The sequence below is a fragment of the Apteryx mantelli genome, chromosome 19 (genome assembly GCF_036417845.1).
Source record: "Apteryx mantelli isolate bAptMan1 chromosome 19, bAptMan1.hap1, whole genome shotgun sequence".
In the NCBI taxonomy this organism is placed as follows: domain Eukaryota; kingdom Metazoa; phylum Chordata; class Aves; order Apterygiformes; family Apterygidae; genus Apteryx; species Apteryx mantelli.
In genome coordinates, this window is record NC_089996.1 from 10,708,740 (window position 1) to 10,997,097 (window position 288,358).

General features: G+C 40.8%; 6 protein-coding genes across 24 annotated transcripts; 3 read left to right on the top strand and 3 right to left on the bottom strand.

Moving 5' to 3' along the window:
• Positions 1 to 14,919: 14,919 nt before the first annotated feature.
• TOB1 (transducer of ERBB2, 1) lies at positions 14,920 to 19,478 on the bottom strand. Of its 2 annotated transcripts, none has more exons than XM_067308421.1 (2): positions 19,284 to 19,478; positions 14,920 to 16,851 (listed from the first exon to the last, which is right to left on the bottom strand). In XM_067308421.1, the coding sequence occupies exon 2, from the start codon at positions 16,712 to 16,714 to the stop codon at positions 15,734 to 15,736; it is 981 nt and encodes a 326-aa protein (XP_067164522.1). In that variant the 5' UTR covers positions 16,715 to 16,851; positions 19,284 to 19,478; the 3' UTR covers positions 14,920 to 15,733. The 2 variants fall into 2 exon arrangements, with proteins under 2 accessions (XP_067164522.1, XP_067164523.1); XM_067308422.1 differs by lacking the exon at positions 19,284 to 19,478 and adding an exon at positions 17,921 to 18,535.
• Positions 19,479 to 89,096: 69,618 nt separating this feature from the next.
• SPAG9 (sperm associated antigen 9) lies at positions 89,097 to 162,414 on the bottom strand. Of its 10 annotated transcripts, none has more exons than XM_067308535.1 (30): positions 162,068 to 162,413; positions 154,092 to 154,212; positions 139,073 to 139,143; positions 129,459 to 129,553; positions 124,427 to 124,580; positions 120,924 to 121,134; positions 120,123 to 120,222; positions 118,888 to 119,009; positions 115,084 to 115,141; positions 113,951 to 114,103; positions 113,814 to 113,865; positions 113,233 to 113,363; positions 111,889 to 111,945; positions 110,833 to 111,006; positions 109,985 to 110,114; positions 109,631 to 109,723; positions 109,133 to 109,300; positions 108,167 to 108,338; positions 106,594 to 106,821; positions 105,858 to 106,053; positions 104,819 to 104,938; positions 104,184 to 104,264; positions 103,648 to 103,715; positions 100,872 to 101,020; positions 99,534 to 99,705; positions 98,364 to 98,477; positions 96,560 to 96,598; positions 95,521 to 95,697; positions 94,564 to 94,701; positions 89,097 to 92,777 (listed from the first exon to the last, which is right to left on the bottom strand). In XM_067308535.1, exons 1-30 carry the CDS (start codon positions 162,371 to 162,373, stop codon positions 92,662 to 92,664), a joined length of 3,966 nt encoding a protein of 1,321 aa, XP_067164636.1. In that variant the 5' UTR covers positions 162,374 to 162,413; the 3' UTR covers positions 89,097 to 92,661. The 10 variants fall into 10 exon arrangements, with proteins under 10 accessions (XP_067164636.1, XP_067164635.1, XP_067164638.1 ...); XM_067308534.1 differs by having other exon boundaries at positions 104,819 to 104,941; XM_067308537.1 differs by lacking the exon at positions 113,951 to 114,103 and having other exon boundaries at positions 104,819 to 104,941.
• A 5,146-nt stretch (positions 162,415 to 167,560) lies between these two features.
• LOC106493142 (nucleoside diphosphate kinase A) lies at positions 167,561 to 171,641 on the top strand. The gene is made up of 4 exons (XM_067308226.1): positions 167,561 to 167,634; positions 168,972 to 169,073; positions 169,804 to 169,916; positions 170,258 to 171,641. The coding sequence occupies exons 1-4, from the start codon at positions 167,569 to 167,571 to the stop codon at positions 170,289 to 170,291; spliced, it is 315 nt and encodes a 104-aa protein (XP_067164327.1). The 5' UTR covers positions 167,561 to 167,568; the 3' UTR covers positions 170,292 to 171,641.
• A 1,035-nt stretch (positions 171,642 to 172,676) lies between these two features.
• LOC106493141 (nucleoside diphosphate kinase) lies at positions 172,677 to 175,820 on the top strand. Its single transcript, XM_067308225.1, has 5 exons — positions 172,677 to 172,757; positions 173,009 to 173,141; positions 173,820 to 173,921; positions 175,030 to 175,142; positions 175,566 to 175,820. The coding sequence occupies exons 2-5, from the start codon at positions 173,013 to 173,015 to the stop codon at positions 175,681 to 175,683; spliced, it is 462 nt and encodes a 153-aa protein (XP_067164326.1). The 5' UTR covers positions 172,677 to 172,757; positions 173,009 to 173,012; the 3' UTR covers positions 175,684 to 175,820.
• A 934-nt stretch (positions 175,821 to 176,754) lies between these two features.
• MBTD1 (mbt domain containing 1) lies at positions 176,755 to 213,180 on the bottom strand. Of its 8 annotated transcripts, XM_067308559.1 has the most exons (18): positions 213,133 to 213,150; positions 212,254 to 212,306; positions 207,247 to 207,448; positions 206,020 to 206,159; positions 204,938 to 205,052; positions 204,759 to 204,844; positions 198,872 to 198,989; positions 198,057 to 198,191; positions 197,501 to 197,589; positions 195,952 to 196,186; positions 194,646 to 194,701; positions 194,272 to 194,376; positions 193,270 to 193,417; positions 190,707 to 190,789; positions 190,137 to 190,371; positions 189,387 to 189,464; positions 184,689 to 184,880; positions 184,007 to 184,532 (listed from the first exon to the last, which is right to left on the bottom strand). In XM_067308559.1, the coding sequence occupies exons 3-18, from the start codon at positions 207,398 to 207,400 to the stop codon at positions 184,435 to 184,437; spliced, it is 2,067 nt and encodes a 688-aa protein (XP_067164660.1). In that variant the 5' UTR covers positions 207,401 to 207,448; positions 212,254 to 212,306; positions 213,133 to 213,150; the 3' UTR covers positions 184,007 to 184,434. The 8 variants fall into 8 exon arrangements, with proteins under 8 accessions (XP_013808589.2, XP_067164664.1, XP_067164660.1 ...); XM_067308562.1 differs by lacking the exon at positions 212,254 to 212,306 and having other exon boundaries at positions 204,759 to 204,841; positions 206,026 to 206,159; positions 213,133 to 213,180; XM_067308561.1 differs by lacking the exon at positions 212,254 to 212,306 and having other exon boundaries at positions 206,026 to 206,159; positions 213,133 to 213,180.
• A 2,767-nt stretch (positions 213,181 to 215,947) lies between these two features.
• On the top strand, positions 215,948 to 225,756 carry UTP18 (UTP18 small subunit processome component). Of its 2 annotated transcripts, XM_067308294.1 has the most exons (14): positions 215,948 to 216,250; positions 216,389 to 216,519; positions 216,623 to 216,718; positions 217,377 to 217,456; positions 217,702 to 217,787; positions 218,339 to 218,464; positions 219,354 to 219,528; positions 219,855 to 219,955; positions 221,388 to 221,478; positions 221,787 to 221,910; positions 222,865 to 223,039; positions 223,665 to 223,807; positions 224,786 to 224,845; positions 225,612 to 225,756. In XM_067308294.1, exons 1-13 carry the CDS (start codon positions 215,966 to 215,968, stop codon positions 224,808 to 224,810), a joined length of 1,638 nt encoding a protein of 545 aa, XP_067164395.1. In that variant the 5' UTR covers positions 215,948 to 215,965; the 3' UTR covers positions 224,811 to 224,845; positions 225,612 to 225,756. The 2 variants fall into 2 exon arrangements, with proteins under 2 accessions (XP_067164395.1, XP_067164394.1); XM_067308293.1 differs by having other exon boundaries at positions 224,786 to 225,756.
• The last annotated feature ends 62,602 nt before the right edge of the window (positions 225,757 to 288,358 follow it).

A 288,358-nucleotide genomic window follows, 5' to 3' on the forward strand; every position in this document is an offset into this window, starting at 1 on the left:
GAAGCAGGAGCTTTAGGAGAACTATGGCAAGACTCACAATAATATAACAGGGTCAGGAAGAGCAGTGTTGCCATCTAGGGACTTTCTGCAAGCTTTAAAAGGGATTTTTTTTTCAAGATGAGATGCTATGATGCATTTATTTGAGTAATGATTGTTTGCTTGTTCATTCTTAGGTGTTCTGGGGAGGGAAGCCATTTTTGGAGATGGTCTTTGCAAGCTGGCTTTTATTTTCCTGCAAAATTATTAGCCTTTGCAGAAGGCCAGGCAAAAATCATGCATGTAGCTAGCAGCTGCCTCGTAAACACCATCGCACAGTCACTCATTCAGGGCTCCGGGAATTTATTCATCCCAGGATGCACCTGTACACCTGTTACTTATTGATTCAATTTTTCATGTTTAGTTTTAGAAGTTTTTAAGCAGACAAAAATTGAAGGAGGATTTGCTGCTTCTACCTTGGCAGGAAGATTTACACCTGAGCAAATGATTTGTAACAAATACAGTATAAGATAAATGGAGCTGCTTCTCCTGTTCACAAATTATTCAGACTATAGGCTAGAGGAGAAAGAGAATTTTTCCATGCTTCGTAAAATACACACACATGCATTTTTTTATCATTTATGACTACATTCACTGTAAAAACACTCCTGAGAGCATCTTTTGCAGAAGGTTGTTCGGTTTTTTCACAGGTTGTTCGGTTTGCAATCTGGGGAGAGGACAGGTTTTGGTCTGGGTTTTTTTTCTTCTCCTTTTTTAGTAATTGCCCTGACCAGCAAGACTTTTGTCATGGGTTTGAGCCTTTGGGCATTGCAAGGTCATAAGTTTTAAGTTTCTGGTCTTTACGTTTCTCACTGGCTTGCTCGCGGGAGCGTATCATACCATCAGCTCCTGGATTTTGCCTGGAAGAGCGCAGCTCCTTAAATCAAGTTCCAAGGCAAACGCTCATGACTGACCATCTGAGATTCAATTTCTGCAAACAATCCCAAGCATGACAAAAATAATTTAAAAAAAGTACTGTTTCTGCAAACATTTCTCCCAAGAAGAGAGGTTTCTAGAACGTCAGGTTTCACCACAGGAGGACGTGGCGGGAGATAAACACATAGACAGACACAAGGACCCCAGGTGCTCTGAAGTGCGCAGGGGGCTCAACGCCTGCCAGTACCGGCAGTGAGCCTCTGTCACGTCGATGGGAGCCCACCTGCGCAACTACTGCTACAGCCCTCAGCTTCATCCCGAGGAGCGCTAGGTCTTAGTTCTCGGCGAGAAGCTCTGAGTGTGGTTTCCCCCAACACAGCGCTTTGTGGACTCAGGTCCAAAGGTTTTCCTAGGAAGGAAGTTTGGGGTTTCTCTTATATACCTTCTCTCTCGTACAAGGAACTAAGTCGTTTTCTTTTTCTGGATTAAGTTTCCTTTTCCCCTGCTTCCATAGCTAGAAATAAAAGGCATCTCTATGTACTCAGCAATGCAGTGTGCGTGAAGGGGCTAGGTCCTAGATCCAGCTGACCTACATTCATATATAATTTGGAGTTTTCTTTCCTGGCCAGCTAGGTAAGTGAAGTAGCCCCAAGTCTAGAAATGGGGTAGCTGCATTCTGCAGGAGTCATGCAGCCTTCTTAAATGTGCATTGCTACAGTTTTATTGTTTGCCTACTAAAATGTAACAGCTCATTTAAAAAAACTTTATATTTTTGCTCTGAAGATCCAGACGCTGTTAGATGCTAACTAGGTCACTATTCAAATCCCTGTCTTCATGGCTTGTGCAATCCAGATGTGAGCATGTGTGTGTACATTACACATCAATTTGTGCAAATCATGTAACATATGCAAAACTCATTGGCCTGTGAGTTGAGCAAATACACAATCGGTCTGTGAATCCATTATTGGTAGTAGCAGATGGGGTGCTCGCTTAGATAAATGCATTTGCAAACTCCTCTAGGTCTGCTTTCAAAAACACCAGTTTGTTTATATAACATATTGTAGCCAGCTCCTACACTTTCTGCTCACCAAGCCTTCCCCGGCCTGGAGCTCAGGTGCTTTCATTTTCACACAAAGAAAATCTGAACACGAATGCATTTTTGCAAACACATAACAAAAAAAATCTCTTTTGACTTGTAATATATGAGTGAAGCATTGTTTATGGTCATGTACTGTTAATTGGAAACATCCATAATGTGTCAATCTGAGAGCAAAATAGACACACAGTAAAACTATCTACAAATTGCCTGGTCCTGTAAGTGCTGAGTAACTTTATGCTCTGGAGCAGAGACTACTTGAACAACATGATTTTATTCATTTTTTCTGGGGCTGTGAAACAGGGAATGTCTGCAGTTAGCAATAGGAAGGGAGTTTAATAAAAAGCCACATTTTGGCATAATCTGCTATTATACCTTCAGCTGACAAAAAACTCAAGGGGCTGGGGAAAAACACATTTGTTTGCCTTGTGGATGCCTGGGTGGGTGTTCTCTCTTTTGGGGGGCCAAAGGGAATTAGAGACTGAAGCTTCTGGTCTTTGTGGATTGTTTCCCATTAGCATTGGAGGTGAAGGCCGACGCAGAAAGGAGTGACTGTGTCAGGTCTCTGCAGGGCAGCTGCAGTGCTACGAGATATGAATGAAACACATAGCACAGTAAAACAGGGCTGTTGGGTGTTGGGTTTTTTTTAACAGCTCAACATTTCTATGAGCAAAAACAGCACCTGCTATTACAGGACTGCAGATAACATTTTGGGGCTTATCAGTTCTCATGCTTCAGGCAGTCAGCTCAGCCTGCCTACCTGAAAAAAAAATGGTTGGGAGGCGAAGGCTGCACGAGAAGAAGCTGTAGTGCTCCATCCTCTTCCCAGTCCCCACCAGTATGACGTGAAGAAGGTGGGTGGTGCTGCTGTGGCCCCCTCCAGACCTCCTTGTGCCTCGAGCCCACCCTCAAACAGGCCCTGCTGAGGGGCATGGAAGGACAGTGAAGGTGGGCAGAGCATCTTTGCATTGCAGCAGGCTTGGTGCCCCGAGGGGCACCGATCAGGACCCCTTTTTGGGAGAGCTAGGCGTGTAACCGCATCTCCAGGGAGCTGCTCTGCGCTCCGGCTGCCTCCCTGGCTGATCTGGCCATGCTGGTCCCAAGGACCAGCTGCCCGGGGGCTGCTACGCTGTTCGGACATGCTCCTCCCTCCGCCTGCTTCTGCTTGGCACAGCTCCTGATATCAGACAGGTTTCTCTTTGTGACACATCGAGATCCAAGTTTCTTTCTACCTCAAGCCAGTGAAATACTTCCACTTTCTTTAATAGCCTCCTGCATCTAAATTTTTACATGCTACACGTAGGCCCCTTTAGGTAAAGGGCTCAGCAGCCCCATGTGTCCTCTCTGGCAGCTGTAGAGAGACGCAGCAGCAGCAGCAGCAGCTCAGGGTGAAGACGGCAGCAGCGGGATGAACACGCAGAGCCGGACGCCTCCTCCCCCACGTAAGACACAGCACCCCAGAAGAAGCGCCTATTTCTCATTCACCCGGCGGATCCAATTTCCACCTAACGCAGTCCTCTGCCCTCTGCCACCACCTGCCTGACACAGCCGGCTCTCACAGCAATACAGCGTGCAACCCATTAGTGCTCACAAAACACCCTGGAGACCTTCTGGTGGGAAGCTGGAGAGAAGGGAAGATCACAGTACAATCATGTGGTTCATCAGCTGCCTGCACAAAATAAGCTGGTGGTTTCAGCCCCGTTCCTGTGGCACAATTGCTCGCAGCGCACCCGCAAAGTCCCCTCAAAGGACACCTTTGTCGGCAGTCGCAGGGCAGGAGCACGCTGGCTGCTTACGTGGCGCTGGCACGCAGCACAGGCGCACGGGAGAGCTGCTGCCGCCACCTTTCCTTGTCCCTCCGGGAGGCTGGACCCCGGGTGCCTTCCAGTCTTGCCCTGCACCACAGTCAGGGGGCCCGTCCAGCATCCTTCCTAAGCTTTATGTTCATTTTTATTTTTTTAAATTAAAAGAAAAAGAAAACAAACCAGAAGGGGAGGAAGCTGACCCTCCTCTATTTCCTTCCCCTTTCTTCATTTATTTCCCTCTTTCGTTTGCTTTCTTCTACATTTTCTTCCCCTACCTATTGACATGTGGTTACCACAGTGCGACTACTGAAAAGCCACAGTTTTATTGGCTGAAGCTGTTACAATTTTAGTAATTGCTTAAAAAACACAAAGGAAGAGAGATGAAAGTGTCCCTCCCTGTTGTTCTGCCATCCCAGAGCAGCCTTTAATCCTAGTGCAGCTGACGGCAGCACGAGCAGAACAGTTGCTTCTCAGCAGACAGACTACCACCCCGGCAAAAGTCAATGTTTACATTTGTCGCACATATTTTTAGTGCATCCTATACTCAGCCATGCCTCAACCCAGCCTCATGGGCCAATTGCCATGTTGAAAGACTCCTCCGAACAAATGTTACTTCATTTTCAGAAGGACTGAGAAAAGAAAAATCCCAGGTGAATCCTGTCAAGAGCTGGTGGTGGGGTCCCCATTTCACCGGTCCTTCAGGTTATTCTAGCTCACAAGGAAAACACGAGCAGTGGAGACATTTGCTCTGTAACTGGTCTCCCTCATATCTGATCTATGTAAAAACAAACAGCAAAGTGCCTGGCACAGACCCTTTAACCTGGGCTGACTGCACCAGTATGGGGACCTTCGGATAGATCGGTTGGGTTTTGGGGGGCTTTGATGGTCTTTTGGGGCCTGCTTCTAAGAGAACTTCAGAGAGTTACAAATAATATTGACCAGATTAACATTTTTCTTCTTTTTTGTCTCGACTTGCTTGTCCCCGTATTGCTAAGGCGCCGTTCAGTATTGCACACCAATTTACACCATGGTTTGGGGCACCACGCAGCCAAGTGCATCTCCTGTGCCACTGTCTGAGTTAAGCAACAGTCACGGCTGTTTAGTTACACTCTAACTCAGCTCCCTTGAAAATATCCCCGTAAAGCAGCTGTCCCCAATTTAAGCACATCCTGATCAAGTGGAGGATATTGTACAGATGAAAGCAAACAGTAAACACTACTTTCTCTTCTCCCCTGCTGCGGGAAGGATAGTGCATTTCACAGGAGAGTAAGGCTGGCCTTCGTGGTGCCAAAGTTCATAGCTCGCCTCCATCTCTGACTCCTCGGGGGGCTGTTGGCTGCTCTTTAATCTCTCCTCTACCTCAGCCCCCCACCTCCAGGCTAGGGATATATGTATGTGCTGCACAGTGGTTTTCTGAGAATAAAATCTGCTAATGCCTGGATGGCGCTTTACGACGGCAAGCTTTGCAGAAATATTGTACACAGAGGTCTGCCAGAGCTCTCAAACAAGAAGCAAATCTCACAGCACCTCTGTAAGGCATGGGAATATAGTTATATCTCGTGCTGATGGGGGAATGGAGGCCCAGAGAAGTCAGAACAGCTGCTCAAAGCCAGAAGCAGGCAAGCATGATTAGCAGGTCATATCCTTTCATTCACAGCTCTCCACAGCATGATTTATCAAGTGGTTAAGAAAAAAACAAGTAAAGAAAGAAATAACTGGCTAAAGGTTATACAGCCTTGGCTCTCCTCTGTCTGTCAGCCTGCCCAGATAAATGTCGTTACAGGAAAGCTGGAGAATCTGATACAACATTCAAGTTCAGGAGCTCTAGCAAGGAGTGAAAGAAATAGCTTTGGATGAAGATGGTAACTGCAGCAGTTATATGACTAAAGCCAACATCTACGGACAGAGTTACGTGATCCTAACCTTCCTTGTGAAAAACAACCCCATTCTGGCTAGCAGATGACTCGCTGCTCACAAATAAAACAGATATCTTGTTACATATGACAAAAGACCAAAATATCCAACATGACAATGCCCCACAGAAACACACTCGCCAAAGTGACTCAAAGCCAGGCACGCAAGCACTAGTTGTTTCCAAAAAGGCAACTGGGAATCGGACGGAGAGCGAGCCCCACCACAGCACTCTCAGCAAGAACGAACCTTTTGTTTAAGCAAGTGCAAATGTCAGGACAGGGAACGGGCCAGGCTGGGAGCCCGGAGCAATGCCCACAGTGGTAGGAGCTGGATTAAAAGGTTAGGCCTCAGATCTCTCTGGAAAACAGGCCAAATCAAAATACTTGCTCTAAACACTTTGACTTTTGGGAACAGCCATAGCAAAGTCAATTTGATAGATGATCCCCATCTCCACTTACGTATCGTTCATTTTCTAATTTAGTCAGTCAGACATTTAAGTACGTGGAATCTATTTGTGCAGTCATCAAAATACCCAGCTCATTGGAGATCTCAGACCAAAACATATTTTACATATACATAGCACATTATCCACAACACATATATAGAGAGGAAAAGTTTTAGTGACTGTTAAAGCCAGGAATCTATCTTGCATAGTAAAAGTTTCCCTCCTGGAAGTTACCTTTGTTGTTCGGTGGATAGAGTCATCCTCATTTCTTTTCTTGGCTTTTCTGAGCCTCATAGGCACAGAGGAGGGCAGGAGCAAGACTGCATTTCAATGGCAGGAGACACAGGCCACGTTAATCAGTGTGTTAAGTGCTTTGGAACACTGCAGAGAAGGAAAAAGTATGATATTAGTACAGCATGATTATTCATATGATTTAAGTGTACAGTATTACCATTGACAGTTAACTTTAAATCAGCAAAGGAACAGTGTTCTATACCATAAGTCGGTGTATTTTTGATAAATATGTTCCACAAAGGTTTTGTAAAAGATGCTTCTTTGATTGAAGCATCTAGTTCTTCTCAAGCCTCCTGCAATACAATGTAAACCTTATTATTAATAGCAGTTATATTTGTTTCTTGAACACAGTTAACAAAAACCACAGTTTACTTAGGAGTATCTATACTCTCTTCTATTTCTGCCCTTCTTATTCAGCCTCATAGAATAGCAGAGGCAGCCGTGAGTAGAGAGAGCACAATACAACCCTGCCCTGAACGGATTATACTCTCAGTCAGATAAATGCATTGCAAATTATACATGGTGAGACACAGACCTCATGCAAGCAGAATGGGGAGAACAGCTGGGTTTGGGAAGGCAAATAAGGAAAGCAAGCTGTAAGGAAGACTTTGAAGGAAAAAAAAAAAAAGAAAGGAGGGAAAAACTTAGGGACTTCAAACAGCGGATAAGAGAGTTTATACTGCAAAACATTAGAAACGGGACTGAAACACAAGGATGAGATCCAGACCCAAAATTCCACTGAACTACCAGCATCTGACTTTGGACAGGTGAGCTGGTCCAAATACCAAATGCTTATATCCACAGGCGCGTGAAGACAAATGAAAAACAGCCTTGTTGACCTTTGAAAGCTCATCACCCTCAAATGCATGCAATTTAGTGAGATGACCATCGATGGCCCTGTTCACAAGTCTCCAGTTTCACCAGCAGCCTCACTTACCTCCCACCAGCTGCTACCACGCAGCATGCTCAGGGAACAACAGTGCAGTCTCAGACAAGGTGGGATGGACAGCTTATAAGCCAGGGCAGCTCTACCACGTGGTACCTACACTTCCCTCCTATTAATTGGGCTAATACAGTACTTCCCACAGCTCATCAAGGCTGTACCATCATTTGTAGACTCAGCTGAGCAGGAATAAGCACAGTGGGTGCAGTAACTGTAAAGCAGCGATGACAGTCGAAGGATCCAAGTGAAGCAAGGGCAGGGAGAGGGGACACCATTATTAGGTCAGCTGTTGTACTTGGAAAAACTAGACATGCTTGCAGGCACATAAGGCTTTCTTAGGTCTGAAATAGAAGCAATAACCTTAGAGCTAAATACAGGTTGAGAATAATTGTTCTGAGTTAGACTTCATTATATTAATGAATTAGGCAATTTGAGAGAAAGGATGATTGGTTCCTCTTGATCAAAGGGAGGATACTAGCCAGAGGACAGCTGATAATGTCATTTATGGCACAAAGAGAGGGCAAGAGAGAGACAGGAATAATTATTGCCTAGGAATGGCTGGTGGTAGCAAAAATTGTAATGTAATATGCAGTCAACATCCGTGTGATTTTTATGTCCTAGAGTCATAACTTTCAGTACTTTGGATTGTCTTTTGTAGCAGTTTTGCAGACCTTCCTTGAAGGTCAGGGCTGAGAGGTCAGAGATGCAATGGTCGTTTTGTGAGAAATGCTCTCTTACAGAGTGTTTCTGTCCTTTGTCAATTTGTCTATATGAGTTAATTTGGGTTGGTTGCCATTGGTTCTTGCCACCATGGACTGTTAAGTGTGTGATGTAAACTGCACATCATCATTAAAGAGACAGGAGACAGAAGTGCGGTTGGTAGATCTCACAACCATTCTATATCTGTTAGAAATCTGATTCCATTGGGCAGCTGTAATTATTGCTAATACTCACACATTCATCATTGTCCTTTAGATATTTTATGTTTTCTGTGAAATACCAGTCCCAGGGAACCTGTGATTTCATAAGGATCTAAGCTTTCACATAAAAAATTAAACTCTTAGTGGATTTGCAGAGAAAAGCTAGGTAATTCTTAAATCTATTTAAGTCTATGCCCAGAAGATAAATTAATATGATGAAATGTTGATTATTACTTACGATCATCTCATAATTTCTAAAATAGTCTTGGAGATCTGAATTACAATTTCTGAAGTGTTTTTGTTTGACAGTAATGACACGAGTCTTTAAGAACCGCACTATAACAGTCCAGAAGACATAAATGGAGATCATTATGCATTACTTAAAAATGAAATATCAACTGTTTTTAAGTAAATTACCAGCTTTGGCTTAAAGCAGTTTATAGATATAATACGAGATTCACAATTATCTGCAAAGTAAGTAACTGCTCCAGGTGTTAACATTTTCAACTGTAGTTAGGAATTTTGCACTCTTCCTATTGGGTTTCCAAACAGTGAGGTGCTATATATACCTGACTAATTTTGAGAGAGAGAGAGAGAGACAAGCTGAGAACCTGTTGACTTCAAAAATAAGTTGCAGGTACCTATGACATCTGAGACTCAACAAGGAGTTAGTAGGGGCTCGGAAACATAGAGACAATTTTTGATGAGGCTGAAGCACTCTGTTTAAGACTGCACTGAGAGTTCATACCACAGCTGGTGGAGAACTCAGTAGCCTGTCTGCTTGCACATGGGATGCTTAACCTTATGGTACACTGAAACTCAAAGGGAAATTTGTTTTATTTTGTAAAATCTGTATGCAAGTCTAATTTTGACCAGTAGCAACTTCAGTGAGTAGGCTGGTGTAAAATTTTCACATGATTTGTACTGGAGGAATATATACTTATATATCTATAGAAACACCCACAGAAATTCTTTCACAGAATCACAATAGTCAGTATGTGAGATTTTACTGCTTTGGAAGCTTTCTGCTCCAATGGTGGATGAATCAGACTCTATGTACCATGGACAATGAAAATCAAGTGCTTTACTTTTTTATGCATGGCTTATTTCAAAATGTAAAGGTCATCTAATACATCTTAGCTGAACTGTACAGTGAAAGATACCCTTAGAGGCCAGAGAGATGTAAGGCAGTAAAAGGAGGGAATTGAAGGTCAGCCCCAAATGATGTTCCTGGGGTATACAGAATTTGGATAAAGTTCCTTATCAACAGCTGAAAGAGAGCAACAGCCAGCTACTGTCTAACACCTGTTAACACTGAATTTCAACACAGAGGAGGAAACCAACACAGAAAAGGGCAGTGATTTGCCCAGAGTCAGAATTGGAACCTGGGATGCCTGAATTGTCATCTGCTTTACAATGTTCATTACCAAGCTGCCACCTCTGATTTCCATCAACATGACCAAAATCTCCCAGGCTTTTGCATTACTCAATGAGGCTGCCCAAGCAGCAAACTCACTCAGTTTTATAAGACTGTGTGCATCCAGTATAATCCTTAGATGTATTCTGAACATTCAGTAGTTCTTAACACCATGTCTTCCACCATCCAAGCTTGAACAAACTTGAACTAAGTTCATGCTTCCTCCATTAGTGGTATATAGGGGCAGCAAGGCCTATTCTGGGGGGGCTTTAGAGATGAAAGTCAAGTCTAAGCCTAAAAGGAGTGGAGCAACAGGGTAACTTTCAGTGGGCTAGAGGTGTGCCCTTGTGCTGAGGTTGCCCACCACACAGCAGTTCCTGGCATTGAATATAAAAGAGCAGTTGAACAGATGAGATTAGAGAAGTGGAATCTGGCTGAAAAGAAAAACAGCGTGAAAAACTGGTGCAGCAGAGTAACTAGCGAGAGAGGCAGTGAAAAAAGGGAGCAACACACACGCACATCCTTCTGCGGATGCTGTGGGAAAGGCAGAAAAGACAAAGGAAGGGGGTTGTGGGGTGTAGCAGGGAATTAATATACTCTCCCAGGGAAAAGAGGTGGGTTTCTGGGTTTGTTTTTAATTGGATTTGCCAGGCCTGTTAATATAAGCTTCCCAAAGAAATTCACAGGGACACTAAACAATAATTAAGGCACTATTTTCTCAGAACTCTCTTTTATTTTATGCAATGGGTAATCTTTAAGCTAGAGGGTAGAGAGAATGCAGATAAACTAGCTCCATGAGGGCATGTAGCTGACAGACTGTTTAAATATAATGGCGTTCCACCTCCAGCTCTCAGAGGAGGGCAGGGATCTCTAATTTCAGGCCTCTGAAGTGTTAAATTATCAAATGAAAACTATAGCAAGTTCCATCAAAACTGCAGTCATCAATATTACAGATTGTTTTTTAACAAACAAAAGACCACAGGAAAAAAGGATGGGGATTGAGGGATATCTGCACTGTATGCCAAGGTTTTTCTAAAAATATTTTACACCTGCTATTCGTTCTGCACACTGATCATATTTTGTCTGTGAGGTAAAGAACTCATAGTGCCAAAGGGAATGTGGTTTATGTTCCCAAGTCTTAATGTTTTTCCCTTCTGCAAGGCAAAATCCCTTACTCCATTCACTAAAATAAAGCCAAGAGGACAAAAGTCACACACACTGCCACAGTAACAGTTTAATCATTCCCCCTACTGATTTCTGGAAACAATCGCTTCAGCAGGACTTTACAGCTCTGGCACTTCAACTTAGCAAACTTTTTATGCAGCTCATGAGAGGAACGCAGCCAACTGTGTACACGCAATTTAAATCAATTTGCTGATGACATAAAAAAGGAGCGCTGAACCGTCGGTTTGCTTCATGTGCTCCAAAACTACAAATACAAACTCTGAGGTATTTATTACTGAAACGTTAACAGAACAGTCCAGGGTGTCAGCTCAGTAAATGACCTGTGGTTTGATCCCATGCTGGTTCAAAGAGCTGATTCAACAACTAGTTGTTTGGTTACTTGATATTTCAGAAATGCAGCTGGATTGTTCGCTAGTAACAGGCTTCTGTACTTTTCAGTCAAGTGGGAGCACAGCGTACCGGACAGCTGGGCATGTGGCTGTGCTATAGCTGGGGAATCACCTGCCATGGTTGTCTGTAGCAAGAGATAATACAAGCAATGTATAACAGCTTTCTAATTTTGCATGTTGAAAAAAAGGGATGGATCCTTCTGCGTCTTGAGCCCAGTTCTCAATCTGTATAAATTATGATAGCTAAGAACTACAAAAGCTTACACTAGCTGAGAATCCAATGCCAGGCCAACCTGTGCCCTCTGGATTCACATCCACAGCACAGATCTTTGGGAACACGATGATGCAGTAATGAAGACCTTTCGAAGTATTTACAAACTCTATCCATGAGCTACCTCTCCTTTGCAAAAATAATAAGATCAATTTAATTTTGGCAATCAATACTAGACTTCTGATCAAGAGTAAGGACTGTTACTTACCCACAAAACAAACGCAGCATGGACCGTAACTATGGAATCTTCTCTGCCCTGTGATGCCAAGACGCCTCTGAACTCATCTCCACAGGCTTCAAATTACAATTTTCGAATGTCATCAATTTGGGCTGAATTGAGTCTACCTTACAGATGAGTGTTGCCATCTCTCATCAATTTCTAAACCAGTACTTGAACACTAACCTAATTTTAACATAGCATGATCATTTAAAAGCCTTACATTTAAAGCAAATTAGTACAACCTTCATTGCCTTGCTAGGGTATCAGGCATGGTTTATTTTTGTCAAACTCCAAATCTTGTAAACTTAGGTTTTATGCTTTTGTTCAATCGTCAGTGTAGAAGGATACTTTTTGATAAACTAAACATATAGTGAAAACAAAATAATAAATAACAATTTTGACATTTTATAAAAATAAGTACCTTGACAATATGGCTTTATATCTTTTAAAATATCTATGTAAGACATGGGTTTAAGCAAGAATTATTGGATGAGATAGGTACGCTACAGTACATCCTTGGGCCTCAGACACTACCACCAGTTTATCAATGGCAATTACTAACATAACTGTGTTCAAGGTCTGGACCTGGTTATGGATCCAAAGTTAAGCACAGCACTAATCTGTTGGTACTTCAGATTATTTTAAGAAAAAATAATTTTTTAACTTATGTTTGGGTGGGGATTTTGAATGAAGAGACAGGATACACTAGGGAGCACTGAGGAGAAAGCATACTTACAGTTTTACCCATTTTTTCACTTGTAAATTAAAGACATCTTCAGAGGTTTAACTTACACCAGCAATTTTAAGGAATTAAATTGCATGTTCGTAAGAGAAAAATAAAGGACTTGCATAACTGGGCAAATGCTTCCTCTTTCCCCTTCACACGCATTAGGTCAATTCTCTCAAAGCAAACTCACTTACCTGAGAGCACGGCTGCAAGAGCAGAATATTGGGTGCATGCAAATTAAACAGGAGATTTACTTGGCACACATTTAGAACAGAATGCTGCAATGTAAATGTCTGATGTAACGAATTCAACGCTAAACTTTAGTAAAAGGTCAAATAAATAGATGAAATAAATTGAACATAAAACCTACAAAAATCTTTAATTTCTATAAGTAGCAAGAAAAAACATTAAAAATCCTCACATTTGCATTCCTCAAGAATACTGAAAGCTCTCTCTCCAGATTGTCTCCTTGGAAAGTGCCATCAACAACCTACAAAAAATCCATAAGAATCAGTAGAAGGACAAAAACTTGCTTATTATCCACAAGATCCAGCTGCATAAAGACAGCCACAAAAAACAACCTTGTTTCCAGAGATTCTTCTTTCCTGGAAGTCACCATCTTTCATAAGTAGAACTGACTATTGTGAAAGTGAATGAATCCAAAAAGGGAAGAGGGTAAGCTGGATGACCTTTAAGACAAACGATCTCAGTTTAAATCACAGGAACAAAAATATTACAGAACACACAATAATTTCCACTATCAAAGGTTCTTAACCTTCTAGGCAATTTAGATATTATTACTACATTGTAAATACTAAAATTTTAAGAAGCCTTAAAGTCTAGGAATACAAATAGCAATAATACATAGATCTAACATTCTATATTTTTCAGTAAATTGATCCAAATTTTTTCTTCAGTTTATTTTAAACACCTTTCAGTGGCCTATTCCTTTTAAAGCAAAATCATCCACTTAAAATAAGACACTGAATTAGAGGCTTTAAAGTATGGTTCTGTCCACTGCTGTGCCATCAGCAGAAAGATAAACCAGATGGTAAACTCAGTAAAAATAAGCCAGTTAAAGGCAGACAGATGAATGCCTAAAAACAGCACCCTCGCCATTATTGTTTTTGAATTGGTTGTCATGGCATTAGAAATTGATAGCATCATCAGCCTCAGATCTCCACCCAGTCCATTTGATAGTCCAATACCGCTTCATAGGCTCATTCTGTCCAAAGCATAGCAAAGATTTTAGCACAGTGTTGACAAACAGCCTCGTTCTTTACTTACAGCACCTGGCTATTTTCAGCAAAACTCTGTTATTCTACTCATACCAAACTGGGTCTGTATGGGGGTGTGATTTATGCCTTTTGTAAAACCAAGTCTATCAAGTAGGCTACAACTGACTTTTAGTAACTAAAGCCAGTGCCAGAATTCAGATAAATTTAAACCTGTACTCCTTTTTTAGCTTAGAATCCATTATGATGAAGCAATGGACTATGCACTCAGCATATATTTTCTCTCTGTACAACTGGAACTACGATGACAAATAAACTGCTATTTGTTAGATTTAAAGATTAAAGAAATCATACTTTCTCTTCCTCTTGACAATGGCCATTAGCAACGAATACTATTTGTCAAAAGGGCCCAAAAGAGTAAGGGATACAACTTCAAAATTGCCCTAGAAAAGCTCAGTTGTTTTGTCAGCCTCCAAATTCTTTCTCCCTCCACTCACACACATGCGTATTTTGAAAAATCTAGTAAGTTAACATTGGTAGAATCCACTAAAATAAAGCCCTAGATTGTCACATTACAGTTGCATTAATTTTTTTTTTTTTAAATAAGGCACATAAAATGAAAGGTTACAATCAGTTCAGCAAACTGTACATCAGCAGTTTTATTCAGTCTAGTTTGAGCTATTAATCCCTAATACAGAAACAAAATGCTGACACGTTGGTCTAGGACCTCTCGAGATAATAGTTCAAATCCACTTTGATTATACAGAAAGTGAATTTCATTGAATCACCTGAGTACCTTCTAGATATGTCATATCACACAATAATTCAACATTTAAATAGCTTGTAATCTTAATTCTCAAGGGAAAAATAATCAATCATATTCTGACTTCAATGAGCTGCAGTTATGGAAAACAAGTGAAAGTTTGCTCAAATAATTGTAGCCAAACAGTTAATCAAACTATGTGCTTTGTCAGAACTATTTTAGGTAAAGCAACCCATTATTGTGGTGCATCAACACAGCAACCCTTTCCATCACGCCTTTGTGATGCACTGAGTCAGACTTTTTTGCATCATTAGCATTGACAACACAATAAACGCAGCACTCTGACCTTCAGCACAACAGTAAAAACAAAGACCACACAGTCATTTAATTTTAAAGAATTTTAATACAAACTTAATATAAACTATTTCAGTCCCTCTTAACATGTAAGACACTGACTCAAAATACTTTTATACCTTTTTTCAAGTATTGCACAATGTAGGTACAAAATTAATATTTACGATTACATTTTCTTCCATAATATATAGCAAAAATCTTTAAACCTTTAACAGAAAATACAATTTGTGTTTCTTTTGAAAAAAGCAAATATTTCGTACATTTTAATTCCACCACTAAGGAATATTCTGTACACAATTTTTTATTTTTTTTAGAATTGATGTCTTTAAGATGGATATCTTACAATTTCAGTAAAAAAAATACAACATGAAGCTGCTGCAGCTGTCACAGATCACTGTAGTAAAAAGATATAAATGCAATACCATGTTGTAGAAACAATATATATACTCTGATATTTTACAAACTTTGTACTAAATTAAATTATACAATTAGAAAAAGACCAATAAACCCACTTATTAGTGCCAATTTTTTAAATATATATACATATGTGTTTATATATATATACGAAAAAAATCAGCCATGTCCTTGCTATATCTTAAATACTGTAAGAGGCCATATTTTGAGAGTATATTTTTGTAATGTACAGTCAGTATAAAATAATTTTGTGCTTGGTTGGCAAATGAAAAAAATGATGCATGTTGTATTTATCTAACCAAGCTTGAATGTATTCTTACTACAAGCTTTAAAAAAAAATCTCAAGAGGTGGAAAAAAAGATACACCCTTGGGTACGTGCATTTAAACTTGTACAATAGTATTTACTTGTATTTCACTTCGTTTTATTTTTAGTTAGCCATAACTGGCTGGAATTGCTGGTTAGAATACTGCATGTTGTTTAAACTAAAATTCAAGCCATCCACAAAAGACTTCTCATTTAGACCTCCATAGGCTGCAAACATATCAAAGGCATTACTGTACTGGAGAGGACTGAGGTTAAGGGGGCTGTCACCAGGAAATATGCTACTGGTACTACCTTGACCCTGCATGTTGGGGAAAATGAACTCCTTTGCATTAGGAGAAAGGGCAGAAGTCTTCTGCTGTTGTTGCTGCTGCTGCTGCTGACTGCCTAGGCCAAGCCCGTAGAGAGAGTGCATGGAGGAGGAAAGGGCTTTCTGCTTCAACAGGTCATTGACATTCAAGCCAAGGTTGGTGGGAGAAGTGCGGGCGACCTTGTTGCTACGGCCGCTATTCTTCATTTTGGTCGAGCCAAACTTGGTGGCAGCAAATGTGGCAGTGGTGAAGGTTAAAGGCTGAGTGGAGCGGGGCATGAAAGTTGGGCTCACAGCAGCAGAGTGACCAAAGGGAGGAGAAGGAGAACTAGACACTGAAGATGCTGGGTCACTAATTGGCATGAACACCTGGGCCTCTGGGTTAAAGCTGTTCTTGATTTCCTTATCCAACTCACATCCATTTTCATTATCATCCACATAAAGCACTTTCACTGGTCCCTTTTCACCGATTTGGTATGAAACCTCAAATGGGTCAATCCAAACACTAAGATCCTGAGGCAAGTTGCCACGAACATCATCAATGTCCAAACCACTCTCTTTGGATGCTTGTTCTATGACTGGGTCCACTTTCTCCCCTATATGTATACATCTAAACCCTGATCCTTTGTATGGCTTTTCTGGATACCAGTGCCCTTCATACTTCTTCTTAAGAAGTCTTTCAAGCTCTTCACCAAAAATGTTGACACGTCGTCTGGGAAGCTTATTGTACAAATATGAAATAATAAAATTGAGTGCTACTTGGATTTCAAGCTGCATAGCTGCTATGCCACAAAGTTATAAGTCTGTTTCAAAACCCGAAGAAGAAAGTGTTCAAGATGCCACAGGGAAACAAAATTTCATTCAAAGTGCTGATTCTAGTTGATTATTATCCTTCACCTTGAGTGCTCTTGTTCCTTTAAGAAAAAACAAAAGCAAACACATCCAAATAAGGAAAGTGTAAGATTAAGATCCAAGGCCTATTCTTTTAGCTTCACTTTCTACATAAAATAGGTTACTTTTTAAATGAAAACAATTGCGTCAAACTGCTTTTGTTCATGCCTGTGAAAGGTATGTCAACCACATTCAGTATGACTTACAAACAATACTGCAGAAGATGCATTAGGCATTTGTTTATATATACAGCACGGGGTATTTCAAAATCGTATGAGCTTGCAGTTCAGTTATTCACAAAGCAGCAAGTATAATTTCTAAGATATCACAGAACTGCCAGGCCTGTCAAGGGTTCAATTACCAACCCTTATTTTGGATGATTTATAGTACTCAGCTGCAAAATTTAGCACCAGGCTATTAGTTTAGCATGAAAGGTCTTAGTCTAAGGGTCATTTATCATTTTAAAGTTTGCAAACATATTGGCTGCATTTTGAGTTACAGAATTACAAAAATATTAACAGTTGCTTCAGAGGATTTCACACAAATAATTCAAATTGCACTACATTTATTTTAAGTTCAAGCCAAGCATCCGCATCAACTGTGCGCTGCTGAAATTATACTAACTGAAGAGAAAATGTCCGCTGTACCTATACAAGAATTTTTCCTTTCCTTGGAATTAATAAAATGATAAAACAATCAGCGCATATGAAATACAGATGTATTTTCTGTGATAGAGGTGGCAATAACTGTTAAATGATTATAAGAAATTAATTCACAATTTTCCCCTTTCTACAATTTTTATACATATATCAAATGTAATATATGCATATTTTATACACATACGCATATAAATGCATATTTTACATTATCTACAGTCAGGATTTCTGAAAGTTACTAGAGCCAGCAGGGCTTTTGATAGCCTCAGTCAAAGCAATTGCTCTTCTCCCTCTCCATGACTCCATTTTATATTTAATATAAAATATGGTTGTCACTCCTTCACAAAGGACAAAAGAGAAATTAGCTACCTAAAGTTAGAGAAAGGACTAGAATCAAGTATTAGAACAGGCACTGCTAATGAAAATCCTGCAATACCTTAGCATAAGGTACTTGTCCACAGAAGACAGCACTGTACAAGAAGTTCTAGTCAAAAAAAAATAAATATTTTTGGCTCAAGTTAAACACCCAGCAAGAATTTCAGTTAATGGTGCACTTTTCTGCACTGCATCAGTAGGTACAAAATTTAGTAGATCTGTCACTGAAGATTAGAGAAATCAAAGTCAATATCAAAATCCCATAAAAATGTGAATACATTGTTGCTGTTTTTTCTTGCTCCACATAATCTCCTTTTAAAGTCTGAAACCCTATTTCCAAGCCACTTGTGTTCCCCCCAACATGGTATAGGAATAGTTCGAAAGCTTGTATGATAAGGCGACCTTTAAACGTTTGCTGGATCAGCACTGGGTGGGGATGAGGAAAAGATCAAGGGCAAACAGAAGATATTTACAAAAGGGACACATTCAGTACAGAAAAGCTGATTGGATGGTTAAACGGGACATTTAAAAAATGATTTATTAATCCATCTGTTTTGTTTCCCCTCCTCCATGTCCTTTAGGAAAGAAACGATCCTTTCAAGGCACTGGGCAGGCGGTAAAAATTTTTCTAAGCCGCCAAACTGATTCACAGTACAAGCAGCCGATTAAACAAACCAGCTTGATCATTTCAAACTTTTTTTTTTTAATTGATGAGGACAATATTTTTAAGGGACCCAAGCACACGAGTGACTCCGAGAGCAAAGCGATGGCAGTGGGGGCTACAAGCAGGAGCCGCAAGCAGCGTGTGGGGAGTTACATAACCAGGCAGTTGGGTCTCATTAGATTTCTGCTCACAGCCCTGGGAGCTCCAGTAACAGGAGGAGGAGGAGGAAGAGGAGCGTTTTCTGAGGCCGTAAGAAAGAAAACGAAGAAGGGGGACGGCTGGAAGACGGGCTAGCGAGGCCCCTCTCCGCACCGCACAGGCCTGGGCTCAGCGACAGCCCTCCGCCTCCCCCCGCCGAGGCAGGGTCCTGAGGGCGGCTGCCAGCGCTGCCCGAGGAGGCCCAGCGCGAGCAGCAGCTATTAGTCAGCCGGCAACGCTCACTCCTCCCAGCCCGAGCGCGTCCAGGGACCGCCTTGGGAGGGAGCCTCTCGCCGCCCGGCGCCCGGGGCCGTGCCCTCCCCTCGGCCGCTTCTGCGAGGGGCTCCGGCTGCCCCCCGGCGCCCTCCTTCCCGCGCCGGCGGCGCCCCGCAGCGCTGCGCCCCTCACGGCACCTCGGCCCTTCCCCCACTCCGCCTCACAGCGGAGCCGCCTCAGCCCTTCGCCTCAGCGCTGGGGCCGCCTCAGCGGCGGCTGCCCGCAGCCCAGGGCTCCCCTCGAGGCTCCCCGGGCCGCCCCCCCGCCCTCAGCGAGCGGTACTCACCCGGGGTGGGTGTGTGGGGGGGGTAGTGCAAACAGTCCCGGCGGGGGTGTGAGTGCTCGGGGTGGGGGAGGGCGGCTCAGCACCCGACCCCCATCTCCGAAAGCCGGCTCCCTCGGCGAGGATGGGAGGGGAAAGGAAAGAAGACCAAAAGAAAAAAAAAAAAAGAGGGAAGGGGAGGGTTGGAAAAAAAAAAGGGGGGGAGGGAAGGGGGGGGAGGGCTGCGCTGCTCACACCCCCACGACGGGCGCACTCGGCCGCCGCAGCTCGGCTCCTTCTGCTACTGCTCAGCCGCCCGACGCGCCCCTATATATGGCCTCTCTTTCCCCGCCCCCCCGCAGAGCCCCGCCCACCAGCCACCTCCCTCTCTCAGCAGTGTCCCGCCACGCCACGCCCACCACCTGCCTGGCCCCGCCCCCGGCGTGGCGAAGGCTCCCTCAGCTCCCTCCCCACGGCGCCGCCCCCCCCGCCGCGCGCCGGCCCTCGCCTGCCTCCCCTCCCCCCACCCCGGCGTGGAGGGGCCGCTCTCTACGGCAGCTCGCTCCTCACCTCACAACATGGTTGCGTCACTGCCTACGTCAAACCCTGCCCTCGCGCCCCTCGTCTCTGCAGGGAAGGGGGGGAGGGGGGCCGCGCTGAACTACATCTCCCATGACCGCCGCTGCGGCGCCCGAGGGGGCCCGGGCGGGGACGGCCCGAGGGGGCCGCGGGAGCGGCCGAGCGCGGCTCCGCGGGGGCCGGCAGCCCGCCGGGGGGGGAGGGAAGTGGGGCGAGGGCACCTCACAGCCCCTCACGGCCAGGGGGCCGCGGAGCCAGGCGGCGGCTCGCTCCGTCCCCGAGCCAGCGGGAGCGTCAGCGGAGTCAGGCGCCCCGCGGCCAGGGGGCGGCGAGGCCCCGCTGCGGCGGCCGGTACCAGGCCACCACCGCCGCCGCCCTCACAGGAAGGGGGGGGGAACGCGGAGCGGAGCCCCCGCCGCTACCCCCCCCCCTCCCGGCCACTGCGGCTAAAAATACTACCCACAGGTAGCAACGCTGACCGATTGGCTGGCTTCCCGCCTTAGTAACCGCCTGATTGGTCACTCCGTATCGAGGAGGCATACGTCAAACCCCAGTTTGGGGGGAAAAAAGTTACCGGGGGGGAAAGGGGGCGGCGAGGGAGGGGGGAGCGGGGGGAATGGCGCAGCCGTCGCCTCAGCGCCCGCCGCGGCCGTGGAAAAACACCGGCCGCGGGCCCGAGCGGAGGGGAAGCGGCAGCCGCCGGCACGGGGCCGTCGCCGGGCTCAGCCTGACGCAGCCTGGAGGCGCCCGGCAGCGGGGGCGGCGCGGCGGGGGCGGGGGGACCGGGCCCGCCGGGCTCCCGCCTCCGCGGGCCTCGCTTCCCTCACAGAAATAACCGGCGACGCCACCGGCGCGGCGCTGACACGGCGCCTTAGAGCCAGGCCTCGGCGCGCAGCTTCTTCAAACCGCGCTGGTTTCGCCCTTTAAATATCCCTCGTGGGTATTAATAGGTTTTGAGTTGGTATGGTTAGCTTCAGACCAGCGAGCAGGGCCCGCTCGTAGAGGACAAAATACAGGCAAAGGGCTTTTTGTCCTCCTCCTTCTCTTGCACTGTGTTTGTATAATAATAAAGCGTTCTGGCATAAACGCCACATGGGCCCCAGGAGAGATTTGGAAATACCAGTCGGAAGAAATGCCAGGACTTTAACCCTTTGGAGTTCAGGCTATCTATGACGCTGTGCAAGAAATTCACTTGAAAACTGAAATGTTATGGAAACAAGATACAAAGGGTAATACTTGGGATTTGCCACAACTGAAAAAATTTCTACTAGAAGGCCTTATTCATCGTAAAACGTGGTTTTATTCAGAGGTATTAATATCAATGTTACTAGGATTGCAGTACTGCGAACACAGATAACTTAAAAATCTTAATTCAGATTCAAAATAGTCTTTTTTTTTCCTGTTTTCCGTTCTTTTTTAACCTTAACATGCATCTTTTCAATGAAAATTGAGTCCTGTCATCACCGTGCCCCCAAAGTTGAAAGTTTAAGAAACTAAAGCATGATGAGGATTATAAAATTATAAACATTGGCAACCTGGAGACTAGTCCTGAGAATTGGTGTTGCACAGCCAAGGATTCGTATGAAAACCTTGGATTCTTTGTTTTTAAAGGTTGTCATTCCTTTTACCACAGGTTAAGAGACAATGTGAAATAACTATTGAAACAGATAAGGTGAAGAGACAAGTACGGGTTTTTAAAATTAGAAATCTACTTGATACAACAAACATTGAACAAATTGGCCGATAACATCAGCTGTTTCAATAAAGAGTTCAACATGTTACTTTGCTCAGAGTTCTGCACTAAATGGGGGTAGCAGTAGATTTCCCTTTGAAGGGCAGAAACTGCACAGCTCCATGGATCAATTTTTTCAGGTGAGATTTAGTAAGTAGCTTTAAAAACAAAATGACTGTGCTGCTGAGCTGGTAAAAAAAATTAAAGGTTATAAAAGCAGAGACATTCTTTTAACTGACTTTGACACTACATGAAAAGCATTAGGGGCTGAATTATATATACAAAGCAAATATATTTTTAATTAAGGCTGCTGTGGGATCCTTTAAAGCTGTAAAAATGGTGGTGTGCTTTTTTATGGCTTATGTAAAGGAAACTTCTAATGCAGTAACACTAAAATTGCATACAACTGAAAAAATCTGATATTCTGTGTTAAGACAGGTGATTGCCCTAAGAATAATGTCTTCAGGTCAGCAAGAATGAAACTCACTTCTAAAGGTCCAATGAAAGTTTTAGTTTATCCTCATTTGTTCAAAAAGAAAATTCTGGCTTTTAAACTGCAGAGATAAGTGTCTCCCATGTGTAACACATCAAAAGTAGTTGCTCAAACTGTATTAATGTTAAATTTCTGGCATTTAAAAACAGAGTCTAATCCAGTATCACTTCTGTCCTTAAAACCTCAACTGACTTTTAAGTCCACAAAGAAGTCAGAATAGGGCCTGCAATATTTTTCAGTCCTTTTGATTAATACACAGCAATAACAAAATGTCTACCTCTCCCTGGTAGAAAAATCTTTAAAAATGCAATCAATACAAAATAACAACTCCAGCAGCAAAATTTTTACTCATGTTGCCAACTCTCTTCAACTGAAATATTAATCTTAAAAGAAAATACCTATATATTCTCATCTTTCCTGACAAACCTTGACAGTTTTTCTCCCTACCAGAGCAACTCAACAGAAGTATTTCAGACCACTGCAGGGAGGCAATAGTGAGATTAGAAGTAAGGGGCCTTCCTTAATCTGTATTAGAGGAGAAGGGCTTTCAGCTCATCCTCTGTTCATAGCTGTAGTCTCTGGTGGCTGTCATACTTGCTAGCACCAGAAACTGAAATACAATTTCAAGTCTAGGTCTCTGCAGTCTGAATTACAGAGCCAAGATCTCCGAGTTGTTAGAGACCTACGTCCTCTGGACCGGAGGGGACCATGAACCGTGCAATGCCCGGATTCTTAAGAACTGCCTGAAGAAAAAGCGGGGGTGTCTCCAAAGGCCTGACCCAAACTGCGTTTCACAAATGGTTCAGACTTCATTTACGGGCAGAAAATAGCAGTCAAGGAAATTAAAAGGACTACAGGTCTCTGTAAGGATACAGGGCTCCATGCACATCCACATTTGGCCTTTGCCGGCTTCTTGTGTTCAGTTCCTGGTTCATATGAACCACCTCAGTGCTGTTTGGCTTCCTAGTAATGGATGTGTGTGCTCTCTACAAAAGGACCTCCTTTTCTCCACTTAAGCAATCTAAACTTGCTTCCTAGAATAATTGATAGCAATCTGTATTATATGATGACCAATATATTACCTAATACCAAAATAGAGCTCATTAATCTTAAAAGTTGCTTAAAGGGATTAAAAATATCCTGGAAAATTTTTAATCATCAGAGTCAACGTGGACAAGAATTTAAGAGAAGTAGCAAATAAGACTCAGAATTTTCATCACCCATCTCTGTCCTTTTCAGCTTCTCCAATATATGAATGTTGCTCTTTACAGAATATATAACATTTATCCTGACCATGGACATAAAGCTTTGTAAGGTACATTTTTGAATACAGTACAGCCTCTTTTTTAACATTTTCCTATTTAGGAACACAATATGCCTTTTAGTGTGGGAGCCTGGGCTTTGATTTTGAAGAAGTGGAAACTTTTTCCCCTGTATTCTTCCCTCTCTATCCCAATTTTATCCATTTGCAGATTTTAACACGTTCCTTTTCCCTATTATCTACCAGTGTGAGCAACCAGTCCTGGCTGCTCTCCCACACGTATCTTCTCTTAACAATGATTTTGAAATATAGCATAGATTCTCCTACATTTCACTTACCAGCTTAAGCAGGATTTTTGCCATTAATATACTTTATGGAATATGTAAATACATATCAGATGTTGCCCAGCTTCAGGAGCTCTGTGGCCACAAGTACTGTTCAGCTGGGAACCATGAAATGAGCCTGGATGTAACATTGTTTTAATGGAGTAAAGAATGACCAAAAACAGAGGCATTCACCCCAAACAGAGACATTGGTGGGGCATTGCCCCACCAGTAGCAAACCAGGTCATCTCCTGGGGAAGCCCCAAGTTATGTGAAGGGGGCAAACGTTTACCACCGATGGGGAGCAGCTCACTGGCTCTGTGCAGGTTTTTATGCCAAGGTAAGAGAGTGCACAGTGCAGGATGTGTGTGTGCAAACTCCTGTTTGTAGACTCTTACCCCCGGGGCAAACAGTCACTGTCAGTCACTTGCTGCCAGCTGCCCTGTGGCTCTGCAGCAACCGAGGCGGTGCCTGGGCTTGTTCTGCAGAGCAGGGGATGGAGGAATTCAGAGGGATGGGGTCCCTGTCGTGGGGAAGCGGGAGCATGCAGGGAAAGGTTGGGGGCAGAGGACCTGGCGGTTAGATAAATGTCTATCGGTCTCGGCAGAGGTATGGTTAGTCCTGCCACGGTGTGGGAGAAACACCTTTTGAAGCGGAAGGAGGGAAGTATTACAGCAGAAGAGGGAGAACTGGAGGAAAGAGGATGTAGTAGTGCGGCGCTGGGATTGCGAAGAGCAGCCCAGCACTGGTAAACTGAAATAGCATGGCAGTGTGAGTCCAGATCTGGGTATCTACAGCTCTCTGCAGGTACTTTCTTAGATGTTAGTGATTCTTCTTAAAAAAAGAGAAAGAAAAGCTTTACATTATTTTCCTGGGCCAATAAAAGTAAAAGGGACTGCTGTACAAGGGCATAGAGCTTAGAAGGACATCATTTTCTGCAAAGTGGCATGGTATTAGGGTTATCACTTACTTGGCAAAAGTTACCAGAGTCCTGAGCAAGACACAGAGTGTAGCTGCTGGGTAAGAGAGAGAAATAAAACCAGGAGAAACCTGAGATGCTTTTGTAAAGACTTTAAAGCAAAGCTCTACTCTTCCCAAACTTTCAACCACCTTCCAGGATGAAGTGAAAAATTTTTTTTTTACTTTGTCCTAAAGCGCAGCTGATATGATACAGGATCTATTCTTGAAGAGGAGGCTGATAAGTCACATTTTGAGAATGGGGTTGAGATCCTGAGATGGCCAGGTAAAACGAGAAGAGTGAAATGGGAAGTAAGGAATCCAAATAACAATGCTGAGAAAAATAATGACCAAAGATAGATAGATAGATACCGTAATGAGGGTGAGGGGAAAAAAGGAAATGGGAAATTGTTCAGGACTATCAGAATTTACTATAGTAATGAGGAAACAGGCTGAGAAAGAAGGAAGGAAGGAAGATTGATTTTATACCTTAGAGAGGCTGACCTTTGAGGAAAGTTTTATTAAAATCCAATACAAATTTTTCCTAGAGTTCACCTTTGAGCTGGGAGACTGCCACTTTAATGTCAGTTAGTTCCGCAGTACCTGCTAATAGATAAAATTATGAGGTTAGGACTGTCTTAGCTGATACCCATATCAGCTGATCTCTTAGCTGATCACTTTAAAATGCTTTACTACAGTTGTTACAAACAATGAATCATCAACAATTTTAAAGAAACAAAAAGGTAATTGTTAAACTGTAAGCACTGCACACCTTAATTATTTTATGGGGATCAAAAATAACTACTGAAGAGGAAAGACTGGTGCTGTGCCCTTTTAATTTATGATGGATGAAGGCAGCTTGAAAAGTTTCTTCTAAAACTTTAGACTTCATTAAGAACTTAGATTTTGCTTGCTCAGCACTTTCCAGGAAAACTGGTGAATCTTTTTCCTGTGCGATATTAAATCCAGGAAAACTGGCAAATCTTATTAAATGCAAAAAACCTGACTACAAGGAAAATATTTTCATTCAGTCTGCTTAACCACAGAGGGCCATTTATTTAACAAAAATGCCTGATAAACACCAAAGTTTTTCTGTTATTTTTTTACATTCTGATTATCTTCAGTTAGTGGTAAAAAGATGATCTTTTGAGAAATGCCAGGAGATTTTCTTGAAAAGAATTGGAACCTCATCTTTATTTAGGCAAAGACCCAGGTAATACAACTTTTTCCTTGCTAGCCATGATGTCCTCTAAACCTCTGCTCTGAATTTGCACCTTCTGGATCCCCCAGTAATGTTTTTTTTTTGACTTAGTAAGGATCAGATCAATCCATTACTGTTCTCCAGTCTTTCAAGAAAACAAGGTAGAAACAAGGTTGAATTAGAATGGAAGGAAAGATTATTTTTGTGCCAGTGTCTTGCACATTATTAATTTATCTCAAAGAAGCAACTGGAAGAACTACAGCCATTTCTTCCTCCTGTCCCTTCTGAGCCATCTTTAAAGAGAAACAGTGCTTATTAGTTCATGAAAGAACTGGTCTTGTAATACACCCTGGGGAAAGCCACCTTTTCCTAAGTGCTAATGACTCAATTTTTGCAATAAAGTCCAGAAAAAAAAATCATGTTAACATCCCTAGAAGATCTCACCAGCTTCTTGATTAAGCATATAGAGCCACCAAGAATCATACAGCTACCTAAAAATCAATGCATGCTTTAAGCTTTTGTGTGATTAGCAATCTGTGTTTCTGTAGCGTGTGGTCCTTGATTGGGTTTCCTATGCATTTCTGCAAATTTTTCCTATCAATAACAGTCTTTTATGTAGATCACAGTAGTTGCTCAGGACTTTAAGAGTTTAGTTAGTGACTACTAGATGGCATACAGAATATCACATTTAGTAAAGCTCATGGCTACGTATAGTGATACTGAGTCTTAGAGCATTAATTTGAGAAGCATCCAGTTAGCCTGCTGTGCTGTCTAGCTGTGACAATTTGAATGGTGGTGACTTCAAAGTAAAATGAGTTCAAATGTCAGTATCTTGCTGAATACAGCGTGAAAATCATTCTCATGAGAGGAAGATCATTGAAAACTCTTCGTTTTCATATAAAATGAGGGTGTGTTTCTTTTCAGATGAATGGAAATTTAATAAATCTGAACACTAAGTTCTAAGCAGAATTCTTTCAAAATCTGAACATCACTTTAGATTCTTCCATGAGCATCAATAGTCTTTCTGCACACTAAATTGGAAAAAAAAAGTATTTCTGGGGAAACTTGACTAGGACAGCTAAAGTGCACTCATACTCACAGAGCTGAGCTTGTAAAACCAATCGGAAGAACAGAATGAGTGGGGCATAGGAAGGGAAAGGAAATTCCAGGTGCTTGGAATACCCACTGTAGACATAAAAAACTAGCTGAATGGAAAGATGCCAGCTTACGACAGCTGAAGGTTTGACCCTGATTCTCTAAGGGTATTATCCACAGAAACAGAAGCCAATGGAAATTTCTCTTTGTGTTCACTGTGCTGGCTTTTATTCAACTTCTATTAAAGTCTATGGTGTTATGCTGACAGCAATAATGGAATGGAATGACGATTTAAGCTATGAGTTGCTCCTGAGAGGTAGAAAGTGTTTTTTTACCATAGTTCATGTATCCTGTTTGCTTCAGGAGTTGTTCATGGAAGACTGAATCTGTTACTTGCTTTGAAATGATCATTCAATTTAAATCATTGATTTAAAGCATAGTAAATCACCTATTTCCTCTCCAACATCTAATTCCTAAAGTTATAATTGCTCCAGAATAATATAATACATCTTAAAGGATGAAACAAAAGGTTGGATTAGCATGACACCTTTCCTGAACTAATGGCAAAACATTGTATAAACCTGGAGCGACACCTTGAAATTTCCCAGGACATTATTCTTGTGACCTTACATGCCAATAAGCAGTGGCAGGTAGAGAACACAGATTCTTCTATTTCACATATCACAGGTCTTTACTGTGTGACAGACTGAGCAAGCCTCACGTATCCACATATATATATAGCCCACATCATTACAACAGAATGTTTTCTCTTGAATACACAAACCACTAGGAGCTATTATATCATACACTATTATTAATGCACGAGGCTGCAGACAATATCTGCACACAGCAGTGGATCTGTCTAGTCTCAAGAGTAGCTGTAACCAAATTCAGAAGAAGGCATTAAAAAAAGCCATGTTGCACAATTACATTGGCTTTGGCAATGGGAAGAAGAAATTTCTTCTTGATCCCACATGATGATTATTTTATAAACTGGAAAATAAGCACTCAGAGTGACATACTTTTTATTTTAGTTAATGTAACTCAGATTTGTAAAGAAGGTGATTCTGCCATATGACCATATTATCTAAATTGCTTTGTCGCCAACGCTTAGAAAACTGAATGTAAAATTAAGTGAACATAATGGAGCGCTGACTCACCCTCTGCCTAGGGTAAACGGTGCACTGCTCCAAGATGTCTTAGAACTTTCTATAGTCCCACAGTCGCATGTGAAATCTTTTGCTTGATCTTTCTCCACCCCAAGCAAACATGTTTCATGCTCGTATTTGGGGCTAGATGGACAAATCCATCTGCTGTCACAAGACATCCTCCCCCTATTTCATTTTCTTGCTCAATTTTCTGCTGAAACTCTCCTCTTTCATCCTGGCTGGGACAGTTGCCTCCCTTTGCATTATTCCAACTCCCAGCTCTTCATCCTCATAGCCACTCTCTGAGCACCAGCTCTAACTCTCTAGTTCCTAAGACTACAAAGCTGTGAATATTTTCTCACAAAATGGTTTTCCATAAATTCTCACAATTTCATTTCAGTCAAATCTGAGCCTGCATCATTTTACGTACATGACACTGCTCATAGCAGGCTGTTTAATAAAAGCATCTGCAAACACAAACAAGTGAACACAGTCCCAAGTATTTAAAATGGAAATATTTTTTCTTGAAAATGGCCCCATATTCTAAAACTCCATTAATCTGGGGATATGACTGTGACTATCTTTAAAAACAGAACAATCATCAGTTTTTGCAATGAAGTGGGAGAAGGGCAATTTTAAGAAGCAAGGCCAGAGACCCTAGGTGAACTGAGCCATAAATACCGGGCAGAGATCTCAAATTTAGCTGTCTGTGGTGATAAGGCAGACCAGCACTCGTGCCTTTGGGCAATCTCTCTTCTGACTCTATCACTCAGTGAGAAGAGGTAGTGGAAGAAAGGCCATGACCTAAATAATTGGGATAAGACAAGGACAACAACAATTATTAACCAACAAGCCCACCTACAGGGATTTGCAGAAGAAGCCAGCCCTGAGCTGAAGGATCTAGAAGTGAAACCATTCATGGAAGTGACAGGATTTGCTTTAGCTTCCATCTAGCTGTGAACATCTCCTTTCTTGCTTTTATATAGATTGAAGTATTTCATCAGTAGCTCTTGAAAATCAGGTAATGATAGGTCTGAAATCTGTTTCCTTTGTACGTAGGACCTGTTTCATGTTGGGTAATATCTCAGAAATGAAGAGCAACTTTGGGAGATATGTCAGGCTTAGGTTCTCCATGAGCACCTGCCACTGCATGTCCCAACCTTGTTCCTTAACAGGAATTGTAACTTTTATTATCTGGTAATAAATAATACCTGCCTTGCCCCTGAGAGGGTAAATCTAATTTATTTCCAACTATAGAGAGATAATAATGCAATTGTTCCTTCACACCAGGAGATCTAACACCTATTACCTCTAAATTCTCTTCCACGTTGGATCAACTTTTCTTCAAGGACTTCCTTCTACAGAGCAAAAAGAAACTAAATTGAAATGTATTTCCTGAGACAAATGAATCCCCCAAACAAAAGAATAGCATTCATTGTAAAAAAAACACTATAAATAAAGTATGGAGGTCAGAATTAAGGTCAAAATTAAGGATCTCTTCTGGCTGATCTGCACAAATGCTGTAACATTGCAAAATACAGAGACATTTAAAAGACAGAATGAAAAAAGATAGGAATCTCCAATGGAGAAGAAGGCAACACATTATGAGAGAGAGGAAAAAAAAAAAAAGACTGTCTGAACCCTTCAAAGATAGTAGCGAAATATATAAAAATATCCATGGCTTCCCTAAAGGGGTTATGGTTGTTCATTTCTCCCAGCCCAGGCTGCATTTGACAGATCTCTCTCACCCTCATTTCAAGAAGCTTGTTTTCAGAGGGGAAAAAACAGATATTCAAGCTCAGTATTCCTATCCAGATTGTCCTTGCTTGATGTTTCATGCCAGCCTATCCAACTGACATCCAAACTGAGACAGCAGAAGTATTAATTTCTCCAATTCAGCTGGATTGGGGAACAACCTAGGTGGCAAGGAAGAACGTCACAGGGAAAACTCAAGGGAGGCACCAGGGGATTAGCAGCCCAGGGTAATGCGGGCCGACATCTATATCACAGCAGTCCTGTTAGGAACTCAAGTGTTAGCAGCATTTAATCTACAGCAACTGGTGGGTCACTTGGCTGCATTTTACCGTTACGCTATTCTGAGCAGTTTTTGAGCGTGGACAGAGCTGGGAGGTAGGGGGACTCTTGGCTGAAAGTGTGAACCAAGTCTGCACGGAAGATAAGCCTGCAGAAAGACTCTTCACAGGGAGGTGGCCAGGGAGAACTGCGACCACGGTGGTCTTGGAGCAGGCAATCAATACCCCCTTTAATAAACAGAAGAAGATACAAGATGATCAGGAAAGAGTAGACTTCTTAAACATGCTGGAGAAGCAAGGCAGAGATACCTTCCTTTGCAGACCTATAAGGCTGTGAAGGTTTTTGAAGAAGCAGTAGTGCCCACGTAATCAAACAGGAGCAACTGTGCTGTTCCTGCCCTCAGGCTTGAGGTCTAAACTACAGCTAATGAGTGTAAAGTCACTGACAAAAAAGCTCATGCAGAATCCCTTTCTGCGGCCTTTGATTTTACTGGAACGCACGCAGCAGTAACATTCACAAAGCCAACGGAAAAGGCATGTCCCAGCCTGACCCTACTACACAAAACAGCCACACAAAGGGGCTGAGGTTTGGGGTCACATTTGGGAAGGAACCATGCTTCACCATTTCAGTTTACTAAACCTCCTCTAATTTGTCGTGTGAGGAGGGATCGGGGGCAAACACCTGGAGCTCCAGGCTGCTGCTTTATTGTGAAAAGCAATGGCACTGCCAACGATGAGTGTCTAAAGAATAAATGACTCTCAGTTAGGACAGTAGGTCAGAAAGAGCAAGATGATTCATACCCAGGACACACTCAACCCAGCCACAATAACACTCAGCAATTCTGTACAGCTTTACATCTTCAAAGCCCTCGCAGACACCCTCTGCTCTTAGTGGCCTGTCAGGTAACAGGGAGCAGGGCTTCAGACGTACACTTGAGATCTGCTAATTCTTGGAGTAATTGAACTAGCTGGGAAGAAAAGGCTCCCACTGTACCTCCAGCGGCATAAAAGAGCGAGACAGCTCTGCCCTGGTCACAGCATGCCGCATTTGGGCTAGAAATCGGGGGACATGGAGGTCCTCAGACTCACACACCAAAATTAATAAATGAGGTGCCTAAAAATTAATGGACTCCTTTAGAGAACTGGCTGCGTGCAGTTTTCCCGGGAGTATGCAGCAGGCTGTGACAGATAGAGTTGAGGAGTGCTTGGCTCCTAGGTCAGTACCCCGACAATGCCTCCACTCAGCTGTACAAATTGTATTTTCCTTGCTTGACTGTGAGATGCTGGGCACTGAGATGTAATTTTCCATGCTTACAACTGGCTCTTAGTTTTACCTTAACATACATTTTATAGTCTAAGGTCTGTCAACATTGTCTCACCTCTTAGAAAATAATAGTGAAGAAGCCTGGACGATAGGTATGTGTTATTACCCAATATCTCAGTGGCCAGCACTACTTTAACCTAGTCAATACAGAGCTCAGTTTACCACTCTGCAACAAAATACCTTTTCCAGATTTACCTGAAAATAGCAGAAAAACTCAGATATGCAAAACATACACTTGGTTGACTTTGATCTCTCTGAAGACAAATCTTTTAAAGTTTAGATCAAGGAATTTTTTAATGAAACAAAGAAATTGTGCCACTTGTATCAGATCCAGATATAAATAAATCAGCTAGAAATAAACAGGAGCAAGGCAAACATGAAGGAGACAGCCACACTGTGCAATGTCAGTCCAAAGAGACTGTCTGATGGATGACAATGTGGCTGGCTTTGAAAAAAAAGTCAGAGTTTAAAAGTCTTGCTGCCAGCCATCTGGCAAATCTTCCAAAATATATCGCTCTAAAACTTCACTAAATTGCTACCTTTTTTTCATCTCTTGCTATCAAGATACTCTATTTATTTTTCAAGCGTAGTGAGAATTTTGAAATCTCTACTAGGACTCTCTCCGCAGGGACTCGTTATAGTTCACTCCATAGCCAATTCGTTGTTCCTTCCCTCCACCAGGCTGCCATATATGCATGATCTCCCACAGTAAAGATGCTTGCTGTTATACATTTAGGGGGTCACTAAAATACTGAGCATATGCATCTCTATGCAGGCTGCTAGAAACGCATGGCCTGTTCATAATTCACAGATGCTATTCTCTTGTGCTTGAAGGCAGGCAGAAGTTCACAGCAGCAGGATTTGTACCATATCCATCGTCTTGCTTCAGGAGCACTGGTACTTGTTACTTTGAACAAAAGGGCAAATTTTCCTCGTTCCTAACAGTATAGGGCTTATTTCACACAACTGAGTAATTTGGACTCTGTACCACAGAAGGCAATAGCAAATATTATCACTAGCCATTTCCTAATAATCCATCGCAACAGAGAGCGATAAAAATCTACGGTCACTTAAACAATCATTTTGCATTCCGTGAAAATTAAAAATTGCTTTACAGAACATACTGGCCTACTGAGCGTTAATGTTTCTCCCCCTCACCCCCCCCATTTCATCAGTTCCTCCCACCTGGTTCATAATCAGCCATGATCGAGTGCGTGACCCTCCTGAGTTGATCCTGAGCGTAATGGCTTGCGGCCACAGTACTGCGAGTCCCGGAACGCACATAGCTGCGGGCATGCTGTCTGGGAGGCAGCTGCAGATCCTATCTGGTGTCCAGACACTCCTGGGCTGTAACGTGGACTCAGTAAAAGCTATTTTCAGCTTATATGATCTTTGATACTGAAACTAGAGTTAACCTGGGTAGCAAGAGGAGGAGACCGTCTGCTTTGAGCAATAAACCAAGGGAATAGGGGGAGGGAGGAAAGTAGGGAGATAACAAAGGAGAGAGGATCTTTGGTGAGGGAAATAAAATTGAAAACACGCACTGATGGGAAAAGGAACATAGGAAAAAAAAATTGTTGTAGCGCGTCATTACTGCTTGGGTACCTGTCCCCCTTCAGCTGCCAGACATGTTAATCATTTGTAATTCTCAGCCTTATTAGATAGATGGGGCTAAGCCACAAAAGCTGCCTCTTAGCAGACTTCAAGCATGTCTCACCTTTGTTATAGCAAGTTTTAGTCATTTTTAGTCAAATTGGTTTTGTTGAGATGGGTTTGATTTTAATTTCACCTATGTACAGTAGTAACTTGTTAACAAGCTGCTCCAGGAGATCTTTATAGGACAGTGGAAAGCAGGGAAAGGAAATAATTACAGCATTTCCACCTACAGTAGTCTGCTTCAGGGCAGGTATAAATAGATCCGTAAGTGTTTGTTCACTTAAAAGAGAGTTCAGTCTAACTGCTTTTTCAGTTGCCAGCAGCAAAACTGATGGTTTGTTTTTTTTTCTCAAAAATGAAGGTGAAGATCATCTACTAAATATCACCCTCCCTTCCTTCAGACCACAATTAGCATTTAAAAAGTTTCAGAATTTTTACCAAATCCAGATGTTGGGTGTATAAAAGTAAGGGCAATTTTTTCAAAGCTGCTATATTTGTTTGGGAAAGGAAGGCTAATTAGATCAGAAAACTCAGTTCAGTTTCAGAACTGGGGAAATTAATAGCAAAAAAAGCATTCATGTTTCATTCGCTCAGAGCATGCAAAGTAGATGAAAAAGCTTTGGACTGCTCCTTGCAAACTGTAAGTCCTTCTGGCAGGTGCTGCCGCAAGTTTTGAGAAGGAACTTGCTGAAGTGTCTAAAAATGCCCTCTTTTTTGTCCGTAAGCGGCCAAAGAGCAGAGCAAGCGTGCAGCCGGGGCGGCACTGACGCCAGGCCCGGGAACCGGTCCGTAACAAGGCAGCTGGACCCTGGCTTCGCCGTCAGAGCTGAGGAGCCCGGCAATAACCTGTCCGGGCTGAAGAGCAGCAGGGAGCTGCGCCCGGGGCCGGAGCGGAGGCAGGGAGCCCCCCGAGCCCCCCGCGCCTTGGCCCGCTCCCCGGAGCCGCACTCCCGCAGCACCATCTACCGTCCCGCGCTCCGCCGCGCCGCTGCCGTCCTCCCTGGCGACCCTCGCGCTCCCCTCTCCAGAACCGTTTAAATACTTTTCCCCACCGTGGGCTTGCAGAAATGCAATAAACACCATTTATACCATCTCTTCAGCAGCACCGTTAATGGGCCTGGTATAATGGCATTACCAGGGCTTTCTAGGCAAATTTGCTGCCCTCTAACATGTTCAGCCCTCACCTTGGTGCTCAGTAAGAGCCCCCGAGCACATGAAGCATGTACTCTGCCACTGCCTATTGTTCGAACGACAGGTACTATATTTAACTGAACAATAGCTAATAAACAAAAGATATTTTAAGTGGTTTGTGGTGTCGACTGAGCACCAGCTGCCCTTTTTGGTCTGTGTGCTGTCTTCAGTCCTGATGTTCAGGTCCCCTGGGTCCCATTCAGCTGCAAAAGCCCAAAGCTACAGTGAGAAGAAAAAACTAATAATTGATGGCTCATAAGAGCAAAAGGGGCAGATATTTGAAAAGGAAAAAGCAGAACATATTCAAATATAATTGCGAGGCCTACCACAGGAGTGCTGTAGAGATGCTCAGTTACTCTGGGCTCTTGTGCTCTTTCTTCAAGCCAGCCGACTTTACAGTTGCCAAGACTCAAACCTGTGATTCCAGGTAGTATTAAGATATTAAGATTTAGATTTGAATTAAACCGCTCTTCGCACACCTGGTGGTGTGTCTCAGATCTCCAGTCTTGTGGCATATGGCAGCCTTGGCTGCTTTAAGGGCTGCTGCAGGCTGTGGCTGAAGCATCTGGAGATGCACGTTTACATCGCTATTAAGCTTTCAGTTCAGGGACTGGAACAGGAGCCAAGTGTAACCAGAGGAAGTGAAGCCTGCCTGAGTCTGCAGACAGCCTGAGGAAAGGAAGGAACCGCTTCCAGGTTTCTCGGTAGGGAGGTGGCTCCAAGATCAGCTGTTCTGAAGGCAACATCAGTCCAAGCACCCTCATGGAAAAGGAACCTGCCCATGGTTATAGGAGAGGAGGGCCAGAGGCCGTGGCCACATACCCCAGCTCTTCAGGGGAAAGAGCGGAGCCCAGTACTACTCGACACCCCTGTGAACGCGGGTCATGTTTGGGGCTGGCAGGGACGCTGTCCTGCTGCTTTCCTGTCAACTCCAGGGGTTGCAGCCTTGTCCCACCCAGCTGTTAGAGATCCTGCTGCCACCTCTTGACCCCTTCTTCCCCAAGGCATCACAACTAGGCCAGCAGAAATCTGAAGTGGAGATATTTACTTTACTCAAGGATTCCTGCTCAAAGATACAGCTATCGTCAGATTTTTTTTTTCCTCCTGTGCTTAGTGGGAGGAAGCTGATAGTATTTATTAATCTGATCTCAGACACAGAAGCTTGATCCTAACTCCAGATATGCAGGTAATCACCAGAGCCTGTTTTGTCTGCAAGAATATACTAATCCTGACTCTGCTTTCTGAATACATAAAGCAACGTATAGTACCATTCATCTACGATAAGGATAGTGTCTTTTAGATGGCTGCAGAGGGCAAGATGGTATTTTTAATATGCAGAACTCCACGGCAAGCTATTTTAATACCTTAGCATCATTAACATTTTTGAATGTCTGAGAAGCTGCTAACATTTATAAGACTTTACAACCAAGATCCATTCTCCTAAATGGAGAAAGAGCTCCTATTTTTCACAGACACTTCAGATATTGATAATTTTCTCATTTTCTGATATGACAGGGTTTGGGGATCTTTTCCCCCACTGAGACAAGATGACTGACAGAAGGAGATGAGAATTTCTCATAAAGAGAAGCAATGCATTCTACACAGACAAGGCAGTGAGAAAGCAGTAACTGTCCTAATATGCAGGCAAAATTCTGAAGAATGGCTGATGATTTATTTCAAGAGGCACCACTGGCAAAAATGCCAGGCATGTCTTCCCAAGCCAAGATGCAAGCTGAGATTGATTAAAACGAAGCCCTGCCACTCTGCCTGGCTGCCGTGCCGCTGCGGGATGAAGGTGCCTTGGCCAGTCGCTGGTGGGTGCAGTGCCAAACTGGGAGACCAGCCCCTCGGTGGATGTGGACCAGCAGAGCTTCGCTGCAGTCCCTGTGGCGGGCGACCTGGCCCGTTGTCATGGGCTCTGAAAGTTGCACTCGATACCTTCTTTTTTAAGTTCCTCTCCTTGCAGATACCTTTCAGTGGCCTCCTCAGCAGATGTTGGTAGCAATTTGGTCTTTCCTTTCTTCTAAACTGAAAAAAATGCTGCCTCGTGAGCACTATGGGGCTCAGAACAGAGCCAAAATACTAGGTTTAATTTGGGGGTGAAAACGAAGCCAGCTGTGGGAGCACGTAGGGAGGGATGTCTGAGGCGCCCTGCTCAGCTGCTGGGGCGGCCAGGGGCCCTGCAAGAGTACGGTTTCTACTGCAGGACTCATTTGGGCTCTGCTTTAGGAAAAACAGAGATTGGCTGTGGCAGTCTTTCACAAGCTTGTGAGATGAGGGACTGCACTTCTTTTCCAAGGCAGTGATTAATTCATTAACGATGACTAATCACTAGGTGGTCCTGAGGCAGACTGTGCTAGTGCACATGCACACACGGTTGTCGAGCTAGCCTTCGTTTTTGTGAGGGCGCCATGCCCCTGAGCGCTCCCAGCTTGCACATCTCTCCTCTCGGGCAAGATGCAAAGTCCTGGTTTATTATGGAGAAATCTTGCTGTCTGCACGGCTCCTATATAATCGTCACACTTTTTCCAGTACTTGGCCAGGCCTTGCAGCTGCTATAGATATTTCGCTGGTGCACACAAGCCAAAATATAAACCCCGCTACCTGCGTTCCCCCCAGTCTCCTCTCCCAGCTGTTCTCTGTCTCCTCTCACTATATGCATCTCATGTTCTTCTGTGCTGTTCCTAATAGCTTTTATGTATGCCAAGTCCCATCCTACTCATTTCTCATTAAACCCCAAACCTTTTGCAAAGCTTTTCTGCATTGATCTTCCAGCCAGCTTTTGTCTCTTTGACATCTAGTTTCTCTTTGTCTTGTACTTTTCTATCCAGATCTGGGAATAATTCTGCTTCTATTGATGTCACCAGATCCGGGCCCTTATATTTTATTAAATTCCTCAGGGTAAGGATCATGGCTTTCAAGTGATAAATATGTATCTTCTGCTTTGCAGATAAGAGTGGGCAGGGTTGCTCCCTGCAACAGCAACACCTGGTGTGTCAGGAACACCTCGAGAGGCTGATGTGTCTCACAAACAGGAGGACTTTTATCCTGTGCTAGAGGCTGGCTCCAGAGGGACATTTTCCATGACAGCCCTGCTCAGCAGTAGATACTGCTTTGATCTCAAAGGAGAGGGCAGGAGCCGGTTGTACAGCTGCGGGTTGTGTCACTCGATGGAGGACAGCACGGCCAGGGCTAAGGGGGCAGGGGTAGTCTCCGCTATATCTGCGGTGTTTCTTGCTTCTCCCGCTCACTTTCAGATGGCCTGTTTTGCTCGCATGCAGCTTCAGCCCAACATCAGTAGAAAACTGCTCAGATGAGCAGCCCCCGCCGGCGGAGAGCGCTCCGTGGGCCACAAGGGTCGGAGAGTGCATGGTCGGGGCAGATCTCGCCTTTCGTCTGGAAAAACGACATTGTATTGACTATTTATAAACCTAAGCTTAAAGCAAGGCCAGCTGGAAAACGTGCCACAGTGGTAAGTCAAGGTGCTTAGGACCAGAGCGCTGGGGTTTTTCTGGGAACTGAATTACGGGGCAGCAGCATGCAAGCTGCTTTGCGTTTTCTTTCCCCCTCCTACTGATTCGGTTTGGAAGCCTTTCAGAGGGCACTTTCTCCTGTTACACGACAATAAAACCCTGGACTCAAATAACTAGCTCTGATGTCTGGCATCAGGGCAAAACAAATAACAATAAACGAAATAATCAGTGGTGACTCAGGCTGGTTTCTACTTGGAAAAGTATCAGTTATCCTCATTATTACTCACCAGCTCTGTCGTCCTCTCTGGGGGACTCTGCCGGCCACTGGAGACGCTGCAATCTAAGAGAGAGACTGTATTTAATTCACGTCCTCCCAGAAATGGATCTTGCTGGGTCTTCGGTGGGTCAGCAGCTGCATGCCCAAGTCATCGGGACGATCAGCACAAGCTGCCAGCGAGCCAAACGAGAAAGGTTTTGCAGCCAAGCCCAGCGCGAGCCCGGGACGGGACATGGCAAGGAGTGGCCACAGCCAAGGGGGAGCGAGGGGATGGGCCCTGAGGCCCACAAAACTTGGCTTCGTCTTTCCTTTCTTGGGAAGGAGCGAGCCTGACGGGACAAAGTGGGACATGGAGGTGGGACAAAAGCTCCTGCAGGTGTGCGCGCCCCATGCGCTCGCTTGCTCACCCCACAACACTGGAACAACCCAACAACACGTGCAGTTGCCCAAGGCAAGCGGGAAGTTGAGTTTTGCTCTCAAGATTTGTATTTATTAATTTCTGTCCCATTTGCTGTTTCTTGGCACCATGTTTCTTTGCAAGCGAAAAATTTGCCCTGAATCACAGTGTGTTATTTCCACTTGTCAAGATAAAGGTTAATGAAATACCAGTAACTGCATCACAAATCGAGCTCTGTGTCTACCAGAGATTTTGTATGGCATGTGATGCTGCACTACCTATGCTTAGAGAAGGCTGTGACTAAAAAAAAACCAGCAGAGGTCAAGATATTCACAGTTAGAGCAGCTGAGCTGCTGCTCTTCCCTCCTCACCTCTCGCCTGGGGAGGAGAAGGCACTCTCTCAACTGGCACAAACCGGGGTGGGTCAGATTTTACTTCAGCACACCAGATTCTGCAGGACTGCAGTACTGAAACAGCATTTTCCTTTGCAAACATCTTCTAGCTCTGGATAATGGTTACTTGGATATTTATATGTTATATAAATTATATATGCATACATACATACATATATATATATAGGATTTAGAAGCAGCATAACGATATGTTTAATGTGTAGCTATCTTCAGAGAGATTTATACTGGAGGTGCAAAGAGAACTTTACGTATTTACTGCAAAAAGTTTCTCATGCCCTAAACGTGAAACCAGGGAGAGCAGAAGGTAGTGCTACAAAGCTTTTATTGTGTGTGGTAGGACTCAGAAATCAAGAAGAATTATAGGGAGTAATTAAAAAATATAAAAGCCTGGTTTGTCTCTTGAAGCCAGCAACAAACTCGCTTTCCAAATCAATAGGCAGAAGATCAGACCCAACAATTAAATACCTGCGAACACCAACGATGCTCCAATTCAGCCGCAGTTGACTTGGGTGCAGGTTCGGGAAGGAAGGGAGGAGCGGCTTTGTTTTTTTCCCAGAGAAGGCGACTGATGGGGTGAGTGTCAGAAGCTGCCATTTGGGATGCGTCATGGCACTGGCATGGGGCGTTTTTCATTAATACTGGCTTGAACACATGCCAAAGAGGATTTCCCAAATTCGCAGCCAGTTATTGCTTGTCATAGGGTTAAAATCCCATAGCATGTTATTTCACTCCAAGGCACGCAATCAAAAACCTGTGGAGGTTATTCTGGGAAGGTTTGTTCTGTAAATATGTTTTGAAAATCTGGAGTGTAGATGAATGTAAAATAAAATTAAAAAAAAACTTCCAACAGAGCAAACCCTCTCACAAAAAATCTCCTCTCTCTGAGGTGGGTTAAAAAGTATTGTTGTGAAATCCCACTGAAGTTTTTATTATGGGCTAAATCAGAATGCTTTGGAGTTCTTGGAATTCAGATCTGAAGTTCATAGTTTCAGCCCATATGCTTCATTTAAAAGCAAGATAAAGAAAGGGATGTACTTTTTCTTCCTTTTGATATGCAAAGATTTAATTGAAATACTTACTTTCCAATTGCTTTTCCCATAGAAATTCACTAGAGATCCTATCTAACAAGAAATACTCGATGAGGGTTGGAGAACTTCTGAAATGATGGATCATATCAAGAGCTAAAAGAATATATATAAAGCAACTGAAGAAAGAGATTCTTAATCACTGGATGAGGCTTGTTGCCATCTATTTAACTGAAAAGTTTTGTTGTCATATATCTAACTTTAAAATTTAATGAACTGCTAGGAGAAAGGAAATTTCTGTTATAAAATCTTCATTTAAAATGTGAGTGATAACATACACCATCAGATATTCTCAGCAAGTCCCTCATTAAAACAGTAGTATTAGACCAGATCTAATTTTCCTAATATGTCCAGAATAAAACACAGGAAAGAAAATATTCAGTTTTACATATTCATCAAAAATAGTAAAAACTGCTGCAAGCTCAGAAAAAAATTATTTGCCAGAGCTCTTTAATTTCCAGTATTTTCCTGTTGAAATTGTGTATCTGTTTTGTTTTGTTTTTTTAACTTTTGCCCACTAGGTGGCTATAATTGTTATGGCCCTGCTTAATTTTTGTGTCAAATTCTCATCTTTAACAAAATATATTCTTCATTTTTGTTATTCTTCATTATATCCTCTTAATCTCCAATGTGGCATTTGAAGTGATGGGCTGCTAAGGTTGCCAATTTCTGGGATTTATAGAAAACGTAGGTTTTCAAAATGGCTGGCAGCAGTGGGCTCGTACTGTGGCTGAGGAACACAAACCCTCCTCAGTTTGGAAGGACAAAGTGAGAACTCAATTTTCATTATGGAAAGATGTATTTTTGCTTTCTGGTAATAGCAAGAACAATCGAAGCCCTTTGGAAAGGCTTTCCAGACACTATATCTGCGACGCATTTGCTGGCTGCTGCCAACTGCGGTTTCCCCAAATCTCCAGCTAAAAGGAATGACACCTGCTCTCCAGCAGAGAAGACGACCTTCCTGATCCCACCAACAGGCCAGATGCTAATGATCATCTAAACAGTGCCACTTCAATTCAGACATCTACAAGAAGCTTGACAATCCTTGACTACAAGATAAAGGAATCACTTCTTTTCTCAGTTTTTGAGTCAAAGGCAAGTTTTGCAATGGTGCGCAGGAACGTTCATAACGTCTCTCTCTGGAAAGCATGAGCCTGTATGGATTTACCAAGAGATGGCCATAGCCCCCCAACACAGGCTATGTGCTCCAGTCACAGGTTACGCCAGCAGCTTTGCAGTCCCTGGCCTGTTCAGCTTGCAAATAAATCTGCCCCCTAATGGATATTATCTTTTATTTAACTCCTGGTTCAATACTGCACCTAAGGATGTGATCAAGGTCCGTCAGGTTTTGTAAGACTTAACTGAAACCGTTCAATGTAACATCTGTAAGGACAGTTTGCTCAGTCAGGACCTTGATATACATATAAGTTGAGCAGTGCCTTTTCCTTGGTTGAGAGTGCCATACTAATAAAGAGTGTACATCCAGCATCGCAGTTTTCCAGATAATCTGAAAGACAGCACCTTTGGCATATCATTACCCTGTAAAAAGTTTTGGTTTAGAAGAGGTTCAGGGCTGCTGTGATGTACCAGTTTAATGATATTGGTCAAGTAGCTAATGTCACTTACTGCTTGCTCTTGCAGAAATACCACATAAAAGTGTTTGGAAGGGTGCAATTGTAGACAAACCGGTGTGTCATCCTGCTTTAACTGTATTTCTTCCTAAATCAATATAATTAAGCGCTCTGGTTTTGAGTGTGTACAGAGGAGTCCTTAGCAGGGAGGGAACCATCTATGAACATGCCAGAACTAGTCTCATGCACCGCGGGTCAGTCACCCAAACGCTGACCACGCCTGGGTACCTGCTCTACCCGATAACAGCGCAAGGAGTTTCCTTCAGCCGCTACCTCTGACCCAGTTGGGTTATCGTGGCGGGTGTGTGTTTTCGGTCGTGTTATGCCCTTCCTGGTGCATGCAAATCCAGTCTACCTAGGTATGTAAATCAGGTTCGTCACCATGGTCTCTGAACACCTTGTAAACTGATGTTAATCAAGAAAGCATAATGAGCCTTCCAATTCACCTGAATTGTAAGTAAGGATGAAACGCTCAAATAAAATGGCTCTGTCATCCTAAATTCTTTGTTTCTGAGGCTGCTGCAAGCTTGTCCTATGTCCAGAGCACCGAACTGGGTCGCTGTATGAGAATTCTGGAGAATGCCCTTAGATGTGTCACTGTCCTACTCATGCATCATTTTCCCATCTGCAAAATAGGATGAAGTATTTTTGATTCTGCTATAAAGCACTATGAGACTAATGGATGAAAAGTGCTAGGTGCTGTTGAGGCAGCTAGAGGTTTTGTTTATCCTCTCTTCCCATTCCCTTGAAAGTAATTCCTACCATCATCCTTTGAAACGATCTCAATGAGTTCCTAAAACTCAGACACTTCTTCAGGGTCCTCTGGGTTGCTGACTCTTCTGTGTTTCTGTGTCTACAGCATCTTGCAGAACAAGCTTAAGCAAAATAATCTCCATGCAAACATTTTGCAAATAGAGCAATTCCATATCCTCTACCAAACATCCTGTCTGAAGCCCACTGAATAAATGGGCATCTTTGTGATAAAATTATAAACAAGAGCTTCAAATAGCATCATAACCATATAGAGCTGAAACAATTTAACTTTCATCATATAGTTTTCAGTATTGTAACAACAGCGGTATAAATAGCCACATTTTCTGAGAATTGCAAAGGACAAGTGATTAAGGTCAGCATCCTCCCAAGAGTATTTTGCCTTTGGGTGCCTAATTTAAGACTCTCTGGAGCTGATTTTCAAAGGTGCAGAGTATCTGAAGCTCCCATTAAACTGTGATGGAGTTGCAGATGCTCTGTATTTCTGGTAATTGGGCTGAGGAGAATTTAAGCTGTGCACGCAAAACCAGAAGTATGCAAAATTGCATTGAATAACACAAGCTCACTTGTGCAGGGGATGGAGCTGGTTCAAGACCGTGCTGCTCACTGCTGCAGGTAGCAAAGCTCCCTCAAAACTCTGCAGTGTCCCAGTGCAACACCCCCTCCCATACGCTTACTGTCCCAAAATAAAATACATACCACAGAGATTATCTGTGCAAACAAAGAGTCACCCCTGCAATACCAGCGCCACAGAGAAACAGAAAAAGAGCCGTAATAGGTGCTGCTCACCTCGTGTAACTTACCCCTGGGAGATGCTCAGGTATTCGGGAGGGTGACGCACATAGCGCCCTAACAGAGATGTGCTGGGCTGCACCAGAGCCTTGTCTGAATGCCGACAGAGATACCTAGCCCTGAGTAACGGAGCCTGAGGAAGCTGTTAGTGCCGAGACCAGCGAGCTTCTCTCAGATGGCTGCTCTCTTTTTCACGCTGAGGATCAGGCATGTTAGCTCCCGGGTCCTGAGCCAAAGCCCCCGGAGCTGGTGGAAAGGCTCCAATCAACTTCACCAGCCCTTGGATCGGGCATCGGGGTCGGCCACGCGCGTTCCGGGAAGGGATGGCCACCACCTTTCCTAATCTTATCGGGGGCTTGCGCTGAAGCAAAGCATTTTGTGAGCATGAACGAAAACACCAGAGAGCGTTTGGTGGTAAATTCTTTTGCACGATTCATTTTTGTTTTGTATGATTTCCAACATTTCTGGCAAAAACATTTCCTCTGACTGTTTTCCTTCTAGAAACAGCCAATTCCAGACAGAGCCGTTCTGCCACTATTTAGCCGGGTAGACATGAATCTGTTTAAAACACTGAGCGAGAGCATTAGCAAAACACTTGTGTCCTTCCAAGACGAGCAGGGAAGGGGAGGGTGTGTGTCGCCGGGGTGCCACCTCGGTCGTCCCTAAGAGGTTTTAGTCTGCGTCTTGTCAGTTTGGGCTGAATTTTAGGCTTCTGGGGATGGAGTCTGTGACCAAACCTGACAAGGTTTAGAGGCAGCTCCTGCGCAGCCTTGGGTATTTAGGATTTTGGCTCTCTGCTCTCATTTGCTCTGTGGTCAGCAGTTTAATTATTTACCGGGATATATACAGTAACATTTAGAAGCAACCGTCAAATCATACATTTTTATAACGCCAGGGTAATTGGGTTATTTTTCTCCCACCGGCTAAAATCCTGTTCTGCTGGGAGATGCAGAGTCATAGCTCTGCTGGCTTGGCGTCCTGCCATCTCACTGCTCCTTTAAAAAACCATACCTCCCTTTGAAGGAACTCAATGTCCTGTTAGCCAGGAGGACGTCAGTGTTTCTATGGAAACTCTTCCCAAAGATTCTCGCTCCGCGCTGCTGCTGCTGCGTATTGTGTGACCGGCTTTGTATACTGCAATTCATTATAGCGGCTGTGACGAAAAGGCAGCACTTTCTGCCTGAAGGGGAAAAAAAGCATTAAAAAACACCTTAATATTAATAAAATAAGCCACTAAAACCAAAGGTCCTAACGGTATTTGGTATTGGAGTTATGAATGGAATCTGCTCGCCTGTATTTCTTACAGAGAAATGAAAAATACCATTTCCTGAATAATTAACTCAGCTGAAAAAGCTTAGAAATTCCACATAAGGCCCTTCTTCTTCTAAGTAGGTAGGGGGAGATTTTCCACCTATCACTATTACAGCCATCAGGATAGATGAGTGTCACGTAGGTAACAAATGGGCCTGGACAAGACCCCTGCACACTGAGCCCAGGGGAGGTTCCCGTCCAGACTCGGATTTCATGTTTGATTTAAATTCTGTGAAGAAGGCACAGAATTAATAGACTGAAGGAAGATTCGCATTAATTTCCCGTTTTCCTCAATAACAGAAAATCACTGGGACCGACAGAGAATGCGTTGACGGCATTCACGTAGCTGTCACTTACTAATCATGTCCAAACGTGGCCAGATTGCTAACCCGTCTGTAAATGAGCACCAGGTATTAAATACTAGGAAGTCATAAGACCTGTGTTCTGTTCCCACCTCTATCACTGATTTGCTTTGCTATTTTATATTCAGAGGTATCGGTTAACCTTGAAAAATCTGAAATTTCTAGCTGCTGCTCTGAAGGAGCCTGGGACCTGATTTTCAGCAGAAAAAACCCTTTATTCTTAAAAAACCTGGGGAACCTTAACTCCCACTGACACTGGAAGAAGCAATGGGCTCTTGGCATCTCAGAAGAGCAAACTGCAGGTATCTCGAAGCGGACACCCCAGTATCAAGGTACTCAGCTAATGAATGCTTGTGGAAAGGTGACACCTTAACCCAGCAGAAGTTTGAGATCTGAAGGAAAACATTATGTTCACGGACTAAGCTGGCAAATGGCACAGAGTAAAAAAAACAGAGCAAAGAAGAGGATGAGAGGAGACAAGTATTTTATTTTTAAACCTTATGAATTTCTGAGTAGTTCTGCTTTGCTACTTTCCTAGGGAGAAAGGCAAGGTTGGGAAAACAGGAATTTCAGACTATCCTAGCTCCCTGATATTGTGGTAAAGAATCGTATTACCTTTAATTGATGTTTCTGAGTGCATTCGCATTGATTTAATACAACCACACTCTTTATGCAGAGAACATTCTATTCTCAGAGCGTAATCTAGACCCATGCAAACAATATAGATGTTTCCTGATAACATAATTTAGAAAGAGGAGATCTAATTACTGCCTATGCTGAGTACACAGCATCTGTGTGCTTGCCAGCATACAATGAACCTTCGACCCCTTTCAGAATCCATACGGGGAAAAACTCCCAAATCCTTCAATGTGGTTCTCATTTTGCCGAAAGCCTTTTCCATCTTATTAAATATGCTCGTCCTCCTGCCTTTGATTTTTAGCTTCCAAACAGTACCTCATGCTGAAATTATTTAGAAGGATCTCAAAGACTCTTACATATGAAATTCAGGGATCATTGCTGTGGAAATATATCTATTCTTGGAAGAGAGGATAGCAGCAATGTGGGCAACTGCTACAGAGTAATGAGGAGGGGACATGATAGATTCTGTCTGGGATAGCTTATTCTTTTAAGAAGCGCAATGAAGCAGAGGCTTACTTTTAAGAGTTTGTCTTAAGAACTTGGAGAAGAGGTTGGAACTCACCTGACCTGTTCTTAAAAAAACTCTGCTTGCCTATATGTAGTCCTATTGCCATGATTTAAGATGAATATTTGGAGCACTTTTGTCTCATAAATCATCAAGTAAGTACTACATTTCATTGTCTTCTCACTGATGGGAGGATATACTGGATGAGACATTACTATCTGAATTTTCATCTCCAGGGTCAAATCTGTCTCAGCTCAGTAGCAGCTGGGAAACATTGCCCCACAGTGGGGCTTTGCGTGGAATAAGCAAGCATCCGTCAGCTTCATAATCAGTTGAGATCCATATCACAAAAAAAAAAAAATCACCACTCTAATTGCTCCCTGTATCAGCAGCCTCAGGAAAAGAAAAGAAAAGAAAAAAATCGATGACTGAGTTGGCCCTGGAGACTCAGTAACTCTCCTCTCGTTTGGAGCGTGGGCCCCCAGAGCACTTTCCCACATTGCGAAGCCACCGCATAATGGAACAATTCAGCTCAACTGGCAGCCCCGGCTCGGCTAAAGATAGGCCGGCGCTGTAACGGGAGATAGGAGAGGTGTTGTAGGTTAGCACCGAGGTGCCTTGGCAGAACTGCCAGCGGGAACCGTGCCCGCACTAGAAGAGTTTTTCAAATGACTTCAGCGAGACCAGAATTAGCTTGTACGCCTGATGCAATGGTTCAACGCAAAACCCGCCTGTATTTTGAGTTCCTGCTCATCAGGAATCTGCTTCTCTCCATATTGTGTGAGAGTGGTAGCAGCTTTCCTGTTGGCATTGACTGTCAATAAATGGGTGCGTGTTGGGTCTGGGACCTCCCGTCGGGGAAGGGACCCTAACTCTGAAAGCTATTTCCTTGCTGGCATCTGATGGAGCCTAAATTTGTTTACCATTATGACCCTGAATAAGGCCCCGCTACAGATAAAAAATGTCTACTGTTTAAACTCTTTAAAACATGGTCCTAAATAGGTCTTAAGAACCAAAGATGCATATGACAATTATACATCTGAATTGGACAAGGGGCAAAAGCAAGAGTTTGAGCTCAATGACCATTGAGATTAAGTGAGAGAGGGAGGAGGCCAACTAGAAGGAAAATGAAAGCAACCAATACATTTCTAGCCAGTGGAAAAATGCAATAAAAAAAAAAACTGTTTACATAAGTGAGGGTAGATACTACTGGCAGTATAAATCCTTTTGACGTTATGCCTCTACAGATCCCAAGTCTCTAGCTGGGCTGAACAATCCAGACAGAGGGTTTGGTTTTACACCGGCTCAGATTAATTCTGCTGAATTAGCCATGCTGGTTAGCATGGGTGAGACTAAACCATGCAGTTTATAACATAACAATTTTACTCTGTTCATGATAGGAAATCAAACTGAAGTTAAATTTGGTTTAAAAAAAAAAAAAGTCATTTTCTAAAAAGGCAGAAGAGCAGATGAATCAATGACAAAGAGGAATTAGAGATGAAAGCAGAGAGAAATAAGTATATATATTTTAAAACTTTTTAATTTAAAATCACAGGAAAACCATTCAATGTATGCAGTTCCTGGGGTTTCTTTAAACAGGGAAAGAAGATTAAAATACTAATCTCCACTGATTTCACTTTGTAGCAGCAAAAATGAGTGTGGCTAGAAGGACTGACCTATGAGAAAAGATTAAAAAGAGCTAAACTTGTATAGCTTGGCTAAGCAACAACAGCAGATGAAGGATGTGTTGGCAGGGTGCAAAACCAGAGAAAGATGGATTATTATTTGGAAAGACAACAGAGTTAGGGGATGAAAATTAAAGAGAGGTCAGGCAGAACACTAGAAAAAAATGTCCTTTAAGACTCTGGCACATATTTTAAGTAATGAAAGCAATATTACTCTGAACATATAAGCACAGGGCCGAACTAAACGCTGCGGTGAGGCTCGTCAAATGTGACCAGTGACTTCAGGCACTTCTATTCTTGAGTTTCCAATGCTAATCACCTTTAGAAAAGTGACAGCTCAGCTCTTTCTGTAAATCATTTCTTCTCAAAGTAGGCATCCAGCAGTCACTGATCATTTCTTTAAATCTTGAGCGAGAAGGAGCAATCCTGCACTCTGAGGACATGGACAAACTAATCTAATACATCTTTGTCATCTCTGGTTTCCATGACAGTTGCATAATCAGACATTTATGTAAGTAGAGGATTCCACTTTAAATAGTAGTCTGTGATCTCATGTGCACCTACAGTATAACCCATTTGAATGGAAATGACGTGCCAGTCGTGTAAAACTAATTTTTTCATGCTTCTGTCTTATTTTTATTTATTTATTGTGGCAAGTTAGCCTGGAGACTAACACTCACAGATGACTAACTTCTTGTTGTGGTACGAAAATAACCGCAGTCCCCAGGTCTCATGAATGGCTGGACTCCGCACTCATGCAACCATTCAGCAGGAAAAGCCACGATCCGTTCCCAGATCCTGAGGCCAACGCGTGCTGCCGAAAACAGCAGGCTTCAGGCGGCTCTGAGCTGCACAAGTTACTGGTTGCCCTCAGACACTGCTCAGCAGCCAGGGCTGGCCAGGAGGCAGGGACTTCCCAGCCGTATCCCTCCCGCAACAGGCCAGAGCAGGGGCTGGGCTCTGCGAGCTCCGGCAGTGTGTCTTGGCCAACCTGGGATTTCTCAAGGCAGGAGGAATTCCCCCCCCCGGGCAGCTCTCTAGGTTTCGGGAAGCTCTGCAGGGACTTTATCAAGGCTGCTCTTAGCTCTTGCTTATGCAGAGTATCATAAACCGATGCCAAAAGTAAAACTGCCTTGCTATGCGAGATATTAATTGTAACAGACTAAAGCAGAACTGGTCTGAAATTTCAGTCCTGTTCCTCCTTAGCTTCATGTAAAAGCAGTGTCACGCAAGCAAAAGTAACCGCAGTTAAGTCTGCTTGCAAAAAAAGCAGCTCCCTAGCAGAAGTGGCTCTTACTTAAAGGCTGCAGACACCAGCATCCCAGTGGGCAAACAGTTCATAATATAGATATTCTGGCATATCAGTGGCTCTTCAAAAACTGGTCAGGAGTTGTGGCCAGTTAGCTGACCCCGATATGTAAGAGGTCCTGAGACCCTCTCTTAGACCCTCTTCTAAGTATTTTTTCACTTCACTCTGCATCAAGTCACTATGTGCAAACATATCCCCTGAGAAGAGGAAGAGGAAAACGGGCAGGAACAGCAGTCTCAGCTGCTCTGCCAGCCTTTGCAGTCCCAAAGCTGGGGGGGCTATTGCCAGTCTGCAAGTGTGTGCTGCCTTCTCCCAAAGAGCAGACTATTAGAGTAACACAGAGCATCCTATGGACTGTTGCTCCCAAAGTCAAGCAATCAGCAAGAATATCTACGCTTGCTCCTCAGCCTAAACTTCCTTCCTCCACCGGAGCTGATTTAGTAACAGAGACAGACAAAATAGGGTGGATTGGGGTTTGCAAGTGATTGGCAATTGGATTTTGTAAACTCAGCGGTGTCTCAGAACAGGCTTCAATTTTCTCTGAGCCCCCTGCAACTCCTATTAGCCTGGATCACTGGTTCTAATTTTGGCCCAGACATTTGTCCAGGTTTCTGAAGGGGGCTCATTCGCTTGTGCAAAGTGACTCCTACCTCCATGCAGCGAACATAGCGTAATGGCTTAATTACACCGAGCATTGCTGCGCGGTATAGCTGGGCTCTGACACAAGTTACGTAACTGGATTGTTAATGCTTTTTATATGTTGGCGGAACTGAAATTAAAAGAGGAAATTATTCTCCTGATGCTCAACTCTAATCCCCATCTGTCTGTGTTTTTACTTTTCTGCACTTGCAAAGCTCCCTGATCAAAAGGTCTTGAATAGATTCCAGATTTCCAATTTAGTTTGCTTATGCAACCCAAAATATTATGGCAGTCTTTCCTGGGGGCGATTAAGCATATATTTTCAGTTCCTCCAATTCTCTCTGTTCCAAGAACGCTAAAAATGGCATAAAGCTTTAGCTCATTCCATACCGTTAGCACCACAAACAACTTTTTTTTTTTTTAGGACTTAAAAAAAAAAAAAAAAGAAATAGCCAACAGCTTTGCAGGGAAGCAATATATTCTGAAAAAAAATATGATTTGTTAAAAGTCCCCTGTGCCTTAGCAGGGAGTCTATCCTGATAGAGCTCCACAGCCAAGGCAAACAATACGGGACTAGACAGAAGAGGAGATGCATCTTGAACAACCACGGCAGATTCCTGAATCCCAAAACTTCAGAGATACTTGGATCTAGACTTTTGCTTTGTCCCATCATAAGGATGAGGTTCAGCTGCACAGCCGGGGATGGATCGGATCTTTCTTGTGGTTTGGACACTGCTTGGATCATCCCCATCTGAACACCAGCATTGATTGTTTTTATCCATTTATCCTTCCTTCTTCTTTCCCAACCCTCAGCCCTTTGGTGTCAGAACTGCGAGATGATCAGCAGCTTTTCTTTGAGGGACTCGGGAGAAGCCTTCCACCAGAAATGGAGGTTTTATCCAAAGTGCCAGGGAATGAACCCAAAGTACAACTGGAACACTTACATTTCATCTCGGTTTGGTGTTGGCTGCTGTTGGGCTCGGGAGCCTCTGGGAGATGGTGGGGAGGGAATCTCTTGATGTGCTGTGGAAGATCAAATTTCAGGGGGGAAGGAGTTAAAAAAGTGGCAGAGAGCAAGACACAGTGAAAGGCAAGTAGGAGAGGGGGAGAAAAATCTACAAAATTATAACTGTTCATGTTTTGCTTGCAACTCTGTCTAATCTTGTTATTAATATGCAAGTTTGTGCAGGGAAACACTCTTCCAGCTCTCCTTCAACAATAGTAAAGTTATTATTGTGGGATGAATATCAAGCCTTGGATCCAGCCCTCAGCATGTGGAGGAGAACGCTTTGCCTCCAGCAGCGTTTGCTGTAAGTTGCTGAAATGGGGCGAATGGGATGAGATGGTCCTGTGGTTTCCGAGGGCAGGACGGGAGGCAGCACGGGCAGCGCTCAGCCGCGCCACGAAGCTGCGGCATGGGAGCAGATGGCAGGAGGGCTGCTTGGTGCCGTTTGTGTTGGGCATGCTGCTATTAAAGAGATTTTTTTTAATAAAGAAGGAAATCTTTATTTACCCATGGGTGGCGAGTGCCTGCTTACATGGGTGGTGGTGCCTGAAGCACATGGTTACCATCACAGTTACTGAGGTCCCAATAATAATGCGTGGGATGGTGTCACCCGTTCCAGCCAGTGTTACCATGTTCAAGGTAGCTATTAAACAACCTGCTTCACGGGGCAATTCTGCATCAACATTTTGCATGGCGAATTTTCCAAATTTGGATTTTGGAAGCTGTTGAACCCCAGAAAATACTAATTTCTGGCTCAACCGGGCATCTGAAACTTTCTGTTTTCCAGGCTGCAGTGGCCTGAGAGTCTGAGTGTTGCCAGTCCCACACATTTCAGAGGAACTCAGTGTACGAGACACCCAGGAAGCGAAGAGGTGATCTCGCAGGAAACCACGCAGATACCAACCCGCCTGCTTTATGCTGGAATTGCAGCAGTTTCAGCCCAAATCTGCTGCCTGTTTTGACAGCCTGCCAAACTCTGCCAAGAAAACATGTTCAGTCTGAATGTGCCCTAGGCTTAAGCACACAGGTGACAGACACACTCCAAGCCTTAAAACAGGCAGGTAGCTTAGAGGTTCCCACCAGCAGCTAAACCCAGCAAAGGGAGCAGCGGCTCACGTGGCTCCTGCTGGCTCGGACGTGTCCAGCGCAGCGGGAAGGGGCTCGTGGAGCCTCGCGCGAGCCATTTATTATCTGCATTTCAGTAACACCTACAGGCTTCAGGCAGGGACCAACACTCCCCATGCGGCACATTATCCAGACAGGGAGCAGGGAGACGGTGCCACCGCAAAGCTGGAGTCGCCTGCAGACACTGTCTCCTGTCGCTGCCCCGGGAACATCTCTGCAGCCGAGAGCTGGGGAGAATGACGTGGGACGGCCCGTGCCGCTGGTGCCCGAGCCGCACTTGCTCTACAGTCACTAGGATAATTCAGAGGAATCTTTGCACTGTTTTTAGCAGTATTACAGGTGCAGCAGTGCTGGTAAAGGTAATCATCTGCCAGAGCGGTGCAGGTTCCAGCTCTGCGCAGTGTTTAAGCACGTGCTAAAAACCTATGGTCTCTGTGGTGAAAGCTAAGCACGTGTTTAAATGCTTCGCTGAGCAGAGGTGGACTTAAGGACATGCCTGGCTTTAGGTGTGTGCTTAACTGCCCTGAAAATTAAACTGAAGCAATCAAGCGCTTGCACTTTCTGCTGAACAGGGACCTGAGTGCTACTCAAACCTCAGTCGTCTTAAGCAAGGCATCTTTCACCAACACCCAATTGGAACACATGCTCAGAAAATACAGTTAAAGAAAGCCAGGAGAAAGCTAAAGAAAACCTTTGGAGAAAGGAAAACAACAACAAAAAAGACCTGAGGAAATACTTAAACTGCACAAGCCAGCAGCGGGTTTTAAGAAGACACGTTGGTGAGCGCTGGTTTAGCGTTTGCACGGGGATGAAGGATGCTGCAGACGGCCAGACCCGGTCTCCTACGATGCTTTCCCCTGACGTTTCCTTGCTCGTGCCGCAAGCGCTGCCGCGAGGCCAGGCAGGCTCAGCCTCGCACGCTTGCCCTTCGTCAGGCTGGAAAGCAGGTTGTCTGGCTTGCCGGGACCTCTCCTGCACGGGGCTGGCGGCGAACGTCCCCAGCAGCCCGGCTCCGGGCCCGTAATTCCTTCCCGCTCCCGTCTCCGCTTTGCCTGTTTGCTCAAACAGGCAGAGAGGGCTTTAACCGGCCCAGAAAAGATTGGATTAAGTGAGAATTGCACATTTGCAGACCTCCTAATGCAAAATAACCATCAAACTTAGACAGCGTTTATAATAAAATAGAGTTGTGCTTTACAAATCTTCCCCTTGCCTTTTTTTTTTTTTTTAAACACATCTTGAATGTTCAAGTTACTGCAAATAAAGTTATTTAAGCGCATGCAATACACAGTTTACAGAGTGGACCCCTCTCCCAGACTTTCATCCAGAGCAGATTTCCTGCTGGCTTAGACTTTTAGGCCAGGCTGGCAGCATTTCAAAGAAATTCGGGCAGATTCGGAGCTTGCAGGCAAAAACTCGGTGACCTGGAACGAAGGGAGACGTGGCGGCTCCAGGCCGCGGCCGACCCCACAGCGGCGCCTCCTGCCGCCTCCCGAGCCCCGGAGCTCCGGGACTTTGCGCCCGGCGTCTCCCAGTACGTGTGCCAGAGAGCGAGACAGCGGGAACAGGCGGCGGGCGCGTACCTGAGGAATTCAGGGGAAAAGGGCATCCGGAAAAACAAACCGCCGGCCAAATAGCTGCCCGAACACACGCTGCCTTGTTATCATTTATGATCCATGCAGCGTTCCTCAGCAGCTCAAGAAGCAAACGGTATTTCTCTAGAAGACTTGCATTTCCTATTAACTGTAATTGCCCAAATAAATCTCAAGTACCAGTGCAGCTGATCTAGTTGTTTTCCTCATCGTAAACTGTCTACCAACAGACCTTTTTCTCCAAATTTGTTTTTGAAATCATATTAGAATAACAATGAAAATGAATAGTGTATAATTCATTCATGAGCAATTTGTTGTAAATATTTAAAGGCTTAAAAAAAAAAAAAAGAGCAGGTTTGCAGTCGCTATCCCTGAACTGCACAGTGCGTTTCTGTTCCATTTTTGGAGTGGCATAAATCCACAAATGCTTGTTTGTGGAGATGCTTGGGGAATGCAAACTGCAAAGTCTGCTCCACATTGGGGTTTCCCAGTGTTGGCTTTAAAATTCCCGGTGCCCACAGCCGCCCCCGGCAGGGCAGGGGTCTGCAGAAGGCAAGCAAAAGGGAGGCCTGTGCTCGCAGCTACTTAAATACTCGTGGCGGTCCTACTTATTTACTTATTAACAGTACTTGTCCACTCTACTAATAGAACAAATTGCTTAAGTACACGTTCGCATTCGCCACTGCAGGAAAATCCCGTTTTGAAGACGCAGCCTTACGGAAAAGCTTTTGAGAGACGTGCTGGCTTATTTTGGGACGCGCCACCCATCCCTCGCATCCCCTCCTGTAGAGGACAACCTGAGCGTCAGGGCTCCGGTAAAGGCACCCGCTGGAGCCCCTTCCCGAACAACGTAGCCTTCGGCATCCAAATCCGATAAACAAATTCTGGGCAAATCGTGACGTTTAAGCGGTGCCTTCACCACAGCAGAAGCAAAACAACTCTGACATTTGCATAAAATAACTCCAGCCTTTGGGTAAATGGAGAAGTGAAATATCCCCCAAACGGCCTTGAAGAGCTCGTGGGCGGCTTCCGGGGTTTGGGCCGTAGGATCCGCGTTCCCGGGCGCACGCGTTGCGTGGCGCGAGCCCACGAGCGGGGAAGTCTTGCGGCGGGCAGCCGGTGGGGTGGGTGCGTGCTGCTCGGCAGGAAGGAAAGGCGAAACCCTCACCCTGAGGACAGGAATAACGGCAGGCGGCAGCTTTTTCTCCCTGCCGGCAGTTCTTCGAGGCTTAGAAGTTTTGCTTTGGTTTTAAAACGCTTCTTGCGGCTCTGTCAATGCCCAGGGACAATTTTTTTTTTTTTAATTTTAAACTTTTAGAAGTTTGAAGAAGGAAGGGCAGGAATTCTCCTCCCTCATCCGCATCCCTCGTTCAAGCGTTAGCTCCTCGCTGAAGGTACGGCGTACGCAGCCCTCGTTTCTTGCTAGCTGAGCGCTGCAAGCGCGGCACACTTGCAGACGGCGCTTCCTCGCAGTCGGGGCGTTGGAGCTGCCCGTTTGAGAAGCCAAGGCGGCCAGCGAGACCTGGCTTACGTGGGCTGTATTCGGACAAGCAGGTTGCACAGTCACTTTGTTATTTTGCACCTTTTCGCCACCACTTTAGACTTAAGCCGGGCTACGTTCTAGCTGTGCCTACTTTTGGCGAGCGATGTGAACGGAACCAGTGCAAACTCCGGTTACGTTCCAAGCACAAACTGGTCTAAATTTCTCTATAATTGACGGCCTTCAACCTGGGTAACGCTGAGCTGCCGCTGAAGGATGACCAGTAACGGGGATACGGATGGCCTAGGGTTGTGCTCCGCGACCTAGAAGTCATCCGAAGTAGCGAGACTGCTTGTGCCGTTCGGGGTCACAGAGGGAATCCCAGCTCATCCCCAAAATATTCCCACCGGTGGCTCCTCCTGAGCACGCTGCGAACCCAGCAGGGGTTCGGGGGCGCTTCCCAAAGCGGATGTCAGCACGGGGCGCCTGGAGCTGCCACTACCTGCCCTGGGATCAGGCATCAGGCAGGGCTATTTATGGCAGTATTTTCACATTTTAGTACAACTAAATTATGGAGGACCTACTGCATTTGAACCTCTGACCGTGCTTACTGTCTAAATGCTTACATTTTTAAAACAGCACCATAAAATCTAAAAAAAAAAAAAAAAAGGAAAAAAAAATCACTGTTCAGTGTAAACCTTACTTGGGAGATTTTTCATTCTCATTTAAAACTGAAAAAATAATGTTATTCTGGGTTGGGCTCTGACTGCTGGAATTATTGTATAACTGTATTTCAGGTGATTTAAAAACACTTCCTAAAAAGCAGTGTATAGGATACTAAAGAAAACCATGAAACTTCCTATCAAAGAATTTATGTTATTTTTCGGCCCAGGACTGAGCCGCTCGCTCCTGCCCTGCCTTGGAAATGTTGTATTTGAAACAGATACCTAAAGGAGTGCAGCGCCTGGGATAAATGCAGCTGTATAAAGATAGTTTTTGCTCCTGCAAGAATAAGCTAAGTTGTAAGTGCTCCTGGGATTTTTCACAGATTTCAAGGGGCTCTGGATGAGGCCTCCTATTTCTTTGAAAGTAGCTTTATATCCAGTCCTCATTGGAGCAACATTTGGATTTTCAGGTAAAATCTGTTATTTTTCCATAGGAAAAACACTGCTCCTTCTAGAAGACACTGAGCTGGTTCACACACGCCTTTGATATCACCAGAAACCGTCGCAGCTGGACACGCGACGTTCGTCATCACCAGGTATCGTACGGACGCTCTCAGGGGGAGCAGTCAAAGAAGCCACCTGCCCCTTTGGGGTGAGAAATCAATATATTGCTACAAGCGTCTCCTCTCCTGTCACTGCATCCACACTGCCATTTGCACGCAAAGGACAGCAGGAGCGGGAAAACGTCTGCCTATGACAAACTTCTCCTTCCTTCTGCAACTCATCCCAAACGCATCGGGTTTTTTTTAAACTGCTTGATAGCAAAGTCAAAAGTCTAACAGAAGTTCACATGCTTGGGGTCGCGTGGCTGTAATCTAGCAGGACCGTAAATGTATCAAAAAGAACAACGTAAACTGCTGTTTGTATTTTTCTGTGTTCACAGGAAAAAATATTATACGCTAAGATAAACTGAACCATTCTCTTTGAACTTTTTCTTTGTTTGAATTAAATACTCTGGATGCCAGCAAGTTAAATCATACCACAAAATGCATTAAGTTTGCTAGCTTAGATTTTTATTTTTTTTTTAAATGAGCAAGTGTTCCTTATGATAACTCAAGAAATTGTACTTTCTGAATGGTGGGAAAATACACAATTATGTCATATCCCCCCAAACTAAACACTCTATTCAGCAAATACAGGTTTTTTTGTTGTTTCTTTTTCTTTGCTTCTGTACTGGAGAACTTTACTCAGGGATTATACTTCCTTTTTGAGGTGTTCCTTCATAATGATGTTGCCCCTATTCATGTTTCTTTTCCAGCATTTTCCAAATTGTTTTAGGTATTTAGATCCGATTTATCAGTTCCGAAGATCTACTTTTCTTTACAAAGTAGTGCTATATCTTAAAATCCTTTCTGTTCCGATATTACGAAGTAGGTACTCTTGACATAGCTATTAATGCCTGGCAATCAATCCTCTCGCTGCGTTTCCAAGGGCAATTGCTATCGCTGATGGGGTCAATCACTCGTTTCCATTGATCAGCAGCGCGACCGCGGCGCTGACACCGGCCGCCCGTGCAAGCCCGCCGGCTGCCGAACCATTTGCCGGCCCCCGGGCCCTGTTCAAGCGGTGGGAAAAAGCCGAGCAACTTTTCTGCGCCGCTTTCTGCGCGCCAGCCGTCGCTGCTTTGCTTTGAACCTCTCGGATTAAACTTTTCCGCAAAATTTATTTTGATGGGGATTTTTCGTGTTGCAACACAAGCCATGCCAGCTTCGGTAGGAGCAAACCCATTCCAGTCAGGGGAGGAGAAGTGCAAACTGCAAAACATGGCAAGGTTTTAAGGATGGAACGAGCCCAGATGGATTCTCCTATTTCTGTTGCCAGAAGAAGGAATGACTCAGATCGCGTGCGCTTTATGGTAAATGCTTGGCACGCTGCCGCGGGGCCCAGGGACGGGGCTGGGGCAAGAGGGTCGTGGCAGACCTAGCAATCAGCCTCTTTGCAATTACAGGAGACCAAAGAACTGACCCTGTCGCATAAGAGTTGAAGGACAAGTATAGCTTTTGTTGCTCGTTAGAGGTGCCTGCTTTTTCGGAAGCCAGCTCCTTGTTTCCTTAGTAACCCCTCCTGGTAGGAGCGAATGCACCTGAGCGTAGCTTAGCAATACGAAATTTCTGCATACGTTGCCTCAGCCATTCCCACCCACTCCCGGTGTCTCCATAAGCTTCCATGTCAGACCTGCCATTGCACATCACACGGTCTGAGCGCTGCAAGAGTAGGTGCGGACAGAGACTGAGAAGCCCGTTAACCAAAGCCTTGGCGAAGCCCAAAAATAAACCCTCACCAGGCACCGTTGCAAATGTAGCTCCCAAGGGACGGGAAAAACCGTACGCCAAGATGTATGCGCATAAGCCTGCCTACGCCTCTGCGTGGGAAGGGGTTTAATAGAGAGCCGAGAACGAGCCCGCACGTAGGAGGAGAAAAGAACAGATGTTAGCGGTGCCTTTTTGTTTTCCTGGTGGCAGGGGAGAGCGCAGACCGAGCGGAAAGCACACCCCTTCCGCGGAAACGGGCACTCCAGGCGCCCGCGGCGGGGAGGCGAGCAGCGTTTGCTCCGCGTGCGCGCGGGTTGGACGTGCCCCGAGTCCTCCCAGCGCGGCGAGAGCCCCGAGCGCGGCAGAGGCCTTGCTCCGAGCCATCCGACCGGGAAACGGCTTCTCCTTTTGCTGGTGGAAAGCGGAAGGGATTCCCTCGCCCTCTCCCAGGAGCGGGCGCCGGGCACAAAGCGACCAGGCTCGGTGTTTCGAACCGACGCTTAGCAGGCATCTGTGATCAGAAACCTGCTGCCAGGCTTCCAAATACACCGACGGCTTCGGATCCACCACGAAAACGTGCACGACTTATTGCAGAATCCTCTCCCTCCCCAAAGCGGCCGCGTTTCGGAGGATGAAATTACACGTAAATCGATGTGTGCCACTTGAGGGCTCCCGGAGGCGGGAGAGGGCTGCCTAAGTCACCGCGTTAGACATGCCCGTTATGTTGCTGGGCCGTATTACTGCATTTAATAACCCAAATCGTATGCAACCCTGTTTCATAATCTACAATGCAAATAGCAGCTAGATGGCCGTGCTAGGTGAGCGGGGAGGCGCACCCCGTTTCTCCTGCAAGCAAAGAGCTCCTGCTCTGGGCTTCCAGGGTTCGATATGAAATGCAAAATTAGGTCAGCCCAAGAAGGAGCTGTGGCCGCTGGAATAAAGCGCCGGGCTGGAAGTTAGAAGAGCCAGACTGAATCTCTGAACTTGCCCCAGACTCCTCTGTTATTTTAGTTTGCGTTACGGCAGCCTTTGGGAGCCCTCGGGTTGGCTCTGGGCGCTGTCCTGCACAGAGAGCCCCTGCTCTGAAGGTTTTGGGGTCTAAATATTTCACCGAATTTCTCGGTGCCTCTGTAACAGGCACCTGACTCAGGACGGCTGGGACAGCATCGATGCCGAGAACTGTCCGGATTCCACGTGCAGAGGCCGTTTAGGTATCAACCCGATTATCCTACCCATGCTTTTATATACGCTTTTGTTAGCTGGCGATTGGCAAGCAGTCTCACTAGCCCCATTCATTCTGCGTAGCGTCGGGTCTTAACAGCCATCTGCATTCTGCAGGAGCGACTATACCATTTACTGCTCCTCTTCCTTTGCAAGGCGCAGATACAGGGCCCCTTTAAAACCTGCATGAATGAGGCTCTCATAAATTCCATATTCGAGAAACTCTGCCTGTATCCTATGGTCATAAAAAGAAATTAAAACTGCATATAACATTCAGTACCCTGTAATCCCGCTGCACAGCTTTATGCCTGCATAAATCAGAGCCTCTCATGAATATTGCACTGTACCTGCAGCTGCCTGACCCACATGCTTAAAAAAGATAAATAAAATGGAAACAAAGTGACAGTCACGTAAAGGCTTCACAAACAGCACCTGCTTTCTGAGAGCTCGAAAGGTCACAAAAAGCGACTGGAGAAGCACACAGGTTTCATAGACCTGATCAAAGCCTTGAAAGGGGGAGGGAGTGTGTGTTTTTCCCCTTTTGCAAGGGTGAAGAAAGCTCTGTAATACCTGGCATATCCTCTGGCACAAGTTCTGTGGTCATGGAGAAGCACAAGCTACAGAGCACCCTGCGGACGCAAGGAGCAGGAAAGAAAAGGCATTTTTTAAGCCTTGGAAGGGAAGCAAGACCGGAGCTTTAAAGAACTCTGCAGTGAAGTGTTCTTCCCCCAAAACTAACTCACAAGAGTTTAAGACTTCAATCTGTGTATTGATTAAAGGCGAAGATCTATTCTGTGTTTTTTTAATCCCAAAATTTTAAAGATTAAGAAAATAGTTTCTTTTCCAGCTCCAAAGCAGAGACCAGGGATAGGTGCTATTAGTTACTTTCCCGAGACCGAGAAAATGCATCGAGGTTCCCTGGGGGGGTTTTCTGGTGCAGGAGCTTCAGTAACGGGTAACAAGAAACACGCGGTGGCAGCCCGCTCTGTCCCCACCGCTTCCCTGGTCCCGTTTGCTGCCCAGCAGGTCTCGCGCCCAGAATTCGTGCACGGGAATGGCACAAAGGCAGGAAAGAGAGGGCCAAAGTACGCTATAAATCCACCTTCTCTGAACCGATCAGAGGCAACAAGTCAGGACTGTCACCCCGGCCACCTACCTGCTTTGCAACCTTTGCCAAGCTAGATTGCTTCTGCCTCAGTTTCTCCATCTGCGAATAATAACGCTTTAGCTGCTAAAAACTCCTTGGACGCCACTAAGAGCCCTAGAGGAGATCTGAGCTTTGACCTGCGCAGTTTTATTTGGTAGTTTGCGTAAACTTGCTGCCTTCTCACCAAAGAGAGGATTTTTTCATTAACAACAGCAATCCCATTTCTGCTACTCAGATTGCAACTTCCCCTACATCAACCAAAAATACGACACAGCGTTGTGCCCCCCCACATGCTGTGCTGCACTGCAAAATCCTGCACGTTAAAACATTAAGCAAGGGTTTGCGTTGTAGCTAACAAATACTGTTAACATGGTATTTAATGCTCTTTCCATTGAAATTAATTGAATGAAGGGAAACAGACTCTAGTGCTGTCATATCATATCAAAATAATTAGCTCAACTATACATAGCTCAGCTTACTCACTTTTTTCATTTTCTCTTTTTTTAAGGTCAAGACTGTAGCCGGGAAGAGTAGTGGCACATCCCAGCAGAGCACTTGTGTTTGCTGCTCGTATTCATGCGAGACAACGAGCGGAGGAAGTGCATCTGTAATCAGTGATCCCAAAGCCACACAATTACCTCGTAATTAGACAAATAATTAGTCATAATTAGGTAGAAGAGGGGGAGAAGAGTATTAGCAAGCCCCCCCCTATGCAAATTTGTGAGTTTAATTAATGAGCATTTTCAAACCAGTTTTAGCGAAGCTGCCTTTGTTTTCATTAGATGACGCTTTTGCACCAAGTTAGCTCAGGCTGATTCTTTAACCACTTCAGCATTAGCTAGAGCTTCGGCAGGAGTAAAATGAAGAAACCCAGCTCTGACACCCAGGCATTTTCTGCACCTTAATTCAGTCGGTTTCCAGCCCCAGCCCAGCAGAGCGTATCCGCGTGGATATCCGCCTGCACCTCCACCGTACGGCCCCGCGTCGTACCGAGGGGCTAGGAGGAGCAACGCGAATGAGCCGGGGTACCGACACCGAGCACGGAGCAGCCTCGCTTCTTCTGCTTCCGACATGGAAAACGGCCACAGCCGGAGGCCGGCCGAAAGACATTTCGAGCTCGACCCAAGCTGCAGCCGCGCGATGTCCCCACGCCTTGACCGCTGCATTAGCTTGGCGACCGTTTCAGACCTGCCACGGTATTACCGCAACCGATGCCTTGTAGCCCGCAGAGCAAATCCACGCTATCCGCGCGTACTCTGCGGCTGCACCTGCTGGAAGAGGTCCCTGAAGTTTCCGCAACGGTGCTCTAACAAAGCTGCTTGCGTGAGGTTATTGTTGTTTCAAAACCAGTTATCCCGGGAAAGCCACGACGCCTCACGCCTGCGCTTTGGTATTGAAACTCCTGTTGGCTGATGTTTATTTCGTATAACGCACAGCCTAGTTCTGTCCCGAGGGCTACGCAGCAGCGTATTTAGGGCCGTCTCTAGCCCCTGTATCTAACCTGAAATGCTCCTTTTCTTCCTTCCTAACTTACAGAGTCTTTGCAACCTCATAAATCGCCGAAGCGTCGCAGTGCTCGTGCAGGGCCTTATTGCAGCAGGGTGGGACGGGGACCTGAAGCCTCTCGCTGCTGTTCTCAGCAAAAGGAGATTTTCTGCAATCTGTCCATAGCCTGAGTCTTCATGGAAGCCGATGGGAGTTACATACCCAGCTTGAAAAATATATTTGCTCTCAGGCCGGTCTGGCCGGTCTTCAAGTGGATCCCGACCTGCTCAAAGTTACTTTTCCTCTCCTACTCTCACACACAACCATGTTTTTCAGATGCACTTATCTATCTGCCACGTACATTGATGTATTACGCCAAAGAAAGCAAAGCAGGCAATTATCTTTCCCCAGTCAAGTGCAGTAGAAAGGTCAGACTTAATATGAGGCTAAGGGGCGATGAAATGACACAGAAAATGTGTGAAAATAGAGGGCAGCCTCTGGAAGGTGAGCGCGTCCGCTTGTCCGGGTGAAACGCCGAGCAGGACAAACGCACTGCTTTATTGCTCCCTGGTCTTAGATTTGGGACCCTACCGCCACTTCCACTGTGACAGATTTTGGGAAGATCCTGTGAATTAAGCAGGTGGATCGTTTTCGTCAGTGTGTACTTCAGACACCCCAAATGGCCCTCTTCTGCAGCTGCCGCCTCCCGCCTGAACGGGAGGCTGCGCCCGCTACTCCTGCGAAGAACCAGTGACATCCAGCGGCCAGGCGAGGGCCTGAATTCCTCGCGTTTCTCCCAAAGGAAGCGTGTTGTGTTTCACTTGGATTGTCCCATGGTTTTAGAATGGAAAAGATATTTTCTCCAGTCCCACCCTTTTAATGGCTGGGGAGCTGCCACACACATTATGTACAGTCCAACAGTTATTTATTTTAAACTTGATAGTATCTTTGTCTAAGCTTTGCTGGACTTTACAGAATAGGCAGATTCTTCACTTAAATGAAAATGAATACATAATGCAGTAGCTCGCTGCGTTAGGAGAAGTACAGTGGCAGTCTCCTTCCGTGTCCTGAATGCAATGGGATATTTCACAGCAGCATCCAGATCTAAATTGTATTTTGCTATGCACATTGCTTTTCTCAAAGTCACCCTTACAGCCCATGGCAGATTTCAAGGAGAAATTCTGATTACTCATGTGGTTCAAGCCCCAGATCCTAAGCACTTATGTTAAAGATTCAAGATCAGCCACAGAACATAGGAGTACTGTTTAAATAATAATACAGAGTGAAAGAATTGAAAACCAGTTTCTCCTTTTACTCACCTGCCACATTTTGAGTTAGGATTCGAATTTCCCTTCTGAACTAAGTTCCAGGCAGACCTGCTTGGAGGGGTAAATGCCATGAGGTTATGGGTAAGACATCAAACTTGGAAGTGGTTATTCTTAAAGTTAAGAAAGGGAAGTTTCTGAAGCTGTCTATGACATGTTGATAAGAAATAATGGGGAATTGTTTCTTTTAAATACAAAGAACAATTAAGCCAGACTATGACTTGTGATAGAAACATTATGAAAGTTATCAGATGATCTGCAGTTAGGAACGCTGCACACTAAATCTTTCTAATATTAGAGAGAAATGTAACAATTTACTGTCAGTGCTAAGGCTTGTGCTTCCTGGAACCCTATTCTGCCTTGCTGCTGCTGCACTGCATTCTCTGTATCCGCCTCTAGCTTTTAACTGAGCATCATGAATCACACTCTAATAATTTTTTTAAGAAATACTTCTTTCCTAAGAAGCCAGATCAATCCTAGTTAAAAGTGAGCTCTGTGAATATGCCAAATATTTGGAGAATACATCTAAAAAACAATAGTGATCTGTTTCCCTTATCTACATATATGTTGGCTGTGGCCCAGCTACCATGAAAGTCCACACCAGAACTCCCATCATCTCCGGTGGGACAATTGTGTACAGCTTCTCAGGGGAGTTTTCAAGGAAAAAGAAGAATTACATGTAGAATGAAAAATACATTCCCAAAAAACACTAACAGCTAACTTTGGCCAGCTAGAACGTGAATACATGATCTGAACAAGCCATATAAGCCATCCCTATTGAGAGCATGCCTTCTAGCAGGGCCCCTTCGAGCACGCATACCCCTCATCTGAAACACAGCAGGCAAAGACTGAAACTCCACTGACCAGCTGAGCCTGGTTTGCAAGTTCACAAAGCAAAAGAGATGCCACAATATATATCAAACATTGCTTTCAGGTGGAATAGAACTGGGCACTAGACATTCAAATGCCTCTGAAATAGGTCTTCCACTTCTAACCTGCTAGCACAGACTTCCAGCAGATCAATACCACGCAGGTGTTCTTGCATTGAGAAAGCCAGGAAGAGAAGCGTCTCAGTATTTTCAGTGATTTTCTAACACCGACTGCAAACCCTTTAAGACACGTGTGAAGAGCCCGTGCCCTGCAGTGCGTTTGCCAGTCAGCACTTTAAAAAAATAAACTTGACTACAGAATGATAATTTGCATAGTGCATGGAGACTAAAATTAGCCTGCCTCAACTCCATCGCAAGAGGAAGTCTGCCTTGCCACTGCAGTTTCAGGTTTCTTGGCTTTAAGAGAAATTCGTAGCATCCTTGGAATACAGAAGTGTCCTCTGTCTAGCTCAGCTCCTTTTGGCTGGCACTATTTTCCAACCTGAGGCAATGCCTACATCTCAAAGCTGTCCTTTAGCATCAGCAAAAGCCTCATTCTTCCTAAGAAAGGAAAGCAGAATGTACTGAAACTTGTGAACTGCACCTTTTCAGCATGGAAAAGTTTAGAAGAGAGAATGCATTGGAGGTCACAGGATGGTCTGCCCTGGATGTAGGAAGGATAAAACCTCTCTAAGAGTTATTCACCACATGAGACAGAGTTTCTGAAAGCTTGAGAGAGCAGAGCAGCGGTCAGAGGTGCTCTGCAGAAGATACACACTATGCAACAGTCTTCTTAGGACTGATAAATTAATCTTCACTGACTACTGGATTAGCTTGAGATACCACAACCTGATTCTCAGTCAATGCCCCACATCATCCCTGCATAACAGCCAATGCTTCTCTGTCATATTTTTATGTTGTTGCTGCTGCTTTGTTGTTTGTATTTGCCAGCTGGCCAAATAATGAATAGACTCGCGTCTCATTTACTTGTGCTGATGAATGGTTGTCCACAGGAGGTTACACTAGTCCACCATGGATGTCTCCGACCAATTTAAATTACACAAGAAGTCAATCATTGGGTAAGTGCTAAGCTGTTTTATTTATTTCAGCCTCAGATGTGGCAATAGCTTCTCTCCCTGAAATGTATAAATACTACATTTAGTTATGCAATGGGATCGCTCAGGACTTGTGCCGTGGAGTGCTGGTTGCACACATCCCCTTGTCACCTACTGCATGAGCTCAGCACAGCTCAACCATATTCCACACATCCCCCAAGGTTGACATTCCTTGGGGTTGGGGCCTGAGTCCTTGGATCAAGTTTCTTAGGGTTTTTGGTTCCTTTGGCACCATGAGGTTTCACATATCTTCAAATTTGAAATTGTAGCTACCAGAGGTTTATAGCTTAATGGTCATATTAAATTTTTGCAAAATAAACTTGCTGTAGTGACAACCCAGTTAAATATAGAGTTTTATACTTTATGTAAACGTAAGTCAGCATCTAATTTCATTTTCTGCCGTGTTGTAGAATTGAAAGGTAATGATTCACTCTTAAAAATACATTTAAAATGATTTAGTTACTACTTTCACTATAATATATATCCTATGGAAAGATCCCAGAGTAAAAACCCACTGATGTGCAGAATCTCGACTGGCTGCAATTAGGAACAGAACAGCCCCATGACATGAAATCCGATAATACATTGAACTCCTGACATACAGGAGAAATCTGATCATTGCAACTCAGCTTCTTCTTAATTTCAGCTGTTTCAGAAAAACAAAGTCTTGATTTAACATTCATTTTGCCCCACCCTTCACCACTGGAATTTTTATATGGTCTGAATTAAATACACCAGACTTCGAAGGTAAAGTTTTAAGTGGCTAAGTGAAATCCATAGTGTCTTTCCATTTCTTTTTGGCTATTATCATTAAGCCGTAAGCTGATGTGATGGGGCCCTACGGGAAAATGAGGGGCTACTGCATCCAACTTCGCTGTGGTTTAAGCAGAATAACACAATGAAACTAGTATTACTGGACCTTTCTTTCATAATATTTAGAAGCTAAATTGATGGGCTGTATAATTCATTGAAGGCACTCATTGCTTTTTGCCCACCTTAGCCACATTCTCTGCTTCTAAGTTTAAGGATTTATCCTGAAATTCTTATTCAGGACTCAGTGCAAGCAAAACTCCTAACATCTGAGCCAAAGTTTGAGTAAGGCACAACCTACCCAAAGTTGAATTACTATGCACCAGAGTAGCAAGTTGTGGTAGAAGCACCCAGTAACATGGAGGGTGTCACAGCTGTGGAGCTGACACATCCACAGTGTTGTGTGAAGGTAATTAGGTCTTAACAGACGTGCCACCATGCTGGACAGAGTCCAGTTCAGCAGTCCTCCTTATCTTTCTGCTCAATTTTTGGCTCCTGCAGTCTTTGTTCAAAACAGGGATGGCCAGCCTCCATGGGAGTGGAGAGCACGTAAGAGGATGGCTTTACCCACCCAGGCTTCTGATAAGCTAAAAACAGAGTGAAGGTCTGAGTCAATTACACTTAAGCATGTGATAAAATACCTTACTAAATTGGGGCCTAAGTCAGTGTGATCCTAGGGTGGAACTCAAATAAATGCTCTTGGAGGAGGAAGAACAGACACAAGAGCGGTGCCAAAGGTTCTCCTGGGGTGACGGGCTGGGGTGAGCTGCCAGAGCCCTGGCAGTGATAAAACAGCGTGACCCAACAAAAGGAGGGATTGTATGACTGGCTCCATCGCTATGGCTTAGGAGGAGGAATTTCCTCGTGGGAACATTGCCAAGAGGGTGAGGAAATCACTTGCTTTTCTAAGCAGAAGCTACTACTAATAAAGGCAGGGTAAGAACAAAGGTTCTCGTCTGTGTTGTATGCAGTTTCACTGAGACACAGTACTGGTATGGCTTTGAGTTGCGTTGTTTAAAATAGCGTGCTTTCTTTAGACATTTAAAAATAGGGTAAAATAATATATTTCTTCTCTCATAAGCATCTGTGATCAGCAATCAGAAGGTCTATAGCAGTGGCTTGTGTAGTCAAGAATAAAAATAGCCAAGGTCTAAGACAACAGTCCCAGATTTCATCATAAAGTCTATTGAGTGAATGTTAGCTAAGTCCCTAGAGCTCCTCATCACAACAGGCTCCTACTGCTGGGCTGTCTCTTTGCTGTTTCTGCACTTACTTTGTGTGTTTGGGCCACCTCTCAAAGCTCTTTCCTCTAAAACATGCTGAAACTTCATCATGAACTAAGGGAGAGTTCATGTCCTTCTGACAGGATTTGTGGAAAAGGCACAAAAGGACTAGAAGAGATTATCAGTACTTATGTTTTTGTCCCTTTTAGAAAATGGATAAATTGCAGTCTGGATAGAGGGGAACTTAGCTTCCCTGGAGAACATTTTAATACATCAGGAGCTGAACACTGAAACTGGTAGAGCTGCACGTGCAAGAACCCAGCTTCACCAGGCACAAAGACACATTAGATAGAGCCCCAAAACCCATGGAAGAGCAAACCAAATGAACCCCAAAACATGAAAACCCCCTAAGGAAGCTTTTGGGCACTGAGCTGACTGAAAAGAGGTCTGGAGTGGTGAAGAAAAGCTGTTTCTGGAGGTATTTCTGCTACACAGAGGGAAATGACTTCATGCCTGAAGGATTTACTTGATTACATCTCCATCTCATAGACTCCATCTACAACTGGTTAGAACCTAAAACCAGTAACTTCTTCTGCTCAAAGGGGGAACAGCCTCTTTTATCCCCTTTTCCACAAGAATTTTTTTGAAATCGCTCTTCTAGATAAATAATACTTATAAGTAAGTGTAGCACTCACAATGAGTCTAGTGTAGGGGTTCTCAGTCGCTTTTCATGCCAAGGATCACAAATTAATTACGAATATCTTGTCGCTTGGAAACTCTTCTATTCACAGTCACATCAAATCACTGTAGCAGTAACTTGCATGGAAAAATAACATTAGGGATATTTTTATTTTTAGCTGTCTTAATGAAATATAGCAGATGGAAATAAAGAGGAGAAGCCCATCCTATGTGACTAGCCATCTGTCTGGGGATCAACAACAAGTACTTCATGGATCATAGCTAGAAAATTACTGGGTAGTTAATGTCAGTCTTCTAGCTACCTTAAAATTCGTCACTCTCCTTATTCTGTTTTATAGAGTAGATTTCAAATGCCGCTCATAACTCACCCAGCAGCGAGAGACAAGCACCACGATTAGTTTGAGAGTGCTGGGAGAGGGGACACTATTGAAGCAACCAAGCTCCTAAACCGCGGGTTGAGAACGAAGCCTCGTGCGCCCGTGTCTGGTTCCCTGCAGTCACTGCCTCCCTCCCGTGCAGAGCTGCAAAGCTGGCAGCGATCACGTAGTCACCCGCGCAGCATGAGTTAGACTGCGAGGATACACGCTCCTAAGGACAACTCCAGTTATCTAATTTTGCCTTGAAGACGTTCATATCCTGCCCTCGGTTCTTTAGCACACCAAGCACTGAAAGTCAAAGGAGGACAAAATTCTCTTCCGTATGCAGTATCCCACGGGAAATGGGGAAAAGCCTGGACTGCTTGAACTAAACAGATTTCTATGGGACCAGCCTCGGCATTAGTCATGACATGGAAAACAAGCTATTAACTTGAACATGGAGTAAAGCAGTATTATCCAAAGTAAATTTTTGTGTTGGGTTTCTTACTGCTATCTAGCTTTTCAGAGTTACTTAACTAGCTAGCTGGGAACCTTGTTCTTCAAAACTGCTCCGATTACTTGTATGTGATATTTATTTTGAGGAAGCCTGTCTCGTTTAATGACAGCCTAAACAGACATACAATCCTGAGCGCTGCTAAAGGTCACCCAGCCGAGCTTTCGGAGATCAGATACTTATTAAATGCTGTCATAGTCATACCCTGTCTGTGCTCACACATGCTGCGTTACTGCTGCAGTTTGTTCTCAGTTTCCTTTTTGGGAAAATCAGTGCGTTGTCACAAGAAATAGTTTGATATTTTACCATTATAAAATATTGCTTACTCTCCCTCTGTAACGGGATGTTGTTATCAGACTGTTTTAATGCTATTTATGACTGCCATTCTGCCAGCTCTTACAACTCACTTTGAGACTGCTTTGGTTATTTTTATGCTTTAATTTAAAAACACTGTGCTCCAAGACTGCACTTTAAGAAATGCCCTGAGGAGCAGAGCCGAGGGAGTCATCAGCTTAGTTAGTGGACTACACCGAGCTCTACACAGTGACTTAAGCAATACTTCTCCTCCTGGAAATCCACAGCTATCTGCTAGAATGCTACTGTATGGCACAAACCTAATTAATCTTCACAAAACCCTTGACACATTTAAGTCTTACAAAACAGGTGTAAATTGTGCTGTTTCTCATGCAGGATAGGAAAATGGCCTCACCAAGAGAACTTGGCAAATCCTATTTATTTGTATACCTAAGTCTTTGGCTGTGTCTTCTATAATATTTGTGCCCCCTTTTTTTCTCCTTATGAACTGTTAAGCGATCCCAGTTTTCTGACAAATACTCCCAAAATATCTGCAAAAATGTTTCAGTCTGTCCTCTGCAAGCTTATCCAAAAAGAGACCAGAAATACCAGGTAGTTTGTCTATTCAGCTCCAAAGAAACAACTGATACTGAATTTCACATGTACTGTCAGCCCAGAGAAAAAAAGATGGAGTGTAAATACACCTTCGACTCCAGTGCGGTAACTTCACGGTTTCATTTGTCTTCCTTTCAATCCGTCCTAAGTGAGGCCGGCGGCTCAGGATGGGTTTGGCAGATGGGGCAGAGCGAGCCCGCGTGGCAGCTGGGCCTTTGCAGCCTCACATCAGCCGAGGACGTTGGGGCTGGAGGGGAAATTGGGATTTCAATTAGAGCAAAGCCATCAATCAGGCCCTCCCTTCCAGCATTCCTCCGAAAATGTCTGTAAGGAAATTATTAAAATGAATCCCTGCTGATCCCCCCCTAGCCTCATCTACTGAGGTGTAAATTAGAGGAGCAGATGTGTGTTAGGTGTGTGCTGCTTTTTCAGATGAGCTGCCGCTACTATTCTGCATCGCTTCTTCTACTTCCCTCAGCAGCACGGTGTCTGAGCGCCTTGCAGAAATTCATTAAATGGCAAGGCTAACATCTGTCATACACAGCTCCTTCTCGTTCGCTCTGCAGGGGGAAGAACGCGTGCGAGCGAGCAGTGTTTTGCTTTGATAGAGTTTATCTGGCTTAAAAATGGGGATCATCTAACTTACCTACTTCACAGAGAAATCGTGAAGATCATCCAATTAGCACTCTGATGGGTTGCTAGAGAACTGCAGTGAGATCCTATGAGATGTAAAATAACATTTGCTTTTTAATGAAGAAATGATGAAGACAATCTTAAAAACAAACACTATATGCAGTGTCATATTCCATCTTCATACCGTTTCCTGTAGCACTCTTTCTATTTTGGTTGCACACGTATGTGTGTGTGTGTGTGTGTGTGTGTGTGTGTACGTATACCGGCTGGAAGGAGGGGAAGGGATCGAAAGTCTTCTGCTTTCTGCAGCGCTCTCCAAAAGGCTTGCTGCAGTATGGAGAGAAGGAAATGTTGACCCTGCAGAGAGCAAGAGACCTGCTTTACCACCATTGCTGCGGTGTTGGCTGCACTTTGAGAACGTGTACAGCCACAAGCCTGAGTTCCCTGATATTTTATACCCAAATTAAGGCAGTTAGACAGCAGGACTGGCTACAGCTGTCTCCTTCTTTGCCTCTCCTCCTAACATTTCAAGCAGAAGCTTGCACAGAGAGCAAGAGAGTTTCTTCACAACCTTACCTAAGCAAAATCCTCCAACAGGCAACTAGAAAGTCATTTCTGAAGAAATTTTAGCCCTTCGCTGTGGTTTCTACTTCAACCAGTTGAGCCTTTTGCAAAGAAACCAGCACCTCCTTGCGCAGGCTACTTTCAACTGCCAGCCCGGGCTGCAAAACCGGCCCCAGAGCCGGGGAGCCACTGGGGCGGTTAACCCACGCGGCCGCACTCTGCTGCTAGCCTGTACCCAAAATAGCTGGTTCAAAGCTAGCTCGAGGCTCTGTGCACGTGCTGCAGCCCTGCAGCGTGCTCATCCCCCCTTCGCCTCCCTAGGACCATGAGGAGCCTTTGCCAGGTCTTGTCTTAGGTTACGCTCATTTTTCCTTCCCTCTCCAGCTGCTGCTGACAGTACCGATATCAGCAGTCAGGCAGCACTGAGCTATTTTCAAAACCCACCTCTACTTTCATGGCCAAATTAACCTTCCAGCTATCCAGGAAATAGAAACAAAACCTCATAGCTTCATACGCTCGATTGTCTGTTAATGACGCACATTATAATTATCCGCCCTCTCTACTCTATCATCTTGCACAAAGAAATCCAAGCTGGTTTATGTCGTATTTAACCTGGAGCTCTACCTCCCTGTAGGGCTATGGCTGGGATTTCCAAACAAGACCACTGGGAGTTTGTTGCTCAATTCCAAATGTGTTTCAGGGGATTTGGTGAATAACTCTCAGCATCTTTTAAAAACTCACAGAACTGAAATGGAGATAATTTGCAGGTTATCCACAGTGGCAGACTGTTTGAGGTTCATTACAATACCAGTTAAATGTTATTTATCTCATTCATTAAATTGCCTCATTCCAGTTATTCATTTCCTCTGAAAAGCCAAAGAGCTGGACACATGAGTTGCCTGGACCAGGTTCTTCTTTCAACTGTCATTCTTGATTTGGCAGTAATACCTAGAAAAAGCTTTTTCCGTAGAGTCTTAAGCAGGCAGCCAGGGCAAACAACCACTTATTAAAGGAGCTCGGATCCAGACTTCACCACCATTCACGAAGAGCTGGAGCCGAGGTTTTGGTTTGGCTGATGGCAAGTCGCTGAGCCAGGCAGAGCGAAGGCGGCTCTAACTGCCCCGGTTTCGGTGGCCGGGGACTGCTCTGGTTCCGGTTACGTGGGCTGAAGCGCAAAGCTACTTCTGAAGCAGGAGCAGAGAAGCGCTGGGGTAAAAAGCCGTTCCTATTACTAGCAGTCACGTAAATATATGAAGTAAGACCTGCTGTCAGCGGCCCAAGTGTTTAAGCCACCGTTCTGGGTGACGCACAGCGCAGCTGCTAGCGGTGCTGGGGGGGGAAGGAGACCCGGACCACGCAGGTGGTGTTCTCTGATCCGGGGGGTCACAGCTGCCCCGGCAGGCACCGCTCCCGCTCTCCGCAAAAGGGCCGGGAAAGGCCGTCTGCAGCGGGGCCGTTCCCCGGCGCGTCGGCTGGATGCTCCTTCGGTGACACAGCGGGAACCTCCATCGCAGTCTAAATTCTGTCCCTGACCCCTCGTTTCGCTGCACGGACACAGCTACAAACTGCCCTTTGCAGCTGAAAGAAAAGGGCAGCTGGGTTTCTTTTCTCAGTCAGCCCCGTCCTGACCAGTCGAATGCTCTAAGTTAGAAATCCCCAATAGTTTTTGAAGTCTGAAGGGTACTGAAGTGCAACCCTGTCCTTGTCATCGATCCTTTAATGTTAATGTTTGAGGCCTTTTTCTCATTACAGTAATGGCAAGAAACTACTTAAAAAAAAAAAAACAACTCAGACTTTCTCTTGGCACACAATGCCAGGAGGCAGATTTAGAAAAATGACTGCAAGCCTTATTGCAAAATTAATTATATTGCAGAAGAGTCCATCCTACTCTTAAGCACATACAGTCTGTTTTCTGGGGTGTTTCCAAAATGCAAGCAAGTTTCCTGAGCCATGTTTTAAAATGCCATTCCAATAGGCACGCGCTTGAATGCTCTGCTGAATCTGTATCTCCCAAAGCACCTGCCAGCCAAATACGTGGTGGCTGCTGGAGCTTAAAGCACTGAGGGTCCCTAATGGAACAGATTCTTCATAACCCACCTAAAAACCAAAACACAATGAGCCAGCTCCTGCTGGTATTGGTTTTACCTGCCTTTGCGGAAACATCTTCCTCAGACAGTTTCCAAAACTTGCCTCTTTTCTTAGGACTTAGATGATGATTAAAAGTGATGGGGCTGGAAGACTGGCGAGATGCGGCTCCCACCTCGCGTCCGCGGTGCTCAGCAGTGTTGCTCAGTGGTCTGTGTCAGCCATGCCCTAAAATACAAGAGGAAACACATGAAAGAGGCAATACTAGCAATAACCCCATCCAGATCCTCAGCACCTATCGAAGGGTGAGAGCCTGTGCATACATAACATCTACGCCAGCGATTACGGAGGCTGGTTACTATTTCTCTGAAGATCAGGGCAGTGCAGGGTCCTCTCGTTCGCACTTTCTGTTCTGGGCGACAGACTTCTTTAGCAGAAACTGTTTTCTTTCAGGACATGTGTGTTTTGATTTTACTCACTGATCAAAAATAGCTGACTTGCTTTATTTTCACATCCGCTTCAGTCGCAGGGGGCTTAAGCAGATCTGAAGTCCATTTCAAAGGTCTTGGAGAACAGCCCGAGTCTGGAAGGTTTTTATGAATGTTCTGTACAATGGAAAAAGTGTGTGGGGTGAGAGGAGGCGAGACCAAACCAGGAGACACTTTCTACTGCTTTCTGTTACGGGTCCGACAAGACCCGTCCTAAACACCAGCCTTACTTAACGCTTTTCACCTCCTTATTTTTTTTTCAGTCCTTGAGCAAAATGTGAAGTTGTTTTCCAGTCTAGAAAAGCAAATCTCAGGTCAATGTTCTCTGGAATATGGGCCTGTTTGTCTCACTTGCCTGTTTGAACCTGGGTTTTTTTAACCAAATTTGTATATTCAGAGATACAGGGACATTTTTACTGGTACCCCCCCCCCCCGAGTGCCTTGCCCAGAGGGATCTGGTGAACCTCCTTGTACTGCTGAAATACAAGTAGAAAGACCTTGCCTTTGCCACCCAAATTAGTGGGTGGGAAGACACAATGCATACATTAAACCATACTTAGCAATCCAAAGGATTAATCGCCCGGCTGGTATAAGGGCCAGTGGAGAAAAAGCAACTTTCACAGGGTTTAAGTTCTGTCTCCATTGCTCCGTTGTGCATCTGGCCGACCCACACGCCCTGGTCAGACAGAAATCTGTCACACAGGGACTCTCTGTGTTCAGTGCCCACTATTTTCACTTGCTATATGCAGATATATATATCTGTCTTTGTGTGTGTAAGTGCTGTACACAACCAGCATGCAGCTTCCAACAAATCAGCAGATGTGCCCTTGTATTACATTTGCCGTGATCTGTCTGTCAGTCAAGGAAACTACCACGGCCTTTCTGCTATTCTCACCAGAATCGCAACCGTCCAATGTTTACTATTAAATCTCGATTCTCTCTGCACAAAGATTGATGGAAACGTCCAGCTGGTAGGATCTCACAAAGAAACTAGCGGCTTGGGCTCACCCCCCGCCTGGCGGGCTTGCAACGGGAGCCGGCAGCAAGCAGCAGGGGAGCCAGCTCATAAAAACTGCACTAAATAAGCCCAATCTTAGCACCAGCATTGATGCGAAAAGCCATAAAAAGCAGGGACAATAAAAAAGAAAAATGCTTGGCAACAACACGTCCTAGAAGCTGACATGAAAGGATTTTAAAAAGTCTTTATAAAAGACGGTCTAAGATTGCCTCTCCTGAAGGTGATCGGCATGTCCTGTCCTCCTAGCAGGATTATTACTTGCACATACACGCATACGTCAGCTTATATTCATAGCCCTAAATGTTACTGTCAGTTATACGCTCCACAAATACCAGCAAGATTTTAGAGTCTACTTCCCCCTGCCGACCCCCCTGTTGTTGTTGCATCTGCTTGTTTAATCTAACATTGGTCCCGTCCTCATCCTCGCCCGAGCATATGTTGCAGAAGGAGAAGGCTAATTAAGTTTGGAAATGCATTTCCAGGTAACCAGATGTCTTGCACCACCCTGAACGTGTTCCCCACACCGTAATTCGCCCACGGAAAGGCACCAGCTGCGGCCAAGCGTCCCTTGTGGCACGGGGCGTCCCCGCCGCGCTCGCCGCGGTGGAGCAGCCGGGCTTCGCTCCCCGGCTTCGGGAAACGGGCTCTGCCGCGGCCTTTCCCGCAAAGGCTTTTAGGGTGCTGCTGCGGATTTGGAGAGGACTCGATGTCTGACGCTCGTCGCCTGCACACATCCTGGTGGCTCATATACGCGCTTCAGCCACTACTTCCCTCTGTTTTGCTTCAGGGCTGTGAGCTCGATCCGTTAGGGTCACGTGAGCGCAGTTACGTGTTTATTAGCTATGCATCGTTAATTGGTGCAGCTACTTCTGGATGCGCGCTGGGTAACCGGGCGCTGGGTGGGCAGCAACGTGTCTGTCCGCGTGTCTTTACTCCCGCAATCCGGTCGCAGGGGCTGCATGCACCAAACCAGCGTTAACTGCGGGCAGAGGAACAGGGGCGTCCACCAGTAATCTGCAAAAGTGGCATTTCTGCACCGCCGTTTTACAGGAAACGGCTCGTCCTGCCGCACAACGTCACCGGAGGCTCGAGGCTGCCGGTTGGTGCCGCGTGGTGGCAGGCGGCGGGGAGCAGCAGAGCCGCCTTCGCTCTCGGCAAAACCTCCCCTTCCGCAGCCAAAGCCTTAAACCCTTCTATGGCTGTCGAGCGGGAGCAAGCCGTGCGGCGGGATGGGGAGAGGGAGGGAGCCCCGGAGACGGGGAGCTGGCACGGGGCGGGGGGAAGCGCCGGGGCTGCTGGCCGCAGGGGAGGGTTTTCCCATCTGTGTCCGCGCCGCACTCTCGAGGGAAGGGGCTATTTTGGCCGCCGGCGGCGGCGGCCGCCCAGCGTGGCGGGGTGTCCCGCTCGCAGCCTCGCCGGGTGCCGGCGCGCCGCAACGCCGCCCCGCGCTGGCCTTCAGCTGCTCGCCCGGCCCCGCTTCCCGAGGGACGAAAATACCCTGCCAGCTGCCGGCCACCTGGTGCCGAGGCCGCTTTCGGAAAGGGCAGCAAGAGACTGAAAATAAAAGGCCCGAAAGGGAGAGATGCAGCCCTGCACCAGAAGTGAGAGCAGCAAAAATAGCGGCGATACGATCTGCCGGCGGTGGGGGCATGATTAACCTCTTGAGCGGCTTTGCACGGTAGCGAGGGCCTGTTGAGCATGAGGCATCTCGCAGGGGTTTAGCGGCCCGGCTGGTGCATCCACCGCTGAAAACAGCAGGTACGCGGCCGTCCTGCCGTGGGGAAGCGGCATCTCCCAGGGGTCAAGCTACCTCCTCCCGCCGCGGGGCGAGGAACCGCCAGCACCAGTGTCGTGCTTAACCCAACGCTCGCGCGGAGAGTCACGGCGTGGGTCTGCCACGTTCAAAATACCACAGTCAGTTAAAAGGCACCTCTAACATCAATTTATGCCTGATATTAAGTTTTTGTAAATACGGGACATCGTGCATGAGATCAAGCGGAAAGTTTCTTCTGTAATCCCTCCAGAAACAGAATTATTTAGCTGAACTGCTATTCCCTGGAAACATTTGACTCAAACATCACAACATTGTGATAGAGGAGGAGAAACTCAACGCCAAAACAACAGCGCCCCACTAGTCCGTTTTCTTTGCTGGAACCAGGAAAGCTCAGGCTGGGAGAAGAAGGATATTTAAAACCAGTCCAGCTCTAAGAATAGGTGATAGTTAAAACCAGAGTGAAATAGGTATGGATTTTAAAAACAAATGCATGACTTAATTGATCGTGTAGCTAAACAGTTAAAATAGCTGCAAGCCAAAAAGACTGCAATTTTTGTTGGTCTTCTCATTTTAAGAAACATGATGTAAGCCATGTTCTAGGAATGACTTTCTCTGGGACAGGGAAGAGACGACTGATGACGGCTGCATGGCCATGGCTCAAGGGTGCATCCCTCTGGGTGCCCCTGGACAAGCCCTGGAGACCGGCCCTGCCTGCAGAGCTGGACTAGTTTGGAGTCAGAAGAGCTCAGAAGTCATCATTTTATTCTCCTTCATTCTCCCTATTTTTGGCTTCAGATTCTTGAAGGTCTCCTGCCTACTCCCAACAGACCTGACAAGGAGTAGGTTTGAGATAGTAATAATATTAAGATGATTCAAAGTGCAGCACGAGCTGGAAGTTAGCACAAATACAGGAAAGCTGGGGTCCTGAGGTCGAGTGGAGAAAACAGCAATCCAAGATTATAGCAAAGGGACAGCAGACAGAGGAGAGAAAGAGCTTAGAAATGTCCTGGACCATCTCCGCTTTTATGGAGATGTGCATCATGCAGCCTAATGCCCAATCCCTCCTGGGCGGGCAGTAATACAGCCCAGCACGCTAATGTGTCTCCCTAAAAACTCTATGCCAGGAGTCCACTTGGTCACCTTAAACTGCCCACTGTTTCTTCTGAAATCTAGGAATCAAATTATTGCAGCGCCTCCAGGGCAGACACTGTTTGCTATGCCCATAAAGAGCTCCGCAACTCCTCGGACCAAAAAGTCTGGCAGAGGGTTTAGAGGCAAGGACCTGCCTATTTCAGTAGTTAACTTTAGGTATCTAGTTTGAATAAGTCGGCATGACTAGGTGACTAGGACTAAAATAATTATGCTATTTTTTGCCATAGTGACTTCTGTCAAACAGATACCCAGATGTTTTCACAACTCCGGAAAATGAGATTAGTGCTAAACTAATTATCTGCTTATTTAAGATGCTTGGATTTTTCTCTCTCTTGAATGCCTGCTGTCCCAGCAGTGCTGGCTCCAGAAATACAGTGTGACAGTGTGGCAGTCTAGTGGGACCATGAGCGGCCCTGGAAATCCTCCTGGGAACGACTTTTGGGAATGACCAGTGACCCAGCGGGGTCTCTATTGCATGACCCTTGTCCTGGAAAGAGCCTGTTTTTTCCGATAGGCAAGAGCCATTTGCTATGAATTATGTCCCCCCAAGGTACTGCAAATTAGACCATTCACTTATCAAGACCATTCTCTTATTCTGACGTAGTGTTTCTGAACTATTTAGCATATTCCGCAAGCTCTAGTAACGCACGCTTACTTGTCCTGCAGCGGCTGCTCCCTGCATCAGAGGCATCACCCGTGTCTGGGCTGAGACGATGCCCTGCAGCAGCAGGCTGCAGAAAACGTCTCCTCCAGGCGGCCTGGCCAGAAACGTGTTGCGGCTGTGACAGGGCAAGGAGCTGCTGGGGACGCAGGAAGCTTTCGTCCTTTCACGTGGCTTGAACCACAGCTTCAGTTGCCTTGCTCTTAAAAACACACCGGTACGCCAGTTGCTGCATGTCGCACGAAGGCACTTGCTGCCCCTCTCCTGGCGGTGCCAGACACCTGCCTACAGGAAGGTATTTCAGCCTGGTGTTGCTACCTGCTTGTGCCGCCTTCCAGGTGGCTCTGCACTGCTGGATTTTGGCATCAGCACGGGCCATCCCGGGCCTGCCCAGCTCGAGGGACCGGTTGCTGCCACACAGCTACGTGTCCCTGCGTCCCCGCAGGTCGCGCTCACTCAATAACGCAGAAAAACTGTGGCAGATCAAATCTGATGTTCATCTTCTGGGACAGGAGAAAGCACTGGGCCATAAATAAGTGATTTCATTGAGCCAAATGCAGAAATAGGAAAGAAACAAGACATTTCTCTCACTTTCCAAAGTTCCTGAACTTTAGAATTATGGTTGCTGCAGTTGTTCTTCCTACGTGGCAGAAAAACGTCACTTCTGACTAGTGTCAGTGGGCCTCAATTAGCCACCTAATGGTATTTTTCAGGCAAATCCTATTTCTCTCCTTCTTTCTCATGCCCTCGATTTAAAGCTTGCAGCGCTCTTAATCCCCCAAGACCTGAAGCAGACGCTTACTGTGGGCACATGAATAGTCCCATTGAAGTCATGTGCTTAGACTTTAATTGTGTGCTTAAAAGTTTGCAGGATTGAGGCTGTCGAGTCCAGAGGTCATTTTGGGGAGAAGCGTCCCTGACGCCCCAAGCGGAGTGCAGAAACTCAGGCTGCAGAGATTTTTTTCTGCTTTTTTTTCTTTTTACTTACAGTTTCCAGCAGGCGTGCAGACCCTTGGAGGAGCGCCTGGTTATAGGCTGCTCCGCAGGCTATACAGCATTGCTCTGCTCAGTAGCTTTTTATGGACATTTAAGCATCACCCACAGCATCCTAAATGTCCCCCAACCACAGTTTCAGAGCCACTCATGGAAGGTATACCCAAGTTGAAGGCTCCCCTAGGAGGTTTGCAGCTCAGGGGACCGGGCTGGGTGGCCCCGCGTCTCCAGGGCACTGTTGCCACCAGCTCGTAGCAGCCAGCCACGGCCCCAAGCGCACCGAGATGTTCCCTGTGGTGCCGTTCACTGATGGAAAAGGTTTAATAAACCCCAAGAGGATGTGTTCGATAAAATGTTTAATTGCTACAACAAACACTTCCTAAAGGGTCCCCGAAAGCACTGTGCTGTTGGGCAAATAAAACCTCTAAATAACTTGCAGCTATTAAAAGCCAATAGGTTCTCGCACCCTCCACGGCCATAAAACCTGCAGGAATAAAAGTGCCGGATGCACAACGCACACTCGTCCGGGCCGTCTCTGTGCCGCCACACGGGGCTGCGGGGGCTGGCAGAGTCCCTCGATTACACCATGTATATCGCTACCGTCTCGCTTCTGTTGTTTCCAGCTTTTCTCCGGGAGCATCCCTGGAGCTCCAGAACGCGTTGCCGGTTGCAGGGCAGGCAGAGCAGGCCTGCGTGCTACAAAGATGAGAAACAACCAAGGGTTTTCGCAGAGCAGTATTTGTGTTAGAAGACGATCAACTCCGAGGCTTATTCCAATCACATAGTATTTTTATATTTTTAAATAGAAGCTATAAAATCCAGGAAATGTGGATTTATGGCCTATAAAAGGCTTAGTCACAGCTATGACCTACTAGGTTACGTAACTTTATTTACTATTGGCCTTGGATGACGCTCCGGCAACCCGCTAAGCTACTTTTGCAGCGTTTCTTTATACAGCCTCCGTTAAAAGTGCAGCAGTGTTGGACGTTGAGCAGTTTCAGAGCCAGGGGCTCGGGGGACGCAGGCTTGGTTTCCGAGGGGCAGCGGGAGCCGAGCAGCGCCGGCTTTCGGCCTCTCGCAAGGAGTTTGGCTGCGCTGGCAAACGCCGAGCTGGGGCGGGCACAAAGCGCTTGCCGTGGGCGACAGCACGAAGTCTTTCCTTCTTAGCCCTCACCCGGCTTTTCGGGCAACGATGGCCCGAAGTTCCTGCAGGGCCAGGTCGAACGGATGGTCACGTTCGCCTCTCTCGCGCTTGCGGGAGGAGTTGTCCCGAGGAGAGACGATCTCCCGCGCTCCCCTCTGGTTTCCCAGCGAGCTTGGAGCTGAGTTTGAGGCTGGGAGGGCGACGCTGGTGGCTGGACGTCTTCCATAACCTCTCCTCCAGGACAGCGCTGCGTGCATACTCGGGCAAGGGGGAAACACCAGGTCCCTCGTCCAGCTGGGACCTGGGATAAGGGCCCTGCGGATAAGACTTGATGTCAGACCGTGCGACGTCCTTCACCCTCTGAAACGGAGCATGAAATATTTCTCATGAGCCAAAGCACGTGGGTCCGTCCTTTGGAGTCCTCCATTCCTCCACCAGGAAAAACAACCGCCTCCTTTCTCCATCCTGTTTGGCCTGGCACGTACCATCTGCCGCGGGAGCGAACTGCTGACGCCGCCCTGGAAAAACCTGCACAACGCTGCAAAGGGGCAGTTTCCACCATCCCGCTTCTTCCCTTTTTGTCCCCACGGAGAACGGCAGCCGTGGCCCCCAGCGCGCTCTGTGCTGCTCATGCAGATCCTCCCCTTCTCCACCACGGTCTTTCCCGATCCCCCTCCGGGCTGGGACAGCCGTACCCGGCTACAAACCGGGGGTGAAGAGTGAGGGGGCAACCCCAGGCGCCCTCCCCTCGCTGCCGGCAGACTATGCCCCAAACCGCAGGTCCCAAAGCTCAACCTCAGCTCCGCAGGCAGCGCTCGCGTGGGCAAACAGCCGCACGGGGACCCGGCCTCCCTGCATGCCACCAGCCAGGCAGGAAGGTCCGGCAGGCTCTTGCCGAAGCCGCCCAGCTGTGAACAGTCCCAACCGCTGAACCAGCTGCAGGCCAAGGTGTCTCTAGCCGAGTTGCTTGGTGAGGGTCTTCAATATCTTTGGGACAGTCGCTGTCGTTCGGCAGGGTGATTCATGGCCGGGAGAAGGCAGACGTCGCTGCATCAATGATTTATTTAGCTTTTCATGAGAACTGACAAGACCTGCCCAGGACCAGTGCGTGCAGGGCACAAGAGTTACTTTAAAAATGGAATTCCTATAAACAGAGAGGAAATTGCAGCAGCCGCGGGGGTTAGCAAGAAGTCACGTATCTCCCTTCCAAACACCAAAGCTCCCCCTGGAGAAAGTCGTGCCGTGGACTATGCCCCAAGGTCGGTGTTTTGGTACAGAGCAGCTGGAGGATGAGAATGAAGACAAGCACTTAAAAAACCCTAGACTGAGCCTTGTTTGATTAGGCTTTGCACGCTATAATCATTTCAGCTAGCTTTTTAGCCCCGATTTCCCCTTTTTGGGATCAGCCTGATGATAGGCCTATAATTTACAGCATGTAGACACCAGCCTAAAGCAACGCTGTCTGAGCAAGCGGTAAGAAGTGCGATCCCGCTTCGAATCACGAAACCCAGCTGCTCTAGGCACAGGGACGTCCGTTTTCATCACGGTAGGAACACGGAAACGAATTGCGCCTTCATCAGTAGGGCGAGCCGGGCCAGTACTGCCGGCTGTCCTTTGCGAGCTGAAAACACTCCTTAGGAGCTGCTCGGATTTAATTCCTCTAGCTCATTTCAGATCACACCTGACAGCGCTTGGAAAACAAAGCTCAAAAAATGGAAACACTTTCTCTGTGAAGTGCTGCTGCTGGGCTGAAACACCGCTCCAGAGCGGCTACAGCTGCTGCTCTATGCGAGAAGGAGCCGCGCGTAGGTCCTTCACCCTCCCGGTGCCAATGCAAGGGGCTTTTGACCACCAGAGCCCTGAGCCTCTTGCAGACAGGGGCTGGAGGAGAACCCGGACCAGCAAGGTCTGAGGAACCGTCACGTTTCCTAGGAGAAATCGGCAGGGATCCTGATGCAAGATTTACATCTCCAGGCCTCCGAGCACAGCTCACGGAGCGAGCGTCTCTCCATTCACAACTCGCTGCAGCAATTAAACTGTGGCTTTGGCCCAAAGTTGGCGTTTCGGGCTTTATTGCAGATCAGGGTTGCTATGGTGAAATGACCTTTCAAGCACCCTGAAAAGTTCAGAGATTTGGCTGAGAAACAACTCTTTAAAATGCTTGCAAAAGCCGGTCATCTGACTTGCTATTTCGAGCTGACGGCAGGTCAGTTTGACAGCACATATTTACCCAAAAGGCAGCAGAACTGGTTCCCTGCCCCCACTGCAGGCTGCAACATTTTTATTCTCCGTCCTAGTGTTTTATGGCAGTGTTATTGCCCATGGGGAGTTCGGGGCACAGGGGCGCTGCCGGACACCTCCGCGGACGTTCCCAGTGCCGCTGGGCTGGGGCGCAGCACAAGAGCACAAAAATGCAGTGCTGCTGCACTGTGCTGTCCAGGAGAGAGAAACTTTGGTCTAGATACACACAGGTCCCTATCTCCTTCACCTGCCCCTCTTGAGCTGTGTTTGCATGGGGGGACGCAAAAAAAAATCCCGAGCCCTTTAAAGATGTCTTTAAGGCTCAATACAGAGGTGCCACGTCCCCGAGTGGTTCGGTGCCTGCTGCTCGGCGTCACATGGGCTGGCTGCCCAGCGAGCACTTGCTCCAAGCCACCCTTGGACTTCACCTTTCCTCTCTGGTGCCTCCAAAACACGACGGCTTTTCCGGCTTCCCACTGCTGCCTCCCCGCTAGCAAGTCCAAGAATGGCGTCAAGCGTCCAGTACTTGGAGTTTGCAATATCGTTCCTGCGGCTGACCCCGGGCCCGTGTCTCCTCCGAGGCCTGGCCAGGCATGGGACCCTGACCCGCAGCAGCCTTCCTCCACTGCGGAAATTCAATATAAGCCTCTGCAGAACGCCCGAGAGCTCTCCTGCTGGTGAGCACCCACACAGAGCGTTTATTGCAAGCTGAGTCAACCCGTCTCTAATGGGTTTGCGGCTAACGCACAACTCACCTCTCCCTTATCTCAGGGATTTTCATTGTCTTCTGGGCAATTTTGACAGGAATTCAATTTCCCCCGCCCACGTACGCGTCCTGCTGTTCGCTCATCGAACACATCAATTAGCAGCCAAAAAAAGGCCTCAGCACTTTTTCCCCTTCCGTAATCCCCCCCATATCAGCCTTCAACAGCCTTTCCCAAGGCAATCGCCCGCTCCAAATCTGGCAACAGGGCCTCGACAGGGCAAGGCAAATAAATACGTATTTAAATACAGTCCAGGAAGCTGTAAAGTCCCCAGGTGCATCCAGGCTTCATGGACTTCGGCGCCCATGCTTCCCACCACGGTAGCGCCAAGCTGGGGCCGGACACCCCCACGGATGCTGGCACGCGGGCCGGCCCTGGCGGCTTTCAACACGGCATGCAGGCAGCCCGGGCGGCGAGCCTTTGCTGGGCAGAGCCGGGAGCTGCCTCTGCCGCGGGATCGGTGCTTGGAGGGGCCGGGATGCACCCCGCCGCCCCGGGAAGCGGGAAGAGCCCCAGAGGCGGCAGCGACGCAGGGGGAGCCATGAGCCAGCACCAGGCTGCAGCACTGCCGCCTTCTGCTGGGTCTGTCCCGCCGGCATGCCCGGGAGAGCACGGGATTCGAGGCTGCGTCTCATCCCGTTTACCACGTCCAGAGCAGTCGGGGGGATGGCGGCTGCCTCTGCAAGCCCCCGAGCGCTCCGCTCCTCTTCCTTCCCGCGGGGAGGCAGGCAGCTGTGCCGCTTCCCATACACTCGCTTTGCTCGTAAGGTAAAAGCCAAGGCTTTAAGCTTCACGTGGGAGCAGGCTACGGAATAACCTAGGTGCCGGCCCTGTTCTTACTCTTTTACTGGGCGTTTGCTTTTGGCCGCTGTCAGAGGCAGGACACCAGGCTGCACTGACTTTTCGTCCGAACCAGTACAGCAGCTCTTCAAGATTACTTCCTTTCTTTTTTTTTTCCCTCGTCTTCCTTAAGTTTTTGCTTGAAGGGGAGCCCCCTTGAGAACCGTTTCTGCAACCCGGGCCATGGTATACCAGTGTGATGACCACAGCTTCGCTCTCTCCAAAGCGGCGAGTCCCAGCGACGGCGGCAGGGAGGTGCCGTGCCAGCTCCCCCGTGGCTGCAGCTCAGTCCCGGCCCGAGCAGGCATCGGCCAGAGGCTCCCGCCGAGCCCAGGCCCGCGGGGGCGCTTGATCCGCAGGGGTCGCCGCTCCTCGCCCCCTGCTCCCGGCCGCGTCCCAGCACGGCCCCCACCAGACTTTCCCCATGCTCTTCCCCGGGTCTGGCTCGCCCTCAGCCCGGGGCTCATCTACGCGTGCCACGTGCCCAAGCTTGTTTCCGAGCAGGATTTCCAGCGAGTGAGGAGCCACAGGGGACCTGCTAGGGCTGGAAACCCTCCAAGGGGGAGCACAGGGGGACGTCTCGGCTGAGGAACCTCGGCTGGATCCGGACTTGTGGCTGCTGCCTTCGCTGGGTCACCGTGTGCAGCTCTGGTCCCAACGTGCCCAGCCAGATTTTTCCTTCCTGCAGCGGACTGCGCTACCGCGTGCACCCAGCCGCTGGCGGATGCATCGTGCTCCTCCTTCCACCCAAGTCCGGGCTCTCGGGGCAGCCAGATCCAAGGGGACCTTCCCTCCCCCCCAACCCCAACTTTGCAACCAAACCATCGCAGCTCCTGGCAGCACGGACAGGCCCTTCGTCCCACCTGCCCACACTGCAGGTTTGTTACCAGGAGGAAAAGCTGAGAACTGAGGTCCCTCCTTGCTCCAGCGAGGCTTTTGAATGAGCTCACTGGAAACACAGGGGCACAGTAATTCGCCCCAAATTGCGAGGTTTTCTTGCTATGCTTTGCCCCTTTGAGCTTTGCAGTAAAGCAGGGCTGGAAGGCGCTAGACGACCTGCCACAGCCCTGCTCTCCTCCCCGCGCGCCCTTTCGCTCCCGGACGAACGCAGACCCGGTGCCAAGGAAGGTGCCGGCGCTGGGGCCACGGCAGCTCTGTCCCTGCCAGCGCGGCGGGGAGGGAGGCGCAAGCGGTTTCACAGACCCGGAGACCCAGCGAAGGGCCCCCGGCCGGCCGCCGTGCCACGTCCCTCCCCTCCCCGTCCCGGCCCCTGCCCGCTCCCCAGCAGCCGTGCTGAAAGGTGGAAGTGAAAAGCAGATGTGGAATCTGGGAAGGTTTCCAGCAAGGGCTTTTTTTTGCCTTGAAATTCCAGACTCTGCGAGAGCCTCCGAAGCAGAAGCCCCTGGGCACGGTGACATTTCGTGCGCAGAGGTGCCAGCAGCAGAGCGGGGAAAGTAACACGAGAAGGGCCAGCGGCAGCCGTTCTCCCTTTCACTACAGAAAATACCTGCAGACTCCCAAGTCCTTGGACTTGGTGGTGGAGGAGGGAACAGGGAAGGCCGTGGTGCTCCTGTCTATTAGCAAGACGTCTCTCAGGAACGCCAGCTCCCTCAGCATCGCAGCCTGCTGGCGGTTTTTAAATGGTTGTTCTGGCTGCGTTAATAAAGTGCTGAGGCCAAGTCACTGCCCCATACTGCAGGGGACGTTGGGAAGCAACAGCAGAAGCATTAACTGTCCCATGGGCTGAACTCAAGCAGGACTTGCTTAAAGCCTGGAGAAGTGGAAGGCAGGGGAGATGCTGAGTTTAGGACTGGTTGGAAGTTTTCCATCCAAACTCCTGCGCGGGCATGAGGGCTGGGGGGACAGAGCCCGGACGGGGCGGCAGCACACCCGCTCCGTCCCCGAGACCCGGAGCCTGCTGCAGTCACTGCTCACAGTCGGCACTTCCAAGCTCCATCCCATGGGCACACGTGGTAATGGAAACGCAAGGCCGATGGGGAGGACACACGTACCCACCTTGGCGCAGGCAACGTGCAGTGCCTGTTTTTCCAGAAAGGGCCTGTCTGGCCCGTTTTCCCCGCTCAGTGGCAAGGAGGAGCTGGGGCTCTTGCCCCGCCGTTCGCCACTACTAGTCTCACACAGGACCCGAGGCCGCAAACACCGGCTTTTCCAAGCTTCATGAGAGCTCTTGGCCCTCAGCGCAAGGTGCACAAACAGCATCGCACACAGCTCGTCTCCTCCTGCTCTGCCTGGCTCCTTGCTAACGCCTCCTTCCCTGCTCTCCGCAGCGCCGGCGGCTGAGGCCGGGAAACAGCACAGCAAGAAGGGGGGGAGAGCACGTACCCCTCGCCGCATGAAGCCAGCTTGGGACTTGCACCTCCGAATTAAACTCCGCTTACGGTTTCATTCTGAGGACACAAGTGAGAGCTGCTCGTCAGGACCAGCACTCTGCTCAGGACTAAACTGCAATTAAACAGGAACACGCAGACTGGAAGAAAGGGGGAACTGAAAAGTCAGCTAGTAAAAAAAAATAAATAAAAGAACAGGCAGCGTGACCATCTTTAAAGAAGGGAAAGAGCGCCCCATTTCCGAGCAGGGCGTGCAGCCAGCGGAAGAGGTCCCCGGCTGAAGGAGCAGCTCTGGGTCTCTGCTACGGTGCGGAAGAGCTACGAGGGACGAGAGCAGCGGCCTCGAGCCGAGGCGCTGAGCTGCGGGGCAGACACATCCCCACGACGCATCTTAAACCACAGCGGCTCCAACACGAGGGAGAGCAACTTTCTGAACCTGTTGACGATCAGATGCCCAGACGCTCCTTTTCTTTGCCATGACCGCTGACACAACAGCTTCGCCTTGAAAAGCTGTTGCGGGGGAAACCTGAAACTTAGACACTGACAGAAAGGCAGGGAGGAGAGTCTGCTACAGCACAACGAATTTCCCCTCCAGGTCTCCGTGTTGTCATCTTTGAATTGTAACAGCACCATCTCGTGTTTAAAACGCAACACAGACCGCTCCGAGTCCTGGGAGTTTTTCATCATGTTCAGAAGCACAAGCAGGTAATAGTGAGCAACGAGCCACGCTGGAGCTCCCCCGCTCCGCTCCTGCTTCTCACTATCGCTTCACAAAATACTTTGAAAAGCAGGACACCAATCCTTCTTAGAATTGCCATCTCAAGATATCTTTTTAAAGAGTTAATGTAACCATGCAAGACTGCAACAAGCTTTGAAGGCTTGAATCTAGAGTTTGATCCAAGGGTAACGAGTATTTGCAATGGCTTAAAAATTCAGTTTCCAATGGGCATTCTTAATATCTTAACCTAATTACAATTCTATTAGCACTTCTCTCAATGCAGAATCTGAAAAATTACTTACCCCCATGCACAGACTAAGGTGCTGTCAGGGCTGGGAGAAGAGTGTAAACATTCCCAGAGTAAAGATTTATGATACCTCTTCATATGTAATACCTATGCACCATGCCTTAGCACAACGCTGTGACGTGGCACCCGTGTGAATGGGCACATCCCGAGGATAAACACCGCGAGCAGAGGGAAATTTGTCAGTAGACCTGCTCTGGAGAGGTAGCAAGGCAAAAATCTTGTAAGAAAACTCCAGTAAAGGAGCAAAAGGAAGTTTTTAAACACCAAGACAATAAAATACCAAGTTGCTACAACAATGGTAATGGACAACACGTTTTGAACCATGGATGGGTTCCTATGTTTGCATGTGTAAACATGAAGCATTTGCATCCTAGAGGTATCCAAAGGCAACAGCTTTATGTAGGCCCTGCAATACTGTTGGGGAGAAGCAAGAGTAATATAACCCTGCACTTGCTTGCTGGCAAGGAAACAGATGGACAGTGACAATCCCGCAGCGGGAGCAGGGGGACAAAATGGGTTCACTGTGCAAGGAGGGGACACCAGAATCCATCACAAAGGTTAACCAAATATTTTCAAATGGCATGGCCACTTCTTACATACCGATCAAGATAAATTGCTGTAACATATAGGGGAAAAAAAAAAATACAGAACAAACAAAGGCAGATGAGCCGTGGGGGGAACAAAAAAAAAAACACAAACAAAAAACCTCATAAACCTGGCTTCAGCCAAGCATTTTGTTCATGCAGTGGAAACAAGTATTTTGTCACCAGTTCCTCATTCTTCCACCTGATGAGTTAACTATTTCCTTTTCTGTGCAGTAACTAACCACTATGTGTTTGGGCTTAAATGAATCAAGTCAGATCTTCGGTAAGGTGCGAAGAAAACCTGGAAAATAAATTCAAGTACTAGGAATTATTTCACATGAGCTGCAGTTAAGTGGAAATCCTCTGGATTCTTAAGATCAAAATCAACTGCTGATTTTTTATAAATAGTGCCAGCTATTTCAAAAAATAAAAAAAAAATTACTGCTTTTTCACTTCCTAAAGAGATCTTCAAAGCAAAGCCATAACCAGGAAAGACCAAGACGACAGGAACACATATGAAGGCTGACATTGAAGGGTTAGTGTCGGAAGAACAAAGCGGAGCTTTAGAAGCTCCCCCAAGACTAGAAGGCGGAGGCATCCCATCAGAACTGCTCAGCGAGGGCATTCGACACAGAAGCAACAAGCCAGGGAGGAGCTAGAACAAACTCGAAGCTCCTGCCCTATGAACACAGTGGATGGAAACAAGTTCAGGTACAGCCTTTACGAGGCTTGTTTACCTGCAAGACTACAAGGTTCATCCCATGGCAGAGGCAACTGCCATGATGAGATCCTGACCTCCACCGTGGAGACACCTAGCCATGCAGCAGCCCAGCGAGCTCAGCACGTAGCTGATCACTGTGCAAAGCTCTGCTTAGATCAGAGGATGGTTGCTTTTACACTAGTTTATGCTGAGAAGAGTACAGTTGTCATTTTGATTTAATTGCCATCTGCAATCTTCTCTTGACACTCCTACAGGTAGGTTTCAAGCACAGAAGAGGTGTTACACACACTCTGGCTGTCCTCTCCCTTTTGAGAGAGGCTCCCGAGGTCTCCCCGAAGGGGAGAGTCCCCCTTTTTTAAGACCTGCTGAAGTAGTCCTAAACCTAAGCAGCACAGGAATAAGGAGCATTGGGCAACTGTGACACCTTCATGCTTATCTCCAGGAAGATAGCTAAAGGCCCATCTACAGATGGCATGGCAAATTCAGGATCTAGTCAGCAAATGCAGTTTTTCTTCAGAATTTTTGCTTATGCCTAGTATGAGATATTAGCTGACATATATAATATCAATGGTAATATTTTACTGCTAGTATAAAATACTTTATTATGCCTTTTGATAGCATCAGTAACTTTTGAACTTAATGTGAGACTACAAAGAAAACACCAATCCAATGCATGTTTCATATACATATTTATATATATTTCATGTACAAAGTTACATTCTGAACCCCAAGGATTCAATAATAGAAATAAATACTGAAATAACTACACTGCTATATGAGCTTTTCTGCTCACAGAAAAGAAGCCTCAAGTTTTAACAGACAGCAAGTTTAACGCTGTAGTATCCATCTCGGATTACAGAGGCAAGTAAAATTCAGCGTAAAGTGTCCAACAGACAAAAACTTTCAAAAATTACAGACCATAAAATGTTTAAAATATATGTTTAAAAGATTGAGAAATGTGCATCAACAAAATTAATAAAGGAAACTTAATCTTGTTAGAGGGCGGGAGAGACATTTAGTGTATAGAAAAATGCTTTGAGGTGCAACATAGGTTGTTACAATATGGCATAACCCTGTTAGAAAAAACATTTCATTTCCATAAAGAACTGTATTTGAGTTTACCGTGTCTTGTTTTACAGATCAGGGCCTTCACAAGACCCTGTTTCAACAGGGTTGCTTACAAGAGTGCTAAGTCAGGTTTAATCCTTTGGTAACTTTTATAATACTCACATGGAAATAAATATTCAGTTACACAGCATTTTAAGAGACACACGTTCTTTAGAACAGTTAGTATAATAAAACAGATTTAACATTTGTTTGTTACTAAGGCAGCCTATGATAAAGTGTCTACGCTCTGCCAGCTCTATCTGATCCAACGCAGGAAGACCTTTACAAGAAAAGAACAATGCAGCAGCTTATACAACGCGTTTCACCTTACCATGCAAACACCCTTACCCAGGCAAGTCATGTGCTGCATATTTTGTGCTCGAAATGTTTCCAAATTACTAACTAGCTGTAGCTATCCAGAGATTAGCTCCTATTTATATGATGCTTTAACTGCATGAGTGTATGCATAAACACATTCTTGAGACCAAGTTTTCAGGAGTATATTGTCATCTCAGTACCTGGGGTTTTACGTGCTTTATTCACCAAAGTGACCTTAAGTAGAGAGTTTATAAGTCCCAGCGCGCTGCGATGAGAATAGGGACCCTTTTAACCTACTGTACCTTAGGACAGGGAATAAAGTTTTAAAATGAGAAATAGAGAAGTGCACATGCCTTTTATCTACACCCACAGTGGTACATAGTTACACCTAGCATTTGCCTTAAAACCCTTCCACTATCAGACAGAAACAATTGTCTCTGAACAATTTGCAAAAGCTGGTCCACTGAGGTGACTAAAATGGCACGGTGAACCAGATACGTTTGGCAAAAGACCAGGTACACGCTTGCCAGATTCATCTTCTCTATTTGATAGCAGTGAAGCCATTCAGAGAAACTATTAAATTACGAGTAAAATGCTATACAAGAACTAAGGAAAAGAATTGTGCGTTTTTTTTCTGAGAACATGAGAATGCGACAATCAACCAGTGATTAAAAGCTTTGGAGACTGTTTTCCATAGAGCCATTAAGTTTAAGATGGCAGAAAAAGCAATGAAACTGCACCACTTAGTGAAGATTCTGCACAACAGTTAAAGTTTAGACAGCATTTTTCTTAGGCATCCAATTTCATACATTAATTCAGATGTGCTTCAAGTTCAGCATACATATGTCAATATAAATTTTAAATAGGTCTTTATATGAGTGTTAAGTCAGTTTACTTTCTGTACTTGTATAATTTTTTAAAAAGTTCCCAGACTTTATATATAAACCAAAGTACTTTAAGAGTGACCTTAAAGATGAATTTGGAAAGCAATTACGAACAACATGCTCTTATCACTTTTGGCATTCTGAAGAGAAAAATACTACCAAGATATTAGACATCTTTAATAAGGATTTTACTACATAGTTCATGTCCTAAATACATATTTACGAGAGGAACAGCTGTGTACAAAATATGTTGCTTAAAAAGTATTTATACATATAAATCTAACCAATAGACCTGAATGGAGATTTTCTGGTTTATCAGCTATGATATGCATTTGAAAAAGCTGCCTAAATATATATTTACACAATAGACCTCAGCTAAATGTGTTCATTTAAAAAAATTAAGAAAATATAAACACATGTTTGCCTGATAGACCAGAACTGCTCCTATTGCATAAAAATGTTTAGGCAGTTTTAAAAAAGTTTCTATATTTAATTTTCTGAAACTGTTCAGTTCTCTCACATGATCAAATTACTAATTTCTCTGCTAATCTGAACAGAACAGTCCCAGTCTTTCAGGGGTGTATACTAGATGTTTATTAGAACCCCTCAAACTTTCACTTTCCAGAGACTAAATGAAAGAACAAATCTAGGTGTTAAAATATTTCGAAGAACAGAAGCCATGAAGTGTTTAACTTAGTTCTGATGCTAATGTAGGAAATTCAACGTAAAAGGAAGACAGTCTTCAACTCACACTTATGGTTAAAAAAATAGATGGTGAGTAGATAGAGTGTCAGCCTGATATTAGAGTCTCCTGACTTTCATCAATTTATCCACTCTTAGTGTTATCTGCTAACATTGTCTCTAAACATGACTTTTTTCCCCCTCCTAAATGGGGGTATGCAGCTAAACAACAAAAATACACTTTATACCTAATTATCTGGCACTAAAGTTCCTTTACAATCTCACTTGGGAAGAATGCATTTTTTCCTGTACACTCTCAGTCTTTTCTCATGCTCTAATTGAGGTCCCTAACCTTCACACCTGTAGTGCCTCATGAGTTTGACCAGCTAGGCAGAGAAGATCATTCTAGTGCTTAGGACATAAGAATTTAAGACAAGAAGAGAACAAAATGTATCCCCTGTTCAAGAATTTTACAATTATTTTCAAATTTAAATCACCTTAAGAATACCCTTTGAAAACTGAGCTGTTCACATGTATCCATGTCAGGGAAACAGGAAAACACTGTGCTCAAAATTGCTCATTGAGGGCAACAGTTCTCAAGCTTTAAGGTTTAGCAGTCGAAACATGAAATTTTATTTAAATATTGTCATCTTAATTTCTATACAATCCCCTCTTTCCCCCAGAAGTTTTGATGAAAGTGACAGATGAAACTGTATACACTATATAAGCAAGATTTTCCAGGTTTGAAAACAAAAGCTGAAATTTACAGTTTGCTTTAGCCCTCACTGAACATATGGATGAATCTTGACAATTCATCTGATACCAATTTGTCAATTTTATAATACTCTGGGAATAACTTTGCTGTTTTACTCAATGCATTATACAGATAAATGAAGCTCAGTTGTAATAAAGTTGAACTCAAGTAAGACTATCAAAAAAGTGAACTACATTAGATTGTTGTGGTACAGTAAAACTATGTCTGGATTGCTTACTATGGTGTACACACCAGTTTTGAGAAAGTAAGTTCTGGTTGCATTATACTGTTCCATGTAACACGGGTGCAGTAAAACAGCACAAGCTAATTCCTGTATAGTTAAGGTATGACAGATTGCAATATAAAGTTAAACAGCAAAGAAATGCTTCAACATCATGTAGTGAAACAGGTTTCACAAAATAAAAAACATGCAGAAGCTTTTTTTTTTTTTTTTTTTCCTCCCCTAAGGTCTCCAGCTGCATCCTACAGGCTCACTCACTGCCATACATTACTTGCCACACTATCAAGTGACTCCTCTCAGCTTTGGCTACAGAAGGTTCAAGTTGTAGAGCTTCTCCAAGGAGTTCAGATTCTCCACCTTCATCACCTGAAAAACAAGAGCTTTGATTCAGGCAGATACAATGAAAAACAATATTAACACCAAACAGAGAAAAACAAATGACTATTAGATTTACAAGGAAAACACTACAAAAGGCAGTTTATGCCATCTGCTCATATAAGAGCACATTCACCATCTTGAATATATACATTACAGGCTGAAGTTTGGTGAAATAATTATTTCTCCACAAAGCCCCGTGTTCTGATGGTCATATTCTTCAGTTCTCAAACACAAATGAGACAATGAAACATTCATGTATTTGATGAACAACAAACCTTCTTTGCTCCTTCCTTCCTCTTTTTCTAGTTATTCTAGTTTTTCACAACAGCTCAGCACACCCTGGCACAAGACCGCTTTAAACCTATCCTCCACTATTGCTGTTCAAAAGAGAATAGAAGTTTTATGACTGTGTCTAAACCCTTTGTGCCATGAGCCAACTTGGATCAAAGGTGACAGACTAAGCACTAACAAAACTGCTCGTAGACAGTCATATACATCATTACAGAGGCAGTCTGGTGGTATAGAAGGATGCCAGTTTAACCAGATGAAACGGGAGCTGACTGACAGCTTCAGAAAGGTTTCAAGTCACAATTTGGCTAGCTTTTAGTTAGACTACTTTGGAGGTCGGAGGAATCTAAACATACAACGGACTGAACTAGCTCTTGAACCAGTTTGCTGCATTACTGAGGTAATGGCTGAGCTAATGGCTGAGCTAATGCAGCTATACTGCTTTGACATATAAGTTCATGTCTTTGCATCACGCTGCAAGGACAACACAAAGCACATCCAGTATGTGGTTATTCCAGCTTGCTTAGAACAAGCTCAGAGTTTTTAATACCTCACTACAGGGTTGCACAGAAGTGCCTCAAGTCAAGCCTCCTGTGCAACTCCACTGGAGTTATGAGCAGGAACTGTTTTTTTTGTTTTTGTTTTTTGGTTTTGGGGGGTTTTTGAGTAGCAGGATGACAGAATTTGGGCTGTCCTTCACAGAAGGCACAAATTTCCCTTTTATTAGGGAAAAAAAAACCTGAAGGCAAATTGAGGTAAAAGGTCAAAATTAGGTCTAGGAGTTGTGATTCCTTGGAGGGCACTTTCAGTCAAGTTCTCCAGTTGCAAATTCTAAACATCAAACCATAGCTACACTCAGTTTAGTATATTTTCCAAAAAATTTCAATACAAAAAAAAAATAAATATATATATATGCTTACACATCAGGTCTTTTATGGACTAGATCCATGCAAAAGTGCTACCACAGAATAAGTAGTGATCAAAATAAGAAGAGTATACAAAGATAACAGTGAACTACTTTTTCCTGTTTTTGCTCAAATATGAGCAAGTTTTAGTTTGAGTGTCATTCATGGAATACTTAAATATGCAGACTGACTACAAAAAGTCATATTTAACCAAGGGCATATTTTCCATCAATTTGAGATATAAGAGAATGCTTTAACCTTTAAAAGTAAGACTTAAAACAAGTAAAGTGATACATGACTCCAAAGCAGGGCTTCAAATACCTTCACGCCGACATCTCTCAAGTCATGGTGATTGGGAAGGGAGAAAGGAATGAAGTGTGTGTGGAGGGGGAACAGGGGGGTAGAAATGCTTCTAGATACACACAGGCTTAATAAATACATCCTGGCTAGCCACATGAATGCACTCTGGAATCACAATGAATAATATGGATACATATGAGATATTATATAGTTAATGACCTGATCTAAGACATTTGCATTATGAAAACCTTACAACTGATTTTAAGATTGACAATTCTTACCCATTCTGAAGTCAATATATCCTTCTCCACCACTTATCACCAACATCGATTTTAAGGGACTCTGGTTTAAGGACTCTTGGGCTGGTTTATCACCTGCTAGCTCCGATCCAGCACTACTCTGCGGGCTAACAACCTGACCTGTATTGGGAACATACAAAATACATTTTTATGTCACATTCACAGAAAAATTAGATAGAAAATACCACATGTATTTGGGCTTTGGAATGACATATTTAATGCCTAATCATGCACTCAACTTTGGATTCTAGAGAAACTCTTCACAAAGGGGCAGAAAGCTGGCTATGCTTAGATTCTTCTTTCTCTCTCTAAAGAGAAGAAAATCAGTTCAGGACAGTTCAACATGAATTAGAGAATGAAGCGCCTCTCATTAGATTTCCCAACAGAGATGCAAATCTAGAGATTACACTGAAAGAGACCTAAAGACTTTCAGCTGTGCAACTAAAATTATTCACCACGTCAGCTTATTAAGTAAGCTTCTGTTGTTCACATCCCAGCACACCTACTGCACACAAACGCTGAGAGGGTATTTAAGCAGCATTGCAGCTTCTAGAAAATCCTTAGCTTTTTAAAATCAATATCCTTTGCCTTGGAGGCTTCTCTATGAGCAGTTTTTTTCCTTCCTACAGGACGCCCAATTCTTAAATCAGAGCTTTTGTGTCCATTATCAGCTGACCGTTCTCTTAATAGCCAAGTATTCAGTTACTAGAGTACCTCTTCCCAGATGGAAACCAGGCACTTCCTTCCTCCTTGACCAACCCCTTTTTCTCCCATTAAACCATATCGCTTTTATGAGTCAGGCAAGTTTTGCAAATCAAGAAGTAACAAATTGTTCTGAACATACAATTTCTTTACTTGCTTTCTTTGCCTAAACGCTATGTTTAACCAAGCAAAGGAGGATGAAAAAGAAACCTCACTGAGCAATGGTAATAAACTCACCAGGTACTGCGACAAAGAATTTGACGGCATCACGGTGCCCATGAAAGCAAAGCTGTGCATGTGCCATTGAGCAATACGGTATGAACGTTCCAGGAGTCACTTTGTCACTGTTTTCATCTCCATATACACGTATTACACTTCCTGGACGGTTTCCGGAACCTGCTGCTGCTTTATTAGCTGTAAAAGAAAAGAAGCGTTCTCTACTTGAAAATACAAATTACAGAAATAGTTATTTGTTAAGAAACTTCATGATACCATCTAAAAGCTAAAGCCAACTCAGATAAAAATGAAACAGGAGGGCAGCAATGCCAATTCAAGACAGAGCTGGAAAGAAAAAAAGATTGCATGCTTCGTTATTTTAAGTACCTCAGAAAATGGAGCAGGATTCTTATTAGTCTAGCATAAACATCAAGTTTTAATTTCCTACTTTTGAAAAACTAATTTGTGAAAGGACTGTATCTTTCACAGAAAATACCTCTAATGTGTTTCAGTGGGAAAATGAACTTAACGCACTTAAACATATAATTAAATGCATTTTTATTTCAACCATAGGGTCCCCCCTGGCTAGCAAAAAAGTTCTCTAAAAATAAACACCTGTAGGCATGAAGGAGCAACCCTATTAGAATTCCATGTCTGGTTTTTACTGGGAAGTTTCAAAATCCATTAAAATAGAAAAGTACTCATGCTAGACATACAAGCCATCTCCATTCCAAAGACTATCAAAGAAGTGAAAGAAACAGTGATTTGTAACAAGACAGTAAATGATGTGGATTAATGACAAAGTTATAAGATATGGTATCACATTGGCTGGAAGAAAAACAAAGTCTGTATGAAAGTTCAGTTGCAACACAGGATGATATACTAAACTGCTGAGCAGATTGGTGGCCATTTAGCAAACATAAAACTGCTGCAATGCAGTAACTGCAAGTGGAAAAACATTTAGGAACATACAAAGGGTAAATCTATAAGGAGTGGGAAACAGCCTCAAAGTGGCTATTAGAAGCCTGAAAATAGATTTTTGTTCAGGATCTGCACTTACCCCTCAGCCCCAGTAAACGTCCCTGGTGGAGGATTACAGCTAAAGTGAGAAAGGAGGAAAGGGGAAATGGATAGGTATGACAGTAGAGGAGAAGGATTAATGAGAACCCACCACTCTTATATTTTGGTTTCTGATAAGATAGAGCTCAAAATTTTAGCTCCTAAAAACAGTTAACATTTAATTACAGAAGATTCAATAAAAAGTCATAGAGAACAGCATCTTGGTATAAAAGTTTCAGTATAAAATGGACAAAGAAAGCAGGGCCACTTTCATGTGCTTTGTCACTATAAAGTTTCATTAATTAGTGAAGTTTCATTAATTAGCAAAGTTTCCCCTTTCTCTCTTTCCTTAGCAGGAGGCTAACAAAATAGTATACAACTCCTCATGTTTCCAAGTGCCTGTATGAAACATCTGCAGATATGGAAGGATGCCCTGCCAGTGAGACCCAGGGAACTGAAAGTATGTAATTGAGTATGCATACATGCAACTGCCTGCGAAACAAGTATTTATAACATGGGTTCTCAAACCCACAACTCGGCCTATTCACAAATGGTTTTTCTAATTCATGAACAACAAAACTGAAGTTAAACCTACTAGCTTTAATAGGGTTCTTTTTTCATGTTTGCTACTTTTTTTGGGGAAAAAAAAACCCCTCACTCCTCTGGAAGCATTAAATTGAGCTTGCTGCAAATTAAGAGCTATAATTTTTGAAAGCATGACTTAACTATTTCAGATTCATGATAGGAAGTCTGTCTTTCCTTAAGTACACTCATGCAATGCAAAAAGACATTTATTGAATGGATGGACAATGTAATGGAACAGTATGAGAAAAAAATGTATGCATGTGCTGTTCAAAAAAGCAGATACAACATGATGAGTTTTTACTATTAAATTACCTTAAGATTTCACCTGTCAGACTGCACTACTTATACAGCAATTTGGTAGTCCTAATAGTGTTATATTTTATTTTCTGAAGCCTTTGTCCATGCGTTTTTACATTAGTCTCAGACATAAGTTGTTTAAAAAAAAATTTACAAATCAGATACTCTTCCCAAGCTTAACCTACTTAAGATTTGTTTTGCTCCTGAGTGAAAACTGGACTGTTTCCTTCTCCCAAAGTTCAACTGCCCATATCAGAATGCTTCTCCACCCCTCCCACCGCAGCAGTTTCAGTCTCCGACATGAGTTTGGGATCTATTAAGCAGATACCTGGATTATCCAGTAATGGAATTTTAATCACAAGTTGAAGTGCTCTATTTGAAGAATGTGTTTCCAACTCCTATGGCTTCGAACACATCCTTTAAAGCAGTTGGTATACTGCTGTTCCAGCCCTTCATGCCGACTTTGTGATGAATTCTTAAAACCAAAGCCATTCGAATTGTACTAGCAACAATATCAGCTTGCTTAAGTCAAACAGAAAAGCTACTTTGGTGATCATAAATAACACTAATTGGAAAACTAAAGCCCTCTCTTGCAAACAATAAACTTATACAGATGTATAGTTACTGCTAATACTCCTAACACACCCTAAGGCTTCAAAATGTCTCTTTAATCAAGCCAGATCATCTCTGCTAAATTCTGAATAAAGGAGCTTTTCGAGATGGGCTCTTTTGCACAGAGAATTGTAACCATGGACACAGACTATGTGCTACACTTTGCACAGAGCCAATCTCTGTTACAAACCTGAAAGATTCAGATCTAGTGGTAAAGCTCTCTATGCATTAGTAAGCCTCTGAATGACCTTTAATATTTTCTTTGTGTCTACAGCATATTGCACAGTGCTATTCATTTATGTTTTACTTACTTTCTGTTAATGGAATGGAGATGATGACACCATTTCCTGTTCCTACCCATAAACGATTACAAGACACCATAAGAGCTGTGATTCTCACAAATGAGAATCCCAGTTTACCTGTACCTAAAAACAAAAGATGCTTTTCATCAAAAATTATGAGCAAAAAAGAATTTTAGTTCCATAACAGAGAATTTTAACTTCAACTCCCAACCCATGCAGGCATGTAATACCCTCCCACTTCAAACAGAACCAAGGTGGAGGGGAACATTCTTCGAGTTGTATTTTATCTGTAAAGATAACCTAAGAGGCTAAAGCACTTCTCTGAATTAAGTTGTGAATCCATACAGAAAGAGACTAATGAACTGTTAGCACAAAAAGTACAACTCCTCCATAATGCTGCACAATAACTTATTTTGGGGCTTACAGCACCTGGGTAGCTTTTCAACCAAAAAAAATGTGGGTTTGCAGAGGTAAAATAATGTTTTCTAGCCAGTTTGGGGGGTGGGGGAGAAGAGTACTGTTTCTTATAAAAGAGAACAAATTTCAAAGAACATAATTAGTGCTATGGGGGAGCGGGAGAAGCTTGCCAAGCCTAGTACAGTACAGCCTAAACTATCCCCTTGTATACCAATGGCACAGTAGTTATTTGTGAAGGATTTCAAATGGTCACATTACCTGTATTTTTTGTGTTTAGCTAGATTCTCAAACTGCTGTTATACAAACACTAATAAAACAATAACACTAGCTTATTAGTTTTCAGAGCGATAAAGAATTTGCTATTTTGTGTTTGTATTTTCTTGGAAAAGGAAAGGCAGGTTTTTTCCACACAAGTTACGGGTTCTTCCCACTCTTGGATTAAAAAAAAAGCATTAGTCCAGTAATAGAGAAAGATTTTGGTGTCTCTGGATTTCTGCACAACAATCATTTTTTTAATTAGTTCTGAGTTTTTAGGGACACTGTCAGCATCAGCTAGGATTAACAGATTGTACCAGAATATCTATGAACCTCATCATGCTTTACAGACTGACTTCGGCTTCTAATTCCAGAATCAAGTTTGATATCAAACAGGACCCACCCTTCCTCTTTGCTTGCAATGAGAATTCCCTGATCAGTAACAAGAAAAGAAAGCTCCAGACAGTAAGAGGTATAATAAGACCAACCAAAGTATTCTTAACTTACCTAGCATTTTGCTTACATAAGGTTCAATGTCCACATCTTGTAGATGCTGATACGTGTGCGCATGATAGAGACGCAGGGTAGAGTCCAAACGAATAGACACCCATACCCCATCACCCACCCATGCCAGCTGTCTCACTTGGCTTTCTCTTCTGGGGTGAGCATCAAATGACTTCTACAAAAGATTGGATTTTCAGTTAGGAATTGAAATGATAAAGGAAAAGATGAGAAAATTGCCAGTATTGACAGTATAAGACTAAAAGAGAAGCCCTTCTTAAGTCATCTACTACCCTCTTGATTTGCTAGATAACTAGCAGATACAGTGCTTAGCTTAGTTACAATTACCATATGCCGCTGGTAAAGTAATAAAAACACTGATTCCCTGCCCCGGAGTGCGATGGCAAAGCTATAGTTTCCTACTGCGTTCTCATTTACATTACATTCCCAGCCTGCTCTGACTTCTGTTTCCATTTTAACCTTGAGCCTTCTTGTATATCTTGTGCTGTGCTTGGAGGAGCTTATAGCATGATCAAAAGTTGTTTCTCTTTTCAGTACTATCTTACAAACAAGCCCACCCATGCAAAATGCATACTAACCACCACCACAATTCAGTTCACAGTTGTATCAATTTCCTTGTTTCAGTTTTCCACATATAAACTCTTCTTCACAGAAATACATATTATGAATTAGGTCCTTGAAATTTTCAGGAGAGCTGAGCATTCACCCTCTAAAGGTCAGGCCCATGTCTCAGACCAAGTACCAGAAGTTGAAGTATTAATTTTGGTAAGGGTTTCCAGAAACCTTGGCCACTTCCTGCACTTGTGGGATGTCATGTACACACACAGCACTGCAGAAACACCAGCTTTCTAGAAACACCTTTATAGAAACAAAGTATTCTATGGACGGAGAGCACATTAAATAATAACACTTTAGAACCTCTAAAATATGCAGAGACAAATTCTAGACAAATAGGTAGAGAACATAATGAACAAATAAGTGTAAGAATGCAAAGAATGAGCTGGGAGCTACCCTTGCAAGTGCTGCAAAGGCCTATAAGGAGACTTTCCAGCCTCTGGCCAGCTAGAAGTATAGAATTAAACTCCAAAATAATTGGTTTTAATAAACAAGGACTGTCTCATCATTCCTCAAACTCTTCCAAAAGAATGAAAACATCATTTAATCTTAAGAAAAATTAATGGTATTTCCTAAGACAAGTTTGTTTTGCTGCCTGTTTCTGGGCTGATGAACTGTTCTCTGGAGTTACTCTGGAGTTGGAGCTTTGGCACAAGATGGCATTAAAACATAACATTTAACTGTATTTTAAACATCAGTTTAACTTGCCTCTATTTTCATGGCCTTTGGCTGAACAACATAGATTTTGTTCCTGTAGCCACACCAGACTTTGTCATGTACCACTGTCATGCATCTTATAGAATGATGCGGCCGGCCCAGGTCTAAGAGGTGATAGTTTGTCAAATCCCACTGACCATCTTTAAAAACAGAAGCAAAATTAAAAACAAACAAACAAACAAACACAAAAACCCACACAGAACAAAATACAGGTTCCTATAAGTTAAAAATCATTTACAAATACAGGCAAATATCTTGTTTAAGAACAGTCTCATTTTTAAGTGTTGTAACAACCTGGGTAAGTCGATATAAATTTATGGCTAGGCTCTTCATTAAAAACAAGCTACGATTAATTACATGATCTACATAAACACCCAAAACACTATTATTTTGTTTTTACATAATAAGGTTGCACAGTGACTCATGTTCAAAACTTGTCAAAACATCTTTTAAAACAGCAAGTTACCTAGTGCTAAAAGTGTTGCTTGGACAGGCACACTATAGGCACACTGATAGCTAACAACAAGCAACTACCCACGCAGAGGTAGGCACTTAATGCTCAACTTAGCACAGAAATGGTGACCAGTGCATGAAAGTTTTCTAAAATATGCGATGAGAGCTTACAGTGGCACCTGATATATGTTACAAAGCATAAATTGGGTCACCCAGCACTAAAGTTCTTCCCTAGATTGAGCTAAGCTAGAGACCATCACAGTGACGTTTACTTGAGATCCTTTAAGCCTGTAAGCCATTAGAGCTTGAGGTTTAAAAAGAAAAGAGAAAAAAATAAAAATGAATCTCAATTTCATCCCAGTTGTGTCTTTCCCAATGTTCGCATTAGTGTTGTGCAATCTCTTAGCTCTCTAAAACGCTGAGCACAATGATCTGAAACTCCACAAGGAGGAGAACAAATGAGTGGGGGGTCTGGGAAGACAAGTCAACAGAAGAATTCCAGTTACGCATAACAAGACCTTCCACTGCAGATCCTTATTCTTGAGGCAGAGGAACAGAGCTTGCACAAGAATGATTTGGGCAGAAAGTATAAAGAGGATGCTTACAAAATTCTTCTTGAGGAAGGACTTGGTCACAGACAATTACTAACACTAAAAACAAAACAAGAGACATAACTATTGTGCGCGATGAACAAGCAGAAAGAGCTAACAATAAAGCAGACTAATGGGCCTCTTGCTATTTAGCTCAGATATATCCCACTCTCCTTTTTCTCTTTCTAGGATATGAAGGAATTCTAGGAATGAACCAGAACAGCGCAGAAATTTCTGTGGGAGTCAGAATAAGCCCACATTTTCCTCAAAGGTCATTAGCAACAATTACATTGCTTATAAGAGAACTCTGAAGCAGCAAGCCAAAGGAGCTCGCAGATTGATCCAGTTTCTGGACCAAGTGACAGACAAGACGACTATCCTGAAAGCAGGAAGTATTGCAAAAGTTGCAAGGACTAGAGGACTACAGCTTTATGAAAGACAAAAAACAAATGCCATTAAGAAAAAAAATACACAGGAAAAGAGGAAAAACGATCCCACTTTAGACCTACAACCAAAACCAAACCTACAGACCAAAACCTTTACATCAGAAAAAAGGCCACTTTAAGGCAATTCATCCTACACTTGTAGTATGCATTTAGGACATTTGCAGCAGATGTTGCATATAGATGAACAAATCCTGAGCTTTGAGAAAAAAAGAATACAAGACCTGACATCTAATTGGATGGACATCTGATGCCCTCCCTCACTTTTACAGAAAAATGGAAGTATATTCAAACAACATCCTCTACCTTGACAGTTCGATGGCAGAGAAATCTTCAGAAACATTTTCTACTATCCTATCACCAGGAAAGGATCAAGCAAAACTCTTCCAGACAAGACGGTGACTTCTTCATTACCAGGGATTCAAGGTGGAAAAGGTAACAGTCCTCTAAAACACCTAATATCCAAATCTGACCACAAAGTCTTGCATGTAAGATGCAACAGAGTAACAGCAGCACAAAAGAATTCTGTTTAACAGTGGGAGAACAGTCACTTAACTTTAAAAAGACTGGCTGTTGTTAAGGGACAGTTAAGTAAATTACAGAGAAATGCAACCATGGGCTTAGTAGGCATACACGCAGAGCCAAAAGTCTGAGCTGAATCTCAATATGACAAACTTTCTCTAGTTGAAAGAACCATTGAAAGGTCTTACATTTCTGATGTCTAACTACAGTGAAAACCTACTGTTTTCTAAGCAACAAGAAAAATATGTTCCAGAAAACAAGCATAAGAAGAACTGCAGTTTAGATAAGCAGTTCATAGAAAAAAATTGTATGGGGAATGGGGGGGGGGTACACAACAGTGACGGATATAAACTCAGAGGGCCGGCTGGTTCATAAAGTTTATAGACTGCATCTATAATTTAACAATTCCAATCACTCTGTAGGCCTTGAAGCAACTTACAGGAACTTCAGAGTGAGAATCTGTGGTGGTGATTCCAGATAGGAGAACCTGGGTATCTATGAGAAAGAAAGGGAAGAGAATAGGGGATTCCTAATTGCTGCATTTTAGGTTTGCCTGAACTTACCAAGTGTTATACCTGGTTAAGTAAAATATTAAACTTTAAATGGTACTTGAAACTGCGATAGAAGTATTAGAAAGATATCTCAAAACAGTCTGTAAAAAGGCCATTGGGGAATACATTTTCAAAACACTATAAATGGTACATTTCTTTCATAAGCACCATAACAACTTCATTCTTTCAAGATCAATAGAAAGCTTACCAACTCCTCTGTGAAATATTGCTAGTGTTCCATCAGCTAGTGCAACTAATACTATTCCTTTTACATGTCTAGGAAAAAGGAAGGAAGCACAAGTACACACCGTTAGATTGCATTTCTGAAAATACAAGTTTTTAAAGTAAGGTTTTTTTGCTTTGTTTTTTGTAGTTCAGTATAGTTTTTATATTCACATTAAAACTAGTGTTTTGATTTCTACAATAAGGCTCAAAGTCTAAATCAAATAGCTTAAAATATTTTTAGCTACAATGCCTGAAGGAAACAATGATAACAATCCAAATAATTTTTGAGCATACAGCTACCAAGAAACATGATTTGAATCATGGTATTTTCAACAGATACAAGATTCTTTTCATTTTCCTTACTCCCCAAACACTTTCCAATGCCCTTCAAAGAATATGCGTGCATTTATGGCAACTGACATTCCAAATATCTTAGGAGAAAACATAAACTATAAGTTGTTTTTTTTTTTTTTAAATAAAAGTTCACTATAATTTACATGATATTCTTTCAGAACTTACACAATACTGAGAATAGAATCTTTAAGTTTAATGGCATGAACACATTTCCTCCACTGGGCCACTGACGAATGAACATACAAGCTGCAAAGACAAATCAGGAGGGATTGAAAGCACTCAAAAAGGTCTATCAGACAGGAAAAAACAACAAAAAAACCTTATAGCTGAAATCCACAATTAGAGGGAAAACAAATTTTCATCTTACACTGAAAAACCTATAGAAATAGAAAGAAAGAACTACCTGAGCAGGCAGAATGGTTTTTCAGATGCCCAAAGCATTACAGACACCTTTGCAGACAGGTCTGCTGTAAGAAGGGCAATATATTTTTCTAGTATATTACTGAATACTGAACGTTATGGAATTATCAGACAAGACTATTTCTTTCACTAGAAAAGCTCTTCCAGAGACAGAGATAAAAAACATCATCTGCCAAAAAGTGCTTACTAATCGCCTGCAATACTTCCTTTGAATTCTGTAATATCTAATTAACGTAGCCAAGTGTACAAAGTTTAGGCTCTTTTGAGGGCTTCTTGCACTTAATCTTGACTCTTGAGACAGTTTTCAGCCTGTAAGCCCAAGAAGCAAGTTTAAAGTAATTCCTCCAAACAAATCTAATCTAAGATTAGCATTTTCTTACCATCCATTCTGTGCTCCAAGCCACATTGTTGGTAAAAGGCTACTCATCTTCTGTGCTTCTTCTCTCACTAGATCTTGCTCATTTGGCAAAACTGCAATATCTTTATACAACTCTGACTCACTACTGAGGGGGAAAGAAAAAAAAACCACACAGTTAAAGTATTGTGAATAAAGTGCACAGATTACTCTGAGTATAACCTAGGTATTAGCTTTATTGCTCTTGGTGCCTACGTCTGCTTTTGAAGTACACAAGATATTTAAAACCCAGTAACTACACACAAAAGTATACCAACTGTACAGGTGAAAACTTCAGTAACCATGAATTTCTCCAAGTGCTCATTCACTTCTAAAAGTAAATTCACATTCCATTCAACCCTGTCAATATTACTGGTATTTCTGGGAATGGCGGAAGAGTCATAACATCAGAGGTACATGATGGGGAAAACACAAAAAGGCTATAATGCCCTGACTTCCCAATAATACATTTTGGCCTTCACATGGAGAATCAAGATTCCTGAGCTGTCTGAAGAGTTGAAATATGCTTTCATTTGAAATACTGATTACTTTTATGCTTCTCCTCCACTCTTGTATCTATACTCACAGACTGACTATTCTGAGAAGAGGAAACACACTTGAACAACCAGCTGACCAGGAGAAAGGAACACAATTCTTACTTATTTTTACTTCAAAACAGGAGATTTAAATGGGCATTTCTAGATCAGTGCCATTCATATGAAGACCACAAGAGGACTTAGTGACAAACTGTTAGACGCTCACTACTCCCTTCTGGAGGTGTCTGCACTCAAGACATGAATTCAGTGACAAAAACTCTTCATGCATAGGCAAATGCTTCATGAAAGCAAAGCTTAAAATGTCTCATACCAAGATTCCTGACATACACCTCATCTTTACCAATGCTCAGAAAAATTGGGTGCTCAGTGTATTTTACAAAATGAAAGTTTCATCTCTCTTGTGTTCTTGAAAATACCATATTTTTCATTTTAAATATATTTTAAAAGGTATGAGTATTGACTAAGTACCTAGGCTGGTACACTGGAGAACCCTCTGCTGTATTCTGCACTCCCAGAGGATCTGTAAAGACATGTTCTGTGTAGACTCCAGTTTGTGCAGTATCAGCCGTGTCTTCTCCTGCCCCTGCATTGACTTCTGTCGCCTCTGTTGCCTCCTCTGCTGTTGGAATGTTTTCATCTACTGAATTACTTTCAGTTGCAATATCTACAGAACAAAAAAAACAACCAAACAAAAAACACACAACACTTGAACAACTACTGTAACAACTGCAGAGATAGAATTCTAATTGTTTAAGACAGCCAGAACTTGATACTTTTAACAGTTAACTGAGTATTTGTAATAACAAGACAATTGCAATACACATTTTATACCTCATCTAAAATAAGAAAAAAAGAGAAAAAGAAAAAAGTCAGAAACACAATGCAACCTACTAAAGTTCAGGCATCAACAGGTGTCAAATGCAAACTCTCCCATGAAAATTCACTTTAAGTATCAACCCAGTGACTGATGGTTTGGTTTGCCCTTGAAGTGATGAACAAAGTTAGCAGTGAAATCTGATCAATAAGAAAAACAACTAAGGCAACAGCATTACACAGCATAAGAAAACAAACACTATTTCCACATCGTACTTGTTTTACAGTATCTCCACTTAAAGACAAGCTCTTCTATTAAATACTTGCATTATTCATTCCTCAGTTACACCTAATGGTGTTTGCCATCTCAGCCACGCTAAGATTTTCATACCTGACTGTTTATCTGCCATAGGTGAGCTGCCATTTGCATCATGAACTATAGGTGCTCCTGTAATACCCTCTGCAGTACAGCCAACCACTGTTATTCCTCCTAACAGGCTATCAGTTTCTGCAGAGCTGTTGCTGGTCATGCTTCCGCACAAAGATGACTTGTCCACTTGACTGGGATCTGCTTCTTGTGACCCTTCTTCTCCTGCAGGATAGTCTGTTTCTCTAGCCCCTGAAAGAGATTAAACCATGGTTTTGTGTGCATAAAGGGGAATCACTTTTCTATCTAATGACAAACTAAGCTTTCAAACTGAATGAACTCTCCAATACCCGAGATAAGTCTATAGATATTCTGATTATTGTAATGATAGTATCTTTAATGTCTGCTGATCATGTCAAGTTCAAAAAGCAAAAGCAGTATCGAAGTGTGCTGCATATCTGTAGGTCATTTGCCATGTTTAAGTTTGCAGCATTTTGTTTTAAATTAGAAGTCAGCTAGCTGCAAATCATATTTCCATTAAAAGTAGTCTCATGACAGATGCATATATGAGAAAAGGAACATATCGATCTACATCTTTACAAAGAATGTAATTACAACAGATATATTTTCTTCTGGAAAAGAAGTTGCTTTTCTCTTGAGCAACCCTCACAATACTTTTTTTTAAAAAGTAAAAGTAAAATAGCATAAAATAGAATAGAATAGAATATAAACTAAGAAACTAAGAATCTTAAAATAAGGTTTGTATAGAGGGGACTAGTTCCTATGGAGCAAAAACTCAAACTTCACAAATTATTTTCAAGGACTACATAACTCATTGCACCAAGCGAGTCTCATCACAGGCTGTTTTCACAGCCTCTCATACATCCTACCTTTCCAAAATCTCTGCTTAAATCATCCCTTCCTTCAGCCCCACATTCATTCTCATTAAGAAGCCTCTTACATTTTATTAATTTGACAATGTCAAAATATTACTCTTACTCAAATCTTCCCTAAAGTGTTTTCTTCTGAGCCTATTAAACAAAACCACTTCACTAAAAGTCATGCTATAGACTTCTATAAGCATAAGCTAACAAGTAATCCAAAAGCACAGTTAGGTTCTTTTCCAGAAGCATAATCTTCTCCTATTATATTGCCCTCGGTACACCCTCCAGATATATCCTTAATATTACTTTTTGTTTAATGCAAAATGGTAAAGTCTCCTTAAGGGAGATTCCCTCTACAGGCAACTTTAACACTAAGACTAAGGAGGTCTAAAAAGCCCATATATTTTTCTTTCATGAAGTTCACAGTTCCATAAAACATTGGCACTACTGCATATTTTTATAATACAGCAGACAAAATACTTGGTCTGGGTGATTACCATCTCTACCTTTGAGGTAATTTAGGTCAAGAACCAATTCAAGAGTAGAACAGTAGAGCAAAAATTCAAGAAGTTTTCCCTTCAACTAAACATTTTTATTACCATCTGTTACAGTATCATTTTATCACAAAAATTAGCAAATCTTGACTTTAATTGCATAAAAAAAAATCTGAACAAAATAAACAAAGCAGGAGCCAGAACATCATGAGTCTTTACCTGGTACACTAGCAATACAAAGCACATGAGAATTGCAAACAATGAAACTGTCCAAAATATTTCCTGGTTGATTAGCATCAATAATGATAACTTTTGTAGCAGAATGTGTGCTAGTACAGATCCAAACTAGACTGGATAATTCTTCTTGATGTTTCAGCTCCTTCTGCTGGTCCTGAAGGAGAATAAAGCCAGAACAGAAGTGAACAACAATAAGAAGGGGGAAGGCGAACAAGAACAAAACCACTGCCACTGATCTTCTATGTTCCTACATTATCAACTACAGAAACATATTTAACTTATCACATATTCATGTAATTTTAATGCCATTACAAACTAAAGTTATTTTCTCAATAGATTTGGAAGATAAAAACTCTTATTTCATACCTGCATAGAAAACAATAGAAAATGATGAAACTGCTCAATTATAAAGCTGAACAAGTGTAAAGCTATACACTTCTATTTATATGCCTGCTGCCATACTCAGTATTTCCACAGATTAGTGTTATGTCCCAAAGCATTTCAAGCCAAAATGCAACTCTCTGCCTTTGTTTTTATGTCTCTAGTATGAGTTCCATTCATTGTTTCAAGTTCATAAAAACAAAGACTAAGACTTTTTAAACAAAAGCACAGGTGCCAAAATAAACAAGTCTTTTGATGCTGGTCAGAACTTCAATAATTGTATCAAGTGTTTTCTAAGGCAGGCAACACTGGTATAAACAGCACATCATTTTGATGTAGAATTGATTTGCTCCTCAGATTTACCAACAAGCTGGCACACAGGAAAGAATAAAATATTTAGTAGTTGGATTCAATATCCCAAACACCTTGTGTTGATGACTTCTTGAGAAAACTATATTCATTAACACCAAATAGCAAACCTGACTACCAAAGACAGTATTGACCTAAGATATACTGTAAAGTTGTTTGATCATGTGGCATGTTGAATAATTAACATAGAGTTCTTACCTTCAGTTCTTGGTCTAGTCTATCTAAGCTACTTTGAGACCCTGTTCGCTGCTTGTTGCCATCTGCATCCAAACCAGTCATGTCATTGTAGAATACGCTAGCACCAACCACAGACCCTCCATCTCGTGTTTTCCCTCCTGATAGGTTCACCCCCACAGCACACCACAGCTTGAAAGAAAAAGTACTTCAGTTGAAAATACAAAACTTATTTTTGGTTTTTGAAAAACAGCTAAACTAAAAAGACAGACACATCGTTTAACATTTCAGTATGCTATCTAATACCAGAATTAAGATATTTCTGCAGTTCTCTAAAGAATTTGTTAAAGATTAAAATTATGTACATTTTACTGAAGTTTGAATTCTGAATCGCCTATGCTTTAAAAAGAAGGTACTTCATTATATAAAGAAAACAACTGAATCTTAAAAAAAGTTAAAAAACAAACAAGTTATAAGTTCTCAAAGGTGCAGTCTCTAAATCATAGCTTTAAAAAACCATACCTTCATAGATGTATCCTTCTCATCTAAAGGTCTCAGGTAAACAGGTACAGGTAAGTTCTTCATCTTGTTGTCGCCCTGGCCACCATTTGCCACCTAGGCAGAAAACACAGGGTGGGGGGCGTGGGGGGGAATACTTTCCTCCATAAAAAAAGAAATCTGCAACCTTAGGAATCAGATGATCACACTTTGTTAAATATGCTTGAGAGTTTTGCTTTATGTTTTTTTTCAGAAAGACCAACTTTTAGAGTTAAAAGTTCAAACTATGACAAAAAAGATGTTGGAATTGCTCAGACAGTGAAATAATATTCTGTTCCTGAATCTCTTGTTGCCATTACTCAAACATAAGCATAGTACCTGTTTGTACTTCTGAGGTAGACTCCAACCAAATGCTTGTACTCTACCGTCTTCTTTCTGAACATGTGCTTTCACTTGCCGATACTGCTCTCTCTTCTGCTCTCTGCGTGAGGCTAAACTGGCTTCGGTTCTAGGAAGGAATCATTATTAAAGAACCTGTTAGTTATTCTTTTTAGAATTCTTTATATTTATGCATCACGGGAATTGCCATTAAACTCAATGGACAAAATCTCTGAAACTACTGGGTTATCAAATAGATCACTAGTTTTCAACACATCACTTGTAGAACACAAGCTTTCCTGTGAACTATTTCTAAGGGATCTGGGAAAGACAGGCAAAACCAGAAAGTCTATTTTCAGTAGCCTTAACTACATGGATTATGCATCTTTGCAAGTTCTAAAAGTTGGCAGGTCAAAAAGATGCATTGAAAACAAATAAAAACACACCCAAAAACACTGTAGGAGAAAAAAAATATGGATACTTGTTAGCCTGACTCATGTTGCTGTATTTTGTCAATGAACATAAAGTGATAGTAATCTGTATAGTTATTTTAACCACATCACTTGCATATAAAAGTGTATGGAGTACTGCCTCCTGTGCCTAACTTCACTTTTAGGAAAGGCAGCGATATTTGCAAATTGGAATATTACCGCCAGCTACCCCAAATACTGATCCGCTGCTGTGTATTTCAGTCTGCACTACGCTGACTTCACAAGTATGAACATTCACTTCAGGAGGATATTCTAGATGCTTATAATTCACTTAGCAGCAAGCTATTTATCTCAGAGGATTAAAAGAGTAAATATACAATACATCATATCTAGTATTGTAAAACCAAAATGTCTTACTCGTCACTGAGGAATTCAAAGGCTTTAGATTTGTCACTAGGTAAGTGAGATAAGGTGCTGCTTCTTTTCTTGACTGATGGAGTAATATGTGAGGTTGGAGCATTATATTTAACATTGACAGGAGGTTCTGGTTTCTTAGCTGTATTACTAGATGAACTGAAGAGCCTGCTAAAACTAGAGTAAGAAAAAAAAAAAAGAAAGAAAGATGACATTTAAGATTTGTAAGATGCATCCAGGCTTGATGATGCGGGCAAAACACTGCATACACCAGCCTGCTCAAGACAGTTAGAGACTGAAAAAATTGGAGCCCAACACAGCAGCCATCACACGCTCAGCATTACCCTCAAAGCATAGAAACGCATGTCAATAGTATTCTTAATCAAAGTAGTATTATCCCATTCACTTATCAAATTAACTGGGATCTTTATCTTGAATAAAAATGTATAAAGAACCAGTAGAATTAGGATGCAAGTATTGTATCCAGAAGACAAATATTCTGAAGTATATTAGCTCATGCATTACCATAAAATCCCATTCTAAAAACCCCACCATTTTCTACGCTAAAAGATAGCTATCAGCAAGCCACATTAAAAGGACTATTTTAAAAGGATCTTGCCGTTTATTCCTCCTTTTTAGATTTAGAGTTTCCAGTTAGAAAGGATAATTTGACAATCAGTAAGCCATATTTCACAGAGGGAAAGGAAGTCGAAATAAATGCAATCCACACAAGCTATTCAAACTTTTTTTTGTCATTAAAAAGAATCCATTAAAATGCTCAGAACAAGAGTCCTTGTGCACATTCAGCTAAAAAAAAAAATTACAGCACTTTGGCATTTAACTTCAAAGTGCACAGTCATTCACTATATGATGCAGCTTACGATACATTTTTGTCTTCAAGAACAGCCTTACCGAGCTGGCATGCTAGGTAACAAAAGGAAAAATGTTAAGACATCTTCATTTGCCAAAAGATAATTAGCTAACATACAAAAATGTGCCAGCTAATTGGTTAGGGTCTTCTGGTTTATTTTTGCCAGCGAAATGTGTTTCAACACTTACAACTGCCAAATGCTTGATCTCTTCTTTTCTTGCATGGCTGGATTTTCCCTTGATGCTCTACAAGAAAGAAATTCTAAATTTACCAAGTAAGCATTAACACTAAAGGAGAGGAACAGAACAGTGTGTAACTCTAGTATTTAAAAAATAAGGTAGTAGATATCAAAAGTATCAAAGTCTACTTCTTCACATGACCACTTCTTTTGTGATCAGAGAACAACTTAACATTGAAATTCTAGTTAGTGGAATTAAAGTTCCCCAATAAACATCCTCCACACTTATTTGCATCAAAAACCACAACTGGAGAGTGCTTTTCAGACAGAAAAGAAAGCTGTGTACCAGTTTACAATGAAAGCAACAAAACATTTAATTAAAAAAAAAAAAAAGGAACAGGAGGCAGAAGGTTTTATTTTAACCATTGTCTTTTATTTTTAAACCTCCTATTCCCCAAGACACTAGTAAGTAAGTAACAAAATGTTTATTCCTGAAGCCATACATGCATTAACACAGGAAGGAGAGGATTTCCACAGAAGAGAATAGCTATGGAAAAGCAAGCCGTATCTGCTTGGGAACACGTATTTTTCTCATGCAGATTTAGAGTTAAAATGGCTCTCACTTATTAAGAACAATAGAAAAATTAAGTGTAAACATTACACCTGACCAGCAGGAGGCAGCAAACGATACTGCTACCCAGTGGGTTTGGGAACAGTCCTGGGAGAGGAGTGACAAGAATGAGCTGGGCGGAGGTCAGAGGCAGAAGACCAGTTCTTTTGGGATCCTTTTCCAGACAACTCAATATTGAGGATGCAAGTTAGACCAAATCATATCTTTATTGATTCTTTTTAACAGGCCTTGCACAGTTCTAAATTGTATTTGTTCCTGAACTATCCAAGTTGTGATACAGGGATTATGTCTGATCTGAAGATTGATGTTATTGCATGTTATTACTATTTGACTTCGCAGCTGACAGTTGGGCCCATTGCTTTAAGATATGTGCACACATACAAATAGTAATTTTTCTTCCCCCTCCCCCCAAATGAATATTTTTATGTTTACAAAAGTTTATAACTGTTCCAAAGGACACACGTCTCATTAAGGGATGCTTATTACCCATCACATGAAGCAACACACTTCACTAAAGTCCAATCAAGAACTCAGTTTGACAAAATAAATTACATGCAGCTAACTAAAAGTCAGACTTATTTGGGGGCAATTGTGGAAGCACGCAGAAGGGCAATTAGGGCCTCATAACCTATAGATCAGACCACTCTGCGGCAAAAAAAAAAAAAAAAAAAAGCCTGTAAAAATCTGAGAAGCACTATCAAAGACCTTAAAAGTGCGTTTTACCTTATCATCTCAGTCCATCGTACAGCTTCCTGAAGCTCCATCAACCTCTCTTTATACTGATTTCTTTCCATCAGAACACGAGCCATTTCAACACGAGTAAAACGCTTCCGCTGAGCGGTAGGGACATCACTCTGAACACACAAAAAAACCCAAAGATAGAAGGAACAAAGGAGCACAGCAGGGCCTTGCAGAGTCAGCCTCTGCTTTCCGGTAAGAGTCAGTTTAGGGCACAGTTCCAGATGCTAAACGATCTGGGGCTTTGTAAAACTAACTCAGTTCTACCCAATGCCTTCTATCTTCCTCTCCTCCCACCCTTTGTTATGTAGTATAAACTGAATCAAAAAAACCACTTTTCTTCAAAAAGAACATGACACACAAGAATGGGTATAGAGAGAAGAATGAAAACTAGAAGTGCTCCATTTTAGTTTACTTATGATCTCTAAATCTTCTGTCTTTTCCATGCCTGGAGAAAGTTTACCACTGCTTAAGCAATGAAGTTTAATAGCACTAAATGCACGTGGACTTCTAACGTCCCACTGTAAGTTATATACACAAAAATACACATGCACACATACACCTACATCATCATCCTCTTTAGCTTTCTGTCTTGCTTCCTCTGCTTCTGCACGAGCTCTAGAAAAAAAGATGCATACAAAATAGCTGTATAAGATACCACTGTGATGTTCTTTATTTTTTACAGCCATCGTATTAAACTTACTTTCTAAGTTCTTCTTCCAGTTCCTTATTCTTCTCTTCAAGCTTTTGCTTTGCTTGTTTTACAGCCTCTAATTCACCTTGCAGCACATCCTTCTCACAAGTCAACTCATCCACTTTTGCTATTAAATCATTCTTCACTACATTCAGTGCATTTCTGTGCAAACATTTAAAATATGTTATTACAAGGATGACTACGGTCTCATAGTAAATTTAGCTTCAGTTTAATTTTATTCTTGAACTTGAAGATCTACAAATGAATTTCTCACATAGAGTTGCTATGAAAAGTTACAGCTTTCTAAAACAAGCCGAACCCTCCCTCACATCAAACCCTTAGGAGATGCACTGGTACCACCGCATTACAAGAAATTACTGATGAGTCAGAGCAGTTTACAAAGAGGTTGAGACCCTCAACAGCACTCCAACAAATTAGCCTACTGCAGGTACAACTGTGTTGCTAACAGAAAAGGCAGAGAGTTGATCTCATACTATGGCATTGCACTGCATTCCTTGCAGCCTTCCAAGAACAAAGCCAGCTTCTGCTTCCTAAATCCTCAAAATTTCTAAAAGGAAGAATACCAATTAGGCTATATATTTAGCCAAATATACCTACAAACTCCCAAGACTTATACCACCTCCGCTCTTAAAACTGGAGGGTACATTTGTACTATTTAAATATTCCAAATATGAAGATGTGGATTTGCTTGGAAAGAGGAAGAAAGGAAGATGGACAACCACCCATTTCATACAACTCTGTCATGCTGTCACTCCTGATCACGTGACAGATACAGCACTATCTTTAACTGTATGGCCTTTGCTCTTCTTCCACGCCGATTATGCGTCTGCCTCTGTTGTACGTTAAAGACAGAAGACATTCATGGAGACCAATATAAGTCTCTGAGGCAAGTATGCAGGCAAGTTAAGGACAAATCAAGTAAATAGTTGCTTTCCAAGAGAGGAGTAAAGCACATGGCTGTGAAGAGCTCTGAGGACATATGCATATTATTTAACAAGTGATAAGAGTTCAGGTTCTGTAAAGTCACAGTTAAAGGGGGATTTACTTTGAAAGTGTGAGCAAAATAACAGGGCAGGAATTCATTCCAGGGTTTTTTTTTTAATATACACATTCACACTTACTTTGTCTCCAACAGCTGAGTGTTTTCCAAAATAAGGTTTTCAACCTCACGACCCATTCCTTTCCAAAGGAAACAAACAAATTAATTTAGCAAATGAAATGGATGTTTTTACAACCTATGTTTTGCGCTGTTTAAGACCAGTTGAATTTAAGTATGACAAATTCGTCAGAAAAACTGTAAGCTATCTGAAGTTCAAGCACCTACCTTCTACAACTAGCTTTCCCCCTCCATCTTCAACCAAAGCCTAAAGGCAGCCCTGGCTAACCACAGATGAGGGGCTAGTGCTACTTCCAAATATTCTCTACATTTTAAAGAGCTTACAGTACTACTAATTCAAAAAACAAAAATCGCATCAATGGGGAAGTGTTTCTGCACAAAAAATTAAGTTCATAATGTTCAACTGTCTTTTATATCATATGCTATATTCAAAAGTACGTCAGTTATCACAGAATCGCTGAGGTTGGAAGGGACCTCTGGAGATCATCTAGTCCAACCCCCCTGCTTAAGCAGGGTCACCTAGAACACGTTGCACAAGATTGCGTCCAGGTGTGTTTTGAATATCTCCAGAGAAGGAGACTCCACAACCTCTCTGGGCAACCTGTGCCAGTGCTCTGTCACCCTCACAGTGAAAAAGTATTTCCTCATGTTCAGATGGAATTGTCTGTGTTTCAGTTTGTGCCCGTTGCCTCTTGTCCTGTCGCTGGGCACCACTGAAAAGAGTCTGGTCCCATCCTCTCGACACCCTCCCTTCAGATACTTGTACACGTTGATAAGATCTCCTCTCAGCCTTCTCTTCTCTAAGCTAAACAGGCCCAGCTCTCTCAGTCTTTCCTCATAAGAGAGATGCTCCAGTCCCCTAATCATCTTTGTAGCCCTTCGCTGGACTTGCTCCAGTAGTGCCACATCCCTCTTGTACTGGGGAGCCCAGAACTGGCTCATAGACATGCTCAATTAGAAAGCTCAGAATGCAAAAGCCCTGCAGACCTCCCCAGAGCAAATGATACCTTACCAAAGAAATTATGGTCTTTAAAGGCCATGCATTCCATGTAGAGCAAAAACAAGAACAAGAAACAGTTCATGTAAGGTGTAGTATGACTGAAGAGCAATAAAATATTTAGCCTTATGAAATAAGTGTGAATTCAAACAAAGCCACGACCAAAAACATGAAGCGAAATGTGATGCGATTAGAAGCAGGATTCATAGGAAAGACAGACATTTAAAAAAAGAAAAAAAACACACACCATGATATTGTTCACTGGTTAGACTACTTATAAAAATAATTTATTAAAAGACTATCTTAATTTCTGTGAAATAATTTAGAAGCACAGTACTTAGAAATGCCAAGCCATTCAGTAAAAGTTCAAAACGCACACGCTACTATAAAAAGGCAAATTTAACTCTTTACTTTTTAGTTACTTCAATATTACCTACATTTCTGGAAATTAATTTCTTAATCTGTTGTTTGCATGCCTAAAGTAATACCAATTGCAGGATTAACAAAAAACAAACCAAAACAAAAAACAAAACAAAAAACTTAAACATAAAACATTCTACATCTTGCACAGCAAAATTGTTTTCAAATTAAATCTACCATTACTACCATTCTGGTAAGTGCACAATATATGTCAATTTGAGATTAACAACAGAACTAAAGAGATTTTAGTTGTGGAGGCCTTTTTAATATTCTTTGACCACAATCTTTCAAACAACTTTGATAACCACAGATCTAAGTGATAATGAGAAATAAAAAAAAACAATAAAAAATGGTACTTAAAAGATAGACATGCAAGTCAAAGCTCCATCTCTTGGAATTTCTCTCTGAATTTTGGATTAAAAATAAATGGCATTAAGTTATTGAAGTAACTTAGATCAGCTATTGTTACTTTATCGATATCTGGAGAAATCAAAGTCCCCTATGCTACAATCATCAAGAAGTTTTTATTCAAATAAATATTGCTTTTTAAGTGTTTTCAGTATTCATAGATAAAAGTACCTAGGATGACTTCCGACTGGTTTTAGGATCCTTTACAATGTGAGAAAAAAGAAAGGGGGAAAAAAAAAATAGAAAGCCAGGAGTGGCAGGGCAAAAATAATGTTACCAAGCAGGGAAAAAATGCAGAGAATGCATTATATGAGAGCAGCAGCCAAGAACGCCTAACTGTAGAAGCAACAGATTTCAAAGATTTTTTTTCTTTTCTTTTTCTTTTTCTTTTTTTTTTTTTTTTTTTTAAAGAAAGAAAGCATACACACCAGAATATTCCCCTGGGTATGCAGCCCAAGAGAAAGCAGATTAGAGAATCTCAATTAACTATTTTTACAGAATGCAAAACTAAAATGTCATGTTCATTCTGAAGGAAGCCAAATGCTAAAAATCCCCACCAAATACCCCAGATGCAGATGTGGCTTTCAGGTAACACAGATTAGATCTGACTACGGTTGTATTGGAAGGAAACGGTGATTACATAGTAAATCTATTAGATCAACACACTCTGCATAACAAATGCAGTTAGGATGCTTTTGCTTTATAGCAATGATTTTATTGGGGGAAAAAACTGCTAAGAAAGTCAGTAACAAACTATTGCTATGTTATACTAAAGAGTGCTATTATTTCTCCCCACAGAAAACAAAGCATCTTTTATCAGGAAGTCCTGACGGAAATTTGATTTTCTTTAACCAATTTATCCTGTTAATAAGGGACAGTAGTAGCTAAATGATAATACTTTCTCTCCAGCATCTGTATTTCAGTATACAGAATGTGTCATTAGTTGTTCCTGTGACAAGAGAGCACAGGAGTTTTGGATGAAGTATGTTCCAGCTGGGATGGGGTGGTCCTCACTACTCAGGACTCAAAGCAGTACAGAGTACCAAAGTAGACCCATGACTTTAGACTGGAACTGGACCCCATCACTGCAAATGACTTGCACCTTGCAGAAATATTACCTGCTCCATATAAAATATGTTTCTGGTGGAACACTGAGCCATTAGAAATCCAGACTGCACTCAAAACAATTCAAAAAATATTAATAATTTGTATTTCTGCCCTCTCAGAAGAGAGTAGAAAAAACCTGATTTTTCTATATATAATCCATTTCTGAAACACGCTAGAGTTACATCTGCATTCTACACATTCCAAAATACTTGCTTACATTACTTCAAAATGAGGCCTGAACACTGAAGTGGCCAAAAATATCTTGTTATAGTACAAGACTCATGCCATGTATAGACAGACCATTTTTAAAATGACCTTTTGTTCCTGATATACTTATCCCCAAAACCTATATTTTGTTAACACATAAGAAGCAACAAGCAGATCTGGGGGGGAAAATTGCAAGTTTCCCCCCCTTTAATTAATGGCTTGGTTCTCAAATGACTACTATTGCAGTATGTTACATTCTCTCTCTTACAGGTCAAATTCCATATAGACATGATAAAGTCAGGTCATTACAGATTGGCAAGACCTGAATTAAACCACATAAAATTAAGAAAAAAGATTGCTTCAGCTCAAGACAAAATTCTAAATGCAAAGCACTGGACACATCCTTGTGTCTGATACCATAAGGGGAAAATTAAAATAGAGAATAGTATAAGTGGTGCTCCAAAAGGTTATGGCCCATACTCTTAGACTGAAAGAAACACACACATTCTCCAACTTTCCACGCAACTCTAATAACCATTTAGGATGACACTGAAAGATTTTAATGCAAATGAATCCTAACAGCAAATCCAGTAAGGATAATTTAAAGGGAACACTCCACTAACTAGGAAAAGCACTGTACATGTAGCGTCTTTAAATAACCTGTCTTACCCAGTAAATCTGCACCTTCATCCACATCTCCAATTAGGCCAGAACCAGCAGATGACAGCTCTTCAAAGAGTGACTCTGTATTACGGTCAAATGCCTTGTTCTCTATACCTTTGGTAGGAGTGCTATTGAAAGAATTAAAACAAACAAATCACAAAGCAGGAAGAAACTATTCCCACACTGAACAAAAAGTGTTCTCTACATTTTTACTTGTAGTTCATTTGTTACTACATTAAAAAAATAAAACTTTCAGAAGCTGCCAGTTGGCTTGGAATCCTAAATTCCATTTTCAAATACTGCTTTGGCACCAAGATCCCAAACTTGAGTGGGTTGTGGATCTTGAGCTCTCTGGATTTTAACAAATGAGAGAATATCAAGTTTGGCATCCAGAACTTCCATCAGAGCTCAGTCAGCCTAAGTGCCTAAAGAAGAGACAGTTCAGCCAAGCAGGGAGTCATTTAACTTTACAAGAACAAGAGAGTTAAGCAGCCGGAGATCAGAATATTCCTCTGGCCAGAAAGGGACCTCCTTTCGCACAAAGATTTTGAATGTTAATGGCTCACTATACAAGGTAATTCCCAGAATGAAACACCGAGCAAATATTTCAAGGACTACTGGCTAGACCCTAAACAGTTCAGGGCTTACCTAAAAGGTCAGACACTCCCCCTGCTACTGAAACAGCACGTTAGTTTTCAATGGGGCTTTAGAGCTTTTAAAAGAATGTTATCCTTCACATGCACAAAACAGCAGGGTCTCAGACCTAGGCAAAAGCATTCCACCAGCACTGGGAGCACACCAGTGGTATCTGATAAACAAACACTGTAGTACTTGCCAAATAAGTCATAAGTGCAGATTGTAAAGATATGGGTGGAAAAATGCAAGAACATAACTTGGAAAGAGACCAGATTTTTTTAAACCTAGATCTAGGTAGAAAAGGTCTTTTTGATATACACCCTTTGCTGGGAACATGGAAAAAAATATTTAAGTGTTCTTAAGACCACTGTAATACGAAGTACCCTGAACATTCACTTCAGGAGTAGCAACAGCAACAAGAACTGCTGCTGTACATAAAACCTCCTGAGCTATTTGGGAAAAGAAATAAGGTCACAGAAGTAGGGGATTCATTATATAATACATGATCTCAGGCTGTTAAATTCCAAAACAAGTTGCAAGTTCAAAGCTGAACTCCAATACCTTCTAAAATGGGCTTCCTACTTGAAGGACAGCACACGACTCACCTGGAACCTTTGTATCCACTGAGATCTTTATCCATATCCAACTCTGGAGTTGACTCGATAATTGCTTGAACTTCAGATTTTTCTTCATTTTCGTTTCCACCTTAGGAAAAGCAAGTGGTACATCTCCATAAAACACAACCACTTTAACCGTGACATACATTACTACTAATCATTAACAGACTCCAGTCAACAGCTGGCTTGATAAGAGTCATTGGTTAAGTGAGAAGACCTATGGGTTTTATGACACTCCAGGGCAGACACTGGAATTTCCAAGCAAGTCTCACTTGAATTCAACTCCAGTCATCCACTAAATATGTGATCATATAGCAAAAATTTTGAATGCAGTTTTCCAGTGTTCTGAGGTTTCAGTTTCTTTGGCTTGTAAGCTGATTATACACTACCCTTGCCCATAACTGAAAAGGAGTTCAGTTGCAACTCTCACCAGCAATAGGTAATAATTCAATGTTTAGACAAGGCCTTTATCTCTAAATGCTAGTTATTCCCCACTATTTCAGCATTTGAAACCAAGCAGATGTCTGTCTCATTTCATGGCTTTATGTCTAGATGAGTGCCACTTTTGCTGTTCAAAAGGGAATATTATAAGTAATTCTAATTCTAGAAAAAGAAGGGCTGAAGCCACCAATGAACAATGGACTCGTACCTCTTATAAATATTTTGCGCTCCTAAAAAATACTAAGTAAAAAAGAAATAAATTTGTCATTCCTGGCACAATAATTAAGAGATTTTCTAATGGATTACATATGAGGCCTGTAATAATGCTAAAAAGTTAAAGCAGCTTACCAATGGACACAGTTCTTGTCTCCTGAGCTACCTGTACTTCAATGTTCTTGCTTACGTCCAGCTTCTCATTTGGCACATCCGTGCCCTTTGCAAGCCCTTCAACATCTTCCTTCTGGGGAGTTTCAGCAGGCAGTACAGGTACATCTGAAGCAGCTGTTGATGCTGGAGTAGTAGATTTTGAGCCTGCTTGGCTAACATCAGAGAGCTCATCCTAAAATTGAACATCATCATTGGTAAATGTTAGGGATAGAAATTAAAGAGCGAGTGCCAAAATGAGTGTATTTTACTAAAGAATATGGACTGTCCTTCGGGCAGGACTAGGCTGCCCTTGATATAACTAGAAGCTACTACCCGATAATACTAGCAGCCTTTTTCTGGACCTTGTCTCCTTTCATTCAGTTTTTCACTCCTCTTCCATGATCAGAATTGTACCAGCATCCAGATGTCTTAACTATGACTTAAACAGCAACATACTGGTGAACAAGAAATCACTGCAGATGTGAAAACAGATTGATCTATTTAAGCCAAAATTTTCTTGTATTCACTATTAGAAGAATCTCCTTAGGAAATTTCAGGATGAAACATTGAGACTGGTATGTGGAAAATGAACACAGAACAGTAAGTTTTGTCAAAAAGTTAAGGCTCTGTTTGTGAATCAAAGGTGAAAGCAAGACTTAGACATTCTATGACATTTAAAGAACAAGTATTTGTTAGCTCAGGATAATAAAACTTTTGTCAAGGATGAAGCAAGTTTAGATTTTCTGAAGTATTAATTCATTGTACTGCTAGCATCCCTTTAAAATAATCTTAAAATTCAGTTTCCTTTCCTTCTTGAAAAGCAAGCCAGGGCTGTGTATAAACACGTATTCTCTCACTTGTATTTGGTATAGAAGTATTTGGATTTGTAGATTCCATATTTTTGCTTTTGGAGTTTAAAAATGTTGTCTTGCAAGTAAAGTTTATGAGGGAGGGAAGAAAAGCTGCACATAGTTTATGTATATCTGCCTTAAATGAAAAGTTTGCATCCCCACAGTAGCATCCTTACATGGAATTTGCAAGCTTTAGAAGCAAAATTCAGCACTTGCAAAACCTGTCCCCATTAATTACTACCAGTTTTCATCTTTTTAGTAAATTCCAAAATAACCAATAATTGATATTTGATATTCTGACAAAGTTAATCAGAAGAACAGCCAACTAACAGACATCTCCAAAGGAACAAGAAAATATGTATGCTTATCCTGTATTTATTTATTCAAGGCAACGACACCCATGTATTAAAGGGTTATACTAGACACTGGGTGTCCATTTTCTAAAAATGGCTATACAATTTACCCAACTGCCTTTTGAACTGGTGAAGTTCAGCCACTAGTCATCATTCCTGCTTCTGCAAACAGTTATAGAGGGAGGAAACGGCAACCCCTTACCAAGGGAATCCAGAGTTCACACACACAGGAATAAAACCTCAACAAAAACGTTGGCCCCGTTTAAATATTTCTTCATCTTTGTATTCCAAAACACCACCAGCTGATGCACTACAGACTGACCACTGACTTTCACACACAAAGCACAAGAAAAATAGTGTGATAGCTCAAAGGAAAGCAGTAAAGCAAATGGTCCTTTGCTTACAGGAATTTCAAGTAATCCCATGTATTTTCAGTTTCTGCTTTTGTTTTTTCTACTGAATTTCTTAGCTAACTCTTGGAAACTACGCTCATTGAGCCATCACGAACACTTGTTTTGGAAACTAGTGAAAAATTAAATACAATTCCATTAACTGCAGGAAAATCAAAATATCATCTCAAAGACTAAATGACTGAAAGTCAATGCTTTAGCAATGTCGCCAAAACAAAACAAAACCTCCCACCTTTTCCTGAAAGCTGACAGATTAGTTAAAAAAATCAGGTCATTGAATCTGGAGAAGCAGTAGCTCATGTGCAATGATATGCAGAAAGAAACAGTATAGAATGGTACACAGTTGCACGCTGCCTTCCAGCGATATCCGTTCATGTTATTACCTTATAAAGCTACAGACTACCCACTCTTATCAGTCCTATTTCCCCCTGACATCTACTCTGATGTTTTTAAAGGAACCAGTGAACCCGCGTTCATCAATGAAATGCTCATGCATGAATGAAAAACAGACACCTGAAAGCAGCAGTATCTTGCCAATGCCTTGTACTTGATGTTAAAGTATTGGGGGGGGGGGGGGGTTGAAATCACCATTAGAAAAAAATTCAAATCCTGGTGATGACCTCAATATATCATGCTAGTCAACAGGTTTATTTCAGGACTACTCTATACTCACATCTATAAAGCAAAAGATACTGCTCGGGACCTAAAGAACTTATTCTGACTGACTATGTTTAAAAGATAAATTTGTGCTGTTTTTAGTAGTACAGTATTTTTAGAAGGATTAAACTACAATATCTATTTTAACAATTTGTAGTAACCAGAACAATTTGAGGGGACAGGATGAGATCAGAGACTTCCTGTTATACCTCAGCTCTACCTACTTTTAGTTATAAGACTAGATTGTAATTCAGTCAGCTGTCCTAAAAAATCTGTCAATTTATTGAAGGAGAATAGAAAGAATTTAAGATCCCAAGATGGTCATAGACAACAGTTTAAGTGAGAAAATTTTAGATTCAAACTCATTTTGTCACTTTGATGTCTGTTTATAATTAGCCGTTACTCATTCTATTATCTCCATATGCCTTTTAGGCAAAAAAAAAAAAAAAAGAAAATCTAGGTACAAATTATTTCTGGAGAGCTTTTACTTCTCATTAATTATAATATTCTCCTGCTAGATGTTATGTTCACACAGGAGGAGGAAATTCCCTTCAGCTGCTACATGCATCTTCAGGTATAACAGTACAGCCAGAGCCTTCCGAACTGCTCACCAGCATAAAGATATAGGGAGGCTTTATATATTTCGAGTCCTTCCTGCTGCGGATCCCTCCCCTCCTGCCGCGTTACTGCTCCCTAGTCCTGGCTGCCAGGTTTGCTGCACTCCACCTCCGCTCTCCCTGTTTTGCTCTCACTGCTGTTTTCTCCACGCCACCCTCTCACTGCTGGAGCGCAGAACAATCGGAGGAATTATAGCCAAGCTGCACGCAAAGGAAATCATATCGCAGGCTAATTTAAGAAAGTTAAGTCATTCCCAGCTCTGTGGTATACCTACGCTATACTCCTGATAGTAGGCAAAGGCTGTATTACAGTACTGCCTCTATAGTAATCCAAGCTTTCCTTCTAACACATGAAATCAGCAGAGCTGCTTATACTATCCAGTTACAAACCTAGTCTGTAAAGAACAAGTGACCAGCTTTTGGAAATGGTCCTTAATCGAAGGGGGGAGGAGGAAAAAAGAAAAGAAAAAAAGGAAGATGAAGAGAAATATCTTGTATTACCACACTCGTACTGAAAATCCAACCCAAGTGTTTCTTCCAGTAGTCTGTTTTCAAGGATTTCTCCTAATATGCAAGGCGGACAAGCTAACTGCTCACCTTTAGGCTGGTGTGGGACCGCGGCTGGCTTAGCTCGTGGAATTTCCAATGCTCCGATCCAGGCGTTTCCCCGGCTTCTCTCTGAGTTTCAGGTGTCAGTAGTGCATCTCCTGGAGGCAATGGGAAGATGCCCAGTGATATTGGACGCTCCTTTCTGTTTGAAAGAGAGACCGATATCATCAGCCATGTCATATGTCACGATTTCTTGTTCCGCATGTCTTTAAAATCAGCAGGGAAGTGGTAAAATTATAGGTTCAAACATTCATGCAATACTCTTAAATATGCAATGCAGGATACACAATTTCTATTACAGCACATAATTTCTCATTTCACATGCTTTGATTAACTGCAAATCATCTATTCTACAGTTTTAAGCAGCAGTTTTGATTGCACCTAAGCTAATCTAGAGTAAAAATCCCCTAGAAATGGAATACAAACAGAAGAGCAATATGAAAATGTTTCCTTACTTCAGACAAAACTAATACAATTTTCAGCAATCACTTAAAAATATATATAATTTTTTCTTCTCAAAATACACAGTACCACGCAACTCCTAGAACAATCAACCACTAAATCATTAATTGAAGTATTTGGAAAAAAGACAAACAATCAGCTTAAAGTCCATTCATCTCAATGTTTTAAATACATTTTTCTTCTAAAGATTGGGCAAATCATATGCATTTGTATAACTGCAGAAAACTGGGTCAAGGAACTACCCAAGCTAAAACCATCCCAGCCAAAAATGCTTAAGTTTTAACAGAGATCAGTTCCCCATTCTAGTTCACACCAAGGATGCACAAACATTTGCGTCAGCCTAAGGGAGAGGGACACCTAAGCAGAGAAGAGCTACCAGTGACAGGATATAACTGCTTCTTTAAGCAGCAGCACTGGCTTAAAGTTACAGACCTAGGACGTAAGTGTTACTTCAACAGTAGGGAAAGCAGGCGACTTCTTCCCAACTGTATACTATCTTTTGCTCTCTTCATCATTTTTCCATAGCAAACAACATTGGGAAGTTCCAAAGCTTCACTACTGATCCTCAAGAAAAACCGTGAAGCCCATCTTGTGCTCAGCAGTGGGATCAGCGAGCAAAAAGATTAATTCTTCCTTATTGTAAGATGAAAGCACTGCTTCCAATGCAATGCATAGAATGCTGCAGCCAGCCTTGAAGAGGAAAAACAGCAACCAGGCACAGAATTGAGAGAGCAAAGTATCTGTTCAGTACAAACAATGAGATCCAGAAGAAAAAGAATTGCAATTACATAGCATTGCTCAAGTGAAGCCTTAAATATACTAAAGGCAGAAGATAAACATGCACATGAGAGATGGCAGAAAAATCACGCTTCTCAAGAGAAAGCACTGGCAATAATACTCCAGCAGAGACAACATGAACAAAGTATGAAGATTTGAGAGATAACCCACATATTTTAGCATTGTAAAAAAAAATAGTGAGATCACAACTGCATATCCTTTTTTGTGAGACTTTTCAAAAAGTTAAACATAACCTAGACAGAATTCTATGACATATTAGTAGCTGCATATAAGTTGTATTCAATAATATGAAAGTGAATGTTGAACGGAAAGAAAACAATTCAGCTTTTTTTTTTTTATTTATTTAGGAGAAAAGGTAGTCCAGAAGGGCTTGCACCTAACAACTAGGCAGCACACATCTTTTGGTAAATTTTACAATGCCAAGAAAACAGTATTTGAATAGCAAACAATTTTAACTGGTGTGAACCTTGTCAGTACAGATGTATAAAGATGCTTCCTGGGTCAAAAATCTTTGCAATTAATTCTCGATTTGCAAATCTCTTGGGCCTTCATAAATATTATTCCAAGGCAGGTTCTTAATTCGGAAGCAGTTTAGCAGAGTAAAGCAGGTAGCAAAGCAAAAATCAGTCAGCGTTAAAAATTAGAAGCATCACATAGTCTGCAGACATTGGAACAGTAACTTTGCTGAAAAATCTTCATAAAACGCAACCAAATACAAGTCGATTCCAGCAGTTCCCAGTCTTACAACAAGCACTGCTTTTCTTTAGCTTTCCCACAGCTCTAGTACATGCGAGGAACAAAAGACACACATACTACTTAAGCTTAGATTATGTTAAAAGGAGTGAAACATTTCATTGGTTAAGAAATCCAGCAGTACAAAAGAAAAAAAAAAAAGCAAGTTGAAATCCTTTCACCTAAAAGCAAGCCGGTTATAAAGCATGCATTGTGAAGGGTTCTTAGCTTTGGAAACCACCTCCTGGAGCAGTGGCTCAAAACAGACAGATTTGCTTACTTGCAGGATATGCCACAAAGCTTATCCTCTTTGAAGTGATCAGAAGAGAGAATTATTTTTAAAAAGTGTATCCCCCCCAAAAAAAGTCCTCAACTAAGACTTGTTTATTTGAAGAACAGTTTTAAGTAGACTTTAAAATGACCTTATTTTTATGTGCTAAAAAACAAGTTCAGGTGCATGTCAAGAATACGCACATAAAGCAAGTTTGAAAGGGGGAATTATTTGGGGAATTAAGGCCTATAATGCGCGTGTCTGCTTTAAAGGTATTCTCTAATAAAAGCAGTTTCAGCTTATTTCACTAGTTATGGACTGGAGAGTGGAGAATCCCTTCTGTTTCCCCAATGTTCAAGAAATACCTGAAAACATTTCAGTGAGCAGAAGGTAGGCATGTGTTTTAAAGGTTAAACTAATATTCTGAAGCGATGCATTGAAGCATTTACAGGAATCTTTAGAAAAAAACAGATGCTCTGTAACATCTGATTAAAGTTAAAAACAATACAAACAGTGTTTTTACAATTAAATTTCTTCATCCTACATTTTTACCTTTTTATATGAATACTAGCTAAGAAACTAAGTTTCTTAATTGTTGTAATCCCCCCAAAAAACTACTACAGGAAGAAGCAGAAGCATAGTTACCAAACAACCAACACCCAAAACACACACACACACACCCCAACAAAAAAAAAAAAAAATCCCACCACCAGAACCCATTGACCAGGGAAGCAAAAAAAAAAAAGAACACCAAACAAAAACACACACAAACACACACCACGTTAAAATTACAATTATTTCTTAAACCAGCTGACAGTAAGTTTTTTTTTTTTTCCCTCCTAAAGGTGGAGGGGTAGAGGGTGTGGGTTTTTCCTCCCTTTAAACAAATAAGGCCTCACTAACTGGACCAGCCTTTAGAAAGTCGCAATTGTTTTTATTTAGTTGTATTTAACATGTATGCGCAGCATGAGTGTGTGCATATATGCTCAGAGACTTAAGTTAAAAAGCCCACTACAAAAAGTCTACATATTAGCCATGTATTGGAGCCAAAAAAGCCACACTGCTCTATCGGAGGACAAAATATTTCTAGCATTTCTTCTCCGCAAATAAAGTTTGTCAGTAAATTTACAAACACAGTTAAAGTGTATCAGTTTTTTAGGTCAGAAAGCTACACTTTAAAACTTTTCCAATTGTTTTCCATTTGTAATTATAATACTAAAATGTGTGTGTCCAGATTACTTTCAGCAACAATACTCTAATGTGTATCTGCTACTGCTCCAGGCAACTAGGACAAACAGAACATAACTTGCAGGAGGACAGACAGAGCTGGCAGCTCGCCACGCAAGTACAGAAAGCGCAGAGGATAACATTCGGCTGAACAATAGTGAATAGGCTTTGAGAGCTCTAATGCTCAAATAATGAAAGATTTTTTTCCCAACAAATAGCCAGAAATTTTTTAAATGCACTAGCCTAATTACCATGTATTTGAGCAGATTATCAGTTAAGTGATCTTACATAATTCTTCCCAAAAAAAAAAAAATGCAATGTATAAGTACAAGGCCTCAGTCTGCATCCATTTATGGCTACAACATCAGTCAAGTACCTGACAATACATGAACATGAGCTTTACCCACCATGTTTATCATCACAGCTTTTTTTGCAGGTTACTGTAAGATGAATAGAATAGCTTTCCAAAGAAATGCATAAACTGACCTTGCACTTGCTTAAACAAAAGGCAATAAAATTTGAGTGCATAAGAAAACTGCTATGGACCAGTCTACGAATACTAACTTTACAGAAGAATGAGATTTGTACATCATTTACATCTCCAATTTATCCCTGCTCTTTCTGTTTGAAAAGAAAACGGCAGAGAAGACGAAAGAGCACACGAAGCTAAGGCTCGGTAGGGCAGAGTACCTGAGGATCCGCGGCAGGTTCTGCGTCAGAGCGGGCACGCCAGTAGAAATAGAAAAGTGCACAAGCAGCAAAACGGAGAGCGACACTAAGATAGCCGAGTTAATGACCACCGCCCCGCCAACGAAGCCAAACACAAATAGCAGCATGCATCCAGGATTCATGGCGCTGCGCTGGCATGGTGAACCGCCGGACCCGAGAAGGCTACACAGGGGCCGCGGGTGTATCTTTGCAGGCAGGGTCTGTCATCCAGCCGCTGCCCCACAAACAATGCCATCGGCAGCGGCTTGGCTCTCGTCTGCAGCAGCTCCCCGGCAATGACATCACCTCTCTCCTCCCCCCGCGCGACGGGCGCCTCGCGGCCGCGATGCGATGCGGCGACGCAGGCACCCAGCCGGGCCCCGAGTTCTTCTCTCCCCCTTGCACATGGGCTTCATTGGCTAGAAAGCGCCCAAATCTGCATAATATATTCAGCCAGAGCTCCGGAACGGGCGGGCAGCAGGACACACACCTTCGCTGAGCCGTGCACAAAGCCGCGCAAAGATGGCAAGCGCGCGGGGAGAAGCGCTGCATTTTCACCGCCTACCTGAACAAGAACGCTCGTAAAGAAAGCCGAAACTGTTTAAGGCTGATGTACAAAATATACGTCAACGTTTAGCAGCACAATAACTAAAGCTTTTTTCTGCCGGTTTCTATGCTATTCTCTTACTGCATTCCAATCATACGACAAATCTTTCCGATTCAGCCAAACCATTGTTGTAGGATTAAAGAACAAAGTCTTGCACACACAAATGAAGGGATTTTTTTTCTTTCATTCCAGGGTGAGAGCCTAACAGAGCTTACCTAATCCTGCTGTGCGTTGTGGACTCCAGCTGATCGCCCCCCGTCAGCTGATGAAGTTTGGTTCTTTCCAAGTGTTCCATGTAATTGTGAATCATCTGTTTAAAGTGATAAAGAAGCAGCAAGAAATATTTAATACCATCTACTTTTACTGCAGATACACAATTCTTGGCCAATTCATTCTAGTCTTCCCCTATAAAGTTAAAAATATTAAAAGCATTCAGAAACATGAAAGTGAATAAAGCAGCAAGATTATACAGTATTTAACACCACAAATCAGAACAGAAGCCCATTAAAAAAAAAAAGAGCACTTTTGTGCATTCATGCCCAGGAAGCATCCTAACTGCACACACACTGCACATGGTATTATAAGCAGAAGTTTTGAATGCCTGTAAGTGAGGATTACAAAGGCCGGCAATAACCTTATGTAGAGTAAATTGAGGAATATGGGGGGGGAGGGGGAAGAGCGAGCGAGCAAGCCTAAGGCACAAGCCAGCGTTTTCAAACTTAATCAAGTCTTGAACTTCCAACATTGGGGTTGACATTTGTCAAATTCGTATCTGAAAATAAATTAAATTCAAAACAGTTTGGCTTCTCGCCTGGGTAGTACCCGCCACAAGCATACGTTAGCATACTGTATTACTAGCTCTGCGGTTAATAGAGTCGGTCCCTTTTCTTTCCCTGCCTCTCCATTAACAGTTTAAACACACCTTCCCTTGATTCACAATAAAGTTCAGATATCTATAAGAATAAGGAATAAAATAAAACTTGAACAAGGTAACGGATTCCAGCTTTTCACCCGAAAGGCCACACTTCATTTATCATCTTTAAAACGTATTACAACAATGTCAAGTGTTGGCATTCTGCAGTTTAGGAATGATTTTAGGCAGTTACACAGCTTGGCACAATAGGGTGTTTCACTGGGTCAACCGCATGACTGCAACAACTAAGATGAGGTCAATTCATGCCATTCCCGCTCTCTGGATAAGAGGCACAATCGAAAAAGCTTTAAAGATTAGACCTATTTGTTGTTCTATACTGGTGTACTTTTAGACTGTATTTTAAAATACTAAGAGAATATTTTACATTACTTTTTAACATTAAACCCCCCAAAACAGCATAAATATTGCTTTTTTTTTTTTCTCTCCTTAACTTAAGGAAAGGTGTGCTAGAAGTCAGAGTTGGAAACAGGTTTAAAGAACATACTTACATGCACAGTCTGCAGAAACGACACAGGTCATTCCAGTAGAACGCTCTCAAAGCACGCACAGCTTTAGCATTTAACTTTATTTCTACTAGCAAATCCAATCAGATAACAAGACCCAACAACTAATTTAGACATTAGCTGAGTTTATTTGGTTTGCTATTTATGTGACCATTCATTCATGATTTAGCACCAGCTTAGAAAAGGTCAAAGACACATACTCCCCTCATTTCTCATCTCTGCAATTTTGCAAAAGGAGATTCTATCCTCAGACAGTTGTTCAAACTGCTTTCCTGACATAGCAATCAACCTACTGGGTATATCACTAACTTGTTAACAATGTTATTTCTGATGGTAACAGAAACTTCCTATCAACTAAATATTCAGACAGCTTTGCAAGAGGAAAATAAAGTGAGTCAAGAGTTAAAAAAAAGTCTCTAGAGAAGTAGGACAGTAAACAAAACATGGACATACCTTTTCTACAAAAGAGTTTTATATAATTAAGAAGGCTATTTTGTAAAGCGTATACATTCTGTTCTCATCCTTCAACTGCAAAAACACTCAGGAAGAAAGTAGCAGTATGTAAGCTATGCATTATTGATCAGGTAGATTATACTCACTAAAAATAGCATATACCTAAGTTTATATTCAGATCCCTTTTGGAGACTAAGATATTTAATAATGTCTAGCAGATATTAACAACTTACTATATGACACTCAATACATTTCAGTTACAGCCTAACTGAAAAGGACTGCACCAAAGTTGAGATGATATGCACCTGAAGCATTAAACAAAAATGAATCCACAAATTAAGAATCAGATGACTTCTGATGGCAGAAATATGAAGTCAGCGTCTCTTCTCCCTCCTTTTCTTCCAGCATTCAAATCGATTTAACCTCACTAACACAGAACAGCAAAACCTTGGTTTCAAATTGTCTAGATTTGCCTTCTCATAAAAAGGATGGCATGCCAGTGGATTTTTAGCACTCCAGAAAAGCTTTTCTTGCTTGCTCTCTTTTTGTTAAGAGACAACAACAGGCCAACATGCTGACTCCTGCAGTCAAGCACTTATTTAATGAACCTCGATTCCAATCGATCTAAGGATCATGCTACTTGGTATGTAACTGATCCGAGACATGCACGGAGAGAATACCAGGTATCACTACACCATTCCAAAAGGTTAAAATTGGACGACCTGTATCTTCGAAATGAAAACTAGAAAGCTCTGAAGGGAAGCCCACGCGCCAATTGGCAATTTTAGCATTTCTGCACTCATGTTCAGGATGAAGAGGGCACTCGGAACAAAAAGCAGAGAAAGAAGTCATAGGTGTACAGCACAAGAACTGACGGTAATTGTTTCCTAAGGCATACTCAGGTCACAGCTCAAAGGGTTTTCTTTCCTGGAAAAAATGCCTATTCTGTAAGACTAATTTCTGTTAGTCTAGAAAGGTATAAGCCCACTTTTAGAATACTTATATTAAAACATATTTGTACAAACAACATTATGATAAAACCTTTCGTTTTTTCCTTCTTGCATGAAGGTATTTGGCATTTACATTCATTAGAACTGAATGCAGCAAAAGCTGGGAACCCACCTCATCTTGGTACTTTCAAGTCAGTGCTGATGTGTCCAGTGCCAGTAAGCTTGGACTTCAGATGCTATTAACTCCAGTTAAAACCAGTTTCTTTGCAAACACTGGTCACCAGCACTAACTATATATTCTTGGTCTAAGATTTTTTTTTTTTCCTACATGATCAGAGTGAACTGAAACTTAGATATCCTGATTAATAGATATTCTATAAATAATTATATGCTAAAGTACTGGGTTATGTACAAATCTTGCATTTCCCTGCATTCAGCTGAACTAATTAATTGCAATTCTGAGCAGAAAAAAACCTATCTTACTATTTTTAGAGGAACATCATATAATATACTCTAACTGCTGTCAAAAGCTTATGAAATTTATCCTCCAAAATAATGACACAAATGCAGTGTTCTGCTATGACCATTTGCTTCCCGAACCTTTCTATAAATGCTTGCTCACTTGCTAAAACAGTAGAAAGAACCCAGAGCTCCACCTTCACCTATCTACATTTCTTGTTTTTCCGGTTCCACTCAAACAATCAAAATTAGGAGTTGTGATGGTGCCTGTAGGCAGTTTTACACAGCAACAGGTTTATTATAATCCAGATGAAGTTTTTTTGCTGAAGTTCCAGCAAAAACAATGCATAACTTTGAAATGCACATTAGACAACGCTGTATCCTGTTCATACAGGGGAGGTATTATTGAATAAAAGCCAACTTACCTGCAAAAACTTCAGTTTGCAGCACAGCTATTAGTTTCTCTAAAATTCTAAAATTTTAAACAAAGTCTGTAGGTTTTTTTAGCCAGTAGACGGAAACTGACTTATTATTCCCCCCTTTATGGGAAAAAGCTAATACATGAAAAATAGTAGGGTCAGTAAAACCTGCACACTTTTTTTTTTTTCAAACAAAGAACATGTTTAACCTACTTTCTTCTCTCCCTTCAGTCTATTATTCTTTTCTTTACTGAAATGTCTCATCATATTTGCTACCCACAGAGGCTGGAGGGCAGGTCAATTTAAAGGATTAAGTATAGCACTGCTCTGCAGATGAAGATAACACTGATGGCAAAATACGCAAATCTGCAAGTCTCCATACTTCAGCATACAGTGTGTAAGCTATAGGTATTGCTATAGGTTCATTGCTCAATTACTGTTAACTGAGGGGATTAAAGTTAATTCAAAGGGTGGCTTTTTTTTTGGGGGGGGGGAGGGGGGAAAAATCACCTTATGTAGTTAACTGTGTTTTCAAAACTCATACTTTAGCTCAGCATTTTACAGCACATGTCCAAACTGACTAGAATGAGGTTTTGAGAATGTTACAGCATGAATCTGAAAGCCATTCTCCTCAAATGCAAGTCACTCAAGTGATAACCATGCTCAGCTTGGTTTCCTCATATAGCTTGTGAGAAGTTCTAAAACCGTGGAAAGCATTGCAGTTTTTAAGATTAAACTTCAGGATTCAATGAAAGACAGTAAGCCTCCTGTCACTAGTTTCTACTCCTACCCATATAAATTTGATCACTCCCAATAAACATAAACCTGATATACATTTCTTTGTGACAAAGAAATGTGTACGTACTATGTTATGGCTTTGTTATCTGCATCTTTTTCCTTAACCAGGTTGACAGCATCTCTTTTCTACCTTCCTTTATTATCTTTTACTCCTCCTTCCTTTTCGTGCTATTGCTTTCAAACCTCCCAGGACAGAACTTAATAATTCTTCCACTGCTAGACCAGGCTCTGGGCTTCAGCAGTCATTGTTCACCCTGCAGCTCCAATCAGGTTTGGCACAAGCAGCTCCTCCTTGGGGAATGTGTGACCAACTGTGTATATATAGATCTTCCTGCGTCCCACATAATCTAGATTTAATAACGTAAAAGACATTTTTAGAATCTCCTTGATTCAGTACAAGAGTCCTAAACATACTTCCATGTAACTCTCTAGTATCTTTAAGGGTTTGCGGTGAGCTCGTCACCTAAGTAAAAGCATCATTCCCCCTGAGTTTGATGCATCTTTATCTAAATATAAGACGACATTGCTGCCAGATACATTAATATGAAGAGATTTTAAATCCATGCTTTATATACCAAGCTATTATGCTTAGAATAAAGCTTTAGGAAAGCTATTTGTTCAAGCACATACCTAAAGTCTAATCTTAAAGAGACTAAGATTGGTACGCACACTTAGTCAAAATTATAATTGGACATCTCCACTTAATCTTCTCTTCCTATTTCCCTATACTGGGACTTGCTCCAGTATATCCACTGGGACTGGATATTTGTTATCCAAATCAACATGACAAAGTACATTCCCAATGACAGAGATTGGCTCGCTGTTCTGTCACATTGTATCAGAGCAAAACAGTGAGAAATTTGCATGCCCCAATTATGCTTCATTAAGCTAAACCCATGTTGCGCGTGTCAGGGAAAGAGATAACGAACCATACCTTAGCTATGTATTTCCCAAAGGATAAAAAAGAAGCATTTCCTTAAACAGAAAAAAGGTTTCCTTTTGGAAATCTGTGCAGTAAAGTGTTACAGGAGTTAGGCAATTGTTAAGTAAATGCCAAAGAACTGCTTTTCCTCAGCTTCCCAACTGAAAGATAATGTCTTCAGTCAAGCTTTTAAAAACCTAGTGCCATATATATGAAAGGCGCCCTCTTAACTATGCAGCAAAAGAAAATATGACCCTTTACTTCCTACTCATGTGGTTTGCTCTGAAAGGGTCACCAGCAGCAATGTATCATCATCTCTTCACAAGCAAAGGCAAAGAAGTGCCAGCAGGTACATGCGAAAGATGGGTCTACAAGTAACTGTTGCTTTTATACAGACAATATATGGAGTCAATTGATTTTCAATTATACAGAAGAGTATTTGAGATGAGCTATAACCTAATAACAAGGAATTCTTTTCTAATTCTACAGAGCAGAGGTCCAAAAACGTTCAGATTAGACCACTGACAACCCTTCAACCTTCCAGCATACTGTCATTATGGCTGTATGCTCATTTACTGTATATGCTCATTCACAGCTATAGGAAAATGGTAACAATAGTTTGCACAGTCATAATTCTAGAAGTTAAAATTCACTCCAGGAGCTCTCCAGCACGCTGTTTTATTGCTTATCTGTGCTATTCTGTTCTAAGTAGTGGAACAGAGCAAGATCAACATCAGACCAAAATACATTGTAAGCAGAGAAGAGACAAAGGAACAGAGCATGTTAACTAAGCAGGGAATCACAACATGGATGTAAGAACATGTTCACGGTGTATTCATACATCTTGTTCTGACTGAACAGGTTATCCTCCCAACTGCCTACTACAGAGCCCCAGCTCCCCTCCACCTTCCAAGCTGCCAGCTCAGCTGCTCAGGTAATCCCACCCTTACCCATTTCAAACTAAGCCAGTTAGCTCAAGCACAGGCTTACTAGGGGGAGGAAGCTTTAGGGAATTTATTCCACTCAAACCCGTTAGCTCATCTCCCACTCCAGCAAGACGAGACAGCAAGGAAGCAGAAGATAGAGGCTACTTTAACAGAAAGATGAAGGTGGCTAAAGGCTCTTCCCAGAGCTCTAGCAAGTCAATGCAGTGCTGCTGTCGCTGCAGCTGCAGCAAAGAGCACCTTGTTGCTAGGGCAGGCTGGTGCCCTGGAGCCGCAATGCAGAACACTGTCTCTGGCAAGCTGAGCTCCAAGGAGCACTCCCAGCACTTAGCACAAAGCATAGACAGGTGAGGGAATCAGTTCTCTGGTTCACATCAGTTTTAACTTCCCACAGCTTAATCAGTTGAAGGAGCTCTCAGTCCACCTTGACTGAAATGGTTTAGATGCAACTCGCATGAGCAGCCAAGCAGCAAACTAGCTGGGAAGTAACCTCCAGCAAAGAGGTGGCCACAAGCAGGTGGGGTTAATAACCTCTTCAGCCAGCCCAGCTACTGTTCAAAGAGGACATGCTTACAGACCCTCAGAGAGGTCAGGAGTTGGAGGAGAAAGCCATTCAAGCCTGAAATACTGAGGCAGGAGATAAAGAGGGGCAGGGGGGAGATAAGGAGGGAGGGAAGTAGCAGAGGCAAGCAGAATAGAGGAACATGACTAGAAATTAAGACTGCAAGTCAAGTCACATCATTAGCGAGACACCTGTCAAAGCAATCACTGCTAACAGCTACAGGAGCTACAAATCTTCCTAATGCTCCATTCATTATTTGGTCAATTGAAAGACAAACAATTGTCATTTCAGTAAGAACCAAAGATAGGTTACTTGCAAAGACAGCAGTGAATCCGATTAGAAAGGAAAACATATTCCTTTCTTGAAAAATACAAAAATAGGAAGGGTTTCAGAAACTAGCATTGAGAGAGATGTATTTAATCCAATACACTTGATAACTTAATGCTTAAAATAGGCTGAACAGTAGCTAAAGTACCTTGCATTAAAAGAAAAAAAAAAAAAAAAAAAAGAAAGTTACCAGGCAGACCTAACACACTAGAATTTGTGGGAGAAAGGGAAGCAGAAAAATCAAAGGGAAAGGGGGGAGAAGGAACTATTATCAGATAGTCTTTTTGGATTTCAGTCCCTCAGTCTTAAACACACACAGATATCGGCATTAAAATGCTGCCCTTCTGATATTGTCTATATGTTATGACTAAAGCAAAGTACAACAGAAAGTTCATACTTTGCAAAACTGACAACGGTCTATCTGTGCTCAGAAATGCATCTGCAAATGAAGATAAGGTATATCTAGTTAACTTCCTGAGGATATTCACACAACTGTTAAACAGGCTCCCAATCTTTTTACCAACAGTGAGATCTGTCTATACTTTTCTTTGTCCTTAGCCCCGCACCAGAGCTGAGCTTTCTTAGCCCACAAACCCATTACTCCAACTCACCATGCCCCATTTTTAACATACTGCTGTTTTTCAGCAGCTGCCAACTGGTGACCTGAGAATTTTCTGTACTTCTGTAATGGTATGTACACAAACTTATCACCTAAAGCCAGGGATCAAAGTCTATATAGGCAAAAGCAGAAATATTCTGAAGTAAAGATGTTTGTTTTTAAAAGCTATATAACATGAAGTTGTCTGTTATCCTGATTTACTGAAGTATTTAGGCTAGACAGAAGTTGGCTAGACAAAGGGAGAGAGATGCAACATTGAAAGGAAAAAATGAAAATGCTGAGACTGGGGAGCAAATGAATTAAAATGAAGTGCTGAAAGGAAAGAGCACAGAAAAACATGAGATCTGATTTTAGGAGCATAGGAGGTATGAATACACCATATTACATTACAACTTATTTCTTTTATAAAAAGGACATAGTCACCTCGGTGATAAAGCCCAAGGAAACACCTCTCCCTACACCCAAGAAAGTGAATTTAAGGTATAAAAACATTTAATAAATTTGAATCAAACCAGCAGAGGTTGTTGTCCATTTTGGAGCAAAACCTACATGAAGAGATATTCAGAACATTTCATTAGCATTTCATGCAATTAATGGTGCCAAATACATATAGTCAACTGGAACTCTGCAGAGCAGGATTCGACAGAAAACTTGTGTTGTTTCTGTTATGATAGTGCTCAGATTCTGACTACAATAACAAACCAGAACTTTGCAAGCACACAGTATCCTAAGGTCTGAAGTACTTCCAGTTCAACAGGATACAAAGCTTACATCATTTTCAAGGAACAGTACATGTTGTAAGTTAGGTGAACAGCATTAAGCTTTGTCACTTATTTTACTCAAAAATCTCCACTTTTCAAAAGATGCAACATTCTAAAGTAACTCTTTAAAACTTTATCTAAATATATTAGGGTTTCTGTAAATATATGGATTCAAACTTTTTTCAGCAGACTTTTCTTAAAGATCTGCAAGAGACTTGTCATGCAAGACTATGCTTGTTGAGGTTCTGAGCCACTTTCAGTTGTTGTCAGTATTACGACATTCCATACACCTAACCCATATTCTTAAGGTTGCTAGGGAAGTGCTAAAGGTAACCAAATCCTACTTCTATGTTTCCCTCCCCTCTCCAAACACGGGGTCTTTTAAACTAGAAACAGTTAGTATTGCGTTCCCAAACCTTTCAAACAACGACAAAGTGATCACAGAGTAAGAGAAGGAACAAGGACCATCCTCAATACTGGGACTTCAGAGCAATCAAAATTCTTCAGAGAACCTATTGATTGCCTCACTAAAACACACTAAGCATCCCTGCACGGGAAAGGTGACCTACCGTTGAAATCAATGTATCACAAGTCCCTTTCTGCTCTAGAAGCAGCTCAAGAAGTACAGCTATTTAAGTTATTTTTATTTAGTTTAACATAGACAAAGCCAAGCTTGTCCCATCTTTGGTAGTGAGTGCTGTTTTCAACAGCGAGCAATAAATACAGTAGGGACTTCTTTTGATCACGACTCTCAGTAACAGGCTAGTTTTTGAAGGTGCATGTTCCTTCAAAGGTACCAGCAATCCCAACACTGAGGGAAAACTTCCAAAAAAGTAACAAGATTAAAACTTCAGAGAAGTTCAGTATGCTTTGAAGTACTGCCTTAAAAATATGAAAAAGCAAACTCCTATTCTTTGAAAATGCTTGAATATCTGAGAAATAGCTACACAATTGACAAAGGTGTATTCAAACCAACTAACACAAAAAAAATAGACACTTAGATGTGAGATAGATGAAAGCTACATACCAAATGAAGCCTGGTTACAACCAGCACCAGCAATGAAAACATCCAGTTATCAGTGGGTAAACTAGAATTTCCTCATTTTCTCACAACAGAAGTTTTCTATAGATCTAGATTTTCAGAGGTACTCTCAATTCATCTTGACATAACAACCTACCTCTGTATGTCTTGAATGAAGTGCATTGTATTCTTTCTTGAGTTCTGACTCCCTCTCCTCAAGTCTGCTAACTGGAAGAAAAAAAAATTAAATTAAACTCAGTTCTGGTAAATGGGACTTTGACTTGCCTAGCACAAGGCAACCAGACCAGGGTTGAGAGTATTCTTATTAACGAGTAGCAAAGAGCCAGATAAAGAGTATGTCAGTTCCTACATTCTTAAACTCTCATGCATGAGCTTGCAGAATATACCAATAGCATTACAATCTTACAAGTTGTAGTCCTCATAAAAAGCCAAAACACTATTTCCCCAGCTGATTGCTAGTCCAATGACTGGACTTCCAGTGCAACAACAGCTTACTGCTTGCACCAGTCCAGATCTTTTCACCCATCCACATGCGCATATATAAAATGGAAGAAGAGGCAGAAGCCATGTCACATAGCTAGACTTAATCTAGGATGAGAGCTGTGAGCTCCAGTTAAGGCTTTAGGAGGGTTTCCTAGAGTTTAATCACATTACAGTCCCCAGAGGTGTTTAACAGCAACAAATATAAACAAGGTATTGTTAGATAATTTCAAGTCGTATGTTGTGGCACCTAAGACTCTTATGCTGGCATTCACTCATATTCCACTGAGTACTAAAGTAATAGATTCAGTGAAAGAAAACATCTGATTGTTTTTGTAATTCCCAGGAAATTAAGTGTCCGACATATTTAAACAAAACTTTAGAAAGTAAGTTAATATTAAGAGAAGATAAGCTAGAAGAAACAGTGATATCTCTATGCAACTACTATGCAGAAAAATTGAAAGAATTCAGTACTTTCCTTACACAACACTTTTCATTTGACCAGAAAGCTTTTTTAGCTGCCGAGATGTGAATTCCATCTTTCTGTTTGGACATTTTTGAGAACATATTACCCTTGATATGGCCATGTGTTTCAAGTTCCGTAACTGAGGCTTCCCATTCCACTTGTCCCCCTCCCCCCCAGAAACTTAAAATCTGTATTTACAAACCTCTAGAGATTCGTTGCCAAACACACATTATCTGAAGACAAATATCAGCATTGTCCTTGCTATTTGCATATTTTGCCATTGCCAGCTGGCTCCTTTGAAAATTATTTCTCAATACACCATTTCTTTTTGTTCCATATTTCTGCATCATAGCACAATATTTTATTGCAGGTATGTTTCAGTCAAAAATCTTTGCCAGACTCGAATGCTGGAACCAAAATGCAAAATTGTCTAGTCACTTAAGTTTCTGTAATTATTCTTAGCTCCTAATCTAATCCAGCTCCTACAAGGACATTAAGTTCCTTGACACAACCTTTTGCATTCTACCTATAAATATCTCACTGAAAGTATCAAATCAAACCTTATAAATACTAATGCAAGACTGAATGCTTTCATTTCTGCACCATTATCCAACTGAACAAAAGCTCTTTGGGGCAAATAGTAATAATTGACATAGAGGTGTTTACAGCACTATATACAAAAAAGTATATATTTTACAGCCCAATACATAAATAAATATGTATGTTAAGAGGCAGTGGAGTACACAAAATATTATCTAATGAATGGAAGAATCTGGTTTATTATTAGGCAATGTTGAACACTGGAACAGGTTACTCTGAGAAGTTGTGGAGTCTCCATCCTCGGAGATGCTTAAAACTCCGCTGAACATGGTCCTGGGCAACCTGCTCTAGCTCACCCCACTTGGAGCGGGGGAGTTGGACTAGATGATCTCCAGAAATTCCTTACAACCTCAACTGTTTTATGATTTTGTGGCCACACATTTAAAGGAAAATAAGGAAGCCTTTGGTAACTGCCTAGAGAAACAAGGGGCAGAATTTATAGTTAAAGTTTGCTCTGAGCACCAAGTTTTATTCACTCCCTTAGACTGACCGAGTATTTTATAATTAAACAAGTCGGCATTCTAGTCAGTTGCCTCAGCAAGATGAGGAGACAGAAATAATTATGTTTTACAACAGGTTGCCAGAGACCTGCTAGCAATAACCACTAGAAGACAGAGCACAGCAGCTTCAGCTCCCTGCTCCCAGCGACTGGAGCGCGCATTTGTCAATCCACCATTTCTGGGGACTCCACAGAAGTTCTCAGGGTCTCTCCCTTCCACACAGGCCAAAGCTCTGATAACTTTTCAGTTGTGCAAAACCTACTTCAGGGCAGGCAAATAGCCTGGAAATCAGAAAGTGCAAACTGCATTACTAATTGGCTTCATGTTTTGTGAAGCCTGCTCCCTGCCTTAGAAACAGTTTCCAAGTACCCTGAAATAGGCAATACAGCCTCGCTACAGCTCAGCGCCGACTAACACTGCCTTGATTTGAAATCCTGCTTCTTAATGCTGGCAAGTGAAAGTCACAGTACAGCACAGTCTTGTCTAGAGATCAGCAAACAATGGTGAAACACCCTGAAGTTGTTTGCTATATGAGTGTCTGGACAGGGTAACCAACACCGGCTCCTAGAGATTAATTTTATCTGATTGATTCTGGGAAAATTACTTTATACAATCAATTACGTGAAGATGAACTCTGCATTATCTGTTGCAAATACCCTTCTTTCTTCACACTGTCTGTAACCTATCTTATGAATTCCATCGAATCATTTCCCATTGTCATCTATATACTAAACACTTCCACAATGGTTAAGGTTCCACAATGAGGCAAACTATTTTCTCTTTCTACAGTCCAATTTTAAACAGTTCCTTAAATAAAGTCATAGAAGACAATGGGACAGATGTGGGTACTACAGAGTCAAGGAGGATATCCTTATTAACTCTGATCTTAAAATAACCATTTTTGTTACATACGAAGTTTTTGTTGGAAAAAAAGTGCAGCCTTAGAAGATGATGCAAGTCACATTCAGACTTCTCTTCCGGACAAGATTTCCACAGCCACTAGCCCCCTCCATCCATCTGCTCCCCTCTCTACCCAACACGAGCAGAAGTCTCCTCAGTATTTCTTGTTTCAAAGATTTATTTATTTTTTTTAATATTCACATTGCAACTCTACAGCTGGAACTTTCAGTCATAAGTGGATGCAAATTAAGTGTATCCAACCCCAACAGATACCATATTAGCAGTTGTCATAAGAGTTTTTTCCAGTACCACCAGAATGATGTACAACACGAAGTTTATTCTACCCTAAACACACCTCCCAACAGAGGGATAATCCTGACAAAAAAAGCCAACCAAGAACACACTTCCCTTTTCCATTAAACACTGTAGAAGAAACCAATCAGATATTCCCCGAGGACCACAGATCACCAAGATGTGAACAAAGAGATACCTGAACCTAGTGAAGAAGAGCCACAAGAATTTTGGAGACTATCAGATTCTGGCCCCAAAACCTTACAGAAATTTAAGTCACTATTAAACATACATTCCTATCAGTAGTAACAGGAAACTAACAGCAATAAAATAGGAGGCATGGCATACAGAAATAAGCTTGAATCAAATTGTCATCTCAGTTTCATTTTACTCCATTTGTGCATGAAAGAGTGGAAGCCTAAAACTATTCTGATAACATCCACCCCAAGAAGAATAGAGCTGGATGTTGGCAGTGGCTAACACATACCGGGTCTGCAAAGGGGCAAACCAGACAGGATTCCAAGCACAGGAATCAGTCTTGGCATCAAAATTTCTTAAAAGAAAGAAACAATGTAAAAAGCTCTTCCAATATTTCAGTTTGTGATTTATTTAAGATGACAAATTCTTAAAGGGTAGATGAGAAAGTTAGCTTGAAGACAGACAAAGGCTGAATGTTGGGGGTAGAGGGGAAGCTGAAAGATACTTCTAGTTCTTTAGCCCAGTCTGTCATTGAAACATTTGAGAAGTGTCCACTGTGTTTTGCAACATGAGAATACATCTTAAAAGCTAAATATCCATTGTCTCAGCTATGTCTTTATGAAGTCATGTACATCCTTATTAAATCATGTAAGATATCTTACATGATATAAGATTACACACATTCAAAAACACTATTCATGTTTGCTAGTCTACACCAAAAAAATTTTAAAAGTCTTAATGTTAAAACTTTGTGGGATTTGTTGACATTGGCGGGGGGGGGAGAGAAGAGGACTCTTGTTAAAAATAAAGTTCAGCAACATACAGATGAGCATATAATGCAAACATTCTAGTATTTTTAGGCTGACGAGAAAGCATTCCACTGGAACACCACCACATGAACTTATGCTCAAGGTCTACCTGCAACCTTCTCCAGCACTGTCAATATCCTAATACACACTCAGTGACCTGAAGTACCAATCCTAATTGTCAAAGTCCTCTCAAATCAAACCAATCAAGCCTAAAAATGGGAGATTATATATTACAGGAAACTAGAAAGAAGCCTCTGGAGTATCTACCTCTCGAGAGCATTATGAAGAATTAGGCAGTAAAAGCTGCCTACCCTGCCTGTTCAAAAATCAGAGCTTACCTCCCAAGTCTGATGGCTTTTACCAAGTTTGGAACACCCTCCATCTGTATGTTGTCCTCTGCCTCAAATTGCTGATAAGCCTGAGGGGGAAGAAAGAGAAACAGACCTGCTAGAAAGCCAAATCCAACCAGTATGATGCCTTCAAGAGGAATTACAAGTTCCTACTACACAAGCTAGGACAGAGATCCAGCTCAGTCACAGGCCTTTCCTGGCACTTAAGACTATCTGAAGGTTCTCCTTGGACAGCTTTCACTTAGCTCCATTCTTAAAAGCAGGTCCCATACCAAAATTAAGATATAGATCAAGCATGATTCATCTTTGGATCTGATATGATCTTATGACCTATTAAGTAGTTGCTAAAGAACAATCACATTGACCATGGACTGAAACAGAGACTGAAGCTATCAAACAAGTATTTAACCTGAAAGTAATAAGACCTAGAAAGAACTGGTATAGAGCGCTGATTTTTAAAACAAGTGATAAGTCAAACTCCTTGGCAAGACTGACACCTTCAAGTAGTTCACAGTGGTAAAAGCTATAGATCTAGTTCTCAGTTTGAAAAACAGGACACTTTACATATTGAAATTTGCTGTCAAGAGGGCATTATCTTGACAACTAAATTACCTTCATAATTTACAGTCGTAGTGTCTTACCCCTGATATTTCTGGTCTGCTAAAGTATCAACTGTGCCTCAGTTAGTCCCACATGATCACTAACATTTATCAAAGTCTTAAATTTGGCATACGACTTTAAACAAAGCTTCCTAAACTTTCTGCTGTCACCATTTAACACAAGGACAATTGCATCCAGGGGTCTCTCATGGAAATGGGAACTCAAATGAGCAATGATATATACAAGCCAACTTCTACCAAGATTGAGTCAAAAGTTACTTGACTCTGTTGCCAGTTTCTCCACTATTCTCCTGGTTAACCTAGTGTTTCACTGAGAAGAGTTTTATTTTGTTTGTTCTTTAAATCTGAAGATACTTCCTTTATACCTTTGGCTATTAAAACAAGCTGCTTTCATAGCCTGCCTTTCTCCAACTCTCAACTTTTCTAGGGACTGTGGTGGCAAAATGAAGATATGCCTTTTTCCTGGCTTCTACAGAATAATACAAAAATTCTAAGTTATTTTTGAAAAAATCCAACATGAAGTCAACATGAATACAGAGGGTACAGCAGACTGGGTTTGCATATAAAGCCAGGTAAACAGTAACAAGTCACAAGGCAAGGTTCCAAAAGACATTTAAACCCAGCTTTTTTCATTGCTGTAACATTTAGAGCAATCACATTACTGTAACAATTGAACCCTATTTCAGCACCCAAACCACTAGCACAATATTCCCTTAACAAAACCAAAACAAGAAAGTACACAAGGAGTTAATTATGTATTAGTGGATTTCAACCCACTCTCACCACTTTTGTTCAGATATATTAATAGATGAGTGTAAAGCAGGCCAACCACTATGTTCTAATTTTCTACTCCATTTTATTTTAGCCTCCAGCCTTGTAGTGCAACTTAGCACTACCTATTGAGCTAACTGTACCCTCTGCTCCATCTAGTGGACTACTGACTCCCACAACACACACTTCTGTAGTGTCAGGTACTGCAGTAACTTTACAACATTAAGCAGGCATGAATTCTCTCAAAAATTAAAGATAAGTTAGGAAAATGACTTTAAGGGAAAAAGGAACTGTAAGCAAAGCTGTAATAGCACTGTTGCTGGCGTTTATCTTTTTCTCAGCGCAAAGAACTAGTAAGGCCAAATGTATTGCTATGGGTATAGATAATAATTCTACATTCACATCCAAACTAGAAAGATACTACTCATGTTCACATCTGAATTCTTTAAACTGTGACCTGATTCGTTTCCTACATAACAGCAGTAACTAATCAGAAATGCTTTAGTTAGACCCTACAGCGTTGGAATTGCTAGCAACGCAAAAGGTGAAAAATCATACCTCCGTGCTTGGAGGAACCTCCAAGGCTACTAGAGGTACACTCAAACACTCTGACTGACAAGAACTTCCTAAAATACAGCAAGCCCTGTTCCTTCACCTTTTCAAGTAATTGAGAAATGCTTTAGTCAAAGTAACAAAGCATTCCTTTCCAGAATACACTTTGATACTCATGCTTCTCCTTATAGAAAGATTCTTCAAGTCCAGTAAATGAAACTTTAGGAACAGTCCAGGGGAAGTGGAGAGAAATCTGTGCCTTACAAACAAACTTACATAGATGAAGAACAACTGCAGTGAGAAACAAGTGGCAAACGATAAGCTCCAGATTTGTTAATCAAAAGAAAAAAAACACTCAAACTGTTCTATTCCTTTTTTTGTTGGAAGTATAAGACAAGTTTTATGCTGTTCTGTCTCTGGAAAATAGACAGGAACAATACAAATCGCCACTGAACAAACCTTAACTTCTCAAATTCTTTTAAGGACCTTTTGACAAGCTTTCTTATACTCCTTAGAATAAACACTACAGTTAAGCCATACTTAAAGAGTAGTGTTACCGGCAGAAGTATTTCATGGCAATTTAATTATTCACACAATCACACATGGGGATACTCAAGTCACAAGTGAAAGCTTAAAACAAAATTAAGTTTCACAGATGAAAGTTCCTACTAAAGTCTCACTGCTAACTAAATCCATCCATACTAAATGGCTGCTGGAGCAATATGCAGGTAAGTCTCTGAGTACCAGGTGCCTTCAGGTTATACCTCAAGAGGATGTCTGTCTGGGTACATGTTATAGTAACTTTGGTATCTGACAAGTTAAGACAAAAATAGAAAGTACCAAACGACTCCTGCAGAAGATCCACAAGAGAAACTGGTCTCACTTTTACTGGCTTCAAGAGAAAACACAACAGTTCTGCTTAGCTTCTGAGGAAAACAAGTTTTCATGTTTAGGTCAACTGCCAAAATCTCAGACCCCAAACAAAACCTACAGCAAGCAATATCAACAGCTGCATTATGTCACCCGGTGTGCAAGATACAATCATCCCCAGAGCTGTGTCAGAATGTTTGCAGCTCTGAAAGATGAAACAGATTTTTTTTTTTAATATATAGTTTTCCCCAATGCAATAAGACTTGAGCATAATTATCAAGTATATCAAAGATATACTTGCAAGGTATGGAAACACAGCCGTGCCCCAGCTGTGTTGTCAAATGCAGTATGAGACCCTGGTTATACTTCAGTACTAGGCAGATCCAGAAAAGAAACCAAGTCTCTCGAATCCCACAGCCTACAACCTTCATCAGAAAGTTCCACCATCCAGATGCTGTGTTTTTCAGATTCCCAAATTAAAACCAACAACCTTTGTAATAAGGTACCCTGAAAGTGATTCCTCCAGAAAGTGTACCCCAGTGCTGTTCCTCACCTGTAGGAAGTCACAAGATATACTACAGTCGGCTTTTACCGCCGAAACCTTTGTTATCTCACAGTCCGTAATACAAAAAAAAAATCCACGTTCCCAAAAGGGGAGGTGAGGAAGGGAAAAGAGAAAAACAAATAATAATAATTTAAGCTTCTTTAGCCCCTACAGAATTCAGTGGCATATTACATGAGCCCTGAAAGGCACCGCATCCCGAGCGCGGTAACCCGAGACAGCGCAGTAACCAAAGCAAAGTATCATGTGCCCTTGTGGAGCTCCGCTGCACAAGCAAGTCGCATACAGCTGTTAGAAACCTGTAACGGCAGCAAGACCCGGTTTTCCAGCTTCCAGGTTGAAATTTGAAACATTTTAATTCTGCAAACTAGTTACAAGCAGAGCTAGTGGTCTCACTACAACGAAGACTCAAAACAACGTGAAAATATGAGGCAGGTATCTATAGCTCTTTTCGAAAACGTTCAAGATTGATATCAGACTGGTGTGCCTCAGACACTTCTCTGAAGTGGAAGCGAAGGGGAAGAGACTATTTTTTCCTTTAAAGTGATAAGCTTTTTTTTTTAAGCTAGCATTTCAATACTTGGAGCACCTCTCTAGTATCCAGAGGTGCCCTCTGCTGTTGAGATAAAAATCCACAGAAGTCTAATCAAGTTATAAAACCAAAAATAGACGTTTGCTCACACTCAGTAAAAGTTGGCTAAAGACTGACGGCAAGAGCTTCCGACAATGCTGCCTGTGCTGACGTTGTTCCAATACAAGCCCACCGCAACTCCGTGATATCTGATTTGCTTTTACTTCCACAAGCCACAGGCCCCCGGGAGCACTGGCACGGTCTTTCCTCCGCTCCCTACGCAGGTAATGCCAACAGCTGAAGCATGCCAACCCACGGGCAGAGGCAGGCACACAACGGAAAGTTACAGAGAAAAGCAGTGGCATAAAGTAAGAGGAGGAAACGGGTCATCGGCAAAAGAGCCGGAACACAGAAGCACACTCCTGCACTTAAATAGAACCCGCAAATCCTTACACCTCTGCCCTCCCACAGGCAGTTGTGGTGTTTACCAAATCCCTCAGGATACAATTTGTCAAGCCATTTTCTGACAGCAAACTTGACTTAGGCAACCACTACAGCCCACTACGGAGCAGGATCGAGTGCTCCGTGTCGTGCAACAGCGATGAGTCAGTGCGTATCTGCCCCTGCCGTTCAGACTTTCCTTATCTACCAGGGCTCACAGTCCTCCCAGCAGTGGCACCAGGTCAAGCTGCCCATTCCTCTCCCTTTCCATCTCCTCTGAAAGAGAGCAGAGTGTGGTAGTTTCTGATCTAGGTCAGAGCAGACAGCAAATGTTTAAGTTCATACCGCAGCAGGGAGGGGAAAAAAAAAAGCCCAGTAAACCACAGTAACTTAGTAACCGGCTGACACAAAATTAGCTTCCTATTTCACTTCTTTAATTTCAAATGGCAGATTTATTCCAACACAGCTGGTTGAATATGTGGCTAAGAAATTAATCCTGCATAATAAATTTAAGTGCAAAGGAAGACTTTTTTTTTTAGTGTGAAGACCATTAAGACTGCAAAAGCAAGCAACTGCAGTTTGCAGCAGACCTATGGCTTCCGAGCCACCTCGCTGGCCTTTAAGCGCCTACACGGCGGGTTCGGTACGTTTGTAACTTTAGAGCTGCCTTCTCCCAGGACTAGCCTCACTTAGTGCTTACGATGGAGAGTGTTCAAGAGTACAAGTCAAACTATTAAACAGACAAAACTGTTGTTTTCACAAGCCTTGCTTATTTGATGAAAAATGAATACAGCACAAGCAGTCTACAAGAGGCAAAGAAAGTCAGTCTTGTGATTAAAGCACATGAATATAGGCCTGGGAAAACTGCATTTATAGCATTTTCTTCCTGCTTTCACCACAAAATTCCCTATGCCATGGGGGGGGGGGGGGAATAACACAAGAAAAACTTCATGCAACTGGCACTGAATGTTTTCGTTTTTCAGAGTAATCTGGCAAAAGGCAACAGTTATTTTAAAAATATTTAAGAGTATTAATACAACAAGGAAAAAACCACACAGACTCCCCCCAAAAAAGTTTCAAGTTGGGCAGCCCAAATAATTAAAAACTGCTGATAATTTTAGTAGTTTCTTAACACTTCAGCTGTAAAATAACATAATACCAGTCTCTCACGCTTAGCGTATTTTCACAACAGTTCAGTTAATTTGTAAAGCACCTAAATTACTGTGAGGAATAACTTGGGAACTCCTAAGCAGAAGAGAATTATATATCCAGTTAAGAATTTAGATGCCAAGTAGCACATTTGCTATACATTCAAAGATGTGGTCCCATGTCTTATCTGTTTTTTCCAAATTATTAATAATCTCCTGGAAAACAGAAAGGCCACTTTGAACCACTTGTGTTAATAATTTCTAAAGTGAGGTTTTACCATCTTGAACTTCTGACAGCCTTATCTGCAACTTAGGTAAAAAACAAATTACTTATGAGTCAAAACAAATAAACCCATAACTTTCTGCTACAATCATTCTTCATTAGAACACAAAGTTATCCAACAGTTGAACTGTATTATTATATCATTGTATTGTATTATTACTGTATTATTAACAGCAAGGATCAAAATTTCACAAGTCCAAAAATCCTAGACCTGTATGTGGTTCACAATTATACAATTCCATCTTTGACCTAACTCACACCACCATTCCCAGAAGAAAGTAGAACGCAGACCTCCAACATACTTTTAGGTAGTTCTCAGCAGCAGCAAAAACAGCAGGCATCCTTCCGTTTACTAAATCTCCCTGGTGTAATACCCTCAGAAGTGTTGAAACATAAATCCTAGCCTTGTGCCTGTGGCAGGACTGCCAAATGGTGTCTCACCAGGGTATTTGCCAGGCTCAGGAAGGCTTTATTCCTGAGACTGAAAAATATATTCTTAAATAACTGCAATTTTTCCATCCAATTTTATCTAAGTCTACCACAGCCCACCAATACTAAATATCAGGCAATAAATTAAGAATTCTCCAACAGAGTGATGTTGCTATCTCAGACTCTGTACTCAGACACAGAAAAAAAAAAATAGTAAAGCCAGGTTTTATTTGCTTACTTGATCTGTGCCAGGCATTTATAATCTCCATTATTAATGATAACACTACCACTATTTTGAATGTTGATGTGGTAACAGCTGGCAATACCACAAACTAATTTAAATGCACTAACAGTAGCATAGGAAGTAAAAGGAAAAAAAAAAAGATAGCTAGAAGACTTGTAGCTGTATCCAGCGAATTAAAGTGATGAATTGGTATCTTTTGTATCGTAGGAAATAAATCGCCTTACCTAAAACAAAAAAAGACAATACAGTAGAGTTAGACTGCTTCAAGAATATGCATACTAGTATGGTTTATATACCCTAGAAGTTCTCACATCACTTAAAAAAACACAGTCCACTTGCATAATATTCATTAGGTGTTCACCTGCTGTGTTCTATGCCTCCTCTGATCTTACTTCATATCAGCAGCATGTCAAATGTTTGTAGCCATCTTTCGTGCTGTCCCGGACAAGTTATCAACCAAAACCATAAACAAAATTCAGCGTTCAATCATAGCTCTATTGTTTTTCAAAAGCTACATTTTTAGCATCACGACAAACAGTTTTTCCCCTAACAAAAAGATTTTTGTTTAAAAGTCAATGGTCTAACACCAGAACTTTATGGTGCTGTTAACAATAGCTGTTTCAATAATGTATTCTTTCTTACAAAAAAGTACTCCTGGCCAATTTTCAGTGCTTCCGCTAGAACAACTGAGTTTCTTGTGCAAATACTTTAAGTGATGTGATACATACATACATGTACACATATCTCTCCATATATAAAGGATTAAGATTTTTATTCTATATAAATAAGTATATATAAATATGTAAAAGGATTTTAAGCTAGTTGCTGTTACACATCATCCCCTCTGATCTGTCAGATGAAGTTATCGAACCAGCCCTTCCATTTGCATCCATCATCACAAATACAAATAGTAACCTTAACTTTTTCTAACATGTTAGTAATATTATCTTGAGAAGGCTTAATATTCAAGGCAAAAAAACAATTTCACTTGAAGAGACTTATAGAATAGTATAAAATATAGTGTTATGTACTTCACTAAATGGTGAATGCAACTTCTGTAAGAAGGGTTTCTGTAAGAAATTCTGGATGTGCTGCCATAAGAATATTAAGTTTTGAGAAGTTATAGTAGAGATGGCTTCGTAAAAACAAACAAAAACACACCCAGGTACTCAGTGTTCGATTTCTCCTGAAAATGATGTTCAATTTCTCTTAAGATTCAGAAGTGTTAGTCATATTAGATTAGCAGATCAATTCTGAATCTAAATGTGTTGAAATACAATTTTTTTTTTAATTGGAGGTGAATCACAGAGCACTGATCTTACAAGAAGAATCAATGTTATAAAAGAAGCAAAAACGTAGAGAACTAAATTCAAGCCACCAAATCAAACGATAAGAGTATTGGCTAAAGAAACCCAATATAAAAATTAGTAGCCTGATTTTTAATGGTACAAGGACCTATAACATTGCACCTGTCAGGTGACAGGAGATGGGTTTTGGAAAAGAAGATGCATTATAAGAAAGCTCAACACAAAGGGCCCACCAACTTCCCACAGCTGACTACAAAAATGAACACGGCCTTGGAATTTATGTAGCTGTCAGTACCCAAGCGTAAGTGCGCGCCTGAAAACTGGCAGTTGAGCCATCAGTCTAAAAGCTAGATTAACCTTTTTTCTAGGAAAAATATAAACAAGCACAAAGTTGGTGTCACAACACTGTAAACCCAGTTATATATTAACTATATGTAGCAGTTCTGTATAGCTCTTGCTTCTAACAAAGGTACCAAAGGCAGAAAACATATTAGAGTATATGTAACAATTATATTGCAGGAAAGTAGTGTAACCGAAGTCAACATGAGATCTTAGGGAAGAGAAAGATGGTATCACTCTACAAAATCTCTAAGCTTATTTCACCCACTCACACTTATTCTCTCAGATTTCATTCATTCACATTTTCTCACCCACCTACTAACAACCACCAAGACGTATGCATTCAAGTGGTCTAGCCAGGATCACATGTACACAACACACACAACAAGAGACATCTGCTATTGAGTCTTCACCTCATCTCTTGGGTTCTTCTTGACTGGCAACAGTGAATTCATTTTTGAACAGATCTTTGATATCTTTTAGGAGTGATCTTTTAGTATTATCTTCCTATTGCACTATCAGAAAAAGGAATGGCATATATTTATACGATGCAATCTTGATGCCATACTCCCGCTGTCAGGGCACAGGGTCTCCCTATTAACAAGCTGTTTGGGCTGTGGACAGGTACTGCTACTGTGTCCTTTGTTACCAGCAAAGGCCACTCTCAACTCTTGTCCCAATGCCGTTTTTTTTTCTTCTGCTGCTATCAAGCGCATGCACATTCCCTTTCACACCAGCTTTAGCATTTCCAATGCAAATCTCTACAATATGCTTTTAAATCATCAGTTTTCAGTTGACTTTAATCTATAGGAAACAGTACTGAATATCAGTCATCCAAGTTTTCACTAGAGAAGACTGCTGAAAATGTTCCTGTGTCACTGTCTGTAGAGAATCCAAGAATATTTTAACTGCAATGGACCTGAAGGATTACATACCTCTGAGATCTGCCAAAAACATTCTAATCCACTCATACACCAAGAAGTCTATTCAAAAAAGTTACAGTGCTAGGAAAATAAAAAAATTCCCATTATTCAAATGGTTTAAACTTAAATATTCAGCTCTATATACTATTTTAATCATAACACTAGTACACTAGTATCTCTGTTTATAGACTCACCCAACCACTGAAAATTAAATATTGGAGGAAGATTGTTATATCTTAAGTTGAAAAAGGAGAAAAACAGATATATATTGCTCCTTGCATTATGAGCAGGAAAGGTGGCTGAGTAGAAATAAGAAAGGAAAGAGCAGGGAAAGAGGTCTATTCTGATAATTGGCAGCCTGCTTTGAGAAACTGATCTTGTTTCACCCTTCCCACTCTTGATATGGTCTTACTTTGCATTTATGTATGGCCCATCAGTAGAAGCTTTATACAAACTGATAAACATGCTTTGTCTTATGTCAACAGAAGTTAGCTTAAAAGCACTTGCTATCGGTTTGATCAAAAGTTCACACTAATTCACACTGATCAGTATTTCTATATCATGTTAAAAAATATCAAATGAAGACACATTCAAAAATCATAACCTTCACTGAATGTTTAACAGACTCAGTTAGCAAAAAATTAATCCATCACCTATCATTGGTCTTTCATCTTCAATCTAAAATTAGCAAAGGAACAGATGAAGTGGGAGGGAAAGATTTTTGTGGGTTTGAGTTTTTCGTTGGGTGGTGGGGGGTTTTTTGGTGTTTTTTTTTTCCTACATGTCACTCAACTAAAAGTGGAAAACAAAATGGGGATCAAGTTTCACTCAGTCATGATGTACCGGGATAAGAAACAGTCCAGTAGAAAGCATAAGCTACACTATGTTCACATTGCAACTTTCAGTATTTCAGGAAAAATAAGTCACTGCTATGTTTTTCCAGAAGTTACACAAGTTTTAGAAAATTACATAGAAGACACCTCTAAAAGTGGAAGTGTTCTTCCTTAACTCATCTTCTGTAAATACTAAATACCACATACAAATAATTCAGCAAAATTATTATACAAAAGCTAATTAGAGTCAGAAGTAAAAGCATTCTCATCCTAGTAGCTTTTACAGACCTGAAGGTGACCTTTCTTTTTAGCATAGACAACAATTTAGTAAAATGCCAGCTTCTTTGTGGAGAAGAAAATTAGCTTATTTTAGGATCAGTAACATGAGAATAAGTTCTAAATGCCACTTTAAAAATTGCTAAACATGAAGACAGTGTGGCCTAGAAGAAAAACAAAAGAGTGAGATATCAGAAGAATAAGATTAAGGATCTAATTATCTAAATTTTTGCCTTAATCACAGGGAAAAAATCTGCACAGAAGTTAAGCCTAATTATCTGTCAAAACACAGAACGCATAGCACAGATATTCAGCATATGTATTCCTGTTTAACAGCAGGAAATTTATATTGCAGTAGTATCATTAAACAGACTGCAGTGTATCTTACTTACTTTGATCAGCATAGTTTTTTGCTTTTAATTCAAGCTGTCGAGTTTGTGATTCTAGTGCTTCAACTCTGGTCTGCAAGTCCTTTTTTTCTTGTTCTTGAGAATCTTCAAACTCAATAAATTTCTAGACAAAAAATACAGCGAAGTTAGACTCAACAGCAGAGGACTTCTTTAAAGGCATCAAACAAACTTCTTTCATTATGAAACAGAAGCAGCAGATCTACAGTCATTTCTATGTTTTTAAGTAAGAAGACTTCAACTTTTTTAGTTGTTTTTAAGTAGAAAGACTTTGACTCCAAGCAGCATATAGGAGACAATACAGCAGTCCTTCAAAGAACAGGGCAAGCATGTTTCCAAAACACCAAAACAGATCTACAGTCCACATTTAAACATGAAGGACACTAATGATATTCCAGTCCAGTGTCCATTGGTTAAACTTTCCATCTAACTTGCTTTGCATAATCGCTATCACCGGAGTGTCAACTACTTAAGAAGCCTGCTTGGGACTAACATGAATATGAATTATTTAGTTTCTTTCCTAACCGTACACACTTGCCTGCCAACACTACAAGAGAAGCTTGGTATCCTCTGCATTTGATTGCATTGGTAAGGCATATCTTCATCTGTAAACCAGGCAAGTACAGACACCACAGTAGGGACAAGCCACCAACAGACATTGTGTCTTTTCTTCCTCATCCAATTGCTTTTAGAATTCAATAGGTTATAAAACATTCAGTCTTCATCAAATACTTAACAACCATCTCACAAAATCTGTCAACCACTTAGACAACTATTTACAGGTACTCTGCAATTGTCCTGATGACCACTATCTTCAGCTACCTTGGTTTACCGAAGTGTCTCACTTACAACACTGTGGAGTTCATTGATGCTAATATCATTGTTTACACTTTATAACATTAAAGTTATCAATTCTTTGTTATAGCAGTTTTCAAAGCATGTTTTTGGTTATTTATCTTAACCAGAAGCTTAAGAAATTCAGTGTGTATTGGCAGCAAAAAAACACTGCTTATAATGGCCAAAGTATTAGATCATACAGTACTCTACTCTGGGTTGCAAAGAGAAGGCCAAGGCTATGAACACAGGTTGCACAGAGGCTAATCAAACAAGGAGGAAAAGGAAACCAGAAGCCTTAGCAGAGAAAAACATCCAGGACACCTAAAGGGTTCAGAAAGAAAGCTGCAGCTGGATAACATACAGAAGCAGAGAGGAGCCCAGACACTAAGAAGCAGGTAGCAAGTTTAGGAAAAAAAAAAAAAAAAGGATTATTAATTTCACTTTGTCAGCATAATTAATAATCTATCAATTTGAAAAAAGGGGATGCAGGCTGTGCACAGTCCTACTTTGTTTTGGCCCTCCCGGTTAGTTAAAACAGTCTCACACTTGATTTGACAGAATTGAGGGAAACGTCTAAAAGAAAAGGTACTCTTGGAATGGTTATTAGTGTTACCACTTATTTCCACAGCAGCGGTTAGTTTAACCAGATACCACTTAACAGTCCTAGTAAAGAAAAGCAGTATGTACAGAAGTGGATGAAAAAGCCCCACCACAGGGGAGCACAGAAAATATTAGACATTCTTTAGTATTTGTGTGTAGGACTACACTGCCACATCAGTCCAACCGCTGTTACATGAGACAAGGTGAGGTAACCTACAGTTATAACAGTATGAGTGAATAGTGCATAGATACTTCATAAAAATAACTAGCTATATACAAACCCTTCACAAAATAGTTTTTCAAACTATGTTATTGGTGATCTGCATATAAGTTTTTCTGTGTTTCTAGAAAAATTTGGTGAAAAAAGTACTTTGTTCAAATGCTCATATATCAACCTTTAATAAGCTACTGACAAGCTTTAAAAAGTAGATGCTTGTGATCCTATGAAAGAACCTCAGTTTAGCAGGGTCATCGGAAGAAGTTTTGCTTAAAAATTACTTTGAATGCAGAAATACATCATTATCTATAAAGGGGAACAAGAGTTCCTTTCAAACAGGCTCTACATGGCTATCACAGGACTATGAATGGTGTTCATATGACTGTGCTTGAAGCAAAATAGTGAAATAATCAAAAAAAACAGCTGACATCAAGCCAGGTAGAACTTCTTTGGGTTCTGTGATTTAAAAATGAGAGTTCTTCCCTCTCTTCAAAAAGTTAGATGTGGAAAACTACTTCTTCACACGCACACACCTCCCCACACACAGACACAAAAGGAAAGCTTAGGAATATTAATTAGTGAATGGAAGACTGAAAACTTCAAACTTACCCCGCAGACCCTCTGTTTTGTAGCAAACAATGCAAGAGTTTTGCCCCCTTTTATATTAGAAATTCAAGCCATGTCTAGCTTATTCACTCTTAGCAGACTCCCTTTTTAAAAAGGGCTTCAAAGTTTTTGACACAAATTTGGCACCAGGGCTAAATACCAACATGGTTTGGTAAATTAAGAATGGAAAAACATGAAAGCAGAACTCTAAAATAAAACTGTAACATCTTTGTTCAGTTGCTTCTCTGATGATTTCCAAGAGTCAGATGTGCCTCATAACTTCCAAAAGACCAGCAACAATTATATTTTTGAATAAACAGCCGTTTAAATCCATCAATGTCATTGTTACTCATGAAACTAAAGATAGATCAGTTTCTTCATCCATTTTTATTTCCTCTTGAGTTCAATAGTAAGTATTAAAAGTTGCTGTGCATTAAGGTTATAGGGTTTGGGTGCTTTTTAACTAGTTTAACTTGATTTTCTTATTCTAGTGGTTTAAAAGTTCCATACCATACAGTATAAAGATTCTATAAATGAACAGATTAGTACACAGGAGAGAAACTATTTAAATCAAGCCTGTACTAGTCACTTCACCTTGCAAACCATTAGCACACGGAACTGAAAAAGGACAATCTTAAGTTCAATCTAGCTTTGCAAGCACAAACATTTAAAATATGTCAGACTTTCTCTTCTACATTTTTCACTGAAGAAATCTGCGGAGAATTTTTCTGTTTCCTCCTCCCCTCCCACTCATCTGTTAAAACCTTCCCTTCCCCTCCCCCCAACTTCATAGGTGCAAAACTTTTACAAAAAATAAAATTACTGGAAAGTCGCAAGCTGGATCGCATCTCAGCAACGTTTGCATTTTTGAACAATAGTATCATTTTAATAGTCAGAATTACATAAACTAGTTTCAACAGTTCCCTAAGGTGACTTTTTCAAAATATAGAGTGAACATCCGTGCTGATTCAGATCAGTGTGACACAGACACTTAACTTCTTGTTAAAGTTGTTTTTTCCTCCACTGAAAACTATACCAGAACAAATAATGACCCAGTACTTTAGACTCGATCTTTAGACTTTATAATGTTTCCATTTTGTTTCATTTCTGCTTCCTGGGATAGTATTAACCCACACAAAGCCCCAGGAGACTGATCATCTAGGCTTAAACAAGATGACTGCAATGGAAAGACTAGTCTGATAAGCAATCAGCGCAGCCAAGGATAGGCTCAGTACCCACTTTAAAGGGCTTTAATTTACATTGACAACACACTTCAAACAACGTAGAAGATACAGAATATTTTTAAGTAAACGCAGCAGCATACATAGGGACATATTAGCCACTCAATATATGGATACAAAACATTCCCTCATTTCAATCTAAGCTACCGATTACACAAAATACTACTGAAGCAGACATAAAAACTAGCTTTCTTCATTTTAAGTGAAGTGCTCTCTACGCAGCAAAACTCTCTCTCAGCCCAAAGGAGAAGTGAATTTTGGGGGCTTTTTAGAGGCGTTTTTTTGTTTTTTGTTTTTTTGAATACCTGAAGTACACTAACCTTTAAACTAGTCAGACCAAATACCAAAAGATTACAGAAGACAGAGCTAGAACAGACTTTAGAAGGCCATCTCATTTCAAGGCTCTTGAACTATGATACTCAGGATTACCGTCTGGATCCTAATTTTGATATGATGAAACACAAGAGCAGGATGTGGGGCGTGCCTCCTCCTGCATGTGCCTATTACTGAAATCCAAGCCTGTGATACCTTCATCAACTATGCTTGGTAACTCCCATTTAATTCTTCCCCTCTTCTCCAGACACTATCAACAATGTCATTTCAGACAAATGTTTTTCTAACCTGTTCTTAAAGGCCTCCAATAAAGAGTACTTTACAATAAGATTGAGTAGTCTTTTATATAATCAATTTTAAATCTATTTAAAGTTTACAGCAATAATAGTTGTGAAAAGATGAACTCAGACCACACAATAAAGCAACACAGGATGTACATCTGGAACCACCCTACATGCACACAACCATTTAATTACGCAGTGATATCACACTAGCTGAACAAAATGGTTCTTCCTATGTTTATCCTTCATCTTCTCCATCTCCTTCTTTTTAAGATTTTTTTTTTGGTCACTACAATCCAGGTGAGTCCTAGCCATCCATACCTGATTTGAGGGTTCTATCTACTTGCCAGTCCTCTATTACCCCACAACTTGTGCTTCAGTAACTTTTTGCAACAACGCTAGCTTTTCAGCCAGAGACATGTTCTTCCTTGGGTACTGTGCAGTTAGAGAAAGTTCACTACAAAGCCAGCTCAGCTGCCAAGTTTGGTGGCCTATGTGTAGTAGAAGACATCCACTACTCTATCATATAATTGTTAATTCATGTAAATAGTATTACATGCAAGTGAACTGTATATGAAAGAGTCTAGGTAGTAACATCTTGTAGCAGGCTGACACGCACCAATCACGGCAATAACTGTATTGAAGAATTAATACACAACAATTAAAGATGACCATGAAATGTACAGACAGCGCAGGTCTAAATCCTCTGCTTCCACTGTGTCACATCTGCTTGTCCTCCATTCAAGAGCCCACAATAACCTACTAGCAACTTCAGAAGCATTCCTTAGCTGAAGGCTAAGTTAACATAACTAGGGATTTTGAAGTTAACTTGTAAAGTTACTTCAATAGCCTTGGGGAAGATAAAAAATATATATATATGTATTTGAAAACAAGTATAAGTATTTTAGCAAGCTTTCAGCATAATGGATCTCAGTTTTGCTCTCATGCAAGTTAGAAATATTTCTATGCTCTTACTACAGTGTGTTTACTATTTTAACATACAGCCCTAAGGAAAAAAGTTAACTTTGGAAACAATACAACAGCCGTCAAGCCCAAACTTAAACTAATTTTCATGGCGGTGACCCCTTTTTCATGGTTGCGAAAGCACCAAGTATGTATTGAACATCAAATTTCAAAGATAGCTTAACCCCACAAACAGCAAAAAAACTAAGAGATGGATTACCCTGTTGACACTGTTAAAAGAAGATCATAAAAAACCCCTTTGCTAGCCACACACATTCAAGTATAGATCAGCGTACTTCTACAGGAAGCAGAACTGATTAATGTAAGATAGCAGAACCCCAAATCCTTCCTCCTCTCCCACTCTGGGGCAGGGTGTGCTGCCTAACATTTACTAAGTGGGAAGATAAGTTATGCACAATTGTAAGCAGAACAACTGCCAAATAGCTAGTTCCTCTACTATAGTTATACCACAAAATATACAATGTTAAAAGTTAGGCAAGTGACTTTATAGCAATTAAGATCATAACTGTTACTTAACCTGAGAAGTAGGCCTAGAATTTCTGGAATATCTTTGCTTTTTAAAATTGCCATATCAGAAGTTTACAGTCAGTAACTTTCAAGCTGTTTCTTTGGTAAGACTTTTTAAAATACAGGAATTGAAGAAGGCAATTTAGGCAATGGTGCAAGGAGATTCCTATTTAAATAGTAAACCATGAATATTCATCAAGATACTACTCCAAATAAAACAATTCCTACATTGGCAAACAAAGTAAACAAAGGGAAGTTATTTCTTCAGGACAGTCAGAAAAGATGAGACACAATATTAAACTTAGCAAAGGGGAGAATATTGAGCTACTATCAGATTCAGCAAGCAATCGTCACAATGAAAGGGATGAAAACCACTAAGCCAATAACTTGTCAAATGTTCATGTTCCCTTCTTTTGTTGCAACAATACTGCACCCAACCAATTACCTCAACATTCAAAAAAATTGTTGCAACAATCAAGTTTGAATAAAACACACAACCATCATGAATATAAAACGCTTTATCTATAACATTTTCCACACATATTACATACAGCTTAGCTGACCTCAGGGGACACTGGAAAGATGACCTTTGTGCTTACAGTCGAAAATATGCTCTTCAATCTAACTGCACTTTAGAAAGTATCAGTAAGTTGTCTTGCAGCACGTGAGTAGTCGTTTTCACACTGCATAATGCTTGTCCCCTTAATTCCTGAGGTTAATTTATCATGATACAATGAATGGTGATGACACTGAGGTACAAATACCAACGTATGTGTCTTCAGCTTCTGAAGAGCCACAATAACACAGTTAATACTGTATTCTGTCTCATCATATTGTTATGGTTTCTGTCCTGCTGCGCAAGGCCTGCTTTTTCAATCTGGCAAATATTGCCTGTGTTTTAAGCCCAGTTGACTTTTTCCTGAATTAGTTCAGAAAATATTTACAGTCCCTTCATTCTACCCTCTTAATAAAAACAAGATTTTTTTAAAAAAGCCTTTTTCATGTTGCTTGTGTCAGAACTAGTGATTAAATCTTTGTGGCAGTAGTTCCCAGACTGCAGTTCACAAAGCACTGTAAAACAACTAAATGTTTGACAAGAATGATGAATGATATTCCAAGGACTGACAATGGTCTATTGGTCCAAGAGTTTGGGGAACACTCTTCACACTACACTACTTTGTACTAAACTACTGGACCCCTGGGGCAATTTGCACACTGACATTTTTCAGTCACTTATAACCATTATGCATACAAATACGTGTCCAGGGAAAGTGATCTTTCCGAGTTAAGTTTTCTTTGTTAATATTGTTTTCATCTCCAGTGTTGCTGTTTTCCTGTTTTTGGAAAATTTAGAAGTCAAGCACATCCATAGAGATAAGCACAGGACATGGAGTCTGGAAATAGACTTGTAAGATGGCTTGTTCTGCTACAGATAATGCTGTCAATCCAATTTCCTACTGGAGTTCTGGGAGACAATGAGACGGTATCCCACACAGCCACTTTCTATTGTATTGCTTTATAATCTCACAGAAAAGATGTTTCACACGTTTACATATGCTGAGGTAATTCTTTGTTACCTTCAATTTCTGTAGTAACAACCCAAGTCAGAGTTGACGCCACTGAACAATCTGCACCACCTGTTGCTGACTGCAGCTTTTACCTACCAGCTTTGAACAACTAGAGTCTAGACAGCACTTATTTCCATGCATTTTGCATGGACTCTTGTCATAAATACCCTGTACAATAGATATGAAACAGACTTAATAATAATAAAATAAAAACACACTATTATCAGACTCCTGTGACTGAAAAGAATCAGAGGGGAAGCGGAAGAGCAGAGCAGTTAATATATGACTCCATGTTTACTGTCATGCAGTATCGCTTTTCCTCGATGGACCTTGCGATTAGAGGAACAGCCTTTGGGAGCATTCCCAAACAGTCATTCAGGAGGCTCTGCGAGGAGAGCCACGCAGACGAGAGCGCTGGGTGGGCGAACGCCAACGGAGCTCCGCTACCAGCTCCGCTCAGCGACCGCCCAACACACCGGCCCCAGCAGCACCTGGGCGCCTCTGCACGGCGCCGAGCGCCGCACGCACGCACGCAGCGGGCGGCCAAGGGGAGCTTCCCGCCCTCCCTCCTCCCAGAAACACCCCGCCGATCACTCACGAGCTAAACTCGGCGCCGGAGCCCGTCAGGCAGCGGGGCGCCGGCGGGCGACTCCCCTGCGCGGGAGCGGGCGGGAGGCTCCGCCGGGCGGCGAAGCGCTTCCGCGCCCCCCCCCCCCCCCAGGAGGCCCGGAGCCGCCCCGGGAGCGTCCCCCCGGCCCCCGCGGCCCTGGGCCCGGCCCCGGCTCACCTCCTCGGCCTGCTTGCGCAGCGCCTTCTCCCGCTCGTACTGCGTGAGGAGCTGCTCGTTGTCGTCCCGCAGAAGCTCCAGCTCCACGCTGGTCTCCTGGCTGTGGGCGCACACCGAGTCGAGGTTCTCCAGCACGGCCACCACCAGCGGCATCAGCTCGGCCACCACCTCCTCGTCGTAGCGCCCGATGAGCCGCTCGAACTCGCGGTAGATGGAGCCCGCCAGCCCCGACACCCGCTCCGACATCATGGCGGGGCCGGGGCCGCCGGGGTCCTCCTGGTACACCACGCCGTCCGCCAGCTCCATGGCTGCCGGGCCGCCTGGCGAGCGCCTCCGCTGACAGGGCCCGGCGGGGCGGCGGCGGCTCCGCGGGCTCCGGCGCCTCCTCCCTCTGCGGCGGGGCCTCGCCCGCAGCCCGGGCGAGTGGGAGGGGGGGCGGCGAGGGGAAGCGGGCGCACGGCACTGACCTCACCCGCGGCGCCGGGGCGGGGCGCGGCGTGGCGTCACGCGGGCGGGGCGGGGCCGCCGGACCCCCGCGGCGCGCGGGGCGGGGCGGGAACGAGGCCGGGGGCGGGGCTGGGGCGCGGCGGGAAAGCGGCGCTGAGGGGAGCGGCGGCGCTGCGTCACCCGGGCGGGGCCGGCAGCCGATGTGGCAGCTGCCGCCGCGGCCGCGCCGCCCTGCCGCGCCCCTTCCCGGCGGAGCGCCGGGCCAAGCGGGGGGGGCGCCTCGCGCTGCCGCCGCAGGGGACTCTCTGGGGCGCGGTACAGAGGCGAGGGGAGGCTGGCTGGCTGCTTTATGGAGCCAGAGCTCCGTGAGGCGACCGAGCGGCAGCGCCGTGGGCCCGAGGAGGCTCCCGCCGAGGGGCCCCTGGGGACTGCGGCAGCCGCAGGGCGGCCGGCTTCCGAGGGCCTGCACGAGGCATCTTTAACTCCAACTTTAACAGGCAATTTAAAAGACAGTATCTCAGTTCACATGCAAGCGTTATTTATTTATTGCCTGCATAGAAATTGAGGCATAAATAGATCAAGTGATTTATTTAGGGATGACTGACAGCTAAAAGCAGACTTTGGGACTTCGCAGCTCCTAAGCGATGCTTAGTTTGCTGTATTTGCTAATCTGTGACTGCAAAAATGACCTTTTATGTTTCATGAGCTCTCTAGATAAACTAGTATCAGAGATGCTGTTTTCATTAGCAATAACAATTCTGAAAGCATGTTGCACTTGCTAAGAAACAGTGGTTTTCCTAAGATGCAGAACAGTGAATTCCATTCTGGATCGTTTATTTTGTCATAGGAATAATGTGGGCTATTACACATCTATTGTAGATTTGAAAACATCTACTTAAGAGATTTGAACATTTCTATAGATACTTCATGTTCATCATGTTCATCATATAATTCATATTTCTTTGGGGAAATCACTATTTTTCATTAAGTCTATGTCTTTTTAATGCAATTGAGCAAAGGTACCAAGTGGCCTAGCAGCAGTGCAATAACAAAGAAATGAATATTATAAAAAATGCAAAAGTGGTGGAACATCAACTGTGCTGATTGCATTAATTTCCACTGGAGAGCAGTAGAGGTTTGCACAGTATTTTCTCTCATTTAGACTGATTCTAAGACAGTAACCGTGCTTTAAATGCAAACGATGCATTGTTTTTACATACCAGGCTAGTGGGTCTGCACAGGAATGACGAAGGGAATTTAGTCCCATATATTGGAGTTACACTTGAGTTTTGTTTAGCCACCATCCTTCCAAGCTAATATTTAACATAAAGATGCCAAGACATAGGCCATTAAAGTACAAAATTTATTTATAAACATGATAAAAGCAAAGAAAAACTGTTTGCCATTAATTATGACCCCCCAAAATGTATCTTTTTAGCTCAAATCCTGTTTTATGGCATGATGTGTACTTTCTTCCTCACATGTCCCCAAGTGAAATTTTCATTTAAATTAATGGAAATCATCCCTATAAGAAGACTATTGCTTCATCTTTCTCTTTAGCGGTTGTCCACAGAGAGAAAAGCTGCAACTTCTATATGTTTGCCTGCTGTCTGCCATGGTTTACAGTTGTTGCTTGATGCAGGAGTGTTGAAGCAAGCTGTCTTTCAGTATTTCTCCCTCCCTTTGTGTTCTAGGTCAGCACTTGCCTCAGTTGTTTGTAGTGCAGATGACACTGAGAGCCTTTTGGGAGGGAGTTACTGGCTTGTGGTTTTTCTACTGGGCTTGAATAAATCTTGTAGGAACACTGCAAACAGTCAAAGTCATGAGGTAACTCTATTCTGATCTCAGGGCAAAGTTGGTAGGCCCTATCTAATTGCAGTGGACTTTTAACCCAGACCTCACCACGTTATTCATGAGTAATATTTACTGCATAACGTGATGACAGCTCCAAACAACTTCAGAAGATAATGAGGATAAAAAAATACCAATCATCTTGATTTGTAGCACAGATTTTTTCCTCTACATAAGGTTTTATAGTTATTGCCATCATACTGGGCAAATTGCACAAATATATTAGCTCAAAAGTCATACATTCTGACAGCAAAAATGGGTCAAGGTGTCTGCTGACAGCCTTTCAGGGAAGGGGTCTCTGAGGATATTCTATTTTTATTCTGTTTCTATTAGGAAAATTGATAGATGTGGTTTTCTTTCACACAGCACGAGCCAGTCCATCATTAAATGGGCAAGCTGCTGCCACTAAGATTGCAGTCAGACTAACGAGTACAAGAGAGCTATTTGTGCTCATGTTGTTAAGTCACCTGAAAGTTTTCTAACCTGGATACATGAAATATTTAAAAACACAAACATTAGAAAAATTACCTGGGGGGCAAGTTTCAAACGGTATTATAACAAATATATATATATATATTTTTACAGTCTTACCATTCAGATCGTACTTTATGATGTACACATTGCAGTCAGTGTGAGATCAGAAATTCAGGGATGGATTAAAAATAGCACAAGTTCCGGAAGTATCTCCTCATTGCTTACCAGGAGATTAAGGAATCTCAATGGCCTGCCACTTTAGTAAACTAATCAAGCATATGAAACAGCACAAAATAAATCTGATAGTATTGTCTCTGTTGCTTGAAAGTAGTGGCTGTCTGTGGTGTCTTCTAGAGTAAAATGCCATTCATACTCTTGGGAAAAAACTGCCTGAAAAAGAAATTAGTTTTCTGGATATAATAAGGAAAGTTATATTCCCCATCCCTAGAAATAACAGTTTATTTGAAAGTAAACTGATTTGCAATATACCAAGGAAGGAAATTAGGCCTTGAATCAGTTTGGGATGAGAGGAGCTCCACTGGGACTTTACCCAGAGGAAGAAATTTTGTAAAGCTTAGCAGTTCTATAGTGCTTTATTTCTTAAAGTGCAACAGAAATCAAACCAAAACCACATGAAGGATCATGGTTAAAATAATCAAATGATCGTAGCAATACTTAGCTAAATGAAAACTAGTATAGCTATAAACCACAAAACATGTCAGCCTTACCTGTCTGGCTATAAGGAGCAAGAGATACACAGCAAAAAATGGGAGTCCAGATGAGAACTCCCCAAATGTTCTGTGTGCTACAGATGTAGGTTTTTAGCTGAGATCTTTATAAAGTTGGGGCCAAAACTACAAAGCTAGGAGTGATATTTAAATTCTCCTGAAATTTAGAGACATTCACAGTCAGTCGTTTGCCTCAGGCCTATCTTAAAAACCTCTGCCAGTGTTAGGTAATGTTAGGTAAACTCAATAATTACACTTGGTTCATTCACCAAAGGTTTTGAAGATCTATCCTTTCTCTTTCCATGATCAGAATCTTTTTAGGAAATTACATCTAGACTGTCTAGAACCTTGTATTTTAGGTAAATATGTTATTTTCAGTGCAATTTTGTAATTTCGGTAGAATTTCAACCAGGAAAAAAATGCTCATTTATACATTAAAAGAGTAAGTAAGCATACTTCTGTGGTGTTATAGGTACTGTATAACGCACAAAATGCTGTGCTAATCATGGATTAATCTCAAGTGACAAAGATGACCCTTATTTAATGAGGTTAAAAGGCTTGGCAAAGATCACGTGGCAAATCTATGGTAAAGCTGCAAATAGTGCTGGCCCACCTTATGGCAAGTCCTAAGCTTTAATCATTAAATAACATAGTTTTAGCAAGACTATAAATAGATGTCCTACTGTTGCTCTTAAAAATAGAAAAAGGTCTCCAGAAACAGGATGTTTAGAAAAAATATATAGTTAAGTATCATTTTGCCTTAGTAAGGATTACAGGACTAGGCTTTGCATTAGAATTCTGAAATAGCTTAAATAAAGAGGTATTGAAATAACAGAATATTGAAATAACAGAATATTGCAAAGAGATATCAGGAAAATACTCAGAATTCTAAGTCCAAAATAACCTTATGGGGGACCTGCCAGAATATATGTATATTATATAGGACATATTGTATATTATATATATAATTGATGTTTATGTCAACATATATATCTATATAAGAGACATTATTTTCCAGGTATCATCATACGATAATGTGCTGGATTTTCCTAGCTTTTTTTTCTTTTAATCTTTCAATAAATCAGGAAGCTAGGAAAATCCAGCACACCATCGTATGGATGATACGTGGCAAAAAAAGACATTTGAATACTAATAAACAGGTTGTCTGAATAGATGCTGTGTCAGATCTGCATTCTCCCACGAGAACTAAAAGTCAAGACATGGATTTGTAACAGATTGTAGCAGAGAAAAGAAGAAATCCCAAGTAAGAAAATCGGTGTTTAAATTCAGTTTACTGGTTAAAGAAAAATCCTCTAATAATGGAGTTATCGACATTTTCAGAGAAAGAATTAAATGCTTTAAAAGGAACTTCCCTGGCATCCCAGCTTCGGATAAATCAGAAAACAGAAAATCAATGGATGATGGTATAAAACAACAAAAAATATTTTGAACTTAAAACTTACGAAAGAGGATGAAACATTTTAGGGTATCAAGTACGGCGAAAGGGCAGAGGGGGAAAAAAGAAAAAAAAAAAAGGTCCCGGCCATCACCGAGAAATAAGAAGGAAACACACGAAATCAAACCCCGTTAGTGGATTACGAGGTAGAGGTGCACGGCTTACATAAAAGAAAAGGTCCTGGCAAGAGGGAAATGGCGGGGACACGGTGCTGCGGACACACGGCGGCTCATGAAGGAACGGGACAGACACGGCTGAACCCGCGCTAGATCAACATCTAGCTAAACTACGACTGAACCCGCGGCGTTTAGCTCCAGCAGGGCTGAACCTCAGCGCGGCCGCTCACCACAGGCGGTGGCAGCAGCTGTAGCTCCACGCGGTGGGGGCAGTTGGGCGGCGGCGGCGGCCCAACGGCCCGGCTCGCGCCCTCCCGCCGGGGCCGAGCGCCCCCTGGAGGCCGGGAGGCCGCGCCGTCGCCATGGCGACGGGAGGGGCGGGAGCGGGACGCCACGGGGGGGGAAGGGGGCGGCTGGCGGCGCGCCAAGATGGCGGCGCGGCGGGGAGCGCGGCCCCGCGGGGGCGGCTTGGGGTGGCTCAGCGGCCGCCATCAGGTGAGGCTGGAGCGCGGGACGGGGCCGAGGCGGCCGGGAGCGGGTCAGCGCGGGGCTGCCCGGCCCGGGGGGAAGCGGGACGGGCGGCGAGAAGGGGCCCCTGGGGACCGCTGACCCCCCTCCCCGGCTTCGGGGGGTTTCTGAAATCACGAAACGGTTGTGTCCGCTGCGCGGCTGGACGGGGCGGCATCCCCTGCGCCTGCCTTGGCTCCCGCTTTCCTTACCGTGCGTGTGTGTGTGTATATAGATAGATCTACACAACATACTTACAGCAAAGCAGTGTTCCGAAAAAAAGTAAGAAACCCCAAAGGTCCTAGTCATTCGCAGGTGAAACCGAGGCGCGGGGAGCTACTGCACCGCCGTTGCCCGGCGCCGAGGGCAGCCTCCTGTCCCGCTGCCCCTCCGCATAAGTCTGCGGGAGTCTCCGCTTTTTCATTCCGTTTAGAGCCGTTCTGGTTTAATATTCGCTAATTGCTTGTCTCTGCACTTGGCAAATTGTTACTGCTTTAAACTCCCTCGCGTAGCGCTGCTGGGCACGGCGATTGATTTATCAGATCAGTGCGGATCATGGGTTAATGACTTTCGGATGGGGCCGATTTAATTACTGCAATAGCTGGTGCTGCGCGCGATGCCGGGCTGTGGCTGCCCTCGCCTGCTGGTCCCCCGTAACGAATCTCCTTCTCCTCTCCATGAGGGCAGCGGCTGCTCTTTCGGAGCGCACTTTCCTTGTTATCGAGCCTGACGGCGTCCGGCGGGGGCTGGTGGGAGAAATCATCGAGCGGTTTGAACAGAAAGGATTCAAACTAGTGGCTATGAAATTAATACACCTAAGCCTTCCTTACTTTGCGTGTCTCCTTCATGGAGACTACAACCTTAAGATAGAGTAGCGTACTGTAATGGTAAATGTAGCCTTCAGAATAAATAAACTTAATATTTTGATAAAGGCTTTGGATATTTTGGAGCAGTTCCAGTTCCTAGCTCTGGCTAAATGCTTTAGACATCCTAAGCATGCTACTTATAGTAACTTGATGTCCTTAGTCTGAAGAGAATATTCCTTTCAGCGAATCCTATGCCTAAGAAATAGCTTTGAAAATCTACAACAGGTATCAGTTAACATACCTATCTATATTGGTAAAAAATACTTTTCTGAGTTCAGCTGTGGTAAAATGAATCATTCAAATTCCAAATACCAGATGTGTAAGTTGCTAGAAATGCTGTATTTTGAAGTGCCTGCATGTTTTAAGATTAATAGTGCTCTGTTAATCTACGTGGTTTCAATATGCTCTTAAATTTTTTCAGTAAAATTGTTTGTTTGTTTTGTTTTTCCTTTCATGCAGGCCTCTGAAGACCTTCTAAAAGAACACTACATTGACCTGAAAGACTGGCCGTTCTACGATGGTCTGGTGCAGTATATGCACTCTGGACCTATTGTTGCTATGGTGAGTTTTTAAGAATGAATTCAATATGAAACACATGCTTATTTGGAAGGCAAGACAATTAAATGCTATTTTTCTTAGCGGAGCATTACATATTGAATACTAGTTTCAGCTTAAAAGGATTTTAACTATAGATTCAAATACTACAACTAGCAAGGGGTACTTCTAACTCTCTCTTTTTTTTTTTTTCCCATAAGCTTTCTCCTTTGACTCAGTATATTGAGGAGGAAGGCAGGGGAAAAGGGGTAACCAAACCTGAGACCTTGAGAAACATTAAACATGCACACAAAATCCCCTCACTAATAAGTGCTGTGTATTAAGCAAGCTAAAAAATGATGGTGGAATATTTTTACTCTACTCTTATAGTAACTTTGAAAATCTTTTTCAGTCTAATTTCATTAGAAGGCCTTGATTTTTTTGACAGTATATTTGTGTGGTAGCTGAGCTGGAGGTCTCGATCTCCAGTAATTAGAAAGCTTTGGAAGGTTGTTTGCCATATTGAGATTTAAAGTTGGTACCTTCCCATCCTCAGTGGGGAAGAGGGAGAACTGCACAAGCAGCTTGAAGTATCTGACAGAAAAATTGGAGATAAACTACGTTTTGCCATTGGGAACATTCAGATGGTGATTTGTGCTATACCATGATGGAGGGCATTGTGTAGTTCTAAATGGCATTAACTCTTGCTACTTTAGTTACCACTAAGATTTTATAATCTCAATTTTTTTTTTTTAAGGTGTGGGAAGGTCTTAATGTCATTAAGACTGGAAGAGTGATGCTGGGGGAAACTAATCCAATAGATTCAAAGCCTGGCGCTATTCGTGGTGACCTCTGCATTCAAGTTGGCAGGTATATTTTGAAATTACTGAAACCATTTTAAGATATTAAAGGTCTAGTGGTATGTCATGATATATGTAGGAACTTTGCTCCATCCTTCTTCATTGTATGCCCAGAGCTGCCCTTCTCCAGGGCAGTGTAACTTTAATATCTAAAGATGCAAGTAGAGATGTAGTCTTTCTTCCCCGTAGACAAAAATAAGCAAAGCTTGGACTATATACTTGGTGCCTACTACTACTTTATAATTGCTTATGACTTTTCTCCATAATGGCGACTACTTCAAAAATGATGTTTTCTTTGCTTTGAGTTTCATAAGGATTATTACTTTTATTGCTACTTTTTCTTTTTTTCAGAAACATCATTCATGGAAGTGATTCTGTAGATTGACCTCTGTCTTGGCACTTTCTATGGTTCACTCCTGAAGAACTAGTTGATTACAGAAGCTGTGCTCACAAATGGATTTATGAGTAAAACTGAGCCTACATCTTTTGATATCCGTATTAACTATACAGCTATTATCCTGTAGTTATTTCATAGTCCTTCATATAAACTGGTAGAACCAGTAGAAATTTGTCTCAAAAATCAGTGCTATTCCTCTATTGTGAATATTACATATAAACACTGTTTGCTGCTGCTTTGATTAAAAAGCTATCAATTTACAGATGGAATAGTGTTATAAACCTTTTCGGCTGCACTTATGAGGATGAAAGAAGACTAAAATACAGAAAGCATTCATTGTTAGTAACATAGACTGCATATATTTTCCTGAAATACTCTGTAGCCAAAGAAAATATTTTGGTAAATAGAAACATTTGCAAATGACTCTATGTTAAAGTTGTATCACTTTGTTAAAGTGTTGGGAACAGCTGGTGGTATGTAAATATATTGTTAGCATTCCCAAATACTGAGGATTTTAAATGTTAAGAAGTCAAGCCAACTCCCCCATGCCAAAATAACTATAGAAAAACTTATTGATTTCTCTTTCCGAAATGTGCTGTTACTGTACACAGAGCATACCTTTGCTTAAGCAAAAACTCTTCTCTAGATTGACAATTTAAACTTGCTCCCCCCCCCCCCATGGGATTTATTTACCATTTTAAGGAAGGATTAGTAAATAGGCCAGGCTTTTTGAAATGTCCATTTATGAGAAAAGAAGATTAATGTGCGAGAATGGCTGAGGGAGATGCACATTCAGCCACTTTACGGTAGCCGTCCTTTGACACTGCATAGAGGAACAATAGGGTGATGTTTGCTTTCCTGACTGACCAGTTGATAACAGCTATGAAGAAGAAAATTTAGCTATGTTCTTACTTGTGCTCTTCTTTCCTTAATAGATGGAACTCCAAAAGCAAGCTGTTCTTGGATAACTTCTTTTTAGAAGTGAATCTAGCAGTATTTTAATTGTTTTTAATTGTAAAGAAGTACATTCATAATAAACAGACTTCAGCAGAGGTGTCTGAATCTATCAGAAAAACTATTAACCTCTTGCAGAAATGTTCTACAACAACCATTCACTAGCTGTACTGGACCACCAAGGAACAAGAAATGAATTAGGTTTAATATTATGTATTCACTTGCAACAAAGAGTTTCTTAAACTTGCTGTTCAAACTCCTCAGGAAGACTTGTGTACAGAGAATTCTTGTTTCAAATGCTCAACTGTACAATGCAAGTTGAATTCGATGCTTATGATACTATACTAAGATGCCTCCTTTTTTTAGGACTTAGGTATCAAATAAAAGAACATCTTCTATTTCTTAAGTGAAATTAAAGGTTCTGCTCATTATATGGTGTTATATTCATTAATTAGCTGTAAGGAGAGGGAACAGCTTCCCCAGATACCAAACTGTAGGTGAGTTGGGTTTTTTTTTTTCTTTTTTTTCTAGGCTCTCTGCTGAGAATACTCAGTGCTATAAATAATTAAATTAGAAGGTTGTTACAGCAAAGGGACCGTATGACAAATTAGTGCACTGGATGAGTAGTTTTGAGTTCCATTTTTGCTTGAGGGATTATCTGAGGTTTCTTTCTCATGACTGCTTACTACAGAATACAGAACTTTGGCAAGAAATTTGGTTAATCTGGAGGTATGGGGGATTGTCAAAAAGCTACAGATTAGTTTTTCCAATGCCTTCAGAGAGAAAGGTGGAAGTCTGCCATTCTCAGAAGAAATACAAACCTCTGGGCGCACATCTGAGACCAGACTCGGCCTTTCCAGTTTCACTAATTTGTAACTGTCCTGGTCCATAAGAGACTGCATAGCAACTGCAAGGTATAGTTCTTAAATCTTCGAGTTGCAGTGATGGTATATGGTTATAATAAACCTAGGAAGAGAAAACGTTCTCTAAATTGGTAAAGTACCAAGTAATAAATCTTATAAATTAATCACAGACTCTTCCTAACTATAGTTCTGCTGTGGACCAGGAGCTGCGAGGTTTTGCTCCCGCCTTTTGACGCTTTGCAGCCTCATCTTATATCCCACCGAAGCAAGTAGTAATGATAACTTGGGCGGGTTGCACATCTCCACACCGCTTCTCCGTGAGAAAGGGCGTTTCTGGGAGCTGTGTCCGGTTGGAATAAAGCGCAACCGAAAACGAGGCGTCTTCAAAAACAGCTTCGAGGAGGAAAAATTCACGCGAGCCACCAGCTTTCCGCGCGGCAGTGGGGCGGGGGGGGGGGAAGCGGGCAGCGGGGCGGCCCCAACCACCGCCCCCCGCGCCGCCCCTCCTCTGCGCCGGGCGGGGTTCCGGCGTCCGCCGCCGCCGCCGCCGCCGCCTCCTCTTCCTCTTCCTCCTCCTCCTCTTTCTCCTTCTCTTGCTCCGGTGGCTGCTGGGCAGCGGCGTCTGGAGCTCCGGCGGGTAGGCGAGGGCGGCGCCGGGCGCCGCTCCGCGAGGGGCCGCGGGGAGGGGGGAGGCCGGGCCGGGGCTGAGCGCGGGGCCGCGGGGAGGGGGGGGAGGCCGGGCCGGGCCGGGCAGGGCAGGGCAGGGGCTGAGCGCGGGGCCGCGAGCGGGGCGCAGCCGGCGGGGGGGGGGGGAGGCGGGAGGCGCCGCGTGGAGCGGGGCCGCCATGGCGGCGGCGGAGCCTCACGGTGTGGCGCGGTGTCCCGCAGCGCCATGGCGGCCAACTCCGAGCGCACCTTCATCGCCATCAAGCCCGACGGCGTCCAGCGGGGGCTGGTGGGAGAAATCATCAAGCGGTTCGAGCAGAAGGGGTTCCGCCTGGCCGCCATGAAGTTACTGCACGTAAGTCCCCGCGCCGCGGCCTCCCGCCTCCCCTCGGCCGCCTAAACCTGCCTTTTCCTGCACTGCCCTTCCCGCCTCGAAATGCGAACCTGAGGTTGGGTCTATGCAACAGCTGGAAATACTGAATAAAAAATGCGAGGCAGATCTTGTCCGCCCTTGATGGACTGGATAAAGCCCTTGGAATCGCGCACAGAGGATTAAGCTCGGCGTGTCTCGCCGGCCTTGTCCCGTACGGCCTGGGCGTTTTCTCCTGCCATACCAGACCGCAAGTGTTTGAGCTCTTCCCTTTTTTCCCCCCAAGGAAACAAAAGGTTGCTGTGATGGTTTAATGCATCCTAATGGTGAGGGAGCTGAGATGACCTTGACTGAAAGGTTACATCGGGCAACGGGATCTTCCAGGCATCCTGGACTCGGCAATTGCTGAGCATTACTGTAATGCAAAGAAATGAGTTTGACAGCTCTCAACACTGCAGCCACAACAAAAAAAGGTGTTGTGTAGTGCATTAATTTTACAGTAGGAATTCTGATTTTAAACTCATCTAATAGCATTGCAACAGCTGCTCGTAATGTAAATGGATAGCAAATCCAGTCACTAATCCTGTAGTCTTACAGTAGTAACAGCTTTTATGTTATACAATTTTGAAAGTGTTATTTAACGTTACATCTGTTCTTCTAAAGGCTCCTGAAGATCTTCTAAAACAACATTACATTGACCTGAAAGACCGACCATTCTACCCTGGTTTGGTTAAATACATGAACTCTGGACCTATTGTGGCCATGGTAAGTAGTTTGGCATTTACTTAAAGACTACTCTTTTCAATATATTTGTCTTGCTCTGTAAATTATTTTAAAATATTCAGATATTCAGTTAGTTATAAAAACACTCCCCCCCCCCCATGACCCTCTTTTGATACACTGGCAGAAGAAAACAAAATTAAAATGAAGATAGCCTAATTTGAGAAACTACTATTTATTAGCAAGGAAATGCTGTGTGCATAAGAAATATGTATTAAAGAATCCTTAGCTTTTATTAAGCAAATTCCTGAAAGTCAGTCTTCTGCATCAAAGAATCCTTTGGTTTGGGAAGAAAGGTAGAGAGGGTTTGGGGGGTGCTGTCTCCCACAGAAACCTATCTATCTATCTCCTGTATCACTGGTCTTTATATGCCCCCTGAAAAACAACAACAAAAAAAGCCTTAGTAGCATCATCTTCCATTGTGATTAGAATATATTCACCTAATTATGAGTTCCTACAACTCTTGAAGCTGACGTGATCCTAACAAAACAGGAGGAAGGTTCTGAAGTTGGCCTTGTTCATCAGGTAGCTTTTGAGACCCTCAGTGTTAGAGAATACTTCCCCACACGCTTAAAAGTAGAGCTGTTCTGAAAGTGTGTTGTTATTAAATAGGCCTATGGCCTATTACTGTGATGATAACTTCTATTTTTCTGCCTGTTACAATTCCAGCGAACATGAACTACTTAAAAACGCTAATCCCAGACTGCTTTTGGTAGGGTTTCTCACATTAGCTCACAGAGACAATCAATCAGTTGGATTAAATCAGCTGGATTAAAATGCCATTTGCTGGAGCAACAATGTTGAATACCATACCAAAAAGAGGCTGATGCATTTTCTTAAGAATATCTGTTCTTGTTCCTTAATAAAATCTAAGTAGTGAAACAAACTTAACTTCTTGTAAGAACTCTTCGCTTATGCTTTTTCCTAATCTAATCCACAGATCTAATACAAAATCTAAAATAGACTTCTTTTTTCTTAGCAGAAAAGCCCTAGTTTCTTTGCAAAACATAAGTTATTAGCAAAGATTAGTCTTCTGTGTTATTTTGCATAAGCATGCATTAATAGGTTTGGTTTGTCTTTTTTCCCCCCTAAGGTATGGGAAGGACTCAATGTGGTTAAAACTGGGAGAGTAATGCTAGGGGAAACCAACCCTGCAGATTCTAAGCCTGGTACCATCCGTGGCGACTTCTGCATTCAAGTAGGAAGGTAAGGTTTGCACTTAGCGTGCTATCACGAGAGACTTAAGTTACTGTTTGTAGTCTTTTCTTCTAGATGGTTGAAGTTGATAGATTTAAGAATCCTAGTCTGATAATGTTTTATTTGCAGGTCATAGTCCATAACTGCTACTTGAAAATGGCTCGGTCCAAAACATTTTTTTTGAAATACAGCTACTCTTCAGGGCTTCATGTAACATCAGTCAGTGGCATTGGCTGTTGTGGTAAAATAGCCCTAGTCACACTGCTAAGCTTCTTTAGTTTGTTATAATTGGATGGCATTTGAATACTGTACCTGAAAGAGTAAGTAGTCTTGAAGCTCTAGGTGCTTCATCTAGATTTTTGCATATGGAAGACTACTAGGTTTCTAAAGGCATATTTTTATATGAAATGATGCGTTTGTCTTTTTCCTCAGAAACATCATTCATGGCAGTGACTCTGTAGAAAGTGCACAGAAGGAGATCAACCTGTGGTTCAAACCTGCAGAGCTTGTTGACTTCAAATCCTGCGCCCATGACTGGATCTATGAGTAAAAGGAGTTTCCACAATGAATTGTGCCTTCTTAACAAACATCTCATCTCATTCCAGCTATTGATGTGGGAGCAATTATCACCACGGTTATCTTTGTCATTTTTCAGAACTGTCAAATAAATGGGATGATAAGAACTAATTCTGTGTAGTGCATTCACTATAAAACAGGCCTGTTGTGAGGAGCAACCAAGTAAAACAAGTTATGTGATGACTGCAACATTGTCTCTCGTAGAAGGAGTACTTGTGTTAAGAGACAGACTTCCCCATGCAAGTATATTCAGAACTCTAGTAGGTCATGAGTTTTGTTCACTACAATGTTGCTTTTAAAACCCTACTTAACTACATGCAGTGGCACTGCTAGGCCAACTTGCAGTTCAAGAGATGCTTGAGCTACCTCTCCTATCATCGCCCAGCTGCTTGCATAGCTGATTGGTACTGAAAAAAAAATGTGATACTACTCACTTTCAAAATTCCCCTCCCTCTACACAGCTATTAACATTCTTCAACTGCGAAACGAGGCCCAGTGCAAAGCTTGCTCCTGTATTTTTTTCCTACAGCAGTTCCAATTAACATAAATGCTCTAATTAAGAGCATATTTAAACAACTTTCATATTTAGTTGATTAGTATATTTTAACTAATTTGCATGCTCATTCAGTGGTAGAGATCAGGTTTTAAAACTAGCTTTTGCAACAAGTATTTTGAAAATAGAACCTAAAATTTTAAAGCATCTAAGCCTTTGAGTGAACAGATTTATTAAAGTCATAGCAAACATTTTTTGATTTTTTTTTTCCCTTCAAGTCTCTAGTTTCTCCAGTGGCACTCCATTAAATGCTTATCTAATGCCCAGCTAGCTTATACTTACCACATTCCTCTCATTAAAAATCTTCTCTTGTTGGGCTCAAAGCCTTCGTGCTTTACCGCACTCAGAACAATGCATCCATTGGGTTATATAATACTACTGATTTTACAAATTGCAGTTGTTCTGAGATCTCTGTTCTCTCATGAGAGAAGCTGGAGTGCATTTATGGGCTAAGGTGTACTTTCTTTTAACAAAACAATCACTATTCATAAATAGGCTTTTAACATTTTTATTTTGTGTAAAAAAAGGCAAATTTAGTGAATTATTTTCATCTTGTACACAAAGTTATAATTTTAATGCTTTTCACATCCATGCTGAAAATCTGCAGTCTCGTAAAAATGAAAGTAACATTAATTTCTCCAAAAGCATTTTTCACTTAGTTATGTACATTGCATGAGAAAGTTTTAAATACTCTCTCTCATTGACCACACAAATTACCAAGAAAATAAAAGATTAAATTTGTACAGATATTGATCTATATATCAAATACATACAGAAATGATGTAAAAACCCTATTTGTTTTGCCTTGATTCCCGCCCCAACTTATTTCCCAGGGGCCAAAGGGGATGCCTTTTTGTATAAATGGCTGTGGCTCTTCTTCTTAAATATGAAAATTAAAAGGAAGAAAATTCAGTTTAAATCACAGTTTTTTAAAATCCCTTCCCAATAAAGGATTGTTACCAAATATATTAGCACCATCGTACAAATATTGACGGGAGAGGGTATTCACATCACATAAAACAACAATAATAAAAACAAACAAACACTGAAACCCGTGTTAGTATCCGTAGAACAAGAAATCGATAACTGCTTTAGCTTTCCTCAGATGCAGCAAGGAAAAGGTTAAAGAGTTGTATTTAAAATAACATAAAAATCAAAAATCAGAAAGATTTTGAGCAATAAAAGAGGGTAGCTGCAAAGTAAGATATGTAACTTGCACTACCCCATGGTTATAAAAACCTGCTATGCCAAATACTGAAATTAGTTTGACCCCCATTAAAGATTTCAGATGTCCAACACCTTGCTCTTCTTTTAGCCAAGTAACACGGCTTAGAGTAGAGTGAAAATAAAAATACTTAGAACCATGTTATTAATTAATGCTTTACAAATACAGTGAAGCCTATACTATGGATACCACAGCCAACAGGTAACCCACTTTTGAAGAGACCATTCTCTAAATACCTGCTAGAATTTTGCTCAGGTTTTACTTAAACCTCTCCTAAGGAACTAACTGAAGTCATTTGCTTATGTGGTTTGCTTAGGACAGATTTCACTGTACTTGACAACTGAACAATATAGGTATATTTTGAACTCAGAAACATGAGAGAAATTTCACCCAAAAATCTCAGCATGCAACTCCTACTGAAGGCGCATGTATCCTTGAGAGTGCAAGTCAACTCTCAGACGTTAGTGTTCAGCTGACAAAAGAGCTATTTTTAAAGAATATTGTGAAGACTGACAGACTTCAAATCTGATTCTCATATTTCTCCAACCCAGGAAGTGTATTCAACATAAGTGCTAAATTTTTCTCTTAACACTTGAAGACTATACCTCAAAAATCAGATACGACTGGGAACCCAAGTTCTAAGTCTGGGCAATACACCCAAGTTGAGGGCTCCAGATTTCTTGACTTGGAAATACGACTTTCTCATTACTAGCCCAGTTTTCCAGCTCAAATTCACATTAGGAAACACAAATTAATGCAGTAGTGTTTTACTTAAGTCATGATGCTTAGTTAAAACAGAGGACTTAGGAGAGAAGAAAGCAAGATTGTGCCAGCCTGTTCCAGCTGATTGGGACAATCTGCAAATTGTCCAATTCAAAATCAACAGTGATGGACGTACCAACCCAAACCAGTGCTTGCAAAACTGGTTAACCTGCTTACAGCAGGTTAAATGGAGAGCCCAGGTAAATCAAGGCTCACAAAAACACCATTACAATGGTCTTTAATCCTGTGTCTTCAACCCAGGCTATTTAAAATAAAGGTAATGGGTGGGTTGGAATCTGAGAGAATGCATTTGAAGTCTACCAACCCTGACAGAGTCTTTTTACTATGGCTATGTTAGAGAGCTAAATGTCTTTACCACCTGAATTTACAGATATGTATAACCTGATAACCAGATTCTGTCAATGTAAGAAACTGTTGTCAAAAAGGGGTCATTATTAAAGAAATTTTACCAGTAAGGGAGAAAAGAATTCCAGACATTCCTACACTATACAGGACAATTTTTACTTCCAGTAGTAAATACAAAACTTTACATAATTAACCCCTCTTGCATAGAATGAGGTAAACCTGTGCATATTACCAATACTATGTACCCAAAGTTAGAGCAATATTTTAGAAAAAAAAAAAAAAATCAAATTGCTGGTTTTCAACTTTCTATGCACTTTTTTTTTTTTTTAAGCTCAAACAACAATATACAAAAATGGTCTCCTGGGGCTCTGTGGGTTGATATCCTTAAAGCGTTTCATAGGCTGTAGGAACACAGAAGTTAATCAGTTTGATTAATTTTTTTTAAGCCCTAAACCTATGGTCAAGAGTCAGATGCTCATTGTACTGCTCTGAAGGGGACCTGCTAAGACCCAGAAGCACTTATAGAACATATGCAGTTAATTCCTGAGAGTTTAGTTAATGAACCTTACTGGTAAAAGCTTAAGCTCTTGATGCACATTTTTCCAGTCACAGCTCTGCAGGGCTGATTAATCATTTTGCTAATCAACTTCATGAACGAAGCCATCTACAAAAGTGTACAAAGTTTAAAAAATATGGAAGGATAAAATCCAAATCATTAATAGCTCAAGCTAAAGTACTTCATATTTTACTGTTAGGCATTTTCACTCTCTTGCATGATTTTTGCCTTTACAAAGATCTGGACAGTCAAGCAGGCGGAGCTAATGGAATACCTGAAGTGAGATTCAAGGATTTCTAAAAATAAACAGATCCAGTTTACGAACATATTTTTCCTCACATCTTAACTTCCATATTACATTATCACAGCAACAAAAAAGATAGCGAGCTCTGCAGAACTGAACTAATTTTTTCATCCATAACGTGTGGTTCTTTTTAGCTCACCTAGAACCACGTGGAACATCAGTTTTGAATGCGACGAAGCTCAGAAATAAATACCTAAGATGGCAAGAAAATATCTAGGTCTTCCTGAAAGGAAAAAACAAATCAGAACAACACTCAGAATTCCTTTCCCAATACCAAGAGAGGCCTGAGTTACTGTCTGTCTAGTTTCTTCGTCAGTCTAAATTCATAGCTAAATCTAATCTCCCAAATGGGGGAATTTTCTGAAGGTCCAGTTTGGCATAGGGCTCTGTAAACATTTGCTGGAGCATTCCAAGACTACAGACATTCATGTACAAACAAGAGCTTTATAGTCCCAATCCAGTGCCCACAGCGGTCAATGGAGACAAGGCTACCAATATTAACGGGCACTGAATCAGATCCAAAGGAACTTTATTTAAAAAAATCTTATATAAAAAAAGTATTTTAGCTAAATAAAAACATCTTGAAAAGTTAAAATCTCCCTCACGTGATGGCTCCATTGCAACTGGGGCTACTCACTGAGTAGAGCTTTACAGAACTATCTTCCGCCTACAATTCATGCCTCTAAATTAGGGCTTAAATTCCTTATTTTCACAATAAAAAAACAGAGGCGTGACCAGTGCAGTTCACAAGAGTCTAAAAGTCTCCCAACTTGTACCAAAAAGGTTCATTTGTTATGACAGTTCATTTGTATTTGCAACTATATCTTCCTCCAACAGCTTCCCACGATCCTGCTAATTAAACTTTAATCTTACCAAAAAATTAGAATTTCAGTTCTTGTTAACAATGCACAATAAATCTGAACTTGAAAATATTACAAAATTCTTTCAAAAGCTTCAAATACAACACAAAAGTGTCCATTTTTGTTTTTAATAAATTGAAAAATCTTTTTCACTAAAATAGTTTCCCCGCCCTTCCAAAAAATTCTGAACTGAGTCTAACTCATCTACAGTTAGCAAAGTGCCCCAGGTACAGTCATCCAAACTGTACCATCAAAGTGGGAACAAAATCAGTCAGTCTTGGAGAAAGGCTCTTTTCCTATCACCAATACCCTGCCCTGCACTTTTCTGAGCTCTGCCTTTATGGTTCTTGTTTGATGTAGTAACTGGCAGATCCGTTGCTTTCCTGATCAGATGCTCCTTGAAGGAAGCTATATTCTTCTCCATCTAGCAACTCCTCCTTCAGCTGCAATGAAGTCACTAAAAATAAAAGATGAACATTAAAGAACCATAAAATTCAAAGTATGTACAAATTTCCCTCAAATTTACTTAATGTGATTTAAATTGGAAACAGATCCCAGATTACCCAATTTCTTATATTCTGCATTTTAATGATTCTTCTTTTAACACGCCATATCCCACAAAAAGTAGATGCTTTCTGACCTTAAATGGAACATTAAATTATGTGTTTTAACAAGCGACTGAAAAAAAAATATATCCTCTATAGGGGTTTTCCCCGCAAGAATTTAGTAGTTGACAACTCTGCTTGAGATGGTAACCAGAAGTGCCAATAAGAGTAACGAGTATTGCTCAAAAGACAGCTTATTTCACTGTTTACCCTTTAGTTTACTTACTGTTTACTCTTTAGCGAAGTAAAAATAACTATTGGCCATTTACAATCTACAAACCACATTATTTAGCCCACGTACTTTAAACAGTCTTTAAGCTGACAAGAAAGAGCTTTGATAAAGATTTCCCAATACATCATTAAATTTTTAAGATTCCAAAGATCAGTTTCATTCAAGCAAAACATTTTTTTGTAGTTTTAATCTTCTCTCTTCTTTTGTAAAAAGAAAATAGAAATGAGACCTAAGGCATAAAAAGAATGATGTTATGAATAGCAGTAATGTCACGATTACCTTCCAAATTTCATTAATGAATAGTGATAATTATCAAAATATGAGCATAATATATGAAAAGAACACTGAAAACAAAATATGTCAGTATTTTCATTAAAGGTGCAGTACCCACATTAAAAGGCTGATTATACAAAAATAAATGGTTCTCTATGACCAAATGAATGAGAAAAGTATTGAAGCTTATAGCTAATGAATACAAAGCTTATATGCATATTAATGTCTCTTGAAATGCAGAAATATTATGCAGTGAAGGCTAAAAATAAAACCCATAACCTGTTGCTATTTGTAGCCCTGCTATAACTTACAAGCCATTCGATTATGCTTTTATTATGGTTCTATGTCATCTTCCATGCTGAAATACACTCTTGTGCTAAATAAAAATAAAATTTGAAAATTAAGATATTAAAAGTTGTCGAAAAATTGGAGCATGATGCAAGCTCTGCCAATTTATTTAACGGATGCCTCCTCCCCATCCACATGGTCCAAAATCCCTTGCTTGTTTACACTTTTCCCTGCGTTATGTTCAACTCTGATCAAAAGCCCCATTTCTCTTGGTCCGCGGAGGACAACAAAGGTATTGTCTAAATGATAAGAAACATAATTGGTTACTTAGATATGCTGCTAATACTTTAAGAAAATACTACACAGAGGTCAAGAATATCCCCTGCACTCTACCAGGCATGCTCCTTTCCTTCTCTCCCCCAGCATTTGCAGAATGCTTCTGTAGGTGCAAGAGCAAGAGCTGTATGAGAGCAAGAGCAGTCTCCACAATTTGACTTGCATCTGGCTAATTAGAACCCGAATCCTTACATTTAGATATTTAATGATACTTTAGTTCATTTGTCCCTACTATTCAGCTATTAGTTAAAATCTTTCCTAAGAAAAGCTTAACTACAAATATACAACAAAACAGTTGTTTGAAAGAAGAATAAAAAGTCTTATGGAAGTCATCTGACTGATCATCTTGGAAGCAAAAGGGACAGAGACATGAAAGGTACTCTCTTTTTAAGTATTCTCCACGTTTTGCATGGAGACAAAGAAAAACTGTGTTTGATGTCATTCAACCTCCCAGAAACATCATTATGGCAATAAGAGCAATGGTTTAGAGATAACTATATGTGTACCAAATACAGGGTGAGTCTCTCAGAGCAGTCTCCCTCCCCAGCAGGCTGGTTATCAGCTCTTTATGTGAAACCACCCAACAGTTGCGTTGCAGTATTTAAAGATCATTTCACATGACTCAAAGATTCAAAATACTTGTGTATATTAAGGAAGCAGCATGACTTTGCTGGAGAGCAAAAACACTTCTTTCACACAAGATGAAGCACCACTGAAATCTTCTCCTGCACCAATGATGGTATAAGAGTGGAAAGAGCTCTTCAGTGAGCCTTACTGAGATCTCTGATAGACGAGAAGTTTTAGACTAGATGCCTGTCTCATCAATAATCTTTCACCATTTTCATTCAAAGCTATATAAGAACCTTCTGCAAAGTGCCTATATCCTAGCTGTGACTACTAAAGTGTGAGGCACTGTGATATGCTGAGGAATACACATGCAACCTATGAAATCTGGCTGATCTCAAACGTGTTTTGAGACAATTACATCAGGGCTACGCTTCCCCTAATTCCTCAGACTAAAAGTATGTGGTCTTGCTAAAAGATAAAAAAGCTTTGCATAATGAAAAAGCTGTATCATAAATAAAACTGATTTTGCCCAAACTCTCAAAAATTTGGCAATTTGAAGAGCTCCCAAAGAAGATAATAGAAAGCATCAGGTCTCAGAAAGCAAAGAGCAAAGGGTTTTTGTAGGAACTCAGGGCTATAATGACAAGGAAAACTCAGTATATGCATGTATGTGCACTACATATATGCATTTTAACTGTAGATTTGCCATAAAAGAAGAAAAACTGTGCAGAAAAGGCAGTCCAGAACCGCCTCTCCTATACAATGCTTCTGTTTTGCATCAAGGACTCTGTAAAAGACACGGACATAAACCCAGGAATAGCAAGGAAGCTGACTTAAGAAATGTGTACAAGTGCTTTATTGTTATAGCTCCTGTGCTAGACAAAGTAACAAGTAATTAAATTTAGGCACTTTTACAAAATCAGTGCAGCTCTTTGTTTCAACTCATCCCTGAAGAGATGTGACAATATTTGGGCACCCAAAAACAAGATGAGTTGAAAAACCTTGAGGGGGTGTAAAGAAGAGTCAACATTTGTCCTCAGGGTCCAAAGAAGAAGGCAGGTGGGGTATAGTGTCCTATTCAATGAAGGCATAAGATGCGGACATGAGGATCTGTGTTCTGGATGTATTTCATAGTCAATGAAAAGTGCCAATACTGTAGCCTACTCAGACTGAAGGAAGTTTAAGAGGGTACAAGTCGAGCGAATTTGGAGATAAATCCATCAACCTGGCAACAGTCCTGCAGGGAGAGCACAATTTGGTTTGTCTGACAGATCATACAACTACACTGTATCAGAGAGAATCTATATTGCCCTATATATATCGGGAATAGGACAGAGGAAAAACTATCAGTTCCTTGGAATGGACTTCTATAATCAAGGATTACATTACATAAACCTTCCTTAAAGCTTAAAGTTTTAACCTGCTCAATACTATCAATAAATGAATTATTGAAGAGTTTTCCCCTGCTCACTCATACAGCTGTGTAATTATACTGTCAATGCTTAACCAAACCCAGGTTTTAGAGCAAAAATAGCGAAATAAGTAATCTATGAAATTTCAAATAACGCTTGTATCTGAAGATCTTTTTCCCTGATAACTGCCTTTTTCTGACACAAAGGCAAAAATCACTCCTTATCCACTGTGTACGGTATTTTCTCTGCAAAAAAATAATCCACACTAACTTCCTGCGCATGTCAAATATTCCCAATCCCACATTACCATTCAGTAAATTTAACTGAGTGCATTTTTGTATTTTTAATCTCTGTAGAGCTCCACAGTGCCCCTGCGCCTCAGTAACCTATAATCTGGCCTCAGATGAAGTTCTGAAACAGCTGGACTCCTTCTTCCCTAAGATTAATTCAGTGATGTGGTGCATCAGTGAGAATGAAAAGCTCTCTAACGGGAAAAAAGAAACAAAAAGCAAAAATAAGAAAGAGAGAGAAAGAGAAAAAAGAGTTGATGAGTCAGCATATTCCATGCTAGACCATGCTTAGTTGCCCACCCTGTCCATCATTTCCCTCTGCAGTAACAGAGACTGATGTGGCTAGTTACCTGTTTTGAGGCTGGGACTGAACTCTCGGCTAGTCCTGGGAGGCTGGAAGGCCTCCGGGGCTGTCTGTGCTGGCAGGGTTCGATATGGAGGAGGAGTCAACTCGTCATCACCAGAGAAGCTCCTCCGCACCCCACCTGTCATGGGTAGGCTCGACAAACTGACAGGTTTCTTCCCAACTGGTATCTTCCTCTCTAAACATCAAGTCAAACTAAAATAAACGCTTGGGTTAAAGTGCATTAGGTAACTCAGACTGTTCACTGAGAACTGAAGCCTACTGAAGGCTAGGCCAAGTAGGATGCTGGTTGATTTCTACTCCTTTATGCATGGTCTCCTGGTTCAAAATAGACCTAAGGCATCGTTAAGCCTTTAATAAAATTATTTTATTTTCTATATATTAGTACTCACACCAAAGTGTTCGGGCATTTCAAAACAGTAACAATAACAAATTATGCTAAAAAAAAGCCCTAGGAACATCTGCATTATGACATGAAACAGGTAACAAACTTATTTAATTTTTCTATCTTTATTACTAAATGTGTGCTCATTAACTACTTGTGAGTCACATCAAATGATAGAGGGGGAAATTAATATTAATGTGGCCCATTGCAAATTTTAAAGAAAGGGGGGGGGGGGAAAAAGCATGGCTGCGTTCTCAGCTCCAGCTTTGTTTTTATGGGTTAAGAAATCTGACCTTCTCTTGTATTATTTGTTGAGAAGTAAAACATTATGGCTAGATGCAATTCCTGTTAATTTTTTTCCCATTCAGTGTTAAGCGAGCGTTAATTCAGCTGGTTGTATTGCTTTCCATAGAGGCACACCAGAACAACAGGAAGCTGACTTTCTACTTCACTATTACCACGATTCCATTACTTCGGAGTTCACCACGTAAATCAGCTCTGCTTCACTCTGAATATACTAACACTGTATTAGAAATCTTTGTCACACACAGCAGAATAACTCAAAGACATTCTGGAGTGTGTTGTGAGTACATTTGAGAAACGTGTGTAAGAAACACCTCTTTGCGCTAAAAATAATCTAGTTTATTATTTTATTATTAAGATATATACAGTTTCTTGTTAATGTGCTTACTTCACATGTTACTGTGAAAGCATTACTACTGCATTAGAGTGTTATGACTCAAACCATTTTCAAAATAAATATAAAGTCTTATTTTTATTTACAAGTGCTGAATAAACAGGCTACGGGAAAAAATATTTTCTTCTTAGTATTATTTCCTGTGACTCAGCATTTCTGTTGCTATAACCTATTTAGAACAAACATGTAGGAGGCAGCCAAGTATAAGATGTTTCCATGACCTTGTTTTTCATCTCCTTTTGATAATTAACTGGATTTCTTAGTATTGAATCAACAGTCCAGGAGAAAACTCCTCAGAAGTTCTTCCCCTGTTTCCATATCCCACGTTTACTTCAAGGTAGTGAGAAATGAGCTAGTTCCCCTAGAATAAATCTCCTTCCTACGGCACTAAATAAGGAGAATTTCCTTTCCAGTGTCTTTGGCACTAGTGCTGTATGAAAGAGATCAAGAAACTTTGTGGAGGCAACAGGTGGAAGCAGAGGGACAAGGTAAAAAGCCTAGCATAGCATGCTGAACCAAATCTGCTCAGCCAGTTCCAGAAATTATCCAAGAACAGGTCCTATGAAGGTCATTAAGGAAACAGTCTTCTGTCCTTAGCTTAAGAGGCAACAGCACTCACAACTTTAGATATTCTCTAGTTAGCATTTTTCCTGCTCCTAAACTATTAAAAAGAAGAAAAAAACCCTAAGATTCTGAACAGGGTCCAGATTTTACTCTTCACTCCTAGAATGGCAGAAAGGAGAAACTGATAAATGCAATGTTTGAGTCACTTAACAAGAGCTCTTGAGAACATCCCAGACATCTGCTTTAGCTGTGGCACTGGTCAACTTTTTATGTCCAAAAACCAAAATAGCAAAGTTTGCTTTCTGCAACGACTAATGAAGGTTTCAGTTTGTCTTATGACTTCCATTCATGGATTTACTGGGAACACAAGAGCTTAAATTCCTCATATTAGTTCTACTCAAAGTAGCATGGCTGCACAGCTCATCATTTAGATCAAGTTTTCCATCCCTGGGAAAGCCCCAGAGGGAAAAAAAAAGTTTAGATCTTACTTGACATAATTCTCAAAATCACTGCAGAAAGTTGGATACACATAACTCAGAGTTTAGCTTCAGATTCTTCTAAGAATAAAGATATCTTTGCTCCTATCCCAGTCCAGTGGCCCCTTCCCCAACAGTTAGATCTGTGATGAAACAGAAATCAGTGGATGCAACTTATCTCAATATAACAATTTACTGTTCAAAGATGAAGAGATCTAAAATAAGAGAAATTTGAGAGAGGTGATTTTTGAACTCACAGAAACCTGTCTGATAGTTCTCTTCAATTCCCTAAAATTAGTTGATTAATTCCATGAAAAAATATTTGATAACTATTCTGACTTGCGGTTAACAATTTGAAGGAGATCAGCATCTGGCTACAGACCTTTGCTCTAAGGTTTATGCGAGGGTTTTCTTAGGGGCAGTTGTTTCAACTCGTACTATTCAACCTAGCAAAAGATCCATTTAATCATATTTTACAATGCATCTCAGACTCATTTAAGTTCTTTTCCTAACTGTGTTGAAAGCTTTACTTTTATGAAATTTAGCTTGCCAATATATTCTTCCCACACCTATTCAGAAATCCTTTACCAGGAGCAGTGGCCAAAGGCTGTCTATTTAGTCCTTAGAAATGCATATCACTTTTTGGAAGTCTCTCATACTTACTGCATAAGCAGTAATGTTGAAGTCAGCAAAATGGACACTTGAAGAAATAAGGCTGGCCAGAAGTTAGAAAGACCACATCAGGATTTGTTGTTAGGAAATATACTTTACCGCAAACAGCTGCAAAGCAACTGTACCTCACAAATACAGAACAGCATGGTTTGGACCTCAAGAGCCTCTATCTTTCACAGTCAGTTTTTAAGGGATGGAGGAAAACTGTTCTATCTTTCAGAGAATGTGCCTTAAATTTTTAGTTGTGTACATGGATGAACTCAAGTCTGACAGCAACAAAACTCTCTGGAAAGAGGTCTCAATAAGTCAGTCAGATGATACAGATTCTAATGTTCTAGCTTAGAACATAAGATCTCTCCTAACATTACATTAAGGACTGTTAAAAAGATCTTCTTTAGTCAGGTTTGCTGACTTGAGGGCAAAATTATTTTCAGCATCAACAGAACTGTTGACTTGATTGTCTTCTAGGCTCTCCTATTAAAAAAATAATTTGACAAAGCAGCAGCACAAAATCAAGATGACAGATTATAGACCTTTTCTGCAGCTGATCTGTCCTTATCTTCAGCATAAAATACTGCAACTTCTTCCCAGCTCCCCATCCTTTTCAAGAAAGCACCAAGAGAATGAGTCAATGTAATGGCTTGATGCTCCGAATATGCTATACGTAGTTAGGCTGTCTTGAAATTGAGCATCAAATTCCATCAAGATAAACTATTCATTCTTATGCAGTAGAAAAAACCTCCCCTCACTCGTAATTGGTTCAATTTTTAAGAGAATATTGTAAAAAAATGAAGTTAAACATGATTAAAAATGGTGTGGCACTTATCATAAGAATATAGGCTTACCCTGTGTTCTTATTTACCATTTCATCTCTTGCACATAGATTTCCCAAGCAATGGCTGTTAGGTTGCTGCTGCTTTTGACTCAAGAGGTAGCTACCTTTCAAAACTGTCAAATTACTGGAGAAATGTCTTGAGAACCTTTGGAATAGAACTGCTTTATGAAACTATAACATTGCTCAGAGGAGAGAAAACAGATGGATCTGATTTCCAGAGAAGAACGATGGGAGAAGGCACAAGGTCCTCTTGTGATTGGCTGCCTCTACTCCCTTTATTTTACTCACACAAAACAGATTTTTGATTTAAACAGTCAGAGTCATGGAAATAAAAATACAGAGGGATGTGAAACATGCATTTGTGCAAATTAAAATTCAAATCAGTTGTGAATTTTGAAGAAAACTTCATCCTGAGGGAAACAATTACTGTGTAAAGAATCCGAGTAGTTTTGTTATAAAGCTCAGATTCTTAAAAATGGTCATTACTATGTTTTACTGTGACAAGAATAGTCACGTACAGCAATGCTATTTATTGTCAGCTTCCCACAGATGTCTCACACCTAGAAAACTGGCAAACAAATCACTTTGTTTTAAAAAGGAACCAGACAGGGTAACAGCTAGATAGTGCTTTAAATTTCCTACTTCTCTTTCTGATCCAAATACCTTGGTTCTTATTTCTACAACTGTGTTAGAAATAACTAAAAGCGGAGAGTTGAAACTATGTTAACTGATACCTGAGCATTTTGTATAAGGCAGTATACCTAGATATTCAGTATATTCCATAACTAAAACAATCTCTGCATACCAAAAATACTGTAACATTTGTCCATCTACAATTCATATAGAATATAATTAACAATATCAACCCTGTTGCAAGTTATAAAAAAATAAATATTCTCAGTTAATTAAAAAGTTCCTTTTATGGCATACTGCACCTTTAAGCATAACACCTGTTTTACACACAAGCAACACTTCCAAATAGAATAGGGACTTAGGGAGAGACCACAAACTTTTTAAAACAGGAGGAAAAATGCAAACAGTATTTTGTCACCCACTTTTCTTATGTCCTTTGTACTGTTGTGACTTAGCTTTTTTCTTCTGTTTTGATGAACTTGACTGGCTATCTCTCGATGCTGCAAAAAATTAAGAATGCAGATTTAAAAAAAATTTAGAAAGCAGAATTTAGCATTTTGGAAAAATACTTCAGACATGTCAAAGCTACTACACAGGACAGAATATCTCCTTAATGACTTAATGAAAGCAGAAGAATACCTTTACTGAGGAAAATTCCTCCTATTAAACTATAATCACACTAACAGGTCCTGAAATACAGTTACCTATTATCATATATCTTGACCTGACAGGCCAAGTCTTGATGCACTTAACATAGCCTTCTTTTCACATAAATACCTGTGCACAAGAATAACTATGTACATGCTGAGTTTCATCAAATTCGCTATGTAAAGCATATACATTTGCAATCTTAAAGCAATATAAATTCTTAATGATATTATTCAGAACTAATGAGTAAATATAACAGGCCTGAGATAAAATAAACTACTTTTGGCAATAAAAACAGAAAAGTGGTAAGTAGACATAGAAATGCCCAGAAGTATTTTAACAGTCAAGGTGGAAGAGATTAGAACTATTTACTTCTAAGCAATAGCAAGCAATCTGTTCTCTTTTTGTTATGTCTTACAACCTTTTTATGAAAAAAAAAATTGAAAAGGATGAAGTTAAGAAAAATCACAGATGAATAAGGACCAGTAAGCAACTGCTATGCTATTTACAAAACTAAAACTTACATTGTGGCGCTGGAGGCTGCAGCTGATATCCAGTTAGCTGACACCATCCCACCGGATAGAGGTCTGGAGACTCACAATCTACCCACTGATCATATTCATCTTCCCACCCATCAAAGTGTATCCTCAACAGGCGATGGATAATGCGAGTTACTGTGGCCACGCATACCAGGCGAGGTTCCATCAGATCAACAGCCTCCAGCTTCATTCCAACATGAAACCCATGGTTTGGAACTTCCTGGAAAAGTGAACACATCAACAAGGTAAACATCAGGAAACAAACACGCTAATTAAAACTGCTTAGGCAATGTGTTGAAGAGAATGTTTCAGACAGTTTAATGTAGGGAAATATCAGGTATCATTTATGAAGTTTCATGTACCCCCTTTTTTCCTTAACATTTCAGAAATATTCAAACTGAATACACCCAAATGGTTCCAATTTTTAAAAGGCTCTGTTGTCTTAGTTTTTCAAAATTGTGCACAAAGAAATGGGTCAATCCCATGAAGTATACAGACAGAACTTTAAAGAAAATACTGAGTTCATTCTAAATACACATGTACGATGTTTATTACCTTATTGAAGAGCTTTACAGGTGCTGCTATTGAGTCAGTTTCCCTGAGGTAGTCAAACCATTTGAAAGGGAGTTTTGCATAACCTGTGAATTTTAAACAACATTTTCGTACATCAGCTGCAAGCTTTATTAATAAAAACAACAAGAATAGTATATTGGCACTGTGTAATTGCTAAAAGGATGACAAAGAAACAAGATATTAACATCAGAAACTTCCACCACTCTCTGAGCTTTGGTCTAAGGGACAAGACAGTCCACCGGACACAGCCTGATTGCAACAAACAAGATGAATGAACTTCTAGATAATACAAAAAGTGTCAATTTAACATTAATCGTTCATACTTGAAGTTTTCTGTCCACGTAGATCCTTGATCTCTACAATGCCCCACACAAATCACCAGAACAGATCATATAATTAAGCACATCCAGCGTCTTTCCTGTGGGGAAAGAGCTCCACTATTGAAAAATGTGATTTGTTAGGAACAGACTGGTAAGAACAGGCATGGATATTTTCAAACTTAAATAATAAGGTTAAAATAGCAATAATAGGGTAACTTACAGCATTTTTTCAATCTTAAAACCTATTATAAAGGGAAGAAAATAATGTCTCTTAAATATATTTAGCTTTTGCTTTCTACTGAATTTGTAAAAAAAAAAAAAAACCCAAAAAACATTTAGGACTATATTTTAGTTTTGGGTGACTTTTACAGCAATTTAGACCAGCAATTCTCAAATTCTAGCTCATGGACCAAAAACAGCTTGAAAGGTTTCTTCGCAGTGGTATACAGTGTTAGACATTTTGAAAAATCACAGGCTTGTAGGCATGGCACAGTGAACTATGGGAAACACTCAGATCTCACCTAAGTGGGGGTACAGAGCTCCCACTGAGCGACAGCTCAGTACTGCAGGGCAAGACTCATCAGATAGGTAGTTAAACATCCACAGCCCAAAATGCAATCAAATTCTTGAAAGTTTCTAAGCATCAACTTCTGTTGATTTCAGCAAGTGCTGAAGATGTTTGGAAAGAATGATCCCATAAGCTTAAAGTCCAAAGAGCTCACAGCAACATACTTAAGCTATCCATACTGCTAAATGTAATCTGGAAATGGTGTCCACAGTTAGGTATGTAATATCTGCATGAACAGATGTAGCTGGATAGCTAACAATTGATACAGATAGTAATATATTAGTTTTGTATATCAATGATTTTCTTTTTGTTAATGTACAGTTTCTCTGGTGTGACCAATTAATTTGTACACACCTCCCTCAATTAACTTCTCAGAGCTTGTACTGGAGACATGGGCACGTGGCCCTAACTAAGGTAATCAGAAGTAAGAAATTGTCCATTTTCAAGGCCATAATTTAGTCAGTAGAATACACCTCCCAAGAGCTAAGGAGCTTTGATCATTATATCTTATTATATCAGTAATAAAATGTTTAAGTATGTTAATGCGCATTATGGTCTGTATTTTACTGCTGTTAATTCCTCATTCAAATGACTTTTAGATTATTGCATGTGATTTATAATCATCTCTCAGTGGATGATACAGGACTGTTATGGAAAATTTACAATTACTACTATTGTAAGAGACTCTTGGACCACATATTTTTTGAGGGGTGTGCAGGTTTAGAGAAAAAAAGCACTCTTCATGTTTCTGGCAATGAGATCATGCCCATGAATTTCTAAGCAATAAATTCACTAAATGAGCTGACTGTGAAAAATAACAGTGAATCTGTCCAACCACAGACTTTCCACATACTCAAAGATGACAGATTCATTAGTATGTGCTAAGGAAAACTCTATGAAATTATTTTCTTCTTGTTGTATTACACTGTCTGTGTAGTTATTACCTAGAAAATCATTCAACAAATACAAGTAGAAGCCTGCTAGAATAAGAATATAGAAAAAAAAAATCCATAGAAAACCATTATTATCTGCTGTTACACAACTAATTACAATACTCTTTATAAATTGCTAGACCAAGATAATAAAGTGGAAAGATGAAGGCAATAAGAGTCTTCTGTAGGCATATCTGCTAGTGGACAGACAGCTTTTCTTGCAGCAGGGATTACGCCATGTATATATCTATAGAGATTTCCACGAAGCTCAAGTTTGTGCATATATTTCAATGAATTAACTGTTATTGTTATGAATTAGCCCAAGTCTGACACTCTAAGTGTTCTTTAAACCTCTGCTGGCCAGAACTTCCCAAGTACTGACCTATTCTGAACAGTCCTTTCAGTGACTTGCATATTTATACTTCCCATTCACTTAATGGCTATACTACTCAACTTATGGCTATTCTCTCAAGTCTGATAACAAAAGCAAGTTATTTTAGCCAGTGAACCAATCAGATGTTCAGTTTGCCTTTTTCTGTATGAAAATGTTTGGTAACTCTGTTTTAGATGATTTTGAAGTTCTGCTGTAGTATTTGTTTCAGACTCGGGAAAGTCCTGAAAAGTGATAAGAACTTCGTAGACTGAGTTAAGAAACAAAGCATATGGCATATACAATATCACTGAAAAATATGAAAAATAAAAGGTGGTCAGAATGCTATATGTACCTCTGGGTGGAGTTAGTTCAATCATGTTAATTTCACAGAAACCAACAGGGAAAATAGAAGGGGAAGTGGCATGGTAACAAAACCAATCAGACCCATCTGCTGCTTCTGAGCCATCAATCCCAATCATAAGATAGCCATCTGCTAAAACCTTTGTAAAGAAAAACAAAATTTTACATTAAATTCCTTTAACTGTGTGATAAGGCTAGAAAGAAAGCATGCCGTGTTTCAAAAGAGTGAATACAACTGAATAATAATGGAAGTACTTATACGGACATTCAATTAAAACAAAACAAAAAAAACCCAAGTCATACCTGTCTCCAAGATTTTATGCGTACTATTGTAAAGTGTACCTTAGTTAACTACAAAATTGAGAGGGGAAAATTTCCTTTTTCTAATTTTTAGGGTTTTTTTGTGAACATGAGTTCCCCTTAAGCTTTATAATTCAGTTTACTCTTTATCTTGTAAGGATATTCCGCACTACATAAATAAGAAAAAAATATCAAAATAATAACCTTACTCATTGGTAAGGTTATGCTGGGCTGCTAAGCTGCTTTTTACATTTTCGTCTTCTTTTAAAATAGACTTCATATGGATGGTGCCCTTTTCAGCTAGAAAAAAAGTACATCCTTAAAATATATATATAATAAAAATCTTCATTGACTTCCGCAAGTTAGCAAGATGAGGATTTCTGAACAGGGTTGCAGAATAGTTGGGATAATTAGCAGAAGATTGTCCTGCAAATTAATCTCACAAGCATGTTATTTCCTAATTAAAGGTAATACTGAATTTTCAGACATTAAAAACAAAATTAAAACTTACATGAGTATATCCTTTACTATATTACTTGTTTAGAACTAATTAATGGAAGGATTCAGTAAACGTTCAATGTGTGAATGAACTGCATTTTATTTTGAGCTTTTTCTTATGTTTCAAAACTGAATAAAGATGAGTTGAAAAATGGATTCATATCTACCTTCCCAAAATAGACATTTGCTTTCTTACCTTTCTAATAGTTGCCACACATATTGCTGAAAGGTTTAAGGGGTCTATAGCTTCCAATTTCATTCCTTCTTTAAACCACTCCCCTGCTGTGTCAACCTCTTTTACCTAAAAAAATGAGAAAACAGCACCAGAAGCTAAGAATCTAGCGAGCCTACAATACATAACCACACACTATTGAAGCAAAAAGACTGAAACACCTGTCATATAAGCTCTTTTTATGTCAAAGAGCCCAAGTTAGTTAAGTATATGAATAAAAAAAGCAACTGGGCATATTCCCAGGACTTTAGTAGAGTTTCAGTTCTGTTTCAGACACACCAGGAATCAAAGCTCCTCAATTGACTCTGAGAAAACAGCGTTCTTGCTAGCAAACTTACCTTCATAAATAAGTGTGGGGGTGCATCAAAATGTCCCTCTTGTTTCTTTGTAATATCTACAAGGAATAAGGGTACATACTAGTCAGAGGCTTTATTATTGGAAAAGACAGTGCATTTTTCTAAATATGATGGCCAGAACTTCCCAAGTACTGACATAGTCTGAACAGTCCTTTCAGTGACTTTCAGCACTGCTCTTGATTTCTTTAACTACTCTTATTTATAAACGGTTTCAGTGGAAATATGTTATCTAGTACTACACAGTTGCATTATTATTATGGCAGGCCCACAGTTTAAGACAACTACCACAAAAATCTAGTGAACAAACTCCACCCATTTTCCTTATTTATTTCTACCTGAAATACTTTTATAACACAACCTCATTTATGAGGAAAAAATCCAATATTCCCAAGACTGCATGATTATGTCACAAAATTGCTATCAATACATGCAAGCTTTTGCAAAAGTTTGCAAGTAAAATATTTTGCATGCACTTCTATGTTATGATAGAACATTAACAGTAGAAGACATAACTTCAAGGCTTGAAATAATTTATTACTGATTTCTTTCTGTAATTTAATTTATGCTCTTCATTGCCTTTTTTTAGGCTAGAAGTTCTTGTTTTTTGAACTCATGTCTCCAAAATGTAATCATCTCACAGTCCAGCAGGCTCTGTAGCAGAGATGTATATTTTATTTTATATATACATATGCATATATTCTTTATAGCTTTTTGTAGCCAACTGTTGAATCCTACTTTCCAAGGTGAATCCCTGCAACTCTCTTAAAGGCTTTACATCATTTCTGGGAGGCAGCACTGCTCTTGATTTCTTTAACTACTCTTATTTATAAACGGTTTCTGTGGAAATTTTCAAGTACCAGAATAACTGCCCTGAAGGCATGACTTGGGCAATGTTTTATGGAAATTCTGTTACTGACAAGGAGACACAGGCTCAATGGAACAGAAAAAGACTCAAAAAGAGATTGAAAAGACATTTTTTTTCTCCAGAATCCTTAAAACAATTTGTTAACTGCTGTTTATGGTTATGAGTCTCTTGATACTGACATACTACAGTCCAACTACAATTTATTCCAGCTTTTCCAACACAGTAAGAAACACTAATAACACTTTTAACTGAAACACTGGAATGGCTTTATAGTTGGCAAAACCCCCAAGTCCCACTATATGCATTTTTAAAGATAATTACTTGAACTATTTTTATTAACCATATAAAGGGACAGTATGGCTTAAGTTAGGCTTCACTTAGACAACACTGCCCACAACGACACCTCTGAAACAACAAGCTTACCAGATCTTTTGAATCTATGTCCTATACTTCGAGACCAACCAATGTGATGAATTAGCGGACTGTACATATGGCACCAGAAGTCATCAGTTTTGTCTTCACTTTCTTCATATACCAATCTCAACCGTCCTCCAACGACGCTCTCTACCACTGCTACCCGTGTTCGACAAAGGTGTGTTTTGTCAACAACTTCTACTCTCATGGAAGTTTTGAATGGATACTGCATACTCTCAGACACCTTAAAATAACAGGAAAAAAAAAAAAAAAGGTTCCGTAAAAATATATTCTGGTTTTGCCTAGTCATTTGTCTTCTGCTACCAAAGTACTTTTCATTTAATTCAATTACTTGTTAATCCACTTGCAAAAGTGACAAAAATGCTTTCTCTTATACTTTATTGTACATGTGACAAAATGAAACATTTCACAAAACTAACTGTAGAATAGATCCTACAACAGTATAAACAGCTCTCACACAGGTTAAAGGAATTTTCCATTGATTTAACGAAAGTTTGTTCAGTGATTAACAATGGATAAAATTACCTTGAGAAACAATCAGTTTTAATGATAAAGATAAAAAGATTTTTGGTTTGTCATCCACTCAAAATATAGTACTTAAAAATAGGTTTAAAATACTTTATTATAAAAAGCATGGAAAACAATACTTGAGCATAATTAAAACTGACCACTCACAAACATATTTCTTCATAATACCAAGGAAGAAAGAAAATAAGGGAAATGGATATTAATCTGCCTTGTGAAAATGTATTCTTTTAAAAAATGCTTTATAGTAAATTCAGTATCTGTCATTTGCCATGCCCATTATGAACTCCCCCAAAGTGTTTGGACCTTGCAAATTTGATTTGGCTTCCAACTGAGCCAAGTTTTAAATAGAAATGAACATGTGCAGAAAAAAAAAAAAAAAAATCTTTGGAATACTAGCGTGTAGTGTAAGACAACAATACAGCACTCCTTACATTCCTATTAAAATCTATGCACCATCTTGCAATATTAATAAACAAACTTGCAGCATACCATACAGACAGATGCCATACAAGATTTAGCAAAGACAGCAAAAAAAAAAAAATCTAGTCTAAAGCAGATAGAAATATTATCATTTAAAATGAGGTATTTTATTGCATCTAGATATATGCTGTATTAACAAATCTTGTTTAGTTCCTTGAAATAATGCACAATAAAAATCATTCCTGAATTAGCAAGATTAGTTTCACTTTTTCCTTAACAACTATCATTGGGTATCTTATTAGCACTTTTTTTTTTTCATTGGGGTTATTTTAAAATTAAAATAGACTAACTAGTTTTTAAAGAAAAATATTTTCTTTCAAAGAAAAGAGTTTTTCAAATGGCATCATATACTAACAAGTGCAGAGATAAATGGAAAATAGAGATTCCAGGGAAAACTGTATTAGGAGAAGAAACTACTGTACCCTCTTCACTATAAAAGGGGCTAATGTGCCATTGTAAAATATTTCAGCTCTTCACACTGTGTTGCAATTTTGTTTATAGTACATTATTGATATTGCATCAGCCTTACCTTCTGAGAAAAGTCAGGAGGAAGTGTTTTGGCACCAGTAAGTCGTTTCACTAGAAAAGCTTTCCAGTTTGTGTATTTGTGTTGGATGGCTGTTGCAAATGAAGGGGAAAAAATAAGCCACTGATTTTTAAATGTGTCCATTAGAGACAATGTTATAGTCTGGAATATGTAAAGAAGAAAACCTAGATGACTGTTAAAAAGTCTGGATGAAAATAATGACAAAATCTCTTTAGAGAATGAATGCTACCCAAGTTTAAATTCATGTGTATGTTAGGGCAAAGAATTTAATGACAAAATATAAATAAGACCAGTGCATGTTTATATCACTGATTAGCCTAACTGCTTCCACCTTGATATAGCAGGGGCTACTCCAAGAAACACTTTTAGCATGAGTCAAGTCCTTATTTTTTCCAATCATTAAAATGATTTATTCATAGCTGTTGAAAGAGTTGCTATGGTAAAAATACTTTGATATCTGAATCATAAGCAAATTTAGTTAAATCAAAAAAGACTTTTTAATCATGTCAATCAATCAGTACTGCTAATATTTACATACATCGAGGAGGGACTAGGGGCTTCCCACTGGTTGCACACCAACCAACTGGGTGGATGTCAGACCCACAAACGTTGCACCAGAAGTCAAGACTTGAATCGTTTTCAAAGCCTTCGTATCTTAGCAGAGCATTGTACCCTGAAAAAGAGCAAGCCCGTTTAAAAAAAAAAATACAAAATTAAGCAAGGTTATAAATCTATTAAAACTTCTCTACCAATCATAATGTATATAACTTTGGTTTTTCTAAGATAAAACCTTTTTTAGAATGTCATTCTTAAGGCACATTGCTGCATGTTATCAATGCACAGGATGGATTACTTTGATAAACGCGCATGTGCTATCACATAAGACAAATACATTCTAAATATAACTAAAATTCTTGTACTATAAACCTTCAGAAGTTATACATGGAAAGACACAGTTAATTCTTTCTTTACCCATATAGTCTCTGCTTTGTCATATTTTAGCTGTGAAACCTTTAATTTTTAACTTCACTTTTAACCAAGAAAAGTGATTGGTATAATGAGGCTTGCTCGCTACTGTACAATTTCTTATCTCCTCATCCTGCATTTCTCTTAATGAACTCAGTATCACTACAGAAAACAGACATTAAGTCCACTGAAGCCACTGTAAAACAGTATAACCTAGACAGCACCCTGAAAAGTGATACAGCTTCTTAGTTATACAGCTCTGACAACTTAACAGTGTCAACATTCTACTCCCCCCCATCAACAATCACTAAATTAGTCGCTAAATTATTAGCTCCCTTCACACAGTTACTTTAATTGTTTTAATAACTTCAACTAAAATATATTCACCTGCTAGTTTTACAATTCCAGCTATCCAGAAGACTTTGGTAGGTAGGCTGCAGTCTGTGTTTGGAACCTCCACTCGCACTCCTTCTGAGATATCACCCCAGCACGTCCCCATAGGTGCCTATCATTTAAGGTAGGGGGAAAAAAAATGACCAGTTCACCACTCCATTTACTCCACACAAAAATAACTATTTTTGTTACATTAGTGCTTTACAAGCAACTTTCCAAAAATAGATAAAAACCAATATACATGATAGACAAACATATGTTCAGAAAATGGTCTTTCTGAAAACTTCGTTTGGTTTTGATCTGCAGTTTATGTGCACTGATTACATACAATTATTATTGCTCATCTCCTGCAACAACTGTAGGACATCTGTAAACATCCGTAAAGCACAAGTAAAAATTATATATACTCACAGATCAGCATTACTGCATGATGTTTCAACTAGAGGCTAGCCACTAATTTCAGTGAGAACGGTATAATTCCCCCCACAATTCTACTTGCAAGGAAATTATGGTACTTAAAATTTATACCTTTGTCAGAGACATCAAAATCTAGTACACGCTCTGTAAATCAGTAACTTGCCTGAAAATGCTTAAGAGCTATTTCTTGAATGTATTCTGAAGATTTATTAGGGGGGTTTATTTCCCATGGGTTCACATCCTCTCAGAGGAACAGGCCTTTATATCACCCGCAAGTGATCATTCCATCAAGCAAACAAAAAGTCTGAGTTGCATCTTTCTAACAAAAGCCAAAGGGAAATGCACAGCTAGATTCCTCACGCACTGTTCTGAAAGCTTAGACTAATGTTCTAGTAACAAGAAGAAATACAAGCCTGATGAACTCTTAAGGGTTTTGGGAAACTGGAGATAAAAATTACATCTAGTTTGCCATCTCAGGAAGAATGTTTTGCTGGACAGAGCATCATGAAAAGAGAGTCAAAGATGGTATTGTAGAGATATCAGAAGTGTGCAGTGCTGAAAAATCTAACCCCTTAAAATTTACCCAGCCAAAGTTATCCAAAAAAAAAAAAAAAGGATAAGTCTAAATTCAACTAGAGACCACAAACAAGGGAAAGATTCAGATTTTAGGTAGTTTAGAACAACGGTCATATCAACTGTAAAGATACTCTAAGAGAAGTAAATTCTAATCAGTTCAGAGAGCATTCAGATACTATGGGGAAAGCTGAAGGGATCCTCTGATTCTGTATCGTAACAGGCAGACAGTATTCTAAGGCTATGTCTGATTTACAAGGCTCTTTTCAAACACAGAATTTAACCAGCTCACTGCAAATAGCCTCCAACTTCTTAGAATTTTGGCAGTGAGCCACAGGGGAAGAAAAGTTGAGTTAATTCTGAATGATTGGAAATTACAATGCTGGAAGTTTGCTGGCAATCAACAATGGCCAATTAGCAGCAGTAAACACCAAATGTATCTTAAAAGGGGATGCCCTTCACTAGTGAGACTATATGATGCTAGGCCACAAGTTTTAGCCATTAAAGAAAATAAATCCATTTGCAAGTATGCCAGCTTCTTATTCTTGAAGCCTGGTCTCTTCATATTCTGCTATGTCCCATCTACACTGGTCTAGACTGTAGAGCTCTTTTCTGCCATCTGGCAGACAGAGAAAAAAACAACTTGAAAGATGACTTATTTTCACATGCAAAATATGCAGATATAGCATCTTAATGAAGCCCTATTTCATATTCACTATCATCTCTAAATTGACATTTGCAGCTTTTTGGACTGAAATGGGGAAATAAACTTTTCAAACTGTATATTTTAGTAGCTCTTGTTGCCTTGTATAGAGATACAGATGAGTCCAAACAATCAAAAACAGCAGTGCTGAACAATCTCACAACCCAGCTGCACTTCATCAAAATATATTTTACTGCCTGCTCATCTACTCAGTTGATTCAGGGAGAAAAGTGTATCAAAGCACTTCTCCTTCCATGATAAAGGAATTGTCACAAATAGTTTTATTTCTAGAACATGGATTGGTATAGAGGGAAATAGCAGAAAGCTAAATTTGTCCTTGTCTGTGAAAATATTGGTTCTGCTAGTTTCTCCTACACCAATCCACATGGCTCACCCTTTAGAAGAAGGGAGCCATCCTGGGTAGCATTCCTACTGAAAAGCCAGATATCATTATTGTCCTGAAATAATGGTTTACAGTATACCTGGTATACTGTATATCTTTTCCACTCCTTATGAAAATTCTTAAAGGAGGAAGACTGGATAAACCAGGGCTATAACAGCCATCTTCCTTCATGTCTTCTCTGTCTTCATGTGATTAATCAATGTTTGCACAGTGCTCTGAAAAACTCACAAAGCACTATGTAAGTGCTAAGTCTTATTCATGTGCTGGCTGGAAGGGTAACTCTGAAGTCTGGATTGGCATAGTATGAACTAGCAGAACCATAATTTACAGGTAAGAACAAATTTACCTTTCAGACTCATGACGAAGAGATCCGCTTCACGTTACTCCCAAACAAGGCAGATCTGGTTCATCGCTTCCTGAGCCAGGAGGTGACTTGGGAGGGTTTATCTGTGAGCGGCAGCTGCCTTCTCTGCAAGGTAAGTTGCAATCAGGAAGGTCCTGTTTGACAGGAACGCCTAAAGGCTAAGTATCTCCACATGGCTGCCTAGCTGAACAAAGAACTTGTGGCTGAAATAACTTATTTCTAAAGGCTTTGGATGGCACTGACGTGGCCCTGATTTCAGATGTGCATCTTCAATCAAGCATTTAAGAGCAAAAGAGATGCTACCAATTCCTGAAATGCAAGTATACTATGCTGTTACCTTGTGTGTAAACAGCACCCACCTACAGGGTAACGCCAGAGAAGACGATGGGAAAAGAGAGTTAAAAATAAAAGTTAGAGGCAAAGCACTGCCACCTAGTGTAAAATCCTGGCAACATCTCCTTAGAGCAAAGGGAATTTAGAAGTGCTTTATAACAAAAGAAACAAAGAGAATAAACATATTTCAGCTCAGAATAAAATTCAACTGGAAGAAAGACTGAAAAAATGCACAGCTTCAGAAAAACGTGCATCTCATTAGCAATGGGTGCAAAAGAATATTACTATTAATCATGGGCATTAAGTTGCACATTAAGTACTGACAAATGACTCAAAGCACTGTACTTGCTTTCATTACTAGGAACAGTTTAAGCTAATAAAACCAAGTACAGAAAAAAGTAAAAACTATTTAGAAGAAAAAACAAAACAGGAATGCTAGTTAATAACAAAGATCACAAATAGAGCATGTTGTATGTTACTAAACTGTAACAAAATACTAATATTGTAAATATCAACTTGCTTAAATCAAATGAGAACTTTCCTCCATAATCAGACACACATCAATAGCTGATACAAGGCAATTCAACAGCTAAGAAAAAAAAGGAGACAAGGTGCACAGACCATAATTCTGGGTCTGCCATAGGCTGGCTATACGACATGAAACAAGGCAGCTTCTCTCTTTGCACTTCAGTATACAAACTGTAGACTGGGCATAATTGTATCGAATAGTGCTGCTAGTGAGTTTCATTCGTGTTATTCAACATGAAATTTGGAATGAGGGTAACAGGGATTCCACATTAAAGGCATCACAACACTCTGAAATTAATTACAGAGAATTTTAAGACTTAAACATTTCCGTTTCAAAATGTGTCTACGTTAAAATTGAAGCAGAAATAGTTTCCCACATTAGGCAAAAAAACTATGTGATGTGGGAAAATTAGGCACAGACCCGAAATACTGAAATCTGCTGTGTTATACAAAGCCAAGCAAGCCAAACCCCACATTTCAAAATCCTCTTACATTTTCTTTAATATTGTTCCCAATGTTCCCTATCAAATATACATGCAGATACAGCCAGTATAACCAGGTACACACTTACCTAACAAATTTAAGGGTAGGTACATAGTTAACTTACTCCACTGAGAAAGTCTGACCTGCACTATCAGTTCTATACCTGTATTTTGAGCAGGGTAAGCTTTATGTATTTGATCTTGTGGACACACAGAACATGTGCATGAAATTCATAATATGAATGGTAAACAAACATCAACACTTTTACAAATCAAAGCAATATAGTACATACAAAACATAGCAATAAGCTTTCCAGACAGACAAAAAGAAAACTGCTTCTTTCAATTCTCAAGGGACAGAGAGAGTGGGAGAGAGCAAGCAGGAGAGAACAAAAGAGAAGGATCTAAAAAGAAGAGAGAACTAATGTGTTTTCAGAATCTGAATGGTTTAAATAATACACTTTTTGAAGAAATAATTCTAGTAAAACCTAATGTAAATCACACCATCATAACACTAACTAATATCCCCTGAAGAAGTAGAAACTGCCAAAGGAGACTTCAGGAGTAACAATAGACTTTTACAGAAAAGGAGAGCAGAGAGAAGAGAAACAAGAAGAGAAACAAGATTCAGATTTAATAACATTGTTGCCATGTTGCTTGCAAAAATTTTCAAGGTAAAATATGAATATTAGTATTATATCTGTTCATGTTACCAATGTACTATTCAGCTTAATGAATGAAACAGTAAGAAAACAAGATATAACTCCTTTTAATACGGAATGTTATAATATAGAATACAAGTGGCATAATTATTGCATCTGTGTCCTAATTAAGTACACCAAACACCATGAAGCATTTGTTGCTACAATAGCACAGTCATCTTATCAAACACTATCTTCTGATATGCACTTAAGAAATTACTTGTTATAACATGTACATAATTGTGAAAGCAAAGTGCAAACACGCTTATTTAGGCACGTGGAATTCAATACAAATTCGCAAAGCTATACTAACGCAGGGCTCTGGCCTCGGCAATAGGAAGGCCTCCAAGCATAAAGGGTGCTATTCAGAGAGTGCCAGCTGCCAAGGGCCCTCAACTCCTACTGATTTATGAGATGACAGCGCTCAGCACGAATTCCAGAACTTGTCAAAAAATAAATTTCTCTTTTCCCTTATGGACAACTTCTATGAAGCAAAATGTTTATTTCCAATGTAATTTTCGGCAGATAATTTTGAGCAAAATAAAACTTTTGTAAGAAGCTGAAACACTTCAGCTTTCAAAAAAAAAAAAGTATCTGAAAAACCAAACTTTCTGTATGAAAGTTCTTACTTAATCTAAGAGACATGGATTTTACCAAACACATTAAAGACAGATGCTGCTAAGTATTTTCCTCATCCTCTAGCTGCATTCTGTGAAGACTGAAGACTTTTTGTTTGGAATTTTTGTAATACTAATACAGAGAAGAAAATCAACTTTTTAAATTTCAGATTTATAACAAGCCTTCATTTTCCTCCATTTCCATACCACCTAGCAGCACAACTGCTAGGGAGAATCACACTAAAAATTAAGATTAAAAAAATCCAAACCCCAAACATGTGATTGGAAGATCAGTTCTACATGCTGGAGCAAGTCTGATTTAATCTAATCTTTTGTAACTTTACCTGGTATTTGCATTTTCTGGTTGGTTTGATATACTCTATAGTGTATTCCATGATTTTTTGCATTGAATGTGGGGAAAAAACTTCACAAGTTCACAGAGTCGTCCTTTTACTTTTTTCTTTGTTAACTAAAGCATGTATGATGAGCAACTGATGGTGTTCAGAATGGTTTTAAAGGACAGAAAAAAACATACATATTTAGCTTAAAAGTAGTCAATCTAACAGAGTTTACAATGTAAGTCAGTTTCCAAAGTTATGATGCACGCTTGAATATGAACGTACTGTAAAAATGAATCAAAATATTATTCACCTTTTTTCCTGATTAAATAAAAAATATATGTATCTATATATATCTATCTACATATATCTATATCTCACACACACACACGCACAGAATAAACTTACTAAAAAATACTTACATGTTTAAAACACGTAACAGGAGCTGCTGTAAAGCTATTGCTATTGATGTAGTTACCCCAGCTGAAACCTTCCACAGGGACAGCTGCTAAGAGAAAGTTATTTTATTTAGGAAACTGCTAATAAACCACAAATCTTGCACTACCAAGAACTTGTTTTAGCTCTGTTTATACGCCATTACCTGCCTTAGTCTTTGCCTGGTTTTGTAAAGTTGCTTGATACTGTGCATATGCTGCTAATTTAGCCACTAAGGGTTGTTTTTGTAGAACTTTAGCCTTCTTTGTCGGAGGTTTACCCTAAAACAAAAAAAGCTAAGTAAATAAAGTCTTTCCAAACTCCCACCAGAAATGTATATAGGTCTGTGGCATATTCCTCATGCTATTTTGCAAAAATCACTGTAAAAAATTATAAAATGTATTTTCAAAATAATCTGCCAAGCATTTTTTTTCTGGTAGATATAATGCTTAAATTAGAATAATACAGAATGTAAGTTGACTAATGAAGTACTACAAAGCTACAAGCAATATTAAAGAAACTTATATACATGAAAAACAGTATCAAGAGAATGCCCAAAAGATTACTTTTGTACCAGTATTCCAACTTCAAGAGCATACAGATTCAGTTGTTCTTTATCTGAAAAAAGATATCTTCTAAAAGCTGGTTAAAAGGAAGAACCTTTAACCTAATTCATACCAATGCAATTTCTTGGCACTGGTTGCATATAGCAATGAGATATGATAAAATTGTATTTCCTGACATTTCCATTTCTTCCCCTGAATGTTACAAAAAATACTTTATGATTAGTTGATCGATATTCTAAATGAATAGACCAAAACTCATTTTGTAAATCTAATAGTTACTTAAGAAAACCCTCAAAAACATAAGACAGCAATGCTAAAGAAACCTTTATGCTCTCTAAAGCCAGAAAGCATCTTGGGGGTGAAATACATGGGTTTTCAAATGACTACATATTTAGATTGAAGATGTTTCTTTTTCTTGCAGATGTAAGCGGGCCACTGCAGCAAAATTAAAATAAGGAGTCAATATTCTCTGTAATTTGCTCTGCTGAGCAAAGGAATTTGTTCAGCAGTGATATGGTTTTGAGTTTTAGCTTACAAAATTATTTACGTGAAAATTTTAATGTGTTCTTGAGAAACTTGATTTAGTTATTTTAAAATATTGCACCACATTTAATTTTGACCAAACAGATACATTTTACAAACACAGACTATGACAAGTATATAAAGAAAATGGTTTCTGTACCGCTACCTGAAGCCTGGCCAGAATGCTGGCCTTCTTGGAGTTTGATGAATAGCTTCTAGAGCACGACACGCTACAGAAGCGTTTTGTTTTAGAGTAAAAAGCATCACGGACACCAACCATTCCACACATCTCACATGTAGCTAATCAAAGGAGAGAAAGAGCAAAATGTTAAAAGTGTAATAAAGACTTCAGTAAAAAACTCAGAACAAAGATGACATGCAAAAGGTCCTGTAGGTGGCACCACCAAGCTGAGCAGTTTCTTAGGGTTTGACCCTGAAGAGAATTAAAAAAAACAAACAAACAAAAAACACTTAAAAAAAGAATAATTCCACCAATGTCAGTGAAACACTACGAACCTCAAGTTCGTAAGTGAAATGGTTTCTTCTTTCTTCTATTAATTTTACCATTGGTAGAAGTGAACAAACCAGTTCAATCAGCTACAGCCAATTTCTGTGTTTTCATGGTCCTTCTCAAAGAAACATCTGCTTTGAATCTAGGCCTGCCAATCCGGATTTCCAAAGTGAAATAAAATCAGACCTCTGTTGTGAATCAAAAAATTAATCTATCCAAAGTACCCTAAGCCCATCAATATCCTCGTTTACCTGTAATCATATGCTTTATAAGCTGACAGCATCTCCCACTGAGTTTTTCTACATTGAATAAAACAGTGTTTGCGACCCACTTATGCCAATGAGACAATACCAAGATTCTACCCAGAGAGAGCTCTACTAATCAGTATTAACTCCGGCCAAAATATTTTTTCTGTGATGGCAAAAGCAACCTTCCTTTTTTTCCAGAATACTCTAGTTCATAGTTAGTGCACATTGAACAGGTATATACTGACAGACTTTAGGAAGCAGTGGTAATGAAGTTTTCCTAGTATAGAAAGAAATTTAATCTTCATATATTTTACATACAGTATAAAGAATAGAGAGAATACCTTGACATCTTCCTCATAGCTCAAAGGCCAAAAAGAATGTACATTAGACATGCATATACAAGTGCATTTATACCACATATATTTGATGAGAGGAATAAGAATTCTATCTTATTTCAGTTTAACAAAAAACAACAACAAAAAAACCCAGAACAAATCAAACAAACCCCCCCCCACCACCACCACCCTACCCTCACCCAATTTGCCCAACATTTGGGTTTGGACTCACACAAATTCATAACATATGCTGAAAAACATAAATGGCAAAGTCTTTGTACCCATGTACTTACCCATGCCAGATTTGCCATCTGGATAAGTATAGACCTGCCCATTGTTCTTTATAATTGGGAGACTGGATGGCAAAGGAGCAACTTCTTCTTCGCTTTCATCTGAACTGGAGCTGGTGCTGGTGTCCTCACTACAACTATCATAACCGTCAAACATCCCGAATGAATCACGTCTTTTCCTTTCTGCTCGTGAAGTATGCTCTGTCTAAAAATTAGAAAAGAAACACACCACAAAACAAACAATAGCAGAGCATTCCAAATACAAAAATTCCAAAGACAAACTTGAAAAGTTTCAAAGGTCAAAATCAGCCTACAAATGTAGATGTATTACAAATCGGTGTCTGCTCTGTCAACACAGAGGTATGGACCACATATTGCCAATTAATGTGCTCAGTAGTAGTAGAGTCAAAAGTAGCCAATGCTTGGTATTGTGATATACAGGAAGAAAAAATTATCTCATGATCCGCTGAGAATATGCAGTAGCAGTCCATACATTTCTTTTCCTTGGATCTTCAGAGTTCATTAATCCTGGTGTGCAGAATAATGACAGCCACACAGAACTTGTATGCAAATGAGCATATTCCAGATGGCTGCAGCCAATTTCACTAAAATTCATTAATCTGAGAAAGCTGTGCAGAGAAAGGACAGTTCAAAGATGACAACACTATTCTAGGGGTAAGGAAATGAGAGCAGAACCCCACTCCCACTGGCCTGTGGGGTTACAGATAAATCTCTTAGCTGCCTATGATTCAGTTTCTCACGTGTGAAACAGGAGTATTTCTCTACCTCACACGGATGTTCTCAGGATTAATACATTAACAATTATGAAGAGCTCAGTTACTATGGCAATAGGGTCTGTATAAATACTAAAAGATAGAAAGGTGATTAATTTGCTACTGTCATATACCAAAAAAACCTGTTACATAAGAGTTTTCCTATAACCAAAAATCTGAGGTCAAGTGGAAACTTACAACTTTGAAGAACGTGTAACAGTTAAGCAATTTCCAGCAAAGACATTGAAGGTGCATAAACAATAGATTAACTGATGTGTTTTTTCTGATGCACATTCAATATATGCATTTTAATACAGTGACATTTTTCACTTCATTACTATTTTACACACCTCTGTTGAAACAAAACTAGTGCTAGATAAGTGAGCTGCCTTCATTGACCTAAAAAAATTTTTTTTTTTTCCAAAGTATTTCCATCATTCTGACCAGTATCTATTTAGGCTGAGAGGAGTTAATAAATGAAGAGAAGACAAAGAAAGAAATTCTTTCACAGAAGCACAAGTTAGGAGAATGAAATACAGCAAGAAACCAAAAAGAAATATCAAGAATGCCTTTACCTCTACCTTTTTTCCAAGAGGTAATTTTATTTAAAAATCATTGTAGACAGAAAAATAATGTGATCAGACTTTTCCTTCTTAAATTGCATTTAGATTCACAGCTTTAAAGATTTCATCACAATAATTCCCCAGATCCCTTTCCTAGAGGGTATATGCCTGAACATCTTTATTGTTGGATCTCATCCGAGCCTTTTTCTGCCATTCTGTCATGCCATCCCTTTATTAAAATATTTTCTGTTCTCCCTTGCAATCTGTCTAAATCCTATTATAGAAGGATTTCCTCATAGTCAAACAGGAAACCCGATTTCCACACTGACCCAATCCCAGCATCTGACTTAAAAAAAACCCCAACAAAACAATAAGCACAAAAATGAGGTAAACAAATTTAACACACTTAAAGTGTCTCCAAAACCTAAAAATGTCAGCCTAATGTTAATCATGCACACACTCCCCACTCAACAATTCAAAATTATATTAAAACTAACCAAAACTTAGGATAGGGCATAACTTGAGATCTTCTTGAAGCAACTGACATCTGCTTGAAGTAACCGGGATGACAGTTACAGTCATTAGAGGAAACATTGAATGATGGCAGAGCAAAACCAAGTCCTGACCTGCACTGCTAACCAGCCTCACCTGTACACTATTACTGATATTATAAGCCAACGAGATGCAAGATAAGTTATTTGTTTGTGTGCGCACATGTGTGTAAATTAAGCTAGAAGTTGAACACAACGTTGCCGTGGATACAGTGTTCTGCTACCAGTACCAATAATTTACAGATCAGAACACGAGCAGGAAGGCCAACGTTTCATAAGCTTCATAATGTCTCACAATATTTAACTTTCTTTGACCAGAGGATACAGCCTCTGCTAAGTAATAAAATGCAATACTGTATTAACCATTCACAACACCAACACCAGAATACCATGACGCCTCCTATATTAGTGGGGTTTTGGAGTCTACAAACAGGATCATCTTCCTCATTCAGCTGACTTATTGTCTATAACTCAGCTGATCTACCTCACTGAGAGACCAGGACCTCATCTCACGTAAAGGAGGACTCAACCCTTTAGCGGAGGCTGCAGGAGGAGGTAGGGTTGGGAATTCCCTTTCTCACTGCAGACTAGAGAACTTTGGACCCATGCAGCAGTTCTGCTGCACTCTGCTGACCCACTTCATTGCTAGAGGTAGAGAAGCTACCAACGCAGAGAAAGCAAAAGGAGCACAGCCCATTGCCAGTCCCTCCAACCCCCAGGGCCGGAGCAGGGAAGCTCTGTAGCCAGCACTGCTCCCACTGCAAGGGGAAGGAGAACAGAGAACGGACGGATGGAGGAGAGAGGAACAGGCTGGAGGTCCAGTGGCACAGAAGGAAGACAGACTGCTCTAGGGAAGCTGAAGCAGGGTGCGAGAGTACTATTGCAGGTACCACAACAGTACCTTTGGCTCCAATTTTTTGTTGATGTTCTTTGGTATCACATACATTTAGAAGTTCAATATTACTGCCAAGACTTATTTGCCAAAATAGCCACAGATGAGAAAGAAAAAATTTCTTATAAACTCTCAAAAGAGGTCTCATTTACCACTTCATTAACTTTGTATTTGGACAAATTGTCCTAATTCAAGTTATGAGCAACTCAGTAGCTTTGTTTATTCTTTAAAAAAAAAAATACTGTAGCTTTATAAAATGTTTTTATTCAAGCTTTTGACAGAAAATGAGCATGTTTACTGGATAATTTACTTAGGACATTCTTAATGTTAATTTATAGTTATTATCCAGATTGTAATTCTTAGGAAATTACTCAAAATACATTTTATGAAACTTGAAAAAGGTATAGTTCTGCAACAGAAAAACACCCACAAACTTTGAAACTAAGAAGTACTTTGTGTGCAGAAGTAGGTGAAAGTTAGGGAAGGCAGCATGTAAACACCTATGTTGAAATTTTGTTAGAGCAGACCAAAACATTTCCAGTTTGATAATAAACACCACTAAGGTTCTTTTCAATACACAAGGAGAGACAGCATTGGTAGAAACCAGTGAACAACTTGCGGAAACTCTAATAACACTTCCCGCAGAACTTAGAGGTCCTATCCCACTTGCAAAGCCTGTCCAATGTTTGAAACAGAAAAAAGCTGGGGCACAGCTCAAGGGTCAGAAATTGCATCCTTACACAAAGGGCAGGATATGAAAAACCTACTCTGTCATATCTTGCTGCAAGACAGCAGAACCTGGTTCCCATGGAGTTCCTGTGGCCACTGCCTCAAACAGAACCAAAACAGACATGAGGCAGCTGCTTCTGTAAAAGCAGCAGCTTGCAGTTCCTGCTGAGTTCTTACAAGTGATGTGCAGCAGCCTGCCTTATCAGTCAACTAGCAATAATTTGTCTGTCTGACACAGAAGCACCTAACCATGGCACCTGCAGGACCTCTAGGAATGGAAGCCTCAGAAGGGGCAGTCTATTACTGTGCAAAACAGATGTTCGTACTGAATTTTGAGACATGCTGCTGATGAGAATGCAGCCCTTCCCCCGAGAAAGCAGCATCATAGTTAAAGCATGAAGGTGGCCTGTCAAAACCACACAACTGGGGGTTATGACTATTAGCAGAAAGGGGTTAAGCACAATGTTTACATTTACACACTTCAATAATCACCATTTGATACAGTTCCTTTAAAAAAATCCCCTTTTTTCCTGCCAGAATAACAGTAGCGGTAACTTGCTTTAACAATTACCTCACAGTAAGATCAACCCATATGGTAATTCACAATGTATTTATACAAAGACAAAAAATACTTTCTACTCTTTGGAGCTGGATTTAGCACTAAAACCACACTGAGGAGATTGCCTTTCCCTCAAAACTGAATCAGATCAGTGTTCTTCACCTATTAACAGATGAGGGAATAGCATCCTGCCTGTCTGCAAAACATGCTTTGAGCAGGAGTCTGGCACACAGTAAAACCTAGATCTGTGTAGCTCTGGTCAACAGCAAAAGAGCAGTAGTTTAAGTAACTAGGGCTAAAAGAAAATCTACTACTACATTAAGAAGAAGCAATACACAAACAAAAAAATCAGGCCAAACTTTTGGGTATACCAACTAAGACTTATTTTCCTAATGAGATTACCGGTTCCTCAACAAGAAAGATTTTTAGACAGAGCAATACAAAGTCTAGGATAAGTGGGACTGGCAAATGAGTCTGTAGGACTATTTGCTCGGGGGTTTTCTTGCATAGTTTTCTTTATTGAAGGGATGGGTGGAGAAAGGAACTCTTAAGAACTGCTTTCTTATTCTGTCCAACTTCCCATTTTCCTGTTCTTCCTCTCCCCTCTGTGAATACTTGGCAACAATGTATTTTTAAGAAATACTCTTAATTAAGGCATTACACAAGGCAAATGCTACGATAAAAGAATACAGTTAAGGAAACCGGTTTCCCTAAAATCACGAAGGCAATTCTAAACAGATATGATAAATAACTTGTTTTTCATTCCCATAACATACAGTGTTGTACAGACAGTTGAATTTGGTCAGCATGTTACAGCAGATATTCTTTGAGTGCAGTAACTACTCTTCCAGAATAAAAACTTGTTCAAGAAGGGTAAATGATGTATGGCTACAACACACACACAAAAAGACAACTTAATGTTAATAAAGCATCGAATACTTACTCAGGAAATTGCTTTAGTGTCTTGATGAAGACTATGCTCAAGTATTGGCAAAACTTTTAAGAAAATGTTTTGAAGGGGAGAACTTGTTAGAGAAAATACCCCATTAGGCAGTAACTAAGTTCCTTGCCTCCAAGTAAGTGCATCTTTGCCGAAGGAGGACGATACAAGAGTCATAGGAAGGTTTCAACCTGCTCAAAACGTTTATTGTTATTACTGAATCAATTTGGTACTTGAATTCAGAAAGGCAGCAAATTAGAATTTTGACAAAATACAAGAATGGCAGCTTCACAAAGGTCCACCAGCACCTATAAAGATAGGCAATGCATCACTTGCTATACTCAGAGCTAACCCCCAGAAACATGACAAAAGTACGGACAGATGGCATTGGAGGCCAAGGTCAACAATGAGGTCATCATAAACTTCAAGTCAATTGTATGGGACAAGATATATTTACTTCAATTGCATCTCCTTATCAGATCACACATTTCCCACAGCTTACTTCCAAGTTGATATTTAATTTGATGCACAACCTTTGTTTTCAAAAGTTCATTAATGTTTTATGCTGCAAGTTTAGTTTTAGCTCTGGATTTCAGCATTAAGGCAACAAGAAGACAGAACTAATTCATTACAACTGTTCTGAACTTCATCTAGCCAAAATCATTTAGTGTAGTAATACTAGCTTGCCCCCTGTGGTACCGAAGAACTAATTGCGTCTCATAGCATGACAAAAAAGGAAAATTCAAACATGGTACCAATTTAAAGAAAACATACTTTCAGTTTTCATTAAAAACAAACAAACAAAAAACCCCAGACCTAAACATCTTGGGATTCCTGGAAATCAGAACCAACCAAACTTACTTTTTTATAGAAGCAACTCACCTCTATCTGGAAATGTGCCTTCCACTCTTATTACAAGTAAAATCTCAGCTGGAAAATTACAGAAATGTTTTTTCCTGTCTCTTCATTTGCTATGTATGACAGCATTTTGTCTGAAGCCAGTTTCTGCTGTTTGCCAATGGTTTTGTCCATAGCCTCTTCCCCAGGGGGTTTCACACAAGAGGGGAGACTCTTTTACAAAAAAATATATGAAATTAGCAGGCATTTGGAGGGGCGAGGAGATGTAATATCTGAAATATCTGAGTTTTGAGAAAACTCAAGATGTGTTACAAATTCCATTACGCTTCTACAAAACCCTTACACACAGGAGTATCTGGAAGACATGAAGTCTAGAAGTCAAATACTTGGTTTCAAACAGTGCATTACCATTAAAAAAAAATATCAATTTAAAGGTTAAAAAACAAACAAACAAAAAACCCCAAACCCCAACCCCTGGAACACCTGAATTCCTTCTATGTGCCCAGGGCCAGATTCAGCAAAATATCACACTTGCCCAGCATGTACTGACTTACCTGAGAAATGAAGGTATGCAGTAGCAGTTTGTAGAAGGTATCAAGAGCCTTGCAGAATTAAATCAAATTTTAAAAGGTAAGAAAAATGAAAGCCAAGGGAACTTTTGTACATATTGTCATCGTTACTGCTACAGTCACGTAGTTCTTTTGGGAACCACAGTGAGGAGAGAACCCTCGCTTTCAGCTGACAACCCTGTTGCACATGCACTACACACTCTCAAGATCAAGATCTAAATTATTCTTCAGTGTAAACAATGACTTGCCGCTAAGGAAGAATACACCTCTGCTGCACTTCCCAATAACTTACACTACTCGCTTCCCCAAAATGATCCCTAGTCAGAAGTAACTAGGAAAGACTACTAATCTACCACGTTTGGTTTTTGTTTAAGAATATCATTGTTTTAGGTCCCATTTAATTTTCCAGATTAGACTTTCTTCTACATTTATTATTCCATTCCTTATGGATCAAAAACAGGCTGTTATAAACGACTAAAAAAAACCCTAAACAAATAAATACAGCATCTGCGACCTGCAAAACAGCCTTAATTTGAAATAGAGAAGGCTACCTGCCGCTTTCAAACCTGCAACTAGTTTTAGAAGTGAAAAGATCACAAGGGCTGCCACCCGCATTTTAAAGCACTATTTTTAAAGGAATTACTTTTTCACATGCAGTAGCTTCTACCATAATCAGCATACGTTTTACAGTGAGTTTTTTTTTTTTTTTTTTTTAAGGACACACTGGACAGAAATTTCTCCACTTTAGAACACTTTCACCGCCAACCCGAAAGCGAAACTGGTTTCGCGAGTTCATTGCTCGCGCTCAGAACAAAGTCAAAACATCAACAAGCGTAAAAAGGATATTGACGGGGCAACTGGCGGCAAAGAGCCCGCAGCTTTTGAAGTGCCAGGACTAAAGAATATCCTGAAGCCCTTAAAACGAGCGCGACGGGCTGGCTAAGTCCTCGAGGGTTGAAGCGCAAGGGGAAGTTACTGAGAGGAGCGACAGCCCCCCGCGGGGACGCGCACGGAGCGGGTCCGCGGCGCTCGCTACGCGACAAACTGAAACTTTTTGTCGCTGGCCGCCGGCAGGGACACGAGGAGAAGGGGAAGCCCCGGGGGGGGGGGGGCGCCGCCGGACCACAACAAAGCGGGAGCCGCCGGCCGCCCGCCTCCACGTGCCGCGGATGACAGGGCTGCGCCGGCGGCGGCTCCTGCCGGGCCCCCCGCGAACTCGGGGCGACGGCGCCGCGCCCGCAGCGAGCCCCGCCGGGCGGCCGCTGCCTGCCCCTGCCCCGACCCCCCCCCCCGCCCTCCCGGCGCTGCCCGCCCCCGCGGGGGCTCGGCGCTGCTCTCCTCCCACACAGGTGCCGCGGCCGGCCCCGCCGCGCAGCCCCCTCCCCGGACGCGGCAAGGAGGAAGAAGAGAGGGAGGGGGTCGCTCAGCCCCCCCCCCCCGGCCCGGCCCGGCCCGCGCCGCCCCCCCCCTCAGCGCCTCGCCACAGCGCTGCCCCCCGCCTCAGCCCCCCGCGGCGGCGGCGGCCGCAGGACTCACCAGGTCCTTTGTGTTTTCCATCAGGCCCTCATGGGCAGGAGGTGCCCGCCGCCTCTGCCCCCTCCCCTCGGCTCGGCCCCCTCCGCCTGCCGCCTCCCCCTGCGAGGGGCCGGGCCCAGCGGGGGCAGGAGGCGGCCTGCAAAGTTCAGCCTCTCACTCAGCCGGAGAAAGAAATTCAACTCCCTGCTCCGGAATATCAACAACATTAGCATAACCGCACTGCGCACGCGCGGCGCCCGGCCCACCGCGTGCTCTCATTGGGCTCCCAGCTGTTTGGGGCTCCCTCGCTCGCCGTACCCCCCCTGGGCGAAACCACTCCGCAAAGGGGGGGATCACCGCCGCACCGGAACCCGAAGGCTAAAAGCGGCCCGGAGGGGGCTTGCTTTACCTTCTCGCGGATGATGAGACACGGGAGGTTGTCGCCGGGCTGCCGCTGGGGAGCGGTTATTGTCATACGAGGCATGGGACCCCTCTATGGGTGCGATGGAGCGACCTGGCCTCGGACCTCATCACGTGAAAGACGCGGGGGGGGGAGAGGAGCAGGAGGAAGGGAAGGCAAAGAAAGGAGGTCACGTGACAGCGCCTTGAGTGCGGGGCAAGCGGGCCGGGTCACGCGGGCGGAGGAGGAGCAGCAGCGAGAGCCTATCACGTGAGGGAGGGGCGGGGCGAGGCGAGGCAGAGGCTATATAAGCGGGTCACGTGGGCGGTGCGCACGCGTTCCGGTTCCGGCTCGCGCAGCCCTGTGAGGAGCGATGGGGCGCGCGGCGGCGGCGGCTCGCGCGGGGGGGCAGCGGCGGCCGAAGGTGGCGGCGGCGGCGGCGAAGAAGAAGAAGAAGAAAAAGAAGATGGCGAAGCAGCTACAGCCGCTCGCGGAGGCGGCGACGCAAGAGGCGGAGGAGGCGGCGCGCCGCGGGCGGCACTTGCGGGCGCTCTGCGGGGCGTCGGGCGCGGAGCGGGCGCTGGAGGAGCTGGTGTTCGGCGACAGCCTCGTGGCGGAGGAGGGCGAGTTGCTGCAGCGCCTGGCCGGGCCCCCGCCGGTACGGCACGGCCCGCCCTGCGCGGCGGGAGCGGCGCCTTCTCTCGCCGTCCTTATCCTCCCTCTTTCCCGCCGCCCCGCGGAAAAACCTTGCAGCCTGCTCCGGCTGGGTTAAAATGGCCTGTTTGGTTGTTTTCAGCTTCGTGCTACCGAGAGGGGAAACCTTCTGAGAGACTCCAGCGATTCGGAGGTGGAGAATGAAGCGAAGGATAACTTCTTGCCGTCTAAGAAACCAGCCTGGGTGGATGATGAGGATGAAGCTGAGGAAAAGTAAGCTAGAATTTGTAGGTAGGAAGTAAAGATGATGCTTTAAAGAACTGGCATAAGTGACTTCAGTTTAAATGATCTCCCTATTCCTTATGTTTTTTCCTAGGATTGATATGACCCACAGGTATAAGAAAGATATGATGAAAAGTGATGCTGAGAAGACACTTAGTAAGAAACAATTTAAAAAAAGACTTCAAGAAGAGTGAGTTTCATTAACACTTCTGTAGCTACTTTTGTTAAGATATGATATTTGCGTGTGATATTCAAAATGCCTTTTCTCTTTGCTGAATTTATGTGGACAATTTAAAGTTATTGTTTCTCGCAATATTTGCTGTGTTTAAATCCAAGCAAATATTAAGAATAGCAAATAAAGCTTGTGAATAAACTTTTCCATGGACTAATTTATTTAGTACTTGTTTTAGTAGAGATGTATGAACTTATTTGTTTTCTAGGGAGCTCTATCAGAAAAATTCTTAAGTAGGATGATGGAAGATAGTAATTTAGACTAGGTGATTGGTTTCTACTTAGTAAGGTATGTGAGAAAGAATGGTCTGAAATATGAATATAGATAGCAGAGCACTACTTTAGATGCGTTTGGCTGTCTTGGTATTAGCGCATATAACTCCGAAGAACAGTGCTTTCATGTTTAGCATCAATTGTGCTTTAGTTTCATGTTCTATGAGTCCACAAAATACACTAATAACACTACAAGTGAAATTGTGAGGGGGGGAAAACTTGCACTGTGGTTTAAGTGTACGTAATCTTGCAGAATTGAGACTGACTGTCATGTAAGTATGTTACCCATAGAAGGAAATCATTTTCTCAAAGGCCTTCCCCCATCTCCTGTTTTGTCTTGCTAGATTTCAGCGAGCTATGGGAGGAGTTCCTGCCTGGGCTGACAGAGAAAATAGGAAGAAATCCAGAAGGACTGCAAGTGATAGTAAAGAAACTCATTATGAAGTTATGATTTTAGTATGCTTTTGTCTGCTTGGCTATTCAGTTCTTTATAAAACAATTAATGGTGTTTTTCCAGTGTGAATAAGGTGATAATATGCTGGATAAATCAGCTTTATCCATTTAGTGTGCTTTTATTTCTTTGATTTTTTGCCTCTGTGGGGAATTTGTAGGTTGTGATGTGGAAATGTTTGTGAAATCAACCTTTTCTATGTGCTTTGTTTTAATGAGGTGATAGTGATGAAGATGATGATCTGCTATGCAGGACTGGCAATTTTATATCAAACTCAGAGTCCCTGCCAAGAGGTGTTTTACAGGTAAAGGCAAGCCTACTTTTACCTTATTTTGACCCCTATACACACTTTGACCACTTTGCTGTTTGAGCAATAATGTCTCTGTTGGTGACTGTGTGGATTTCTTGTGTGGGTTTTTTTGTTTTGTTTTTTCCTATAAGTTGAAGACCTAAATATTTACACTTCAGAGAAATTGGGTAGGATGTATGGAATTCTCCCACAACTCTGAGGCTACTGAAATGGTCATTGATACAGTGAGAAATGCTTACTTAATTTGACAGCCTTGAGTTTCATATACTATCTGATCTGTGTTCCAGATTTGTTGAAATTTAACTAGCTTTATATAGACTGTATTAATTTAGAAGTCAGTAGAAAAGTTAATTAGCTTGTTATATCTATGCTACTGTACTAAAGCAGCTTCCCTGACTTATTGTGTGTTCTGCTTGTCTAAGTTGTTTAAAAGGTCAGCCTAATGTGTGAGGTCTCTTCTTTTGTAGAACAAAGAGCAATTAAATTGACTACTCATCAGCATAAGCAAATATGTTTTTTTTTAAACTGCTTGGTCTGTATTATAGATGAAGAGCTGCTTGCCTGCTAATCAGGAACGCCTTGCTGGGGGAAAACTGTCAACAGTGCAGTTCCATCCTTCTGCTCAAGTTATCCTCACCGCTGGACGCGATCGATCTGTGTCGCTCTTTCAGGTGAGAAATTCTAATGTATACACTGAAAATAGCAACTGACATTGAATATTTTTTAAAATAAATATATTTTAAGTAGCTTGGGTGGGGTGGAGTTGCTGTGTTTTCCTTCCCCCCCCCCCCGTGATGGCATATGCATGTTTTAGGAATTGTAATGTCTTTGTGCCTAGAGTGGAATTTGCTTGGTTGAAGGCATTTTGTTGGAACAAAATTTCATCAGTGACCTCACACTAACTGCTCATAGAGTATAGGCAAATTAGTTCTGTCCAGGTTTTTAGTAAAGAGTGTTTTTTTGTTGTTTTTTTAATTAAACATGTTTGGTTTCAAGGTCTGTAGTGACTGATGTGGTTTTTCTCCAAGTTTTTTGTTTAAAAAAGTAGTAATGTGAGGAGCAATAATACTTTTAAATGAAAGCAGAGAGCTCAAAGCATTTTGGGGGTGTAGAGACTGTCCTGCAGCAGGAAGCTACTGGTCCTGGAATTCTTCTGTCCTGTTCCTCTGAAATGTAAAAGTCCGAACTCTATTCAGGGACCAGTGAAATGGTCAAAGACACAAGTCAAGCTTGACTCTTACAGGGCTGCAAGAAAGAACAATGCAAAGCAAATGGTGCTGAATAGGAAAGCATAATATAGTTGATAATTTAGTTGAACAAAACATGGGCACAGCAGGAAGGATAAGAGGTTTGCAGTATATCCAAGGAAGATGGGAGTGCCTGAGATATAGGATGAGTGAGAGCCAGGTTGTCTGTAGATTGGGAAGATAGGGAGAGATAAATGCTTCAAACTAGCTTACCTTTTACTGTTTGTCGCTTGTATTGGCTAGTCAAGATTAATTTTCTGTGTAAAGAATACTTCATATGTTCCTTAATGTAATAATCCATTTTCTTTTGAAGGTTGATGGTATAAAGAATCCAAAAATACAGAGCATCTATTTAGAGAGTTTTCCAATCTATAAGGCTTGTTTCAGTGCTGATGGAGAACAAGTTATAGCCACCGGTACTCACCATAAAATGTTCTATGTGTATGACATGATGGGTGGAAGTATTATTCCTGTACATCAAGTAAGAGGTATGTTTAAGTGTTAGTACTTTAAGTGTCTGGGTATAGTTGAAATTGTCCCAAATAGAGCTGGCATATAAACTAACTTTAAAAGAAAGTGCAGTAGACTTTGGTAGGGTTACTTGTCTTCAGTGATCTTTACTAGTGTGTTTAGTTTTACTTTGGGTAATTGTCACACAAGCTTAAGGTTGAGTTGTAACTTTACTGTGACAGCCTATTGCAGAAATGAAAAGTTGAAATGCGGCCAGGTCTTACTTGTATTCATCATAGGTCTGAAAGCTGAGGCAAAAGAATAAGTCATGCTAACTTGAAGTTCTGAATCCCTCTTTTTAAAGGTATGGAGGAGAAGTTTGTCAAAAATTTTGAAGTGTCTCCAGATGGATCATTTATGCTTCTTACTGGAACTTCAGGTTATCTTCACTTGCTATCAATGAAGGTAGGGTTTTTATCATGACTCACTTTGCCTCAGTTTCTTGGTACCCTTTGCTTCCTGAATCTGCTTGCTTACCTTTAATCTGAAAAGCCATCTGTTTTTTTGGTTAAAACAGATGTATGACACATACTCTGACAGCCTCAGAAAATGAGGTATTGTATTAACTGAAGCTGTAGCTTCAGAAAATGATTTTTGAGTGTCTGGAAATGTTTTGCTGACTACACAGTTCTCTTTGGGACTGGTGATGGAGCTAAGGCCAGGGTTTCATAGTTTTTTTTAAGCTATCACTGGAAGAGTCATGTCTGTCTGTTTTGTTTCAGCTGGTGCACAAACACTGCTGACAAAGAATGGCCTCAGCATGGAAACAGGTGGCTGAGGGTGGAGGAAATAGGACTGCTTTTTTTGGGAATTATGGTGGTGTATGTAGGTCTACCGTGTTCATGAAACATGCCAGCTCCTGTGGTTCATAAAGCATATAGAATTTTTCAGATAGATTTAAAATGTCATTTGATAGCAGCTGGATTTGTTTCAGGTTTTCACTAGGAAAAGTATTCTTGTCAAAAAAATATTCAGTTCTGTTATGCAATAGGGATTTCCCAGTGAGGGAGCCAATGAGCCTTTACTGAACTAGCTCTAGTTGTAAAATAAATGGGGTGTACATGGATCTCCATGGTCTGTAGGTAACTTGGTCCTGAAAGAGTGTTAATGCTGTTCTTTTATTGTCAGTTTAGCAAAGATTTTTGTGGGACAGGAGTATGGAAGAAGCTTTCTTGCTGATATTTTTTCTGTATGTCACAGCACACCTGTGAACATCAAACATTCCTTGAATGCTGCATATTAAGCCATGACTTTAAGTTCTAGGCAGCCAAAAGGAGGGGGTAATGAAATGCCTTATTGTCATACTAATTTATTCAATAGCCTTCCATACAAAACACGAATCGGAATAGTATTTGAGTCCTGCCTGGTGCAGAATACAGGAAATTGATTTTTTAAATGTAAACTTAAAATTCATTTGAAAAGCATTTTCAAATATAACATGCTTCTGTTATCCCTAAAATGTTGGTTAACATGTTTTGAAGACCTCTTACTGGAAACTTGTTGCTAGATCTCCTTTTATAAGTAGCTCTTTGTATTCTTACAGTAGTGGAATTGTAGTGATGAAGACTGATGTATTATTGTTCATGAACTAGTTTACCTTTGAAGAATCACTGAAATAAAAGCTTTATTTTGCTTCACCTCTTGCAAGTCTGTGCATAAAGAGGTTCTTCTTTCTGAGGATAATACAGGATTGAAGCTTAGTTCTGCTAAATTCAGTAGGAATAGAATTCTTAAATGTCTTCAGTAAGTGTGCTTCGGGAGTCAGGAACACTTCAGGCAAGAAAATGTCAGAATTGGAAGAATCTTTATTTCACTGCTGTTAATCTTTGTCCTACAGACAAAGGAACTGATCAGCACTATGAAAGTAAATGGAAGATCCACTGCATCTGCTTTCACTCCAGACAGCAGCAAAATATATACATATTCAAGTAAGTGTTCTCGTTAATAGCACTAATTCCAGCTACACTTAAATCACAGAATTCTTTGCAAAGCAGTTGTTGTTTTACAAAGTAAATTAAAATATTGTGCCAGTATCTGGTCTAAAAGTATAAGCAAGTGGTCAGGCATGAAGATGTATCCTATATGCTTAATATGCTTTTTGTTTAATACCCTACATTTCACATTGGTAAACAAGTTAACAGTTATTTTTTCTGAAATTTACTTTAACAAAATATGCAAATCACCGTGTTCTGTATACATGGCTTGTATGTAATCTTCTGCTTCATTTCACAACCAGAGGAAGGTGAAGTTTTCATTTGGGATGTGAAAAGCAGGAAGTGTCTACACAGATTTGAAGATGAAGGCTCTTTGGAAGGCAAGTGTATCGCTGTTTCAAGAAATAACCAGTATGTGGCATGTGGGTAAGTTACTAAATCAGGTTGAACTTCTTAATATCTCATTCTGGGGCTTTTCAGTAAACTCAGTCATGACTGTTAAGAGTGTAGGAATGTGGAGTAAATTGAGTTTTAATGAGGCTAGAGGTGAATAGGTGAAGGTTGTCTGTTTTGTGATAGCCATTTATTTTATTCCATGTTTATCTAAAATACCATAACAGATTTAATACCAGTATCACTCTTAATGTATTGCTATTGCCATGTAATGGGTTTAGCAGTTAATTTTGAAATGCAGAGTGAAATCATACAACTTGTATATTATGAATGTCAAGCTGTGTCTTGTTCCTTTCCCCTTTTCTAGTTGCCTCTTTCTTATACTCTTGATTTGGTTCCTTAATAGCATATTAGTATTCACAAGGGTGCATTGACTCAGGTGAGAAAATACTGCTTGAAAGTTTTTTCCAATTATAGTTGTCAAGAGGCAACTTAAATTGGCGTATCAAGTCTTTTAAATGAGATTAGCAACTATTTTAGAATTCAGTATGTATTTTTTAGCCTGTTAAAAGGATATTTAAGTGGAATTGGGTTGCATAGAGCTTAAAAATAACAAACAAAAGAACTTTAGCTCTCAGAATCTTTGATACTAGAGTTCTTACTGCTTTGAATTCATTGTATGTTCTACTGTGGTAGTTTGCTTACTAGAAAAAAAAAAAAGCATTTTAATGGATGTTAACCTATGTATGGTTCCAAATTTTTGATTGTAAGAAATTGACCTACCGAGAATCTATATTGGTAAAAGTATGTGTCTTTATACAAAAAACATTTATCTTAACACGGATTTTCTGTTTGTATTTTACAAACTCCACTAAGTGTTTTATTGGAAGTGATGTTTTTTAGTTGAATGGTGGCTGTAGATAACAAGGTAATGTGTACTGTAAATGCTGCTACTTGATATGGTCTATGTTAATTTATCCTCTTTAGCTCAGTTTCTGGAGTCGTAAACTTGTATACTACTGATGTCTGTCTCAAAGAAAACAATCCTAAACCAGTTAAAGCCATAATGAACCTAGTTACACCTGCTACATCTGTGACCTTCAATCCCACAACAGAAATTTTGGCAGTGGCTTCCAATGAAGCTGATGAAGCTGTCAAACTGGTATGTTCAGCTTCTTCATTTAGTGCAAGCTTTTTTGTATTTTGATAAAAATGTTCCCAATGACATAATGAAAGTGATAAAGCAGATGCATACACTGCAAAAAGATCAGCTAGGCCAAGCAGATCAGGACATGTGCAAATGCTGTACTGTATATCTGTAAGAAAATACTGTTTTGTTTTTTTTCCTTGAAGTTGTTAAGATAGCATCTTATCTAGTTCAACTCTTATTTTTCCCTTTTTAAAAAGACCTTTTTCAGTGTGGTAAATATAATGACTTAGCCTGCAACAAAGTGAATTTTCAGCACCTCTTGTGTTGTATATGTTTCTCCTAGCTCAGGATTTACTGTCAGCCTTGTCAGAATTCTGGCCAGCGTTGAAACTACTGAGTAAAACTCTAGTTCGAAGCTTATATAAACTGCTTAATGTAGTTACTCAAATGACTTAAAATGACTGGCACCACAGTGTGTTCCCTGCACTTTCTTCCTCCTTGTTTCTCTAGTACAGCTCTATCTAGAATGGGGTAGAATAGCGATAGAACTCAGTATTTGAACTTAATGTTGAGCTTATGTTATTTGGAATTTTTGTAGTTTTTCCATATTTACAACTAATTATAACTTTCTTAATAGGTACACATTCCTTCATATACTGTATTCTCAAACTTCCCAGTGTTCAGAAGAAAGCAAATTTATCTTACTCAGTCTATGGACTTTTCTCCCAGAAGTGGTTTTTTTTCTATAGCAAATAATAAAGGCAAAGCTCTATTGTATAGGTATGTATTAAATTAAGTTCATTAATTCCAGAAGATGTTTTTTTCTGTTAAAGTGTGACAATGACTGATAAATCGATGATGTTTGACTTGTTCTGAATTTGACCTGATGACTTAATCGTGTGGGGAACTGGCTTCCCATTCTGGAGAATGAGCCTTTGTCTGATTATAAACTGTATGTTACTGCAGGCATCTCTATTAAAACTGTCATTGTCCTTTGAAATAACTAGGACAGAAAAAGCCAGATATGAGGTGTCTGTCCCTGACTCCCTTCCCCCCCGAAAGCCATGCTTCTGTAGTAATATCCATATCTGGCATGGGTTTGTTCTAGGTGTAAAAGCATGACAATAGTATCTTTAGTGCTCGGGTTCAATGGGATTTGAAGGTTTCCTGCACATGCTGGATGGTGTGCGTTTCTGAGACCTCTTGTTTTATTCAGAGAACACATAGGAATAAATGTATTAATCTTCTTGCCAGGTGACAGTAATATCCAAAATCCCAGTTTTCATGTGGGCCATGAGCAATCTCAGTGACTGACTTCTGATTTAGCGTAGACTTAACTTCTCCTTTCTGTGAGAAGGGAGAAGTGGAATGGTAATAACTCAGAGCAGGATATATTTCCTTCTCTTTATAGCAAGTTCTTCAACTTTGTGATGCTTTAGAAACTTTGTATTTTTAATGTGCGAATTACTTCAGATTTATGAAGTCTGATAGGGAGAGCTTACAAAAAGATTTAAGACTGTAAAAATGTGAATAAATCTTAATTCTCCCTTATTTGAATTTGAACTGCATACTGTAATAACACTTCAAGTAAATCCAGCATGTGGATGGTTACTGTCTTTTACTATGCATGTATTTCCGATTAGTTAAGAACACTTGGGGTGACACTACTGAATACTTGTTGCTGCTTCATGTGGTCTTTAGTCAGCAGGTTGTTGAAAAGTTAAGTCTGTCTCAACTTTGGTCTCTCTCTTTTTTTAGGCTGAAACATTATTCAGATTTTTAAAAGAAGATATGGGAGAGAACTTGCAAGTAACTCAGGTATAAGTAATGCTAAAACTGACAGCATTCTCCTAAGGAACCTTGTTTTAATTTTGGTGCCTCCATCTTTTGGGTGGCAACAAGAGGTTCTTACTACTATGTAATCTGAAACTGTCCTATCTGGATTGCTCATACACATAGGCTCCAATTAATGGGCAAGTAAGCTAAGCAGTCCCTTTATAAGAGTTTCCATACAACTATGAAAAAGACTCAGGATTGTCTTGTTAATCTCCCCTCTTCTAATAGCAGGCTACTGCTCTGTATGCTACCGTCGTACTCCTCCAGGGAGATGGTAGTTCAACTAAACTTCTGTCCGATTCTGACAACAGTTTTAAAAATCTGGATATATTTAAACCAAAAACTTGGGCAGTGACATAAACCAGTGGTACGCTGGCAGATATGTAGCTTGATCTTGTTAGGAGCAAATGTAGGTGTGCCCACCCAAGTCTGCATAGTTGCAAGCTTAGATTGCTTAAGTTTGAGGCATAGCTTGTGTTCAGACAAGGATTCTATTGTACAGTTATAATCTCTTCATGGAAAGGAGTTGAATAAAGTAGTTAAATAGCTAATGCCTAAAACTGGACAACCTATAGCTTTGCCAGTAATGCAGTATTGCTGTTTGACCCAAAAGGTTTTCATGATTGGAAGCTAGACTGATTTGGACTGGAAGCAGTTAGATCTCCTGCATGTGAATCTTCCGTATAATTTTGCAATGGCTAAATGTTCCAAAGGTATTAACAATCCTCTTGTACCAATCTTTCCCCAGGTGTTGTAACCTGCAGCTACATGTATGCTGACATAGTCTGCAAAAAAAACCCTTGTTGAATTTTTTTATATGGAAGTTCAAAAATACTAATATAACATCCCTTTTGTGAATATTGTTACTTAATAAATGTACTTGATAACAAGTTTCCGGTCAAATTGCTTCAACTTTCTCAATGTTTTGTGTAACCAAATGACTGACTAGAGTTTCAATGGCTGTGTCTTCAAGAAATGCTTAAATGTCTTTAGTTATTCTGAGAATATGAAGTATTCTGACGCTGACACTGAAAACACTGCCTTTGTAAACTGCAACTCTGTTCAATGTATTGAGCTTTTACATCTTATACAAAGTGTGTTGAAATTTGGCCTGTGGTTCCACAAATGTTTTCCCCAACAGGCTTTGCCACCAGCCAAGTTCATTTGAGGCTGGATAAGAAACTAATCATTTTGCTGATGGAGGTTATGAATCCTTCTTTCCACAGGAGCAAAGCAGTAACCTGAAATGCTGTTGATGCAGGTTTATAGTTCAGTCTGACTTCATGGGCCAGCTGTGGTTTATAGATAGGAGCCTAAACTAGAGGGAGTAAATGCATGTGAAACAACACCCGCAGTTGTGCTTACTGCCTCATGCTTTACAAAAACTGCATATAATGTGTATTTAATTCTTAAGGAAAACCCCATTCTCATTTTTCTGTGAAAACAAAACATTCTGAATGTCACCTCACCTTTATTTCAAGCTTAACTATGAAGTCCTGATGTAATCAGTAGTTATGTAGCAAGGATTACTTTATAGCCATTGTTGCTTGTTTTTTACTTGATGCCAAATACAGCACATCTGATCACTATTTTCCTGAACTGGCCTCCTCTTAGAGAAGAATACATGAGCAAGTTGACTAGAAATCTGCTACAGCATTAGTAAAATATCTTAATTTTGAGAATGAACTGTAACTAATACATCTGTCACACTTCACAGGAGGGAGCTTTTTGAGCAGTAGCATCAAGAGCAAGGTGCTCCACTAACCAGTAGTGAAGTCAGTATTAAGCCTTCAGTGAATGTGGCATTACAAAAGAAGGTACATTCTCTGAGCATGAGAAAGAGCTAATTCTAGATTCTTGTCAAAATATTTTAGATATAAGCCTCTTGCTAAGTACTTACTATACAGCTTTCAAAAATGGAATGCTCTATTTTCTGCTAGAATGGATTTTTAACAAAGCTTTGCCAGTTATGCCTTACAAGATGGGAAACTGAATTCGCAAACCAGATGGAAAATATGAATATGCTATAGAGGTACAAAATTGACTAGTTCGTTTAACCCCATCGTGATGCTAAACCTAAGCTAAAGATCATAATACAGAAGAAAATTAAGTCATAAGCACACTAAGCACATTAAGATGCTTGCTGTAGGATTTTTCTGTTGCAGAACAAATCTTGCTTAAAATTTAGTTGAGAAAGACTGAGTTTTATAAATCTAGATGCTGACACTGAGATACCTTCACTAGAGGGCAGCACTTAATCACTTATTTGGAGACTTGACTCCTTTCTGTAACTTAACATTTTGTCCTGTGGCAGCACTGCTGATGAGGGGTTTTGGTTATGGGTATCAGTTTACCCTGTTTTTTCTTCAGTCATCTGTGTATTTCACTGTAAGGGAAGTTTAAGTGATGATGCTAGTTACTCCACAGAACTATTATATTTTTTTTCAGGGAAACCTAATGACTTCTAAAAAGTGTTTTTTAAAAAATATATTCATTTTTTACCAAATCTCACTTAAGTGACTGTAAAGTATTTTTATATTGCTTAATCCTGTTATCTTGACTTTTTGCTTCTCTTCCAATGTGTTTTCACTGTACCCATGGAGAAATAATCCCTAACCCGCTGATCCAAAGCCATTTAGCAAGTCATTATTAGCAGATCTACAATTAGAACTTAGTCATGGATTCCCAGACTCATTTAATTCCCATCAGTCCAACAGTTTCTGACATTCTTCTCCATCCTGCTGGCTTCTAGTTACTAAGGTAGGAAGTCCAGATGGGTTGGATGGAGGAGCAGGAAAGTAAATGTAAAAGGCATTTTAAAACTTATTCTGGGCATACTGGAATGTTGTATTCTGTAGTGTCAGTGCAACTGTTTTCTAATAGTATCAGGAAGGAAGGGGAGATCAATCTAAACAGTTATTAACAAATTGTATGATGCAAACTGTATATGTCAGGCTCTATACCTGAATTGTGCAATACACTTGAATTAATGCACAAGAATATGAGCTTTGTACTAAATGACTTGATTCTTGCTGTTGCATTTTTGTCTTCTGCAAAACGTAACTTACTGCCTTATCCAATAAAAAAATGAAGATACCTTGGGACGGGGGGACGGGACAGGGTACTTGATGCATTTCATATTGGGTATTGAGTAATCATGCTCTAAGGTACTAAACAAATTTTTAGTAGGATGATACTAAGTATTGCAAGAAGTTGAAACTGTTACTAATATATTCGGGATACTTATTTGCAGTGGAATTGCCAGACTTCTTAATTATACATTATTGTTGTGCAATCTCATCTCATTTTGAAAAACTCAGCTCTTTCTCAGTTTACCACGTGTTAAATGTACTTAAATTTCTGACCTGTTTAATTCTGTTTTTCCTAGCATGGCTCCTGGCACTGCTAAGCTGAAGTTTTTAATGAATTATTTCTCTGCTTTTCTTCTCTTCCATTCTTCTTGGCAAAATAAATTTTATTGATGTAGCCCATTAAATATTTATTACCACAGCCTTTCCCCTTCAGGCTGTCATCTTGTCAGATTTTGCAAGCTAAAGTGAGTTAGTCTGGTTAGTGCTTAGAAAGGAAACCTCCAAGAAAGAAAACTGACTAGCTGTTGGTGTAACATTGGTTATTTAGAGGATGATGCTCTTAGTTTTGCTGCCAAGTCAGTCTTAAAATGGAAAGAAGGAAATGCTAATATTGTTGACCCTGCTACAGATCCCTGCAGTGATTTCACATACTGTTCAGAGCTGCCTTTGTAAGTCTGATCTCTGTTTTGGATATAGCAAATGGAACAAATGTAAGCAGATAAAACTGCAGGTAGACATGGTCTGGGAAAGAGAACTAGGTTGGTGCAATATGTTTTTGAGGGTTGCCGTTTGAATCTGCTCCTGTTTGAGAGGTAGGTTTGGGGCAAGGTGTGATTTAGCAAAACTTAAAGGACAGTGATTTCACTATGTCTCATTCAAAATCCAGGATTGCTGCTCTTGAAATTTTGGAAGCCTATGGTTCTGAAATCTCCATGTAGAACTGTTTAGACTACTGTGTGATTGAACTGTACTAGCCTGTGCTGGGACACTGTCATCGAGGCAGTCTGCACCTATGTATTATCTTCAGATAACTAAAACCTAGCTATGAAAGCTATACATCTTACTAAATTACTTAGAGACCCTCTAATCTAAATGAAAACCTATAACCTGCTTATACACTTTGGCTGCAATATGATTTAGCTTTCATAATAGATACCATAAAATGTGCCTGAAAACTCATCCTGGTGTTATATTTTGCACAAACAGTTGCTTGATATGAGACTTATATTGTGTGTGTAATATTGTTTTATCCTGTTTAAATAGGAGGGAGAGTTGAATTAGAGGGGAATTTAGAAACTCAATCCAGGAAACTCATTGAGGAAACTCAACGCAGAAGCCCTTACTCACAATTAATACTGTTTGCTATTCTTATGCTTTGTCAGTGGATAGATTGAGGGATCAGAAAAGGTTGTGCCCAGGAGGATCACTAATACTTGTCACTAATTCCTCATGTGAATTCTGGAGGGTGCTGAATTTGTACTGGTAAGAGTTGTAGAACTCTTAGCATAGAACAAGGTACTTGCTCTCTTATAGTGGTGTAAGTGTCTTAGGAGCAAAGTCAGTTTAATACTATGAAAACTCTTTTCAGATAGTTGATCCAATATTAAACTTGCTGTAAATGGCAGTTCCAGATTAATGAATCAAATATTGATATTTAGCAAGTTTATGATGATTATTTGGGTGAAGAATGTATTACAATTGGTTATTTTAACTTTCAGTTACTTAGCTGGGTGAGGTGAATGAAATAGACAATTTTCTTTCAGAACAAAAATTCAAATGAACCTGAGCATAGTTAAGCCCAACATTATCAAGAGTATTTTAGCACGTAAGTAGAGAAGTAAATGATGCTGTCTGGGGGTACCATGTGCCAGAACAACTTTGCTGTCTCCTGCAGCACATGCCTGTGTTACTCCTATGTTTCAATATAAAAGTAGTACAGTTTTATTCTTAAAATGAAAATATTATATTATGGGACAACTATTGCAGCTCTGTCCTAGCTGCAGTATGCTTCAGTTTAATAAAGTTAAGCTGGAAAGAATATCACTATGGTGTGAGATAAAGCAGTTTAGAAACAAACAGTAGGATTCAAGGTTACATTTAATTGGGAAGAGACGAGAAGTAGTGGGATAAATACAATAGCGAGATGACATGGGATTCAAGGATGAGAGAAATTTGTGTAAGTTAATTTTGTAGGTAACCACCCATATTGCTTATAAAAACACTCTTGTCTATATTAACACGCGCATTAGGCTTTCACCTGCATAAATTTAGAGTTAGTCCCCCAAGATTATTAAAAACTATAGAGGAATTCATGGGCTGTCAGTTCTCAAACCACTTTGTGTCAGAGTGTTTCAGCTGTGGATCACACCACATCCTGAGCTGAGGGTATAGAACAAAGTGGTGTATACCAATTAAGATAAGAAATTAGTTACTGTAACATTTAATATTGACTTATAGCAGATACTTGGCCAAACCTGTGCAAATTTCCAGTTAAAGTTTTTCTTAATTTTTTTGAACAATGCTGACTTTCTATCCCTAAATTTGTCTTGACCTATGTAAACTAGATATAACAATTTATTCTAATGTAGTTGTGGAAAAGAAAATAGAGCTAGTACTTGAGATCCCTCAAATGTACAGAAAAAGCAAAGATTAAGTGCTATTTCTGGTTGAATAGAAAACTCTTGAGATTTGTGAATCTGTTATTCCTGATTGAAGTGATGTGACATCAGCCCTGGTAGCAAATGGCTTGTTCTGAAGACACTGAGGAATTAGGTAATGTACAAATTATAATGGAATCAACTGAAAGTTTTAAATTTTGTGTAGTTAAATTTCCCAAATAGACCTGTGTAACGTAGGGGGAAGGTGTGCGCTGAAGATTTATGAAAGTCGTCTTGAAATTCAGGACTATAAACAATACCTTTTTCCATTTTAGGATGGGGATTATCTCTTGCTTTTTTTTGAAGAAATTCTGCAGCTTTACACTTATCCCCTTAGGAGTATTGTGAAGCTGAATCAGTGTTTCTAGTGTTCCTCAAGGTATTTGAATAAAAGGCATGACAAGCACAGAGAATAGCAAAGGTGCTGGTTATATTGTATTGCTACGGTCAGAGAAGAAACCAGTATTTTGCTTAAAACATTCTATTAACATAATTTGTACGTACTGCAGGTACAATGTTCACTTGATGGTCTTAAAGTGAAGGCACTGTGTCAAAACAGTGTCCTGAAGCAGAGGAGGACTAAGTTATGCAAAAATGTTGGTGTATTCTTTGCTTGTAATCATCTGCACTTGCTGCTCCTTCTTCAGTTTGAAGATCTAGAAGGCCTTTATTAAGGCAAGTAATCATACACAGTAGGTAATATTAGCCTCATCTCATGGACGGGGGAAAAGTTACAGTGAGTTGAGATGAATTACATGCTAAATCAGAACTAGGGAATTGGGCTTAGTTTCTTGATTTCCTGTCAGTTTTTAAAAACAGTAGATTATGCTGCTTTTTACCTTTGTTAGGCTAGTGTCATTGAAAACTGTCCCTGCTCCTTTCTTGTATACATGCCTGCTGTGTTTCCTTTTTAACTGGCTTGCGGTTCTTGAATGACACCTAAGGTGTTTCATTCTCCAATCGATTCTCCTTCCCCAGGTACTTAAAAATGACTCTGCTGATGAATATGGTATTTAGATTTTTGTGAAGAATACTCTTGCTATGGAAACTGACATTCCTATCAGATCATATTTCTAACCAACCCATCAGCTTTGGCAGCTTTCTGTGAAGATATTCATTTTACAGAAGCTCATATAGTTGTGGAAAATTTGGTGTTGCATAAAAATCTTTAGGTTCCCTTGACTCTTCTGGAAACAGATGAAGATGCAATCCAGAAGAAGGGTGGAGGTCTTGTGGAAATTAAAAGCCATAACCGCAGCCACCTTTATCAGTCTATCTAAAACTAGATCACCTTTTTATTATAAACTTAAATCTCTTTATCTTGCTATCTGCATGGCTAGTAATGCTAGAGCTGTTGTTCCACACTGAATTTTGTCTAAGGTCCTAAACATGTTGTTAGCATCTGTCCTCACACTGTATGGAGCATTGAACAAGGCCTTTAAGAGACATCACATACTAAATGTGGTAATCTTCCCTCAAATCACTGGCAAGTAAATTTACACAAAGCGTAAAGGAGACCTCCTTTTATATTGTCTGGTTTGACTTAATAGACAATAAAGCAAATGCCAGTGGCATTAGGGGTAGGTCAGATGACCGGGGGAGTGACATACTGAACAGTGGAAACATTAGCCAGAAGCTAGCCAAACATCTAAAAGAAAACCTTACTAGAGAATTTGTGGTGATTTCTACAGGCTACAAAGGAATCTCCTAAATGACAAACTGAAAGAAGCTCTCCGTAACATTCAGCCATCGTTATATTCATTGCTAAGATAGCTGCTTATTTGTTACTATCTTGCTGATCTAAACTCAGTGTCCCAGTTAACAAATTACAATAAATATGAACAGAACCTACAGTACATTGAAAATACCCCTACCTCTACCCAGGAAGAACAACTTAGATATCTCTGTAAATTGAATTTTTGGGGCATACCTTTAAAATTAGTACAGCCATAACAACTCTCAAATTTGCTTGAATATATCCTCCAGCAAATCATTTCTTCACCTGATCAATTAAAACAGTGGAACAAAATTTCATTTGACTGCATTTAATGCTTTACTTCTGGTTTTGCGATATGTTGATTTCTCCTAGAGGGAGAAAATCTGAGTACTTTGTAGCATTTTCAAAATAGAATAATAAACAAGTGGGTGTTTGAGCTGTGAAAGGGTATGAGTCTCTGAAGCTGGCTTAGATAGTTTGGTATTTTAGTTGTGTGAAGTAAGTCCATTGTTTTCAGGAGCAAGGAAAATCTCTCTCTCATCAGCTCAGCAACCTGTGTGGGCTTAAGCAAAACATGGCCAAGAGCAAATGGTGTGGAAATACATAAAATAAATTAAACTTATGAACAGGTCAGGCATCTGGTGTCATATTTTCAAGAGCAGATTCAAACTGAGCTCTGGAAAATTTTACTAAGTTTTAACTACAGTAAAATAGCAGGTTTGTGCTGTCAGGCTCTCTGAGAAGAGGAATCATCTACCTCAGCCCCTGCTGCCTTCTGCGTGTGTGATGGCCTGAAGTTCAGCACAGCTCTCTGATCAGGGTCTGTCTGACCGCATGTAGTTGCTGCATGCAGAGCCAGGCTCTGTTCAGAGCTAAGGAAGTACAAACAGTATTTGCTTTTGCCATGAAAGAGCTGCTGTTATTTTTGTAGCATGGAATGGGTTATCTGTTATTTGTATGCTTTTCTATGCACAGAGTTAAAAAGTGAAGGTGAGTCTTTTCTGCTCTGGAAGGGCTGGTTGGAAAAGAAGGTTAATGCTTTGGTTGCCCTTGATATGTTGTTCTTCAAAAGCAGAAGTTCCTATGCAAGGAAGACATTTGAGAAATCTCACTTTTTTTTCTCATCTACTGCTTGTAGCACATTTGCAGGCACTAGATATTTCTGATAATTACAGTATTTTAACAGTGTGGTTTCCATAAATGAGTGATAAAGCATGTGTGTGCAGCTGGTGTGTAGTTCCGTGTGTAGGTCCAGCCTCTTTAATAGAAGCTGGTGATAAGCTATGACTCCTCTAGTCTGATGCCTTGAGGAGTCCCAGAATTCACAAGTTGTTCTCCTACTGCTGTGCTTTTCTGCCTTTTCCCTGATCTATTGTTTTCATACAGACCTAGAGCAGATCCTAGAAAAACGATTAGTCAGTCTTTAGCTCAGGCAGCATGCTTAATCTAGAAATATGAGGCACATAATTGCCATTAACACTCATAGCAGTTGTAAGTCCAAGCAGAGTTATCCAGTATTTTTAATGGGGCTATTTCAGCTAGATTGTTCTTCTTGATAAGCGTACTGTTGCTTCTTTAGTTTTCTCCCTCATAGTTTTCTTGCATTTTAATAGCAAATGATCCTTTGCTTTCAAGGACATAGAGTTCATGTTTCTGCGAAACACATGGTGCTATCATTTGCAAATGCATTTTACTATTTCACTGGCCATGCCACTTTCAGAGATCAGTGTCGTAAGAAGGGGTAGGGAAGAAAGCTTGCAAAAACTAAGTGGATTTAATATCTTTTTCATAAATGGTAATTTTATATACTTGTGATAAAATGGAGATATACTCCAGCTACTAATGTATACTTTATTAGGCAAAATTACTTAAGACTTCATAAACACAAATGCTGCTCTCTGCACATAAAGTGGTGTCATAAAATTTACGAGCGCTGTTGTATGTGAGCCTATGCTGAGATCACTCTTCAGGGCTCAGATGGATGTATGCATTTCCTGTCAAACAATTTCATGAATCAAGGAGTTCTACGTTTCATTAATCTTTTGTACTTAGACTATATAAATGTAAAGTCTCAAGCCTTTACCCACCAAAATACCAGTTTGATGTCAGCTGTTTCTGGCTAAATAAAGGTTTATAGGGTTATGGTCTTAACTAGATTATAGAAACTCTTGGTTTGGGGGATGCTGAACACCTGTGCTCTAGCTGAAGCCAGTAGGAGATTCAGGTGTTTACTTATAATGTGTTGTAATGGTGGGCCTGGGATTCATTCTTTCTGGTTTTGCTCTCACCGAATGCTATAGTCATGGAGTTAAACAAGATAGGGTTTCTTAGTGTCAACTTACTCACCTCCAAGCCTTGCAAATGAAGTGTAGATTCAGCAAGTCCCTTCCAAAAAGGGAAAAACCCTCAAATCTGTGAGGCCAAGTCTTGCTCCCATGGAAGTCAGAGAAAAGGTGCATATTTCTGTTCTAGACCATTTTTTAATTACAGCCCCAGATTTTTCCTTGTACTGTACAGAAACTATTTCTTCAATGTACTGAGAACCATGACCATCCAAGATATTTTAGAAATAGCTATGCAAATGGATTTGTCTCAAGACAAGGACAGGTGGAGCTTGTTAAAATTGGCAAGCTAACAAGTAAAATAGACATGCCTGTGTTAAACTGTGCTGGAACAGCTGGGCAATTAGAGACTATGCCTGAATGGAAGTAGAACAGAGGCTCCCTGCATGTGCAAATTCCCCTGGAGTCAAGGTGTGTCTGAATTTGGGAAGGAGGACACGAGTTTCCTCAGGATAACCCCTTTGTGAATCCTTGTCATAGAGGTCAAAACTGCCTCTTGGTACTCATGTGATGCTTAATAAATAAATAAATAAAATTGCTTTGGTGTAACTCAGAAGTGAAGCTCTGAACAGTTACTCCAACCGGCTGTTTCACTCTAAATGTTAGTTTCATTAGTTTCATAATTGAGCTCTGGAGAAAGGTATCCTCGAGGGAATTTAAAGGGGTTTCTTGGAAGCCATAGCGATAGATCCGTTTCATATTAATATGGTGAGCTATCTGGAATGCGACATTATTACTGTTGTCACAGAAACTGTCTACTCAGTGATGAAACAGGATCCTTTTCCTTGTATTCATAGATTTATAACAGGAAAGCTGTGGGGATGCAGGCCAAAAGGAATTACAGGATAGGAAATAGGGCTTCTACTGCTTACCTGTTTCTTGTTTTCTTTTTCCCTAATTCTCAGTTTATTCTCCCAGGTAGTTCTGGCTCTACCTGCTCTCACCAGAGAGCAGCACTTTCAGTAGAGGACTGAGAGCTAACTGCAGATTGCTGGTTTACTGAAGGGGGAGCAGCTGTACTCCTTTATCATCCTCTCTGCTCCCGTGAGCTTTCCACAGTGTAATCCGATGAAACGTCTGTTTGTTCATCATTAATCTGCACTCACAAAAGTAAAATAAGAATGTTGATGTATTGGTGCAGCTAGGAAATTCATGGGTCTTCAACTTCCTTTTGTTGAGAGCCCCTGAAATTAGTATCCTAATTAGTCCTGTTCTGACTGTGTCAAGAATTTTTACCATGTTATATATTAAACCTGCTGCCTCTACCTGTAGTCAATTATCTTGGAGAACCTGTAACCTGGTATAAGCCCTGTCATGTCTACGGTATGCTTTACAATGTGACTTTTAAAATCAGTAAGAATTCTCTGTTGAGGCAGGCAGCTGTTTTGGGAGGCAGAGCTGCTGCTGCAGCAGCATGGATCGGAGAGGAGATGCATCCCTCATGGTCTCTTCCCGCAGGTTTTGTGCTCGTATATTTTGCTTTCTGTGTATCATGCCATTCAATTGCTCTTGGTGAGTGTAAAATTAGCGCAAGGTCTTGCTGTGCAGTAATTCTTAACTGTGTTAGAAATGTCTTCATGAATTATGCTGACAAGTTTGCCTAATGTTGCTTAACATGTTCTATTGCCAGTTTAAGGCTATTTTAGGGTCTCTCTCCTATGAAGACAACAATGAGCTCCTGAACAGATTTGTCACTAATATCTGGGTACTTCTAGCTAACTTATTGTGCAGTGTTTTTACTGATATGGTCCTTCTAGCTTTAAAAGAGCAATGGATAATTTGTAAGGATGAAAAAAGCCTCCTATTTTATCAGGAAAAATTGTACTAAGTCTGCAAAGAAGCTTCATATTTTTATGTATAAATGTCTTGGAAAGTTTCAGGGAAAAAGGAAATCGAGCTTTTATAAAAAGAGCCTTCTGGTACTCTTACTCAGAAGAACCATATGTATACTACTTAACATAGATAAATGTTCTCTCAGCTGAACTCTGCTACCGAACGGAACAGAACGTTCCCTAAAGTTCAAATCAAAATTTAGATTTTTCATATGCTCTTCTTGTCTAATATGTATTAAAAAAAAAAATAACAACAGACAACTCTGATATAGGGGAGTTTTTTCTCCCTGTTTTTCTGCTCAGGCAGAAGGATTCTTATTCTGGTGAATCCATCTCCAACTGAATGAAAACATTGGTTCAAAAAGTAGTTATCATGAGTACTACTTTGGGTTAGGCCTGTGCAGTCTCATAGGAAATGAGAAGAAGCTTCCCACCTCGGGAGCACTGGCTTGAATAAAATATTTGGTAATCAAGAGACAGGAGATTTTTGCCACCTAATGCTCAAGTGATGCTTGAAGTTTCAATCCACATGGCAGAATTTCTGCTAATATGGAGCTTTTTGGATTGGTCTGAAAGAACACAGTGAAATGGCTGGAAAGGCTGCACTATGGTCTCCTTTGAGATACTATCCCTACAGTTGCATTTGTGATTGCGTATGCTGTTCTCTTTAGCTCCCTGTAAGGCTTTCAGGGTTTCCCTGGTCGAGCAGCTCTGTCAAGTGGTTATGGCTCTGCCATTCTTGCTCTGATAACTGCTGGAGAAAACTCATTTGTGGGGCTAAATCCTTTTCAGCGTGATAAATGCTATTTTCCTTTTCCACGTCTTTGCCTTCCAGCCTCACTTCTTTCTTTTTAATATAACTATCACAAGTAAGATAAAGGCAAAGAGTGTGTTGCTGCACCTGGGTAAAACTTGCAGCTTTTGAAAACCACCTAGGGCTCAGGTTGTTATTCTAACCCAGGCTTGTTGCTTCAAGAAGCAAATCTTTAATAACCTAACCACGTGTGCTGCTGCTGCCTAGAGGGGAAAGATTGAACAGTCTTCCCCCAAATGTGCCACTGTAATGTCTCTTTGCAAGTTTTAGTGATGGCACAAAGCATGGAATTTTTTAAATTTTAAAAGTAGTCCCAGGCATTGTATATGCTGACTAGAGTTGTCTCAGGTTTTTTCAAGAGTTCAAGCAAAAATTAATTTTGTAATGGCAATGTGGGCAGAGGGAGAGAAGAGTGATGTATCTGTTGAGAAATTCATGGGAGGCCACAGTATGCCTGCAGGAGGGTTTAGATGAGGAACAGGGAATACAGAAGTCAACTGGAATTCCAGAATTGGATGTGTGGTGAAAGGGAGTGTAGCAAATTTTCAGGAAGCGGGCTGAGATGCTTGGAAAAAGTTTTCAAGGAGCTGGTCACATGGCTGGGTTTCTTCGTTTTTCCTTTTCTTCTGCCTCTTCCCTCTATCCCTCCCCATCCCCATACTCACAAACTCTTTCCCCTTTGCCATGTTTTCTTGCCTTTCTCACAAGAATCCCCTTGTGCCTCCTGTTCCCTGTAAAAGCAACCCTTGCTCTCCTAGCCTCTGAGCTGCTGGAGGTGTGGGGTCAGGATCTTCTCCCTGGGATCGGGAAGCGGCAGGGCTGAGCAGGAGAGCTGGCACACAAGCCCTGGCTGGTAGGGTTTACTAGTGCTGCCGCTGAAAGCAGCATCTGCTGTCACCTCATGCACTGCAGCTTCTTCCTTGGTGGCATCAGCAGCCTGCAAGTAAAAGCCCAGGCTGGCTGGCTGAACTGTGCCCGTCGCTGGAACAGGCAACGCGGTCCCAGTGGCAAAGGCAGAGCAAGTTGTTTTCCAGCCTAGGGAGTTTCATGTTTTACCTGGGGCTTAATATGACTCCAGCTTGTATACACACATACATAAATCCATTCTTGGCTTAGACCAAATATGGGCTGTCTTCCTTTCCCTCCTGTATTTTTACTGTGTATTATGACAAAATCTGTAAGCCTGGTCATAGACGAGAGTCCCATTGCTCTAGATACTGTGCCAACACAAAGCAAAAGGATGACTTCTGCCTCCAAAAGGTTTACAAGGTTATTTTTTTGCAACAGTCTATCTGGCTATGGTTTTTCATCTTTACTCATTCTGAGGTGGTAAATTTATCTAGTCTGCTGTTCAGCTGTGTGGGTAAGGCTTTAAAGTCATTTGAAGAGTGTGGAAAGGGGTTAAAAAATGTAACAATCTTCTAAAAATTTAAAATGAGCAGGTTTCATGACCTAGCAGATTAATTCAGAGAGAATCAAGTGATACATGGCAGAGGTAAGACATCTGATGAACAGCTCCAGTACAGAAGGGCAAATGATGTCAGCTTCATTTGAAAGTAATTGTTTTTGTACATGGCTAGCATATAAACTACAATAACCTGACATTACAGTAACCTGACACTACAACGTGCCCCTCAGTACAAATGGGCAGTGAAAGCAGATATTTTGGTTTTAATATTCAACTAGCAACATTTCAATAGCACCTAATTAATTTGACTGTAAATATATCTAATCAAGAGATAAAACCACTGTAAAGCAGAAATGTTTCTACAAGTGCTGGTCTGCAACTTTTCCTGAATTGGAAAGTGTGAATTTATTGCTGGACTAGAAGTAAGATGTGGACTCAGAGTATTTTTTAGTCCTCTAAGTCAATTCCTAGTTGGTGGACAGAAAATAATCGCTGCCTGATGGCTGCTCATTCTAGTCTGCAAAATAAGCTGTTGGTCTCCTTTTGTTCATTAGTAGACAGGTATACTCATCAGCCAAAAAATGATCACCAGGTTTAGCACTAATTAGCTGCCTTGCTAGCAATCTCTAGACACAGAGACACAAATGTGAGAGGGATACAGATGTTAAAATATCCATTTATCTGCAGAGATTGCTCTTTTTCTGTCTTGTACTTTGTTGTCATTGACATCTGTACATTGTGAAAGTTAAAAAACGACTCCTTTATTAGGTTTCTCTGAAAAGTGTAATGAATGGCACAAGGTGTAAGACAATGGAGCACTGGGCACGGTCTTTTTAGAACAGACATGGATGGCTGGCAATGTGTAGCGTTCATATGGCTGCCACCTCTTTGTCTTCGAGTAAAGTGGTCTTTGCAGACACTAAATACCATATATTTTTATGAAGTCTTGTGAATAACTAGTACACAGGATATCAGACTGATCATTTGCAGGTGGGGCATTTTCAGTGGGGAAGATGCAGATGCTTTTTGCAACTCTGAAGAGTCTGTTATGCAGAAGAACTTTGTGAGAAAAGGCAAATACAATGTATCCCTCCACAAGCTGTTTGCAATCATGCGGCCATGTATGAGCACCTTTTGTTCAAGGAACTTAGTGTTAGCAAACACAGAGAATGCTACAAGCACTGGAATCTGTCCTCTAGATTCAAAGACCCCTAAACAAATGAATCTCTGTTTCTCCTCAATCCTTATAAATCTGTAAGCATCGCAGTCTGGTTTGTGAAGTTTCACTTTGCCAAAGTTGTTCCAAGCACTTCGTGTAGGTAAGAATTTGCCAGACGAATGAATGGGGAAAGCAGAGGACACTACATGCTGCAGGCAATCATATCAAACCTGTGCGATACAGGACAGAGTTTAGGTGTTAGTATATTGGTAAATGTGACTAAACTCTATCCTGTATTTATGACGGTCTGTTGGCTTAGTACATTTTCGAAAGCAGGCTATTTTTGTTATGATTATAACTCTGCTGTTTAACCAGCTGAATGAAGATCTTAACAGTTCAAACCTCTTTGTCTCTGTTTTTTCTGACTGCTAAATGGCTTTTATTGTATTTCATTTTATGCAATAACCTTATCACAGACTGAAATGAATTTATCTCTTTTTCCTTTCTCAGATAGAAGCTGATGAGGTCACAATTTTCCAGATAGACTTCTTTTGTAGTTGCAGAAACCTGAAAATTAAGGCTGCTTTCATTCTGCCATTTGCAATTCCAGAGAGTAAATAGTATGCTGCAATATGAGGAACAGAACCCAGGACTTTTCAATTAAAAGGCCAAGGATCAGTCCTTTACCTGTTTGCATTTCATCACACATTGCTCCACAATGTTCTTCATTTTCTTTGATCCCATAATCCACTAAATACAAGGTCCCAGGTATCACCCTCACACTGCTTGCATTGTGGTTCAACATTGCACCAGATACTTCTAACCTACATGGAGCTGAACTTAATACAAAATGGAAGAAAGCACATTTCCTATTACCATAGGACATGCATTCTACTTCATATAGCTCTTTTTAAAATATTAAAAATGAAGAACTCAGTTTTAATTAAGGCATTTCTTGGTGTAACATGGGCTTACTCTTTTTTTCTGTGGTGATTTCTGTGGCTGTGATTGTGTATCTATATGTTTCTCTGCTGCTGTTTGGAAAGAGTCATATTTTCACAGCAACATAACCCATTTTCCCTTTATTGTAATTGTTTTGGAATAAGAAGTAATCATCCAGGACTGACCAACTTGCTCTACCAAACATTCTGTTCTCAATTCTAGTAAATTGCTTTGAGAATTGAGCAAAGCTCTGCTCAATCATGCAAGATAGCCATTCCAAAGAGCACCAGGAAGGTAAACCTACTTTAGCCTGTCACAATCATGCTTTTTACTTCTTAAAGATAAAACTGTGAGGACTTGATTCTAAATGCACAGAACTTACGAATCTTCATTGAATAAGGGAATTAGCTTGATAAAATAACTTCATCTTCCTCATTCAAATTCCCAAATCTAGCAGATATTTAACCTCTAATTTTATTAGTAATAGAGTAATACTTTGATAGCACTTTCCATCTGTGGATCTTGAACAGTTTTGCAATTATGAATTAAGCTATCAACCCCCCCCTTTGAAGGGATCTGCACAGAAGTGGTAGGTGGCAACATGGTGGTATGCTCTTACCTCCTTCAAGATGTCTTTGTGCTGCTGAGTTCCAGCTTTCCTTTCTTAAATGCAGCCAGTCTTTTTCTACACAGGAGTAAACAAGAACCATCTTCTGTGTGGCTGCTTTTATGTCCAATTAATCCTTTGTTTGCTGAGCTTGTGCTTTTAGGATAGGCAGAACTACAAAGTTTTGGTATGTCAGTGTATAATATTAAACAAACATTGATCATTCACCAGTGAACAATTATATTGCTAGCTGGTAGATGGTAGGTGATTTACCATTTTAAATCTGGCTGTCAGGTAGACTGCAAGTTTGTTTGATCTATTTTGGTCGATACCTTTTGTTGAGCTAGAGACATCTAAGAGGCTGTATATCTCCAACGTAACATAAAGAAGCAGATGGTTGAAGTAAGAATTTGAATAGACTGGTATCCTTAGTGGGTCAGGCATAAACTTGGTTTAAAAAAAAAAAAGTAACACATCAGTGTGTTGAAAAGAACTCTTCTGCCCGAGTGTAGTAGTTAAATTCAGCAAAGCTCAGTGTGGCACCTACTAGGAAAAAAGCTTAAGGAGTCCAAAGGAACAAAATTTGAAAGTTGTCTTATTTTGGCAACCTGCACAACTGTACTGGAAGAGCTTAGAAGACTTTTTCCAATAGTATTGCACTCCATCTCCTCCATACATGTTTGCACCTCATTACACATCTAGTTACTCCTCTTACACAGATGATAAAGCTGAAATGGAGAGAAATTGTGTGCTTTACCTTGCCCCAGTGAACTTGATTGTACTACCTAGCATAAAAAATCTGTTGTGAGGGAGTTTCAAGTTGAACTTCTGTGTTTCACAGTAAGACAAAGGGACCATATGAGAACAGGAAATGTTTGTATCCACCTCTGAAGAATTTTATGTTGCTCTTTGAATAATGGAGTGAACATCTCTGCACTAGGGGTTCAGTTTCATAAATCCAGTACCCAGAGTTTTGGTCTTGTCTGACTTCAGAAGAGTGATGAGGCATCTGGCCATGGCACATAAAGTTTTGTCAAACATCTTCTAGTTCCGCATCTTGGGTGTGATGCAAACTTGCATAAGGATTGGAAATAGTAACTGTAGGTTGGCCCTTTGGGCTCCTCCTTTCAAGGCAGCTGCAGTGCAGAATAATTTAGGGATGGTGCATATCACACTATTACATGGCAGAAGTAACTTGCCTCTGCATTTTATTGCCAGGATGTCCACAGTCTCTGTCTGTATCCCCTATGCTCCAGACTAAACCTCACAGGAGAGTGTTTTCTAGGTAGCATCTCACTTGCTTACTGCTTTTTGCTGTTAGTTTTAAGTAGATATTTGTATTTATGGGAAAAGATCTCCTGTGATCTTCCCTCCTCCTTACATGCTAGCACATTACCCTTAAGACAGAGATCTGTATCCTACAACTTTCTTTTTTCATGTCTTTTATTATAGTTGATTAAGTCTGAAGTGTACAGACTTAGTAACATATCATATTCTTATACTGATGCAGAGTCTGGCCCATGCTCTCTCCCATATTCTTAGGGGAAGAAAAAAAAGTAATGAAAGTCCATAGGAATAAGGAAAGTGATATTGGAGGCAGTTACTATTCTCAGAACTGCCTTTTCCAGAAGTATTCCATGAAGTTTTCTTGCAGTTCATCATTTCTACTTGTATGGACGATGGGCAGCAACTGCTTGAAAGAAACCATCCACCTCTTGAGTAAATAATGTTTTATAGGCTTCAATAGACTTTCTATACTTTCTATTTTAAGGGTTATAAAATAGTAAATATGGCAGGAGCAAAAAAGTTAGGGCATTGTAGTTGTTCAAGTGTAACAAGCTAATGATAGAGCCTCTGAAAAGGGCAGCACGTGAGGGAAAACTCTAGCACTCTCAGGGCAGTGTAAATTCAGGTTAGTAAAACAGCTAAATAATGTCATTAATTTCATCACTACAAGTGTTCTAAACACTGGGCAGATGGCTGCTATGTCTTTAAACTACTTTTTCTCTGTAAGTCTTCTGCTTTGAAATAGCAGCATCTTTCGTTAGTGGCAGTGTTTGTTTGGGTCAGTTCTTTCAGTTTTTACCAAAGCAAAACTCCCACTGAAAATCTTTACACCAGCCTTTTACAGTTTTGAATGACATATATGGAAACAGGTCTGGTTTTCATAATGTTATATTTAAGCTCTTTGAAGATAGGTATAAGTACATTTAGGAAAATCTATGATTTTTAAGGGTTCCTGTTTTTAAACAAGTCCCATAAATAAAAGCTAGTTAATGCATAAGAGATGATATCAAATGCAATCTGACTTAAAGTTCTAGAAATGTTTTCACATATTCTCTGCATACGTTGTTTGCAATATTAGTGTAAACAACTAAAAAAACTAATAGTACTTAGAAAAGTGGGGAAGGATTTTATTAATTCAGCAAAAGTGTCCAACCCGGAACAGAATAAAATTGCGTGAGAGAAGGAGGAAATGTCTGTTTTGTGGATGTTCTCTACTGTTTGATGTGTGCACTGGAGTACATGTTTTATACTGGTCGTGCACTACCTTTGCAGCTGGAGTGGAGTCAGTCTGCGTGGGCTCCATAGGTCTGGCACTTCCCGGTCCTTGTCAGGCTTATGTATATATGGTATCGGACACATTTGCACAGGTAAGTCCCTGTCTGCTCTCATATTCACCATCAGAAAGAGGGTAGCCAGATTCAGGCTACTGCTGCTGCCAGCGTAAATACTGTAACCTGTTTCTAGGGGCACTGTGGGAGGGGAAGAGACCATGCTCTGGAGCAGATGGGTTGTCCTGGCAGGTCACAAATGGCCTCCATCCTGGTGCTGGACACTATTGCTTTAGACTGTGTGTGTTCTGTAAGCAGAATATTCTCTAAAGAACATGTTTTTTCAAAGCTTTTAATTTTGCATTACAGAGACTTGCCTTGCTGAAAGTCAAATAGCCAATAGAACTAGGTGTTAAGGTCAGTCTTAATTATTTTGTGGGCTGGGATTCAAAGCTTACTTGATGATCTGGAAATCAACATGGCAGAACAAATAAAACTGAAAGACTTTAGGTAATCTGTATATAGATGTTGACATCATTAGCATAAGTTGGAAGCTGTAAACACAGTGTATTAATTTCTCTTTGGATATTGGAAAAATAGATCATAAAAATAAACAGGTGAACAATCTTCTAATGTTTTCAATTAACTCTTTTTCTTTTTTTGCAATTAAAATGAAGTGCTCCAATTTTTCATCTGTCTGGAAAATAGATTGATAAATCATTATATGTTTGTTACTGTTGCAGACTTCTACTTCATATACCTGTATCCATTGTATGCTTACTTGTATATAATACCTTACCTTGGAAGACTCTTTCAATATTGCATTTCTATGGGATGGTAGCTCAGCGGTATTGCACTAATAGAAGAGATTGTCTAATCTTTGACTGCTGTTGAATAGTTCTCTTTTCAGGGAGAGAGGGTAGAATAGTGCCATTCCAAACTGGCCTTGATGACTTCGAGAAGGGGATACCATGTGTTGTATTTTGTATGAACATAATTTCCTTTGACTGCATCATAACCACTGTGTTCAGTAATGTTATAGCAGAGGATAATAGACTGGAGAGTGAGGAGAAAGTATTTAAGCTCTTAAAAAGAACAAATCCATAGCCTATATAGTCAGTAAGAGGATAGTGCTTAATCTGGGTAGGTTCTAAGTAAGATCAGAGAAAAGTAATTACCCAGCGATATCTATGTGTTAATGCTGGGAACTTAGACAAGGAAATCAAGAAACTAGAATGGTTAATGTCCATATAGGATTGCAGGGGATCTCTGGTGTCATAAGATCTAGATGGACTGGTGCTATCCTGGGCATCCCGTTGTAAAATCCCATCAGTAGAGTAAACGAAGGAAGGGAAACATGGTATTCAAGTAGAAGGACAATGATGATATGAAGACGTATGTGTTTATCCATGATACTGTTCATAGATAAATTTAGGATGAAAAAAGAAAAGTTTTTAACCATTAATGTGATGAGGTTTTGAAACAGTCTTCCAGTTGGAATAGTGGACAGAAGAAATCCTAACTGCTTTTAAGATAAAGCATGATGGTTTTATGAAAGGGATTATTATGCTATGGTTCAGTGTCATAGGGGAATTAGAATTGGAATCCAAAGCTCAATCTGGTGCAGTGGAGGAAAAAATACCAAAGGAGATAAATTTAAAATGCCATTTTTATGCTTGACTTTTTCTAATTCAGTACTATATCTCATTTTAAGTGTCTTCAAAATTTGAATTGTTCATATTTATGCACATAATTGACTAAAGCTTTCTAGTGTCTAAAGAGGCACCTATTCAGCATAGTTCTAGATTACTGTCTCTTTGGATAAAAATCTTCAGAAAAAAATTTGACTCTGAAATATTCTGAACCTTGTGATAGAGTGGGACTACATTACATTTTATAAAATTTTACATTCGGCACTTTTCATCATGAGCTCCCCAAATTGAAGTAAAGGGAGGTTAAGGGGACTTGTTTAAAGTCATTCTCTGAAAGGCTGAAGTAGAACTAGGAACTGTAAATCCGTATTCCTTCTGTTTACATGGAGTAATCTTATTTGAAAATGCCACATATTGACTTAAAAACGGACCTGGAGGTTCATTCCCAGTTTAACCTGCGTACAGGACTCCTGTATTCTTGCTAACTTTGAAGCACATATTCTGTGTCTATATTTATAGTGCATCCATCTCTAGTACTGCAGGAAAAACTACAAGCTTCCTTTCAGCTTAATACACTTCTGAAATTTAGACCTTTCCATCCTGGTGGATGTCTCTGCAGCCCTTGTATTCGTGATGTCACTTGACTGGTGCAGCGGACACGGACATGCTTGAGAGAAAATGAATGAAATTGCACATAACCATGGTGTTACGGTCTCCTGCTGCTATATATATGCCTGAGTGAGACTGACGGAGTTTATTGATGGTGAATGTAGAAAACAGGACCAAGATCTTTAATTTTGAAGTGACAGACATCCTTCCCTTGATGTTTCTTCTTATGGATCCATTTCCATTGTACCAAATGATTAATCATGACTTCTGTCACTTGGCCTGTTGGCTTCAGTAGCAGTACTGGAAAAGAATTCAGTATGGCTTGGAACCAATAATTCTGTATTTAGATTTGCTAATCGGTGATTCTTAAAATATAAAATGGCCAAAAATATCAATGACTGGGGATTTTGGAGCTTATAAATATGAGAAACCTTAATTTTGTCAGAGGAAAAAATTTTCAATGCTTTCTGGTCTCTGAAAAATATTAGCTAAATTGAAGAGCCTCATATTAATAATTGTTCTTAAACCGTAGTAATATTTTTTATTTGTGGTTGTACTGACTTATTTTATTTTTCTGAAGACATGCTGAGCACCCTATCTATTATTCTGAATAATCTAATTGTTGAACAGTTTACTTACTGTATTAAATGGTGACTGAGGTTCAGCAATTTCTTCTGGAAAAATATGACTGTTGACTAAAAAGATAACTGCCCGATAAAAGACAGCACTGGAATTATGTAGGTCTCACAATGTGCCATAACAGCAGCAAATGGATGACTCCTGAAGACTGCATGATATAAAGAACTGTGGTTGCAATCAGATATTAAGAAATGGCTGGTCATTAAACCAACATACGCTAATTTCATTAGATATCAATGAGGTTAATAAGTCCCTGTAAACTGGTCATTAGTATGTGGATAGCATTGACTGACTCTACTGTTCTCTAGTGAGGTGCATTTTAATTCCTCCAAGCATCAATCTGACCCCGTATCTCTCCTTGTTGTCAGGAGATAGCACCACCTTCTTCAGGTTTTATCTATTTTAGGATATAAAGGCTGACAGGATCCCAATATATTTTGATATATTTTTTTCCATATAGTATTATTTGCATTTATTTTTAGTAAGGTATTTTTGAGGCATCAACTTTGATTGACATCTCCCTATCAGAAAGATGGAGTTAAAAATCCTCTGTGTTTAAAGAAAATAAAGTAGTACCTTGAATTTTACACATCTCAGTGCCACATGATGGCACTGTCTGTTTCTGTTCATCTTAATGAACTTCAGAAAAACGTTTGCTTTACAGTAAAAAAAAAAAAAAAAAAAACCTGCTTGAAATCAGGATGTTTTATGCTGTAAAAACAGAAGAAATTTGACACCTTCCCATCTCCCCCATTTGATTCTTTACCTCTGACAAAAGGAATCTATTAAAGCTTTTTAGAGAAATCTGGGGAGAAGTCTTTTTAGGACCGAATCATGATCCCTTTGGGGCTGCTCAGAGTACTTAAGATAATGTGCTAACAAAAGTAATTTCACAGTGAGAAATCTGTCCAGATTTCTTTGCATGTTGATAACATGTTGATACCAATTTAACGGCAAGTGATATGTGAAGTATTGTCAGATCTGGTGTAAGCAATATGCTACTAAACATGAATCTTTCAGACATTGTAAACAAGAGGTTCAGACTGTAAATTGAGCCTGATAATAGAGGCAGTTAATTTTTTTCCTTCTATTTCTTCTCATTTCTCCTTTCTTTCTCATTTCTAGTGGCATGATTGCACTATCTGCTCTTTCTCATTTTGTCTGATACATTGTGCTATCTGTACTGTTGACCTGTCCTTCGCTCTACCTGTGTGACTTCCCTGGGACTAGTCAATTTGGCCAGTTGATATATTTGTCCTCAAGGATACTATCAAAGGCACCTACAAGACAATTTAAGTGCATCTTCTGTGAAATCTCTTGTAAATGTTTTACATGTGAAGGCTCAGTGTATTTACTGGAATTATATTAAATGTACATGAGTAGGTCAGTGAGTTTTCACGATGTGCAGTCTCACTTGGTTCTCTCCATAGTTGGTAATGGCGTAGAAGTACACTCCCTGCAAACAGGAATTGCAAAATGAAAGTTTGGATGATTGGCCACGGAAGATGTTTGTGAACCAGCTTCCTGATCCCAACAACTGCTGAAATCGCATGCTGAGCTGCTGCTCTGCCCCCTACAAGAGGGCAATAAAACTTCCAGGGAGACCATATACAAAATGTACCCCATTAATCGCCTTTCTAATCTATCTTTGAGGTCACACATGGAAGGTAAGATCTAGATGAAAAGATTCATTTGTTGTGTTTCTGGTTCTGTTGAAATTAGGAGGAAAGAATATGTTTATATCAGTGTATTCAGATTTCTTTCACTGTTCGTGCTGCTCATATGCATTTTGAAATACATCAAGTTATTGTAGGCGTCAAAGTACTGAACATCACTAATCCTATTTTAGTGTTTTTCTTTCTTTGATAGAAGTTATAATATTGCATTTTGAATGTCCTTGAGAAAGGCAGCTTATGATTTGTATGGTTCCCCAAAGGGAAACTTCAGCGTTATCTTGTTCAAACAATGCTTATTGCTTGAATTGTTAATGTGTTCATCGTTTATATAGGGTGAACCCTCCATACACTGTACTTCTGTAATTGGGCTTGTGGATTCACTAAAGTGTCTCTGATGCATTACTCTGTTTCTGGCCACTTGATGCTGTATTGCTAAAAGACTGAGATATAATTGCAAGATCTCTGGTCCATGGGGATAAAGTAAATGTGAGGCCAGAGGGTGGTGTCTGTTCTGCAGCTGTCCACCACCTCCAAAACTCCATTTTACATTTTAATAATGACTTTGTACTCAGAGTCCTTTGTCTTTCTTGAACTGAGGGGACCTTTCAAAATAGGGCTGATGGAATATACCTGCTTTGTTTTGCAGTTTGTGTGTTTATATCCCTTGAGGAAGGGAGCGAAGGGGCAGCAGTGGGGAGGCCTGTCTTTGCCTTGCTCCAGCTCTGGGATTGCCTGGTCCTGGGGCTGGAGAGGACCCCTGGGGGGCAGCCAGCAAGGGCAGGGTGCAGCCAGCTCTCTGAGGGGACGGAAAGAGGATTTTTCTGGAGAAATGGAGCAGCTGAGTGGAGGCTGTGGCAGGGTCCGAGGCTGCTGGATTGAGAGCACGGCTGGAGGCAAGGGTCTGCTCTGCAAGGATACAGTGGGCAGGGAGGGAGGTTTGTTTATAACCCCCCTTTTAATTTCATTCTCTTCACTGGTGGATCTGAGATCTGTCCTCTCTAAAAAGTTTGTTGTTCTAGGTCACTTAAAAGAAAGTTTTAAAGATTAAAAAATGTCTTGGGGTACTTGCTTAAGGAATTACAGGAATGGAGATAGCAGCTGCTGGCTGTTTCTGCTGAGCCAGGGGTTGAGTGGGTAAAGGGAACTGGTGTTTCTGGAAATCCCTGGGATCCCTCCTGCCCTTTGGTTCCTTCCCTTGTGTGTTTATGAGGCATAGCCTCTGTTACTAGCTGCCTTTCTTAATGTAACTTTTCTTCCTTTTTTTCTGATGTACTAAAAACTTTAAATTTTTCATAATAGAAGTTCCTTTTCACAATGAGCCCAGTTCACTCTTAATGTTCTGCTACCTTTAGTCTGAAAATTCATTCATTTAGATTTGTAGATTATGAAGCATTTGTGTTGTATGAAAGAGATAATAATCAGATGGGTTTGGCTGGGAGTTGAAGCTTCATACGTCATAAGGAAGATGAATAAAAAGCAGCTTGCAATACAAACTTCTCAGAAGTTCTCATCAGTTATGGGAGCTTCAGGAAAAGATGGGAAAAACCGTCAGGCTGAAGCTTTGCATTTCTCCTTTGTGGGTGGATCATCATTCTTCAGATGTGTACAGAGAAAAGGAGGAGGGAAACTGAAGTCTGAGTCCTCTGCTCATCTCGAATGTGGTAACAACAGGATTGTTTGGGAAGGCAAGGCTGGGAGGAAGCTATGCCGTCCCTGAGGTGAAGAGGAAAGTATTTGGGGAGGGTATAGGCCTCACTCTTTATTAGTGATAGGCTTAATGGAGTACATCCTGCTCCCTGGTGGTTATGAGGCAGGTAAAGGAGGGGGAGCCCACAGAACTGATGCCCCCCCTGCTTTAGTGCTTGGTGCACTGAGAAGAAGAACCTACTCTACATAATGCAGTTTTAAAATAACTAAACTCCCCCAAAGCAGTTAAACCAAACTAATGGGTCTCTTCTTTGTTTACGTGTGAGCCTTGCATGGAATAATTAGATTTTTCCCTTTTTGAAAGTGCTTATATTTTGAGTTGTGCTGTGAGAGTTCAAATACCATTCCCTGGCTGAAACTGTTCAGTACTTTTGAAAGATATTTCTGTTCTAGTTGCTTCTTTGGAAAAGGAGAGGCTGAAAGAGGCTCACTGGAAGCAACTAAGATGAGGGTGAAATAGGGAAAAGCTTCTGGTGGTATTTTGCTGTAGCCCCAGTGCTGTATGGACATAAGGTAAGACATGTAGGTGACAATTTATTAGAATAACTGACAGAGTTTGACAAAATTAGAGCAGATGTGGAGCACATGAGAACTGTGGTAGAACAGACCTCAGCAGAGCTAAGGAGGAAGTCTTCTAGATAACCCTAAACAGTAGGAATCTGTTATCTGCATGTGGTCCTTTTGATACAGTGAATCGTTAGGTTATTCATTTTTTTAGGTAACCGTTTCTGTATATGTACCTGCTAGCACATATTAAAATTGAAACGGTGACTAAAATGTAAATTCTTAAAATAAACCTCTCTCGCAGATAAGGTAGATGCTTTCAAAGAGACCAAAACACCATAAAAGGGAAGAGCAATCTTTGGTGGGTTTGGTACCTAGAAGGGACTCTGATCTAGAGAGAGACTTCTAAGGGTGTAAGTGTTGGTAGTTTTTTAGTTTTTACCTTTCAGCCTTAATGCTTCCCTTCTGTTGAAACCTGGTAGTGAAATTTAAGACTGAATTACTTTTGTCCCTTTAATGAGCATTACAGAGTTTTGGCTATTTCTCTCCTTCACAGTTCTTACTGGGAACCTTTCCAAGCTTCTGCCTCTGGGTTTTGTGGTTGTCAGAATTACAATATATTCATATTTCATGCTGGAGATGTGCTAAACTACACAATGAGTCTGAGAGCAAGGATCAAAATACTCAGTTGGTGGCATGGATAAAATGATGTTTTGCATGATAAATTTTATAACCACAGCAGAAAAGTCTCAGTTTCAGATTTGTGGTATCTCACTCTATGAAATACTCTAAACTCAGGGCAAGACATTCTGTGGGTAGTAATTTTAATAAAAAGATTTCTTTTTGTGGGTATTCTATGTGGCAGTGTGTGAATACTAACCAATATATTCTGAAGCAGGTATATTCAGTTTAAAACAATATATCTTTAAACATGATATGTATTTTATACCAAATATAATGAGTATTAGTATATTTTTAAATCAACAAATGCTAAATGCCGCTCCAAACTACTGTGTGTATATATACGTGTGTGTGTGTGTGTGTATTTTATATATATATATAAAAAATACACACACACTGTAGGTATATATACATTTTTCGAATTGGGATGAAATAAGGTTAAGGAATAGACTTCATTGTCAGAACTGCTAAATTCTTATCTTGGGCTGACTTGCTATGTGACTTCAGCTGTATTCTATGTGTCATCAAGTTTGTTTTCTGCTGGGGGAGGGGGGACATTAAATTATTCATAGTTTTTATATAAAACGTGCTCAGCTACTGCTTGATAATTGCTATTTAACTGATTCAGGCTGTCCAGGGATCCTCTGGCAGCAAATGGCTGAACAGTAAAGGCAACAAGCAAAGCCTTCAACTAGCCATCTGGGCTGCAGTGGATTATTTAAGTTTAGGTGGTGATAGGAAAAGAAATCCACTGGGCTTTTTTGTCTGTTTTGGTGGATCTAGGATAGATACAGGTTTGGGGCGGAACAGGATTAAAATCACTTCCGTGACTCCTATATAAGAGTCTGAAAGGCAGGAAAACAGCAAAATGGGAAATAGTATTTGATCAATGACTAGAAGCAATTGCCATTTCCCTGGGAAAGCATGGTCCTGCCCCTGCTGCACATCTGTTGGAGTCATGGAGCAGATGCTTGGAAGCAGCTCCCGTTACCCTTGGACCAGTATTTAGGTGCACAGGTCTGGGGGTTTGATTGCCTGAATAGGCAAAATAGTTTGAGCTTTTCGCTAGGACTCTACAACCTTGCTCTTTGGCAGCCAAAGCAAGAAATTATCGCTTAGAGTTCAAGGAGTGGCAAAAAGCATGCCATTTCCGAGATGGATTTATTCTGGAGCAGTGAATGCCAAGGAAGATAGGTTTCTGTGGCCATAAGATGGCAGTCACAGAGCAAACTTCAAACTGCAGCTCTTCTCTGCAGGATGCATGACAAAAACTAACACTGCGCTCCTTGAACTGCAAAGATGCCCATAAAATAAAAATGGCATGGCAGGTGGGCAAAGGTACTGTGCAACATATATGTGAAATATTATGTATTTGCTTAAACAGTATTTCTCCCCTAAAAACCACCAAGGTGTGGTACTGTGTGTAAATATAGACTCTTCATTGGTTGAGGCATTCACCAGAGAAAATTTCTTCCAGTTTATCTTCATCACTTTAATGACCGAGGCAAGCGGAAGGCAGTGGTATTATACTAATGTGTGTATAATGATTCCAGCATACTGTAGTTACTTTAAAACTATTTAATAGTGGTCTTTTTATTTCAGTTATTTCACCAGAGGCTGCACAAATTGTCTGATTGCTTTCATGCTTCAATCCTGAGGGAAAAAAAATCACTGTAAAAATTGGTTTAGAATGTTCCCTGTTAAACTATTTTCACGGGTCAGAGGCATGACGTGAAATATTTCTACAGAGAAAATAACAAGTTCTACAGTACGTCATTGCTGTAGGCTCCATTTTCACATCCTGCAAAATAGTTCCTCTCCTTTCTCCTTGTTTTCTTGCCGTGTGAATGGATATAGAAGTGTTATCAAAGTTGGCTGAGGTGTTGTGCGCTGATTTTGATGAAACTATTATAGAAACAACAGTTAGTGTTAGACTCTTCTGTAGGGATTTGAGTAGAGAGCCCATACAGTGTGATCACTGCATTAAAACACATCTCTCTCCATCTCGGGTCTGCTTCTCTTAATCTGCAAAGGTCAGACATCACTTCATGTGGCTGCAGAAATGAATTCAAGTTAAGGATACATCACAGAGGACGATATCCTCTGGAACAGAGATGTGCCATTTCAGAGTGCACAGTTGCTTCTTGATCTTGGTTGAAGTCCTGCTTGCCGCTGCCAGACTTCATGTGTACTGAGTCTCTGGGCTGCCTGTGCTTGTGCCCACCAGTTAGGGCAGCGCTGTGCCTGCCCACGGGTTAGTTGCCCCTCTAGAGAAGGGATTCAATGTTTTATAAGCACCTTCTCATGTAATTCCATTCCACTTTCAGCAGAACATGTTTGTGTCCCAAAAATAGGGATGAACCTAGCATCTGATACTGAGGAGTTTCTTCATGCCGTCACCTATCAGAAGAAATAGTTGCAAAAACTTTGCAAAAGCACAAAGAACAAAGAGGCAATAGGCTGTATTTTCCCCGTTTCATGTCCAAGGGAAGATAATGGTACAAGAAAGTACCTTCAGTAGACTGGCCACCAGATTACCCTCCAGACAGAGGGTTCCCTAGGAGTCCCGATATGACTCAATGTTTAGCAACACAGCTTGTTACTGCCTTCTAATATACTGGCAAATTAGTGTTGTTGAGTGACTCTTAACTTGGAAAATAGCCGAAGTTACCTATGACACTATTAAAATAAAAAGCACCTAATAAGATGTCTAGTCCATTTCTGTCTCATGTCTAATGTAGGCTGACATGGTGGGATAGTGAGGACATGAACAGGAGTATAAAAACTAGCTGATGCCAGGCCAGGCATCCTCTAGGCAGTAACATTTCACTGCTGGGTCAAAGCAGAGAGTGAGAGGGCTCTGTCTGCTCTAGAGCAAGATTTCTGTCAATATCCTCATCAACCAAGTGAGTCTGGGAGAATAATTAATAATTATACAAATAAGCAGTGGTGGAAGGAAGACCGGCGTGTTTCTCTGATATTTGCTTTGGCTTTTCCAACACTTTGAGCTTGTGCTTTGGAGGAATACCACACAAAGGCTTTCTAATCTCGCTCCTTTGCCTGCTGCCGTGATATTTTTATTTCTCAGGTGATTAATTCATTCAAGTTATAAACTAGCATCAGACTGAAACCCTGAAGAATGATGTTTTCTGGCTATATATGGAGCATGTGCAATATATGTAGGTTTTATATAGTCTTATAATAACTGGAGAAAAGACTGTTGCCATGCTGGCTTTTTCTCCACCATGGGTCTTTTCCTTTGGTTAGTTTCAGCCTCTGCTCTGCAGCCTGGAGCTTGCAGCACTGCTTCCTACTTTCCTTCCTGGACCTGTCAATTGGATGTTCTGGTCCGTGCACATGCTGAGAGTGACCAGAAAGACAACATAGTGGAGTAGAGGGGCAGAGGAGGTGTGGTGTGAAGAGAGAAGGGAAAAAACAGAACTCAAGAGCTGTATGTGGGGGCAGAATGGCAAAGAGGCAACTTTGCAGCCTGGGGAAAAGTTGAATCTAACAATAAATTATTTATGGACAATAAACATCGACAACCCCAAGTAAGTATCAATTCTAAATATTGATTTTTCAGTAAACATAAGGGCTGAACTCTGCCAAGCCTAAATATGAACAGTAACAGTGCTGGCATCTCCATCCTGTTCTATTAATGTCTCAAGTCCAACTAGCAGTGAGGACCCGTGGGATGGATTAGATTGAGTCTTTATGTCCATTCACCTATTTATCTCTGTCAGGCAGGAAAATGTGTGATATTTATGTTTATCTCTTGGAAGATGGACTAAAAATACTGGTGAGTTTCAACCAGTTTCTGACAGATTCCCATGTATTCAAGAAATCTGGAGCAAATTCTTAATTTATTTGAATGTTTACGCACATCTGTAACTTCCTAAGCACATGAGTAGTCTCACTGACTTCAGAGACTTGTACTTAAAATGAGTCACTTACTACAGTACCATGCTGACTGAAGGCCTAGCAGATGTGAAGGTCTCAAAAGAAAAACTTTCTCTTGGCTGGAACACAGCAGGTATGAAAGAATCAGATTCTCAAGGACTTGTCTTTTGGTTCCACTGTTCTGATTAAAAGGAATTACAGAAATAAAGTATTGCATTAAATCCCTTCCATTCTGTGAGATCCAAATTATAACCAAGCTAGGCAAAGTGAAAAGCTCAGGTTAAATTTGAACTCGGGACACACTTCCTTTATAACTTTCACCATAGCTACTACCCAGAGCATATCTCTCTTTTGTTTCCTTTTTGACATTGGATGTAATATGGCTCATGCTCCCTAATACAGCTGACACAATTTCAGGCTGATATGGTTGTCCTGGCAGTTTCAAGTCTAGCTTGAGCCATCAAGGCACAGTGACTCGTTACATGCTCATTTTTATCGTCTCCTGCTTTATTCTGTTGGAAGCTTACAGCAGAGGTTAAAAACATCATCTGCACTGGGACTCTTCTCCAGCTGCTAAGGGCTCATTTTATCCCTGACCCTTTATGATTCTAAAGCAAGCCTGCTTCATCTGTCACTGGCTTGAAAGGAAGCTTGGTTCTTAGACATGCTACATCATTTATTCCTGATTTTTCTTTCTGATCCAGTGGACTTGAAATCCATTCTATTTCCTGTTAATAAGGATTCTACCAGATGCACAGAAAGGGTAGGGACCTGTTGACATCAGAGAGAGGTCTGACCTCTGCTAGGCTGTTAGATTCTTCCCCCCCCGCGGTACGACATCAGTGATTGGAAAATAACCTGCAGAAGATTGAAGAAGAAATGTACTGTTTTAGATAATTAAAATGGTTACTTATTAGCTCTGGGTTGACTTTGTAAAGGGCTATACTGTGAGCATTTTGTATGTAGGTACACACAAACTTAGCAGTATTCAGTGTGTACTTTTTTAGTCCAAAGCTGCATTTATTTCTGTTACAGAGTTAGTTTGAGGTTGGTGGGAAGAGAAGCCTGAGGCTTATGCAGTAGAGCAAGCTTAGACATTACAATAAGAAGAATGGCAATAAACGTAGCTATAAAAGGGACTTTAAATCAGCAGTCACATCTTTTTTGCAGCCCTGAAAACATTTAAAATGTTTCCTTGGTCTTCTGCCACAACTGTTGTTTAGGTACAGTTAAGGACTTTACCTGTTTTGCAGCTTGTCCAGTTAAAATGTAGGCATTAAACATTGTCTGAGAGGTCTGTTGGAGCGCATCACTTCACTGTAAGGATTTATATTTGCAATAGCAATTGCAGTTCTCTTGAGGGTCCTTAAAAAGCTTTTTAAAAATATGAAAATAGGCCCAAATCATTTGAGCTTGCCTCAGAAATTGCACCTGTTCTTCTGCATTAGCTTAGCTGTCGTCTTTCATTGTCCATCATACAATCTGCGTTCATGTGATGCTAGACTGGGCACAGCTTCCCAAATCTCCTAGGTACTGTACTCACCAGAGCCAACAGTATACAGCTGTGCATCAGTTTTAGAAATGCAAGAATGTTTTGATGTATTTTTTTAGTGTCAAGGCTGGAACTTTAGTCTGAAGCTAAATAAGATACAAACCTGCGTTGAAAGAAAATTGGATTAAATGTCCATAGTGAATAAATTTGAAGAATGGCTGGCTTGCCTCCAAAATGCTACTTTCCAGAAGATGAACCCAGCAGTGGATGAACTCCCCCTCATTTCCTGTGGTCTGGGCCACACTCTTGCCAAGTTGTTTTCATTTGTATGCGGAGCAAAGCATTAAGCTCGGGACAAATGGAGCTCTCTGCAGAGGACATTAGTCCTTCCATGTGTGAAACAGATCTTCAAAAAACTGCAAAACAGAACTTTTCAACCTAGTTTGCTGAAGTCTGGCAACCTAGCAAAGTTGTTTCTGCCTGCTTCTCTTCTCATGGAGTAGTAATGCTGTTTCCTTTTAAAAAAACCCCTCCACCTTCAGCAGCTGCAGAGGCTATTTCTGAATTTTTCCAAATTAATCCATCTCAGAATCAGTAGAGCAAGCATACATCCCTCAAGCCATAGGTGTTGAATGTTGAAAAGAAAGCTTTTGTTTTGGCTTTCGCTGCTTGGATTCCTTCCGCAAACATATAGGATGAATAGACATGCATGATCACTTGGCTGTAAGTGCTGAAGCTCATGTTATAAAGGTATGGAGCCTGTTCAGAAGGTTTATGCCAGCTTCACTGGGGGACAAACGTGGAAATGGGTTAACTTGTGTTGGCAGCCTGTATAGGGCTAGAGATGCTCGCTTTCTGACAGAACCTTAGCCCTGCGCTGCAGGAATCCCATCTAAGTTCAAAAGCTGCCATCTCACTCACTGTCTTTCTTTTTTGTGGAAATTATTTGATGTTTGGGCCCTTAATGTTAAGGACCAGTTCATTACATTGCCTTCCACGTGGATCTTTGCCAACATACTGAGAGAAAAGGTACGTATCCCAGGGGTATGTTTCTTGCTTATGTTTTCAATAGGTGGAGTCAAAGGAAGTTGGCTGTAGGGAATGGCAGCTGTAAGGCAGTTCTAGCACAGATTAAGATGACATAGGCTAGAACATTAGGTCATCCTCAGAGGTGGCAGAGAGTATCTCATGTACAGCAAAGAAGAAAGAGAACCCGGAAACTCAACCTGTTTGATATTAGTCCAGCTCTTGCAATGACATACAAATGAGATCAGAGACAAAAGCTAACTCTGCTGGCTGACCCACATGATCATTTGTCTATGAAAACATTGGCTGGGTACGTTATTGCTTAAAGTGATGAAATCAGTAGCATGCCATAACAATTACATTTGGGTGCAATATTTTGTTTGCAGCTCAGGACGCTTTCTTACATTAACTTAATTATATATGATTTAAATTTCCTGCCTGTGTTTTCCAGTAAGGAAGATGGTCATAAAAAGTATCCAGGCAATGCAGGCCTAATGTCCTCCTTAACCCCTAAACCACATTTCCATTTTTAAGAATATTTAAACTCTGAAATGTTAAAATTAGGAAACATGATCTCATGAATAATAATCTCAGTTTACATAGTGTTGCACTGCAGTGTAACAACTTCATATGTTCAGTGAGAAAGAGTAATAGGATATTACTAGTTTGTATAGTACTTTGATTTTTGGTAATATATTGCTTACAATTCCAATTTGCTAAGATTGTAAAACTCTCTTTACTGAAACAAAGGTCTTTGTACAATATTAGGGGGAATTCTTACGTATTAGCTATTTCACTTCCTTTCTGTGCTACAGGATAATGTCTTTGATTCAATAAGTTGGAGGTGACCCTCATGCATACAGAGCTGAAATGTAGTAGATACTGTCTACTGAAATGAGTACTTTTTTTTTTTTATCAGCATTTATAACTTTAAGACTGGAGAAAATGGTGTTCTTTGAAATATTAGCTATGTCTGGACAGCTTAACCCAATCTCAGACTCCAGGAAGTACCTTTATATGTTTTGTATCAATGTGTAGAAGTCTTCAGCTTGCATTTTAGCTCTCTGTAGGTATCAGGCTACCTCTTGGGACCAGAGATGTTTCAACTGTCTCAACATAACCTATAGCCAGGATCTGAGTCCAGAAGAGGATTTTCTTATTGTTTTGTGCTCATGTAAAAAGTCTAAATGTAGTGTGCTTCAAAATAAAAGTAAATTTTAGAGCTGTTTGGACTGTTTATTTAGATTTTACCATGTTTTTGTTCTTGGAAATGAGTAAAATTTTTCGCATGGACTCAACAATCCAAACTGAGACAATACAGCAGGTTGTATGGTCCCTAGCAAGTCAATCCATGTCAATATGGTTTTGAAGTGAGCTGCTGTGGTTGCAGCCTCTCTGTGAGTAGTTCTAGTAAAGACTGAGTTCAGTTTTAGAAGCATGAACTCCTTGCCTGTCTTCCAGTATATGGCACCTGGAGACTCTGCGGTTATCGTACAGTCTGAATGCTGGTACATGAGACTTTGTCTGTCAAACTTGCCCTGTGGCCACAAATGTGAAGTATTTGGGTGTCATTTTTTCATTTAGGCTTTGCTGTAGTATTGTATATTCAGAGCCTTCTTGTTGGTTTCTGGAAGGAAAATCTAACTCTTCAGCACAATCTAAGCAACCGTGACTGAAAGCTTGATGTTACTAAATCATGGCTCCTTCCTTCGGCAATGCAAAATTTCAGTTATATTGGGACAATGAAACTAAGTGCTCTGCATTGTCATAGCAATGTTAAATAACACATATGCAGAGTGTAAGTGATGCTTTAGAGATGAATGTCATAATGTGCACAAAAAGGTAGGGAAGAGAAATGAAAGATCAGCCTGATGTCATGAAAAGAATTTATTTATAGTATAACCTTCACTGCAGCTCTCAAAATGTGAAAAATTGTGAAGTTACAGCAGATGCTCTTTTAAAATCTGAATAATGCTAGTTGATAATTACATTGTTGTAAACAACTTATATTGGTCACCTCCACCATACTGGTGCAGGTTCACCCCTCTTCTATTATGTATGCATTATCAGTTAGGGTGACACATCTTCATAATATTTCCTCCTATCATCAGTGACCTTATTTGAAGCAGTGCTTGATTTAAGATTTGAACCTTTTGTAGTAATTCCTTCTAGTGCCAGCATATACCACAGTTTGAAGAAAATTAATATAACTTTAGTCTACAGTCATAAAATAAATCCTTTTTTTTCTGGCTAAAGAATCAGCCTTGTAATTTTTTTTTTTTAAACAAATGTGGTTAAATCAGATCATGCCAAGACTGAAGAGCATATTTAGATAGCTTTATTTCTGCGCTACCTGGAGGAACTGTCCCAGTGGTATTAAAGGAATTATTATCTTATTTAAAGAGTCAGGGTTGAAGCAGCAAGTGTCAAATAATCTCCAACAGCTATACATCAACTGCTAAACTGATGGTCTCTGCTAGTGAAAGGGATTTAAAATGATAACCAGTGACACTAAATATTATGTGGGATCTGGTGAGATCCTCACTGTAGTAAAATGATATTGTTGCTTCTGGTTGAAAACAATGAATCTGACCAATGAATCAAACCAACCTTTTGTTGGTTTGGATTTTTTATAACCTTTTATCTGTATTTCAGAAGGATAATTGTAGAAAGCATAGAACCAAGTAAACAGTTTAGGTTTTTAAGTGATACAAGTTGTAATTAACAAGTCGGTGTCAGCAGGTCAGAGATGACCTTCTGGTAAAGGCGCTGGACTGGGATACAGAAGAGGCAGACTCAAACTCTTCCTCCCCCGGCCCCCCATGACCTTGAACGTGGCATTCAAACCAGCGGTGCGTTACCTTGTCTTCTGCAAGATAGGGATAACGCTTTTCTTTCTTGAAGAAATGAGTGTTAGGTTATGTCTGTCAGTACCTAAGAAACACTATTGCTATTTTTACATTGATAGCAGGTAGCCAGCTCAGGACTTGGTGCAATAACTCAACTTTAAAAAAAGGCAGCAGGCAGTCACTGAAATGAAATAAACTGAACAGAGGGGAAGGAGCCTGGGACTGCATCGCTCTCCGTTCTTTGGCAGTTAAGCTGATTGCAGTGGTAGGAGTCTAGCAGCGCTGCTTGTTTTTTCTAAAACGCAGGCTCTTGGAACCATGGGAATTTCTGCTTTAAATAAAAGAAAAAAATAATCTAATCTTTGTGGCTTTGCTCATGGTTTATGAATGCTTAGAGTTGGCTATATTGAATTTGGTGTAGCAATGTTCTCCTGAAAACGTGTTAAGCAAATTTTGCTCATCTCTTGTTAACTCTTCTGTGTTGTCACAGGATTGTGGGGGTTTTGTTTTTTTTGTGTTTTTTTTTTAATGTACAGCAGGTTGAAGTTATTTTGGGATTCTAAACTGTGACTTCCTTCTTAAAAACTGTCAAAAAACTGTAGGCAGCCTTTCTTTCTGTGCTGTCAGCTGAGAAGAACTGTTTTTGTGATGGTTTTGATAGGTTTGTGGAAAACAGCCTCTTCCTGTCTTAATAAACTGGCTAATAGCCAGTCTATTAAGCCATCAGTAAGAGGCAGGCTTCTCCACACCACGCTGTGGTGATGGGAGAGCAACGGTCTCATGAGCTTAATCAGTCAAACTGAATTTTTTCCCCAGCAGCAGATGTATGCCAGGAGAATACCAAGAATTGTTTTCCGGCAGGCTGGAAAATGCTGTCCTTACTAGTCCAACTCATAATCCTCATTTGTGTTTCATGGAGATATAAGTCAAATTTTGTAGGGTCTGAATACTCCTGAGTTTTGGAGAAAGCTCAGCTCTGAATCACATAGCTTAAATAGCTCTCTGACAGATGTTCTATGTAAAAAAGCGACAGCGTTAGACTACAGAACTTTTTCCCCACTAACAAGACAACATTTTAGGTGTTTGTGTCTTTATATAGGAATTATTTGTTCTCTTAGACAGCGCCGAATAGAAAGTGACATCGTAAGAAAAGAAATGGCCAGCTCTCTTTGTAGATTTAATGGTGGCTGGGTTTATCAGCCTGGCATTCTCTGCCTGACACTACTTATTTTTTTGAGAGTGTTTTTATAGGAGACGCATCAAACTTACTGAATGTTTCCTTTATTGTAGCTACTGACAAAACAAAAGTACAAGTTGCGGTTTAACTAGGCTGTATCACTCCAGAAGGGTCACAGTATTGCTACTCTAGCTGCTTCCAGATCAAGATCAGAGACATTGGGAGAAACTGTAGTGTTTATAGTCTGCTTTCCTTTGCCAACTTAATATTATTTTTTAAAACTAAACTAGAACAGGAAGGCTTCTACTCTTTTATTTTTTAGGTACCTGTAATAGTGGAATCGCATACTCGGAAGTTTGTCTTTTGCATTCATAACCTTTGTCTGCTCTGAAGAGGCTTATTAAATTTTGAAGCATGTAGATTCAGACTGTTTGATTTAAAACACAGAAATGAAAGTTGGCTGGTAAAAAAAGTGTGCACCATGAAAGGGGGAACGCGTTGTCAGGAAAGTTGCCTTAATTATCTTGTGTCCAGTAAAGCACCAGAACTCTGCCAATACAGGACACCTGACGGCATGTTTTCAGTTGGGCAATTAGATACAGAAATCGCATTTTTGTTAACTAGCGACCTGTGACTGATCTCTTGTGCTGTGTGCTGAAAATTTGCTGCTTCGTTGCTGAAAGCAGGCAAGTGACCACAATGAAGCCTTTCCCAGTGCTCTGGGTGGCTTTAGAGCTCGAAAAGCCTAAACCTTTGGGGTCGCTTTCCTAAGAGACACCAGTAATGACAGTAAATGCTGAGAGCTGGAATGCCATTAGACAAGTAGTCATATATTTTGCACTTCTTATGACTACCTTACTATGGGGATCTCCAGGTGCCTTAATTATGCTTTACCCCATCCTATTAAGGGTTATGAAGTGGTATTATCCCCATTACACAAGTAAGTGAGGCCCAAAGTGGTTAAGAGATTTGACCAGTGGTGCACGGCAAACCCACTGAGCCATGAAAATGACTCTCTAGTTCTTGATCCCATTTCTGTCCTCTAATCCAAAGACCATATTTGAATCTGGGTTGCAAAAATAAATCCATGAACCTGCACAGAGACCTGCAGTTCCCTTTATACTTGTTAGTGTTACTGCTGAATTCGGTACATAGAAGTGGTTAGAAAAACATTTTTCTTAGCTGCAGTAAGGGTGCATTTATCAATGGAATTCATGCAGCTTCTTATTGTGACCGTCTGTTCAAAAAATTTAAAGGTAGAATGGTACATTGAATCTGGATCCAGTAAGTTTTAAAACAAGGGAAAAAAAAACACTTTCCCTGAATAAATACATAAATGTCAATTGAAATTCTTTTTTAATACAACTCCAGTGCAAGCAGTGTTAATAGCCCAGAGTTTGCAGCATACTGTTAGGCATTTAACAAATGATGAAATAAAAGCTAAATATATGGCTCAGCTAGTATTGCCCAAGCTGAACAAAATGTAATCAGTCAACAGAGGGGGGGAAAGTGAATTTGCACACTTAAAACGTCACTGCAAGTCGCTTCCCTGGTCCTGGCCATAGTTTATTTTACTTCAAACATCAGCCTCGTGCAATGGTATTACTTGTGAATTCTCCCAGTAGGGGCCTCATGCCAGCTTCCAGGAAACAGGATCTGCAAATGCACAAACATACATGCTTCTGCTTGCTCTGCCTTTATAGGCTTTGTAGCTCATCTCATCTCTTCATCAAATAGTTGCAACATGTTGTGTGGGATTTTTTTTCATTTTGTACCAGAAAATTGATGTATAGGGATACGAATTTCTTCTGCACGTGGACAGAGGAATGGAGATGAAAACAAAGTGAAGCCCCTTTCCCTTGATAAAAACAGAAGAAAAATGCTTTGTCATTACCTTGGGGAAGAAGTAAAACTCCCTTCTCTCTCTGCACGCGTCAGAATGCCTCTCCTGGTTGCCTGTTTGTTTAATGTATTGTGGATGAGGCTGGTGAGATAATTTCTGTGTGAGCAAGTTCTTCTGCAACAGTGGATTCTGAGAGCTTTAGGAGTGTAGTATCACCTTCCTTTTGGAATAGTGTGGCATCCCTACATCCCTTTTTCTTACTTTTTTTAAAAAGCATTAAAGATTACCCAAAAGCATGTTATTAAAAAAAGAAAAAAAAAAAGAGAGAGTTCTATTAATACGAGCTGTGACCATTTTTTTCAAGCAGTTAGGTGATCTCAGTTTTTTCCATTGTTGCATACTGTGCTGGTAATGTCCCCTGAGCACAACAAATATCAATATGAAGAATGAAAACTATCCAGCTGAGAATCATCTGCATGACTTCACTCATGAGAGGAATTTATCTGTCACAGTTTGGAAGAGCCTTAATGAGTACAATTCTGCCAGCACAGGGCTAGCTGTAAAGAAAAGCTCTTTAAGAGTTGAACCTTCTGTGTTTGTGATTTGTTTACTTAGTTGATTGATTCTGATTAATACTGGAATAATTATAGACACTATTTCTGGATGTAGATTTGAGCATCTCTTAAGGGACTGTTTCAGTGGTTGCTGTTGTTTTGCTAAGCTTTCATAAAAGGTATCATCACATAATAAAAATTGAGCATTTCATAAGCTTTTATAATACCAGAAAGTGAGTTGGCTGAATTTCACCTAATGGTCTTTCATTAAAAGCCTGGAATAGAAAAGCAAAATTATTTCAAGGATTCATATGCACTGATAAGGCCATACAAAGATGGATGATGTCACAGCTTGAGCAGTAAGATTGCCTAATGCCATGGCCATTGGGAAATTGGAAGTCCTTAATTAAGTTGTTTTCTTACTCTGCCCTTGCTTTCCTCATCGATCTGTCTCAGAGGAAGGGGGACTATGAAGGAATCGATCAGTGGGGCTGTGTGACAGAAAGCTGCACGAGTTCCTTGTTAGATTAAGAGTTTGTTCCACAAACTGCACATCTTTGCAAATTGGAGGAGATGGTGCCCCTTTGAATTAGGGAAGGTAACTCATAATGAAGCTGTGTATTCCAAAACCCGGTTCTTTCGGCTGCTCTGAATTTATAGGCACTGGTGAAATATATATCCATTTTACTTTCACAAGTACTTAATTTTTACTATAACATTGGTACACAAGAACATGAAAAAACTGCACAGGCATAGGCGAGCTCTGAGCAATCACCTCTATTAATTAGGCAGAAATACCAGTGTTGTCACACACAGCCCTTGATGTCCTAACCCATCGTGGGGGAGTTCTGAAGTGTGCATGGAGGGCTCACCAACAGAAATATGGAGGAGGTGTATAACACTATGGATAGACAGTTTGGGGTTGTTTGTTTTTTACTGTATGTTCAACTCTTTAACCTACCCCAGACTGTTCTACGAAGTTGTGTGGACTTAGTGTTTTTCATTGACAGTGATTCGAATTCACAGCCTCTTGACTCTTTGTTTAAAATCCTACTTACAAGGTTTTAGCTGAAATTCTGGGTATTAAGAAGATACTTTAAATTCATCTTTCTTGTTGCCCTCCCCACCTCTTCTCTCATGCTAGAATCAACAGCCCAGAGTTGTCTGTTCTTCTGCGAACACTGCTTCTTGTGTTGTTTTTACATCCTAAATTATTTCAGTTCTTGCTGTACTATCTGTCTTGCGCTAGATGTTCCCATGTATTGGCATGTGATATGCTTTAATCTGTATAACTGATTTGTAGGGCAAGAGCTTTGTTTTGTTTACTGGTCATTTGGTCTTGATCAAGAGTTTGAGATAAAATGAAACCAGAAAGGGTTTTTATACTCAGATCTAAGGACAGGAAGTAAAGGAAGCTTAAATGAGAATATAGCTCTGGAAATGTGTGCACAGAACTTATCTTTTGTATTCATAACCTGCAATTGCCCTGAAGGGATTTATTAAAATTCAAAGCATGCTGATTCCAGACTGTTTGATTTCAAACATGAAATTGGGAACTGACTTTGATTTTATTTGTGTGTGTGTGTGTGTGTGTGTGTATATATATATATGTATATTAAAAAAAAAAGGTATCAAAATGCAGATTGTTCTGTGAAGATGCATTCCCCTACTTCATCTAGTAAAATAACAGACTGACTGATACGTGAATCTTAAATTTGGAGAACAAACAAGAACCAACCAATATTTTAATTTTGATTTTCTTCATGGTTTTAGAGCATGTGAAAAATATGCAGACTATTTTCAACAGGTGTAACTGATTATGACCAGTGTAGCTCTCCTGCTCCTGATAGTCACAAATGTGCCATGAATTGAGGGACATAAAACACTAGGCCATTTCAGGTAAAAACAGGCTTATGAGATGTGGGGATAGAAATCCAGACTTCCAGAATTCAGTATTCCCAGCTGTAGATCTAAGAGCCAGACTAGCTTCAAACCTTGAACATAGCCTTTTGCTGTGACTTTTCTGTATTAATTTCTTCCACATATGCTCAGATATGTCACAGCAAGAGATTTCATCTGAATGTTTCTAGTATCAAATGATATTTAAAAAAACCCCTATGTTTAGAAGACCATATATTGACCAAATCAGAGAATATAGACTAACCTAGGTGATGCGCATCCTCTCTCTTGCTGATGCTGCTGTGGAGGTTACCATGCTTGCTTAATAAATCCTGAGAGCATACTAAACATGTTCTAAAAATCACAGTTCCTGTCTGAGAGAAGATGTGGTTAAAGAGACTTGACAGTTAATTTTATTCATTTATATTTGGGTCTTAATGCATTTGAGTTTCACTCTTTGGTTTCCATTTGAAACGTAGTGTATTTGAGAATCATATTACCGGAAAATTCTGAAAGCTTTAATAGAATTATGCATTTCAAGAGGTGCTACTAAAAGTAAAGAAGACAAAACAGTTTTCTTCCATAAATTTATGAAGGTTTAGATAGGGAAGTTCTATGCTTTTCTGTTTATGATATATATTTTCCTTAGTGGGTTGGCCAGAACATGAGAAACTATGGTATTAAACCTATTCTCAGTGCAGGGAAAAAGTTTGTACCGTATCACTTGGGGCAGAGGAATGTAGAACTCGGCTAGAGTGAGCAAACTTCCGTTATGTTCAGGTTAATGGTATTCCAACAGTTCATGCTATAAGTGGTTTTAACTGATTTATCTAAAATTCAACTGATTTAAAGTCCTGACTCTGAATAAGAAACTGTAAAATGGACTACAGTTTTTACCTTTGTTCAGAAAACTGGAGAGCAAAAATTTAGGTGGCCTGGGTTGTGTGCTTGCATTTCTGCCAATAGATATATTATTTCTCCTCTTAAATACAACTATTGCTAAAAAGATTTGGAGGGCAACCACTTCTTTTGGTCCTAATCTAGCACCTGGTTTTATTCACTGCTCTTTTAAATTAAACTTGTGAAGAATCTTTTCGAGATGGGGTTATACAGCCCTCTTTTATGATAATTGCAAAATACTAGTGAAAAGTACTTTGTGCCAGAGGGATCTGCTCTTTGCAATCGGCCATACAAATCAAACAAGTTGTTATTAAAAACAGATTCCTGACTGATAATATCCGCCATCTGGGAGCAGAGATTGCAGATACAAAATTGGATTCACCAGGGGAGGTGTCTGTGGTGCTTGATGTTGAAATAGCCTTTGACAGAATAGGAAGAAGAGCTGTTTACTGCAGATAGAATTCCGTGAATCTCTTATATGAATCCATTAAAACTGTCTATCATATCCTGGGGACAGTGGTGATAACCCAGTATTTTCCAATATCATTTCAAATCACAAATGAGGGAGGGAGGTTAGATAAACATGTACTTCTCTTTCTTATCATCACATTTCTTTGTTTATTATTATCAAGTCCTGGCAGAATAGGTTAGAACAACCACCAGATTAATGACACTTAAATGGATTTCTCTTTGTATACAGAATCTGATTTTGTTTTTTCTTTTGAGTGCTGAGCGCTTAGAGCTATCAGCAGATGCTGAGCAAATCTGTATGACTTATCTTCATTTTCTAAGGCCACAGAAAGATTTTATTAAAAAAAAAAAGAGAGAGAGAGAGAGGATAAGAACTGAGGACTTTTGCATTCCTGTGCTCACACTGCTAGCCCCAAACCATTAGCTTTTTTCACTGTGACCTATGTTGAACTGCCCTTATGTGCCCTTGGTTTGTATATGAATGATAAACTTCATGGCTAGAAAAACTGAATTCTTCGGTTTGTGTTTCTTCAGTTGTATTTTAGAAACTTGTACAGTTTTGATGAAGTCAAACCTTTCCAGAAACAAAAGCTTAACAGTTTCCTGCAGGAAGGACTGAAGTGGAGCCACCAATCAGAAGTATGTATCCTGAATCAAAATGCTCAGCAGGTAGAATTTCATTTTGTGAAAGTATTCAGCAGGTTTTACACAAGTGTGCGCACACACCCTGGATAATACATTTTTTGGACTTAGTATAGAAGTCATGCATGTCATCACTTCCCTAGTCTACATCATCATCTTGTTAAAACAGTAGTAGTCTGCTCAAAGGCAAAGGGCACAACAGTACTCCAAATTCTACCATAAAGTTTCACGGCCTCATTCCAGCCTTGCCCAACTCCTCTTAAAGAGCAAGAGGATGAACAGTTGAAGACCTGTCTAATTATTACTGTTCAGTCTCAGTATTTGGCACATAGGACATAAACTATGGTGCAGGCAGACAAAGACAAAATGAAGCAATGAATTTCTCAAAACTTATGCTGTGGCAGCATTAGCACCCCAAATAATTTTGCCAAATCCTGCTGCAAATAGCTATTCAGGATGGTAATACTATAACCTACATATATGACAATGATAGAAAAAATATCCTACAGCAGATGTTAACATTTCTACTGGAAAGTGCTCAGATATAATGGTGATGAATGCTTTGTTAAAAACAAAACTTTGTAAAATAACTTCTGGTAGAATGGTCTCGTAAGTGGACTGTTTTCTTTGGTAGCAAGAGAGTCAAAGTAAAAAGTTTGGGGAGCCTGTATGAAATTTTGTCTGGCAGATCGTACTGAAAATGGCAGCACTCATGTTGGATGTTCTGTGAAGAACTGTGTGACACATACATCTGTGTGCTGGGTTTTGCAATGCTTTTGGCGGGTCCACCCCCTCAGCTGGCAAAATGTGCTGGGGTCGGAAGTTACCAGCTGAAGGAATCCCATTAAATGATGAGGGGGAGAAAGCAGTGCTCCTCTGAAGTGTTGGGTTTTATGCTTCCCCACCTTCCTTTATTTTGGAATGTACATGAGTTCTTTCCTCAGTGTTTATCCCTACACTGACTTAACTGCATAAGCAATTCATGAATGGTTTCAGTATTTTCTTTACAATTACAGAAATCCTACTTTGCTTAAAAAAAAAAATTACAGTGATGTTTCACATAGTATAGAGCTAGCAAGGTCTAACCAGTGAACACTCAACTCCAAACACCTCTTACCAATAATTCGCTAAATCTGGTCATTATAGACAAAATTCCTTAGAAATTACTTTTTTGATGGATGACCTACTTTGCACTACTACCGTATTGCTGCCTGGAGCTACTGTAGGAACTGCAGAAGACTCAGTAGACCGTTTTAGACTGTTACTGTACCTCACAAATTCTCATTTGCTTTCTGCTTTACTGTTGATACCAACCAGCAGGTAGAGACAGAGAATGAACTACCCATTTTCTGCTAGAAGTCTCTAAAATGTGACAATGAAATATTTAGGATGCAGTATTGCTAATTCCATTTGAAATCAGCCTGGATTGAAATATCCCCCAAATCATAAATGTCTTATAAAGATCACAAAACATAAATCTTATCATTTTAGTATATATATTTTTTATTTGTATCATTATTGTTTTGTAACATCTTAAAATTTTCAGCTGCCTCTGTGGACATCTAGCCACACAGGTTACTATCCAAAATAATCCAAGCCTTTTGCTTGTCAAGGCAGATTTTTGCTTAATGCGTGCTAATTCCTTTCTTTCCAATAGAGACTTGATCAGATCAATATATTGGCAGATATGTGGCAACAATTTATCAAAATGGAACTTACAGAATCCACTGTGGGGGCAACCCGAAATTCTGCTTTGGTACTTGCCTTATTCCACTTGGTCTCTGCGGACTGGCTCACCTGCTGGAAAGCCTGAGGGTGAGTGTTAACAGCTCCTTGAATTAAAGTTCCCACAGAAAGAAAGCTCAAAACTTCTTAGCTAATGCATATACCTGCTTCGACCTCCTCTTTACCGTTCCTTCTCCCTCTTTCTCCAGATCTACCAAATTAAAAAAATTGGAAATATAACAACAAAAAAGCACCTAGCGTTACATCTGTTTTTTTCTGGATGATAACTGAACTCTGTAAGTAAGAAAACTGGGGTCTGGAGTCTACCGTGAAGTTTATGGTACTTATCCTGCTGTAAAGGGGGAAGACTGCTTTGGCCAATAGTCCTTGCACTCCAATGGATTCTGTATGCACAGATAATGTTACATTTTCCCCATTTACATGGAAATATCTAGCATAAAAGTGTCTTTCTGATTATTTTGAAGTGAACAACTTGGGAAGGAGAGAAAATCTTGAGCAGGCCTTTCACTGGGTGAATGGTTTTAAGAGTTGAAATATATCTGCTAACAAGTTACTCTTCTCCTACATCATCTGCATAAATACCTCTGCCTAGATTATGTTAATGTTTTGGATCGTTCCCAAAGAAGCAAAATTTAGTGAATGTGTCATAAAGCAGTAGAAAAACATGAATGCTTTGCGACAGAACCAAAACACCTCTTTATTCAGAATATGAGGATTGTGAATGAATTATTAGGAATCCAAACTTGTCTGGGACTGGGAGAAGGTGAAAAGGAAGAAAAGATACTGTTTAAAGATAATTCAGCTTCCTTAAGACTTCAAAAGTCATATATAGCATATATAGGAGAGATGTTACTCAGAAGTATCAAAGTATCACTATAGGTCAGTGAGAAGTAGGAATCTATAATCATTATTTCATCTACAGATTGGATGATACCTGTCACATCACATATGCTAGAGTACCCTCTTACAATTCAGGCATATTCAGGAATGAAGTTTTCTTTATAAAGAGGTTTAGATAGTTTCACTAGTTATATTGCCATTTCCAGTGAGGGCTTTTTCTTGTGATTTTATTCCTTTCTCTCATATTCATAGTAGTAGTAGTCTTAAAGGAAAGGAAATAGGACCCACTGTCTGAGGATCCAGGCACTAGGGATTTGAAATACCTGGATTTGACTTTTGCTGTGCTACATGTTTCTTGGATGTCCTTAGGCAAGTCACCAAGGTCAGGTTACAGAGGAAGTGGATGCTACACTCTAATACCCAATGCTGAGGCATCCCGCCCCTTCTGCGCAGAGTCTGTCTCCCGGACTTAGGTCTTCTGGCCATCTTGTACAATGCATGGGGAGTGTTAACTCCTTTAGGATGAGATTCCAGCCTCTACTGCTTCGTTTTTCATAATAGCAAATAAAATCTATGGCTGCAGCCATAGATGGTGTGGAAAAGAAAGGGGAGGGAGCAATGCCCTTGATGATTGCAGTGAAAGTGAGGTTTAACATCAAAACTAGACACACTTTTTATTAAAAGCATAATAATTCAAGAAGGATGTTTTTGTTTAATTGCAGAATTAGTAGCATATCTGCAGTGTACCAAATTCCCTATTCCATGTAAGTTTGATGAGAAATCACTGTTTAGTTCTTCACCCCATTAAAAAGTGGCCTTTGCTGAGCTCATGACATAATGATGATTTGAAGCTATGTGGGGAAAACAAATCAATCACAGTTTACTATTCATGAGTTGCAACTTGCTAAGTCCCAAACTATCATATAATGTTCTAGAGCAAAATGTGTTGCGATAATAATTCATGTTTTATTGCTTCTTCATGCTAGTAAGGTGCCCACATCTCCCTTCAACATATAAACCTTTGATCTTGTGAAAATGGAGTTCATTTGCTTTTCCTCCCACTGCAGAAGCAATCCAGCAAATACTCCCTGCTCAAATTCTGATTAACTGTCAGCTCAACTGTGCACAGTAACTCTGAGAGGGAGGTAGATTTAAGAGAAAATGTTAGGGCTGGGTTGCCTCCAGTCTGGATCCAGTAGTCTTGCACGGTCAAGGCAGTTTTAGATGCCAATTACAGCTGACTCTCTAGAATTCATATGCAAAAAGATCTTGCTGCAAAATGCAAATTTTTTTTTACTAGTTGTGGTATAGCAGGCCAAGCAACTTCTTACTTCCTTGCTTAGCAGCATTTAACCTCTTCTTCCATACTCCCAAGTTCTCTTCTGAATTATAATACACATTAGTATATGTCACAGTCCTTAACTTTTGGCTTTTAAAGAATTCTGGTGCCTAGACTATCTAGCTAGAATAGCCTAGCACACACATGACATAACGTTACATGACACAACATTAAGAGGAAACAACTGAGGGGGAGGTGAGATATCTCTGACCTTTCCCTCCCTCAATCAGGTCTTAGCTAAAATGTTCATAGGAATGTTTTTTAAATGTCCGGTTATTCTGCACACAGGAACAGCCTTTAGCTCAAAATGAATGTGACGTAGGGGCTGTGCATTCTTTGTATCTTTACCATTTCAAAATTATTACATAACTGTGAAGTTAAAAGCAGTTTCATCTTTCATTTCTTGCCTAATGCTAACCAAGAGCATAAACCTTCTTTTAAAAAAAAATGTTAAAAAATTAAAGACTGGTTTTAGAAAATGTTAAAAATTAAAAGGATATTCAACACATGTACATATTAAAAAAAATCAACTGTTAAGATTAGCACTCTATGTAAATTCACTTGAGAAGGCCACTGTTAAAGAGGCTGGAATTTCTATGCCTTTATATTCAGCTGTAACTTTGAAGTGGTGACAAGCACCTCCACAGCCTGATTCACTAACAAGAACAATATTCAAACAGAAAATAAATTGTTGATAACTAAGTAAAACTATATCCTGTCTTCTGTTCAGACCAAGTAAGTGGGACTGAAGGATTTGCAAGGGAAAACAGGCTTGTAACTGAAATAGAGTAATTCATTATTTCATTAAACCTATAGGAACTTAATATCTTTGAGACTGCTGCTCTTTGCTTACTTCATTAAGGTTGGCTAACAGGTTAAGTTATTATTACAAGCACTGATGAACACACAGGTACAATAATTGCTTAAGCCTCATTTCCTTAGTAAATTAGGCCAAAAATAGAATGGAGAAACCTCCTACTGGTAGTCTTGCAGAGCAGTAGTTTTAATTTTCCACAACAAGGCCCATTAGAAACAAATTGCATGCATCAGTGGCTGTCCTTCCCTCAGCACATGATGGCAAAATGTACCTGTTTTTAACTCTATTATCTCTGTACTTTCTAGCTGCAATAAATATACTGAATTTATGAGCAACAGAGGATATAATATTCTGAGCCTGAACCATTCTGCTGCCTCTCTCCTTTCTCAACAAAAGCAACATAGTGGAAGATGCTTTAAAATTTCCAGCAGGTGTTCAGACCTTCACCATACCGGCCCTTTGGTGGGAAGGTCTCACATATTAATATGATAAATATCTAGAGGGAAAAGTATTTAGCATCTGTATGCGGTTAATTGTTCTCACAGATCAACATGTGCAATGTGCATTTCCCCACCCTCATCTCTGTTATCACTTAAAAATTTTAATAGTCAAGAACTATGCTTGTCAGAAAAACATTCACATGAAAAAAGAAAATTTAAAGAACTAGAGGTGTGTGGTTTTTGGAGCATTTCTCATTTAAGGTTAAAATTATCTCGTCATTACCACATCTTTGCTTTCTTTCAGAACTACTTGTCAAGGCCATGAAGCTCCACTTAAAATGAAGTTGTTTACAATTCTGGACTGTAATATGTGGCTAGGACTGAAGTAAGTGAAGTTACCAGTATGCTTCTACATAGACTAAGCTATTGTTGCGTTGGAAAGGTAATTTGATGGTATTTTAATTAGCATTATTATAAATTATAAATTCTGGAAATTATTGCTGAAGTAGAAACAATACTGTGTTTTAAAGGAAGTTTGAGTTTGGAAACCTCTGGTTTAAGCCTTCTATTTTCTGTGGCTGGCTCATCTGGAATATCTCTTTTCCAAATCTTCTGAGAGGTATGGAGTTGAAGTGGGGGGGCTTCAGTCAGGATTTTGCTTCTGATCTGGCTGCGATAAATAAATTGAAAAATTTGTGGAAACCTTTCTGAATTTTCTAGTAATCCCTGCTACACAATGAGTTGGAAACACCATGAAAATATTTGAGTATCCTGCTTCCGGTTTGTTTGCAGCTGAAGTGGTGCAGATGTGGGTACAGACGGTGAAAGGGATGGAAATTTCTTCAGTAACAGCAGCGTCCCGTTGCAGCGCGTGTGGTTTCGTGTGCGTCCCTGCTAGTTTGTGTTGTTCGTGTCTCCTATTGCAAGACAGTAACTAGTTAAATTGATACAATAACTTAAGACCTTTGATCTGAAGAATGATTTCCTTACAAGAAGAGGACCGGTAATAAAGCCTTACATACACATTCTCAGATTGTGCTACAGGTATAATTTAGTTGTCTTTAGACTCTTCATGTTCCGCCCTTGTCTGTGACCAACAGTATAAGCATTTTTTTTTGTAAAAATTCAAATTATTTTGAAGTCCTGCATCAACTCTTTATCAATACTAATGTCTGGAGACTGTGGTAACTTTTCCTTTTAGATGTTTTCTCCCTCTGGTTCTCTGCATACTCCTATTTGTCTTACTAACTGAGAAAAACATGTTACACCAAAGCAAAATGAGGCAAGAAAAACATGGCATAAAACATAACATTTGAAGACGTCTTATAGATACAATAAAATAATTATTTAAAAATAACTGAGGTGCAACAGGTGTAAGATATTTTAAAGCATGCTAAAGACATGGTTTTTGGAAACAATTAGATTTGTATTTGTAAGAAAATTGCCAGAAAAGTGCAAGTTAGTTTTCTGTCACGTGGTAATACAATAGCAATATTTTTTAATCCGACTTGCATGAAAGTGCGTTCCAGATCCTTCATTGCAAAACCCCACGTCGTTTTCTGAGCCTCACCCCCCCTCACCCCAGGCTACAGTGTTTGCCCGACGCGTTACTTTATCTACCCAGGGAAGCTCTTATGCCCCTCGCGGCGGTTTTGGTTGCTCCGGGGACGCCCAGCCGCAGGGCGCCTAGCGGTGCTGCCCTCGCCAGCGGGCGCGCGCTCGCGCTCCCCTCTGTGGCGTTATCCCTAAAACTGGCCCCTCGCATGCAGACCCAGCCATCGTGTCTGCACCTTTGGTAGCACCAAATGTGAACAAGGAAGGAGGAAGATCGTCTCTGCTTTCCTCTGCAGGTCGTACGGCGTATTACACGCCATTTCAAATGTAAAATTTCGGAACAGCTCGGGGACTAATATGCTGCTGGGCTTGTCCGTAGCAGAAAGGCAAGTCTTGCATCTGCTTGTTTTTAAGGGTTCATTACTGTGCTGTCATCATCTTTGTTTTTATAGGAATATTAGAAAACTGTGTGATTTTGATCTGGTCACGTAACCTCTCCCTGTACCGGAAAGAACTGTGTTTGCTCACTTGTGTTTACCCACCAACTACTTACAACCACGTTGTAATTACCCTAGACTAACATTGCTAAATAATCTAATTTTCACAAAGCGTTTCCATAACCCCCTGCGCTCTGACATGTTGGTGCAGCCGTCCCACGCCGGCCGGACCAGCTGGGGCAGGGAGGGCGGAAGCCAGAGGGGACCTGCGCTGTCCTGCGTGTTGAGGGGCAGCAGCTGGGCGATTTCCTCCGGCGGGTTAAGGTAGGACGCTTTTTTAATTTTTTTCTGGAGCTCAAGTTTTTTTTCTGGTAGTTTGTACCCATCTCCTTTGGCGTGCCCGCATAGTTCACCTCCATTCAGTTATTTCTTATGTGCTCTTAAGTGCTCCTTGTACGAGGGCATTAGGCTTAACTTCTTCGCTGCCATAGAGGCAACCGCAGGCAGCGCCTGATGCCTTTTCCTGCGTCCCCGAACCCGCTTGGGGAAGGGCTTGTTCCCCCTAGATAGGACAAAGTCCCCAAAACGCCGTGTCCCTTGGGCGGAGGCTTTGGAAGAAGGGAAGCCCCCAGAATCGTGGCTCTGCTCTTATACCATAAAAACGTTTCCAAGGACAGAGGTTTCCCCTGGAGGCTGCACGCGCAGGGCCCAGGCCTGCCTGTGGCCACGTTATCAATTTGGTATATATATGTTTTTTTCTTTTTTTCTTCTTTTTTGGTCCCTTTTTTATATCAAAAGTGGCTGGGGAAGCTACCAGCGCCGCTGTTGCCTAGCAACCCGTGGAAGCCCAGGTGAAGCCCGTTAATTAGTGCGGGGAGGGGGCGGCCCGCGCGCCGTTGCCTAGCGACCGGCCGCCGCGTGGGCCGAGCCGTCCCGCGCCGGCCGTTGGCGCTTCCCTCCCTCCCGCCCTCCCGCCCGCAGCGGCCGCGCGGCGCGGGCGAGGCCCCCGCGAGGAGCCTGGCCGTGAGGCGGTGCGAGCTGTGAGTGTAAGACTTCTGCGCATCTTCTTCTCTGCTCTCCTGTAGAAGGCACTCGTTACTGCCTTCCTCTAAAGCGAACAATGGGTCGCTTTGCAGTTTTGCTTGGTTTTGTGCAAAAAATTCTCAGTGAAGGGCAGCTCTTCTTGCCGGGCACCTGTTGGTGCGCTGAGGTTTGGTTTCACAGGTTGCTTTGCACCAGCCTCTGCAGCTGGGCTCACCGAAAACAGCTTCCTAAGGAAAAGCATATTACTTTACAGAAGGATTTTATTTATTTTTAACTTCTGAGTTGCTGTTGAATTTCATCCCTCTATCTCTCTAGAATATGTATTATTGAGAGCTATATGTAAACCTGTCAAGCAGCTGGGTCCTGCCGTCTAATGAGCCCTCTCTGGCGGTACGTCAGGCTTTTCAGACTGGCTGGGCTGGTGTATGTACTGAAGTAGAAGAAAAAAGTTTAATGCAATCCAAGAAAATAAGGAAAATTGCCATGACAAGGATCATCACTGTCTTGTTAAGACTTGTAGAATTTGACCTTTCCACGCTCAGAATTTCCTTTGCTGCTTTGTCTCCCAAGCTTTTCTTTTACTTTTTCAGGTCTCCTTACCCTGCTCCACTGTACTGATGTTAGCTCCCTAATCTTGTGTACATCAGTAGAGTGTGTAATTAATAGTAACATCCTTCTTGTCGGGAACTATCCCTCCTCAGCGTGCTCTCATTTTCAGCTGCTTTAGAGCAGGATTTTTCTACATCATAAAAAACTTACTTGTGCGGAAATACAGTCTTTGCTCTGGGCAAAGATTTAAAAAAAGGAAAAAGAAAAAAGAGTTGGCTGATACGAGCCTCTCGGCATGTCCCAGTTCAGCCAGAACCAGCTGTGACAGATCACCAGGGAACCAATGCTAGAAACAGGAGCTCACCGTGGGGAGCGCTCTGCTGCCGGCTGGATGGTATAGCGATAACTTGAGTGACCTCCTTGTTTTCCTTAAACAAGAACTTCCTGGGAGATGAGTAGACAGAATCTAAGCTTTCCAAAAATTTTTCTTTTTCCTGTTTAACAGCTGTTCCTCGGCTGTTAACTGTGGAGTTTAGGGAGGTTTTCAGTGCAGGATGGGTTTAGAAGCAATAGGGCAGACTCAAACTCTAGGAAATTCTTTTTATTTGGTGAATATGAGATGCAACAGTACTGCAAATTCTTCCAGTGTTATGTATCACCACCCACTATGATGTGCTGCATGTAATTTGGAGAGAAATGGTGTTCCCATTCTGTGATACTTATGATACTTTTAGGTGTGCTGACCCTACTGCTTTCCTTGCGTGGGATGTGGGAAATCCATGTTGCGGACTTAATGCTGTGTGATCCAGGCTGTGAACGCAGCCCTGAAACTTCATTCCCCAGAAATGCCTTGAATATCAGACTACAAACAACACGTGATTGGGTCTTTCTCATTAACTCCTCTCTTGGGCTATTGCATTAATTTCATAGAACCATAAGCCTGCCTGTACAGTACAGTATTAACTTGATTATGTGTTTTGATGTTGCAGTATACTGTTATATCAATTATTCAGATATTCCTTCAAAAGACAACATCTATTCTTATCTGTTATTCAATACAAATCACTCAAGTATGTGAATTTTAATTGGATGAGAATATTCCACGATTGCTTTACCTGAAGATGCATCATATGTCATGGGTAGCCAGTAACTCATTTCCTGTTGTGCATGCTGATGAAATACCTAAATAATAAATTGCCATCTGAGGGACTGATTTAAAAGTATCAAGCAGGCAAGAGACAACTTACATTTCCCACTTGACTTTTAAGGAGAACTGGTGGTAAATGAGTAAGTTAAGGGGATCTCAGGATATATTGTACTGGTGAAATGCAATCACCCGGAGGATTATACATCAAGCAGAAGGAAGGCTGTATGCTCATTATATGAGAAATGTATTGCAATACAAAGCACAAATTTAGGCTATAATGTGGTTTGCACTCTTAATTATGTTGGGCTCATCTTGGGGCCAACAGGATTCTTGCTGTTGATTTCAGTGAGAGCGGAACTTGACCCATGAATTGCAAAGTGATGCTTATGTTTATTTTTCAGCTTTAGAGGGATGAAATTTTCAAAGAGACTTAACTAAGGTGACAGCAGATCTATTCATGACAAAGGTCTATTTTTGTGGAGTTCATTAGCGCAGCTGGAAGACAATAATAATGCTATTGAGTGAGAACACTTGAAAAATGCTTGGAAAAATTGTCTTGTTAACAGGAACCAATGATCTGATAACTTGAAATTAGACCAGTGGGACTTATTACATTTTAGAGATATTTGAAGCTAGAGAGGGAAGTATCAAGATTTTAACCACAGAAGAATGCTTTTTTAAATTCCAAGTTAGACTGAGAAGATATGATTGTATGTGTCCTTTAATATGTCTTACCTTGCAAAAATTATCCCAAGTTCTGGAAGACCTTTCACTATGCTGTTAGGAAGACGAGTTCTTCACATCAGAGATTTTGCAGCCAAGCATAATAGAGCTCTGACAGTGGGAGATGTTTATGAGAGAATATTGCAGGAACCTGCCAATTTTTTGTCCTTTTAATTGCTGAAAGGAGGGCTTTGCGAAGTTCGTACCTTCATAAATGCTGTGCTGTACTATGTCAAGGAAAGATCTGCTGTTTGCTAGCGGAACGTTCTGAAAGTTCATGCTGTAACAAATCCACAAGTACACAGGATTTGATAGTAGTCACTAATAGTGTGCGTCAGGGCAATTTAGAGCTTTACAGATGTGCAGAAATATAGCAGAACCCATGGTTCGAGACTTCTGAAAGTAGGCACTGAGGAAATGCACTGTTTTTGTACAAACATAGTACAGAAGCATTCCATAAATGAATGAATGTGGCATAGGAGAATTGAAAAAAATGTCAGTAATCAAAAAAGCATAATCATACCGTTTATAGGGTTAGTAATATATCCTGATTATGCTTTGGCACTGGCTTTGTGAGCAAAATATACAATTCTCTTAATAAGTACACAAAATGCTTGATATTAAATGAGAATTTCAAAGACAAGGAACCTGGATTATCTGTAAAGTTATAGAAGTAGGTTATGTTGGTATGATGTGCTTGAACAATGAAAATGTGATGATATGTGCTTACTGCTAATATTATTGACTTAATGAGACTTGGTCTTAAATAGATAAGATCTTAACATAATTTAAATTGTAGCTTTTCTTTTGATTGAAATTATTATTGGGGGAGAGAAGTCATAAACTGTGATACTTTAGGAATAATAAAAGGTAGACAGTAATTACAAGAAGTAAGGTTGTGTGAATGTTTCGCATCAAACACTGAATAGCTTGGTGCTCATAAGAACTGTAAAGGGAATTTTGACTATCTTACGAAAGCCCATGGTTTACCTTCCTCTCCATACTGATGGGAAAACACACACACTGAGCTCAGTAGTATGATGTATGCCCTTCTTAATTGCAGAATTATGCTAAGATACCACAATGTTCATTCTGCCAAGGCCCCAGTATTTTTGGACTTGTGGGAAGGAATTGCCATTGGAAAGGCGATAGGAATGTGATTTCTTCTCATGCAGCCACCTCTTTCCCCAATATTTTAGGAACTACGCTATATTTTTCCTGAGCCTGGTCAGGTAAAGCTGTAGCTTGGCTCCAAGAACAACCCCAGACTTCTACTTAATAACATCTGCAGCAAACCTATAATTCAATTTATATAGCTGAGAATGATGTTAAGCAAAATAAAAAACACATATTAAAATAATAATAGAATTTATGCAAATCCCTTTTCCCACATGCCCAATGCCGGGCACTGTCAAAACTCTTTTTTCCTAGTACAAGCTCTGTGCCAGTTTTGTTTTTCATTTTGGCATATTAAACATAAGTGGGAATTAAAAATAATTTCAAAATTGATTTGATGCTGAAGTTTTCTTTAAATCAAAAAATAAAATTATGGTATGAATATGGGAATTCTAAAGCAGTGATAGCCTGAACCCCCACCTGAAATTTCAAACAAGATAAAATCTTGACTTGTGTGCTTTGGTCTCATTCTCATTTAAATTTTCTTTTAGTAAATAGAGGAAGGACATTGTTTTGTTTTCACAGGTAAACTTAAGTTCTCTCTGCCTCTCTTGTTTATTCATTTTTCTATTTCTTGGAAGGGCATAAGGAAATCTTAAGGCTGAGGAAAGGCCACCTGACCTCTCAAACTTTGCATCTCTCCCCTTCTTATGCACATTTTAATATCATTTTTGTCTCCTTTTTTGGAAAAATGCATTGTTTGAAGTTGCTTCCTTGAATATTTTAGTAAGAGCGATTTCCAAATGATCTCTCCACACTGAAGGAAAAATCCAGATAGAGAGCTCAGTTGTATGACTCGAGCCTTTTTAAGTGCAAGGTTATGCTAAAATGCCATAATGTTCATTCTCTCAAGCCCCCAGTATTTTTGGATGGGTGGGAAGGAATTGATGGTGGAAAGGATCTTTTGACCCTTTGTGTAAAAGAGGATGCATGAAAGTACTTTATTTCCTATTTTATTACTTTTTCTACTGTATTCCTTTAATTCTGTTTTTCACAAGATATGCTGTGTGCTTAGCAGTGGTGTCTTGCACGGAAGCAATTTTTCACATTTGATTTGAGAGCTGTGGTCTCCTTAATCGTGGGTAAGGTCAAACTTTTCCTCTTTTGTAGCATGATCTCTAAAGATAAAACATTCCTATTGTTTGCTTTAGAGATTGTGCTTTTTCCTGTTCTCATACTAAATTAATTAAATTTTTAATTCTGTGACCAATATGGTGTGGGCTGAGCTTGCTTTGGGTAGCATTTTACAGCTGCTCTGCACTAAATTAGCTTATGTGCAAAGCAGTGAGCAACAACACTATAAACTGTTTACCTCTTCCTTCAGATTTTAAGAACTGAGACTCTGATATAGTTATATTTTCCTCTAAAAAGGCATATTTACCCACTTCAATTTTTTTCCCCTTCAGATGTCTTCACTGTTAACTTGAAAGCATCCTTGTGATTCTTTTTGTGTTCTGTTTTCTAAATATCATCCAGGAAAAGACTCCCTCTTGGTAATGATTTATTTCATATTTTTATTGTGATTGGTGTCACCTTCCTGTAACTATGTTTTTCAAAACATAAACTGCATATTTGGCATTTAACCTCAGTTTTATAAATAGAGCAGTTTTATTGTGATGGAGAACGTGTTGCTTTTGTATCTTGATTTGGGCAGCTTGCTCTCAGATCTGCCCAGTAGAGATGTATTGACTTTGTCTTGTCTTTATTTCTGTCTCACACACCAACAGTAAGTACTGCTGCCAAAAGAGAAATTCATTTTTTCATTTGCCATGCTTTATTGCAAATTTTTAATGCAAATACCTATATTTTATTGTTTATATTAAAATAATTTTGTTTTCTTTCAGTGCCTTCTTATCATCAGCAGCTTCTTTCTTGCCTTAAGAAGAATAAAAAATATTTTCCCTGCTCATGATAATGCATTCCTGTGGGCTTAGGGCACTTAAGTTAAACCCCCGTATAATGCCATGTCCAATAGAAGATGATATTACTAGTACAAACACAACCTTAAAACAGTTTATAATGTCACCTATTGATGTGGAGTGTGGAGGAAACAAACTCCTGATTGCTTCACATAAAATATTTGAAGTGAGAAAGAAATATCCAGCTGGGAATGTTATTAAAAACCTATAAAAAAGTGTTCTTAGTGATGACAAGTAGTGAACTAGTTAGCAGACTTGCTTAAAGCATTTAAGTCACTATTGTGGTGTTTGGGATAATCTATCACTAAAGGCTTTTAAAGTAAGAAATTAGTTCTACTTAAATAAGGAAGAATATGAGGAAATTAGTGTCTCTAAGCAGCATGATGTTGGATATGGAGTAGAAGCCCATATAAATAGTTGCAACAACACTTTGTAGGTGGTTCCTGAAGTAGAATCCTTATATGTCTAAAGTGTAAATAAATATGCTTTTTACTGCAAGTTTCAGGTTCAAGAAGAAAAGCAACGTTTTTTACAGCCTTTATTAGACTAATATGGTAACTGATGTATCTGCTTCTTCATTGCCTTTGGTTTCTCTCTGTAGGATTAAGTAGGCTAGGTGGTTGATTACTGCAAGTGAGGGAGACCAGATGAACCTGTAAACCTATAACTCCTTCCCCCTGCCCAGGAAATTCTGCTTCCAGTTACATTTATAAAAAGCCATAGCAGCTCCTTTGACTTAACTGCATCTACTTTACAGTCTTGCTTGTGCGTGGCGATGAGCAGAAACTTGTCTTTTTGTTTTGTTTTGCTTTTTAACCTTGCAATCTTTGATAAAGGTTAGATTTACTGAATTTTGGGGGGCTTAGTTTTGTGTGAAGGTAGAGGCAAGAGTTAAGATGATCTTTGCTGTGCATTAAACTGAAAAGTGCTCTCTGGAGTGCTGCTCTGCCTGCTTTGTTCTGCATGCTTTGAAAAAGTATAACTACTTTAGCGATTCTCTAAGCTTCTTATTTAATTCGTGGATTTTCATTGTAAATGGGGGATGGCCAAAACAAAAACTAGATCCCAACTCCATCAAACTTGGGAAAACTCAGACCTAGATTTGCAAAAAAAAAGTTCTACTTTGTTATGTCCATAATTCCTGTTCAGCTGGCACAGGGTGTATGCCCAGGTGAAGAGCGGAGAAGAACTGAAGCTCTGAAGCTTTTGAGGTTTCCCTGTACTTCAATAAGCATTGCTGGTGCATAGCCCACCTTAGAATAAGGCCTTAAATGTCAGATTTTTTGATCACATTTAAAAAGGTGACTCATCGTGAATGCTTTATTGTATATTGGGCTGGGAAGGACAGATAATGGAGTTTTGATAACAAAATGCCAGAAAGTAGAAGAGATCTCATTATTGCAAGAGTTGGAAAGTTAACATATTTATTAAAGCTCCTGACAATTGTGACAGTCATCCTTGCCTGTAAATGTTAGTGTAGTATAAACTTCTAAAGCTTCCTTCTTGCTTCTCAGACTCTTGTCAATCATTATAGTTATTACATAAAGCACAAGTCACTACATAAATTTTCTTTACTTTTCTGCTGCATTCTTATTAATTTGTGATGGAATCTGTGATTTGTTTTTCAGGAATATTTGACAACTGCTTGCTATTCAATACGATGTTATTGTCAGCACTGACTTTAAACCCTACGGAGTGGTCTAAGTGTCCAGCCACATTGGGTGAGCACTTTGCCCACCTTTATTGCCTTTCTTGCACATGGATTTTAGCAAAATATCATAGACAGGACAGTACAGAATCTTATATAACAACTGACCCAAAGGTTGAAGGTATAAAAGGAAAGAAAAAAAAAAGGATAGGAGTGCATGTTAAGAGTAAAAAAAAATAAACAAACAAAAAAACCCACCCAAACAGTTTAATGTAAAGGCGACTTCTAATTAGAGAAAAAAGTTGCCATTTTAATTTTGGTAAAAGGTTGAAGACCTTGGACATTACAGAATTACAGACGTGTGCATCTATGCATTAGCATCATGGGTATATCAGTGTGTTTTTTGGACAAATCTATTCTGCATGCTGTTCTAGTTGCATTTTTCTAATCCATATGCAAAATGCCTACCTGGAATTCTGTTTTAATTAGTGAGTCACTTCTGCACAGACATGTTCCAAAATAAATCCCATTGCAGCTGAGTTGAGACGCTAAGGACAAAACATCTAGGGGCGTCCCCAGCAGCTTACAGCTGCAAAAACAGATAGAGCTCTTCAAGTTCCTTTTCAAAATGCGCTCCCACTGAATAGATTACTAGTTTTGTTTTTTTTGTTTGTTTGATTGTTTTAAACTGCCTTTAAAGTTGGTGTTGAATAGTGTATCTAGAAATCTAAAATGAGCCAGTTAAAACAGTTTAGTTTCTAAACCCCTGATGCTGCATGATTGAAGTCAATGGAGACTTAGCTATTTACTTCAATGAATGTAAGATGAAACCCTAAAGGAGGTTATTTTATTGCCTTTTGAAACAATGCAGTATGTCATATCTGTCTTTCAAAAGTACATACAGGTAGACTAGCAGACTCTAAGCTGCATTGTTTATTGTTTCTCTATTGTTTAATATAATCTATGATTTATTTGCACCAGTAGCTCTCAGATGAATTCTTTTTAGGTGTTTGTTTGTGGCTTCTAAGCTTCAAAACAGAAATAAGCCTTCAGGACAATAATTAAGAAGTCATTAAATTGCTGTTTCAGTTTAATATTTGTTTACAATATGTAAGGTTTTGTGCTTTACATAGATCAGTTTACCAGGAAGTGAGTCCTCCAGTTCTTATTCGGGCAAAATCCACTTGGTGAGGATTTCTTGAATGGGCAGTGTACCCTTCTGTTCAGAGCTCTGTCTATATTTAAATCCAAAAAGGCATCATTAATCAGTCTTGATAAAAATTACTTAAATTAAGGCTTAACGGACGAATCCTGTCCACTGCTTAGGTATGTCTCTAATGAACTTAGTTGCCTGGAGCATATTGGGGTTATTTTCTCTTTTGTTTTCATGTACATTTTTTATTTCAGTTTGGCTGCATGAAGTAAATGAAGGAGTTTTGTGTTTTGTTAAATATCAAGCTTCTTTAGTTCATAATCTTCCAATTTTAAATGTATGTAACAAAGAATAATTTTCATGTAACAGGCTCTTAAAGTGATTAATGGTTTGATTAGAAACATACAACTTGATTAAGGAAAGATGTTTTTTTTCATCAAGAACTTGAACGATAAAACACTTAGTCCAAAGCAATTGAATAAATTTTCCTAAAAGCAGGTAGCCTGAATAGCTGATACATAGTTGCTTTGCTGGCTTTCCCTTTTTATAAGAGTGGAGTAATTTCTTGGTCAGTCTCCAGGAAGACTGTCTTTTTATTAGGTGAATGTTGTTGAAAAATCTATGATAGTATCTCTGCTTTCTCATTATTCAGGCCTTTAACATCTTGTTTTGGATGACATGGATGCTTTTTATTGCTTCTTACAGCATGTCAGTCTTTTCATTTTAGATTTCATTGTTTTGCGTTTGTCTTTAGTTTTTGGTTTTAAGCCCAATATATCTCAAAATAAGTGATACAGTAATGTGCGAGTCCCCTGATACAGACATACATCGCATAAGCCAAATTGGAGGAAGTGAAATCAGCCAATCACTGAGAAGGTATAAGCGATTAGATAAAGAAATAGTCAGAAAGTAGATTAAGGAATTCTAGAGGGGAAGAACATCCTACTTTATTACCAGCAGTGAAATCCTGTCTTCACTGAAGCCGGTAGCAAAGCTTTCCCTGTAGTCTGTGGGGTCTGAATTTTTTCTTTGAGTTGTAATTCTCTGGAATGACTCTCCCACCAGACTGGAGTGTGGTGAAATGCAAGTCCAATGTGTTCACAGATTCATCCCTGAAGACGACTCCAAGAACTCCTTATGTTCTTAGGATTCCTTGGCAACATCATTCAGTTGTACAGTAACATGTATAAATACAGGCTATATGTGTATATATTTTTATAGAAAATGTATGTATATATTTAGGTATTATGAGAGAAGAGTTATGCTAATTATTGCATCTCTATCTGGATTTCTCCAAGTAGGAGAAATTGATTTCTCCCAAGTAGCGTTTGGAACAGGCAGTGCGTGTTCCCTGTTGCATCATGCTGGAGAAGAAGTCACTGTGTAGAGCTGTGTTCAGAGGTAACTGGAAATGCCAGGGCGAGGTATAGAAAGAAAGGGAAATTTTAATAACTAATGCTATACTGTGAATATCATATTCTCAGCAGGTTCCCATATTCTCCCCAGACACCTATCCCGAGTGGTTCAGAGCATTGACACTGAGGGAGCCCCGTCCTGCCAACGCTGAACATGTATGTGTTCATTCTTTAGTATAAGGCTGCTCAGTCCCGGAGCAGGTAAATCTAGAAAATCTAGATGCCAATTACCTAAATCAACTCTGCAGTGAAAAATGTCCCCAGACAAGCCAAGCTCCTCATGCACAACTAGGTAACCGATACTGTTCCACTCCTGTAGTTTAGGAGGAGAGCATATTTAAGTTAGCTTGAGGGAAAGTGAGATTTAGGTGGGATATCTGTTGTTTAAAAATCCTGTTTTCTCTTTGGTTTGTTGTACAGTTTCTAAATGTTTTGTTTTGAGAAGGCTTTTGTTCAGTATCACTGGTCGCAGTTCTGAAAGCAGAGGAACAAGTGCCCTAACTCCATAAGTTTGGTGTGCACAGGATAAATATCTATGTAAATTCAGATGGCTAAAACATTAAGTGTATTCTGTGTCATGTTGTATAACTAAAATAAACAATACAGTTTAATAGTGGGTTATTGTTTTGCTGATATCTTATGTTTTTGGGGTATAATCTGCATCTTATTTGTCTTTCTCGATGTAACCAGCAGCCAAATTCATTGCTTTATCATTCACCAGTAAAATAAAACTGATGAAGACTGACAGCTTTTCCTGGACGGTCAGTGGCAATTAACTTAATTCTGGTGTTGATGACTTCGTAGCCTCAATCACTCTTACAATACAAGCTTATCTTGTACAAATCAAGAAAGTGCTGGGCAAGCACTTTGGCTTACTAATGACAAAATTAGGCAATTTATATATCCTGTGAAAAGGTCTGAATTGTATAGGTATTAGAGGTAGTATGTGACAGACATCACAGCAGCAGCATTGATACATCATGGTTGTCACCATGGTGAAACGTGGTATGATTGCAATACACTGTGGCTGATAAGGCTATAATTAATGCTACCTGAACACTGGTACAATGTCACAATAAATCTGCCAGTGAGTAGGTTCTTTTGAAAGGGTGTCTGCCTTATTTTTCATGCCAAGCTGCACTAATCATTTTTATGGGTTCCCCAGTGTATCATTTTCTTGCACATTGTAATTTCCTGCATTAAAGTAGCACATCTGAGGGCTGCTATAGTCAAGGCTGTGCTGGCATTTTCATTACAGAGCCCATTTCTCACAGGCTTGTAACCCTCCTGTAAAAAGGAAACTGCCTTAGGCAGACACCTGGCCATTAGTGTCTTCAGTCTGTCTGTTCTCAGCCCAATCATGCTAATGGGTTAGAGTCTTTGACTCCCTGTGTACCAGTGCAGGTTTGCAGTACCTTAAAGGATTGGTCCCTGAGTGTGTATGAGGGATGGTTCTGTGATTTTACAAAAAACAAACAAACAAAAAAAAAGAATCAACCAAAGGTAGACTTTTCCCTTGCATACATGCTTGCTTATATTTTCTGGCTGTGGTGAGAAGTTAAAACTGAGAGAAATAAGCTGAAGGGAATCAAAGCTGCTGTCCAGGTTCTGGAAAGTCATATTTCCGCACTGTAACCATCCCTGTCCTCACAGGTTGGTCTGTTATCACATGAGCAAATGTACAGTTGATGGAAGTAAATAGTAAGTGCCACCATGCAGAAACAATCTTCTCTGCTTGGTGAGCAGCAACAATTGACACAAATGGCAACAATTTGCAAAACTGACCTAGTTCCTAGTTAATTTTGCGTTATAAGGTGTGATTGGAGATTTCTATGTTTTGCTTCAAATGATAAAGCATTGAAATAATAAAATCGGTGACTGCTGAAAGATCTAGGTTTGCTTAGCCAAATTCTGCCTGTATGCACAGCCCTGCTCTGCTTGTTGTTCCTTTAGCCTGTCTATGAGTGTGAGCAGATCTGTGATGCCTGGGTTCTTGATGAGCTGTCTGGAAACTGAAACTTTGAGAATCTGGAAGTGCTGGAAGAATTCAGTGTCCGTAATAGATCATTTCATTAAACTTTATCCTACGGTGCAATTGATTAACAATCCCTTGAAACAGGTGTTGCTATATAATTCCTGATTATTTGCACCTAAAATAACAGAATGATGTTTTATGAGTCTCAGGTGAGTCTCAGGAACTGG

What these genes read in the sequence shown, in the direction of transcription:
- TOB1 (XM_067308421.1), bottom strand. Translation starts at nt 16,714, where the DNA reads ATGCAGCTTGAAATCCAAGTAGCACTCAATTTTATTATTTCATATTTG.
- SPAG9 (XM_067308534.1), bottom strand. Translation starts at nt 162,373, where the DNA reads ATGGAGCTGGCGGACGGCGTGGTGTACCAGGAGGACCCCGGCGGCCCC. An exon ending in GGTCCCACACCAGCCTAAAG is followed by an intron (nt 121,135 to 124,426) that starts GTGAGCAGTTAG and finishes GTTCAATTTTAG; the next exon opens with GATGAGCTCTCTGATGTTAG. An exon ending in TTGTATTGCTAGTGTACCAG is followed by an intron (nt 106,822 to 108,166) that starts GTAAAGACTCAT and finishes AATCTCTTTCAG; the next exon opens with GGGCTAGAGAAACAGACTAT.
- LOC106493142 (XM_067308226.1), top strand. Translation starts at nt 167,569, where the DNA reads ATGGCGGCGCGGCGGGGAGCGCGGCCCCGCGGGGGCGGCTTGGGGTGG. An exon ending in GGCTCAGCGGCCGCCATCAG is followed by an intron (nt 167,635 to 168,971) that starts GTGAGGCTGGAG and finishes CCTTTCATGCAG; the next exon opens with GCCTCTGAAGACCTTCTAAA. An exon ending in CTCTGCATTCAAGTTGGCAG is followed by an intron (nt 169,917 to 170,257) that starts GTATATTTTGAA and finishes TCTTTTTTTCAG; the next exon opens with AAACATCATTCATGGAAGTG.
- LOC106493141 (XM_067308225.1), top strand. Translation starts at nt 173,013, where the DNA reads ATGGCGGCCAACTCCGAGCGCACCTTCATCGCCATCAAGCCCGACGGC. An exon ending in CTGGACCTATTGTGGCCATG is followed by an intron (nt 173,922 to 175,029) that starts GTAAGTAGTTTG and finishes TTCCCCCCTAAG; the next exon opens with GTATGGGAAGGACTCAATGT. An exon ending in TTCTGCATTCAAGTAGGAAG is followed by an intron (nt 175,143 to 175,565) that starts GTAAGGTTTGCA and finishes CTTTTTCCTCAG; the next exon opens with AAACATCATTCATGGCAGTG.
- MBTD1 (XM_067308558.1), bottom strand. Translation starts at nt 207,400, where the DNA reads ATGTTTGACGGTTATGATAGTTGTAGTGAGGACACCAGCACCAGCTCC. An exon ending in GCCCCTAGTCCCTCCTCGAT is followed by an intron (nt 197,590 to 198,056) that starts GTATGTAAATAT and finishes CATTTGCAACAG; the next exon opens with CCATCCAACACAAATACACA. An exon ending in CTCCTGACTTTTCTCAGAAG is followed by an intron (nt 196,187 to 197,500) that starts GTAAGGCTGATG and finishes TGTTATTTTAAG; the next exon opens with GTGTCTGAGAGTATGCAGTA.
- UTP18 (XM_067308293.1), top strand. Translation starts at nt 215,966, where the DNA reads ATGGGGCGCGCGGCGGCGGCGGCTCGCGCGGGGGGGCAGCGGCGGCCG. An exon ending in CAAAATATATACATATTCAA is followed by an intron (nt 221,479 to 221,786) that starts GTAAGTGTTCTC and finishes TTTCACAACCAG; the next exon opens with AGGAAGGTGAAGTTTTCATT. An exon ending in AACCAGTATGTGGCATGTGG is followed by an intron (nt 221,911 to 222,864) that starts GTAAGTTACTAA and finishes TATCCTCTTTAG; the next exon opens with CTCAGTTTCTGGAGTCGTAA.